Here is a 270310-nt window from a genome sequence, read left to right on the forward strand (position 1 = left end):
TTGTCCTGTTCCTGCAGTTAGCTTTCTTTTAAATAATCAAAATGAGGGATTTGCACAAACATTAACATATCCTTGCATTAGATGAAACAGTTAATTTTATATATTCCTTGCTTTAGGCTCTATATCAGATATGGTTGTGGTTTAAAGTCAATTTAAAGCCTAAATATTAACTTTTTGAGGCCATAACGATGAAGATACTGGAGGTCCAACATTAGGTATTGGTGCCAGCTGAAATTTTTGTTCTAGCACTAGAGCTGTGTTCAGCTCTCACAGCAGTAGTACCAAGCAACTTTCAAACATGCTTGATCTCTACCAGATATGGGTTTCTTCACTGTGAAGCTGGAGAGAGAAGTGGACACAAAAAAGGCACATATGCGCAGTCATTCCATGTAAACCAATTTTTTAAGTCGGAGTTGCATGCAGGAAGCTTGATTTACTTGTAAGTGGATAGGTCATGCTTCCTGCCCAGGCCCAGGCTTTCCTCCCCATCTTCACAGAAATCCATGATAAATTCCCTTTGTACTCAACCCATTGTATCCTGGCAGGCAAATCCTCGCCTTGCAGCATGGGAGAGAAGGGAGTTTATAGGTAATACAGTATCAGTTTATTCCTAGGCTGAGCCCTGACTTCTGTCCCTTCAAAGGGAACACCTTTATTTAGCCCTGAAGTAGTGATATTTTCAGAATCAATTGGTTAATTCATAAGCCATAATGTAACCCAGGCACAGTGGGGCATTCTGCCTGGCCCAGGGGGAGGGACAGCATGTCTGATGAGGCTGCCTGCAGCCGCTGGGGACAGGAGAGCTCCTCTGAAGAATCTTAATTAGCCTCCACAATTGTGAAGTTTTGTGGGCAAGCAGCTGGTAGGACTGGATCAGGCCTTTACAAAAGTAGCCCTATGTGAATGTGGGACTTAAATGAACATTCCCCCCCTCTCCAGCTCCCCCAGCATTCTTGTAAACAGAGCACTTGTAAAACAAGCTCACACTGTGTAACAAACCAACATGAAAGACATTCAGAGGCGACTTGGCCTCTCAGTCCTTTTTATTGCCTTAAGAATTAAATGGCAGCTCTAATATTATTTTCTTACAACTTCCCCAAACAGATTCGAGTTTGTTAAGGTACTCAGCTGCTACTTTAAAAAAATAAAAGAAATCTGTGTTGCGTTCAGCAAACTCCGAACTGCAAAGTGGAACAATCAGGTGTAGCGTCAGTTTTATTTCTCATAGAACCTCATCTTACAGCTTATTACACTAAAATATAGTTGGCTGGGGAAGGGAAGAGAGATCCTTAGTGTGGGAATAAGTAAATGCCAAACACTGAAGGCAACCAGACAAAGCAGGTGTGATGGACAAGCAAGATAGCAAAGAAACATTCACTCGGAACTGCAGGAATCCAGGCCAGAGACCTGGGAGAGAGCCAGGTTGCCAAGAGTGCGGCTTGGAGTTGTTTTTTCTTTTTTTCTACTTTGCACTTCTTACAATAGAGATGAAGGCCCAGCTACATTTTTAAAGGATAATTTGCTCTGTAAACAGGTGGAGTTGAGTGACATTGCAAAACAGCAGTACCTGCCTTTCTCCATTTTTTGTGGAGTGACTTCTGTGTGTCAGCTCCTCATGGATCTGCTTGTGTCTAACTTCCCTGGACACAAACACCTGAGTGCCAATGGGAGTCAGAATAATATTCGTTCAACCAGTATCTGTGCAATACAGAAATAAACTTGTTCTCAGTTGGGCAGTGTTATCCTTGGGGCACTGAAGGCCTCATCCAAGATCCAGCTATGGTGGCACCAGATCCTGAGAAGCACAGTGGTCCTGTCTGTTACAACCTCAGCACACCAGAAGAAACAAATACAAAAGAAGCTCAAAAGTGGGAGTATGCAAAAAAAAATAAAACTCCTAGCTAAACTTTCTTCACAGCTAGCTCAGATCTGCATGCATTGTACAAATCTGTTCAGACTAGCTTGTTAATTCATAGTGTGAAAGAAACTGTTAAAGATAGGACTTTAACTGTCCTCTAAAAAAATAAATACTGTAATTAAAAGCTGCTGTTTCTTATATCAGGCACTGTAAGATACATATTAAGCATTATTCAGCCTGTCTAGTTCATCCAGTGCTGCAGCAGAATGACTGGAATCAAACCTCTGGTGGTGTTTTCTAGCCACTGATGTGCCAGTGCTCTCTGCTTTTACCAAGAGGGTGATGCTGAGCTGGTAGTGGCTTGGTGGCTTCCTGCATGCAGGTGTCCTGACTAGTTACTTGTTCCAGTAAAGGAGGGAACTAACCTAGAAACAGAACTGAAAAAATCACCTCTTTCCAAGAAAAAATCTCCTATGACCTGGGCTGGGCCATGCTTTGGCTACAGGCTCCTGACCTGCACAGTGCTGTCACCAAGCTCACCTGCCTGCTGCAGGGTTGTTCTCCCCTGGCACTGAGTCATTGGGTGCATCTTCTTTGGGTGCTGCCTTGACAAAGCCTCTGCCAACACACCCGTGGGACGTGCTCAACTTCACAGCTTTCCTCTGGAAGGAAAACTGAGACATGGTTCTGCAGAAGGTAGTGCCTCTCCTGCGGCAGGATGAAGGATGCCACTATGTCTCCCACGATGAAAAAGCTGTTTCAGAGCTGAAGTGCTGTTCTCACTGATAGACTAGTCCTGCTCTAATCCAAATCAGACCTTTTGCTTCCTTATTTGTACAACAGTCTGGAGCCTGGGGGCTGGAATGTGCTGTGCTCTGCCCAGAGCACTGCTTTGCTGGCAGAGGCTGAGGCATGGGCCACTCAGCTATGGACACTTCATCACAAAGCAGTCAGCAGCATAAAAGCATGGACTAGAGAATTAAAAAATGTTCCTTTCTAGGTAATAGTTAAAGCAGGCTGTGTGCTGCTCCGTGTCACAGAGTGTTCTTCTCCTGTATTGCACAAATGTACGTGAGCTGAGCAATTAGGTATTATATTTGGCACAGGACTGAAGGAAAGCAATGTATTTCCATGCAACCTTTGAATTCCCATCCTCATTGCTCGTGTAGGCTGAGCAGTGAGCCAGCTGCCAAGAGGACTGCACGATCTTCAGGTTTGCATTAAAACACTGCAGCTGTAGGCTGGCATCATGCTTGTCACTTTCTTTTGCCTGAGCTTCCCAGCCTGCCCCATTCAAATGCATGAAAATTAACAACTTTCTGTCCACCTTTCCTATTTATGGAGTACAGCAACTCAGTGCAGCAAGCCAAGTGCTCAGGGCCCTTGGGTACAGCTTCTTACCTTGTATATACACAATTTAGTTAGGGGGAGGAGAAGACAGTTTATTATAAACATTGAACAGTGGGCGGCATCATTAGCTTTAAAAAATCATAACTTACTCCCCAGGTGGTTGTCCTAATGTGTTCTGGGCTTTCTTTGCATCCCTGGGATGAAAAGAAAGCCTGAGCACATGATGGGAGGATGCAGCACAAGGAAATGTTGAGTGCTGCTCTTGGTGGCAAGGCAAACTCCACTCTGCCAGCATCAGGCTCAGATGACAGAAGCACTGCCCATGCTGTATGAGGCAGAGGTTGGGGGACTAGAGCCTTTCCTTTCCTCCTGCTGCCTTTCTCATTTGCTAGGTTGTGATCTAAGGCTCATGGTGTGTTGCAGGCCAGACATCATCACTGTAATGGTCCTCTCTGGTTTTATAGAATCTATAAATGGAATTGGCCTGTAGCCTCCCATTTAGCCATCGCCTTCCTTGTTCCTACTTGGCCATTCATGGTCTATATCAAATGAAAGCATTTCTTCTGGCCAAAGCCTCCTTCCCATTTTTCTCCTAAAGGAACACTGCTCAGTTGAGCCAACCTGTCTCATCACCCATGGCAGCACTCACAGCCCTGCTGATGTGCAAATCACTCTGCTTGACATCTGCAGGGGCATGTCCTTGGGAGGAGCAAAAGCTCACATTAACAGCTGATATATCAAAGTGCTCCAAAATTTACACATCTACTCAGAAGTGTTGGCAAGGAGAACTGGCATCAATTATCAGGGAGGAAAGTGAAAACCATCACAGGCAGCTGCCCTGGATCTGTGCAGAGGAGCTGTTTACTCTGACTTCTTTCCAGAACAACAGGTTTAGGTGATGTCAACACGCAGGTAACTGCAGCTCTTGTTATCCATGTGAACAAAAGCTTTTCTGAAGCACAAGTGATCACAGCACTGGTAGAAAGTGCCCTCCCTGGGCTGGGCTGTGGGCGAAGGTGATGGAGCCTGAAGCAGTGCTGGAAAAATGCCTCTCTTGCTGTCACTGGGGCACTGCAAAGGGACCACACTGACCCCCAAAATACAGACTGTGGAGAGGGAAGATGAAGAATGGCTTTCAGAAGCTGTCACCTTAGCAGCAGCCCTGGCACAACCTGCTGGTTTTCCCCTAGAACACGTCCCAAAGCCTCACAAACATTCTGGACAGGGCCAGGACCACAAAATGGGGAAGACCCTGGGGCTCTCCTTCCCTCCTCCTGGCAGAACCCTTCCCTCTGTGTCTCCCACAGTGGTAATAACCATGACAGCTGCCACACTGTCCTGCAGTGCCCTTGTAGCTTCCATGAGTCAGGTCATCTGGGCAGGAGCTGCCCCACCAGCTGTGCACTGGACAGGCAAGGAAAAGTTGGAATTACTGCTCAAGGCATGAAAGCCAACGCTTGAAGGACCATGCTGTTGGCTACCTTGTGGCAGCTGGAAGAGGTTTTGGACACAGAAATACCAAAAACCTTTAACTTGATTATTATTTTGAACGCAAAGCTTGTTGTGACAATGCTTGTGACAAGAGAGCGTCTCAGCATCTTACAATTGTGTAAAAAATATTAAGGCTTTGAATATTCAGAGCAAAGATTAAAATAAAAATAAGGCACTTGCTTATTTGGCTTAGTCTAGCACATTTGGCTGACAAATTAAAGAATGTACAGAGGTGCTATTTATTACTATTTCACCTGAGCAGGTGATCAGCACAGCAAACAAGTCACAAAATCCTGGGTGAAGTTGGGAGAGCTGGAAATCATAACCCAGGGCAGAGCAGATGGTGCAGTCATAGTGACTGAGTGACTGCTCCTTTGATCCCACCATCTGGGCCCCCTCCCACCTGCCCTGCAAACAAACCCTGGGCAGAGTGTGCAGAGCTCTGCTCCCCACCAAGCTGACCAGCAGCATCTTGCAGTCTTGCACAGACACATTTTATGGTTAAAGCACTGAAAAGAGAGGGAAGACACAATTAGGAGGACTCTAGTCCTCTTTTTGCAACCTTAACCCTGCTCCTGCTCAATCTGGCAGAACAGCACTGTCACCTTTCCCCAGGATAATGAAGTCAGCTCTGTCAGACCCTTTCCTAGGGAGGTGAAATATCTGACAAATTCTGGCCCCTGTTACCCATTAAGCACAAATCGTTTCAGAATTGCCTTGACCTGATCACATCGGTCATCCTTGGTCCTGGTCATCCTCATTACATCTCCTCTGCAGAGCACACTCAGGAACATTACCAGGCTGCAAATTCCCCCCTTCTCATCCTGCTCCTTGAGTCAGCCCCTGGATGCAGCTCCCCGTGGGCAGGAGGGCTGTGGCTCCTGGCTGAGCCAGGCACACCAGCCAGGGCAAGGCTCTGGGCTGGCCTCACCAACATGGGCACAAGCAGGAGGCACAGCCTGGGCACAGCTGCATCCTCTGGCTCAAGAGTGCCCTGGAGAGCACAGGCAATGCTCACCAGCACAGGGGCAAGTGGGTATTCCAGGAAAATTTCCAGGCCAAGTCCTCTCCTTGCCTGAGATCTCACACTCCTTTGTTGTTTGTTTTACTGTCTTGCAATGGTTGCAATTCTACCAGCAGAATGAAGATCACAGCTTGGTTTGCAAAAAATACCCACCCAATTATCTGTTGGATCATGTTTATCCTTTATTTTCCTGGCTGTAAGCAGTCCTGGTAGGCACAGGACCACTCACGTCAGTGAAGGCAACCAGTCTGGGAACTTAGCATTTTTATCCTCATCTGGTTTCTCCCAAAAAGTGCCATGTGAGGGCTCTGATCTCCCTTTTAAAGGGGTCTCACAGTCTGCCCTTTGAGAGCTCTGCCAGGTCCCTGGCACAGAGCAATCTGTTCACAGCATAATTATTCTCTGTTAAGGCCTCAGAGACCATGAGGCTCCTGACATTTTTCACTGCCTGGAGAGGGTAATTTTTCATTGCTTTCCTGAGGACTCTTGTACTTCGCAACAGTAATGGAGCATCCAGCTACACCGAGCTGCAGCCTACAGTTTATTTTTATCTCTTGATGGACATAAGCTGAAGGACTTCCAGCTAAGATGGGGAAAATGGGGAGCTATAAGCAAAGCTGGTAAGTAAACAGAAGCCCCAAGCAGACCACAGATTCTGTCATGGTGTATGTAACACGTTTTGAAATTGTATAATAACAAGATATGCTTTATTAAATACTAAGTAAAAAGCAACAGGAGAGACCAGATCTTGAGTTACAATAAAATAAATAAACTCTGAAATACAATCATCAGTATCTTACTTGTTTCTAACTTTATCTGTCTCTAGCTAAGGATCTAGAGGCCAGATCCAGCTGCAGCTGGTGAGGGATTGTGTCAGCTGAGCTGCTGGTGGGGAAAAGGCATCACTTCATTGCTGGGATACACACTAAGGAAAGCAGAGCCCAGAAACTGTACTTTGGCAGGATCTGCACATCTCCTGCTAGTTATTGCATTTTTTCACATAGTCTGTTTAAAAGAAAGTAATTGTAACAGAAACCACTCTTGCAAGCAGCTGGCAAAAAAAAAATAACAGAGCAGAAAAGGATTGAAATTATAGCTCCTATTTGAAGGGCCATTGCATGAAAGAAGTGTTTTCAAATACTTCTGAAATCGAACATCTAATTTAACTTACCAAAACAGATAAGCAACAATCTACAAGCCTGAAAAATAAAAACATCTGAGTTTTGCCAAACCTTTCTGGCAATTTGCCAAAGAATAAGTATTTTAATTTCAAGCTGTAAAAAGGGAATTAGTTCGGAGAATGAAAATGTAAAGCAAAAAACAAACTCTCTTTTCATTTGTTTTTCTGGTAGCATTCCCAGAGCTGCTGCTGAAGGGCAGGCAGGCTGGGCTGCCTGCTCAGCCTTACAAAGAGTGTGGGGAGAGGGGGGAGGCACAAGCAGGGCTGAGGACACTGCCCTGGGCAGGGCAAATCCTTGCTCCCGAGACAGCTGAATGCCTTCGTGCCCTGCAATTACTTCTCTCTTGTATTAGACAATCTGCACTTAGGTGACAGAGTAAGAGTCAGTCGAATTTCTTTGGCACAGTCTAGGGCAAAAATTAGGCTGATGCTGCTTTGCTCCAGACAGGGTGTTTTTTTTTCTTTTCATTCCTTTTTAAACCCAACCCTAAAATTCAAATTAGGCTCCAGCTCAAAGCCTTTACCGCCAGGGCATGAATGCTAAATAGCCTGTTCCCTGTCCAATCTGTTCACTGCCTGGCTAATGATTATTCTCCATAGAAACCTCGCCAGAGTCAGTTATTATTCTCTCCTCATGCACTTGTATCTCTCTTGTATTTATATAAGATTAAGTAGCCCTGTTAAGTTTTTACCTCTCTGATTGGAGCTTATTTTAACCTCAATTAAGCCATCAGCCCAGCTTTCTGAAGGCAGAGCAATAGCATAGCCATTATCATTCTCTCCACCTTTTGTATGAAAATGATGTTGAGGATTGGTTGCTTTGGGGATTGCTCTGTGGCAGGTAACCAACGCCGAGAGCCGGGGAGGATAAATGGTGCCAGACTCCCAGAGGTGCCGTGGCACTGTGTAATTATTGTTCCAGACAGCTGAAAGCAGCAGGGTTTCTGGTTCCCCTGCTTAGTTTCAGTCTGCCATGATTGCTGGCACAGAAAGATGCTGATTGTAAGTAAACATTAATTATGCCCTGCTACCCCACTGCTAGCATCTCTGGGCTTGCAAGAAACAGAAACACAGTGCTGTGCTTGGCTCCTACTACCAAAAAAAAATCTATACAGATTTCAACTTTCAGGTTTTTGTCTTGCTTGGTCAAGGAACATTGCTCCTAAATTCCATCCTCATGAATAACAAGAGTTATGGTGCTCTTTGTATCACTGCTTATGCGCTGTACTTCAATGCTGTTGCTAATATAATGGCAAAAGTACTTATTCTTTGAAGAAGGCATGCTCAGGTGATGCAGCAAGCAATTCTGTTATCTGCTCCAGAGCAGAGGAATCATTTTAAAGTCTTTAAAAGAAAAAATAAAAAGCAACCAACCAACAAGGCAAATATAACTTATCAATCATCCTATATGTCAAGGTAATTTTTTTCAGATGATGTGTTTTTTTTTTTTAAATGTCAGCCTATTCCTTACCCTTTTTTATGTGGCTTTGGGATTTCTTTTTTTCCTCTGCTAAAGGAGGCTTAAAAATGCAGAGCCCACAGTGTGGCAGACGACAAGCCCTGCTCCTTGGGTTGTGTGGACAGTTACAAAGTGATTTCCCTGGCTCTCAAAATGCAGCCTCGGATGCTGATGGAATTTCGCTGCGCTGTGATTGCACCGCACTGCAGTGAAATAGGTTCAATTTGATTATCTGGCTATTCCATTTCGCCTATATTTACAACCTGCCTGACCTCTGGGGGAAGGGGAGGACAGGCAGCCAGTCATGCTGGAGACATTTCAAAAGGTCAAAGCAATACAGCGTTTACCACTATAATTCACAGGCTCTACAATTCGGAGATGGTGCTCTCACGACAAAAATTGGCAGATGAACATAATTAATGTGAAATATTTATCTATTCCCAGAGCAAACACAGCAAGTAGAGAATGTTTTAAAAACTCTCCCCTTCCTCCTTTTGGCACATGATGATGTGTAAGTGCATAAAAGCAGTGTGCAGACAATACCTCCTTTTTTAAAAGTTGCCCTTGGCTGGTGCCAAAAGGATTGTGTTGGACTGGCTACCTTGTCCACTGCCTCGGTGTTGATGTCAACACATTTACAGCCCTATGGGGATAATTTTGAGCATGTTGTTGCTGCTGATGCTGCTCCCAGATGGGTGCTACCCTCTGCATCTCCCCCATCTGTGCTCAGCAGTGAGGCCTCAAGCTCTCCCCAATATTGTACCTGCAGCTTCAGAGGGAGGGAGCAGAAAGTCCTCTTCAGATCTTAATTAAGCTTCACATGCAGTCTTCCTGTCTTGAGGCACAGATTCATTAAGGTCATAAACAGCCACCACTCATCCCAACTGGTTAGCTGATAAAATGGTGTGTTGACTCCAAAACACTATTTTAAAATTCTTGTATACTTAATAGGCCCCAAAAGTCAGAAGGTAAGAAAAGCATCTTTGTGCTCATGCAAGTCTGTGCAGTTACCCAGTTCTGAGATTTCCATCCCTCCCAAGCCTGAATCCCAGGTCTGGCTGGCCATGCAGTCTGGATCTATGTTTTGTACCTCCAACTTCTTTGTATTTAAACACTATTTGGTCTTAAATCTCCCCCAAAGTGAGGGACAGAGCTTCTGGTACTAGGGACAGAGGTGCTGTGAATTATAACAGTTTCATTTTGAAAACTTTTTGGTTTTTGTTTGTTTTAAAATGAACACTTTGCATGATATCTCCGGAGAACTCCTGTCTATCATTTTACATGTTATTGGATTAATATATAAGAGAGAGTGGAGTCTGAGAGGCAGCTGTAAGACCTACTTCTTAGCATCTTTCATCTTTGCAGGAAAGATATTTGAAAGGCATCTTAAGAGAGCAGAGTGGCTTGAAATAAGGTACAGCCTCAGCTCTGTGAGTCAGCACAGATCAGCACTGTGAAGTGGTTCACACAGGGAAACATCTCAGTTAGATGCTGCATCACATTCCAAAAGGATCACCTGAGGCTCATGCTGCCTCTGCCTGCTGCTGCCATGAGCTCCTGGTCCTCTTCTTAATCCTGAACAGAGGTCTCTGGTGACACCCAGACCCTGCATAGAGCCAAGCAGATGAGTTTCTGTGTGGGACAGAGACAAGCACTTTCTTTCAGGCAGAAAATATTTTGTTTGTGTAGCTCCCTCTGCTCCAGTCAGCACCACAGCACCATCTTCCACCAGTCCTCACATGGGTATTTGATGACACACCAAACAGATAGCAGCTTACAGGGAGGGGAAGAAGACGAAATGAGACCTGTGTGCTGCTGGATATGACAAGCCAAGAGAGCAAGGAAGAAATAAAGAGTGTGCCAGAGGCACAGACCATGCTTGTGAAGTGTGTTCAAGTCTTAACCTCAGAGCATTTTCTCTGCATCCCAGCCCACCCTTGCAGAGGAAGTATCCAGTTTGGACCAAAGAGCAGATCTCTGGTGAGAAGGTGGCTGAAAGCTTCTGCTTACACCAAGGACTTAAAAAACCTTTGCACCAGAGGAAGTAAATGCTTCTTTAAGATCAGAGTACCTGGCAGGAGCTGTGAGTTTCCATGACCTGGGAGCAGGACATGATTAGGCAAGGTGCTTATAAGGTGTTTCATCCCAGCTCAACCACTGGCACACATTTGGGGTTTTCTCCTACATTGTAAAGGCTACAATTTGCCTTCACCTCTAGATCCTTTAAATAATTCTCTCTTTTCTCTATCTCCTTCCATTTATTTTTCCTCACCTTGCATTTTATGTTTCCCATCATTCAGCAAGAATCACTCACCTCCCTCCACCCCTTTCCCGAGGCATTTCCACATTTATAATTATGAACAGTTTAAGCAGTCCAAAGTTCTTTGATACAAGACCATTTCCCAGTGCTTTATAAAGCCATCAAGAGTAGAAATGTTTGGCAAGGTTTGTTGTGTTGGATTTCTGTTTTGGTTTGTAATCTTGGAGAGGCACTGTCACAAAACCTGCCCAGAGAAACGTCAGAAGGACACCGGGGAAGATCCTGAGGTGACAGATTTTCACTAGGGAGCATTAGCACATCTATTGTTCAAGGCAGAAATTTAGGAACTTGCTGAGAGGTCTCATGTTAGTGATGGGATTTTGTCATTTCCATGCAGCTTGACCAAATTTGGCCAATTTTTGTCTATGAAAACTTTCAGACTGCACGTGGCCAATAAATTCCAGCTGGAGTTTGCCAGCTAAAATACCTTTGTACTGAACAGGCTCCTGCTGAGGGGCCATGAGATGCCAGCTGAGCTTTCCACACCTCCCCTCATGGGGCAAAACCACTGGGGGGCACAGGACCAAATTAAAGTTATTTTAGCAACCTTAATAGTAGAGTTGCCTTTAATTAATGGCTCAATGACGCTATTTGAAGCTGTGCAGACAGACAAGATGAAGATTCCCACTATATTGGAGCCATTAGAGAAAATAATATTTGCTGTATTGAAAGTATGCAGAATAAAGCTTCTACAAGAAACATGTTCGTATCACCAAATATGTCAAACATATGTTTTTATTGTTTGTCAAAAGAATTGTTTCATTATTTGTTACTCCACAGTGCATTGCCAAGATTTACACATTAGTTCAAATAACAGGGTTGCTTGAAAGAGCAAGATGACGTCTTTATAAAAAAAGCTTGTGTAATTGGCATAAACTCATCTTGGCTGGGCTCTGTCATGGATTGTCTATAATATTACATTACCAGGACACTGGATAAAAAGGAGATAAGCCCGTCAGGCTAAAGCTTGGGGTAGAGAATGTCAAGAGGGGTGAGAGACAGCATCTGCAGGAGTTTCTCCCCTCGAGCTCTCTGGAAACCAGGCTCAGCAAAAACATTTGTAAAAGAGAAGCAAGGAGTAAAAACAACAAGGCAATAAAAAAAAATAAAAAGACTAAAATATTCACACCAAGAAATAAATGCATCCCCGAGGCAGGATGAGAGAGCAACTCAGGGAATTTTTCTGCAGATAACACAACTTGGTAAAAAATCCCCAGACTCTCCACCTGCAACTCGTGCATTGGTGATGGGAGGATGGAGGATTGCATGGACTGTTAGTGCACCCACGTGAGGGAGGACACTGCAGTTCTCTTAGAGCTTACTGAGACCACAACTGCTGCAGAAACTGGTGTGCAACAAGGGGTCAGAAGGTACAAAACCCTGCCAAAGCCACTATCTGAGCTGTCAGGCATGTACACACTGAGCAGAGCCAGCAGAAGAGGATGGTGGAGCCACAGCCTCCAGGTGTGAGGTGCCCAGAGGGAGCCATCCTGGCCAGGTGAAGGAATGCCTGTGAGCCACATGAAGAAATGTCAAACAACTAACAAAAAGTTGCCTATGGGAAGCCTACAAAAGAAAAAAATACCCTGAAGTGCTTTTTGTTAATGAGGCTCTTTTCCTATTTTTCTCTATTTAATTCTAACAGTGAGCAGAAGAGCTTTAAGAAGGAGCAGGGCAGACCTCTAACCCAGCACAGATTCCTCCAGGCCATTAACAGCTCTCCAAACAACTACAGCTACACAGCCTTGACATTCCTGATCTTTTACAACAAACTGGGCATTGAAACAAGATTTTCCATGTTTGCTTCTTCATGTTACAAAAATTAGAAAGGAACAAAAAATTACAGGCTGCACCAAAACACACAGACCCAGAGGGACATTCCTGAGTGTCCGCCCTGTGTCTGACCCCAGGCTGGCACTGGTAACTCGAGCTGCTCTGGAAATGCCAGCCATGTCAGTGGCCATCACAAGTTTTCCTGCCAGGGCTGTAGCTCCAGCAGCAGATTGCTGAGGAGCCACAGAAACACTACAGGAGCCTTGTGGTATAAACAGGCAGTCAGTGCCACCACTCCTGTCATCCATGCCTATAGGGTCTCTGGAATTTTGCCCTGATGGAAACAGTCAGAACCACAGAATCACTGTAGAGTAAAGGTTGGAAAGGACCTTTGGAGGTCAGCCCAGGACCATGTTCAAATGGCTTTTGAATATCTCCAGTGACAGAGACTCCACCACATCCCTGGGCACCCTGTGCCAGTGCTTGGTCACCTTCACAGTGGAAAAGTGTTTCCTGATGTTCAGAGGAAACCTTGCACTACCTAAAATGTTTTGAGCACTTAGGCTTTATGTTCTTGTGAAAAAGCAGGAGCAGAGGGGAATAAAACCACCTCTGCCATGGCTCCTTTGGTGGCTGGCAGGCAATGAGTCTACAGCCTCCTCCCTTCCTATCACAGGGTTATTGACTACTGGAATAGTGGCTGTACCCACTGGCAAAGCAAAACAAACATCCATGCCCAAATCATTAACAGATGTTGGGAACATCTCAGAAAGCACTTGAAGCCCTAAATTGGTCTTTCACTGAGATGAATATTAAAATCTCATCCTGGCATGGTGCAGCTCACAGCAATCTGCCAAGCCAAAGAAAGCCATTAACAAGGTTAAGACTGTGCTGTAAGTCTAAATAAGGGAAGAGGAAAATGGAAGTTTACCCTAAGCTATCCTTAGCTCACCTTATTGTGTCCAGATGTGGCAGGTTGTCAGAGAACTCTCTGAGAGCCTTGGGAGCAGGTATGCAGCAGATCGAGTTTTTCAGCTCCCAGCTGGGCAAGATGTCCCTGGTGCTTGCAGACTGGAGCTCACTGGGAACCTCAGCAAAGCCTGGCTGGATTTGAAGCCTGAGTTTTTCAGTCTCCTGACATATTGAGGCATGAGGTGAATTTGCAAACAAACCCAACTCTACAAGTTTTATGCAGAGAGCCATGGAACTTTTGTTTCTCTCTTGCTGCCCCTTCCAGGTGTTTTGGAAGAGTCTGAAGGATGGATCACTAAATAGACCTCCATGGAGCATCCTACCACCTGTTAGCTGATTTATAAAAGAAAGATGATCAAGCTGATCAAGCGTCAGCTTAAGGCCAATACAAAAACCATGAGAATTTGCATTGACTGTGATCTGACACCACAAACAGCCTACTACACAGACACAAACCCCACCCTTGGGAAGGAATATTGCATTGGGCAAGAGAGAAAATGTGAGTTGTAGGGTTGTGGATTCAACAACTTAAAAAAAAATGAATCTGTCCAAAGAAAATAGCTGTTCAAAGAACAGTTTAGTCTTCTCCTACATACTGGTGCTTTTTGAAACCATCTTGGTGCAAAAGAGCTCTCTTCAGACACAGTATTTTAAAGAAAGGCTTTAAGGCATTTTGCCTTAGAAATTAGTGCCTATGATGCAGCAATATGAGGAGATCACGATGGGCAAGAGCTGGTTACAAAGAAGGAAAAAGGCAGAAGCCAAAGGGAGCTGGGAAGGGTCAATAAGCACAAGTGGAGCACAAAGCAGACTGTAGCAATTACAGCTTCATTCTACTCTTATGCCAGTACTCTACTTTGAAAACATGATGCTTTTCTGTTCCCTGAAGCATAAGCCACAAACTCCCAGGCTTGCTGTGCCAAAAACCTCAAGTTAACATGCTGTATATTTATATCATTAAAGAAATAAGAGGCAGCCTCATTCATGGTATTTAAGCTGATATATTCAAGATACAAACACGTTTTGAGTGACAAGGCTTAGTAAAGTTATTCAGTTACTACCTGCTATGAAATTTCTCCAAAACACCTGACTGTTGCTACTGATGCATGCAGGCACAGCCAGAGCACTCACTACAGCAAATCCGTGCTCCTGCAAGTCTCCATATTTGCACACATCCCTAAGCTCCCCCCATCTGCATCTGAGATCAAAGACACTGCTGTGTCCTGGTTCACAGTATGGCAGGAGCTGAAACTGGAAGTGACACGTTTGGAGAGTGTTTGGCCCTTCAGCACCAGCACAGGTTTTGTGAGTTTCCACTCGCCTTGATATTAAACAGGTGTTAAACAGTAGGCAAGTTTATAAGTTTCTTTTAACTGGAAACTGTCTTGAAAGCAATGAAAACCTCACAGAGGAGGTTTTGTGAAATATCAGAGGGAAACATCTGTTATTTGAAAACCTAATAGGAGGAAAGCACCGCAGTAAGAAATTCCTCTTTTGTGTGTTTTTCCCATGCCAGAAAGTGCTCCTCTGGGAGTCTCACTCTCACCTGCCTGCAACACTGCTGGTTGAAGGTTTGCCTGCAAGACCAGTAGGATCCAGAGCTGCCAGAGGCTCAGGCAGGACCTGAGCCACCAGAGAGAAGACTGGGTGAAGCAGCTCAGCATCACACACCCTTCCTAGCCACACAAAAGGCCACACAACAACTTAGCACCATTTTGCCTTTAATTCATTGCATTTCCAGCAAAACTTGACTTTTAAGGACCGCTGCTGTTCTTTAAATTGTGCCACTTGGCAAAACAAAAAAAAAAGATGGTTTCAGGGTCTGTCATTTAACTGAAGTTTACTGAAGACATCAAGGAAGATTCCAAATTCAGAGAATAGCAGGTAGGAATTAATAGGGAGCACTTACAGTATAGATAGATCCTCCACATTCCTCCTCTCAGCATCTGCTCTTGGCCACCAACCATGGGTCACTGGGCAACTCAGACATAGCTTATCCTGAGGGATAAATTTGAGATGGCTCCTGGAAAGCTGTTACTTCTGTTGCAGGTGCAGCCCTGACTGCTTCACTGGGGCTCAGGGAGGGAAAATAATACTTCCAGATTATCATGCAGCTGGTGTTTCAGCCTCCTCTGACATCTTCTCCTTTGGTGACCCAACCCCAGGCACAAGGATACTGTGGGCCCCCAGTTTGTCACAACCACAGAAATTGTTGACAAGAGCAGTTTGACTGGTGATGCAGTGGGTCCTAGGAGAGAGAAAAGGGGTGACTTTTCTATCTGGACCTCAGGCTTGAGCTATATCATGAGTCTGGTGTACACCTTGATACTATTTATATACAAACCCAGGAAATCTGAATTAGATCACGACAAGACAAGCAAGACAAGTCATACTCAGATTCTTGTTTCTCCAGTCATTTCTTTATTTTTCAACTCAGTCTGAGGGCAGCAAGGGCTGGTATCCTCCCACACCAGGAGAGAGAGGTTAGCAGGAGGAACTGCAAAGCTTTTTTTCTCTATCCTATGAACAGGTGATGACCAAAGCAGAAAACAAACCCAGTCGTGGGAGACTTCTGTTAACTCTGTTCAGCTTAGGGCAAACTCTCAGAGCCAAAGAAATTGGTTGTTTACTGTTGTGCTGTCAGCTTTAAACTGCTCAGTGTGACTGTTTTGGGTAGAATAAATAGCTTTTGTTTCATTCCTCTGCTGTACTTGGCTCCTGCACTTGCTGATTTATTAGATTAAAACATACAGATTAAGGGGATAAGCTAATCAACAAACCGGCATGGAGCTCCACTAGGCTGGAGCAGATGGTGGTGCAGTGCAGGCTGCCAGCACAGCACCCACACCTGGGAGCATCACTCCTCCCTGGGCACACCTCTGTCAGGGCATCACACCCTCAGACAGCACCATGGCACACTCCTGGCTGAGGAGTCACATCCATGTCCTTTTCTGCTGGACTCTTCTGCTAGGATTGTGTGGGTCCATTTGGCCTGTGTCTGCACCTGCCCACAGATCTCCTGGAATAATTTTAGACCCTGACCAAGTACTTGCAATGTCTGTCCTGGAAAATGCCTCAGGCAAACTCAGTCCAGGGCCCATGACACAAACCCCTATATATAGGACACACAGGCATTTGCTAGTCACACGTTTTCATGGGGTCTTATTTAGGCAAAACCAGATGATTGGCACAGGATGGAGTTAATGCAGGAGGCAAACCCTTACCAGACAGCCCTGCACTAATTTCCATGGGCACAAAGACCACGTGCTGGTGTGCAGGCTGCTGGCAGCATTGAGGCACTAGCTGACACTGACTTTTGCAACCCTCCAACTTTTAAACAACACAAAACCGCAACAAAAAAACTTCCTGGTTTTGGGGGAAGAGGAAAAGTGACACATGCACATACAGGTACTTTCTTGCTTAGTCATGGGCTCAGCCAGATATGTTGCTTTTCCTGTGAGTAATCTCCAGAGGCACCATGCTTGAGTTGTGCCAGCACTTTGCACAGGCTGTTTGCTGCTGTGTTATATCCCCACGGTATTTGCCATAAACCAGGCTCCTAAAAGGCTTAGCATGAAGTTCCTCATAGGAAAGCTATTTGACATTCATCTGCTGCTCAGTTCCAAGGAAGGTTAGCTGGGAGAGGCTGCAAAATCATGATGTAAATACATATAGCTTTACATTAGAGAGCTAACTCAGCTCAGCCCACCTCAGAGCCTGCAGGAGAAAGCCAGCAAGTTCCTCCACAGCCCTTCCGCAAAGGGCTCTGTCCTCTCTGGCAGCAGCAAGGTTGCTGTGTTCACAGAATCACAGAATATTCTGAGTTGGAAGGGACCACCAAGTCCAACTCTCAAGTAAACAGCCCCTACTGGGATTGGATTTGTGATGCACAGCCATCAGCTCACAAGGCAGGCAGTGAGCACAGAGGATTATCTTCGAGTGACAAATTAGGAACAACCATCCCATCTTCACTATTATTCTAAAAAATTCTGAATGTTGCAGGAAATCTGACCTCTGTAAATGCCTTTTTCTCCAAGGCAGAAATCATATGAAATAAAAAGGCTCCAGCTTCTCACCTAAAGGCACACGTTTAACCTCCTGCAAATACACAAAGATGATGCAAAATGCCCGTATTTTATCTGCAAATGTCATATTGGGCTAACAGCCCAGGCTGAAACAGATGGGCATGGGCTCTAAAAGCAAATAATGTGTCCTGAAACACTATTTCAGCATGTGTTTCTTTTAGAAATGTGGCCAAAAGTGAAATTCTAGGTGCACTGATGGACAACTGCTTCACCTCTAAACGAAGTCAAGCCTGTGCTTCCCAGAGCCACAGCCCCTCCTGCACAAATTAGAAAGCCCAACCCATTCTTGCCTGTGCTGTGCAAGCCATTTTCTCCAGCCTCTGCCTCTTTTGTTTCCTTTCAGTTGTCTTGATGTTGTGGACTGAAGCAGATGGACACTTAGTGTAGCAGCCTGTTCCTTCATAAACCCCCAAGTCTTGAGTGAAGCCATGAGCTTCTTATGAATAGCTTAGCCTTCACTAATTTGGAGCCCTTTTTTAAAGTATATATTTTTTAGGCTATACTGACATCTGCAGGTGCACCATAATGGATTTTGGAAATTAGACGTGCTAGCATTGAACAAGCAGCCTCCAGGTTTGCAATGAAAGAGATGATGGCATCACTCTGAGTGAAGGCAGCGGAGGAGCAGGGTGAGCTCCCACGAGAGGGTGCTACACAACCCACTGGCCAAGCTCTGCTACCAAACCCTCCCTGGTGCTAACAGCAGACTTACTCCTTGTTCATGGAATTGGTTTCATCCCAGTAGATCACAGAAGGCCAACGTGGTAAAGAACCTGCTCAGGATTAGCAGAGAGCTGCATTTAGTAATTTTTTGGCTGGTAGTCAAACCTGTGTTGACCAGTGTTGGCCTTAGTTTGAACAATGTCCACAAAACCCTACATTTGGAATAATGCAGGAGATTGCGGATGAGAATGAGGGTCCAATTAACTTAGGTCATTGTTACTTGAATTTATAGATACACATTGAAATTATATTCAGTCACAGCATAATGTGCTTTGCAAGTATTCTCAATTTTCTACAGTTCTGATCTTATAATGAACATGTGTCTGCTGAAGATGTCACTGCAGCAAGATGTCACACGTTCTTTAAAATCAAGTGGGGTTTCAGAGTGCCTTGCCTTTAATGAAGCTGTAAACAAAAAATCCATGGAAGATGCCACTTAAAACAGTCGAACAACAGCTGCCGAGACAGGTGGGAACTCCTGCCACCTAATGCATGCCTGGAAGTTGCAGAACTCAAAGAAATTGTCTGAATTGTCTTGAAGACAAGAAATTGTCTGAAATTGTCTGGACAGTGGTATATCATAACAGTTTTGCAAAGGTGAGTTTTTCATAGATATGTCCTTCATGAACTAAAAAACCACACAGAATTATCCTCATTTACCTTCCAAAGACTTTTATGGCTTTCTATTACCAATACAAGACTTTCTGTAATATCTCATCCTGAAAGTATTTCAAGGCATGAGGATTTGGACAGCCACTGTGTTGCTTCTTAAACCATGAAAAAGGAATAAACACACAAACAAGACACAGTCCTTTTAGTTTAAACAGAGAAACTTCCAGTATCTAAGTTGTGACCCAGGCCTGTCTGACCACAGGGAGCCTTGAAGCAGGGGCGTGCAGGGACACAATCCCCACTTTATCCCTGAAGAATCTGCTCATGCAGTCTCAGGAACTGAGCCTCTGGGCCCTCCAGACACCTTGTCACTCATGAGGGACAGCAGGGACTGACCCCAGAAGATGCTACTTTTTTAAACGATGTTGGCATGGTCTGGTACCAGGAATTAGGTGCTGTACAAACGAGCACAGAGAAGCAGGAGAATGCCTGGGATGAAGAAACTATTGTCTCATGTCAGCCTCTGCTCACTTTGGCTTTCCAGGTAGTCCTGCTGAAGGTTAGCAGATACTGGAGCAGCTGAAGAGAAGGAAGTTGGACTGCGACTGTGCTAATGTTAGAAAGTCTTTCCCCCATCCCAACCAAGACAGACATGAGTGCTGTTTCAGTGCTCATGCAGGTGCAGAACTGCATCTGTACTGTTCCAGGGAGCAGATTGAGCTGGTGGATGCATGGAGAAGGAGGTGAGGCACCATTTCCCCTGTGAACTGGACAGGAAGGGGCTCAGGCAGCTCCTCTTCTCCTGAGGACTAAGCGTGCCAACCACAGCACACAGGAGGAGGCAAATCAGCTAACACAGCCACACAGTGCCTGGGAGCAGTGCCCCAGAGTCAGATTGAAGCCTTTGAACAACTCTCCAAAAAATTGCTGCAGAGCTTATAAATGACCCCAGGGTGTGTTAGTGCAGAGTGCCAGCCAGCTACAGGCCAGGGATGTGTGAGCATGAGAAGTGAACCTCTACCAACACTATCTCTGTACACATGTCTCAGGACAAGATGCACAAAAAAGGTTTTTAAGACCTTATCTGCCAACTAGAAGCCATCGCCCTGAGTTATGTCCCTAAGCTCTCTGCACAGTGTATGACTGCAGGGAGTCAAGCACCTCTGAACAAGGAGTGATAAAAACCAAGCTGCAGGGTAAGGAATAACCCTGCACAGCAATTAGGAAACACTCAGATCTCTCTTGTGCACCTGCCCATGTACCCAGAAAACACAGAAGTCCTGCAGCAAGAGCCCTGGCTTATGTCTATCTGAAATTCCTTGGAGTTACAGAGCCTATATCCCTCAGACAGAGCTGTCTGCAGCCTTTTATAAATCCTGCAGGAGGATGAGGCAGAGGCAGAGGCACAGCTCTCCCTGGCCATGGTGGCTTCAGGCATGGCCCTGCCAGCCCCAGGTGCTCCTGCAGTAAGGGTGTGAGCTGAGGGCAAGGTGGCTCCTCTTGTCCCTGTAGCAGAAGCCACTTCTTTTGCATCACAATGCAGAACAAGGCTGGAGAGTTGGAGCCAAAGTGGGTCAAAGAGACAGAAAACTCACTCAGCAAGTCAGGTACAGCAGCTCTGAGGCAGATTCACTGAGTGGGAGCTTCTCTTTTCCATCCATTTAACCATCACGATGAAGTGCCTCGAAGTGGTCCTTCTGACTTGGCTGCGCTGGGGAGAGAGCCTTCAAACATTCAATAGAGAGAATAAAGGCTAAAACCACTTGAATATCAGCAAATCTTTACTGCCTTCCCTCAGTTTATATTTGGCATCTGGACAGAAATCTTGCCCTACATGTGAGCTGAGGAGCAGCTCAACAGCCCAGCAGACACATCCCAGAACACTTGAGGAGAGGAAAGGAGAGGAGAGGAGAGGAGAGGAGAGGAGAGGAGAGGAGAGGAGAGGAGAGGAGAGGAGAGGAGAGGAGAGGAGAGGAGAGAAGAGGAGAGGATGGGTCCTGTTGTCATAGTGACATCCCAGCAGGGGTGGAGACATTGGGAAGAGGTGCCCAGGAGGACACAAGTGCCAGCTTCTTGCTTCTTAGTGCCAAGAGGGTTGTGGTGTAAATCACCTAACAGAGAGAAGCATAAAAACCATCACCCTAAAGCCCAGGGCAAACATTCCTCTTCCTCTTCCTCTGTTATAGAGATGAGACATTTAATAAAACCAGGAAAACTGGTTACATGCAAGACCTGTTGAAGGCCCTGGGCTGAGGACCTCACTCACTTGCTGACATGACAAATTTAGTTCAGCAAAAAGGAACATGAGAGGAGGAAAAGTCCTCATCCAAACCCTACTTGGTGAAAGTGATGGGGAGAGAAGAAAGAATATAAACTGAGTTAGGAGCTAGAATGTATATTTTGGGTTGTGTTTTGTGATGGTCTAAACCTGAAGTCTGATCTGAAAACATCTGAAATTCAAGGAATTCAAATTCAGGTCCAGACTCAATATTTGGATCCCTTCCATGCAAAACCAAAAAAGGACTCAGTCTTCTGCTGTCTGAAGATTAAACACCTTTGTTTCTGCCAAACTGTCTATTACCAAGCATGAATTTAGCACAATTAAATTAAAAATATTTAAAGAGAAAAAAAAAAAAAAGGGAGGGGTGAAATGGAATACATTTACTTGGGTTTTAAGCAGAGATTAAATAGTCTAGATATGAAGGTGCCACCTATGTAGACATAAGACACTAGCCCAGCTCTGAAACTGGGAGTTTTCCAAGCTTTTGAGAAAACATTTTACATATTGTCAAAACAAACTACAGATAAACAAGCATACAACAGGTGAAAAATGTGACTGCAAGGGCTATGATGACAGTTCTGTTTCCACAATACATTCATTTCAAGGTACTTGAGCATCTGTTATATATTTAATTCCTTCCTGCTAAAGACAATAAAGCAGGTGAGCATCACTTACACCTAAGAGACCATATGTTTATGAAATGCTGGGAGGTTCACTCAGCAGAGGAAGAAATGCATTCCCTTTAGGCTAGAGCAAAGCAGACCAAGTTTCTTCTTTGCACTTTATTATAATGACATTATTAATGCAAGTGATATAAAATTATGTACAAAGAATACAGCATCTGGGCTAAACACTTCCTCTTCCTTGCTGCCAAGACATTAAAAAAAAAGAGTTTTGCTTTGGCTTTTGTGGACAAATAAAGCATAGAAATGAAAGTTAAGAGCAGCTGATTTCCTCTACCCTTTGTAATGAATCATCTTCTGAATTGCCAGAATGAGATATTGGGCATGAAAAGGTGGCTTCCAAGCAGGTTTCTCCTACTGAAGAGAAGCTCCCAGAGGCTTAGCTTGAAGCCTCAGCTGAAGGCAGGCAAAGAAGATGTTGCTTTGATTTGAAAATTCTTGTTTTTGACTGACCCCATTCCCAGAAACACAGCAAAGGCTGCTTTTGAGGCACTATTTGAGGCATTTTTTTCATGTTTTGAGAAAAGGAGTGATTAACCTTTATTCAGAATTATGTACAGTTTTGGACTGTTCAGAATGAGACAGACCTTGATATACTGAATTGTGCCCAGTGGAGGCCACCAGCACGGTCAGAGGCATGTGGACAAGGAGAGGCTGAGAGGAGCCTGTCCAGCCTGGAAAGAGGTGGCTGTCAGGGCTCTTGCTGCTGTCTGCAGCTACTGGGAGGCAGGGAAGAAGGAAGTCACAACCAGACTGTTTTCAGAGGTGTACAGCAAAAGGCAATGAACACAATCTGGAACCTGGAAAATTCCAGTTAGCTACTAAGTTGGATGTTGTCTGCAGTGATTGGGGTTTGGGTGAGATCTCCCAAGGTTACTTCTAAATTACATCATTCTGCAATACTAAAACTGGAAGAACAATCCACCTTCTTCACACCTCAGTTGTGATGGGGAATGCAAAAGCAATGGAGAGAAACCATATAAAATCAAAGATGCATTTTTATTTGACTGTATGGTGTCCAGGACAATTCAGCTCGGAGGGCCCAGGTAAAGAAAGTCTCCAATTTCTAACTTCTAATAAAGTTCACCCAACTCAAAAAACTTACCAGGTGAATGTGTCTCCTTTTCATTGACCACAGCTCTGCTGAGACAGCTGGTATCAGCCTGGAGAAAGGTTATAAATTTAGAAATTAAATTTAGGTGTGTGCACTAATTGGCCAGATGTGTTTGCATTAGTGTAGGTGCAAAAGCAGAACTCCAGAGGAGTTTCATTGCAGCTGAAGAGGCTGGTCAAGTCATAACAGGAAAATATTGCTGGATGTGAAGATACCCAGATTGCTTGCTGAAGGGGTTTTGAAGTGTTTAGGTAACAAATAAGGTGATACTCTTCTTTTCCAAGTCTAAGAAATTCAGATCTACACTACAAATCATAGCTATACTACAAAGACAGGAAAATTACCTCTGAAAGACATTGTGAGAGGACTGTGTATGTGTGTACTGAAGTGCAGAAGTGCAAGTGCTATGATGTGACCTTTCACTACAAGTATGTTTAATGGTAACAAAGAGGAAATTTTGTATGTGAAAAGCCAATGGATTTACTGCTCAAATGGGCTTTGTTTAAAACTAAAGCTTTGGTATTCTAAATAGTACTTACTGTGTGTTTTAAAAAAATGTATTAAATGTTTGTTTAGCAAGGAACTGGATGGTATTTCCTCACTGATGCTAACGGGGATTCCTGACACCTTCAGTCAACAGCTGAGGTCTGTGCATTGCTTTCTGGAAAGACAGAAATGAAGCTGACATTTCAGGAAAGGGTTAAACAGAGATCCCATGTAAAGGAGAGCTGGATGGTTGCAGCAGGACTGGCAGTGAAATGGGATTACACAGGCATGCAAATGAGGAGGACAATTCCTATAGCTGAGCACTATCTCACTGCCTCTGCTTCCCTCTCATCAGACCAGGACAATGTTACCCAAGATATGGCAGCTCCTTGCTGGGCAGGAGATCTCCAGCTCACCAGAAAAACACCCTATAAGCTGGAGCATTTGGGCAGGACAGAAATGCTCCTCTGGGAGCCAGCTGGCACAGGAGAAGTGGAAACCACCAGCCAGTCTCATGTCTCATTCCATGAGAAGTGTTAGTGTAAACGGATCTGCCCTATAAACACTCCTCTTTCTCCCTGGTCGTTACCGGGTGGGGGCTTCCCACTGACTGAAAGGGCAGAGGAAAAATCTCTGGGAGCTAAGCAAACCTGCCAGCATCGTAGAGCTGACAATTTAGGGATGCTTCATTAGCCTTCCCAGGCCCCTGGGGACAAGAGACAGGCAGGTCTGAAAGGCATTTTACTGGGCCAAGGGGTGGTGCCTGGGGCTCCCTGCTTTCCTCTACACCAGTGCTCCCAGCAAGGAGGTGGTGGCAGAGGGGAAGCAGCCCTGGGGGGAAGCAGCCCTGGGGGGAAGCACTGCTGCTGGGCTGCTCTCCTCAGGCAGCTCCTGGCACTCCTGGACTAAAATGTTTTGTCATCCTGGAGCGATTAGACAGAACAACCAAGCTGTACAAACTCCCCAGAGGAAAGCCAGAGCTGACCTTCACAGTGCCCTCTGGCTCACCTGCCACCTCCTCCTCCAGGCAGCCCAGAGCCCACCGAGCCCTCTGCCTGCTGCTTATTTATTTATCTTGTAAAGATGAGCCTGCAGCGTTTCATGTTTCAGCCCTTTGTGCCCTTGAGGGAGGAGATAATGGAAGACCTGGCAGGAGATGCACACACTCGTCAGCCAGGGGGTCCCCTGCACCACCTTGGGAGAGTCCTGGGAGGGGACCACACTGCTATCAACAAACATTTATCAGCACTGCATCATTAATCCATATGCTTTTTAAAATAAAGCACGTGAACATAAATATAGCTGGGGTAAAGCACAGATGTAAAATTTGCAGGAAACACTAGAGACTTGGAGAAGCATCTTTCCTGTACTGGTGGGTTTCCTTCTGCATAAACACAACAATAAATAAGAAGTATTTCAACTAACAGCTATAAATAGCATCTTGTGTGCACACTCAGATGATTTACATGCTTGTCCTGGAGTGATTGGGCTGGGATGAGTTGCAGCCTGTTCCTCTTCCTACATGGCAGGAGTTCTCCCATTACCTAAGCTTCATTGTTTTTGCACTTTTTATTCCAGGGCTTCACGCATGGCTTGTTTGCTGCTCAGTTCCTTCCCGTGTCCAGCTTCCCTCCTCGCCAGCATTTCCAGCCATGGGGATGACACCTGAGGGTGAGCTGATCAATGGCTGGTTTCCTTCCTCTGAACTCACCCTGTCCCCCACACACCACAGCCCGTCAGCTTCACAGATGTTCCCACTTGTTTTCATGGGATATTTGAAAACATTTCAAATCCACCAGTGACTGAATGAAAATAATTCGTGCCTGAAGTAAATGTGCTGATTTTAATCTTATGCATCCTGTTGTAGAGAGGGACACACACACACACATGCATATGCTTTACACAGTCTTTTCAGGCATGTGCCTGTATACATGTTTTCCCATGCAAATAGCATATATCTTCTATTGGTTTCTCTTGGTATGAAACAGTAACTTTAGAGAGAGGAAAAATTGCATAGCACCGACAAGAAGTTTGTATTGTCTGAATTACGGCAAAGGCACTAATGGGAATTTCCTTTGGGAAAATATATGGCATCTGAGATTTCTCCCTACATTAATGAACATATATAAATGAGTCTTGATTGTATGAATTGCTAATTGAGAAGATACAATGTAAATCTCCTTGCTATCATAGCTGTAGATTTGCATTTGCCTTGTTTAAAATTTTCCTGCCACATCAAGTAAACAAAGGCCAGAGAAAGGGAACTCCCTCAGTAAAATACATAATTGTCCTAGAACAGGAGTTCACAGGCTTTTTAATTTGGTGTGCCAACTCCCAGCCTTTCAAACGGCAGCCTCACAGAAGAGTGCAATCTCCTCTGCAACCCACATGTTGCTGGAGGGGGTTCAAAGACATATGGGGAGTGAGAGCCTGTTAGAAGCAGCAGACAGCACAGCTTCTGCTGAAGGCCAGACACAAGCCAAATGAGAGCTTGTGATGTACAGATGAAGTCAAGGCTGTGCCTGCTTAGCCCAGCACTCTGTCAGCCTTGGCAACTCCCACAGGCAAGCACAGAGTCACAGCCATCAACTCGAGCTGTTGGCCAGGGAAAAGTCACCCACTGCTTTATTATTTCTTGCAGGGACATATGGAGACAGACCTCTCAGTTTATCCCTGTGGAGCCCTGTGAGGATTCCTGTTCCTCAAGCAGCATTAACAATTGCAAGAGGATGTTCTTGTGCTGAGGCTCCACACAGCTGCAGGGTGCTGCAGAAGGGCTGGAGGCACTCCTGCTCACAATGGTTATTTGCCTGCAGCTGGGTTATGCACATGGTTGCTTCCAATGTCCACAAAAGGTTGAAGAATGCAGAGAAAACAGCTCAGACAATTGTTTATTTGTTTTCGAAAAAGGAAAAGAAAGAGACTCTCTCAGTGGAGAACATCAATTCATAGCCAAGTACCCGTCTTTGGGACTAGAATAAATGGTGTCTCCACCAAAGGAGATGAATGCTGGTCTCTCCTGCCAGGCTGGGCCATGTCACCACCCTCTCCTTCTGCCTCACCACAAGTGGCAGGACAGCTTCTTCCCGAGAGGAGTTCGGCAGAATTAGGGTCTCAACCTCTTTGGGCATCTGTCAGTAGAGGGCAATGTAGTTACAAACAACCGACCTGCTCCAGGTCCCCACCCAGCAGAAGGCATAGACCTTACCTAGTATTTTATATTGCCATGTGTGACTTAATAGTGTATCCTGCTGTTATGTGCCGTGTTTAACATACCAACAACACTATGTCATGCAGCTGATACTAGAATTAAGGTCTAGGGTATTTGTTTATGAAGGCAGGTTCCCTTGTGATCACTGCTATTTGTGGCAGGGGGAAAGGAGGGGACACAGCTCTGGAATGGGTTTCCAGTGGGCGTTTGTTTACTGTACTTTCGATGCACTGGTTTATCAGCCCAGGGAATAAGTTATAGCTTCCCAGCCTGCCTGTCTGGTTACAAATTCCAGTCTGTTCCTCCAGGCTGAATATAGAGAGCAGCTGGCTGAAGCTAAATGAATAATACTGCCTCACAAAACAATAGTGCTGGGCTCAACATGTTGCACAGACATCTATTTTGAGTTTGGATATTTAAAGACTAAGGAGGCATGACAGGCACATTTATGGGGCAGCAATTACCAGCAGCCTGCAGACTGTGCCTTGGATGTGAACAGATTAACACCTTCTTCTCTGTGTGCGTCAAATACTCCGGTAAAGAGTTCACCTTTACAAAGAAAGTGTCTCTGAAGAGTTGACAAGTCCTTCCACTTCCTGCACATCCAGTTTGCCTGTTGGATAACCTTAAGCAGAAAGTTTCTGTGCTACAATCAATCCTGTCCAAAATAAAGAGGTGAAATGTGATGCTGTTATTTCACTTCATTCTGTAGCTTTTATCAGTGGGAAATGGCAGAAAGATCTATCAGGTCTTTATGGTCCATAATTTTATGTCATTCTGGACTAGTGAAAGAACTAAGAACCTCCTTAGCATATGAGGTGCTTCAAAAGCAATCACTGCTCTTTGAAAGCCAATGGAAAAGGGAGGTAATTTCCTACTTTTCAAGACAATCAGAGCTCGGACATAACTAGATACATAGGTTGCTTTTGGGGATACTTCACCTCTTTCAGTTTCATCATCTCACCACAGGTATGAATGTCTACATACACCAATAATCCAGAAGGAGTCTGGATTTGCATGGCTTTGTGGTCTGAGCTTGCAAGTGTGTACTGAAAAGCAGAGCAGGACATTGTCATGACAGACTGAAACACTCTCATGCAGGGCAGGACAAGGATGAGGATTTAAAATGTATTTGTTTTACAATTTAATGCCATAAAACCATATAAAAGCAGTCACAGGAACTTGCCAGAGGTTTTATAAGTTAATAGTAGCTTCAGGTACTTGGAAATTCTAAACTTTGACTATTCTCTTCAGCAGGAAGGAAAAGTACTCTTAATTAAATGGTGCTTAAGGGAAAAATTCAATCTTTCTTAAGAGGTTCACTGGCCAGTGACCCTGGGGTTGGAGAAAGCTCTACATCATAGTGGGAGGGCACTCCATAACCCAGGTTTAGGGGCTAAAATGTAAATGAATATAGGATAAGAAAGCTCCTGGTCCAATCTCCAGCTAATTAGCAGAGTGGACTGGCCTGCAGATAGCTTATGCACTGATATATTTTTAGTTTCATGGCAAGAGACTAAAATGCCCAGTAAAAGATTTTGAGATAGTTTGATAAAAGAATGCTAGGAAGTCCTTATCAGCTATTCATGCCAGAATTTGCTGGGTTTTTCCCACAGTTTTGAAACCAGCACTGCTCTCAAATCTCATCATGTAGTTCTGCAGCAAATGACTGGGACAGTGAAAACAAGCAGCAAACAGAAAATCCCAGTGAAAAACACAGTATGTCACACTGCTGATTTTGTCTGAAGATGGCATGTGATACAAATGCGTTGGTCTTACCAATAATGTCTGTAATCATTAAGCTGGGCATGTGTTTAAATACTTTGCAATACTAATAGAGTTTAACCAAGGCTTTTGGAAAGCTGAATAAATAAGTATACGATCGTTTTTGAAGAAACAAAAAATTCAGAAATCAGGTTGTGATTTCCAGAAAAAGGTGGATCTAACAATTGCAGTAGAATTAAGCATTCACACCTGTATTTGTGTCATATGGTTTACAGATAATTTAGGAGCATATTCTCACAATCCAATATTGAACACTTATTTACCTGTATTATCTCTCTAAGGGTCAATAAAGAGTAAAAGGCTTTTTCAGTGGTCAGTTCAAAGAACCTAACCTGGAACTGTGCTCTGGAGCACCTGTTTGAAGAGACCAACTCACCAGTTAGCCTAGGCAGTGCCTCAGAACCACGGACTAATCTAGGTTGGAAGGGAGCTCTGAAGATCATCTTGTCAACCTGCTGCTCAGAAGGGAGATCAACTGCAGCACAGCGCTCTCATTTAGACCTGCTGGGTTTTGGACATCTACAAGGATGGAGACTCTACAACCTCCTGGGAAAGTTGTCGCAGGGTCAGGACCTTCTTCTGCCCTGCTGATGAAAAGGGTTTTGCCACAACCTAATTTGAATTTCCCATGTTCCAGCTGGTGTCTGTTGCCCATCACTGTGTGCCAGCACAGAGTCTGACTCCACCTGCCCTTTTGTGGAGCCCCTTCCTGAAATTTTCCCTTCCTCGTGCTGAACAAACTCAGATCTCAACCTCTCCCCATACATCCTCTGCTCCAACCCCCTCACCATCTCTGTGGCCTCCTCTGGACCCAATCCAGTTTGTTGATGTACTGTAGAGTCCAAAAGTGGATGAAGTGCTCCAGATACCTCTCATATCCCTCAGCTTGCTGCCTCTGCTCCATGCTCCCACAGCTCAGTGTGGAGCTGGCTGCCTTTGCTGCAAGGGTGCACTGCTGCCTCATGTCCCACATTTGGTCCACAGGGACTCCCAGATCCTTTTCTGCCAAACCACTGTCTGTTTGCTTCACCCCCCCACCTGTCCTGCCATGTGAGGTTGTTTCATCCTAGGTACAGGACTTTGTGTTTGTCTTTTTTGAGTTTCATGAGATTCCTCAGCTTTTTTCTGCAGGTTGTTCAGTTAGGCCTTCCTGCATATAAATTACCCTCCACCCTTCCATTTCAGTACCACCTGCAAACTGTAGGGAATAGAAAAAGGAAGCAATTACTGGGACAATGTGCATCCAAACCCCCCAGACAAGCCATGTTTGAGGTCTTCTCTGCACAACATCCTGTAGCAGCAGCCATGTACAGACCTCCCGAGTCAGCAGTGGGTACAGCCACAGCACCTGGCAGTGCTGGGACAGCCAGGACAAACTTCCTGCCACTTACAGACAGCCCTTCTGAGTGCCTGTCATGTTTCAGACAGACAGAAGGGTAGGACCACCGTGACTGAATGTCTAGGGAATGCCTCCTGCTCCATCTGAAGGATTTATTGTTGCAATAATGTAATATTAGGACACTAAGCAGGAAAAAAAATTACATTATGTTTTTCATCAATCCCTTTGCCTCACATTGCACCGTGAACTTTTTAACAACCAAGAGGCATGGGAAATAAGAATCACTAACTGAGCTGACAGCTTCCCCTCAATTCAGCCATTTCCAATAACACTTTTTATCCAGATTTTGAGGGTTTTTGCCGAGACCAACTCTGTTCCCCACTGAAAAAGTTGCAGCTGGTCCAAATCTGATGGGTTAAGTGCCGTGTTCCTGTCTCTGAAAATGTTTTACTGCTCTGGAAACTTTTTTAGGGCCATGTGTCCAATAAAATTCAGTATCTAGATAGTGAAGCAAACTGAGTGCAGAACACACCGAGCCCACCCTCTGCTCACCAGCACTGCTGCTGCAGCACTGCTCCTGGCCACAGCCTCCTGCCAGGATGGTTGGGAATGGCTCTTTGTGTCCAGAGGAAGACACCAAACCTCTCCTGTACCAGGGAGAGCCCTAAGCAAGAACAAACCACTTGTCCTCACCTCATGCAAATGTGATTGAGCACAAAAGGTTGTGTGGTTTCTCAGGGATGTGATTACAAAGCCGAGGGGACGCACATGCTCTGCCTGTTAATAACCACTCGGTTGGTTAGACAACGTAAATCTCCTCTCTATATGCTGAGTTTTGGCAGTGCCAGCCACAGAGAGCTCCAGCTTCACCCTGCAGTGTGCACAGCACTCTGACTCCACACTAAATAGGTTCCCACCTGCTTCAAGACCTGAGGAGTCACTTGGCATTGCTTGCTTATAAATAGCATACACCTAATCCCAGAGCCAAATTAAATTAGACTTAAAATATTCACACCATCTACACCTGGTTTCCTGCTAATGGCAGCTAACAGCTACATTAGTAAATGTTCTTTTTCTCTGAAAAAGCTGTCCCCTCCGAGGCAGATCTTGCAGAACTGTCTGCTCCAAGCAAGCATGACTGGGATAAGGGATGTGCTTGGCTGCTGCCCCTCATCTGTGCCAAGTCTGCCACCCAAGTGGGCCACCCCTGAGGCCTGCTGGGCTTTTTTCCCCCCAGAGAGATATCTTAAGTTTGGTATTTTTGTATCAAGCAAAAAGTACCAGTTTCTTTTAATTTTAAATATATAGAGAGATATAAAAAAAAGACAAAAAAGATACCATTTGCATTTTCAGAGATGCTGGCAGAGTGTCTGCTGGGCACACAAAACACAAAATGGTATTTATTCAAAGTGTCTAATAGGTCTTTACCTAAAGTCTTTCATTTTCTCAGTGACACACTGAATACAGATATTGATGACATGACCTTATATTTTAAGGGTTGCTGTACAGTTGTTTCTATATAATAACATGATAAAAGGTGCTGCTTTTTTTTAGCACCTAACTTTGGTCTGAAAAGGCAACCTGCCCCGCTAGGCTTCCAAGGAACTTCTGCAGGAGAAAACAGCTGCTGCTATATATGTGGTTCAATAAGTAGAGTCTTTATCTGAGCAGTGTTGTTCAGCCCAGGCTGCAGCATCTGCCTTTGCTGAGCTGGATGGTCCAGAAATTTACTGGACAATCAAATCTGTCAGAAAGTGTGAACAGTGAAGCACCTGGGCTGCACCCCAACAGGCTGTCCCAAAAGGCTGCCCCACAATGGGAAGGAAACTTTGAAGCTTCTAGATAATTCATTTATGTATTTTAAAAAGTCAACACTTTTTATTTTTATTTAACCTTGAATTGTGCTTATTGTAACAGTAAGGGCAGGTAATTCAGAAAAAAACAAAAACCCAGCTTTATCTTTGGCCTGAGGAAAGTATTTGGGAGTTCACTCTTTTGTAACAGTTTTGGCTGCCAGATGAAAAAAAAACAAACATTATTCATACAGCTCTTTTCAGAATCTCTCAGCCTACATGTCCCATATGGCAAGGTTTAAACTTTGAGATGTAGTAAATATCAAATATTTATGCAATTTTGGGGTGTGGGGGAAAGAGAAAGACTAAGCAACTGTTTATAATTCAAATTCTGTTTAAACCATGCTAAAAAATAGACTTTGAAAACCACTGTGGAGGCAGCATTTAATCATGTGTTTAAGTGTTTAAGCCACAACTATATCTCCTAGCAAGTTGGAACAGAATAAGAGGCACTAAAACCAGCTTTCACAAGCTCTGTAAAGCCCTTGTACATTTCCTTTCTGCTGGTTGTTATGAGCCTCGTTCTTAATGGTGTGGAAGATGCACCAAAAAGCTGTATCCATGTAAACAGGACTTCTGGTTTCATCACTTTGGAAATGATAAAATAGCAGTTACACTCAGGGCACCTGAGGAAATGACATGCAAATTTTGGAAAAAGAGATATAAAATATTAATCGCTTGCAAATTGCCTATTATTTGCTGAGCACTGTGTGAAAACAGAGAGGTTGCCTGTTCTGACAAGCCTATGGGCTTTATTTTTTTAGCTAGTAGCACGAAGCCAGAATGCTGTGGCTGAAGGGGAACCACTGCTTTCATCTGCACTTCTCACCAGCAGACCTACACATTAAAAGCTGCTGCCTCAACAGCCAAGCCACCCAGTAGGAAAGATGAAAGGGAAACCAGGATTTCAAAAACGGTCTTTCTATTCCTTGCTTTACCTCAGAGACTGTGGGCAAGCCAAAGGCTCATGTTCCCCATCTTTTAAAGACTGGTGACAGCACTTTGCTGCCCTGCAAGGATGATGAAGATATGTACATTTAATACTCTGAGACTCTTTGGCACTAAAAAGAGAGAAGCATCCTGAACGGATACAGAGTAGACAGGCTGCCCTGGAAAGGAATGACTGAGGAATGTAGCTTAGTATTTGCAAATGATAGTTGACACTTTTTTTAGGACTTAGAATTTTCTGGCAATGATAATGCTCTCAGAGGAACAGACCTACAGTCTCTTGCAAATCATGTACTAGGGCAGATGTCATATTTCTGATACTCTGGTCCATTACATTTATTTTTGGAACTCTAAAAATTCCTAAATCCTCCAAATCTAGACTGAACACCCTATCTATGTTGTAGCATAAATATGCATAGCTGAAGCCCTGGTTATGACTGTCAATACTAACTAGAGAGCCTTAATGTGCTTAAATTTAAACCCACTTAATTTGCAGAAAGCTATTCAGATGTTGTCAGTCAAGCTGGGAATTTGAAGACTAAGTTGTTGACTAAGTACTTAACATTACAGGTTAATGCAAAATTGTCTGTCCTACTTTTCTTGTGGTTATGTGGTGACCTGTATAAATATTGGAGTTCTGTCTCAGTCCTTTCAGCACAATCAGATCCACGTCACCCCAAATTAGGCAGGACTAGAGGAGGTACAAATGTGCATTCCCATGTCAGGCTGCTTGCGAACAACTCCCTTGTGCTGCTCGTTTTCTCTCACTGATGAGATGCAGATATTCACTAGTCGAAAATGTGAGGCCCAAATGAGGCAGGAGGAAGGAGAAGAAGAGCTGTTCCTCTTTCCATACCTGCAGTGAAGTCTTGCATGGGCAGGGAGAAGGTCAGTGCCAGTAAAGGCATGCATGGGAACAGGCACACTCTTCCGGGAGCCTGGGTTTTATTAGAGCTCCACAGTGCTAGGAGTCAAGGTGAAACTGGCAACACTAGATCCCTCTCTGCCCAAAACAGCTTCCATCTGAGAAAATCCTGACCCTGCCATTACTTTGCACATAAAAGTGGAAAGGTGAAACCCACTCCCCTCTGGAGACTGGGGATTTGTGTGCAGGACACCAGGTCAACATCACAGAGCATAACAGAGCGTTAGTGCTGCCAGCACCAGAGCTTTCATGGTGGGGCTTTGATTTCTTTTTTCTTGAAGCCATAGGCTCTGCAACAAGGGTTTACAGGATGTTTTTTGCATAAAACAAACTGAAATACATACAAAACTCGCCACCAACTATGTAAACCTTCTTCTTATAGAGAAATGACAGAGAAGATGAGCAAATGTCACATAAAAGATTCGAAATTCAAAAGTCTCCCATCCTTGTTGTGGGTTATTGTAAAATCTTGTAATTTTAAGCAGATGGACAGGCTGGATGTTGAGGCTGCCAGCACTACTTTTTTGAACACCACATAAGCCAGGGCAGCTCTGTACTTCTGGAGTTCTCTCCAGCCACTGTATTAGCAGAGCTGTGCTCCAAGGCTCCTCTGCAGGTGTGTTTCTTGTGACCTTCATGTAGGGAAGAAGACCTTAGATGCCCTCTGTTCTCACAGGCTTCACTTGAGGGCTGTGGGGCCAGGAAGAGTTCACATTTACCTACCTTTGATGCTGTTTCAAGAGATGAAAACGTGCAGTGTGGTGGTTGAAACATCCACTGGTTGGAGCAGGGATCATCCAGTGACAACATCCTCCACCACTTCATATGGTCACAGAACCTTCCTCATCTTCTTCAGCTGCTGACATGCCATTCCCATAGCTGCTGCAATTACCTGCTCTTCCATGTGACACTGGGGAGGAGTATCATTGATTTCTTGCCTGTTTCAATGGAGCTTAGCAATTAGAAGAGAGGTAGAACAAATATTGCATCATCAATCTCTTCTCACAGATAAGCACCAGCTGATCCTCAAACCATAACTGGGAAAGCAGTTGATAAAGAGGTACAGACATATCCATGGACTCAGTGTGATGGAGAAGGTCCTGGTACTAATCAGGGATCAGAATTTTTGGGGTTAGCTGCAGAAACCCCATGTTTTTACCAAGTTACTTTCTCTGCAGTTAAGGCAATCAGATTACCACCTGCCTATTTGACTCCTGGACTGTAAGGATGCAGTGGGTTGTTAAAATAATGTATCCTTTAAACAAGATCCACACACTTATAAATGGCCTAAAAATCCAGGTCTAGTAACAATGACACATGGAGTATGTGTCTTTGTGTTAGTTTAGTCCTAAATGAAATGGGAATTTAACAAAATGTTGTTCACTTCAGTGTTAAAGAAAAAAACTCATTGCTTCTCTGTGTTTATTCTTGTATGTGTTCCCTTCCCTGGGAGTTAGTTTTTTGACTGTACTCCCAGGGCAGTCAGGGTGTTGGTAAATATTCATTGGCAAAAACATCCCCACATGACTGGAATTCACTCGCAGCAGGCATTAAATTGGAACAGAAGAACAAAGGATATGCCAGACTTGATCAGACCACTGGTCTGTCAAGCCTCGTACCCTGCCTCTGGCAGTGGCCCATTCTTTATGATTCAGACAAAAGAAAAAAAAATTAAAAACAATGCACCTGTCTGGAAATGCATCCCAAATGCTTAACTCAGACTTACTATCAATTTTAAGGTAGCTGCACTAGAGTAACAGAGAATAGAATAGCTTAATACAATATTGAAGGGAATTATTGTATTCACATTATTTTTGCTTCACTTTATTGATAATTTATTTAGGAGAGACTTTACTTTAATATTTATGCAATTCTTAGTTTCCCTGCTGCTGTTGAAAGTGAGCTGTGGTTTCTCAGGGATAATTTTGTGGGTGAGTGTCTCAGAAATCAGATTTCACTCTGGCAGTTTGACACACAAAAACTGCCTTTCACTTACAGCTCAAAAGCCCCTGAAGTCACCAACTTAGGTGGCCCTGGCAGAAATTGTTTGATTCCAACAATTAGGTTGTGCTTTTGTTATTGCAGTTTATCCTGTACTAAGGTTTCATCGGGTCACCCTGCCCAGAACCCACTGTGTGGCCCATGCACAAGCCTGTCTCAGTTCTGGCACCCCCTGCCTTCAAAGGCTTTGCTGTCCTGAACAGAATCTGTGGCAAGCGAATGGAATAGGTAAGCCAGCAGGGAAGGTACATTCATCAGGAAAAAATTCACAGGATTCCCCCACACTGGTACAATGACAGATCTGATCTGCTCATCGAGGATGTGGTTTTATTGGCAGCGTCAGGAGAAAAACTGAGGTTTCAATGATGTGGAAGCTGAGTGATGATCTCAGCACAGGCCTAATTGCCTTCTGGAGAAGATCTGAGCCACATTGATGAAGAAGGTGCTTGGTACCCCAGCTTGGGTGGCAAATAGAGGCTCCTAGCAAACCCTAGAGGCCCCCAAAGCTGTGTTCTTCACAGGCAACACACAAATAATATAAATATAGCATATCTTTGTGCAGGTCAAATCTCTTCAGGCCTGAGAGATACAGAGCATCTCTGTTTCTAGGTGAGCAAGAAGGGCATTTAGACAAACTTCCTCTACATTTTGAATCCCCCTGCCTCAGGCCATCCTCAAGTGCTGCAGCTGAGAAATCTTTGATCCCCAGTGCATTATGTTACACAAAGTGAATGTGTGTCATGAAGGCCTTGCTTTTGTCCCTAATAAATTGGACATAGCCATGTATGTTGTATGCCAGTGCTTTGTAAAACCAGTGTGAATGAAAAGGGATGCTCACAGAGGATGGGCACAGGGGACCCTACTGGCAATAAGGGACTGACTGCCAAGGAACCAGGCACGGGGAAAGGGACCAGGGCTGTGACCTTAAAAGCTGTTCTGAGCATGTCCAGTCTGCATGGGAAACTCAGTCAAGAACGGACATCTGTGTTTTCGGTCTGTTGACTTGTATTTGACAGCTTGGGTTTTGGCAGCCTGAAAAGATTAAAAAAAAACGCAGCCCAGCCAAGGCTGCCCTCGCACTGAAGCAGATAGCAGCGAGGGATTAGAGGTGGAAGGGAGGCTGAGGTGCCAGGCACAGCGGTAGTGGAGTGCCCAGAGCTATGACAACAGCCACGCTGCTCACTTTTCCTCAGCTGGTAGCTGTTTGTTTGAGGATTTGGGCTGCCTGCCCCCTGGGTGAGGGTTTGCAAAGTGCCTGTGTGGAAAACATTTCCATCTGTGTTTCTGCATGGCTGCTGGAGGAGAGGAGCACGGCCTGGGAGTCTGACAATACTCTGCACACCCCATCTCCCTTGAGCATGCCCTGGGCTGGGAGACTTCATGGCCACATCCAAGCTCTTCCCAGTGCCTTTAGAGCTGGTAGAGCTCTCCCCCTTCCTCTAGGGAGTGTTCACCCACTGAAGGTAATTCAAAAGAGCTCACATATCTGACTGTCATGGGGTATAAAACTGGCTGAGAAGAAAAATGTAGAGCCTCCAGTGGGTAACAAATGTCTGAGTCTGTATCTGCAGTCTTATTTCCTGGTAAAGTTTTTTTTTCATTGCCATAAGAAGGGAACTAAGATTTTTGCCTGACAGACTGTAACAGCACAGCAGATTTAGAGAAATGTACCTGTCCACTTTTTGCTGCTAGAAGCTAAATGCTGAGAGAGAGATGCATGCAATACTCACAGCAAGACTTTTATTAACTCTTGCCACTGCTAACTGTGTCACCCCCAAACAACCTCCATCACACAGAAGCATCTAATATTGATGAGCTGTTGACAATGATATGCTCATGACAAAGATTCTTCAGGCATTCTCCTTCCCCCAGAAGCAAGAACCAAGAAGCTGAGACTGTTGTGTTGATTGTGGCCATGCATATCCTGCTAAAGTGGTGCTTCTGTTCAATGAGATAGGAGCTCAGAGTAGTGCCAGACGTCATTCCAAAAAATGTTGATCTGGTGGAGGGGGAAACAGTTATAACACCCAACAGTGTTGTCTTCTGCTGGTGCAATGGAGGCAGGAGCCAGCTGGAAGGCAAGGCTATGCTGCTCCAGAAACCCACTCAGTATGTGAGCAGCAGGACCTTCTGAACTTTCCACAACTCTGAGAGCTTGTGACATTTCTAGCTCAAGGTCATTCAGCAGCAGCACCTGACAGAGTGGGCATTTCTTACAGTCTGACTTGTGATTACAGATGTTTCATGACTGAGAAATAATCCAGTCAGTAAAGAGCAATAGGAAATGCCAACCTAGTTGGTCATTGTAATTAAATCATTTGTTGAAATTTGTGACTGGTAAGAGGGCAGGGTTACATTCCCAACATCTGCAACACTTACAATAAAGTACAGAATAGAATAGCACCATAACAGCCCAGTTCTAGTGTCTGGCAAGGACAGAAACACTGAACATTTGGAATTATTTTTGATTACTCCTCTAGAACAGCATGCACAGCCCTTATGGAGCGTCCAAGCTGCCATGTGGCTTGTTCGGGGGAGTCGTGAGTGTCTGAGCAGACATATGGTGAGGCGAGGAACCAGCCGGTGCGGGTTGACGCAGACACTGCCAATTCACTTTCTGCCACTGCTGGGCAATTAGGCACATCAGGAACTCAGCGATTTTTTTCCCCCTCTCTACATGTTTGTAAGTGAAAAGACATAAAGTGTCTGCAGGGCTCGTACACATTTTCCCTGCCATTGTCTTCAGCTGAGTCTCCCCCGGCAGCCACCAAAAAGTAAGACAAAAATAACACTGTTTGAGCTGAATGTATCTCTGTGCAGAAAGATCATGTAATGCCTTCCACAGCATTCAAGCCTTGCCTTGGGACTGCATATGGCTCAGGGGTGAAGCCGCCATACAAAGGGGGCTGTTGTATGGAACAAGTTCCTTGGCACAATAAAAGTCTCTGCCGGAAGAATAAAGCTCCTTTGTGCCAGGAGCAGAGCATTTCCAGTGTGTGGCAGTGGAAGGAACACCCCTGGAGGCCGGGCAGCATCAGGCATCCTTTCCCAGCACGAGGCATCTTTCCCTGGTGCTGCAAAGCACACAGCAGCATTGATTGCAAAGAGACAGGCTACCAAAAGGGGCTTTCTCCTGCACCTGCCTCTGCCCCCCAGGCCATGCCAGGGTGGCCATCACACTGCTCTGTGAGGGAGCTCTGGGTGCTGAGCCGAGGACTCACTGCTGCAGGGCTGTCTCTGAAAGCATGAGGTGTCTGGGATCTGCTGCTGTGGGGCATCCAGGCTGTCCTGGGACCTTTGGCAAGGACACCAGGCATGGCCAGGACACCAGGAGTCGGTAATCTCTTTTCCTGTGCCCTAGAATACCAGGGTTGCAGTTCACATGCAGGCTGGAGAGCTGGAAAGCCCCAGACAAGTGTTCATACCACAGGCAGAGATGCCATTTCTTAAATGTTTTCCTCCTGCTGGTCCAGACTCAGCTTGTGAGCTGGGGGAGCCCCTGCTGCCACTCTTCCCAAATGAAAAGCACTCTGTACAGGCAGCAGCACTTGTGAGGTCGGTGCCTGAAACCACAACTGAAAACAAACCATGTCAACAGAATATCAAACCAGACATTGACTACCTCTGAAACCACATGCAAGTCTGACTTCAGCTGAGTCTGCCAAATGTGCGTGGCAAAATGAGTGGTGTGGACACATTTCCTGTCATCCCCAGGCCCAGGGCACTGCAGGGCCATGAAGCAGAGCATTCATCCCAGCAGCACTGGCCAGGGGACAGACTAGGCTCCACAACTTTGGTAAGAATGCTCCCAGTGCTGCTAGTGCTCCCCAGCCCCATGGCTGCTCCCCAGCACTGCATGGGTTGCCCAAGTGCTCAAACACTGAGCTGGGAAGTGCAGCAAGACCCAATTCCATCTGCTGTCAAAAGTTCAGGCCACTTTGTGGGTGGGCAGGGTGGTCCCAAACAAGTGTGGTGTGCTGAGCTGTTGGGTGGCTGATGGCAGCATGCCCTATGGGCACACTGCATTCTGTTGAGCAGCCCATTGAAGTTTTTTTCTGTCTCTAGTTACAGCAGGAGCTGTGGTGGTTAGAAGGACCTTTCACAGGGACTTTGGGGATGCAGGTAGAGTCTAACGGTAAAAGGAATTATTTCTGGATTTCAGGTTTCTCCTTGGTTTGGGAAAGGCATGTTGGTGGTGGAAAAGTTGGGCTGAAAGGAGGTCATGACCTGCTGCAATAGCTCCTGTTGACACTGCACGAGACAGCTCAGTCTCCTCTCCTTGGCTGAGGAGAAGGCTGCCAGCTCCCAGGTTCCTGCAATGGCAACTGCCAGGGCTTTGTCTGTGAGCAGCTACTGCTGTGCACCTCTGGAATGCCTGGGGAATTTCTGCCCTAAAACCCACCCAGTCTCCAGAGCAATCAAATGTCAGGATGAGAGGGACCAGTTGGAGGGATCCGTGGAGAGTGGGAGAGGCTGCAATGCAATTCACACCCTGTCACTTCAAAAAGGTTTTATTTTCTGTATGTTTAATATGCAAATATTTAATGGGGTGTATTAGAGCATTACAGCCATAACTTGAGACCTTTCAGTCAAGAGTAAACAGGTGCTGAGTCTTTCTTTTCAAGGCCAGGCACAGCTGCAAGCCTGCCCTCCCTGGTAAACGATTATGGGATGCTGCTGGGTCTTTTTCCACATCCCTCCCCCACGATGCTGCACACGCTCCTGCAAAGACCCTTTTTTGTCTTTCTGCAAGAGACTGTCCTCGCTGTTCAAAAGGAACAGGAAAAAAGAAATGTGATTTATTAGCTCTGGCGTAGAGGGCAAGGTTTTGACCTCAGGTGTGAATCTGAGAAAAATACTATTTTCTTGACAGCCAGCCCTCTTGGAGTGAATTAAAACTGCTATTGTGAGGAAATGGATTAAAGCCATTTCGGCTTTTATGACAATACAAGCTGGTTACTTTATAGAGCATCTAGGATGTAGACTCACCCCAAGGTGCTTTATAATCATCAGTTTAAAGGGAGAGAATTTGCCTGCAGAGATGAATCAATGGGTGTATTTTATGAAACATTAATGACTACTTTTGTAGATGTAAATTCGGGGGAATGTGCCTGCATCTCTCTGTGTTGTCCTGCAGCTGCAACTTAAGCTCTTTTGCTGTTAGTGAAGATCATAATCCAGCAGTGCAGTTTTGCTGGAGGAGCTTTACATCATCTTGTAATGTAAACAATATTGTAAGAGAGCTCGACAGCCCCACAGGATTTTCATTGAGCTATGATTGATGTGGAAAAGGATGGAGCTGCAGTGATTCTGCATCAGTCACAGCTCTCGCTTGGCTCTAAAACTGACCCTGTTAGCACAGTCTGACTTGGATCATTTGTCTCAGAAGTACCAAGGGATTTTAAAACAGCTGTGGATTCAACCATTTCAAATGGGAACATATTTTTGGTTTGTGGTAAGAACAACATAAACCGTATGTGTTTCAGAGCTCGGGCCTCAGCATTCCTGGCTTGTTTTGTCAGCGCGTCTTTGCTCTCCTCGGCAGCATTCACACGTACGGGTCCATGGAGGCTTTTTTTTTTATTTTGTGTTGTTTTTCCACTTCAAGTCTTCCTCCCTTGTTTTTTCCTTCCATCCTCAAAGAAAGACAGAAGGAAAGAAAATGCATCACCTTTGCTTTTTGCGGCTAGGCAAGGTTTAAGCTGAGGCAATGCTTTGAGCAAAGGGACCATTTGTTTTTCAGCCTTTGATGCATGCCCCATCTGATGTGTTTTCTCCTAAATGCTGTTGAATGAGCAAGTGCTCAGTGCTAAAAGCAAACACCATGCACCATGGCAGAGCCCTGAGCACTGCCAGCCCTCTCTCTGTGTCCAGACGGGTAACCCATTTCACTTATGCAAAATTACTCTGGTTTTCTATTCATCTTCTCAGCCCTTTTGATCACTCCTCCCCTTCTCCTTCAGCAGGTTCCTTCCCCACTGACATCTGTTCCAAGGAATGATGAACTGAGCTTTGGAGAAATTACCACAGTTTGTATTTTCCAAACCAGCTTGCAGCATGTGTATTAAAAATACCAGCATTAAAAGTCAACAGGGTGTAAAAGGTAACAGAGTCTCCCACCTCAAAGCTAATGATGTTTTGCCATGTAAACAAGAGCTGTGGATCCTAATTTGCAGGCTCCTTTCTCATTTGTACAATTTTGAACCGTTGTTTAATGAAGCCAGTCTGGTTCCCATGAAGTGAAATTATATTATCACAATGCTCACGTTAAAGCCCTTATATTTCACCCCAAGCACCTGTGGCTGCACAGCAAGGAGGAAAGATCTAATGTGCCAACTTGGATTCAGATTCTGAAGCAGGGAAAGGCTGATTTAGGAAATGCTCCTCTGCCTTGCTTGCAGCCAAGCGCAGCAGGAACTGGGGAGCTGGTGGGCTGCTCGGGGTGCCTGGGTCTGAGGCAGCTCTGTGCTGCAGCCAGCAGCTGGGGATTAATATCACAGAGAGAGTAAGGGCTGAGTTATTTCCGCAATCCGCTCACATAATGGATGTGAATGTCAAGATGTCGCCATCTGAAGTATGAGCACCTTGGAACAAAACAAAAAATTACTGGCAGTGTCAGCTTTCAGGAATGCTTTCCAGAGGTGGTGGAAAGCTGCACACGCAGCACTGACTTTCTTCAGCATCTTCCTTTCCGAATAAAGGGTGACCTCAGGCCCTCTCCTCTTCCTCCACAGGCAGTCACGCACAGCTCTCTTATAAACTGAACCCTGTGCACACTTACTACCATGTGAGCAGCTATTTGGCAGGCAGTTTCTCAGGCAAGCGCCCTGCTCGGAGTGGATTTGTGGCTCCAGTGTGTGTTCAGACTCTGCCAAAGGGCTGTGAACAGACCTGAGCATCTACAAATCCTGTCTGAGGTTTTATCCCCCACTTTGGTGCAGACTGCCCAGAGCTCGTGTCGAACATGTGACATGGGCTGATTTGGCAGTGTCCCATGTACAAACACACCCTGAATCTGGAGCTCCAGGACCAAAGCAAAGCTGGAGCAAGGTCTGCAGCTAACCAGGAGATGGCTGTAATCACACTGGTACTGAGCTGAAGCACTCCATGCTCATGAGCTTCCTGGCTGGAAGTTTAAGTACTGTCCACACTACCACCATCAGTGCAGTTGGTCAGAATAACCTACTCTGACTGTGAGCTCTGATTATACTGGAGAGCCGTCTACTTTGCAGCTGTTAAAATGCTTCTTTCTCAGTCTGGGAGCACAGGTAGGGAAATTGCATTGCTACATCTTAGCCTTGGGTGTCCAGCATGCCTCTGCCCACAGGACACTAGCACTGCTATATGACATTAGTAAGAAATTTTGCCTTGTATGTTCCATAGAAAAATGCTACTGACTTTGCTGTGGTCAGTGTGTGGGAGAGTGCTGTTTCCCATTTTTAAGGATCCTGGCCCAAGCCCTGTAAGAGCTTTGTAATAGGGCCATGGAGAACAGAGAGGGAGTTTTCCCAGGAGCTCCTGTATTTGGTGCCTACACTGAACAGTTACTGATGTCTTAGAAATCAAATAGCCTGTCTGTTGTATCAAAAGAGATGTGAAAATAAAATTTTTCTTTCAAATAGACACTGCTGCCCAAAAGCGCTACCCAGAAATTGTCAGTAGAGAAACATCAAAGCTGGGGTATCACTCCTTCACAAGTCAGATGCAAGGAGATCACTGGTATTGAGAATATTAGATGAAAAAGAAGTATCAGACACTTGGCTCAGTCCCTGTCCATGGTCTGTGAGGATCCTTCAAGAGCTGAACAGTATTTCCCATCTCCCACCCCATGTCACCAACTTTCCCATCATGTAATGAAGTTTCATTTCTAGGAGAACAGGAGTGCCCTGTCATTCAGACCTGGCTGCCTGATTTGAATTTAAATTATTCCATCAAGGTAATAACAAGATCTGGGATCACAATCTGCTGGAATAATTTAGAAAGCCATGCGAGGTCACTATTGCTTCTTACAAATAGAGCTTAGACATAATTTACCTGGCAGTAACTTGACCTGGAAGAGAGAGGTTTATCTTCTTGGCATGCTGAGTCTGAGTAGCTCGACAATCTCTACATAAATTTGAGATTTTTCATTCTCCAGCTGGTTGTTATTACTTATAATCTCTTAATGCAAAAAGTATTCCTTCCAGGGGCCCCTTTCTTTGCCTTTCTTACCTTTGCTTTTTTTTTTTTTTTAAAAAGATATATTGCATGCTGTTTTGCCTTAGAATCTCAAGCCCATGCCCTTGCAATCATAATTTGGTCACTACACCAAAAACCTTTATTATGCTATATGTTTTAGGTGTCTCTTCACTTCTAAATGTTTCACTGCATTATAACATACAGTTTTCAGGAAAGATTGATTAAGAGACTTATATTGAAAACTTACCATAGTTTTGCTTAGAATCCCTTTTGTGGGGAGATTTCAAGCAGAGGGAATTGCAGGATAACAGTAGAAATAGGGGAAAATATTTGCAGGGTTTTCTGAAGGAAGCCTGATCCTGACCTCTCTCAGGTAGTTAATGGTGCAGTTCTTACACATCACACTCCACTCATCTTTGGGTGATTGAGACGGGCAGTGGGTCACTGTCTTCCCTCACTGTGTCCTTCTCCATGTCTTGGGAGATGCTCCCTGTCTCTTGCCCCTTTCCTTGGTGCCAGCAGGGACTAAGCAGCTCCTTGTCACTGCCTCACTGCCTCCTGCTGATGTCTGCAGTGCTGCCCCTTCTCCCTCACCTACTGCTGACACAATGGGGATTTCTGCTGCCCTTTGAACCTCTCTGGCTGCCGGAGCATGAAACACCTCCTCAGCATTTCCATGTTCTAGAAAGGCTGGTTTCACTTCCCTTTGGGGTTTTTGAGCTTTCTTAACCCCAGGAGGGCAGCCCACGGTGAGTTCCTCTTGCTGCTCCCTCACCAGAAAGAACCAGTGCAAAAGAACTGCATCATCCTCATGGCCAAACACTGTGGGAAGTCCTGTGCCACCTTCACCGTTGCACAGGGAATGAGGGAGAGACAAGACCAGCTGGAAGTGAGTTGTGCTCTGGTGTCTGCCCTTGCCTGGCAAGACTCATGGTGAACTGACTTATGTTTCCTGTCCTGGTCACAGACAGTCCCAAAAGCATGTGATGTCTGCCCTTGTCTATGCACCAGAGCTTCCCTCTGGGAATCCTGGAGGCATGGCCCATGGCCAGGGCAAGTGCAGGGTGAGTCCCAAAGGATTTTGATGCTGGGAAGCCTGGTGGGGCCAGCCTGCCATGATGCTGTGGAAGATCCATCCTGAGAGCTGGAAGGCGACAGAGCCTTGGTGTGCAGCCTCATCTTCACTGCTGGGAGAGAGTCAGTGCCCTGGCAGGTCTGGCACCAGCATTGGGCTTGGAGTATGCTGACCAAAATGCAGTCACCCTTGAAGGAAAGAAGCAAGAAACAGTGCTGAGGAACGTACTTGCCTTCAATAAAATATATTGTAATGCAAACACCCAGTTTGATACAGCCACTATTGCTGTTGTCTGGGCCTCTGCTGTTTCTGTCAGCAATACTTTCTCCTTTCTTCTCTGATTATTTGGACCCCAATTATTGCCAGTATCCTTCCCATTATCACTGAACCTCCTTTTAGCAACGTGACAAACAACGGCAGCCTGGGTGATGCCAGTTTTAACATGACTAAACCTTCACCCACACTTTTAAACTGGGACAGCTGAGAAAGAGCTTTTATGTAAGACGATGCAGAGCATTACAGCCATCCCCATCAGGTGTTGGGTTTTTTTTTTTTGCCTTTTTCTTCATCTTTGCCTCAAGATGTTGCAGTTTTAGCTTGTATTTGCTTTTTTTCCAGCTCATGACTCCCCTTCTGACTGGAAGGCACAGTGTCAGAGCAGGGCTCTGCTGATGTCTGTAACATCCGTGCAAGGCTGTCAGGGAGCAGACGGCATGTGATCGGGAGAGGCTAAACTGGGACGCTGTGATTCAGATAAACGCCTTCCCTATTTCTGACTCTGCTTCCAGGCCCAGGTTCTGCCACTCCTTCTCTTGGAGGTGGCAGTGCAGGGCTACCACAGCCACCAGGGCCAGCAGCCAGTGTCCCAGGCTGCACAGAAGAAGCACATGCATGAAAAAGAGCATCAGCTGCGAAAGAGGAACCAGCAAGGGGACTGGGCTGGAAATACTCCAAGGAACACTGGTCCTGCTGCAGAAGCTGAAGCATTTCCTGCTTCTCCAGCAAAAAGAAATGCTCGGCCCTGTGTGAGGGAGCTGCTCTGTCCCCTCTGGCTCCTCTCCCTTTGCTTTTGCATTTGCTGTACATTTCTCAGTGATTCTCCCCACAGCCTGTCACCCCCAGCTCTTCTTCCCATCCCTCAGTCAAGTGACTGTGATGGATGGAAGGTGGAGGGATGCTCCTGGGGAATTTACCCAGCTACCTTTGAACTATGCAGAAGTGTACAGCTTCACCAAAGTTTTAATCTGTCCCTGGAATTTGCAGGTTATTTTTTATTGGAAAAGAAGTTTAATTGAAAATTCAGGACTATGTCTCCTGGTGGGTTATTACCTATGGTGAGTGAAAACATGTTAAAGGGGATTTTACTTTTAAATTATGGGGCAGTGCCATACAAAACGGGCATAATTTCATTCTCATAGGAGCTGCCCACAGACATTTGAGAGCAGTGCTCTTCCTACAGAGCCTGCCAGAGGCCTGATTCTAAAATGCATAAGCCTGCAAGAGGCAGAAAGCAGAAGTGAAACTTGCTCACCAATCTGCACTGCACAAACTGCTAAGAAAAAAGGTTGTTCTATACAAAACACTTATTTAAGTCTCGTCTGCTATTACCAAGTATTACCAAAACACCTATTTAAGGCTGCTCTGATATTGCAGATAGTATGGCTTATGACAAGAAGGAGTGGAATTAAAGCAACTCTCCTTTGGTGTTCATTAAGTGGCTCTGGAAAAAGCAGGTCCTGCCTGTGCCCACAGGCACTCAGCTTTTTAGAAACCTTTTCTGCTCTCTCCAGCTTGGGCTTTTCTGTCTGCCTCCACAGCTGCCACTCAAAGGACTCCTCCCACTTTTTCCCCTCCCTCTTACATCTCATGCTCAAAGACATACTAGATTAGAAGGACTGGGGAAGCTCGTGACTTTTAAGTTTCAACAGTGCTCTGGTCTTGGCAGATTTCAGTGATGTTGTAACAGATGAATCTATTGCCTGGGAAACTGGAGCAACCCACCTGCGTCCTGCCCTGCCCTCAGCAGTGACACACACTTGGACTCGGCTGGGTTTGATGTAATTATTCTTCCAATATGTCTCTCTGGGCTTATTATTTATCCCATGTAGGATTCCCTCTTGCCTTTTTATTTCTGACACTGACCACTGACCGTCTCTCCTGCCATGCTATCTCTCTTACCCCCACATTCACAGATCCATATTAGCAGATTGTTTCAGTTAATTTCTTAGCAAAAATAATGTGTCTTCATAAGTTTCTATTATAGTGCTTCTCTTTCCAGTCAAAAACCAGACGTGACATGAAATCGAATTACTTTATGTGTTTTCCTCTGCATATTTGTAATCTCATCTTGAAGAGCACTTAAAAATGTTACAGAGGATCTTGTTATGACCAATACAATGCTGTCATGCAATTAGCACCATATTATTTAATAATCTAATCTTAAGAGAAAAGATGTCATATCAATAAAATTTATCAACCTCCCATAACACTAACCACCAAGATATCAATCCATCTTTTCCATTCAGTCACTTGATGCTATATAACCTCCGTTAAATGCAGCATGTCTGCTTGTGGGAGCCCTTTTGTTCTTCAGAAATAATGGTTTGCCACACCATTTATGAAAAACAACCCAGCCCAGGGGCTCTTCTCCAGCAATATTTGGTGTTTGAAGTTTTAGAGCAATGTCTAAGCTTCACTTACATGAAGTAAGGTAATTTTTTTCCTGCCTCTACCAAACAATGAGGTTATGTACTTACTTAAGAGGAAGATTGCCTCTTGTGTGGTGTTACAGCCCCTGTCATAAATACAGGTACAAATCTCACTGTTACCAGTACATAGACTTAATATTTTTGGTTTAACTGTTGCAAAAAGCCACCGAAGCCTAATCTGAGTAGAAAGCTTTCCCTTGTCCCTGAAGTTTCTGGTGCTGTCTGTCTTTCATCTCACTCCTTTTCCCTTCCCAAAGTGCTCTGGGGGAGAGCTGGGCTCGCTCAGCCATGCCTGCAGCATGGAGAAACCATTCCCAATTCATCTTTCAGCAGTGTGGTGTGAGGAGCCAACTGAAGTTGTATCAGGAATCAAAGCAATTTTGTATGCCATGGCTCCGGAGGAGAAACACGTGCTGCAGCAAGTACAGCGTCTGAAATAATAGACACTAGGGGGAAATAAAAAGCATGTCAGAGGGTGGATTGTTAAGCACACACAGTCAAATCCTGAGAGGACTTTAGCCCTTGCAAGCAACTCCTGTTGGCTTCAAGAGGACTCCAGGTGCTCCTCTCCCTTCAGGATCTGTACACAGGGCTTTTACTTGATGAAAAGGTCTTTACTGACTGGGAGGAGAGTGAAAAGGTTTTGAGCACAATAAAATTATTTTCCTGGATTTGTGGAGCAGGCAGTGTAGATTAGGGGTCTGACAGCAGTACCTGCTCCCCTGGAAATGGTGGACATGACTCCTGGTTCTGGGAATACAGTGCTGCTTCTCAGCTTGCTACCGTGAAACAGTGCGTAAAATGGGGAACAGAAAGAGCTGCTGTCAGAAGGGCTGGTAGGTAGCAGATGCTGTGTGGCTCTCTGGAGAGAGGAAAATCTCTTAATTCAGATAGCTTTGAGCTCCTGACTCTTCAACAGACTGCATGTTGTAAAACCTGAAACTTGCGTTAAAACAAAAGACACTTCTTTGTTTCCACCTGGTGTGGAGGACGTCCCTTAGGACTGTTTCCAGGGATGCAAAGTGATTGATAATAAAGCAGCATTTCAGTTCTCATGCATCCCACAAACAGCAAATATTATTATGCTTATCATGATTATGATTATGATTACTATTATTATTACCATTATTATTATTAGACATTAAGCAGAAGTGCCATAACTCAGAGTATTATTTTCAGTAGTTCTGACACTGTCTGCAGGACACCTGCTCTCCATGGTCATTTCAAGACATGAAATGTCTCCTGCTCTGTTGTTATTGGCTCCATACCAAGAACCAGCAAAGCAAAAAATTTTTCACTTAAGCCCAAACTTACTGTTCTCCTGTCAGCTTCCCCATAATGTATTGCATCACCACGTCCTTTGACCTACTGCATTTCTTTGTAGAGAAATATAATTAATTGTGAGACACAGCTTAGCTCTGGGGGTTCCAAACAGTTTCATGTGTTTACTCAAAACATTAATTATTTTCCTCGTTTTTTAATATTCAGGTGGAAAAGGTTATGAGGGTTAAACAAAGCATCACTCCTTCCACTACCTCAAAACTCCAGCATGGCTGGAAGAAGCAGATGGAGGGAGGAGGATGGAAGGGACAAAGGTGGGAGTTTCTCAGTCAGAGTCCAGGAGCCAGAGTTGTACCTGGGAGCTCAGGTGCAGGAAGGAATGAGACATCTCCACAGCACAAATAAGCACAGAGGTGTGTGTGATGGTGGATCTCTGCAGATCATTCTGGGCTTTGAGGGAGGATTTGTTGATGTGCTGCAGCTTCTGCTGCCAACAGCTACATCATCACTTGCTTTTCCCAGGCAGGCTCCCTCGTGGGGAGAGCTCAGCCTATACAGCAACATGTCCCAGGGATCCAGGCAAAGAGCAGCATCTTTTTTCTCACAGAAATCAGGACACAGAGGGGGTGTTAAAGTGACCTGCCACCTTCCTTATTCATGCATTAATTCATGAGGATTTGTCAAATGAGTGGTGACAAATCTTGTCACTGGAGGAAGGTCTTACTTGTCATACCAATAGCACCTGCTTCATTTGTGGATTATTGTCCAAAGACCAAAGTGTTTCTAGAAGCCATGAAGGACCCAGTTAAGCCACTTTTCTCATATTTTCTTTCTGCAGCAGAATTGCTTATGTTGTGGAACAGACTCACAGTCCATCTGAGAGCAGGTGCTGCAAATCCAACACGTGGGTGCTGTTAATCCCACAGGAATTATTTTAGGAAATGGAGGGGGAAGGGAAGTTGCATATAGGTATAGAAATTAACAAAAAAATCCTCATAAAAATGTAGCACTTTTCTGAGGCATTCAGAGGCACCCAGCACCGTAAGCAATCAGTAACTGGAAAGAGATCTATTTAGTAATAATGAGAGATGCACTTGGGATCATATGTTCAAAGGGATATGAGTTTTCTAGTCCTTACAAATTTAACAGCAGTCCCATATCTGATGCTCCACAGAAAGCCTTGATAACCCTTTGCAAGTCCAGTCAGCAGCTTTGAAGTCAATGACAATGTTGCCACAGTAATAGCTCTAAAGAGCTGTGTTGGCTCTTGTGTTGCTGAAGACCATCTAATTTGTAATACTCAGGTTCTTTGAACTAACAGCACTCCCTGGGTTCACAACACCTGACACGTCTGCTGTCAAGCTTCTTTGCTTCTTTCTTACTGCTTTTCCAAAGCAAAGTCTCCTATAACTTTATTTTTTATTGTTTTCAAAAAAAAAAACCAAAAAACCCAAAAACCCAACAACCTGGTTCCATAATGAACTCAATGTCTAACTTAGCAGGAATGTTATACAAACAGCCCTGCTGGGATTAAATCAATCATTCACTGGATACTTGTGTTGGCACATCCTCTTTGTTTAATTCATTTTCCTCAAAGAAAGTGAAAACTTCCTGAAAACATGCTTGCATGGAAACTCGTGGGAAAAAGTCTAGATTTTATATCAAGAAAGACATAGAACTAGTTGGAACACAGACTGTGGGCTACTTTTAAAAAAAGTTGATATTTCGTTGTCGTATTGGGAGGATTAAATAATGTTCCAAGAAGGTTTGTCACAAATCTGGCACAGACCAAGCAAAGGCAGTGGCCCAAAGTTTTATGAAAGCCACAGCTGGCACTTAACATCATGCATCACCTAAGAAAACAAGAAACCTCACAGCACACTCTGATCTAACCATGATACATTTGGCAGCTGAATGCCAGAAAGTTCTCTGCCTCTTGCTTAATGGCACAAAGGAGTGTCCACAGGGCAGAGTGACCCCTGCCCTGGTGGCCTAGGGACCTCAGCCTTGAGCCTGAGCAGTGAATCAGGCTGTGCCAGGATGTGCTGAGCTGTATGAGACTGCACATCCCAGGCCCAACTTACCTTTGATATTTTGCAGCATTTTGGGCACAGTGAGGAGCAAACTGCTCAGTGCTGGGTGCTCATGCAGACCCACTGTGCCTTGGCTGTGCTCACACATCCCATACTGCCCCAGCAGCCTGAATGGAAAGCCCAGTACAGAACTGAGCTGCCAGGCCACATCACATCCTGTCTTTAGCAGGGCTAGAATAAAAAGCAGTTCTGGAGTAACTGCTTGTAGCCAGGGACAGGGGGAACCGCTCACAAGGCAGCAAACAATCTGTACATTTTTTTATCTAAATATCCAAATCATTATTGCATCTAATAAGGAGGGGAAACCAATAGTAACTTATCTGAAGTGTTAAAGCCTTTTGAGTAAACTAATTCTCCAGCCTGTCAAGCACAAGTCCATGCAGCCAATATAGATTCACTACGCTTTTAGTATCCAAACTAAGATAAATGATCATCTTGTCCACAAGTCATCTATACCATTTCCCACAGGGAGACAAGGTTTGAATCCAAATTGATTCTGAAAACCCATGAGGTATGGTCAGAAATCAAACAGATGTCAGTAAAAAACACTTAAGATGGAAATGTCAGATGCAAAAGTACCCAACAAACAAGCCCAGCCTGTGGCCCTCCTGAAGAGTGACCTGCCAGGCTGAGAAGACTGTGCAGAAAGGGACCCACAGCCTTCAGAGATCTAGCAACTGTTTGAATGCTTGGTATTGTCTGCCCACAACAAAAGAGAAGGCAAATGTCATCCTGGGACACACACACCTGCGAGTGTGTTTCATGTAAGACACGGAAGGAATTATTGTGCTCTAATTGGCACTGGTGCATTCCCTGCTGTAGTTTGGTGCCCAGCTCTCACATCATGCATTAAGGAAAATGGATGTTGGGCAAGGTCCAAAGATTCTCACATGAAAGCCCAGACGTTTAGAAGATGCAACCCAAGACAAAAGGCTGATGGACTGGGAATTTTCTGTGTGGAAATGGGAAGATGAGGAAAACTTAAAACTTAGTTGTCAGGCAGAAATCTGACCTCTTCCTATGCATTATAAACTGGTGATGTGAAGTGCGATGTCTTCCACTCCCTGCCTGTTTTTCGGTAGGGTACAGCACGACTGCTTTTGCAGTGCAAATTTAGACCACCTGTTAGAGCATTTTCAGACCTTTAATCTGTCTGAGCCAGCAGTTCCTCAGATCAAAGTCCTGCAAGACTCCCCTCAGGATCCAGTTTTGTGGCCAGCATTCATCACGGCCAACTGCTTTTGAACATCTCCAGTTGTCTGGGATATTGCATGGTTTAGCCCTGAAATGCTGCAAGGAAGCTGAGACAAGCTCTGGGACATGATGGTTCTCAGTCCCAGCACTAGTCTGACAAGTGACTGCTGGCCCTTGGAGACATGGCCTGGACACACAGGGCTGGAATAATTTCCAACATGGACATCTCCAGCAGTGCACCTGCCAGGGCTGCCAGATATAATACAGGACCTACAGAAGACCTACATATTCCTGGACCTGCAGCTGGACTCAGGTGGCACTTCCTAGGGGAAAATGGCAACAACCCTGTGGCCAAGCGTCTGAACAGTGCACGCTGTGAAGCAGGGGAGGAAGAATTGGAACACCAAAGTGCTTATTAAAGCACATATAACAGGGGCACCCAGTGCATGGTGGATAAAGAACTACATCATTCTGCAGTGACACTGCCATGCAGGATCCAGGGTTTCTGTCTGTCCTACAACAGAGACTCCCAAACTGAAGCCTGGGGCATCCACAAGCCCAGCTTGATGAAGGACCAAGAGCAGCGCAGTGCCCAGCAGGGCTGGCAGCAGGGTGCATGTGAGAAAGCCAAGGAAGGCAGCAGAACAAGGGGAATGGCTGGGATAGGACTATTCCCCCTGCATGTTACTGCAGCCATTTGTCCCTGCAGGCACTGCCCCCTGTCCCCTGCTGGAGCTGTCACCACCCAGCCCACAGCTCACCCAGGGTGTGGAGCTGGCACAGACCCTCATCGACCCCAGATCCTGTTTCTGGGCCTCGCTCACCAAGAGTGCAATCATGCGCACTTCCTTCCACATTTATGCAAAAAGCATTCACCCCACACGTATTTCCACTGTATTTAAGGCCTTGTGAAATCTTGGCAGAAGTGGATGGATTTTGCCCAGAATACACAATTTAGGGCTAATTATCTCTTCCTGCTGGGCTTTGGAGCACAGAGCTTTCAGTTCAAGAACAACAGCTACAAGAGCTAATGGATTGCTCTGTTACCAGGAAGCAAACCCTTTGCAGAGCGTGGAGGATCCTGCCCTGCTGCAGGTCCCAGGGAAACTCTGCAACAATAGGAGGATGGAATTCATTAACTCTTCAGGGAAGGAGAGAACATCACCAGCATCGTAATTGCCTTCCGCTGGTGCTGCTGGGGAGAACACCCCAATACAAAAGAGCATCTCCCCCTCCCAAGGCATAGCAAATTGTACTGTAAATGCAGAAAAAGAAAATTCCCCTTGTTGGGTCAGTGAGAGGCTGAATAAGAGAAAAGGATGGAAAAGCTGTGTCTGTGATTCATTCCCTTCCCAGTCACATACAGCAGAAGTCCATATTTTCTGTGAGTGAGTGTATAGGATATGAATTAAATTGCTGCTTTCCAAACCCCACTCCTTGCATGCCCTTATCTCACATCTAGGATGGTCTGTGGGCCTCTCTGATTTGGCTCCACTGAAAAACCTCTTTTGGTGATACTCCCTGAGACAAGGAAGAGACTTGCCCCACTCTGCTGGCAATTCAGCTGCAGGTAATGAATTAACAACATATAGGAATCACACTGGGAGCCAATAATAATTTAATTCTCCTGCACTGGCAGTTAACCACCCAGCAGTAACCATCACAGAGCTGCTCTCTGCACAGCTAATTTCAGAGCTTTGCAGACCTACATATGGTGATCATTTGATTCCAATGCTGACATGCAGCCTGAAGGAGAGTCCGAGGTACCTCCTAGCACAGCGAGCTTTTTGGCTGGTGGTGACCACGTCTTAACTTTTCTTTCAAATGCAGTCTTTTTGGTGTGGATACTCACCTTCTCAAATATCCTTACAAGTGTAAGAAATAAAATACTGAAATATAGAGCAGATGCTTCAGTACCTTGGACTAGATCCATTATTGACACAGGACCAACATTACACCCTTCTCAAAGACACTTTCTCACTTGCTCATATGGTGCACAGATGTAGGCTGCTGGCAGTGATCTCTAAGGCAATGTGGGCAACTTCCAGATTTCCAGGTACCCTTTGTCTCCATTTCTTGTGCAAGATTCTGGACAGTTTATTCTCATTTGGGTCTTTGTAGTTATTACACTAAAATATCCTCACTATTGCTGTATTTTTGCTCCGTCTTGGAAATAGGGTGAGGGAAATACTGCTGAATGAATGGAGCAACACCCAGCACTGGAGGTGAGGAGTGGTGGCACTACCACAGGTCACCAAGATGATCCTGTGACCTGCCTGCCCAGCACACAGAGGTTTCAGTGGCATCTCTTCCAGACAGGATGCTACTAGCAGTGGGAAAGGTCTTCACAGCTTGGAACCACAATTATCACCACCAAAAATGAAAAGGCTGTAAGGAGTGAGAATAGTTCTTCCTAAGTGAGCTGAGGAAACAGCTGTACAAAGCCTGACACCCCTTTGCTGAGACAGTTGTCAGCATCCTCCATCATGTTCAGACAGAGTTTCCTGTCTCTAGAACAAGTTGTCCAGCACTAGTTCACTGGGAAACACCTTAAGAAAAAAAATGAAACACCAAATTGATTCCAAAGAAGATTTTCTTCTGTGAAATGAAGGTAAATAATTCTGCTGCTTTATGACTGTGAGGTATTGCACAACAGGCTTAAATAATGTTCAAGTATGACTGCATCCAGTTTTATCTGGCAGTAATCTTTTCCTTAGCTCATTGTGTCTCTGAGAAGTTTGGTTATGAAGAACAAAAGCCTTTTAGGTCTCCAGTCTAAAAGCACATGTACCCTTCTCACCTGACTGCAGTAACAAGGGTGTGAAATACATATTGAAGTCATTCTTCATAGTGTTTTGTCTCATAACATTTGGAATTGAAGTCAGATTTGTACTTTAACAAATAAATATTGAACTAATTGCATTAATAAACAAAGTAAGAGGCAGAAAATAGTATTCCTATCCTGCATGTGGACAGCCTCATTTTCCAGCATGAGCTGGAGGCTGACCATGGGGTTAATCAAAGCAATTGGACACCCTGTCCACCCCAGAAGACCCAGCCTGGGCTTCAGAGGCTCATGTCTCTCTCTCTTTGGCTGGTTGGCATTCTCCTTCTTCCACCTTTTTGACAGTGTTTGCCATACTCTTTTTCTGTCCAGGTGGTCTCTACCTTAGTACCATTCCAAAAGACAGGAGAGACTTGACCTCTGCAAACCTGGTGCCTGCCTAGTCCTGTGGAAAAAGGAGCTATGTCAACTCCACCTTTGAAAGAAAAGCATTGATTTGCCTCTTCTCATGTAATATACATAATATTGAGGGTGCTTCATCAACATCTTCATCACCCATCTTAACACAAGACAAGATGCTTATACTCTCTCCTGTACTAAAAAAAAAGCAAACAAAAAAACCATTGACAAACTGTTGACAAACAGCTGACAAATCCAAGATGCAAATCTCCACATGGAAAATACAATTTTTGCAAAAAATAATAAGCAGCTGGAAGTAGATCTTTCTGGGGCAGAGTCAAGCAGGGCTGTCAGACTTTAAACACCAAGCAGGCCCAGAGATGTCCTTCTGTCTTCTTCTGTGCTGTGTCTTCCATCCCAATGCCCTGGGGGTGCTACAGCCATGGAGAGCTGCATCACACATGTAGGATTTAATGTGTCACAGTAAAAGTGCAGGAAAGCCATGACCTGCCTTCCCTCCAGGTGAGGCTTGGGACAGGAGCAGTGAGTACAGGACAGCCCTGCTGTGTGGGGCAACAGGGAAGTGAGCACCAGGTGACCTCCACACCACGGGCAGTGCTCCAGCCCCATCCCCACAGCAGCAGCTTCGCTCTCCTAGAGCTCCCAGGCTTCACCAGCTAGGCATTACTGAAATTAGACCCCACAGCATGCCTGTGGATAAGGACCTAGACTTATCTTTTCTCTAAAGATAGGAAAACCAGGCCAAGACAAGGGTATTTTTCTTGCTGTAGAAATGGCTCAATTGTTTCCATCCCGAATGTGATGTTTGTGATCCAGGACTTTTGCTTTCCACCTCATGTGATCCTGCACAGGGGAAAAAGCAGGCACCTGGCTGTTTCCCCTGGCACCTCTGCCACTTGGCTTTGACAGAAAGGGATCAAAACCCACTCAGATGCCCACAAAAATTGTTGGGGGGTTTTTTTCGGTAGGGTAACACCCTGCTCACCTGAGGGGAGGGGAAATAGGTTGATCTTCAGGTATTTTCTGGAAGTTTTGCTGACCAGCTGCAGGATAGCTATAGAAAAACTCCTGTGGGGTCAGGTCTGAAAACACTGCAGGGCCATACTCTTATCTGGAAATGTTTCATATGGAGATTGGATGAAAACCAGCAAGGCAATGGACATGGATGCATTTCTTTTTTGTTGTCACATTTGATGGAAACAGCCAGTCTGTGTTTGCTAAAATGATGTAGGCAGCAGAAGCCAGATCTAATGAGGTGCCTCAGCCCCTCCAGTGGGCACCCAGAGGTCCCTGTGCCCCGGTGATCAGGGTCACCTCAGTGCCAGTGGGTCAGTGAGTCGTTTCAGTGAGTTACAAGGTGAGGGACACTTAGTTTTTGAGAGATGCCAAAATCTCCTACTGTATGACTTCTGTTGTCTCTCCACCTTCTCCTTTCATGCAGGTCCTGAAACAATGTCTGAAGAGGAAAACATCCTCAAAGCAAGGAAAGGGGGTGCAACAGGGATGCTCTGAAATGCACTGTGTCTGCTAGGTTATGGTGATCAACTACTGAGGTGATAATGGATGGATTAAATAGGATGTTGGGTTCCTTCTCCTCATGTGAGTAATTTTACTTTTTGCACATGGGCAGGAGTGGGGCTTGAAGCAGTGCAGTGAACCCTATCCAGCACAGATATGGATTCTCAGGGAAAAATCCATATTTTGGAGCATGCATGGACAGAAGGATCCGAGTGCATCCCTGAGCCAAGGCAATGCCAGCTGATTTGCATCACATTTTGGTGCACCTTATTTTGCCTTTGCACTTTGTAACTTCCCAAGAGAGATACTTGGACTTTATTCCAGGGTCAGGCCCCCAAGTCTTTTCTTGTGTCTAGCCTCCAGTCTCAGCGTGATGACGTCCTGCTGCCAGTGCCTCATTTATAAGCAAGGGAAAATCCAACCCATTCAGATTTTGAATCTGCTAGATGACTAATGGAGCTAATTGTGCCCTCTGCTCTTGTAGCAGCTTGAAAGTGAAAAAGAGAGGTTGATGCAATAGGGCAAAGGGCATTTTCTAGCTCTGACAATAACTCAGCAGCCCACTCTTGCCTTTGCAGAGTGCCATGCTGCCAGCAGCCCACTCTCACTGGGGTCCTGCTCACCTTTGTAATTTACTTCAGCTTTTGGCCTTCAGTACAATCTTAACTAACATTGTTCTTGGCTTCACTCTGGTACCTATCAGAACATACAGAAATCCTGTGATGAAAGTAGAAAACCTGTAATCCAGAGTCTACTTTGTAGTTTTAGCAAAAGCAGCAGCATGCAAAGCACAGACATAGGAGTGGGAGAGTGGGGAAGAACTATTTTAAGTCAATCAGCACAGGAAATGGTTCTTAGCTCAAAACAAAAATGATTGGCTTGCATCACAAAATAAAGCAAGTTTTTAGCAGTAGCTGGAAGTCACACATAGAGGGAACAAAGGAGTTCATTTACATGGCACTGCTTACTTACATTTCAGAGTAACCAATGTCAGTGCAGAGCAAACCCACTAATCTGGGTTTAACTATAAGCTTTTACTGCTGCTGACTACAATGAGAGGATCTTTCCTAAATTGTTTCCCAGCACACATATGTGTCTTGGCCAAATAAACTATACAGGTTGTTGCTTTTTGGGAAAACAGCTATAAATTAAAGTGGAGAACATTTGCAGCAGTCTAAAAGGAGAAAATCCACGCCCCAACATTCCTTTCTCTTGCTTTGGTGTTACTTGGGGAACGGATTCAGCTGAAAAATAATCCAGGAAAAATGGCTGGTTACTTGTTAACTTGTTGAGGATCACTCCTGATGGGGCTTCACCAGCCTGGGAGAGGGCAGAGGATGAGAGGGGACAGGATTCTCCCTTCCAGCAGCAGCAACATTTACTAATACTGAACTGACTGCAATGGCAGCTGAATTGCAGACTCAGAGTTTGGAAACATAGTTCTCAGGAGGTTTAAACATATGCTTCTGGCATTCCCAGAAGTGCCCCAGCATCAGCTGACTAATCCATTAGAGCCCACAGACCATCTCTTCCTTAACCTGTATTGCTTGGGGAGAGTGGTGAGAAAGGCTTAAACCCATTTAAACCATTTGGACTGAGCTGCACACCGGTGTGGGAATAACAAGATAATCCACAATTACTTCCATGTTACAGCACTCATGAAGGACACATGAAACTCATCCTCAGTTTTTCCACTGAATAGAGGAGGTTTCAAGGCAGCACACTCCATTCTGGCCCTCCCGGAAGACAAAGACTCCATTGTTGGGTTAATTCTACTTTGTCTGACAGAATTCTGTATTTGTTTGGCTGGAGAGTGAGCAAATAAGCATGATTCTTAGGCTGTGATGGAGATGAAGGTGTCAGTCCTGTTGGCAGTGTCCCATATGGATAATGGCCAGACAATGTAGTTAGCACCATAATTCAATTCTCCTGGTTAAAGGCAGTGCAATAGTAAATCACTAATTAGACATTCATACTTGCACTTTGGTGTTTGTTCCTTTTCTTTTATCTTTTGTCCTCTCAAAAAACAGCATTAACAAGAGGGTGACTGAAGTAATAAAATCCACTCTCACCTTTCCTACCTCTCTTGGCTGGACAAGCAGTGGCACATGCTGGGTGTGGTTCAGAGCTCCACTGTAAGGGATGCAATAATAGCTGCCTTTGCCTAGTGAGGATGTTCGTTTGGTCCTCTGCCCTAGGCAGCCAAGTTTCACGAGTCATGCAAGGATTTCACATCTTTGACACATCACCTTTCCTGCCAGAATTGGCCAAACATAGTCATCAGGTCAAAATGTAAGATGAGAGAAGGGGACATGAAGCACAAGCTCACAAACACCACTGCTTAGGAGATCAAGGCCAAAAAACAAGGTGGGTGGTTACAAGATTTTTATAGCAAGGGAATGGTATTTCACAAGGTTATTTAATTTATTTCTGCCTTTTTTGGCTGAGAAATATGTAATTATCCTAAATTTAGAGCACCTCAGAGATTATACAGCAGCGTTCTTCCACTCCTTGTCACCGCTGGCCATTCAGCAGAGTATATCTCCATGTGCTGCATGACACTGATGGTAACATGCACTTTTTGGAGGAGCAAAGACTCTGCTGTCCACAAGGAGAACTGGATATCACCACACACACTCAGAAAACTCCAGAAAACAATGTGTCTAAGCATCAAAGCAGAAAGATGGGCTAAAGGCACTCCAGCAGCTACAGGAAGCAGTTCATGCAGTGGGATTATAGGAAAGGCAAATTTGTGAAATACAAGGGTATTAGCCATAAGAAATCCCAGAGAAATTTAAAATTCGTGCTTAAAGGAAGTCTATAACTAGACAGTCCAATGATCTGGTTGAAGCAGTTCTGCTGCAACAACAAAGCCAGGCTGCCTCCTGTTCTGGTGATTTCAAATGCTTGCTTTTCCAGCAGTAGAGACAGTCACTGGAACATGGCCACAGCATCAGGAGAGCCTCATTCACCCACAGCAGTGACAAGGGATGCACAAGTGTTTGGGTGGATTTGGTGCATGTGGCACAGGTGACAGAAATGGGTAGCAGGAGGAGCAGAAGATGGACTTGAACAGCAGTTTGGAAAATGCAGTTAAAAAAACCAGGAACATAAACAGTGTTTGACCTACAGATGGTTCTGGTAATGAAATATTTGCAATTTTTTACATCAAATTTTCCAGCTATTTTCAATTAGTTTTAGATTCAATGAGCTGAGCAGATTCAGGTTTCAGTGAACTAAATGTATTTCCCTTACCCGAGAGTAAGAAGAGCAGTACTGTCCTTAAACATAAATGGTGAGACAATAAGAACTAGATAAAATAATAAACTACAGTAAAGTAGAAATTAAGTTTGTTTTCCTTAATGTCAAAAAATCAGAATACTTTAATAGCAAAGGAGAAAAAGCAGATCCTACAATGGTTTTACTGACATAAGTAATCATGAGATGAGCAATTTCTGTAAAGAAGGATGGAACAATTTGTATTTTTAAGCATACATGCAATTTACTGCACCGAGGTGTTTTTTCCTCCCCACTCCTCCCCTCTGAGGATTGCAGGAGGAGCCTCTACTGGTGAGCCAAAAAACAAGTTCCTAACAGGTGCCCTTCACAAAAAACCCACCAGGAACAAGTTGATGTATTGGGCTAGCAGGAGCCATAGAGAATCAGCAAAGCTTTTATTCTTTCCCCTCCATAAGAGCCACTGGCAGAACCTGAGCTCCTTCCAGACTGACAGACCCTTATCACTTCATGTACAGCAGCAATCCCAGCATCAGCCTGTGCAGGGAGCAGCAAGGCACAAATACTACTCATTTCTGGGAATATTTCTGGAAAGAAATTACCAGTGGCAGCAAACCACCCAGCCAAATGTCCCACCAACCCTTTCTCGTGGCACCTGCTGACCCCATATAAGATATTTTTATTGTATACAAAGTCTGAGACTGTTGGTTGGGCTGAAGAATTGGCCTCTGACCACAGTGTAAGAGGATAAGTTTGTCAAGCTGTGTAGCTGCTAATGGCTGAACTCCCCTGTGCTGCTGAAAATCACAGAAATGCTCTATTTGCCATAGCCCTTCAGAACAAACTGCATGCAAAAGTAAAAGACAGAAGGCTTTCCCATGTTAGAGTCCTCAGTTCTGTTCCCAACTCTGAATAACCATGTTCAAATTATGTTAACATTCATTATTTCTTACTTCTTTTTCAAGAATGATGAAATAATTATTTCATTATTTCTTTTTTTTTAAATTTTTTTTTCTCCTAAGACAGGAAAACTCACCTTATAATCACAGTTGGAAAAGATACAGAAATGTTAGTACACTCATCACAAATACAAGTGCTAGAATTCCTGGTTCCTTGGTTTATTAGAGTGCCTCTCCCTAAGCTTCAGGACTTTTCAAGAGTCCTTGACACAACAGATTGTCTGGGAGACCAGACTGTCAGTATGAAGCCTGATCATAAAGATGAAACAGGGATTTTAGAGAAAATACAATGTTTTGGGGAACACAAGTCACTACTCTCAAGAATTTGTCATTTACAGACTGAAGAGCAGCTTTTGTCTGGGCTTGAGTGCTGTAGGCCAGCAGCTCCTCCAAAGCATTCTTGCTGGCTCCTGCCTGAGGCATTCTTCAGAGCTCTCTAAATGAGGGGAAAAAGCTGACTTGTGTTCAAGCTGACTTGGGGTCAGCTTAGCCAGCTTTCCTTGCTGGAAGCCCCTCTTACCTCTGCAACCACAGCTGAGATCTTTGCCCTGCTCACCATTTAACTGTGGCCACTGCAAACACTGCCTGCCCAGCAGGGCAGCAGCTCACGGGAAAGTGCTGCTGGCAGGAGAAGCTGCTCCAACCTCCACAAGGGTCAAACCTTCCTCTGCCTCACTCCAACACCTTCTGCTCACAAGGACTCAGAATCTGTACAAGGCACAGCTCAGCTCCTGGTTTGGAGAGGACCAGTGACAGCATTGTGCTCAGCCAGAGCAAAAGAAGTTCAGGACTAGTGTCCACAGAGACATTCTGCCATTATCAGGTTGATTTAATTTGAGAAGGGGCAGAATTCCAAGTGCCCTTTTTGCATACAGGAACTTGCAAACCTGTTGGGAGCTCCTGTTCTTTTCAGGATTTTGCACGCTTCTCCGATTAACTTACTTCTTGAACAATTTGGTCCAGCAGATTTTATTCTTGCACACTGAAAGAGCAAAATGCTCCCTCTTTATCTTTACAATAACTTACTTACCTGTCATTAAAAATGTAGAAAGTTTCACAGAATTCAAGACATCTGAGATCCATGCAGATCCATGCAGGAGGACCCAGTCATCCTAAGTGCTGTCAGACTTGTGGTCTTTCTTTGGGCCCAAAGCCAAAAGTGAGCAGGATTTCCAGGCGGAAGAGGAACAGAAGCTCAGCAGGAATGACACAAAGTTACTGTGGGCATGTTTCAGGTTTTTTTTTCATTTAATATTATTTCCCCTTCATTCCTGAATTGACACGTAATGCAAATCTTATGATCATTACACAAAGATGAGCAAAACCCAAGGACAGTCCCCAATACAGAAATGTCAAAATCAAAAAGCAGAATCAGAGAACTTGAGACTCACCAGAAAACCAAAGGAAAGACCAAAACAGCATTCTCAAATATTTATTCTAAAGATTATTTTCCACTGTCCTCATAATTTTTACAGATCTTTTGGGGGATCTGCCTTAAGAGGTAAAGCCTTTGCCTCTGACAGAGGTAAAGCCTTGGAGAACTTCACCTAATTAGATGAATACTAGTGAAGTAGGTTAATATTACACGACTTTCACATTCAGCAAGCTACTAGGACAAACCCTGCCACAAAAGTGCTCCTTTCATGAGCACACTTCATGTTTAATCCCAATTATCACTTTATTTTCTGATTACAGTTTTTTAAAAAGCAGATTACCTTTTGTGAAGCAATAAAATATATTATAATATATAGTTTCCCCTAGAGACAACATTTTTACAATGTGTATGATAGATAAAAAAAAAAGTAGCAAATATTTGGTCACTTTTAAGAGTTAATTCGGACATCACACTCTTTTGTGAGGTTTTTTTTGTTTGTTTGTTTGGGTTTTTGTTTGTTTTGGGGTTTTTTTGTGATGATCAGAGTGTGCAAAATATTAGAACAACTGTTCAAGAAAAATGTGAACAATAAATGACAAAGTACAAGCTTGAAAGACAGTAATATCGAATTTCTATTATGAAATTCAGAGATTATTGTAGCAACAACTAAACAAGTTTTCTGCCAAGGAGAGAGAAAAAAAGTACTTTTTAAAGTACCAGATTGTGAACTGCAAAACACATCAAAAACCTCTATCAAAGCAGAGAATTGTGTGCAGACTTATACACTGGTAGTAAATAAATTAGAGGAAATGCATTTTGAAGAAGCCCTCAGCACAGTGAAGATTAAGCTCTTTTCTCTCTCCTCCTCTGCTCAAAAGCCATCACCTACCTTCACTACAGCCTCTAGGACCAAAATGGACTTTTCTCATCCTCAAACCATTACCTTCATCTCTAATGGTCTTCTGTACCCTAAGAAGTATTTCCATTTCTCTTTTATAGACTTCTATGTTGGTTTGGAGTGTCATGTCCTGATTTTTCTTTGCTTTGATGATAAAAGCCCCAGTGTAGCATTTTGCTGTGGCAAAAACTGTGTTTTTGGTAGTGTCATATTTTCTGTCTTGAAAATAGCTTTGCTTTCAAATTGCCACTCAGTCTGGTGCCACGACCATCCCAGGTACACTTTGCCAGCACAAATGTCAGGAAAGTGCTGCTTGTACAGATACTGACTTTGGGTTTACCAGCAATAATTGCAGTAGAATAATTTTACTCAAGAGTGTGAAAACAACACTTGGGGCCAGTAGAAGCAATTTTTACGCAGTCTGAGCAACAGTGCCTTTTAGGGTAAATATGTTATGTTCTGGGTTGATATGCCATAGTGCAGCATTCTACTAAAATTTAAGATATTTATTGAAATACACTGCAACTCTGAGATTAGCCAAAGTAACAAAATTTTCTCATTTCTCTTTCTAGCATCCAATAATTTATCTATTTGTAATTCAATACAACTAAAAAACAACTTTCAAGCTCATCATACAGCTTTGCTGAATATTGCTCTGTTATTGACTATACATTTGGATAGGTTGCTCCAGAAAACCAGCAATTAGACAGCAATGTGGCTTTGGAGAATTTGGGAATGCCACCAAAATCATCACTGGGATGCTGCAGGAGTACTACTGAAGTACTTTTACTTACTATTACATGGGTACTACTGAAAGAGAAGGAGCAGTTTCTCATCTTCAATGTATCTTCCAGTTTTCTCTGTAGCCTTAAGTTCCTCTTTCCTCTCCTATTAGCTCAGGATCTGGGAAGGGTATTTCCCATCCCATGGCATGAAACTTAGTATTTACTTCTGTACCAATCGTCCTATAGTTATTCTGTAACATTTTTCCAATTCTCATGATACCTGATAAAATAGGACATACAACTGTCACAATTTTGCAACTGATTTTGAAGTGGCAATTTGTTACATTCTGGAGTCATAAGATGGGTTAGTATCAGAAACAAAACCAGCACCCCAGGCACAGCAGGGCTCTGCCCCATGCTGAATTCCAAGGACACTTTTCTTTCTGTCAGCCTGTCCCTGATTGCTGTGCCAAGATGAGCCATGCATGGCGAGCCTGAGGAAGAAGCAGGCACAGACATCAGCCTGGGCACACAGGGCACCTCATGGACCTTTCATCTTGTGACTGAAGAACAGGTCATAGTACAGTGCAGGGTCGTTAAAACTCACATCTCATGTTTGCTGCTCTTTCCCAACTTTCATTTATCTCTATAAGACAGAGCAAAAGGCTTTACACTTTTGCTTTCACTATTTTTTTTTATTTTCATGTGTGAAACTTACTGTCCTTGAAACTGCTCTGCCATTAATTTAGAGAGAAGGTCACAAAATCACAAAACCCACATGGCCTCAGCTGGGCTGCTGCTGATCCCCTGGGGCTTGAACTGCACCACAGCTGCCCAGGCATCTCCACACACACACACAGAGCTTCCTGACTGCTGGAATCTTGCTGCCAGGGCTGGGAACAGCCCCACATCCTCTATGCACCTCTGGCTTCCACGAGTTTGCTCAGCTAAATGAAGACACACTGCAGTTTGTGTTTTTCAGACAGATAACAGAGGATGTTATAAGGTCACAAACACCAGAGACATCTCTGAGCTTAACAGATGCAAAACTCAATGCAACAATCCATTTTGAAGATAAAAATGTTAGTAATGGTTTCGTAGCCTAAGTAATGAATATAAATTTCCTGAATAAAAATTGCTTGGAATTTACTCTCTATCCAAGCTACTATCCTTTTACATTCAGCTGCCACTTACATGAGTAACTTTGGGTTTAGTAAAATTCTTTGTTCTAATACTCAAGATAACAACATTTTCCCATTTCAACAAATTTCTCACTGGGGTTATTACCACAGACATCTTGGAATACAAAAAATATGGAAAATCTTAAAATAGTTTCAAGGAGGGGTGTTTCATTACCTAGAAGAGAGCAGAGACAGTTTTACCTGTGAGAAATTCTGAACCACCTCATTAATTCTGTCAATAATAATTACAAGGCGATATTATTAATGCTACAAAAACAGTTGTTTTTTCAAAACAGCTTTCTCATATCTAGCTCAATGATTAGCTTTATAATATATGATATTATAAAGTTAGAAGTTTACTTAAAAGTGCAATATTAGCATACTGTACATCAAAATGCACACAAAGTAGAATGATCAATATATGGGATAAATCCTTTGTATGTATTAATGCTGAGATAATAAGATTAAGAAATATCCAGAACTTAAGTATGTGAATATAAAATAAATGATGTTCATTAAACATGCCCCCCCTCCAAATCAACAACTGAAACCCCATTTCAGGGATCCTTAAAGAACAGAACTTTGCTTAAAGAACAGTCTGTAAACTTTGCTAAAACCACAAAACATTGTAAACGTGCATTTGTAACACAACTTTCAAGCCTTTATACTTACTATACTGAAACGATGTATCTGTAATGTTGGCATTGTATCTTTGGAATGTTCAGTAGCAATATATACATCAACCTTTTCACAGACAACTAGCTTAATGCTAAGTCAAGAAAACAGCTGTGGATTTACTTAATTTAAAAGCAGTCTTATTGAAAGATAGCATTAAGCAGTATATTAGATAGGTACAGCAAAGTAAAAAAAAAATCCCAAAAAAACCCCAACCCACATGGTTCATTTTGAAAACTCAGTTGTTTTCCTGATGCTGGTAAACCAATGAATTAATGCAGCAATCCCTGTGCCTGCACACAGTTCAAATCCTTCTTTCACTTCTGTGCTCCTTGAGTACCACTGAAACTCAGGATCGACACTGAAGCAGCAACTGTGTCAGAGTAACTTCTCACAGAAATAACTTAAATTCATTTTCTACATTAGCAGAATAATGACAGTAAGTCAGACTTGTTGACGCATTTTATTGTGAGATGGGGAGTCTGGTAAAAAACTAGAAAATGACCATGATGTAACAAGGAACTTAAAAATGAAGTTTCAGATTTGTAACATACATACATGAATACAGGAACAAATTGGCACAAAAATGTTAAACATTGTTCCCAACACTGTTTTATAAGATTATTCTAATTTGGCTTACTAAGGAAATGAGAGTTTTATGGTTAGACTAATCTCTTAACAAAACTGCAGAGCATCATGCTATTAGTCACACAGTGAATTTCAAAATTTAAGAGCTTTATATTAAAAACTGGGTAAAGGTAAAATGAATTGATTGCAATTGTAAAATTAATACATTCCCATTTTAATTCTTCTGTTCTACAGTCCAAGGCAAGTATAAATGTTAACATAACACTGTTAAATCAAATCTCAATGCAAGAGAACCGATTGCATCTCTACTTTAAATCTTATCAACTTTCCAAATTTTCATACTAAAATATATTATTGTATTAATACAAACTACAGTATTATACACTACACTGTGTAATAAATAAAGAAATATAAAAATAAGACACATAAATATAAAAGTTTTCTAAAACTAAAAAGGTACATATGTCAGTAAGAAGGGTATTAATACTGCCAGGTTTGAAGACATACAGTACAAAATGTTGCACAGATCTATAAACTAAAAGAAATAAAATAATACTGATAGGTAAAAATCAGCTAACATTGTTAATAAATGGGGTCCATAATAACTAACATTTGAAAATACTTATGAGCCAGATAACATGTCATGTATGTGTCTGAAATTAAAGTAAACCAATAAAGCAATAAAGCAGATTAGAAAATTTCCCTTGTAATTATTGTAGAGAAATTCTGCAAGTCAGGTATTAACCCAAAATACCACCAAATAATTAAATAATGAAATATACCAGTGTTCTTACTTCTCTGATGGCTGAGTGTTTTTTTCCCCATGAATAGTTTAGAAGTTTGATACAAATCAACAAATGCTAGTTATTGTAGGCCACACATTGGATAAAGGCTGCTTAGAGCCTTTGTAATACTGATAAATGGCACTTACAGCACACAGGTCTTGCATAAGGCCAAAGGAGATACAAAGCTTCATATCATATCCTTCATATTGTTACTACATACTCAAAACACAATTACAAACACTGTTTTTGACAACTTTCCTGTCCTTACCAGTATTAACACTGTTAGTCCCTGCAATCAGAACTCAACGACAATCTTCTCAACTACATTTTTAACCACATGAGTAAGAAACTTCAGTTCTTCTATCATCTTCTTTCTTAAGGCTAACAATACACTTTAAATGATAATATGCTCTACTACAACATCTAATGTCATAAACCGCTACCTTCTAGGTTGAATTTACAAAGGTAGCCACGCACTGTTTGCAACTGCATTACATGTCTCTGCAAAAGGGAATTTTGTAGTGCAGAAGTTCTCACATTTTAAAACATAAGAAAATACTGAAGCGGATTTAGGAAATGTTTTACCATAACAAAAAAAAAAAAATCATATAAATCTCTCCCAATTGTACAGTTTAAAAATTAATCAACTTAAGAATGAAAATTAATACTGATAAAACAAACAATGCCAGATGCTTGTCTAATAATCAGGTTTCCTACAACCTGTTAAATCTTTGCTTCCAGAGTCACTGTATTTTTCTAATCTGCTTCATGTTATAAACTTGTTCCTAACTTTGAAAACTGTGTGAAAAATTACTAAGTTTGAGGTTCAGGCACACCTGGATTTCTTTTTTTTTTATCTTTTCTTTTTTTTTAATATATATATTTTTTTACACAGTAGTGAACAGAAATCACAGTATGCAGGCTACTGCGTTTCCATGAAAAGCATGTATAATATAGAAGGAATTTCATTACCAATTTTTTTTCCTTATAGAAAAAAACCTAGCATGTAAGCTTTATGCGTTGTTTTCTTCTGACACCTGCCCATTATTTTGTATAACTTCTGGTTCTGCATTGCTTGCTTGATTTACAGCTTCATCGTTCTTGTTACCTTCAGTTTTCCCTTCTTCCTCTTCTACCGCTCCTTCCTCTTCCGCATCCCCTACTACTTCTTGTAGTTCCCTACATTCTTTTTCTTCCTGAAGTCCCTCTATGTCTTTTTCTTCCTCCTCCTCTTCCTCTTTCTCACTGTACTCCTCCTCCTCCCTGGTGAGGCTCTCTCTCTCATCCGAGTCGATCTGCGAGGGGGATGCCCTGACCACCACGTGCTCGCTGCTCAGCACCTCCTGCCCCATCTCCTCGGGCTCGGCGCTGTCGCGCTCCTCCGGCTCCCGTTTGCAGTACGAGTAGCGATGGTTCATGTGTTGAGAGTAAGACCCCGAGTGGGAGAAGCGCTTGCCACACTTGTCACATTGGTAGGGCTTTTCCCCAGAATGCAGTCGCATGTGCTCGATCAAATGGTGTTTGTGTTTAAATGCTTTTGTACAGATTCCACACTCGTGAGGTCTTTTACCTGCAAAACAAAGCACAAACAGTTGGATGTCTCGGAGCTGAAGTTCTAAAAATGTAGCCTGTTGTTTTCATTGCAAAATGCTGCTGGTGAACATATCAGCATCGATTAAATTTTATTTAACCAGATGTTCTACTCAGGCATTATCAGCCTGAGTTTCTCTCCTGAGCCCAAATGATGAGAGTGCAAGGGTACACTGTCACAATTACAAGAGAATTTGTAAGTTTTTTAGGAAAACTGATCATAGGAGGATAAAGAGATTCTCAGATATAACCTCTAGCACAAATAAAATACAAACTAGAAAAGTAGACTTTTTTTTGCATAAACTATTCCCAATAGAAATCATTTTAACTTTTCTATATTGATTGTAATTTAAAATCAACTAAGCTTTTATGTTGGTTTTTGTGTACCAAGTCATTCCATGATACAGATAAAAGGAAAATCATCCTAAAATCTAGGTTGACACAGGTAAATGCTTTATATACAAAACTTGCTGACTACACATGTATTGACAAGAAAAATCTGTTTCACTCAGTGTGCTTCTCCTCTGTTTTCCAGCATTCTATTGTCTTGGTTTTAGAGTCTCTTACAAAATGTATCAGGAGCCTAGCAGTCTTATTTTAACATTCAAAGTTGTCACACAAAACAATTTGGCAGTCTTAGCCCAGACATAAAAACCAAAGACAGTAAGACAGGAGGTTTTTTTGGTTACACTACACAGATGATCACCATGTCATCTTTTGCTAAACAAGCAACAAGGTGGGTGTTGGTCTCTCTTCCAAAGAAATAAGAGATATGACAAGAGGAAATGGCCTCAAGTTGTGTCAGGGGAGGTTTAGATTGGAAATTTGGAAAAATTTCATCACCAGAAATGTTGTCAAGCACTGGCACAGGCCGCCCAGGGAAGTGGTTGAGTCGCCATCCCTGGAGGTATTTAAAGGACATGTAGATGTGGCACTTTGGGGACATGGTTTACCAGTGCCTTGGCAGTGCTGGGTTAATGGTTGGAGTCAATGACCTGAAAGGTCTTTTCCAACCTAAATGATTCTATGATTTTGAATATTGCATTGATCTTAAAACTGGTGTGGGAAGAACAATTGTGTTAGGAAAAGGAGTTAAAAGAGTCTCAGGAGAGGATAGGTATGAAATTAGATACCCTTAATGAATAAAACTTGAGAAACTTGATCAAGACAAAAAAGAATTTGTTATGCTTTTAATTTCATATGTGAGATAACACTAAAATGTTAATATGTAGAAATATAATTAATATAATAATTCAGCTACTCTGCAAACCAAGAAAGTAGAGCAGCATGAAGCGAGTAGCCAAAAGCTCTAAAGAGTTTATCTGATGGATATGGGGAAAGAGCAGACAACAGAGTCAGCAAGACAGAAATATATAATACAAAACCCAATATATATTTGGCACCTAACCAATAAAAAAAAGAATTTTTATTTTAAGACATCACAGAAGAAATAAGAGAGCAAGAGGTATTAAAAAAACCCTAAAAATACCAGAACTGTAGCCAAAAGGAACAACCATGAGAAATTAAAAATACAAATCAATGCCAAAAGGGTGTTCTTTAGTGGTTAGATTCTATGTCTAATGAATAACTGAAGCTGTTAACTTCAGATCATTATAAATGTGGCTCAATTTGAAAATCCTCCATGCCAGATAGGCACACTGCTTTTCATGTAAAGTATCAAATACTTTACGATTTTTTTTACACACATGATCCTTTTTTTCCAAATTATATTTTTAATTTTAATTTTTTCTTAATTTATCCCCAGGCATGGTAAATTAGAAGTAATAAATCCTCAGTTTTAGGCTGCGGCTCACAGATGATTATCCACAAGCCAGACACAAAAACTCACCTTTTCCTATTTAAGGTTTAGGTCTAACAAATTTAAAGAAAGACAGAATTGCTCTCCTGTCAAACAAATATACAAAACAGAGATTTCTAAAGAAAGCTTAGCACAGTCAGTAAGGACTACTACACTTCTCTACACTGTACAAGAACTGGATTCCAGTTGAGATTATCAGTTACGCATTATCAAAGAAATACTGATTGGAAACATCTTTTCCTAGTACATACCTGTGTGTTCATACTTATGTCTCAATAACGAGCTGCTCTTCTGGAATATTTTGTCACATAAATCACATGCATACATCCCGTTTTCTGTCTTTCTCATTTTTTTCTTTGGGGGTGTTGAATCAGAATCATTTTGATCTTCTACATTGGATATTCCTTCTGAGCTAGTGTCTTGCCTTTCATCCTTCAGAAAAATTACAAAAAAAAGTTAAGTTCAATAAAAAAAGTCACTCACATAAACTGAAGCTGCTATTCTCATTCAATTCCACAAACAGCCAAACAAAATTGTTTAAACTTCCACAGTCAAAAAAAATCTTTTACTGCATTGTTCTGCTTTGCAGTCCCTGTCACCATCCAGATGCAGAATCCTCACTGGGACTGGTTTTAATCACATCCAAATCTGACTGTTGGCCAGGTCTAAGCTACACTGGCACATCACATTTTAGGGCCCATAAAATAAATGCAATGTTACAGACCTGTAAAGCACCTCAGTAAATGGGAAGAAGAAATTTGCCATCTGACTGCATTTTTCAACTATGTTGGTCACCTACCTTTTGCTGCCTCAGATTTTATAAAGACTATTTTTTTGCTGAAGTTTTCACAAAAAGCTATTTAAGTTACTATTTGGATTTGCATATTTGACTACCCTCTTCCTCATGAAACTACCACAAATACTACTTAACCCAAAATTTAGGGGACTTCAAATAGTTTCATTAGTAAATAGTTTCAAAAATATAATTGTTGTCTATTTCTAAGCATTTCAAGTGCTGAAGCTCCCCTGTAAAAGCACAGTATTTTCTACTGATATCAGCAGTATCACTACACACATATTTTATCACATATCATCAAATCTGAATATAAAAGTCTACATGTTAGCTACCTCAAATGTCTGTCTCAAACTTTTAATATAAGCAACCTTGTAACTCTTCAAGGCTCCTCAGTCTCTGGCAATACAGAAGCCTGAATAAAATGCTAGACAGGCAATTTCTAAGATTTAAGTAGAAACAGTCACTTTTCTGTTCTGCCATGTCCCTACCTCAATGTGCACAGGTGCTTCTCAGGAGGACTGACCCGATTAGACCACATCTGGATGTACCCAGGGAGGAGCAAGCCAGGATACAGCAATGGCAGATGAAGAAGATAAATACCTCCCTGACTTTCAACTGAGAATACATCCTCATTTTATCTAAAATGCCATTATGGTGTAGGATGAATTCAGCTACTCTGCAAGCCAAGGAAGCTGAGCAACATGAAAGGAATAGCCAAAAATTCCAAAGAGTTTATTTTCTGAATGTGGGGAAAGAGGAGATTTGGAGCCAGCAAAAGACAGAAGCCATGGTTTTATTTTGCTTTTTGATCAGGAGCATTAGATAGTCTTTAAAATACTGAGCACTAATGTCCTAGAAGATTAAATATGGTGAAGAACTGAGTTATCCACACACAACAGTTTCTGTCAGTCTGGACTCAAGCTGCCTGAGCTAATTAGCTTTGCAGAGAGCACAACAGTTATATCTATTACCCATTTACAGTCAAGTCAAATAAGCCTGATAGCTGATATTTATATTTTTATTTAATTCATCCTGATTAGTTAGTTCATCACAGATACAGATTGAATACATCATACATGCATTACATAGGAATATGGGATCCAAGTACCTGATTTCCATTGGCTTGGGCCTGTTTTGGTGGTGTCTCATGAACTGCAGGACTAACTGTAGTAGAGTATGTGTAAGCCACCTGTGGAATCAAAATGGTTTGCTTATTGGCAGCGAGAGCTCTCAAGCAGGGAACACTGTTCTGGTCAGCAATGGCAACAATTGTAGGTAACTGGGCAGTGACTGTAGGTATAGCAATATTTATGGGATTGGCACTTGGTGGGATTACATTTACAATAGGATCAGAGTCTGTAACACTGTTGTCCTTTTGTGGTTCTTTTTTTGCACAAGTTAAGTTCAAAGGTTCTTCTTGGACAGAATAAACACTGTTCTGGTAAACACTAGTTATGGTAGATCTTTCCAACAGTTCTCCATGTTGCTTTGGTAGCGAAAGGTCAAGAGGTTCTATTTGTGGCTCTTCTTGTACACCCTCTGCCGTGTACGTGTAACCCTGTGAGTTTCTTGATGAAGAAAGGTTTAGTGGTGATGCAGATGGCGTGCTACTGTGTGAACCATTCAGAGTTGATCCCCCTGGTAAAGTTTGAGATTTTGTTGTACTGACAGGATTTTGTGAGTTATTTGTGCTGTTCTGGGGCTCGCTCACATTTGTAGTTGCTGCTTGATCATCGTTATCTGCGGGACTGCTTAATTTAACTTGTTCAGGAGAAGATGGTCCAGAAGACTGCACAGAAATTTGTCCAGCTTGCATTTTTTCAAACCACTTTTTTACCACATCCAGTGGTAGGTTAACCGAATCTGCTATTTTTGAAAGCTCTTCTGCGCTTGGTTGTGCATTTAATGCATAATACGCTTTTAGGAGCGAGAGAAGGTTCTTTAAAGGTGGCTGACCAGGAGATAAGTTGTTCTCCCCAGTTTCTGATGGGACAGGGGACTCGGGTTTCTCAGCTTCTGTTCCACTTGGCTGGGGAGGCTGAGGAGGGCTTTTTGTTTCATAGTGCTTTAATTCTTGAAGTGCATTAAGATCTCCTGGACAGTCATCACAAAGAAGACAAGTGCTATCATTGGTCTCTCCTTCAAAATTCTTATCTTTCTCAGACTTCACCGTGAGATCTTCTGGTAATTTTTCATTTTTGCAACTATTTGTTGGAACAGAGTTTTCTTTTTTTAGATTTTGTGGAACAACCTGAAGTTGACTTGGCTGCTCCAAGCTGTAGTTGATGATAATTTTGGTTGTCCCATCTTGGTCAACCAAAGGAAGACTAATAGCTGAAATGAGGGAATGGCCAGCCTGTTGTATAGATGCATTGTTGATTGTTTCTTGTTCTTTGGACGCAAGATTAGCATGATTGTTTTCCAGTACTTGCCTTATTACATTACCATCCACTGCCACTTTTAGTACATTTTGAATGTCACTTAAATTGATGCTTATGGGAGACACCAGACCTACTGTTGGTAGAACAACAGCTTGCACCACACCCTGAGGAGAACTGGTTGCCTGCAATGGGCTACCACCACTAAAAACCCCATTCTGCAAAGGGGTTGAACAATTAATTCCTGAAGCAACCACTATGGGCTTGAATTCATAATCCACAGGTTCAGTTTTAATTTGGTTAAGAGGAAGCTGCTCTTGCAAGGGTTTGTTTTCTATCTTTTGTCGTATCTGTGGTCTTGCTGGGCTACCTGGTGATGCAGAAAGGGAAGGGGAGGAGCACTGAGACATCTTGAGCCCTGACCGGGCTCGACCATTCACGGGCATCAAACCAATACACTTCTTACTGCTTATGTGTGAACTGTATGAACCAGAATGGGAAAAACGTTTCTTGCAGTTTGGGCACTCATATGGCTTCTCTCCTAAAGATTTAAAAAAAAAATAAAAAAAATAAAGGAAAAAAGGCATATGCAACAGTTTACCAGATTATAGTGTAATTACATCAAATCATCAAATAATAATTAGCACAAAGAATACATCATAATGACCTCTGAAGGAGTCCCAGGGAAAAAAGAAAATCTTATCTAGTGAATAGAATAGTGAGAGTATAGCTCTGATCCAAGGCTCCTTTAATAAGTTTGTGATCCACTAATAGATATAGGATGGAGCCCATACAATCACGTGTTCCAGTATTTTTCTGTCTATTTGAAAATTACAGATTTCATTGAACTCCATTAAAGTTCCACTAACTTCAGAAGCTACATAAACTACTTCAGAATGGAAAAAGAAGAATAGGATTAATTAAAGAAGAAAATACAATAAATGCAAATCATAATTGTATAAAGAGCTATGCACATTTTATTGCAGCAAACTCAAATACAAGCTACCCATATCTTCCTACAATACTCATCTGTTGGGTTAAAGACAGAAATTAAGAACCTCTTTTGAGTGACCACATTTAACCTACTGTTACATAACAAAATATATTATTATATATAACATTTCTTATAGATTGAAACTTTTCTAATAAATTGTGTCCTGAGTCTACTTTAGTCTAATAGTCTTGAATGATGACAATTACAGCCCCAGGAGGAACACACAGTTCTTATGTCCTAATTATTATCAATTAAAATTCTCTAGCAAGGCTTTTAGCAGATTGAATGATCTGCAAGCATTGAAGAAAAAACAGACAAGTGAAAAGGACTAGAACGATGTCTCCATTACTTCTGCCACAAGTCAAGTTTTCCTTAATTGTAAGAGATTAAGTTGCAACTGTAAATCCTCTTGAGTTTTTCTACATATTCCCTGCACACAGCCAAAGGCTGCAGTCAGTGCTTGCAGTATTCCAGAAGGAAAAAAAATAAGGAAAACACTAGTATTTCAAACTTAGACTTACAAGATTGCTATTACTTCAAAGTTATAAAGAGCAGAAATGGCAACATTAGTACTCAATTCAATGCTTGATTTATTTACCACTGTGGATTCGTAGATGCTCCTTTAGGTGATGTTTATATTTAAAAGCTTTTCCACATTCAGTGCACTTGAACTTTCGATTACCACTGGACTGCGTCACATGTCTCTGTAAGAAAGAAGTCTTAATTATTGTACAGGACAGCATGTTCCAGAAACTCCTTGTATTTTCACACTGTAACAGAGAAAATGCAATACAAACCCGAAAAGAATCAACCATAATTGTAGGAGACTGAAGGTGGTATGGGTAATGCAAGAAAAAGAAACAAATTACAAATCAGGTAAAAACTGAGACACATATGTCTTCTGAATAAATCTGGCACAGTAAAAAGAAAAAAACCAAAATAATCTCAAAATATAGTTGCCCCTTCTCCTAAATTCAGGTTAAGTTTGCACTGACATGTTGTGTGAGAGAAAGTTCCAGGATGAATGTTAATTCTACTTGTGAAAGTAAAAACATCAAGAAAACCTCCAAGCCCACCACCCACAGAATATTTCATGCAGGACAGAGAAACATTAAAGTCTATAGAAGCCTGTTTAAACTTTAATCAAGTTGACTTGATTTTTCCATTTACATGCTTCCAGGGTTTACTGTTGGCCTTGGATTCCTCTATAAAATGATGCCACAGGATTGCTCAAGAGAAGGTAGCTCAGTGACAATAAAGGTACTCTTAGTCACCATTAATTTGCCAAATAAATGCAAGAAACTAAACCAAACCAAATAAAAATATGGAGGGATTTCTCAAGTACACAACATCAAACCTCTTCAGTATTTGCACTGAAACTCTGTGATCATTTTTGTTAGATTTTGCTTTGTGTGAGCATTTACTGTTAGAACTTACTGTTAAGTTTTAAATTGTTTTTGTCTTTATTGCTATACTAGCTTAAAAAAAAAGGAAAAGCTAAGACAGACATGCAAATATATGTAGCACATATGTGACACATATATGCAAGATCTATAATTTACCATGAACTGTATAAATCTACAAATGTGTATTTTTAAGGACAAAAATTACATGCACTTTAAAAGTTGAAGCAGCTTAATTAACCAACATAAAATGGAAGAATTAGAACTTCTTCTGTTCAAACAACTTGTTGAATAAAAAAAACCAGCAGTTTCATGGACTCTGGGGACGAACAGGATGCCCACCAGGAATGGTGGGTGTGGATAAGCTGCCTCTGGTGTGAAACCATGGGGGGAACTTCTACCCCTGCCTCTGGGGAAGGATGCAGCACTGGGAGCAGATGCTCACCAGGTGCTGGGGCTCTTCATTGAGTACAGCATGACAACTGGGGGCTGAGAACTGTGCTGGAGAAGCAGGGATGGATAAAACACAGGATGATGACCCTGCTGTGAGACATGCTTGCAGACCTGAAGAACCTGTTGCTGTGCAGGTTGCTGGATGAAAGTCTGAACTCTGCTATGAGATATGATGTCCAAATTATCAACCCTTTCTGCTCTATTCCCTGTCCTCCTTTATATGTTACAAATGCTAACAGAAGACAAATTGAAATAAAATAATCTAAATTACTTTCAAATACTGTAATTCAACAGTTCCCTTGGGATAAGCATTTGGTTAAGCTGTAGATTTTACCTCTCAGCAGATACTGCTCCCACCCTGCTCAAAGTGGGCTCCTTCCCACCTCCTCCTGGGCTCTGCAGTGAGGTCTCCACTACAATTTACCCCCATTAGCACCTGACCCTCATTCCTGAGTTTGTCAGCTGTCTTTTGCTAGTTCACATGGCTTTTCAGCTCCATTTAACTAAGTCCCTTGAAGATGATGTTCTAGAAGATTGCAGCTGACTCACTGCATTTCACTTTAATGATCCAACTGCACTGAGTCCAAAGGACCATGTCAGGATTAACTTAAGCCTGCCGAGAATCACTTACTACCATTTGACTTGAGATTATACAAGCTCACAGATCTCAGGATATATACAGTTACTGCAAGTCCTGGACTACATAAATATTCATACTAAATATCAGTGCCTGTATTCAATCTGTCAGAAATGTTTCTGCTCCAGTCTTTAAAACCTGATGTTCTATTTCTAAGGCATGGAAGTCCACACACCACTTATCAAATTTTTTACAAGTTTTCCTGTCTTCCTAGTCATAGCTATAAGGCGCTTTAAGCTTTCTGCTACGTAGCGTTTCCAAATCTATTTTGCCTTGGCTTCTTATATTTGTAACTCTCTGTTCAGCTTTCTTGCTGTCTCTTGTAATATTGTTTGATGAATCTGGGACTTCCACAGAATTACTTTGAAGGATCTTCTTTAAAAGTAACTGAGAAAACACAACACTTCTCCAAAGTACCACCTGTAAGACTTTCACCTTCATTTTCTCAGATTCAAATGGCTTTCCCCATTTTAGCACTGTTAAAGCCACATTAGTTTGTGCCTGTGATGTGTGATGTATTTCTAATACACTGTACATAACTGCTGTTTTCTGCTCATTAAAGAATTAACCACAACATTCAAAAAATATTCTTCTGCACTCCTGCAAGGACCGAAAGAAGAAACATCAGCATTAGGGTCCATAACTAGCCACTAATACATCCCTGCATAAAATGTTTACTGTACTTAGGACTGAAACCCACTCCTCTCACACCAGAGAACAAAACTAATTAATGAGCATTCTCAGAAGTTATTTGGAAGACAGAAAGTACAGGTACATCAGGGGTCGAGGTTTTCTCGCTCCGGGAAGGCGGCAAGACCTCGGAAAACCTCACCAAACGAGGTCCCCGCCGGGATCTCCCGCGCTGAGGTGGCGGAGCGGAGCTGGGAAACGCGGCACCCGAGCCCGGGCTAACTCCCCGAAGGAGGGTACCAGGAGACTTGGCGATTAGAAGATGCAGACGCTGAGCTTTAGAGCTCAGGGTTGATTAGGTGCAGCGGGGTCGGAGAGGGGTCGGGGGGAACCAGGCGTCGCTGGGTGCTAAAGCTCAGAGCGCCGAGCGGAAGCAACACGGGGTTAAAGGGAATGGAGAGACGGGAGGGGTTTGGAGAGGAGAGCCAACCGGGGCACAGGGGACACAGGATTGACAGGGGAACTGGGGAATAGGGGTGCAAGGGGGGCAGGTACAGAACTCTAAAAACCAATAATAAACCGCGGGTAAAGGAACATTCTGGCTCTTAATATGGGATGAAGGAGAGGAGAGCTCCAGAGACCAATACTTCTGTTCTCTGATCCATATTCATGAGGCTAACTGCAAGGTATGTCGGGGGAACAATTTTCTGTCACCCTGACCTAAGGTTTCTTCAGACCCAGGGGGGTTTGTCGGTTAGTGCGGTCTCCTGGCTCATCTGAGTTAACCTCACTGCTACCAAGGGGTATTTTGCAAGTGGTTTACTCACGATCTCCAAGAACTGCCATTTCTTAGCAGTGTGTATGACACTGAAATTTTTAAAGACTACCTACAAGTGCTTCATAAATTGATGAGAAAAAACTCAAAACAAATACAAGAAGTACTTTTTCACACTTCAACATCTGTTTTGGTGCTTCACATGTGAAGGCAGATGACACAAAAGGACACAAACGCAGCATCACCTCCTCCCAGCTGTTGGTGGTGCAGGAGCAGCCAAGGGAGCCGAGAGGGACACGGGGAGGAGGCAGGCATGAAGGAGAAGGGGCAGGATGGCTCTCAGCTCTCTGCTGGAGCAGGAACAGAAGTTCTGCATATCTCCCCTGGCTCAGAAGCAGGCCCAGTGTGCAGGTACCCCTTGCACTACCATCACTACACTAGATTTTATCTTTGCTGCTTTGCTTCCTTGTTACAAAATTGTCACATGATGGATATTACCCAGCTAACAAAGTTATCCAAGTAACCTATTGTAAGGTGAAGTTCTTTAAGAATAAGACATCAAGTTTTGAACATGCAGCTGTTTAAGATCCACAATCAGGAAGTCTATACTTTCCTAAGGACAAAAGTTCATTTTCCATCACACAAATGATGTAATCATGTATATGCAGCCAATTTTGAAGACATGACAACTTTGTGATAATAACATAAACAAATAAGTATTTCAAATTTGCCAAGTATCTAAAATATTGTAATTTAAATTCTGGCCACAGCTTGAGAGAAAAGAACACACTTAAACAGGTGTAATACTGAATTCCAGATACTTCATAGAAACAGCATTAATCAAATACAATTCTGCCTTCGAAAGTATAAATCCATTAAAATATATCTGCAGGAATACAGTTTAAGCTTTCCTTTTCAGCAATTCTTCTTAGAGTGTTTACTCACTTGGTATTTTTTATTTTTTCATTCAAACTACATGCAAGGATGGGAAAGGCTTCTATCCCCCCAGCTATTTTATTTTTCTGGTTTTAGGCTTGTAACTGAAAAGACTGAAAATAAATGTGGTACCCCACAAAAAAATTTGTTTAAATAGCATTCATAACTTTTATAGTTAGAAATATAGGATGTATATAAGATGAAAGTAACTTTTAAAGTAGAAGCCGAGCCAAAAACAAAGCAAAACAGAAATTAATTGTTCATGGGAAGCATATTTGAATAAAAAAGAACTTCCACCCCAGAATATGCTGGTGAGGTTATTCCAAAGCTTGTGAGACAATAAAATCCTTGCAGCAGGATGGCTGACACTTCTTGTACCTATTTAATTGAACTGTGAATGTGAACACTCAGATATAACAAATTTTTAAGCCTCTTAAATTGTTGGACTTGGTGATACTTTGTAGGATGGAAGTTAATAGCCAATGTGTAAAAAAGTATCCCCTTTACTCTGGGATACAGCCTTTCAGTTTAACAAAAGATCTGTCTGTTTGGTGCTACCAGAAATGTTGGAAGTACCTTTACTTTTAGATTCTGGTTTGCATGTTTCTGTTATGTTTGTCTCCCGTTTTGTTTATGGAGAGTATTAATCTTTCTGGTCTGTCCACTGAAGGAAACATCTCCAAGCTTCTTAAACCTGGTGGTGGAAAATCTGTATTGTTTTTTCTCTGGATAATTCCTGACTGTTTCAGTTGGTTCCTAAGCCTCAGAGTGCCTCTGATAAGCTATGGAAGCATATGCTGGGGATGAATGATGGGACATTGTGGGGATAAAAATACAGAAAAGAAGAAGAGGGACAGGAGAATGGAGTCTCAGAATCTTGCATAGTGATCAGATGGCTAACTCATGGAAGGCATTTCAGGGAACCATGCCCTCAGGTCAGCCCATGAACCAGAGAAAACAAGCTCATAACATCTTTAATCTTTTCTGTTGCTTCATTTAGTACTGAAACACCATATTTCACACACTAATTAATTGTGTATTGTCTTATAGAATGAATTGCATTGAAAAACTGTACCTCACAGTTCAAGCAACACACTGGTTTGTTTATTAAGGGCAAAAATGCTACAGTAAATTGTGAATTATTCAAACAAGACTTATGGAAAAAAAGAGAAGTGTTTCATTAAAGATTTGAAATTAGATCTGAGTCATAATTTTTATGCGATAGTAGCCAATGAGCAGAAAAACCAACTAATTACCTACAAATGTAATAAAGGCTTTGTGAAAACAACTCTACCGCCTAGATGGATGAAAACAGGAATTGAGATCTCAGCCTTTGACAGTTACAGAAAAAGCTTGATGAGCAATAAGCTTGAGTATGTGCTCTGGGACTGGACCATCAGCTGACAAATAATCTGCTGTGCACAGCTTACCTGCTTGGTACATTTTTGCCCACATAACAAATCACAGCGTTGCTACAGAGGACAATAAATCCTCAACTCGAACGCCACTTACTGGATCTCTTCCTGATTTGTGTGACGTCATGTGGCGGTCGAGCTGCGTTCTGTATGCAAACGTGTAGCTGCACAAGGAGCAGCTGAAGTTATCTTCGTTCTTTTCATGGCGGTATTTGATGTGTTCCTTCAGGGAGGTGAAACGCTTGTACCCTCGATCGCAGTATGGGCAGGTGAGCAGCTGGGAAAACGCGTCAGGTGTTCCTGCACAGGACAGACAATGCACCAGATTTAAACAACCACAAGCTCCAAACTTACTACCAGCAACAAACAGGCTTTACATTTACACCTACCACTGTAAGAAAACATGCAGCTGCTGGAAGCTCCATTTGTTTCAGAGAAGGGCTAATGGTAATTTAGATTTTTTTCTGCAGGTATTATGCAACGTCTCGCACTATGCTATGGTTGCTTGAGTGTACATTGGAGAGATTCAGCACAATATGCTGAAAGGACAAGGTGGAGTGGTATTAAACCCAAAGAGAGTAGATGGAGACTAGATATATGGAAGATATTTTTCATGATAAGGGTGGTAAAATACTTGGACAGGTTGTCCAGAGGGGTGGTAGATGTCCCATCCCTGGAAACATTCAAGACCAGATTGGACAGGGCTCTGAGCAACCTGATAAAGTTGAAGATGTCCCTGCTCATTGCAGGGGCATTGGACCTAGATGACCTTTAAAGGTCCTGTCCAACCCAAACCATTCTATGATTCACAGATATATATGTGTTAGTAGGATGTACTGTCTGCAGGACAGAAAGCAGAGAGACAAATGTGAGGCCCTATATATGAGTCTATTGTGATCTATGGAATCTATTTTGCTGACTTCCATTAAACTAATTCTGTATTAGTACAGGGAAAAGTAAAACCAGATTGAAGCTAAATATTAATTTCACAAGTCTATTTTGAGAAGTCACCATTGATGAAATTTTAACTCCATCCCTTCTTATCAGCATATGTTTAGCCCCCCACATAGTAACTTATTCTATCCTTGAATAGTTTAGTAACTTATTCTGTCCTTAGTAACTTGTAGTAACTTATTCTATCCTTGAAAAATTAGTTTTTGAAAGGACTGAAAAAATATTTCTTTAGAAATTGGCTAAGGTATGTTCAAATGTAGGGTTTCCTGTATTTGATCAAACCATCAATTTACAGGTGTGATATTTTCCAATGACCATGCTAGTTTTCCATGCTTCAAGACAAACAGGAAGCAAATATTGCAAGGATGTACCTATGCACTGAGCATGAGAAAGGTGGAAGGTTTTACTAATTAACATTTTATGCTCTGACGCACAAGGGGCACATTTGTAAGCGCTCTCATTTTTTAAGTTTCAAAACTGTAAGAATTATTAATTCTTATAAAATTAACCAGTACTTTTAGAAAGTACTTCTGAATTATTTACCTTCATGACCTCTTCTAGCAGTTATCACCACAGATGGATTATATATTTTATGAAGTAGCAATTCATTCTGTTTGTGTGGAATTTACTGATTTTATTTTGACTGAATGTGCCACTGTTCTTGCAACAGTGAAAAGCAGAGTCAAACCACTTTTCCTAATTACTAAAAATCACCACTTTTTCTGTCATATAGGTTCTTTTACACTTATTATAGTAACAATCAAAGTAACCCCTAAGCACAGGGGTTTTTTTTGTTGTTCTATCTATTTCTGTTTTTCCTGGTTTAGCTGAGTTGTCCAAAAATGAATCCATTGCCACATGTGTAGAACCAAGTATGCTTCCCCTCAATTCTCTTTTTTTCCATCTACAATTCAACTCCTCTGACATAAAGAATACTCCATTTCAGCACAAATACAACTCAATGGAAATGTCAGAAGCACGTTAACTTAACTTCTATTTCCATTGGAGCAAATGGAGAAATGACAATGGTTTCCCAAAGTCACTAAAAACTCTGACTGTCGCTTCTCTTGTCTAGTCTCTCAGTTTGGAAACGTATCTTTGGCAAATGTCACTTTTTTTTTTTGGCATTTTCTGTTCCAAAATGATTAAAACACTAAACACTATTATTCAGCATTGTGATCTTCAGAGTGCTTCTCTGTGAAGTTACTGGGATAGGTACAATTTAAATTATTAATACAAATGTGCATTTTTAATGATTACATGGAAATCATATGCAAGTGTGTAAAACTGACTTGACAATATGTGCCACTGCAACCACGTATTAAACTCTTAAATTAATGAATGCACTTTAAAAAAAAAAGATCTCTGATAGCATAAAATCTCTGGAGAAGCAGAACAAAAAGGTTACCGTTATGTCTTTCACTGTTCTCCCTTAGACTGCAGTACAGTACAATGGCTACAATGACATTTATTTGTTCAGTTATATACATTTTTTAAAATGACTAGAACACAACAACTCCTAACCTTTTATGCAGGATGTTACCTTTCCTTGCAAAATCGTGAATACTCCAATTGTCACAAGGTATCTAAGCTGAACACTTCAGAAAACAGAACGCAAAACCAATCTGCACAGGATTTGCCTTCAAATATTTCATGACGAAGAAATTAACAAAGTGTAAGTTCTCATCTAGCTCAGAACACCTTAAGCATGAAACTTCCTCAGAGAAAAAAACCACATCTACTTAAAATAATGGCAGGTCATTATTTTTTCACATAAACATTTTTGTATAAACAATGCTTCTTTTTTCTCCTCTGCTGTACTTTCAGGCAAAAAACCCCCAAAACCTGCCATAGACTGGCTACCCAATAAGATAAATTCTATCTAATAGATCCTTTTGGGAGCTTTGTTTAGAACTATAAAACAGAAAAGAAACATGTTATAACTCCTCTTAAGTTATTCTTCTATAAACCTGTTCCTTTTTGCTTTACTTCTATTATATTTAATAAATGTTTATTCTGTTCTTTCATATAATGATGTTGAATGGATTTACGAAAACTTGAATTTTTATTTCCAACAACTTGAGGTTATCAGTTAGGCACTCATACAACTGAATCCCAGAGCACATCTTGTTTCACAAAATCAAGTAGCACTGTTTCTTGCAGGATGATCATATCCTTTTATAATAGTTTACTTAGTTTTATTCCCTCTATAGTTATGTGTGTATGCATTGCTCTCTTCTTAAATGCAACAGAAGTTTTGGGTCAAGTAGCGAGGACAACTGATTTCATAAGAACTGAACTGGTGACATATTTACCATTTTCATCCTGACCACTAGCTTCTGGCGTGCCTTGTCTCTGGTCCTCCTCAGGTGCTTCAGGGTAGATAACAGCTGTATCTTCTTGCTGAAGGAATTCTTCAACATTAGGGTCATGGTTTTGCTCATTTTCTGCATCAGAATCACATTCATCTTCTTTTACTAAGTGTAAAAAACAAGACACAAGATTCAAAATTTAGTTTTAAAAGAACATAAAAGAGATTCAGTAATTCACATTGCCAAATCTCCCTCTAGCTGAGGATTTAAAATCTCCTTACAAATACTAGAGTGGGTCAAGCCCTTTAAGATGCTAGATTATGGCATGTTTTAAAGGAGAACTGGTAGCATAATAATGCTTAAAAACTTGACTAAACATAGTTTGCCTCTTTAACTCAGTGCATTTTTATCATTTTAGATTTAGCTGTTGTTCTCAATTTCCCAAAAAATCTTAAATGCAACATTAATTATGATTTAGGACCTTGTAGTTGGAAGGCCAGTTTACCATCTTGGCTCCAGTGTTTGCAAAAGTACATTTGTTGCCTAAGTCACAATTTTTAATGTTATTCATAACTGTTCATTAGCACAAGCTCAGAAGATATTTAAATTCAGTAACAAGCTGGCCAGATAAATGCAGCAAACTTGAACTCTGACTGGCTTGTTCTCTGGTGTTGGAAACAGCTACCAAAAAAGCTTCATATCTCATTAACAACCTTCAACATTTCCCAGTTAAAAGCTTAAGAGAAAACCCCAGTGAACAACTGTATTGCAAAGTTAGCAAATAATAAATTAAATATTTTAGTTAATGCTTGTATGATAAATATTTGACACCAAGTATTTGCCTAAATACATTGCTCATAGAGTTTATTTTTACCATGGTGGAACATTCTGTGAAAGCTCTGCCTGCAGCACCCTAAATCATGACAGATGTTCTCCACTATTAATGTGAGGGATATTTTTAATAGGAAAGAGAAGTTTTATGATTCATCTCTCAGTGTGAAGTCAGATACTCAATTTACAATTTGACACAATGCTTTTATGACATGAAGCAGTCTCTCACCTGTAGACTGTAATGCAATGTGTAATGCAGATCTCCATACTTATGTGGAGAGAAGAGAAGAGACTTTATAGGAACTGAAAAAGATGTGTGAATCTATAGTTTAAAACATATCAATGTTTAGATGTGAGTTTGCTTTTAAATAAGACTTACTCAGATTTATCTACCTATCTAGTAAGTGCATTTAAAAAGCACTAAACAACTTTAAAAAGGGTGAATGGGATACATATTAATCTTTTGTCAAGCAGAGAAATAGAAAAAATAACAAACCATCTGTTTTTGTTTGAGTCTGAAACTGAAGTATACATTTTATTTTGCCTTCTGTGTAATCACTACAAACAGAGGAGCTGATAATAAAATCTCTTATTAATTGAAGTATATTTCAGTATATTTCTTCATAGTTTAAAACAGTACCTGTTGATGTGTACACCATGTAAGATCACTGCTACTCCTTGTTTTGCCCTTTGGAGATGTGGTGCTGCCAGAGCTCTGTGGTCAGCCCTGGGGGTGGGAAGGCTGCTGTGTCTCACTGGTCACCTACACCTCAGGACCCTGGACACCAAAAGATGCCCAGACTATTTTGCTCAGCTAAAACACTGTTTATAGTTTAAGACCTCTAGCATGGAAAAGCAGTTTTATAAACAGAGGTGGGAGAAATCCAAAGATTTCAGAATGATACTCACCTAACCCAAACTCAATTGCACTTTATGAATAAGGGACTCAGATTAACAAATAAATACCTGTACATCCAATTTCATCTGTCTGAGCGTCAGGCCCCAGGATTTCCTTTCTTTCTTTTCCAGCTGAAATAGCACATTTCACAAAAAGAATTAATATTAAAAAAAAAAACAAACCCAAAACAACAACACAAAAGCCACATGTACACCAACTTAATATACTTGAGTTATTTCTTCAGCAGTGCTTTCCATTTCTGTATTGTTTAGAAGAAGTGCATTTAAACACAATGTTCTTTCAAAAATGTGGATGGCACATTACTTCAGCAGTGTATGATCGGTTGAACCACAAAGGTATTTCATACTTAAGGAAACCAAACCTTAAAAGAAAGCAATACTAAACACTGACCATTATGTGAAGAGAGGTAAAGACATGGACAGTGTGTTTCACCAGCAAATAGAGAGTCAGCCACTTAAATGACCCTATCTACAAACGCAGCCATCTGATACACTGGAATATTATTTCCAGAAATCAGAGCATCCTCAAACAAATGCAGTTATGTTATTTTCTCCAATTAGTGGTTTTCAGAAATGATTGATAATTTGCTAGTAATGTCTGCAAACAGCAACCTAATGTGTTCTCTTTCTTGCAAATCATCTGGAAACCACTTAAGGCTGTGATTGCTTAAACAAAAAAAAGGATTTTAAACACGTGCTCTCCCTTTGAACAACTGTGCACTCCAGATCTGTTTCACGTATCGATTCCAGCACTCGGTATGAGTCTGCAGAACCAACGCTGAGGAGCCAACCTGCCGCCCAGCTCTGCCAGCTCTGCTGAGCTGCAGCCTCCCAGGATGCTGCATGGAAGCTTTAACTCACTACAGGTTGTTGGTTTGAATCAATAAATGGCCAAGTTGTTCTTCATTTCGGTTCACTGGGTAGCATGGACTGGGAAGGTCCCATTGGAAAAGCCACTGCTGACATTTCTGTCGGTACCTGGCTTATGGCAGGAGTTCATAGGAAAGCTGCCTTGGTTGATTTGCTTTTTTTCAATACTATGCTACACTAATATATGCAAAACCAAAGCATTATTTCATTGTTTCATTATGGAAACCTTGGATGCTTCAGGCCCACACTGCAGAAAAAGCCTTCTAGGTGATGCAGGAGGTTAGAGCACACAGCTGCTCTGATCTGATATGGCATCTATTATACTTCTATTTATCCTTCTATTTCACTCCACCTCAGTGTAGGAAAAATATTTTAGCTTGGCAAGTCAAGAGCCCAGAACATTCTAGCTTTCTAATTACAGGAGAAGCCAATTTCTCCTTTATGTGGAAGATAATATAGTCTAGGAGAACTTTAAGTTCTCAAATAGTACCAGCTTCCTCAAAGGAAAAGCTTGTTAATTCTGTCTGCTTTGACCATATTCCTCAAACCCAAGGTATCTGCAAATAGTGACAAACAAGAAATGTGTTTTAAAGGAAACTGTAACTCTTAAATCTTACTTTAATTTCAATTGACATCTAAAAAAAACCAAACCCCAAGCCTCCCAACAAACTCTAACAGCCTGTATTTTATTGGTCAATACTAGATTGTGAACTAATTACATTTTTGGCTCATGGTACCAGGCTTGGTTCAGAGTTTATAAGATGGATGACTGGATGCAATGCAAATTTAAACCCAAAATTTGATTTCTTAAAATCAAACATGATGCAAACCCACTGTTTTCCTTTAAAAAGTGTTTGTGATTTTTCTCCATTACGGAATAGGGTCTGCAGAAGGGGGGGACTATAATAAGTTATTACTCTGGAAATTTAAGTTACAGTGTCTCTGGTAAATTCCACTGGCTTCAGTACAAATAAAAGTTATGCTTCCCAAGGGAATGTAAAGGAATTTATGGCATTATAGATTAATCTCAGTGAAGTTAAACCCCCTCTCAATTTTAATAATCATAACCTCTGTTTGGTACCATCTCTTCCCAATAGCTAAAAGTAGGGTATAAGACAGGGATAAACCCTTTTCCTCAGGGAAATGCTGATAATAATTGATAATTTGAAAAATATTAAGTAGATATCCATCTTTATAGCTATGTTTGGTCCACAAAGAAAGGCAGCATTGCAATTGTGCCCTCAAACCCAGCTATCCCACAGCAAATACAGATGCTGGGAAGCAACAGAATGGGATGTGATGATGAGGGAACAGACCTTAAGACACTGTTCCACCGAGCAGAAGTCACAGCTCTGAGCTCCAGAGGAAATTCAAGCTACCTGCTAAATGACAGCTTAAATAGAGGTCTCCACAAATAGCATCTAGGTCATTAATATCCATCCTGGTATTACAGCTGGACATACCAGATAGCTGCAAACCAGGTTCTTGCACTTCTACATCTCATCACTGCTTATGAGCTACTGCTTAGAGACACACTGGGGCTTCCCAGGGTTAAATGCTGATGATTTTCAGATGACAGGGAACAGTGTTAACTAGCAGCAAACATGCCTGACAACTACTGCCATTGGCTGACTGTAAAGATCTCTGCATGGCTAAGATAACTGAGCAAATTTAAAACACTAGCAAAGTGGAAATTTTGGCTGTAGGCAGAAAGGCGAAACTTCGCTGAAATTTCCAATGTAGTCTTTATGTGCAGAGAAGGGAATAAATCCCAAAGCCCATCTAATTTAAATTCTTCAGAGCTAATTTCCTGATATTCTTATAGCAAGCACTATTTACACCTTGCATACTGACTGGTTGTTTGGTTTTTGATAAAAAAGGTGCCACACAACCCACCAAATGTCAGAATACACTTTTGAGCATATAGGCTCAACTTAAAATTTGATGACTTAAAGCAATTTTTGAATTCCAGAAAGACCTTAAACATAAAACATAACTTCATTAATTTTTAAGGGTTATTTCAAAGTCTGGATTAAAAAAAAAAAAAATCAATTTTTCAAAGATATCTTAGTTCCAGTCCTGATACCTCCAGGTGTGCTAAATACTTATAGTACATAATAATGCTTTTTAAAGTGCATTACTACAGTAAGTTTAACTCCTGTTGTTTTTTTTTCTTCTGTTAATTGTAGCATAGGTTTTACTTCTAACAAATGCAAAGAAAAATCATACTAGAGTATCATTGCACACATGAATGCTGGCACACTGTCAACAACTTGTACAGGATACACGTGGTTGACTTTTTTAAACCCATAGGACTGTTTCAGTTAAACCTCTTGAGAAACACACCTTATATTTAAAACACCTGTTCCTAAGGTCTTTTAGAAATTCGGTTAGAATGACTGGAAACGGAAGGAAACTAATCTGATAAAGAAATGTTATGTGTGTTGTTTCTATTCTTGGGCATTCGTGAACAGAATAAATATGCAAAAAACTTATTCTGTCAAATTCGGCTAAACCCAGAACTACTGAGTACTACTTTACTGATGAAACACAACTTACTAAAACTGCTGTAGAGTATATTTTCTAAAGACAATCACCAGTCTTGAAGATGGTTGCACAACATCTACCCCAGTACTGTTCCCTGTATCAGAGAGATCATGTATTCAATACCTCTCTCTTCATATTTCTAACATGCAATCAAGACTGATGATACGATTTTCAGCTCATACCTTTCCTTCTAGGAAAGCTATCAAAAGAGTAAACAGTACTCTATCCTAGCAAATCAAAGCTCCATAAAACCTAATGTAGCCTTCAATTTTCTCGGGTAGTCAGAAATTCAATTAATTTATTTAAAAATCCTTATTATCAAATTAAAAAACCCTCCAGACTGCTACAAAAAAGGCTTCAGAATACATAATTTTTCCAGAAGAAATTTGTGGTTGTTAAGCAAGCCTGTATGGCAATTGATTGATCTTTTGTCTGGCTACCAATGGAATTCTGTCTTCGTTAGCAAACTCCGAAGCATAGAAACATTGCCTACATTGCAAATCTACAACCATAGTAGAATTTAAAATCAAATAGGATTTAGAATTTTAGCAAACAAATTTCTAAAGGTTAAAAATGCTACATTTGACAAAAGGAGTCAAAAAAGATGCCATCACATGCTAGAGCCCTGAAAACCCCCTGAAAGTTGCCTGAGATGCCGTGTGATAGGTACGTCTCCAGGAAATGTCCAGTCCAAGGGGTCTTGACCTCAAACCTCTGGAAGCCAGAGCTCTTCTTCCCTCCCCTTTTAAGGCTTCCTACACCTATGCTTGAAGGGTTCAAGCCTACACAGAGCCCATTTTAATGTAACTGTAATTTCTGATGGACACAGCCTGCAGCAAAGCAAAGATATTACAGGAAAACTAAGAAAATTACCTACCTAATAACTTAGCTCCAAAAGACTCATTTCCCAGCACAGCATACCTTGGCAAGAGCAGCTATGTAAAAACAGGCTGAGCTGATGCTATTCTTTGAACTCTCAGCTGCTCTCTCTCAGCTGGACTGCAGTTAGGGACCATATGACTGCTTTCCGTTTATTTAGATGTGAGGTCATGCACTGTGTGTTAAACCACCAGTGCTAAAAGGTGGATGCTAGGAATTGTGACTGGAGGTCAGATACAAACAAGGATATGCTGGGAAACATTCTGTGTCCTTCAGGGCATTGAGGCCAAATTCCACAATAAATTCCACTAATTTATGCATTTATCCCAATTTGGCTCAAAAGTAAGCATGCTGTGTGATATTATGAAACTCAGTATCTGATTCCACAGTAAAAAAAGGGTCCATTTCCTGCCTGCTTAAAATTTGCAGCTTCTAAACCTGCTGCATAATATGCACAGCATTTACCTCCTTCCAGTGTTTTCAAAATAAAGATTCATTGTCACTTTCACAGCCAATTCTAAAATGAATATTCTTATAATTATTTTTTCTGCCTGTATTTTGCATGGAAAAAGAAAGAGAGAAATTAACACCTGTATTTTTCTTCATATTTTTGTTGTTTACTACTTACTCCCAAGCTAAGCCAATCCTGAACCTTACAGGGAGCTGTAGCAGAGACCTGCCAGGCAAAGACTTGAAAAAGCCAAGATCAAGTAATTATTCTCTAATCAGCCTGTGGAATGCTGCATCAACAGACTGGAAGCTCCTGTTAAACAATGTCAATGGAATTAATCCACCTCTGAATTTACTTCAAATAATAAATGAATAACATGAAGTATGGTATAAGAAATATGTTATAAAACCTCTTTTTTTTTGCTTGTGAATATTACGTTCACAAGTGACCAAAAAAGTGACCAAAACAAAATTCTTTTGAATCTCTATTTCAGAAAATTTTCTCTACATAGTATCATCAGCAGAAATGAACATACCTTCATCTTCCCAGCAACTGTTTGTACTCCCTTCTCTTTCACTGTTTTCTGGTAATACTATATGGTCTGTTGGCAAGTCATCTTCTGGCACACTAGCATCACAGTCTGCTGCATCTGTTACACTTTCCTCTTCCACTATATGCAATTTATCTTCGTCATCTGAATCTGAGTTTGCTTCTACCACATTGTTATAATTGGTGACTGTGGAGAGACAAAAACAAAATACTGATCAATACACTCTTATCTTAAAGCATGGAGGTTCAGAGCTTTTAGTGCTCTGGCCAGGTGGTACATAAGGGGCATCTCCGTGGAGTCACATTATTATTGCTTCTTCCCCCATGGGGATGGCAGTGCCTTGAGAGCAACCTGGATGGAATGTCTGCACACCAGGGGACATCTGAGAGCTCCTGGGCTCCCACACTGCTGGGAACCACGGTACCTCTCACTGGTGCACACCCAGCACAGGCCTGCACAAAAGAAGGCAGTGGACAACTGCAGAGCTGGAGCCGCAGAGGAGTAACAGAATTCCAACTGGATCACTCCAACTTGGATGCCAGCATTGCTCTATGTCTCATTGATGATTATTATGGCACTGAAGACCCCTCCAGAGAGGGCAGCCCAGCCACTCTTGGGGTCCCAGGGCACCAGCCCTTGCCTGCAGACAGACACTGTGTGCTCACCCAGCCCAGCTTCCCACTGCCTCCTCCTGTAACCAATGCCACTCCGTGCTCCAGCTATGGGAATCAGGGAGAAATAACCAGGAACAATAAGGAGATTTGATTCAGAATGGCTTAAGTGCTCCTGATCCAAGCTAAAATGCTCTTGTAGTTACACCCGTTAAAGACTCAGCAGGACGACTGTGAAAGGAAAAATCACAGAGATCACTTAGACAGGGAATCTCACATAACATTTGCCCAGTTACCATGAAAAGGTAATAACTCTCCTTCCTTAGCCTGGAGAATATATTGCAAGAGTCTTGTAGACAAAGGATTACAGACAATATATATGTTTCTGTCATATGGGAGCAGATTATTATTAAAATAGTCTTCATGTGTAAGCACAAAAGATCAGTTACGGCTGTTTCAACTTGAAATGTAAGAAACTGTAAGTAAACTGTACTACGAAAAAATTACTTTAGCAACCTCTTTAAATGTCTTGTTACTCACACTGAAGTTAAACTATGAAACAGACCTACATGGGTATTATTTCTTCATTTCCAAATTTGAACTTCTTACTGAAATGCTTCAAAATAGAGTCTAAGAAAGAGAATAAATTTATAGATGGATAAACCAACAAGACTTGGCTGCAGCACTCCTTCAATGGTTATCAGAATTATACCTGGGAGGCACATAATCATGGTACTTTATGATACCTGCATCCTGTCACTGTTAGTCCATGAGAAGCCAGACTGATTCTTTCATGTGAAATACTGCCTATTAAGGTAGATAAATAGCAAACCAGACTCTTGCTCTTCGGAAGTTAGCTCTTTTTTAAAAAAAGTAGATATTTTAGTCATTTAAAAATGCATATAACCAGGAAAAGTGAGTAACATTATGAGCTGACAGGCTAGTATCTAATTTCCTTCCAATTCAGGAGAAAAATGTCTCATCTAAAACATGCATGAGAATGACAAAAGACCCCTTTGAATTTAAAACAATCATTCATTGTTTCCATATTTTACATAGTGTTATTTGAAAAATGTAGTAACTCCCTACTCATGGCATTGACATTTTCTGAAACAGCAAATTTAGGCAAATTGCCTAAAAACTAGTATCTGGCCCATTAAAATTGATAAACTGACATTCACTTAATATTCTCTAACTGATTTTGCAAAGTAAAATAGATATTGTAAGTGATGCTGTAATACTGTGTGATATAGAAGATGTACATGTATTCCTTCACCAAAGCAAAGATATTAATTTATTCTCCTGAGAAATGGTAAATGCAACTCTAAAAAAATGTAAGAACAGACATAAAACAGGAGGAAGTGGAAAATAACTTCAGCCTTTTCTCTTCACTGAGTTTTAATCTGATGCTTAGATGTAGAGGATTATTAGTATAAAATAGCAATATATTTACATTTACCACTCATAAAGGAGATCAGTAAGAGCAGGGATCAAAATTTATAGGCATAAGTTCAGATAGAGATAATGAATACTTGATTTTTTAAAAATAAATTTCCTGTTTAGTTTAGGAAATTAAGTGGCATTCCTTACATTAGATTTAGAGCGGTTTTATGGAAAACAAAAACATAATCAAACAGTTTGTCTCAAAAAATTGCACTTACAGAGAAAAAATATTTCTTCTTTCCTCATCAAACATATTACAGATATAATCTATCCATCATGGCTCTCTTCATCTTGAAACATTTTCATACATTCTCACTATACTCAATGCCAACTCTGCAAAAGTTAAAAACTCCTCCTTCCTCATAAAAGGCAAGGAACAAATGGTCTTTGGGGTCTCAGTTTCTTCCACCAAAAATCAATTTTCAACAAGACAAGACAATAAAACATGCAAAAAATCTGGCTCTAACATTCCTGTTTTCCTCTCCCCAAAAAGCTTTGGGGGAAAATAAATCTGCCAAAGTTGCAGGTGAAGGACCTCAGCATATTTGGGATGGCCAGGCAACTTACCACCAAACACAGCAGAAAGTCAAGCACTTAAAATGACAGAACTCTCATATACCTACACATAATATTAACTAAATGATTACATGCTGCTTTCCTTCTGCAGGATCCATGCCTCATCTAGTGCAGTGATAGCAAATACAAACAAAATGCTCAGTTTTATGGAGTGAACTGAGTATTCATATCATCCTGCCTCATTTTTTCAGATTGCAAAGTGATTGCTCATTCTTCTTATTCCCTTCAGCCAACAGTGTTCCCAAAGCTTTGCTAATAGGATGTTAGCCTGAATGGGATTCCATATTGCTATAATATATTGCATATGCTTATATGAAATATATTGTAACTATATGTTGTATAATCATATGATTCTATATTCTATATAATTTCCTTACACGGTGTTCAGCAGGAATGCTTCAAAACATACAATTAACTGAACTGTAGTTATGGTGATGTTATCTCCATTTTACAGAGAAGAAACTGCCTGCTTAAAAACCAGAAGAATCTTTGGCCAATCCTGGCATGGCCACGACAGTGCAGGGCACTTCAGGCTGTACTTTTCAGAGGACTTTGCATTTACACAGCGTTTTACACATTCAAAGCACACTTGTGTTCATTCCAAATGCAGCTGAGCCCAGGTACCTTAGCCCATGTGCCACAGCAACTACAAACATAGAGATCACCTCCAAATAAGTGACCTCCCAGGATCACATAAAACCTCTTTCAAAATGAGAGAGTAAAATCTAGTCTTTCTGTGGAGCTTTCAAAAGCCCCAGAGAGAGTGCTTTTGATTCCTGCAGCCCTCTACTTAAATTACCATGCTTTCCAGCAATTAAGGCAAGGGTTCTGGAGGCAACAGTTTCCTTTAATAAACATCCCTGATTCATTCTCTGGGCACCATTCCTCCTGTGAAAAAATTATGTGATCACATAATTAAAGATCTTATCGTTATGCATACATGCAAGGGACAAATTAAAACAGTTTGAACAATCTTCATTTTGACATTTTCCAACTTTTTTTGAATGCTCAGCTTTCAAAGTCAAGTGTTTGATTTCAAAGAATGTATTAACATTCTTTGATGAAAATGATGGTTTAAAAAAACAATCAAACCCTGTAATTTACTGTATTTTTAGCTAATTAAAATTAAAATCAAAATTCCATTACATGATACCATACTGATGCCTGCATGGCTGCAAAGCTTAGCTTTAGCAATGCAGAATTGCTCTGGGTGCCCTATGAGGCTAATGGATGGTAGCAGGAAGGTGCTGGCTCCATTTGCTCAGACAGGTTTTGGCTCCATGTTTCACAAAAACTATGGGAGCTGGCATTCACTTCCAGGGGCATTTATCCTCCCCCTCTCTGTTTTCAGTTCAGTCCTAGAGCCAAATTTAGACCTTCCCTATCTGTACATAATTTTGGGTATTTTCTCTTCTTGTCCTTGATGTTTCCTCAGAATAGACACCACTGAAAGGAGAGGACAGCAAGCTCACAAGCCTTGCTCAATGCCTGGCGCCACAGTAGCTGCAGAAGTTGGGAGGAATAAATTTCATTAAACCTTTTTGGATAAAAATTGAAGTATACTCAATACAAAAACAATATGTAGAGACAACTGCTTACAATCTCTGAAAGAAATTCAATTGACTATACATAAATGATGACTTCAATGGGCTTCTAATTTGGCAAAATATTCCATGCAGAAAATAAAACGCACATAAAACCTTGCCTGGAACAGTTACAGCTTCCCAGTGAAGTAGCTACAAGTATTTCAGACTTCAGTACTATTTACTTTTAGTTAATGTCATTTAAAAGTAGTGACCAGCTAAATAAAATAATTCAGCCTGGATCACAGAAATGTGGCACCAACAGCAGTCAGTGTCTCCAGGATGAGACATTGCTCTGTGAAAAGCAAGGACAATTAGAGAGGTTACGTCACCCTCGGCCACCACGGCTCCAGGGAAGCCATCAGCCGCAGGGGACAAGCAGCAGACCACTGAAGGGTGTCTTATCTCTAACTGTAAAAGCTACACATCGTGAACCATGGCTGTAAACCACTGTGAACAGGTCACCAGACAATCACCATGACACACACATGGGCCTATTCTGTTCAATGTCCAGTACACAACCTTAGCAAAAATCTACATTATTGAAGTTTAATTATTAATTTCAGCTTTACCTCCACAGATTAATAGGAAGCCTCAATAAATCTGTTATAAATGACTCTGAAGACTAAATAAATATTTATTCAATAAAACCAAATTTTATATCATTACTGTGTAACATCTAAAATAATTATGAAAGAGTAATTAAAAATACATATTATGAACTGTAATTACTTATTCTCCTCTTGATCATTTTCTTGATCCAGTATCCTGATTCTTAAAGAATAAATGGTTATCTGTAGTTGAAACTTTCCCTGCTCTAAGAACAAATGACTGCAAAACCAACTGCAGAAAATGAGCTACGCTTTCTGGATTTTAACAGTCCTAAATGAAAAGCAGATGTGTGACATTGCACAATTCTAATTAAAAAAGAAATATGCTCAGATGGAAGTAGTGATCAAAGAGCTAAAACAGATATATATGTTATTTTGCTGGTTGAACACAGGTAGGAAACTATGATACATATCTCTAATCAAATTTAAACATATTTGAAAGGAAAAAATGGCTAGTTCTCTGATTTAAAACCAGTAAACCCAGGAAATTCAAAGTGAACACTAACATTGTGGTGATGAAAGGCTGTAGGACTTTCATAATCTAATGGGTGATTCCCCAGAAAGACAAGTTACCTGGGTGGCAATAGAAGGAAAGCTTCTTAAAAAGTTGTCAGCAGATACTTGCTCACTGCTTCCCCATCCACATCTGCCCTCAGAATCATTAGATGACATGAAAGATGACATTCCCAACTCATGGAATGACACAGTCACGTTCATGTCACTCAAATTCCGATCAAATTTGCTCATCTCAACAAGACAAAAACATATGTGATGGAATATGCATCAGAATAATTTGAGATCAGGCGGCAGCAGGACAGAACTGCACTAAAAAGAGACCAGAACAGCACAGAACTAAGGCAAAATGCCTAACATGTAACACCAGGGTCTGGAAGGATGCTTTGAACCTGTTACAACCTTTTGTTCAATACCTGAAAATGGTCACTGTCTTTTATGTAGAATCTAGTCCAGCGTTCTTACTACCTGTCTCCTGTACACCTCCCCATACTCAATCAAAATATCCTACCTACTTCCACTGGAAAAAACCCCACAACTTTTAGAAATTTGTGAGTTAACACAAACACCCTTGAATTTTTTAAGATGTTGAACACGTAACCAACACATCTGAGTTGTGTGAGCTCAGCATCTCAACAACTGAACTGGCTGGAGATGTAGAACAGGTGTGAGAGATTCTGATCTTTTAGAAATCCTACTTCTAAAAGCTCTTCCAAAAAAATTTTGAAAGCTTTAGCATGAATTCTCCTACAAAGAAAGGTTTGATTCTACAAACTGGAACAACCCCTGTGCTCTCTGAAGTTCATTCCCGGTTCATGGATTTCTGCTCTGACAGCCTACAATCATCTCTTGGAAACCATTTACTCTCTGTCAGCCCACCTGAAAATCTACTGCTACATATTATTTGGCACTAGTCTAATATTTAAGCAAAATATATTGTGACGTTTGAAACCTAGTCATTTAGCATTCAGTATTTTATACTTAGATTTTAGGGTATGTGATTAATTTTGTTACAACTCCTGAATGAAATGCCATACTTTCAACTCTCCACTGATAAGCTGCCCAGTATCTTTAGTAAAGTTAGATTTTTATGTTTTTTTCATATTTTTCCTCTCAGTTTACACTTGACATGCAATAATATATACAGAACCATATTACCAGCTGAAGCAGAAACATGAGGGAGAGCTTAAGAAAAGAGAAGGCATATGCTCATGCTTCTATTGAAACAATCAGCTCAGAACCCACTACAGGACCTTCCTTCAACATACACTGCTTCACTTTTATCCACCTAGAATTTTACCTGCCATACTACTGGCTTGACTATTTGGAAACACTGTCATTATTTCTCAAACAAGTATAAGCAACCCTTAGTAAAAATATTTGCTGCTTCACACCCATGTCACTGCCTCCATCAGGCAGCAGGGTGACTGTAGCACTGGGATGGCCAGCAGCATTACAGAGCAGAACAGAGGCAGCAAAAAACATTCCATTAGGTATCTTGCTGAATTCAGTAAAAGTACACAATGAGATCTGGTTACGTGCAAAGTATGAGGAAACTGTATTATACTCTCAATTAAATCGTTCAGGAACAAAAACCATGCCTGAGATTAGGTTCTGAAACAATCCATTTAGAATTTAATTTAAGAATGCACTTGCAATTTTCAGAAAAGTAATTTTGCTTTTAAGAACAGTATATGTGCTATGACTCTGGAGAGCAGAGCATTTTTTTTAATTTATGTATAAAAGGCTGACTCCTGTTGATTTGTACTTGCATAGATACACACATGAGTGTGCTCACACAGGAACAGGGAAACTGGATTCAGCCCTTGGTCTGCCTGAAGGGATCAAACCTACATCTCCCACACGTGTTTATATAAATATATGAATAGTTGGGTAAATATAAGTCTAAATATTTACATGTACCAAGCACATTTCTGATAATTTTGTTTAACTAATAAAAACCTCTTTCAAAATGTTTTTACACCTCTTAACTGAATACTAGTCAAATGCAGCTTGACATACACTTTGACTGAATATTCTAACACATTAAAACCCATAAAATTCAAGAATCTTAATAAGCACTAAGTATATAAATCACCTCAATACACACGTCCTGGATTATTTGGTCTTCAGGTCAACTCAAAGTAACTTTGAGTTTAAAAAAAATGCTTTGCAAGCAGACTGCAGACTAAAATGTGCTCTAAATGCTTTACCAAAAGGGAGACTGGATGTTTGCCCTGGCTTACCCAACACACATTAAAATCAATGGTGTAAACAGAATTTTTCTGCATGTCAATTTTAAAAGATGGTTTTAAAATCAATCAACATTTGACACTAAAAAACCCTAACTCTCAATGTTGATGGCAAAGCCTGAAGCAAAGTCTGATGATCTAAGTCAGGACCAGTTCCCCAGAACAAGGGAAATGGCTACAGCTCTGGCACTGCACTCTGAGATGACATAAGTGATACTTGGAGAAAATCTGGCAAATATTCCAGTCTCAGTGAGAAAATTTTCTGTTGGGTGCTTTGTTCTTACCATCAGGTCAATTCTGTGTAATTGAGTCCTACATGCAAAATGACATTGGAGCAGGACAGTCTGGTAGTGTACTATCTGGAAATGCAGGATGGGCTCAAGGCTTCCCAGTGGGGCAGACACAGTGGAATTTTTGCCACCAGTGGTGTCTTAGTGCTACTTGTTACAAATGTGTAGATCTGACAAGGGCAGGAAACTCCAAAAATCAGCTCCAGTGCTCATTTGAGAATTCAGTTGTATGTAGAACTGACATGAGTCCAGAGATGAGAAGCAAAGAGTACACACAAACAAGCATTTCAGATGTTTAGCCTTGGTCCAAAAATAATCTTAAAACACAGAAAACATATGTTTAGGCATATATAGATACATATACATACTTACATACATATTTTCAGGTTTGATAGCCTAAAGTTAGATTAGGAAATGAATACCTATATCATAACACTAAAATAATCTCCTTTTGAAATATTCCTTTTATTAGGGCTACTACAGAAAAGTAACTTAAACATAATTTTCACCAGGCTGCTTTGAGACCCTTCATTACTCTGCAGCTCTTCTGTGTTAAAAATGGAAGCTTTATAGCTTTGCAAAATGAAGTCTTTCAGTCTTTCAGTGACACTGAGGGACCTGCAATACTAAATTCTCTATTGGATTTGCAAATGATGGTCCTTTTCCTAATGAAAAAGCTAACTATTGTCCAAATATTCTCTTTTTATAGTCTCTGGATTGATGTAAATGCTACATGCAAATACAAAAATTCTCAGTGGCAGCATAATTTGAAAAATGGTATTATTACAAGGTGCTTATAGGTTTGAAAATACTAAAAATGGTCCCATAAGAAAGAAATTAACCTTCAGGAACAAGACAGCCAAAGGTGTATGAGAAAATTAACTGCACCCTTCGCCTGTTATCACCATTGTACAAGCCAAGGTTTCTACAAATGAGAACTTAACTCTCTCTGTGTAATTCCATGTCAACTGCTGCTGTCAGGAAGCTTTACAAAAACTTGTAAGAAGTTTAATACTTTAAGGAAGTATTTATAAAAACTTGAAGCAGTGAAAAGAAAGAACCATATCCCCTCCATGCTTTTTTTTTTTTTTTAATATCTACTGGAAAAAAACATTTCTATAATTTCACTGCAGCTTTAAAGACTCAGCAGGGGACAAGCCGTGTACCGTCGCTCATTTTTCTCTCTCAGGGCTCCCCTATTTCACATGCTGTCCTTCAGGGAGCCTCAGAAAATGCAGGATAGTGTTCATTCATTATAGGTGATGAAAATTCTCCTATGCAACATGGAAGTTTTTACAAGTATTCATATTTGTGAATGCATGTGAACAAAATAAATATCAAGCAGAAGGTGGGGATAGCCATGTAATGCACAGGAATGAACTTTTGACTAAATCTGCACTCTGTCCATTTTTCACTTTCTAAAGAACACATAATTTTTTCATAAAGTTGCACAGGCATAAATAGAAAATCTTGATATTAATGACTTTTTAAAAAACACCTGAATTTTCAAAAATATATTGCAGGGACCAGCTCTGGGTAGGTGACAACATTCCAGTCAGTCTCCTTCACTCCTATCCAAAGAGGAAAAAAGTCGAAACCTTTCTCTCATGTCCTATGTCATTGCTGGTCAGTTTGCATTTCTGTCACCAGTATTAGTTATACAGTTAATCTCAAAAGACTGGAAAAATGAATCTACACACCCAAATGTGTCCCTCACAGCTGAGTACAGTCTGAGGACTGCAGGGTTTACTGCGTCTGAGACAACTGAGCGCTGTGATCATAAAAATCAAGCATAGAATGTATAAATATCTGAGGAGCCTTCACCTTTTAGTACCTCCAATTACTGAACAAATGGAAACAGTGAACTAGACTGATGAAAGGCTGAGTGGAAGAAGTATTTCCATGAGTTACACAGTAGCTTTTACTCTTCAAAAATTACCTCTCCACTGGTGACTGCACCACTCTGCTCTATGTCCAAAATACTCTTAACTCCAGACAGTTGACATTTTTTTTTTTAGAAAACTTCTCACATATTAAAAAAAAATAGCTAAGAGATGCAATCAGGGCATAAGATCATTAATTACTTTCTCAGAGACAGATTTTTTAAAAACAGATTATTTTTTACTATAGTAGAAACTGACCCGTGCACACAGAAAAATGCTACCAATTAGAGATGAGCCACAGAAAATTGTCTCATCATTAATTGGCACTAGGTACCAATGGATTTCAACCATTTGGGAAAATGTGGTAAGAGGAACTTATTTGACTGCAGCAAGATGGAGGCACTAATTGTAGAATATACACAGGCATAAACCACACACACCAAAATTACATATAAGTTCCCTCATACTGACCAACTTGCTAAACAGGTGTAACATCCTATTTCTGACCACAACTGTAGCATAAACTGAACACAACTCTAACAAAGTTGCTTTAGATTTATCCTCATTAAAGACTTAATCTGAATTACAGTTTGATAATTCTCTTAATCCATACTGAAAAACTTGACAGCCACATTTTAGCATTCCACATAAAAAGTCAGGTTAGTAGAAACTATCACTTGTAACCAAACCCACTCCATGATGCCACTCAATCCCTCAATCAATTCAGATACCATTAGGCCAGGTTAATTCTTCAGGAAGACACAGCTGACATGTTTATATAAATGTATATATTTCAAAATACTGGTTATTTTAAATAACCTCATTACCTAGGTTCATATACAGTAAATATTTATTTCAGTGATAATAAAAACATTACAATACCAGTTTGGCCTATGAAGTTTTGAGATCCTCTTCAATGCAAGCAGAATAATGATACTCCAGTGGCACATTTTATACACAAGAATAGCCTATGGCAGCAATTCTGTCTTGTCCTCAAAATTTTATGACTATCACAAGAAAAGTCACTAGAAAAGTCTTCAACATTATGAAAACCTTACACATGGTACAGGTATCACTGTAATGAATCACATGCCTTGTGAAACTCTGACTTTTTTTACTCATTCCTAAATTAATAAAACTGTAAATTACCCAAATTTGAACAGATGTTGCATAATCTAAATTAATAACTTATCAAAATAAATATATATAGAGAGTACAAATTTATTTTCATTTCATATTTTACAACATTTTTACTAATCTCCAAGTAACTTCTTAAATATACCTCTTGAGAGAAAGGTAGTTTGTCAAAGTCACAATGGCCATCTATTTATTCTGACCATAAGCTCAAATATTTCAGTATTCAAGTAACACCCCTGTGTGTTCCCTACTTATCATACAGGCAAAGGGATTTTTTATGTTTTACTTTGTCTTTTAAGTTGACAAGTTACATTTTGGCTTCACTCTAATTCCACATAATAACAGAAGAGCATTTTTAATGGTGTTCTAGGTTTCAGTTTTCAAAATATGTGTCCTGACTTTTGGATTCAGGGTAACTAATTTGCATTGATTATATGTTATTATCATGACAGATTATTATAGCAAACATTCCTAATTCCTTTTTTCTTTTTAAATAAAGATTACAAAGAGACACTGGAATACTAAAATGTAGATGAACATAGTTTTAGCATGTAATTTGGATGATCTGGTTTGCTACACGTAGCTTTGCACCTTGACTAACATGAGTTTATTATGCATATTCATATATGATATTCACATAATTTTTTGCATTTATATTCACAGCTAATCAACCAAAACATTGGCGGCAGAAAATTACTGTCTGCAAGTGGTATGACAAGTTCCAAGTCTCTCCAATTATTAATTGTCTACTATATTTTTGCAATTCTCATTTTTACATTACAGATTTTTCACATTGCTGATTTTCAATTCTTTTAAAATATTAGATCACTGACCATTTATATAATTTATTTGTGTAAAGTGGGAAATAAAGCATCACTTAAATTCTAAGTGTGGTTTGTTCACTTTGCCAGACAATGAACAGCTATCATTCTCAGGAATCTACTGCAGTCTAGGAGCATGAAAAAAGAGATGGTCAAAAAACATGCAACGGATTTAGTGTTTTACTGGATTTCAAGGGTGGACAATCCCTGGTGTTCTCTTGAAACAGGTGGCTACAGGAGATTATGAAAGGCCTCATTTATCCTGTTTAAATGGAAGCCTAAAGCTTAAGGAATAATTTAATTTTCAAAAGACGCATTGCATGAGGACTAGATATATTGCTAAAATAGCAATGGGAAGTTTAATGTCAGTGGATTTTATACATTAAAAGTTTTTATACTTATACAAATCAGAATGAAACTTAATGGGTATTTCTGATATTATATTAAGGAAATAAACACATTTTGCCATACTAACCTCTTGACTTGAAAAGACTATGAATGTATTCCACAGCACACATTAGGAAGATGTTACCTTTCTCTGAAGATCAAGTAATTTAGGATAGATGCTTCCAAAGGCAGGGTCTGCTTCTTTAAAACTGTAATGTGGATTTACACTGCTCCATTCCTGTACACAAATGGTTCACATATAGCTACTGAATCTCCCTGCAAAGGCACTTACACCCTGATTTTTTGACCAAAAAATGGACAAACCAGCTCTTTGCCTCCCATGTTGAAGAACAACCCCTATCGATCCATTGCAATATTTCACAGTCACTGTTAGCACATGTTTCAAGAGAAGTGTGGTTCAAAAGAAGGTATGAGAACATAATAAACTATCAGCATTTGCACAGCCATGCTGGCACCACAGCTGCTCCCCATCAGAGATATGAAGATTCAAATCAGCATCAAGAAAGGGCTACAAGAAAGAAGAGGAACACATACAAGAGCCCCTTGCTGAAATATACTCATATATGCACTCGTATACAAAGAAATACTAAATAAAGCAGTAGCCTAAATAAAAAAAAATCTCATCCACTTCTCAATATAAGCTACTCAAATGAACTAGCAAGCTATTAAGTGTTCTAGCAAACTATTTCAGACTGTTTTCCTTAAAATGTGAAATAACATCCTAAGAAAACAGCACTGCTAGCCTTGAAGAATGATACTCTATCTATCAAAACAGTCTTAATGAATAAGAAAATATCCTGCCAAGCCAGGAACTTCAGAGCAGACATAACATGACGACACGATATTATCTCTGTCTGAACTTATGTGGCAGAGAAAGCTGGGGAATGAGAGGCTGGAGAGCAGTGCCACAGAAAGGGACCTGGGGATCCTGGTCCATGGCAAGCTGAACATGAGTCAGCAGTGCCCTGGGGGCATCAGGCACAGCATCACCAGCCAGGCAAGGAGGGGATTCTCCTTCTCTGCTCTGCACTAGGGCAGCCTCACCTTGGACATTGTGAGCAGTTTTGGGTGCCACAATACCAAAAAGACATTGAGCTGTTAGAGAGTGTCCAAAGGAGGGCCCTGAGGATGGTGAAGGGTCTGGAGGGGAAGCTGTGTGAGGTCAGTTGGGCTCTTCAGCCTGGAGAAAAGGAAACTGAGGGGAGACCTCACTGTGGTCTTCAACATCCTCACAAGGGGACATGGAGGGGCAGACACTGATCTCTTCATTCATGACCAGTGATGGGACTCAAGGAAACAGCATAAAGCAGTGTCGGGGAAGGTTTGGGTTGCATAGCAGGAAAAGGTTTCTCACCCAGAGGGTGGTTGGGCACTGGAACAGGCTCTCTGACCAGCAGAGCAGTGGAGCAGGGGAAAAAGGCCATCACCCACCTTTTCCACAATCCTGGAGGCTGCCAGCACCCCCAGGGAGTGCTCCTACTTTTCCCTTCCTGAGCATCAGGGGTCCTTCCAAAAGGCAACCCTTGTCTTTAAGCCTTATATTCCTCTGATTATAGTTCATTCTTGTATTTCTGAATCCTACCAGCAACAGAAATTCCTATCAACTGCTGAAAATTTGTATATTGCTCAATGATTTAAGAAAATAACCTGCCTTTCTCAAGAGAGATGTTAAATACACAAACAAACCCAGTACAGGAAGAAAGGGCTGTAATTGACAAAAGTGCTAGGATTTCCAACATGCTTATTTATTTTTTACCTAATTTAAAGTATTTATCTAGCTTAAAGAAGCAATGGCCAAGAAAGCACTTTTACAATCAGAAAAGAAATAGCTTTCCTTACTGAACAGAGCTGAAGTAATTGGGTCTGTAATGTGACCAAGATCCAGGAAAAGCCATTGTGTTGTCCTCTGCTGCACCTCCAAAGAAACTCACTCAGCTGCTTTCTTCATTCAGCCTCACATTCATTTCTTTATAAACTCCAAAGCAAATTATTCCTTCCACTATTTTGCATTTTCCAGCCACAAAAAAAAAAAACCACAGGCAAAAATGTTTCTAATCTTTCATTCATTTGTTGCTACCTTTAAAAAAATATATAAAATTGAGACTGCAGATAATTATTATTTACATTTATATAATATTATCTATAATTATTATTTGGAGGGGCAAATTAAGTGTTGGCACAAAACAGGGGAAGGAATAAAAGAGCTTTTTGACATTCTTCAGGTAACATTAACATGAGTGTAATGTGAGCTGAATGAACTGTAGCTAATGAGATAATGCTAAAACCTTTCTTAACTATTCATAATTACTTTTTGCAGTGTGCAACCACGATACACTGAATTTCTATGAAACCATGCACTCATGTTTGCACAGGATCAACACACAGCACAGTAAAGCTTGTAAAAGGTTCCTACCCAATAAATACCTCAAAAAATAAAGCAAATAAAGATGATTTAAAATATCAATCCATAAAAGAAAACTGAGATTTTAAATATCATATTGGAATTTACTGTACAGCAGGTGTGTTCCAAGACTTGTTAATGGTGATGAATAACTGTATTCAATTCAGTCCAACACCCCCAAATTCCCACTGTCTACACAAGGATCAAGTCAAACATTTTGAGACTTTAATTTAAAAGAGCTTATCTTTTTCATGTGACATTGACATTCATATGTAAGGTAAACAAGCAGCAATAAAGAACAATTCAACAAAGGATCAGTTACTAGGCAGCTTAAACAGAGAGACTAGTTTAAAAAAAAACCAAAAACTTATTGTGTTGAGTCCTAACAAGCCTCAATGTAAGTGTGGGATTTACAGGTAAAACTGTCTTGTTTAGAAGGCAATTTTTTTTTATTGCTTCACAGCCAGAGAAGCTGTCTGGGCTTCTGAGAGATTTCATAAGACCTATCTGGTTAAAATAACAAGCTAACAAGCTACTGAAGACACCAAAGGCAAAGTGTTACCTATACTATTTTAGTTTAATAGTTTAATTTTATAGACAATATTTCTATAGCAGATTTTAATTTTTAAGAATCTTATTTGCTTATCAGAACAGTACAACTGCAATTCACTGACATGCTACAAAAAGGAATAGCAGCAATAACAATAATGCTAAAAAATATAGAACATTTTAACGTCTATTACTACATTACTCCATTTGTGAATCTTAATAATGAAGAGCTGGCTGTTAATAGCTCAGGTATTAAACATCTCTAGTCTTACAACCTTTTATTTCCTAAGGGAAATAGAACAAGGAAACATGGAATTTAAAGAATTCAAATGTGATCAGACCTGACTTTTGGATCTTCTAAATAAAGAAATATATTTTCCAACCTCTGACGATTTTTCCAAGAACATACCCACATCTTTTTCAAGATCTATCTAGTCTTCTGTTCCTCCTAAAAGCAGTTGAGACATCTTGATGGTTACAAGTTTAGCTAAAATAAATGTGATCTCCTAGAGCAGTCGGAATTGTGGAAGGAGTTACATCAATACCAGACAAGTTTTTCAGGGCAATATAGTCTTTTCAAAGCTGTGATGCCATCAGACAAAGGGTGCAGGGAAATGGATTGAGGATTAGAACACAGGCATGGCCAGTGAGCAGAAGTCTACTTAGAAGTCATCACTGAATAAGAAATCAATGTACTCATGAAAAACAAATGGCCCAAATGAAGGAGGAAAGATGAGATGTGATATTTAAAAAGAAAAAAACCCACAACTCTGCAAGGTTTCCTGACAGAAACAGCACTTCTGGGAAAGGCAGCAGAAGAGGGAAAAAGACACATTTCCACTATTTTGAGGATTGTATGGAAAGACTCTGCCCTAACTTTCCTTTACCACAGAAAGTACAATACATGAAGGTGTTATGGCCAGTATGAAGAGCTGCCTGGTAAAATGTCTAATGAAATAGCTGAAAATATTACTGTATATACCAGTTATAACCAAATACATCCATACTATTCCAGCAATGCCAAGTAAGATCTACAACTTTCTTGAAGTTCATGAATGCTAAGAAAGAGAATTATTGGGATGAACCTTTGTAGCTAAAGACACTGTGTAGAAACTTGAGACATCTGCTGTGGACTGGTAAAAACTGAGAGACACCTATGAAATCTCATCCTACAATTTCATTTCTTTAAGCCAAACATGAGACATGAGGTGAAACAAATATTCTTCCCTGAAAATATGAGTCAGTAAGTTTACCCTTGCCTTCAGAACATCCATCTTTTCGCAAGCTGACATAAATGACATATTGGTTCTTTTTGGAGGACAAGAAAATGAGAGAGATAAAGAGCAAAGAATTTAGAACAGACCCACAAGGTTTCACACTACAGTTTAAATACAATATAACTTTAAAAACCCTTCAGTGTAAGAGTGAAAATTGACTTTGTTTTACCAGCTAAATTTAGATCAATTAGTAAACACTGGACTCTAATAAGAAGCAACAGGCTTTGGCCACTGCAGGTAATCGCTGTGCTCCGGAAAGCAGCAGCTGTTAAGGTGCTGTAACAATACATCATCTGGCTCACTTACGAGGTCTGTTGATTAACAAACTCAAGGCCACACAAGGAAAGAGAAAAAAATGAGGGAGTAGAGTAGGTAATTAAACTTTTCGTTTACTACACAGTGCACAGAAACACATGTGAACATTCCCCAAGCTGGCTTCCTTCCAGGTTCCTTCTCCAACATTACAATGTTGTAATACCACTCATATCAACCTAAAGACATTAAAAACCACAAAAGGAACCAAACCTTCTTAACACAAAAATGATTTAAACTCCCTGTGACTAGAAGTTTTGAACAATGACAGTGACTTCTGAGATACAAAACCAGGATGATCTAGAATTTAAGATAAAAATTTCTGATAAATTTAGGAATTTCAGATAAATAGTCAAATTGTAATATGCCTTCTGTACTGAAAAGACAGCAGCACTGCATTTTTAAGTAACCCAAAAGTGATGTTAAACATGAAGAGGAGATCAGAAAAGTTAGGAACCCTGAGGAAATAAAAAAAGAAGACATGGCAGTATATACTAAAGCCAATCCTATGATGTTCTGCTCAACAGCAAATTCAGATAATATGTTTTTAGATTAAAAAATACAATCTTAGGGCCACTGCTTTGAGAATAAGGCATACATAAACGACAGAAGTGTAAGATGAAGTATTTCAGGCACTTAGAAAACCATATAGAGCTCTAGAACTTTGATATTCCAAATAATTTTTTTAAAATGAAATTCTGTTTATTTTGCAAAGCTACATACTCTTGACGTATACTCTATCTACATACTTAGGAAAACTCAAGCCATATGAAATTCAGATTCCTTTCTCCAGGAGAATTCCCAGGCATTTTGGCTGACTACCTACAATAGAAACAACTCAATGCTACAAGCCAGACAACTCCTGAGCGGAACTTCACGTTCATTTTTGGCCATCTGAAGCAGAGTTTTGAGGAAGCTGAATGACACAGAAGAGCTGAAAACTATATTGCCATAATTTGAACTCACCTAAGAAACAAAATCCTTTCTCTGTAAAAAGCCCCCTAGTTCTTAAGAACAGAAGCAATGAAGATTAATTTCACAATATATTTATTTAAACAATATCTAGATCTCAATAGTCCGTTAGCTCAGTGCACTCTGAATACTAATTCTGCACTATCTCATTTTTGTGCTTTATGGGGAGAAACCTGTGAAATTATGAACTATTGCTTATGGAGAGATATCCTGTATGACAGCATCTTGCTAGTACTGATGCCTAGGATTTTAGCTTCTATATTGTTCATGTACCTGTAGTTTTAGTGTGTGGCTCTGGACTCCGTATAGAGTGCTAAAACCTCTGTTCCCAGCATTTTAGACAAAATAATTCCTCTGAGCTGGAAATCCAAGGACACTTTGCTGCCTCAGAGCCCCAAGATACGTAAACAGCAGTGAACTGGGGGGAGTAAACTTGGAGTAATTGAAATCATCACCTGAAGGTGTAATTGGAGGATCAAGGCTCAATATGTAAATGGACAGAACTTACAAAGTATGAAAATCTTGTGACTCGCTGTCCATTTTGGGTGTAGCCTCTCAAGTAAGCTTTGTCTGCCCTGAATGCACCTAGAAGGCCCTTCAATAAATTTAACTGCTTCTTATTCTCTTAACTTTGTCTAGACTCTGTTTTAGGTAAGCCTGTCAAGGCATCAGTACCAATTACTCTATTAAGAATTCTTAAAGGATCTAGCAAAATTATAAATTCTTTCTGTAATTCTACTGTGACTTGTACCATTAGACATGATAGTGCAGTAGGATCAGTAACAGGTTCTTAGTAATAAGCCAATGTGAAATACTGAATTTCTGCACCATTTATTAAACACTTAGAATAAACAGCTCTGGTGTTATGGTCAGGTCACTGTTAAAAGGCAATGCTGTAATGGAGAAAATTTACCACCAATTTTTGGTTGCAAGAAACTCAAGATGCACATGGAAGTCCTTGCAATATTCTGATATACCCTCTACAAAATGAGCTAAAAAGTTTTATGTTTTATACTCTCACCATGGGGTGTGCAGACCTACAAGAAACTATTCCCAAAAGCTAAGACTCAAGAGTGAAGAGAGGCTTTAGTTACTGTTCACCTTTAAAATGGGTCCATTAGGTCAAATGAGATACTAGTGATGGCAAAGCAAAAGCCAGAAAGTTATTTGTGTTATCAGCCATATGGATAAACACTGAGTGTTATCTGATTATCAGTCTTATCTTCAAGCTCACTGGTATCTGTGTGTGCTATTACAAAAAACTGAATTACTTCAACATGACTTTCAAATAAGTAAGTTATGGTCCTTTTTAGCTTTGTTCTTATTTTTGAATAGCAATGAAAAAATTACCTTTTTGCCTTCCTGAAGCTAGAGATATTTAGAATCCTAATCACAAATCAAAAACATCAGAGACCAGTCTTACTCTCATCAGAAAGACAGATGCCTGGCTGCTTGATCAAACATATTTGGAAGTAGTCTTTTTGCAAGTAAAAATGGATTTGTTCACTCTTATTTTACTAACACACTCTAGTCAGATCATTAGGCACAGAGTAAGCAATTAATTAACTTTGTGCAGTTCAAGAAACAAAACCAAAATGTTTTCTTTAAATAATAAAAATGTCACCCACATATACCTGTTCTATGCACTTGTCAAAATGCAGCTTCCCCTCAGAAAAATGAGGTACAACTGAGCAGCATAAACGTTCTAACAGCAGTTTAGCAAACAAGGAGCTGTCAACTTCCAATAAGCTATTATTCACACCTCTTTAATCACTGCCACAGAGTCGATTATAAATAGCCTCATACATTTTTAAATAAGGTCATTCTGAAATGAAACAACAAAGAGGGTAGTAAATATTCCAGAACATAAGCAATTTAAATTCTACAGCATAACAGAACTGTGTGTTCTCAAATACGCAGTTTAAAGAAAGCCAACAAAACCTTTTATTAACTGGTGCAGTGTCAGACATGTAATCTCTGTGAGATCAATAAACCAGGCCAATTATGTGGTAGTTTGCAAACAGATCCGAAAGAAATGAAACTATTAAGACTTGCTCACAAAATCCAGCTTCAACAGCATTATTTACAAATATAAAGTAACACAAACTAAGTTAATACAATACATGAACTGCATGAGTAAGTGTATTATGCAAACAATTCATACAAATATGAAACAGCTTCTGTTTTCCCAGAAGAACAACACAAAGAAACAACTTATGCAGAACCCTGATTCGTATCAGAATAATTTTCTGTTTTTCTTGATATTTTAAATAATTAGAAATTAATGCACAAACAAAAGTGAGAAAAGATCTGCACAAGTGGAAGCAAGTTCTAATTTTCCCCTCTTCCCCAGATTTTCTGAGATTCAAGATTACTTGATAAAATGACAATTATGACAATGCTAAAATCAAATCTGTATAAATCAGCTCAGAGAAAAAATTATAAAAATGATGCTTTTTTCTTTTTCCCAGAAGCATTATAATAGTTAAGTGGGCCACAATTTAAAGAAGTTCATTTAGCACTACCAGAAAAAGAAAAATTAGTAGAAAAAAAAAAAACAAATACTTCTCATTTTACTGACCCCACACTGTGCTGTTGCTGGGATGATTTGGGAACATTTGATATGGGAACATTTCTTCCTACTACAAGCTTTATTTTTCTAACTTCATACTCATAGAATCATAGAATATCCTGAGCTGGCAGGCACCCAAAAAGATGGTGAAAGTGCAGCTCCTGCCCCAGCACAGGACAAACCCAAGAATCCCACCAAGAGCCTGAGAGCATTGTCCAAACACTGCAGGAACTCTGGTAGGCACAGCACAGTGCTCACAGCACCAGGCTGGGGAGCCTGTTTGCATCGTGCTGTATCTGCCCATATATACCCATAGTCCTTACCTGCTCCAGTGTGGTTCATTCCAAAAATGGGCTCCATGATTGAGGGACCCCAGTATTCCCTGCTCCCCAAACCTTTCTGAGGTATTCGACCCAATTACAATTTATGCCTCACTTATTGATCAGATTTAGCTCAAAGGTGTTTTGTATTGTTCACAGGCTGTTTTGTATCTGACTCTAAAAAAGCTAGTATTTCCCATGAGCAGCAAAAACACCTAAATCTTTCCCCTACCTAGAAACATACCTTCATATTAAAATGTCATGTGTAAGTATTCATGCAACTGGACAGACACAGGAGGCATCGTTCACTGTGCCTGCACTCAGAGCTGGCCATGCCTAGAAGCCGTGTTCCCATGGCATCATGTCTAACCTTCCCACCCTGCTGCATCTTTGAGATGTTTCCTGGGCTCACCATAAAGCAAGAATGATATCCTCTCACGTATAGTATAGTCAGAAGTTCAATTCAATTAAGAACTGAATTAATTTTAAGAACTTCATAGCTATCAAAACAATCACCTACACCCATAAACACCCTAGAAAATGGTGTAAAGGGTCCACTGTTCTCAGTCTTTCCCCACAGTAAGGCAGTACTGGTATTCTATGCAGCTATACCTTCTGACTGGATTCCCATGTCTTACATAAAGCATATAATAGTAGCTTACACAGTGAAGTGATAAAATTGCAGCTGACTACAGCAAGATCTACATAAAAGCAAGGAGCAAGCTTTGCTGCTTCTGTTCCCACACAATAAAGAAGCAGAAAAGGTTCAGATGTCAACAGGCGTCTTAGAACATCTTCATTTCAACATCAGGTATGTTACTTTTTCATCTGGTTCACTGTCATTGCCATCACAGCAGCCCTTAATGAATACTTGGAAACAGTTTACACAAAGAAACACACCCTCTCAGCCTGAACGTCACCAAAGTTTGGTTCAAGCCCCAGAGCTTGAAAACTTTTGTTTTCTTAGGTGTATGCCCTCCATCTACCTTAAGTTCTGTAATTTGTTTATAAGAGCTAGGGAAGTGTTCCAGATAGCTGTAAGTTTTATTCACCACCTATTTTTTTTTACCTGTGTCAGAGAAATGAATCTATGCCTGAATAGAAACTAATTATTTTCCTGCAAAAATATGTACTATCTTATATGTTTTAAATACATAATCTTCTGTTACTATACATTTATGGGTAAGTCACCCCTGATTTTCCATTTGTTCTGTATAAGACTGTTTATCTGTACTTGCATCCTAACAACTTTTGGTAATGACAAAGCCTCTTACCTGCTGTTTACAGTATGTTCAAAACAAAAGTTTTCTGGAAGAAACACAGAGTCAACTATACATGATTTCTTTGAGCATTTTGGGAGGGAGGATTTCAAGCTTTTCCTAATATTAGAGAGGATACCTTCATTAAATTATTGTCAATAAAAGAGAAACCTCTCTTCTCATTTGATACACAACTAAGCTTATAATCTGTTGACTGGGAGTAGTTTTAGCGTATTTTTAGACTAGTTTCAGTGGTTGCTGTGAGCCTCACGATAATTCACTTTCAGCTGCTTCACAGCCTTGCAGAAGCCATGGAAGAATATTAATTCTAATAAACAAAAGAAAGAATTGTGATACATTTCCCACCACAGTGAGAAGGGCAGAGTTTGGATCCACAAAACACAGTGAACTGGAGAGGAGACATGTCTGAACCCTGAACATTTTTTAGGACAAAACATGCAGCACAAAATAGTCAGAGATCAAGAAAGTTGTAATCTAACAGTGGCATTCCAAAAGCAAGTAGGAAAGGATCACACAAATAAAACTGGAAAAGTCCCATGACCTTTGGGTACCAATTATGATGCTACATATTCTCAACACCAAAAAATCAAGTTCACCATAAAGTACAAAAGGATCTAGAGCAAGCTGAGCCCCAGAATCAATGAAAAGCAGTAAAGACATAAACAACAAAAAACTTGTAACTGTTATTTGTATTCATGTATCAGATGTGACCTCTATAAAGAGTAAAAAAGAAAAAATACAGTTTGAGTTTTATAAAATATATCTATATAAAGACTACAGATGTACAGATATGTCTACACACACATACATATAAATAACTACAATTATTTATGAAGTGCCTAACATCCTAAAAATCACTGCAATCTATTTAACAGTCAACAACTATAAGAAAAACAATTTTATTGTAATCCATTGAGTGGGACCTTGCTGTGTTTGTACTCTAACCATTTGAGCTGAGAACAGAAGCAGTAATGGAAAAAGGAACACAACAGAAAATATACAACTCAGCTATGAACCAAATGAGTTAAAAATAAACCCAACTCTCACATGACAGCAGAATATTACTCAGTATGTTAGGACCATGACACAGTAAAGGGAGAAGAACATGATACACATACACAGATGAAAGTAGCAAAACAGCTACACCTATATGAGCTGTAAATGAGAATGAAAACCAATACTTACACAGTAAAAACTTTAAAAACTAGCAGGTGGGCAGCCCACATGGGATGAAATATCAGCTAATGAAATTCAAGTTTAGAGATAACATTCCAAAGAGGGTCGTGGGGCACACATAAACAAGAATCTGCACACGAACATGAGTTCACTTCAATAGGAGCACTAACTAAAAGCACAGCCCTACTTTCATCATACTGTAAGAGAATTATTTTTAACTTTATGAATTAATTATACTAAATTACCCTAAGGAATTCAAAACTTAAAACCCATAGTCTTATCTTCTGACCTGCCTGTGAAAAACCCTGCTTAATTTCTCACTTCTGACCCTACTTGCTCACTCATTTGATACAAACTTTAATAAATAATTCAAATTACATTGAATTAAATAGTTTAAGGACAGGTATATGCATCCCAGTCATGATGCAATATCTGGATTGAGACACAGTGTCTTTTCAATTATACCTTAGTAATACTCATAGTCCATTGGATACAGCATCAGAAGAATGAGTAGTAAACATCTGAAATTATGTTTTGTTATTTTATTTTCCTCTTTAGTGACCATACAAATGAAGAATTCCACACTTTTTTTTATAGAATATATTTAGTACTTCCAATGGGTGACTATAACAAGGTAGCTAGGCAAGAAAATACCTGGGAGAAGATACTTGGCCATAACCTGAAAGAAAATAAATATTTTAGCATTAAGGTGTCCTTGAACCTTTTCCCAGGAGATAGCAGGAAGACAACGTGTATCAGCAAACTGAGATAATTTCCCTTTTACAAAATACATTTGGCTTTCAGTTTTACCCCAGTTTCTTCCAACATTCTAATTTAAATATGCTTGGGAAGAGATGCCTGAACTTCCTTAAATGTGCAGAACAACTGAGTGACACATGCAGAAAGTATGAGAGGGGATAGCAAACATGGACAAATTTAACACTTTTGGAGCTGCTACAAAACACTGACAATATTGCCATCACTGAACAAGCCTTGCAGAAAACTAAGGCGTGCTGCACACTGCAGAGAAGGGCCTACCTTTGTATCCAGGCTCTTCCCTAAGCAAAAGTGAGCTCCATCATGTTCCAACTTGACAGAAGGCAAAGTCAAACCAAAACCCTCAGCAGTGTCCCAGCTTGTGCCAGACCCAAGCAAAACCATCCTGCTATTCAGCCTGGCTCACCAGTGCAGGCATGCTGCTACAGAAGTACAGATCACCTGTTTCAAACTCATTCAGAGTAGCAGTGCAAGCAAATTGGAATAAAAAAAGAATATGTAACTAAAAATAAGCTTAAGGAATAAAAAGAAAAAAGGCAGCAATTTCAGCTAGGAGCTCCTAAAGCTTCCAAACAGCTTCACCCCTTTGCTGTGGGCACCATACTCTGGGCAGAGAACTCTCTTGGTAAGTCAAGCTCTGCCACTCCAAACTCTCTTCAGACCAATTTACAGCCTAAAAGAGATTAAACCAGTGTCAAGGGAGTGTTCAGCCCTATTTCTTTCCAAAAAAGATTGTCAGTGGAGGGAGCTTAATTCTGTCCTGCATTTCTACCCCTACATATTAATACTTGGGTCTCTAACACAGTCAAGAACTGCTAGAAAATAGCAGTGGGAAAAGCAACAAAAGGCCTAAAACATATTGAAAAATTAAGAATATTTGAGCATCCTAACATGAATGTAATATAGGAGATCATTTTTCTTATGCTTCTTTGCAACTATAAAGCTGTAAAATTGAAACACAATTTCAAAAGAAAATTTTTATTCAGAAATTATGACATTGATCAGAAACAACAGTTTATAAAGTAATTTCCCTCAATTTGAGAAGAACATGCAAATACAAGTTTTACAAACTTTTAACACCTACTCAAAATGTAAATTTTTTTTCCAAAAACACAGTCTACAGCTCAAGCAGAAAATAGATGTCTGGAAGTTTTAATTTAGGCAAGTCTTTGGCCCAGGTAGGATCTGCAAGATCTCAAACAGACTTGCATGGACCCATGGTCATAATTTAGTTTTTTGCACTCATGTAAAGTGTTTTCTTGATCACAGGCAATTGCTGTGCAATCCTTCTATTCAAGAAGCCTGTGGTGCTTTCTTACTGCGTTTTGCACCAGTGATTGCAGGAACACCTGCATACAGCAAAATCTGCCAATGTGCTCAAAGAGAAATACACAGTGCAAAGGAAAGAGATCCTTCTCAAGCTCAAAATACCACTTTACTCACAGTTTTTGTTTCCTTAAGTTTACTTTGCTAGCTTTCAGTGTTCCCTGCTCCATGTAACTAAGAAGTGCTCAAATTCCTTTTGGATTTAGAATATGTTGCTTCCTTTGTTTCTGTGCCTGTGTCTTCACTGCTTCTGTCAGATGACATACCAGGTACAATGGATGTTTTACCAAATCCCTGGAGAAATTAACTCAGGGTAACTAAATGATGTATTTATTTAACTTGCCACTAGGTACAACAAAACAAAAAGAGTACCTAATTTTCAGTTCTGAATTCTGCTCTTCTATCCACAGGCTAACCTGGCCCACTCAGAAGCCATCCTACACAATTGGCTGCCTTGTGGACACAGCAGCCCACGCTCAGCTGTCCTGCCACATGGAATACATCTTCTCTCAGCTTACCAGCAGGGAATTTCCAAGACAATGTGTACTTTACCCTGCTGTGCAACGGAATTAGAACAATGAAAAAAGGATCAGTGACAGAATGGCTTAACGTGGTTCTTGCCAATAATATGAAAAGATGAGCCAGTTGTCAGAAAGTATCCATGGGAAAGGTTCATTTTGCTTTCTAAAGTCATTCTGAATTATCTACACACTGGTGCAGGTGGTAGGTCTGCTGAGAAGGAATTTGACAAGGCAGTTTTTTCCTACTCTATGTCTTAGAAGTTATGTATAGAGAATCATAAAAACACAGAATGGTTCAGGTTGGAGGGGTCCTTACAGATCACCTAGTTCTAACCCAGGTGCTGGACCTTGCACTTGGCCTGGCTGAACTTCATGAGGTTTGTGTGGGCACACCTCTCAAGGCTGTCAAAGTCCCCCTGGATGGCATCCCTTCCCTCCAGCAGAAGAAACTCCACACCACACAGCTTGGTGTCATCAGCAAACTTGCTGAGGGTGCAGTTCATCCCACCGTCCATGCTGCTGACACAGATACCAAGCAGTGCTGGTCCCAGTGGTAATCCCTGGAACACCACTCACCACTGCTCTCCACTTGGACATGGAGCCCTTGACCACAACTCTTTGAGTGTGACTAATCAGCCAGTTTCTCATTCATTGACTGTTGCAGCCATCAAATCCATGTCTCTCCATTTAGAGACAAGCATGTCTTGTGGGACAGTGTTAAATTCTTTCCACAAGTCCAGGTAGATGACATATCTGCTCTTCCCTTATCCACCACCACCACCACAACCCTGTCATACGAGGCCACCAAATTTGTCAGACATGATTTGCCCTTAGTGAAGCCATATTGGCTGTCACTAATCATTTCCTCATTTTCCATATGCCTTAGCATAGTCTCCAGGAGGATCTGCTCCATGGGCTTGCTGGACATTGAGGTCTTACTTTTCTCCCTTTTTAAAAATGGGATTATACTTTCCCTTTTCCAGGTCCATATTTAAATTATCATCAAGAAGAAGCTAGCCTAAGATGAAAATACGTCAAAGAGTAATTTCTATACCCATTTCAATTTTTTAAAATCATTATTAACCTCACACACTGAAGATAGACTACAAAAATCTTATTTCTAGGAAGTGTCATTGAATTAATGTGATACTCTTGAACTTAATGTACCACTTCCTGGAGAAAAACTGAACAATGGCATCAAGTATTTTAGGATCCATATAACCTGATTGTATGAGGAACATAAGACATTCTGTTATGGGGAAAATAGCACTACAGTATTAAAAGTAGTTCATTAGATGAAGTCTCATCTTTGCACCTATTCCAGAGCTTCAACTAACCTATCAGAAAAATATTCTTTTTTATTAAACCTAGTAAAATATTTCAGACACCAAACACGATTACAATTTTTAAATAGAACCAAAATTTGAAACTACTTCATATGAATAGAATTTCACAGGTTCCCTCCATGTTAGGCCTGCAAGGCATAATGATAATCTGCTTTTATTTTCATAACTTAGAAAAGTGTGTTTCAGAGAAAGGCAAATTTTTTCATCATCGCTTTTTAATAACTATTCTGAAACATAAAGGTGCTCTTATTTGACTAAAGACAAAGAAAAGAATGCATTTATAAGATAAGTGGTAACGAGTCTCGAATTTCTCTTCCCAGCTGGTAAGAGAGACTCTCACACAGCACAAGGGAGGTGAGGGGTACTGAGACAGAACACAAAGTTCTCCAGATCTCTGCCAGCTTTATAAAAGGTCAGAGCCTGGGGCTCCAGCTTCCCGGAGCTCCTGGGCTTCTGCCGACACATGAGAAGATGTGAGAGTGGGAAGGAGAGAATCTTCCCAGTTAAGTGAATGGCTCAAGAAATCTCAGGACAGGTGGAGATGGCTGTGTCAAGACAGGCTTAGATGAAAGAAGTCTGGAATCCACATCCACTAGTGTATATTTTTGTTTACTTTATTAGTTAGCAGCTTAGAGTTTGTTCTGTACACATATGGTAGCCTTGTCTACTTAGACTAAAAATTGTTCTGAAGAATATCCTCTTATTTTCTGTACAGGATTTTTTTCAGGAAGTACATACATGGCAAGTCTTCCTCCCCTAAGTTAGTTAACTAATATCTCTGTACAGAGAAACCTTATTTAAATTGTTCTCAAACAGCAAATTAAAATAGTCACATTTAAGCAAATGACAGGTTTGAAGGTGAGAAAAAAATTTCCATAACACAGTCAACTTTAAACTTGAAACTATGAATTTGTCTTAGAGATGAAAAAAGAGGAAATGAGAAGTTACTTTTGCATGGTACCATCTGAAATTAAAGGTACACTTTAATTACACACTAACTTTAGCTCTTAAAACAATTATTTTCTAACTTAATTTTGGAAAGATTCTATAAACAGACTGGTAAGAAATGCCACAAAATAAATTCTTCTTCCAGAATCAGTGACAAGCAGTTAACAGAACAACAGCCCTCTTCAACCTGCACCAATTAGATTATTTCCAGTAATGTAATATCCTCTATACCCAAATCACACATCATCCAGTTCCAACCCCTTGCCATGGGCAGGGATACTTTTCACTAGACCAGGTTGCTCAAAGCCTCATCCAACCTGGCCTTGAACATTTCCAGGGATTAGGCATCCACAGCTTCTCTGGGAAACCTATTCAGTGTCTCAGTAAAGAATTCTTTCCTAATATCTAATCCAAACCTACTCTCTCTCAGTTTGAAGCCATTCTCCCTTGTCCTGTCATTACACGTCCTTGTAAAATCTCCAATTTTCTTGAAGGCTCCCTTCAGGTACTGGAAAGCCACAATTAGGTCACCCCAAAGCCCTCTCTTTTCCAGACTGAAAAGTTCCAATTCTCCCAGCCTTTGCTCATGGGAGAGGTATCCATCCCTCTGATTATCTTGGTGGCCTCCTCTGGACTCACTCCAATGCCCTTCCTGTGCTGGGACCCCAGAGCTGGACACAGCACTGCAGGCGGATCTCACCAGAGCAGAGCAGAGCAGAGCAGAGGGGCAGAATCACCTCCCTCAGCCTCATCACATCTTTCTTATTTAATCTAACTTTGGATAGAATCTCAATAATGTTATCATCACAAATCAGCACCAATGCCATGATTCAGAGCATCTCTGCAGGAGTGGCTGAATGTTGTGCCCTTCACACCCTCTCCTTGCTGTGCAACCCAGCTACTGAATACACAACACATGTGCATGCATATGCTCATAAATTCAGACAACAAATCATGATAGCACTTAAAATTTTGAAATCACAGGTAAGCGACCAGAAGAAATAGTTAAATTTTCAAAAGTAGGGAAAACAAACCTCTCCACAATACTGGTCTTTAGGTGTGACAGCAATTTCAAACCCAAAAGTAAATTGTGTCTGGCACTAAAGCAGATAAAAATACAATTTTTATAGCACTTTTTAGGAGCAGCTGTGCATTCACCAACAGAGAATTAATTTCAACACTGAAAAAAATTTCCGCAATGAGCAAAGGAGAAATAGAAGTGGTAACTATTAGCACATGCATGACTAAAAATAAGAAAATTAAACATTTTGTCAGAGGCAGCTTTATGCTTTAGGCAGAACAGAAGAGTGACTAGGTATTTTGAGCTGTGCATCTTCAAAAATGTAGCATATATGTCTTCTAATTTTCACCATTTGTAGTTACAATAGAAAATACATTTATGAGCTTTAAAGAAATGAATCACAGAATCAAGGTTGGAAAAGCCCTCTGGGTTCATGGAGTCCAACCTTTGACTGACACCACCTTGTCAACCAGACCACGGCACTGAGTGCCACGTCCACTTTTTTGTTATTCACCTCCAGGGACAGTGACTTCACCACCTCCCTGGGGCTGCCTGTTCCAATGTCTAATCACCCCTTCTGTGAAGAAATTCTTCCTACTGTTACAGAAACCTTACACCTTCTGTTCCAATGTTAATTGAGAAAGGCATTCTGTTATTGTATAGACTGACTGCAGTTTTCCCACCACATTTGAATGTAATATCCTTAAAACAACAATCTGATATCAGGTAGGGGGAAGATTAGAAAAATACACTTCAATATTGAAACTCTGAGACTTAGCTCATGGACTGCCCTCCTCTGAAATCTTTGGTAAGAGTAGACTGAAACAGTCTGTGGCTTGATGTGACAGTACAACCTCACATTAGCATTTTTGGGAAAAATTAATATTTTGACCATATTATTTAATTCCAACAAAAAAGATCCAAGTGCCAGACCTAATGTCTAGAATTGTCACCAGTTGCAGATTTCACAGATAAGAGAATTAAATTAGATCTAATGAAGTAAAACAGTAAAAAAAAAAAAAGTGGGCTGACTACAGGTCCTATCCTCTCTCAGCATACCATGACTATGACAGCAAACCCTAACAGAAGCATCAGTAAAAGCAATAGTTTCTGCTACTGTTCATGTTTAGTATCTTAAAGCTAAAGCATCACAAAACATACTTGAAAATTAATGCTGCATCAGATAATTGAGAGGGAAACTGTTTGATCATCCAACTGATCACACTGTAAAGCACCAAATTTTGAGGGTCATTGCAGTGACAAATGGATATTCACTGGAGGGCAAGAGCAGAAGGTGTTTGCTGTGGCAGTGCTTTGCCAGTTCCCTTACCCTCTTCCATAGGTCTGTCAGCATCTTATCCATGACAGTAAAGAACTTCTCCTCTCAAACTTTTACAGTTTACGGTCTTATTTGTACCTAGATTTTGCTATGAGAATAGGAAATCATTACAGCCTGAGACATGCTACTCTCCTTCAAAGCAGAATAAAGACTATGGGTGAACAAGTAGCTGGAAAAATTCCCCTGATTAAAGGCAGGAGTGGGCAGTATGCTAGGAGGAAGAAAGTAAAAAGTTCCTTACTTCTGCATCTTCCAGACCTCTGGAATATCTTCTCCAAGACACTAAGTGGCAGCAAGCTGGGTAGCAACTGGGAAGTAGTTTTTCAAGTGTTCCACTATTCATTCAACAAAATCCATGCTGTCCTGCTCACTGATATTCTGTCCCATTTTTAAGCTTTTAATTACATTAAAAATTACCTTCAGAATCTAAAACATTTTTAAAAATGTGTTAAACAGCTTTTGCAGAGTCAACAAAATTGCTATGACTACACTGGTCCTCATTTTTGGAATGAAGAGAGAGCTCCTCATCAGTATAAGGAAGAAACTGCACATCAGCTCCAAGGGGTCGGGACAGAAGTGCTCCTGGATTCTCAACATTATTAATATTGTTTTCAAAACTGAAAAACATAATTTTTATGTTTTTCTTCTCATGTACAAAGCTACGTGAACATTTTCTGGTTTATTATAACCATGTCAAATGTCCTAGATACTTAGTAAGAGCAAATTCCTGTGACCAGTTGCTATGCTGTAGCTGTTAGGTGACCAAGCTGTACCTTAAGAAGGATATGAAGAGGTCTGAAATTTTAGAAGCTAAAAATAGTTAGCAGCTTAAAACAAAACCAAAATTAATTGTACTAAACAGTTTTTCAGTGTGTGAACAAAAAACTGTCTAATCTAGAAACATGTATTCAAATTTTGATACTGTACTAAATTCCCCAATTTTAAAGTACATGTGACTAGGCATAACTGCTAGTTTTGAGATGTAAAGTAGAAAATCATGCATATGAATGGAAAAAAAGTTAAAGAAGTTCTAAGGTTTGGGTTTGGTTTAAGCTTTAACTTTAGGTCAGTGTTTCATTTGCCCGCCTTAGTTGTCATCTTTAGAAGTTGATTTTTAAAATTTTTCTGAAGGACAAATTAAATTACTATTTTCATTATAACTATATTGCTACAAGTGTACAATTTCTGGGGTATGTAGGATATAAACAGGACAATAAAAAGGAGTAAAATTGCTAGTTTTTATTTTACAGATCACTAAGTTATTTTTAAGAATTCTGCTAACAGTATGTAGAAAAATGCATTCATAAACTTGAATTCATAATACAGTCATCTGTACAGTCCTCAAGAAACTTTTAGGATCTACAGATTGAATGTTGAAAGCCACTGGCAGATACCCTCTGCATGGCATGTGATACATCAACATTCAGACTAATACACAGTTGGGGGAATTAATCGGAAAAGCACTGAACATTGTAGAAGAGATAAGAGCAGACTCAGCATATAAAAATAACTCAGCATAGATTACATAAAAGACATAATCAGGAGTTAAGCAAGGAAGACGACTGCACAGCTGAGGGGAAAATAATGGCTCCTGCAAGTTCAGGTTGAGGCCCTATGACACTATACTACATTTTTCACTCACATAACCACCTGCTATTTTTTCCACGGGACTTTTGTCTCATTCCGCATACAAGACAGGCAGTGCTCTCTCACTGAGCAGGCAGTCAGATTTAATTTGCAGAGGCATCACCGTGAGAATGTTCAACTCCCTGTTGACCCTGAAATTTTGTGGGATCTACTGCTCCAGATGGATCCCTACAAATCTATGGGCCGCGATGGGATTTGTTCAAGAATACTCAAAGAGCTGGCTGATTTCATCACAAAACCTCTCTTGATGATTTCCAGGCAGTTCCAGGAATCTAGAGAGGTCCCAGCTGGATGAAAGCTTGTGGAATATTGTCCCAGTTTTGAGGAAGGGCAAGAAGAAGCACTACAGAAACCCCAGAAACTACAGGCTTGTTAGTCTCCACTGACAGGTAAAATCATGGAAAGAAAGTATTGAAAAACACCTGAAGGACAACACAGTCATTGGTCACAGCCAGCACAGCTTCATGAGGAGAAAAGTCCTGCTTTTTTAACCTTATTTCCTTCTACAACAGGGCAACACACCAAGCTGATCTAGGAAAGCCAGTAGGAGTAATCTTTTTGGACTTCAGCAAAGCTTTTGATGCTGTCTCTCACAGTGTCCTTCTGGACAAAGCGTCCAGCTCACAGCTGGATAACCCCATTACACCATGGGTGATCATGGTGTACAACTGGATCATGGGTTGGGCACAAGGAGTTGCAATGAATTGGGTGACATCACCTGGTGATATGTCACCAGTGGGGTGCCACAGAACTTCATCCTCAGACCAATTCTCTTCAGCTTCAACAGCTTCACTAATGACTTGAAGGAATACTAAGTAAGTTTGCCAATGACACTAAATTAGGAGGAGCTGTCAAATTCCTTGAGGGCAGAGAGGCTCTGCAGAGAAACCCCAACAAATCAGAGCTCTGGGCAATCACCAACCACATGAAGTTTTACAAGGGAAAGTGCCAGATTCTGCACCTGGGACAGGGCAACCCTGTCTGTGTGTACAGACTGGGGAATGAGAGGCTGGAGAGCAGTGCCACAGAAAGGGACCTGGGGATCCTTGTCCATGGCAAGCTGAACATGAGCCAGCAGTGCCCTGGCAGCCAGGAGAGCCAACCCTGTCCTGTGGGGCATCAGGCACAGCATGGCCAGCTGGGCAAGGGAGGGGATTGTCCTGCTCTGCTCTGCACTGGGGCAGCCTCACCTTGAGTGCTGGGGGCAGCTTTGGGTGCCACAATACGAAAAAGACATTGAGCTGTCAGAAGGTGTGCAAAGGAGGGAAACAAAGATGGTGAAGGGTCTGGAGGGAAGCTGTGTGAGTAGCAGCTAAGGTCACTTGGTTTGTTCAGCCTGGAGGAAGAGGAGAGTGAGGGGAGATATCATTCTGACATTCAACATCCTCACAAGGGAAAAAGGAGGGGCAGATAGCAATCTCTTCACTCTTGTGACCAGTGACAGGACTCAAGGGAACAGCATGAAGCCATGCTGGGAAATGTTTAGGTTGGATATCAGGAAAAGGTTTTTCACCCAGAGGGTGCCTGGGCACTGGAACAGCTCCCCAGGGAAGTGGTCACAGCATCAGCCTGACAGAGCTCAAGAAGTGTTTGGACAGTGCTTTCAGGCACATGGTGAGATTCCTGGGGTGTTCTGTGTAGGGCAGGGAGTTGGACTTCATGATCCTGAGAGGTCCCTTCCAACTCAGGATATTTTATGATCCTATGATTCTTTGTATCCATGTACTTAAATATCTTCACAATGTCACTCTGACAACAGGAAGACTAGGCTTCACTTGACAGAGAAAGTAAGGTCAGATAAAAAAAAAATAAATAAAAAAGCCACCAACACAAAACAAACTGTTCAATAATTTGAAAGTTTAAATTTTAAAAGTACTTATCATTCTGACAGCCACATACATGTGCAGACGTGAATTTTAACTGAGTGCAGCTGCTCCTGTGAACACCATGTGCTCTACAAAAGTGACCTGAGCAGCAGCTACCCAGCCAGAGCAAGCTCTGTTCATTGACCAGTGAATGAAGAACAGATGTGATGGAAAGCTGCAAATTGCAGACCACTGTAACCACCACTGTTCCAAGTGTGGAGTGGCTATGCTTCACATCTTACATATACTCTTTCCTTCAGCTGGTGACCTGGCTCATTCCTTGGATCCTGGCTGCTCTGCATAATGACTGCAATAACTTGGTGCTCAGACAGGATCTCAGACTTGTACCTCTCCTTTCTTATCAACACTGCGAGTGATGTTGGTAAATTTATTTTGTCTCTCAAGAGTTTCCAGTCAGAGACCTGAAATAACCTTGCATCGATATCTTTGAAAGATACTATTCATTACATCCTGAAGACAGATGAGAATGAAAGCAAAAGCTTGAAGACAAAGCTTTACCTCTACAGTAGTCTCTGGTACCTTAAAAGCCTCTGCAAACATTTGCACTCCTCTTGTCCCAATAACCTCAGTCGATATCAGCCCTGGCAATGAGCCACAGCCTGCTCCTTGATCCTTCCCTTAGAGCCTTTTCTTTCTCATCAGTTAGTTTGCAGGTCATCTCTTTACAGTTCCTTTACTGTAAGAATTTGAATTCCCACAGAATTCAAAGAAGTTAACAAAATATCAAAGTAATGGGACAGGCACACAGAAATTAATATTTAATTAAAAAATACTACATCAAGCCTTTTCTCAAGTGCATGCATGATTGGGCTAATTCAGGTTTTGCAGGCAGTTTCTCCACAGTTTTAAAACCTTTGTTGTTTTATTATTTTTCTTTTTAGATGATATCCCAAGATTATCAGCAGTTAATGAGATCATGCTGAAGAGAATCACACTCATGTCTGAGGTTCAGTAGCAAAATCCTGCTGAACAGAATGGTTTTTCAGCTATGGATTCAGTTTGACAGATATTAAGGACACATAAAAATTATCATTTCAAGGACTCCTGAAATTCTAAGAGCTACTATGATTAGTAGCAAAAAAATTGTATCATTTAAATATTTAAGATGGAACACATCTTACTTACCAGATCTCTGATGAGAACTAAATCTTAACAACACATTTATAAACTGCACTTGAGAACCCTGAATTCCAATAGAGTATCCTAATGGGTACATTACTAGCTGTATCAAATCCTTCTTTCCTGGCCTTAAATTCACCATCCTTTTGCAACATACAGATACCTTTTCTCAGTTAAAAAGCAAATGGAAGGTCTTAACAAAACTTTACAGGACACTGTGTACAGAACTTAAGGCACATCATCTGCTCAAATTTCACTTCATAAACTTTGCAAAGTCAGTCCACAACAAAAATGAATTTTTAATAGAGACATGAATCCTAAGGAAGAAAAGGCACAAATTTCAGCAAGAAGACTTAAGTTTTCACAGAGCGTTATCAACAACAACAAAAAAACAACAACAAAACAAAAAAGGAAACAAAATCTTGCTTTTACAAGGTGAAGTGTTACCCAGATGCAGCATGTATTTAATATGTATTTTAAATAATTAGTCATATATTGGTTTTAAGATTTAATCTGAGACTCTGGAACTGCTGTTCTAAGGAAAAGCTGGTAAAGCAGATGTTTAAGAATTGAAAGGAAAAGAACAGATGAGGGCAGTATAGATTTTTGTCAATTAATAGTTTAGAAGATAAGGAAATACTTACAGCTATTTTTAACCACAGCTTCCTGCTGTTTTCCAGACTTACAACATTTAAATCAAAGTGCCACTTGCAAAGTAAAACTGCAACTGTGACAACTTTCACAAGCTGAAGCTGTTCCAAGAAAAAAAAAAAAAAAACCCCAACAAAACAAAACACAAACCCAAACAGGATCCTTCTAACTCTTCTCCCTTATGTAATCTGTGCCATATCAGTTTATGCTAGGCAGGAAGGATCTCAAAGGGTCATGCTTTCAGTTCCATAATGTACAAGTACACACTGAAAAACAGGGAGAATATCAATTCTTGCAGATTAAAGAGGCACAGACAGAAAGGAAGAAACAAGTGAAGTCAAGAAAAACAAAAATTAGCAAAATTTGCAAGCAAAACAGAACAAATTAAGTTGACTTGTCATCACACTAATTAAAAATGCCTATATTTTCTCTAGGAAGTGCCCTGAAATACATTCCTTTTCCTGTTTTAAATTAGGTGTACCTAATTTAAAACAGCGTGAAACTTATAAATAGGAAAAATAAAATAACCTATTTCCTCAAGATTGTTTGTTGCTCCACCTGTAATATCCAATTCCAGCTCATGTACCATGCTAAAAATCCTCTTACTGCCATAAAGAAAAGTTGGGTTTTTAGTTCTAGATTCATCAAAATTGAAACAAAAAAGACAGAATATATATATACACATACACACCACACACACACACGTTGTAAAGCTCTAATAAAGAGGCAGAGAAACCCAGAAAAGGAAAAATTCCACCATATAAAAGGCAGAAGATACAAAGTATTTTTTATGTAATGGATTTTTTCCTTTCTGTGTCACAGAATAACAGTTTTAGTTTCAGAAATTAGCTATTTAAAAAGCCAAGCCATAATCACAAAAAAATACATACACACATACAAATACCCTGAATTTGAGGGGATAAACCTATAAGTGCACTGAAATGCTAAACTAGTTTTACACATAGTGAAACTTGGGTAAAAGCAAGTGTAACTCCAATAAAGGCATATAGAAACAACCACATCAAATGCCTTTCAACTACTGCTATGGGCTGTTGGTAAAAACCAAAACCATGCTAATGAAGCTTCTAAAATAAAAAGTTAAACATGGAAATCAACTTTCATACAGTAGCATTAATACAGAAAATGAAAGTCTTTGCAAGCATCCACATATTCAGTGCTTAAGTCATTGAGAATGTTTTCAGTGCATTTTGTAATAGCTGTTTCGTGTTTACGCAGCTCAAACTCAAAGCATATAAAAATCACTGCCTATTTTAACACACTAAACAAAACAATTATAAAGTGTGTGACAGTTCAGGTAGAACTATCTGTTGTTATCCATTAAAAATGAAGTAAGTGGCATTTCAGATAATTTACTACTTTATAAAATAGATGTTATTACTGTTGGTTTGTCACTGCAAAATCTCTCCCTATGAGCAAAAACTAACACTTTTTTAAAAAAGCAGAGTGAAATAAAGAGAAAAAACCCAGAAGATCTAAATAGAAAGGCAATGCATTTATAGAGGGATGATGAGAAAACTTTGTAGAGTAACATAATGTAGCATACTGGATCATACAGAAGACATTCCACAGGGCATATATATTAAAATCTTCTTGTTTGACTTTTATTGTATGCAGAGATTTTAATTCAGGAAGTTACTGGAGCCACACACTGCTCAATGTGGATGGTTTGCTGTTCCTTTATTCACAATGTTCCCTTAGCATCTGCAGGTAATAAGTATCTTTCACATTTTTCTCCATTTATGCTGCAAAACTAAACAGCTCATATGTCAGAGATGAACAACAAATCAAATAATTGTCAGGGCTTGGAGACTGAAAGATGAATTTTGAGGAGGTGCCAAGCAGAGCAGCACTGCCAACACCCACTGATCCTTGAAGGTGTCCAAGGAGATGGTGGATGATACCCAGTGGTGCTCTGCCCAGAAATGTGAGTCTAGGAAGACTTGCCTAAGATGGAAGATTTGCAGCCCTCAACTTCTGCGGCAGGTGGGACAGACAAGCAGCAGAGGATCCACCAAGGCTAGTTAAATATAGCTCATGGGCTCTCTAACCTTGGCACAACCTGCCAGAACCAGCACATGGCATGGTAAGGGGGCCTCCAGAACTGTGTGTGGGATGGAGATTGTGCTGCAGCTTCTCAGCAAGGTTTCTCCACACTTTCTGAAAGACCAAGAGGGATACAATTGTGTTGAGAAGCTTTCAGGTTCTAAGGTGGTTTTGGTGAAAGACTGGCAGCTCAGAATCGTTTTGGGAAAGATCTTTTGATATGAGGGTAAAGAGCTATTGGTCACCTTGGAACTCTCAAACATTAAAAAGGAAAGTGCATGCCAGAACACTCCATGCAGAAAAGCCTCCATCACATAAGGAATCTCTGTGGAGCCTGGAAGCAGAAGGTATGAACACACTCTCCAACCCAGAGGGACCTCAGAAACCATACAGAGAACCAGTGAAGGACACTCCCTAGCCAGATCCTTAGTCTGACTCAGGCACGCTGTCCTTATAATCAGCTTTGATGACTCAGTTGCAGAAAATGAGGCAACTGTTTTTTGAAGCATAATTTCTATCTTAAAAGGCACTAAAAATCTGAGCCTTTGACCAGACTTTACTAATTTGGCACTGGTGGAATTGCTCACCAGTAAGGGCTGGAGAGCAAAGGGACAGCTGTGGTCAAGAGGAAGACAAGAGGCTTTAATTACTTTGCCATCATGGTTAAGGGATACCTCCCTCTTCTAACAGTGCAGCGAGGAACCAGGACATTTATTGTTATCCCACAAGAGCTGTTTAAAATTATGCAGGCCAGAATGAAATTTAAAGATTGCTCAACAATCAAGTTGCTATTAGAACACTTTGTTTTCACTTTCTTATAAAAAGTAACAGCAGCCAGCTTTGTTAGAGTTTTGACAATCATCTAATTTGAGGCAAATACTTAACATGGAGCTCATCTGTCATAAAAAAGCTAAAATAATTTCAAGAAACCTGGATACAAAAAATATTTTAAAACCTGAGCAAAATGCATTTGCACCAACACTGAAGCCTCATCTCTGAGCACAGAGGCACCTGTATGTTTAGTAGAAGGAATCCGATATGTTTAACTGCGTGCAATTTATAGGATAGGAATTTGCATTTTACTGTGTTCATGCCCTAGAATCAGCCTAAAATACATCTCCAAGGCACTGTGGGAATAAGAAATTTGTACATACTAATGACAAAAAAGCTGAGATCCACAACATCACATAGCAAGTCTCAGTAGGTCTTTTTCAGCTTTATTAGCTAAGCTGTCCAAAAACTGTGGACACCCTCAATATTGTCAGAGGTCTCTATGCTGCATTTTCCCCACAGTAAAAGTTTCCAAGTTACAGCACCCAAACTGTTTTATACAGTACATAGACACAGCCCCAACAACTGAGTATCTTTTGTGCACTGACATTATCTGGAAGAATACTGCCACAGCAGCACTGGAAAAAGTTTAGGAATTTTACCAAGAAAGTTTTACAATCTTTCTTTGACAACCATGACTTCAAGGATAAAGTTGGTCTTTTCAAAAATGAATTTTCCCCACAGTTTTAGCTCTTTCGTGAGGTAAGCACTGAAAATACAATCCAGAAGCCAGAAAGTTTCTCCTAAGCTTTCAGCTACTCTGTGCTGACACCTAGGCAACATAGAAAGGAAAATGTGATTAGAATGCAAAGGGCATGAATGAAGTGAGGAAAAGGAAAAAAGTAGATTGTAGCAGATGCAGTGAGTGGGAAGCTGCAGGAAACTGGAAAGGGAGGATTTGAGCCTACTTGGCAAGAACAGTGGGAACTGGAGGGAGGGTCAATGGAAAACCAAATCACTTGGGCAAAGAGGATGAAAGACAGAAGAGGCAATTGACTAAGAGTCAGTAAGAAAAATGGCAGATGAAGGACTAACAAGCAGTTGGGCGAGGACTGAGAATGAGGATGCTGAGAAAGTGGGAAAATTCTGGGAACAGAAAGAAAGGCACAAGCAAGGTCTATCACAGAGCTGGGAAACTCTGGGAATGCAAGGGAAGGGACACAGAGCATCACAGGTGCTGAAAGTCAGTGGGAAGAAGACATATTCATGTAGCTCTTTTCCATTTCTCCTGACAGACACTGTGAGGTGGAGGCACAAGAAGATAGAACAGATCAAAAAGGAGAAAAATTAGAAAGAGGTCCAAGGAAGGAAATAAAGAATGGTACTCAGAAAAAAGGGAGAAAGGAACCAGGTAAGCTCCCATGAAGATACTGGTATAGACTGAATGAAGAGATTGACACAGAAACTCTGAATAATGCAGTTCAGTATCATAAACAAGACTGATACAAACATCCAAAGATAGAGCAGGGGGACGGTGTATGAAAGCAAGTTGCAAAAGAGAAATTTTCATGCTCAGAGCTGCAGAAAAAGGAGAAGCTTCAATGCTTTCCAGAACAACTTCTTCAACTGGAAAGCCTAACTCCTAACTATTATCTGTCTTCTCTCTTGGCAGAGATTATACAGCTTGCTAGCAAAACATGCATTCCCCTACAGCAGTCAGAGCAACAGCCCAAGCCATGTGACTTCATGGGGAATTTGAGAGTTCACAACTTGCTGAGCAACTGCATACAGGCTGACAGAATGAAAGTGCAAAGGTATCAGTTCAGGCTGTTAAACTCCACTTTTCCCACCTCACATGAAAATAAAGTCATAAGAAACCATTATTTGTGTGGCTTTTCCCACCAAAACTGTATTACTATTTAGTGTAGAGGATGCACCTCCACTGGGAAAGAATGAGGAACTGTCAGTGACTATTGCATCTTTGGTTCATTTACTGCAGAACTTGCAAAGATGTGAATGACACCAAGATTGCAGCAAGACAGTCTCTTGCTGATATAATGATATGCTATTCCTGTCTTTTCAACTGATTTTCTATTGACACCAAGCAGGTAATTCAGACCCAATTTCTTTAAACCTCATTAATTATGCTACTTTCTCCATATTTTTCAGATATCCAGCTGAATTTTCTTTTAAAGCAAACAGCTACCAAATAATCAGCTGCAGCTACAGCTAGTGGGAGCTATTCTTGGCATTGCACAGTATTTCTATTATTAAGTCACAAGTTAAGCAGGTTTAAGCACTGAAGTATTTAGGAATGTAAAAATGTCACCCAAAATTGATGGAAAACCTTCCCTTTACAATTGCACCTCAGAGCAACACTGTGAAAAGAAACAATTGTGAAGTTTTACGAACACCTATTTAGAAATAATTTTTATTTCTGAGTAGCATTGAACATTGCACTGTAAGACACAAAGCAATACATGGAACGATAAGGTGGAAAACTGTTGTGACTAATTTTCCGCTAAATATATACCACACATCTGCATTGAAACCTGAGTTCCGTGGAAAAAATGCCAGCTATCAGGAACCTAAGAGCAATTACCCATATGCATCCATATACATACACATACCTTCAGTGAAGAATCTGTGTTTTGAGAGGAAAAACAGAACAGAGGGAAAACTATTGAGACATAAATTAACTACGTAGCTTGCCGTTCTTTAACCTCTGAACATTCACTTAAAGCAATATAATTTAGGACTGTTTAAGATGTAAGAGCATATAGATCAAGAAGGACAGGAATTTAGAGGGGTCTCGCTTCAAGGGTTCTTACTTTTTTTTTAACAGAACCAGACTCCCAAATCCTAGACTACAGTCACCAGGTACTCCATCTGCTGTTATGCTTCTTTCAAAGCAAATTACATTTGACAAGATTCAGATATCAACAATTAATTAAACTCAAAGTGGTAAATTATGTTCACAGCCCACTTAAAACATTAAAAGCTTCTTTTGCTGCTAAAGTTTAACAACTAAAATTACCAGGAAAAAACAGCAGTTTTTAAAAGCAATCCTTTTCTGGTCAGATATAAGCATTTGTTTCTTAGTCAGAATATCCACAGATCTGCCAAAAGATGAGAAGAAACTAATGTAACACATTAGGGAACAGGTCATCTCCTCTACACTAGAAGTAAAGAACAGGTGATGGTGACTCACTTTATATGCATATCAATGGCATGACTAAGGATGAATTTCTCTGCAAAATATAGTAGCCCTTTGTCCAAAATAAACTCCAAATCCTGTCAATCACTTCTAGAGAATAAATATAAATTAAAAGAATTGCTGACGTATTTTCTCCTTTATTTACATGCACATGCATACTCTTGAGCTGCACTGGAAAAGCTTGGTCTTAAAGGTTTGAACGAAGGTAAAAAAGAAAGCCAGAGAAAGACTGGAATCCAACACATATTGTGTATTTAGAGTGGGCGTGCTTCATTTGAAAGAAAAAATTCCATTCCTGCAGTTGAAGACTGAACCGAGAATAAAATTTAAAAGAAGTCTTCTCATGAAGAGGGAATGTTTCAGAATGGTATGTCTTGTCTTGAACGGGAAAGAATTTACAGTATCTAGATGGAGTCTCTGGAGTCTGCCGCACTCTGGTTCAGATGGAGAGTTGCTAAAAATCCACTGTTCCCGTTTTTAATGCTATGTGTAGTCTCAGGGGGAAAATTTGATTTGACAGTGAATTAATCCATTCTTTTGGTTCTTCTTACAAGAGCCATAAGTCTGTGGTAGCAGCAACCATGTAAGGCAACTATTTTGCAGGATTTTTCTTCCTTCTTGCATTACACTTGTTACTTGGATTGTATTTTTTCCTTTTATTGTTCTTTCCTGTTCTGCACTGGTTTTTGTATCAAACTCATTTTAAATTGGATTATGGTGGCTACAGACTAGATGAAATGTTGATATTTTCTCTTTATGTAATTTGGTAAATATGATAATCTGATATATAATGAACTATAAAAACCTTTTCAGTGTGCCAGTATTGCAATTTTGGTTTCGTTTCATGGTGTGTTATGGTATTGATTTCCTTGGAGATAGAAACTAATCACAACTGCAGTAACCAGGACAATTTGCCTCAAATAAATGCTTTAAGTAAAAATCAAGACTCTAAGAGAAGTCAGGAGTATTGCCACCAGAATATCTGCCATGTTTCACTCCAGTTTCCTCTCTCCAACTCTTTCTGTGCTTATGAAGTTTTCCTTAACATGGGAAACAACTACACAGTTTATGTCAGCCGATTCTGTACTTTTAAAAAATGGATTTTACGATCCAATTTTAAAAATCGATCTCACAGTAAGCTGTTAAAATACATGAATATTCAGTTCCAAATCCTGGAGCAAAAAACAGCATAAATGAAATGGCAATTTCATCCAAGCCCAACTGTTTTCCAGTTCCAGTTTTCCAGCTTTCTACTTTTATTTGTATCTGTACTCTATTTGCCATTTCAAATGTTCATATTGTTGTTCCACCTCTTCTGAATGGTGATTCTACTTCTAATAAACTTCTTGCTTAGAACACTGCCTAATTTGTAAGAAGAAAAAAGCCCCACAGTTTAAATAGTAATTAGGTTTAATAATTATTTTCTTTTTCTAGCTGCTACAGCATAATTCTTTTTATTGCATGAATGTCTGTTGAAAAACGTTATATATCATGTTAAAATTTTAATCGCTGAAAGATGAGACAACTATCTGTTCTTTTGATGCATGTATTAGGAATCACAGATCAGCTACTTGTCCTTTATCATAGGACAAATACTTTGCTTCAGTATTAGAGTTTTTAAAAAACTAAATTTCATTTGTCCCTCTTTCTAATCTAGCATGAAATATCTCTGCAATTCCATATCACCCTTGTTTCCATGACATTGAATAACTTCACATCATTAGCAAAGTTACTCTTTTTGCTCTCCACTCCTTTTCACAGCTAATTTATTGAACAGCAAATATCCCAGAAAGTTTTCTGCATTTGTGCAAGTATCCTATTTTATGACCACTCCCTTCTTCTGGTATCCTCAATTTTAAATTCATTTCTCTGTCCAAGGCATTTAAGAACTTTTAACAAGGGTTTTGGCTAACCATGTCAACTGCATATCCCTCTTGTCCATCTGCCCTGTGACTCTTTTGGAGAAATCAGGAATGCGCCATCAAGCCTGCAGGTCTGGAACTCTCTGTACTCATCCCAGAGCTGTACCCTCCTTCCCAACTGCTCCCATACCGAAGCAATCCTGGGCAATATATTGGATGCCACAGACTGCTCCGTGGTTTCATTTTCATGTCATTCACGAGTAAGGCTACATTTTACCTGGGGGGTTGCTCACTCTCCCCACTTCCAAGCTCCTAAAAATCTGTTTTGAGGCAGTTTCCTTTTGCAAGGGAGCAGAGCTGGACTGAAGTGAACTTGTCTGACCTCCTATGCTGTGAACAGTTACCTAAAGGCATCGCTTTTTTGTTCTCTGACCTTATTTTCTTCAAGTGCCACTTCCATATATTAATCAGTTTCTAGTATTACAGAAAGCTTCTTGTTTCAGATGCTTGAAAAAACAGGCTTTAATAGTTTTCAGGCACCTTGTAAATTGTTCCCCAGACTCTTGGTTTGGCCCTCTCTAGTGTTTCTGGATTAAGCCTACTACAACCTAATATACTTTCTATTCCCAATGCTGAGCACCATTTGAACTTTATAAGAGAAGGTTATCTTCCTCCTTCTGTACTTCCATTTACTTCACCATCTAATCACACAAACTCTCTTGATCTTTCACAGAAGTCAAGCACTTGCAGGTTATGTGGTGATTTCAAGGCTTCAGGAAAAATCACACTACTCTTGGCTTTCTTTTATTTTTTTTTCTTTTCCATTTCTTTTTAGGGGTTAAGGAACCCTTACAGACATCCCAGTTGGGGTTAGGTGTGGAGGGGCCTTCAACACAACTACAAAGGACTTCTTTTGGATAGCTGAAACATTCCTGCAGGAAAGAAGTATAGTCTGCTGTTAGAGTAATTCCTCAGTAGCAGTATTTCCAGAAGTATCTTAATTTGAGTTCAGTACATAATTTAGGACAAGTCAAAACTACTTTCCCTTGCAAGCTCTCCAGCAATCTGGTCTGTGATATTTCTGCTGTCTAATGAAAGTGTCATATTGTGTACTGGGATACTGTCAACTTCTTGCACAAACTTAACACCTTCTCTAAAAGGAGGACCAAGAATTTCTTTGGTCTTTCTGGAATCTGCCAGTCTTACAGTGTAATTTAAAAGGCACCTCCAGATCCTTCAAATCATATTACCTATGAATAAAACCACTGTGGGCAATGATTTTATTGTGACCTTGAGGGGACAACAAAGTTCAGCTGGGGGCGATGTGATTGTGTATATGTGCATATATTTGCATATTAATACCAGAGCAGAACAGCAGCCTGAAGTGAAAGCTGTATCATTTCCCTTCAGCAATCACAGCTTTATCTTTGCACTTCTGCAGCTCACTTATGTGCTGCATTCTCCACTGTGAGAACCTAATTAAATACATAATCATTTTTCCCCATTGTATACTGTACTATAAGATACTTTGGTTTGTGAGAACTCAACAGTGTTTACAACCAAATGAAACACCCCTTCTGCAAACAAATTCATTTGGGTTAAGTTTGGGGGTTAATAAGATTAGTTTGTTCTTTAATACAAGCACAGAAGATGTAAGAATGAGTCAGATGTATTCATGAAGCATTTTCTTTATTTTATTTTGGAATTGTATCTCCTATTGACATATGCAACTAGAATTAGCTTTCATATTAGAAATACCTATGGAAATGTCCATCTCTATTCAATGCTATCCAGGTCAGTATTCCCAGCTAATGCAAAATAACGACTGAAACCGAATTTTTGGTTCCTTATACCAACAAGACTTGTATCATCATACACATAACTAAGTGATTTCATGATCAATACATTGCAAACATGTTTAACCTGAATCCTACAGCTGCCAGGCTGCACTGTCAAAAGAATTGTAAGGTTCTGTCACCTAACAGAGATGATATGCAAGTCTCATGTAGACATGAAGCTCCCTAGGGACAGCTTTATAGAACAAAAAGTCTTACCAATAGCCATAAGCCACAAAACAAGAATCACTTTTATGCATCTCAATTGTGCTCACTGCAATTAAATCGTAACTAAAATAACTTACCAGCCCTTCTTAAACAAAAGTTTAAAGAGCAATTGAAAACATTTATTATCTACTGTAATTTTTACAGAATTTCGTTTTCAGTCTTTGTTATTCACACACATTTAATAATTTCCTTTGGTTTCTTCATGCTATGAGGTAAAATTTGAAGCAATTACTTGCACTCTAAAAGAGAAACCAAAACAACCCTACTCAAATCAAAGCAATTTAAAGTCAAATTGACACTAAAATTAAAGACATTCACAGCCAAGTCTTGACATTTATTATACATCAAAGGTAATAAATACACAAATACTTTGACAAGATATCTTGAAGCTGAAGAAACTCTGAATTTTATATTTTCAAATATCTGAATCAAGGCTTGAATACTATACTGAAGTCTCAGGTGAAGATTTTCAGTAGCTGTTTGAATGTATAAAGATGAAGAACTATAATGCATTCATTAAACCTTGTAATCCTTATCAGAACCACTATTCATCACTCCCTATCAGCAGCACGAAATGTTTACCATGCAGAAAACTCCAATATTATTTCCAGATTAAGAAAAAAATACTCTCTCAATTGCCTAGTAAAGAAGTTATAAAAACATTATTCTATCAGATTTTTCAAGCTGCCTTGGTAGCACCAAATTGCACTGCTTTTTTCCCTCCCACTTCTGAAATGCATATTTTCATTTAGAGTATTTCTAAATTTCTTACTGATTAAAAGAAAATTCCATTAGATTTAAAGCTAAGTCACTAAATAAGATGATTCACTTGATGATAAACACTTGTAATTATTTCAGCATATCAGCTTCAATGGAAATTATAGATGGTCTCCAGTCATGAAAATTAGAGAGTAGCTTTAGGGACCAAAAAAACCCAAACCCCAGTTTAAAAAAATGTTTGAAAGTTGACCAAAGTTCACCTCTTCTGTTGCAAATTTTTAATTGATTGAAAGAATGTTGCAACTAATGTATCTTTTTGTTTTCCTGTCAAGATACAAATTGGTATTTTTTTTTTCATTTTAGACTAATGCTTTAACCTGAGTTTACCATGCATTTTTCAAACACAACACACAAAAGTTCATAAAGTACTGCAAGTACCAGAGGCTGTCAAAGCTGGTTCACTGAAAATTACCAACTGTTAGCAGGGATAAAGCTGTTGCAGAGCAGAGATCACTGGGTGCCCCGTTCTGACACTCCAAAGCAGTGTCACACTCAGAAGACAGCAGAGAACCCTTGGCCACACCCAAGGTCTTGACACAAGTCCCACCCAAAATCCTCCTGTGGTCTTCCTGCAACAAGTAAAGAATAGCAAGATCCCAGCTCTGAGGTTTTGAACGCTTAGGCCATGGGACATTTGATATGGAACTAAGAATAGGTGAAACTATTTATTGCACACACCCTCAAAAACCAAACCACAAAAAAACCAGACCCAAAAAAACTACAAGATTGTACTCATTCATGAACACAAGATGGTTAGTTAGAGCCTGTGGATCAGGCCAGAAGACTGAAAGCATGTTGTTAATTTATGATGGGCTCAAGTCTAGAATTTAGCACAATTTTAAAACTGACAAGAATACAAACTGAAATTTTACATACAGGAGTAAACACTACAGCAGCTTATGTCAACCTCACTCTCTTTCACAGGCCAAGTGACCAGGACACAGTGGAGATGAAGGACAAAAATTAAAATTTTTCCATTGACAAGAAGTCAGAACTCCTCCTACTCACAGATGGACAATAAATATGAACTTTGAATAATTCCTTCTGAGTAAGATAGCATGATCATTCTCTAGTACTTTTCTTTTTAATATAAAATGTCCCACCTAGTTTGGCACTAAACCACTGCTCATGCAGAGAGTCTTACTCAGAGATGTTTTAAACCCTCCTTGAAGCTTTTGTCTCCAAGTTCAGAGTAACGAGTCAGTTGTTTTAAACTTAATTTCTTTTAAATTAAGTTTGACTTTACTATCTATTCTTCCTCCCCATCTACATTTCACTTTCATTTACTAGTCATAATAATTGCATACAGTCATATGATCAGAAAATTAATGTAATGTATGCCTCAACTGTATTGTACTGTTCTTTATTATTCATTATAGTGCATGTTTTGATATCTCCATATAACTATTTAAATATTGACACATATTTAGCAATATTTCCTTAATTACTGCCATGGATACCTATCTTATTTGATAATGGTTTCTTCAATGATGTTGGTTCCTATCTAAACAGTTGGAAGTCTCCAATTTGCCATAGCTTTGCAAAATTACTTTCCATCTCTAATATGAAAGCATGAAGGAAATAAAAATTGTGGAGTTAGAATAAAATTTTTTACTTCTCAGGATTCCCTCTAAATTAATTCAAAGGAGGAGGAGAAAGCATGATCCTTTTTCAGGGGCTGGGGATTTTCTCTTTCAACTTGCATGGGCGTAATACAGAGACTTCAGAGTATCTAAAGCAGTAACTACACATTTTATAAAACCATTTTATAATGATTTTAAAATAATAATAGAACAGCATTTTGCAACCAGAGGTTAGGAATGCTTTCATAAAGGGCACAGGAGGGAGGGGAAGGAGTAGGAAATAAACTAATAGAAGCTTTTTAAAATATGTATTTGGCTGAAAAGACCAAAAAAGATCTGGATCCTACAGTGGAATCTGCATCTCCTCAAGTGTATAATGGGATTTTTGAAAAGCTAGCATTCTTTAGCTATAAAGTAAAGTCAGTCCTTTCTTCTACCTGACCCTTCTAATTTCCATTGAAATGCCTTATTTAACTTTGTATAGCCCCTGAACAACTGTCCATGTTGGGCAAGTATGTAGGTCACAGAACATACTGATGTGTAACTTCAGTACTCAAAACACTGAAGAACGTGAAGTACTATTTTTTTTCTTTGCCTTTAATAAAAATGTAGGACACTACTTAATTAGAATAAAATCTGTTTGCATATTACACACAAGTCATGACAACTAATATATGAGTAACTGTGCATATACAAGCTTTTCTCCAAATTGACTATTTATTTGGTATCTAACACTAACCAAGCAAAATCTCATAGGTAAAACAGAATAAACACAGTATCTTAAAGTAAATGGTGTCTACAGAGTTCTACATGAAAAATTCAAATCTGCAATATTTACAAGCAGCCACTTGCTGCTGAAAGTAGAGCATGAGTTATAACATGGCAATTGCTACTCCTGACAGTAGAATATCTGCATACCACACCCATAAGGCACACTTATGTTAGGTATTGGCCTCAATAGCTTAGCACTTGAACCTGTATTACACAATATCATGTGCATTTCCTGCAGGCTGAACTCCCACTAGAAACAAGAAGGCATTTTACCTTTATTTTTTTAATGTGAAATCTCAGCCAAGGTGTGATCAGCCAGAATATTTCTCCAATGTGAATATTACAAGTTAATTACCAAGGGTAAATATCTGCTTAAAGAATTGCCTTACTTATACTTTAAAAATACCACTGCTGCTTAAGTTTATAACTCCCAGTTCTTGAACATTTCACACTGCTCACATGCCCAAAACTGTAAAACAGTCCCATCACTGAAATTCTCAAAGTAATAACCAGCACAGAACATCCTGACTGGTAGATTAAATTAACAGAGGAGGGAAGCATTTACCTTTAAACCACATACTAGTTACAAAAAGAAACCACACAAATCTTCAGCCAAATACATAACTCAGCATGCAACTAAAAGGGCCAACATGAGGAAGAGATGTTCTCAAGGGTGACATTGGAGACCCCAGAAAGCAGCACCCCAATACAGATACAAGCAAAGTTTGTTGTATCTCTGCACAAGTCAAGGAAAGACTTGCATAAATATTTCTACACAAATTCTCTAGGTCAAGACAACACAACTAACAGTACAACTGCTCTTTGAAATAGCTTGAAACTTCCTGAAGAATCAGAACTGAGTTTTTAAGCACATTAAAACAATTGACAACTCACCCCCGAAACAAATGAAAAAATTTAAATCTGAAAGTAAGCTACAAAACATCTAAGGTCATTACATACAAGAAGCTGTTGACTAGCAAATTCCCAAAAGCCACATAAGCACCAAAACTACTCTTCCAAGCAAAGATTAGCATGTGAACTACTCTACAGCTCTGTATCTGACCAAAAGAGGTAAGTTATCTTTCCCCCTGCACTGTAGCCTGTATTTTATTAATGACTGAAGATGAACAGAAAAGCTACAGCATTTGAAGGTTAAAAATACTGGCTGTATACGTAAAAAAAATCATCCACCTGCGAACTGATGTAGGAGATATTCCTGAAATGTTTTCAAGGATGAAATTTTCATCATTACAGAAATTACTTAGGCATCCAGTAGTAAAATTGTCTTAAAAAAACTGTTTTCTAACATTCCCACAACCCCTTCCAAAAGCATAACATCCACACAGATAAGTCAACATGCAACAATGAAGAGCTACAAGGTTTGTCTGTGACTCTGTGAGTGTGGGACAGACAGACATGGGGATGGGGAAGGAGGGCAGTACAAAGGGTGTTATTTTAACATCCATCCAGAGGATACTGTTGAAAACTTGAATCAGTAAATAAGGCCTGAGCATCAGTAAAAAGAACAACAGTCTTCCCTTAAAATGGACGAAGTAGAGAAGCAGTATTATACTTCAGAAGTTCTTGGTTTTCAAGGGACATCACTTGGTGTTTACTCCAGTTTCAATTATTCTTCCCAAGCCATGCATAAGGGGTTATTGCCTGGATCAGGTTTTTGGGCCATCAATTAACACTTGCAAAAAAATGGATTATGAAGTTGTAAAGACTTTTATCAATGGAATAAAATAAAAACAAACTAGGATTTTCTCACAGATAAAAAGATTTTAAGCACTAGATGACAAAACAGGTCACAGGGAAGAGATGGGAGGGCTGCGGACAAGCAGTGAACTTGTTCTTTGTAAAAGATGGATTCTTGTCCCAGAATCTGTTCCTTGAAGATGGTAACCACACAAAGTTGAGACTGACAAAGCACTACATCTCCCTTTAAATTATATCCCAAAATGTTATCCTTTTACACAAGTTCACTGCTTGTCCACAGCCCTCCCAACTCTGGGAGGACTGGTTGCTCACAGTCCTGTCCCATCCTGTCCCCCCACATCTTCTAGCCAATTGACACATGCAGCCTTCTGTCAATTCTGTTTATTAAATTTGAACATGAGCTTTATACATTTCAAAGCTTCTTGTGTTCAGCAATATCACTCTATCCATGTGTTATCCACTCCATCCACTCTATCTACTGCGTTATGTCCTACAGAGCTTAAGTCCATGTCCCAAACCCTAAATCCATGTAAGAAACATGCACAACTGAAGCAACAATTTATTTAAGTTTTCTTATAAATACATTAGCCTTTGTAAGAGCATATCTACCACAAATGTGTACATATATATACATATATATACATATACACATACATATACATTAAACCAGAAAGTGTAGGCAGCTGTTGTTCAGATTTCAAGTTATTCTGTGAGGAAGATTTGAATGACTTATTGCACACATTTGGCACTAATGATCCAAAACTTAGCAGAATGCTCATCTAGGCTTTTTTACCTCTTCAGTGTAGCAGTAGAAAACTAGGAACTAAAAGAGAAGGGGTGAGTCCATCATTCAGAAGTCACACACATTCTCCAAAAGAGAACCTGTGGTGAAGAAGGTATATCACTCTCTCAGATATTTATTAAATAACTATTTCTGTCTGCATGATCAGAGCCCACTGAATGTTTAACACTTTTTAAAAAAGCTTCATGGTTTAATGTAACATAAGAGAAGGTCCATGGATCTCATGGACTAGGGCACTGCTGCCACTGACACAGTCCCTAGCCCAGAAACATTTCTTTGGAATAGGAAGATGCAGCTTGAACACCACAAATGGAAGGAAAGAGAAGGAACATAGTTAATGAGTTGTATCATATAACAACAGTCCTGGTCTTCCTTCAGATTATTTTCCTTAGCCAAATCATCCAAAAATGTCATCTGAAATTACCTTGTTCCAAGCCTTTTATAAACACATAAAATTACTAGTGAAGGATGCCAGGGGTGGGAGGAAAGGAAAGCCCTGAACAGCAATGCTAATACGAGAAAACTTTGTATAATTATGGTTTTAAATGTAGCTTGTTCAGTTTACTTTGTGGCTTCAAGTGTTCAATATGTAGTATGAAGTGCCATTAGGACCACGAAACATGGAAGTTATCTTTCTGACCCACTTCTGTGTAACTTTGCATTACATAATGGCACAAGGGCAACAAAAGGAGTCAAGCCCTCTCTTTGACAAGGACGCTGGCTCATTTTGTATTTGTTAACAGGCTCAATAAATATTTGAAATGGGACTAGAAAACTATGCTAACAGTCTGACATTCTTCCCCACCCTTTTGTCCCTCCCAAACAGAGGAGATTGGCAGGGGTTATTGTTGCACTGCACAGTAGAGTAGTAGGAATTAATGCCATCATGGCACTGGACTTGGAACAACTTTATTTTCACACTTTTTAACATCAGTGTAACACCAGCATTGCAGACTCTCTTAGCATACAAAACTTTAGCCAAATATTAACATTTATTACCATTGTTTATTTACAACTATGAACCATTAAAGCCACAGATATACAATATAAACTTCTGCCTGTCTCTTAACAATTAATTTAGAACATAACTTTCTGCCAGATTATACATGTTAAATATTTCCACATGCCAAACATGAATACAGTAACTGCTTCCAAACCTGTTCCACAGAAGAATGACTGGTTTGCTACAAGTGTTCACAAGTTCAATTGAAAATATGTAGGTTTTAAAAACCCACTATGCTGGTGGCAGTCTGAGATCATCTAGAGCAACAGGTGCTCAACCTGTATATTTGATCCATTCCCAGCCAGTGACAACCAATTATAAACAAAATTCCACAAGCAGAAATGCAGCAATCTCCTGCAGCAGTCCCACAGCAACAGGCAGATTACAAAGCAAAACCCATGAGCTGCTATGCCAGGTTGTGCAGGACAGGAAGCATGATGCAGCAATTTCCATTAGCACCAACGCTTGCACACATCTTGCAAGAGCAGGGTCCCTCTTGAGATATTACAAGGACGTTCTACAACTTGTTCAGCAACTGACAGCGGTCCAGCTTCCATTCCTTCTTCCTGCTGCTCTTCTACACGCTGACAAGGAAGATGCAAGCAAAAAGATGCTAGTACAAGGGATGGTAGTTTACACTGAGAAATGCAATGAATACTGAAAGGATGTTTTAAAAACCCTCAGAGTACCAAACCGACAGTGACATAGTGCAGACTTACGGCAGTAATCCAGAGCACTATTCAGCTGTAGTGTTCAACTGTGTTTCACAAGGAGGGAGATGTTTATGGAAGGTAGAATACAATGCTTTCTTCTGGCCCAGTAGCTTTACATTTTACACACTATAGGTACTAGCAGTAGACTGAACAGAAAAACACTCAGCGTTTAAATCTACATTGGACTACTATATTATATAACTGCTTGTAACCATAAAACGAAGCATGGGAAGTTACATGTAAGGAAAACAAGCTTTCTCTAGCTTTTTCTCAATTTCCTTAAAGCTATTTAATTGCAAGCACCTTTTTCTTCTTAAAACATAACCTTTTACATGTTCTTCTAAAACTGTTTTGTTTTGTGCAGCTGTTAATTTGTAAGTAGACAGTATCTGGAAATATTACAAGTGAGCAATAATTTAGTTGAAAGAAGCACAAACATATGGATGGGTAATTACTTTAGAGACAGCTGAAGAGTAAAGAAGGAAAACTACTTAAAATTTGTAAGAACAAAAACTCCCACCAAAACCAATACCCATCAATCTTGCCACAGGAGTACCTTCACAAGGTATAGGACTGCAAACTATTATACTAATCTGAAACATTTGCAAAGCTTAAGTATCTACTACATGCTGTGTTTAATCACCCATCCATCTTCTCCATTGAAAACAAAACATGTAGAATTTAAGATTTAGTCAAACTGAAAGTGTTTATGTTTTCCTATTACAGTGAGAGTTAGTCATGCTTTTTTACAAATAGTCTTGAATAATTTCAACCTGTTCTCCAGTCAAGTAAGAGAAGTGCAACAGCATTTACTTGTGTACAATAACTGCAAGTGCTCAGGAAGGATACTGAAATATTGATTCTGTATTTCTTTTTAAGTTTTTCCTTGAAACATAAACACTTTTATGTTGTAGCTCACAATACTTTCTTTAGAAACTTGATTTGCAACTGATATGAGATGAATATATGCTTCTACACTTCTCTCTGCATGGACAACTGCCTGAGATAAAATTCCTACAGCAGGCTACAGCAGACACTGTTCTCATCACGATGCTCTTAACTTTAAGTGACTGCAAGAAGACACTTAAGAGTAGAACTCTTCAAGAGGATAAACGGAAAGATCGAAATAATTAGAGTACAAGTGTAGGTTACCTAAACCAAGAAGATGCCCAGATAGATGTTGAAAGACAAAAAGCAGTACATATGTAAGCCTGTACTAAAATACTTCCCCCATCTCTGAAATATGAACAGCTTCCCAAATAATCATGGAGTACCCTGCGCTGAAAGGGACCTACAGAGATCACTGAAACCAACACCTATAAAATGTATATTTAGCAATTCAACAAATTTAGAAATGTAGTCACCAACTGTGAATAAATGCCAACACTTGAAGATCAAAATCACATCCTGAATTGATTAGACATTGGAAGAATCATATTTTATTTTGTTAATCTCCAACTTCCCCATGAACCATGCAAGTGAGTTAAATACAGAGGTGAGCATAGCTGGTTAATCACTAATGCCAATGCATATTAATAGAAGTCTCACAGATAGCATTTGATAAATATTACCTGAGTGAGGAGATTTTCACAGACTCCAGCATCAGTTTTATGGAAATGCTCTCCTTTTCTAACTTAAAGCCCACCAATCTCCAAAAACCCCAAAAAATCATCACAGAACCAACATGAAAACTGAGATCAATATATTTCAGTTTTGAAGAGAGACAAATACAATGCTGCAGCTTAAAAAAGGGGGGAAAAATAGAAAGATCAAATATCAGTCTGAATTTCAGCATCTAAATTTAAGTATTAACCTTCATTCTGCCCTCTCATTCCTGCATCTTATCTAAATTAGGAGTCACAGATCATCACTATTTAAAATGGAGCCACCAAGTCCAAAACCAGTTAATTATTTCAGCCTGCAAAAGACATGCTCTTCTGTGCTAATTAAATCCAGTGAGGACTCTTATTGGCATTTACACACAATCATATGTGTTACCACACATCTCAGCTGAGAGCCCAGGACAACATATCAAGATCAGACATATCAACAACAGACAGATCAAGGCTGTCTCCACACAATCCCAATAGTGTGGGATTTCAAACTTCTCTCACTTTCAGTGTGGTGTAAATACATATCACTCATCAAAAAGCATACAGGGTCACTATAAACAAAGCAATTTCAGCAAATGCTGAAATGCCCTTGGACCACTGGAAGGATGAGCCAAACTAAGTGGAGGCAGCATTAGTTTTGCTGGGAGGCTTTTTCCTCAACAGAACGACAGTCTTGTCAATATTGCTTAAAGTCACGTTCTTTGTCTCTTCAAACTTTCTTTAAGGCGCATAGTAAGATAGAGGGCTGTATCAGGTTTGTACTGCCAAGTGTTAGTAGTGGGGGGCTACAAGAATGGCTTCTGGGAGGAGATGTCAGAAGCTTTCCCTGTGTCCAACAGAGCCAAAACCAGCCAGCTCCTGGACAGACCTGCTACTGTCCAAGGCTGAGCCCATCAGCAATGGCAGCAGCACCTCTGGAATAAAACATTTAAGAAGGGGGAAACTGCTTGGAATAACAATGGTGGGAAGAAGAGTGAATAAGCAAGAGAAACAACTCTGCAGACACCAAGGAGAAGGACGGGAGGAGGTCCTCCATGTGTCAGAGCTGAGGTTCCCCTGCAGCCCTTGGTGAAAACCATGGTGAGGCAGCTGTGCCCCTGCAGGTCCACAGTGGAGCAAATATCCACCTGCAATCCATGGACAACCTCACAGCAGAGCAGGTGAGAAGGTGCAGGTGCCCAAAGAAGACAGACCCAGTGAGAAGCTCATGTGCAGCAGGCTCCTGGTAGGACCTGTGGAGAGAGGAGCCCATGCTGGGGCAGGTTTGCTGGCACCACCTGTGACTCCATGGGAGACACACTATAAGAGAAATTATTCCAACTTTAGTAGGAGACCTATCTTCCCAGAACACACAGATCCTCTAATGCATTAGAACATGGACTAATGTAATTAACAGACTACTGTAATTAGTTCAGCAACCTCCTCACCCTCTCAGAATAGGGAACTTGTCTAATTTGTCCTGCTTCCCAGCTCCACTCCCATCCCTAGGTGGATAATCACTTACTTTTTCTGCTTCTTGAGTCAATAAGACAACCCCTTACATTGTAGAAACTACTGCTTGGCTGCTTTACATGCTAGAGCACAAGAGCAAATTCCTAAGCACAACTGTGAGTCCAAGGAGCAGAAGACCAGTTGGTAGGAAAAAAAAGAATTACAGTTTCAACCCATCCTTGAGGACTGTTAGCATTAACTTCACTCATGAGCTGGAGCCTCAAGAACAAGCAGAACCTGGGAAATCTCTGCAGGCATGGGTGGTAGTACATCAAGGGAAGCCAGTTCTGCTGTGAGACTGCACAGTCTCCTGCAGAAGCATTTTTCTTCCATGTACTGAAGTGCCTTAAGATGGTACTTGAAAGCTTGACAAACACAAACTACTACAGCTTGAAGAACTTGGATAATCTGAGTATTTCTTTTAACTCTCTGATCAACTACACTGTCTAGCTTTCCATGACCTTTACATGTACTAAAAGCTTTCTAGCTGACAGATTCCACAGAGCAAGTATCCAAGGTTATTCATCATTATTATTCCAATAATTTGTCTGTTTGGGTATGCTGTCACAATTTGTCATCCTGAACAGTGTGAGAAGACGTTATTAACACAAACAGACACAAAAAGAGGTTCACACATTTCTGCATGTGCCTATTTTCTTTCTACTAAAGCCAGAACATTTCTGGATGTGGTCTCACTAAGAAGGTCTAGTTTTAAAATCTTGACAGGTATGAATTATATATATTAATGCCACAAAAGCCTTAATTATACTGACAAAAGCTGCCTTTCAAATTTACTTTGTTCAGGAAATACTGTAACATGTACCTTTGTAAATTACTGTTTTCCTAATATAAGCTGAATTTAATTTAGAAGCATCCTCAGTTATTATTAGCATTACTTCTAGTTATGTCCCCAATCTACAGTTGTTCGCCATGAAGAGCATTACTCTGAGTTATGCACTACTCCACAAAACATCTTAAAACACCCAGAGGAATTCACTCCAACTCAGGATTTACTCAAACTGTGAGTTGTTTTGACTTCTCTTCTTAAATTTCTTTCATGGAGTTAGGCAATGTGTTCTGCTAATTGGTGTTCTTGTTGTATTAGACATCTCTAGCATCACAGTTGGATTTAATACTAGTAAAACTATCATTCAAATTCTAATTCTGTTTAATTTGGTAAATAACCTGCTTCAAGTACTTTGGGGGATTTTTAAGTAGATGAAATATAGAATAGCCTTGGCAAAAGCCTAACATAATTATAATCAACTTTCAAAATGGCTCTAGCTTGAGGGATTGTCCTCAACAGCTCCAGTCTATCACAACCCTTAAAAAAAAAAGCAAAAAGTTTCATTTTCCTGTCACTTTATGGCATATTGAGTTGAACTTCACAGTACAATCACTGTATGGAGTTAGCATTTTCTCTACAGCCTGGGAAGACTTAACATCTCTTGCAAATGTTTCCTCAAGTAGATTTAGGTTCTTACATATGTCCTACAACTTTTCCCTAAAAACTTTCAACAATGATAACTATACAGTGAGAAGCAATCAGGGTAGCCTATGAAACACAGCTCACGAAACCCAAGTTTTAACTTCTGGTCATGTTAGGTGCCTAAAAGGAACCTGAAGTCAGAAAATTTTAAAGGCATGAGGAGCTCAATACTGCTAAGTAGTTTCTAACCATTTCAAAAACTCCTGAAATAACATCATTTGTCCATACTACTTAAAAAGGCCAGTCAACCTAGGGAGCAAGCAATATATCCAAAATAGTGAACTATTTATGATGACAATAACTTCAATGTGAAGAGACTGTAAAACAGGTGAAACCCATTTGGATTAAGCCTTTGAAGAGCTCTCCATCTAATCCTGGGTAAAGCCTTTAAATTTTGCCTTAAATAGACACACAGAATTTCCTCAATCATGTACTCCACAGCAAGAAGCTGCTGACTGTCTGCTTACCAACAAAACAAAGTGATTCCACATTAACCTATGAAGTACTTTTAAAGATTATATAAAAATGGGGGGGAAAAAAGCATGAAAATGAGCAAGTAATATCCTAAACATCAGATGGTTATGTTCTTGATAAATACAGAAAGCAGATTATCATAATTGTACAGAATTTTCCATAGTAACCTAATGCCAAACAGCCATCTGCTGAAGGGCTTGCATGTTCCTGACAATATTCAGGGGCTGCAAATTAAGTGGCTCTAAGTTAGACAGTTATATTCAAAGGCACAGTGGGTGGGCGATGCTCTATATAAAGTATCAGTGAAATTAAAAAAAAACACAAACAAACCCCCACAAAAATGAAACCCCAAACAAACAAACAAGGCAAACAAGCCAAAACCAAACGCATGCTCTTTATTCACCATCAAGTAACTTTAAAGCCAGTGCCTGTTGATTCAGAAGAGGGAGACTGATTACCAGAGCTAGATAGCCCCAAAAACTGAACACAACCACTCCATTTGAACCTGATGACAACACAGGAGTCAAAGACAGTAGGGAAAAAAAATAAATTATTTTTCCTCCAGAAGGTGGATGGATTCTTCCTTACTACTAATCTTTCAGGGTAGCAGGGAAGAGCAAGAATGTAATTTGTGAGAAAACAGTGTTTATTACAAGGACACACACCAAACCTTCAAATACTTCAAAGCAGACAGTTCCAATGAGGTTAAAAGCAGTCATCTGTTTCACTTTATCAGCAAGTTCCTTACCCATGTTTGCACGTTAGTGCAGAACGAAAAAGAAATGTGGAAAAAAGACTAACAAAACAGTAGTGAGATTCAGTGTGGAAATACTGAAGTGGTTAGGTAGAAAAAGCCAGGTTTCCCCACAGCTAGCTTTGTTGAGCTCAACTTCTGCACCTGGTGAAGCTTCTTGAAGAGGAGCGCAATATGGGCAGACATTCATTTCTTCAACCACATCCAGGTAATTAAAGATAGGTTGGTTATGCTCACTTTGAAAAAATACTTACTTTTCAATACCATACATTCTTCCATACTCTGAGATAGGATTACATAAGGAAAGAAACCCCCCTACTTTAAGATCTCCTCATGCTTTTACCATGCTTTCATGAAACTCTGGCTGTGGTATGTTTCATCCTTCAACTTACCAGTTTTGATTGTTCAACATTAGGTATGCCATGAATTATCATTTTTCAACACCAAAAACATAACTTCTACTTCATTCAATGTAAGAACAGACATAACTTAATTGAGGATTTTCTGAGACATGGCTGCGTCTTTCATACATCCACACTCAAGATGCAAAGGCTGCTCTGCCTAATGCATTTAGAAGAGCCACTGTAAACTTAAATTCAAGTATAAACAGCTGCCTAGTTGAACTGAGACGGCTTAGGTTTTAGTAGAAGCCTAACAAGCAAAAAGTGTTACCCTCGATTATGAGGACCTGCTGAAGGAGCAGCAAACAACTCCCCAACTTGAATGACTTCAAGCAGCTCGGAGAAGCAGATATTTTAAAGCAGTACCATCCCTTCCTAAACATACACACACAACTATTCACACAAAACCTCACTGCTTGCAGGCCCACAAATTGAGACAGGTAACAAAAAACCCCTCAGGCTACCATTATTCAGTCCCAGAAGCACCTGGTGGACACAGTAGTATGAGAGGATCACCACCAAGAACTCAGGGAAAAAAAAAACAACAAAGTCTCATTTTATTCTGCTATAGAAGATGAAGCTCTTCAGTGCATCTGGAACCAACTCTCCTAAAAAGGCTCAAAGCTGCTTTAACAAGTTTTTGAGTACTGTATGTGCTACAGATTTTACATCTTGTGCAATGAAAGACATAAATATAAAGTGTATTACCATTATTTATTGAAAACATCTCTCTCATCCAAAGACTCAGTTAAACCATAGTGCACAAGCAGCTTGCCTCCTTCCTGATCACTTAAAATGTTTTACACCTTCCATAGCCATGCAGAAGTTCTGACAGAAGCAATGCACCTGCAAGCCTTAAATTGCCCAGCAATGCACATTCAACACATACATATACACTAATGAGTATTAAGAAAGGGAATTCTCTGTGCACTGTATCTGTTCAATATATGTGCACATGCTATCTCAGATGAAAGAAAAAACTCTGTTTTAGTTTTCTAACTTGTCCTAGAAAGCACAGATCCAGAAACCCAAATGCAGTATATGTGAGGAACAAAAATTTCTATCAGATTAAATTCAGCAGAGAAACAGAAAGGTAGAAAGAACCAAACAAAACCTCAACCAACAGCAAAAACAAACAAAAAACCCCACCAAAAAACAAAAACCAAAAAACCAACCAAACAAAAAAACCCACCCAAAAATCTAACTCAAATTGTCTGAAGATGTTGTTCTCCATCCACTAGACAAAAGTTCCTAAGCTTCAGTGAGCTTTTAGATAAATTCAGTGAGAGGAAGATACAGTTAGCATGAAAAAAACAAGTTTAGCTGTTGTTCCTGGATTCCCTATCCATGACGACCTCTGAAACTTTAAACAAGGCCATTTCTTTAACAAATGGTTTAACAAGTCAACGTGTGTGAAAGTGGTTCTGACCACATCCTATGTCCTTCAGGGGCATCACTATTCTGAAGTAAAAAACCTTTCAGCAAAGACTGAGTAGCCATTGATCTCACTAAAGATTTCTAAGAGAAAATGGATAGAACAGTGGCAGCCAAAAAAGTGTACCAAATACCCTCACAAATCTCATTTTGTATAAAAGTCAGAAACACTCTGGGATTTTTTTTCTTTATTATAGTCAGAAAATACTCTCTAGTTCTTGTAAATCTGTGTCAGTTTCTAGGTCTTAAGTGATAAAAACATATACTAAAGACCGTAAGTTAAAGGAAAAAGTCTAAACTTCCTCAAGGTGTGATGCTATCTTAATTTTATCTTTTTAGCGTGAGGATATCAAACTTCAGAGTTTGAAACACAGTGAAGGCAAGGGGAAAAAACCCCACAAATTGTAGGTTTCCTACTACTCTTACTGGGCAACCAAAATAATTGGCTTATTAGCAGAAATTACCTCCCTCTAATGATATTAAAAGTGTTTCACAGATAGTTTCCTTTCTGGTTTTGTTCACAGTGATATAAAAAGGATGTTACTCCCCAGGATACATTGAAGAAGCCACATGGATTTCCAGGCTTCTAGATCTTGTGCACTTTACTCTTAGATGCAAGCCGAGGCCTTGCACTATTTCCTAGGAGAAAATGAAGGCTTCAACATGAAGTCTATCCCAAGCTGAACAGAAGAATTCCAATAGTGAAGAGTCACAAGGGGTACAAATATCCCATATACTTAATTTTCCAATCATGATTTGTTTTGCTATACAAGGATCCTCAGTGTAACGGAAAATACAAAAGTCCTTTGTTGCAGAGGGCAAGTGTAGCTGAAATAGTGCCAAAAAGACTGACATGCTTTTTGCTCCATCTGCCTGCTAATAACCATAGGAGCAATCAGCCAGCTGTCTCTGCTGTTGATCTCCAGTATCCAGAAGTTCCTGAAAGACTCACGAAAGTCCCCAAACCCACACGCAAAACCACGGCAAAGAAAACATAATGCTGTTTTCCAGAATAGACTGGAAGACAGAGGAATCAACAGGAAGATTGTAAGAAACTCCAAGCAAATTTTTTTTTTGTTTGCTTAGGGAGGATGAGAGCGAGATTTACCTCATGCTACAGCAAGTAACTGTGCCAGCAGCAACTCAGTGTTTGATGAGCAGTGGCAGTACTCTTACAACGAAGGAGATTCAGCATGACTATCACAACATCAAGAAAACAATACATGCAAATCACTGTTTTACGAAGCAATTATCTAATGGGCTTTTGGTAAGTGCTGCTGCTTTATCAGCAAACCCTACACCAAACAAAAACAAATAGACAGGGTTTGGGGAGGGGGGAGATGCCCATAATGAAAACTCTACTGCCACCTTTCCCTTCAACAGTGCCTTAAAAAGGATAAAGGCTGAACAGACATAAATGTAAAGGAAATCTTACAAAGGTATTTAGTACCACCTCTATAAAACAATATTAGTCTACACTGCTTCCATCTGCATAAATAAAAGATATACTTAGCCACTGGAGGGCTCTTAAATCTGAAGATGTACATACTGGTGCCCTACTCCAAGAATTTTTTACTTACCTTTTCAGAGTTAAGAAGCACAAACTGTAACCCTTCAACATTTACTTAACAGTACTATTACACTTTGATCTTGAACCTACATACAAGCTTTGCTTTTGAATCCCCTAATCCCCACAAAATTTCATATAGTTGTATAATGGTATAATGAGAGGTGGGGATTTTTTGTAATATAATAGTAGAAGAGAGATCCCAGGTGTCTGATGTTAATGAAGCTGGAATTACATCTGAAAACTTGGGAGGGAGGAAAAAAACAGTATCAATTTTTTCCAAACTCAGTTATTGTCAGGAGAATATTTAAAAGGGAACACCAAGATATAACCCAGTGCTTTCTTCAACCTCTCAAATTCCTTATTTTTTAGCTGCAGTGGCTTCAGACTCTTTGCCACCCAGTTACTGGAAATGAGATTTCTTCTTGGCAGTATGTGCCACAACTGCATGTTCCAACACACAGGGCAGCGCAGGCTTGTGCACTCTGCTAGTGCTTAGAACTGACTCTCCAATGTTTAATACAGTCAGCGTGGGAGAGCCTCACAAGCAGCTTTGTTTTAAATTATATGTTCTAAACAGGCATTGAGACAGGGGAAAGAAGATACAAGACATCCTTGCCATTGATACTAAAAGTAATTTGCAGACATTCTTTAGGCAAAGGATTGCCTAAAAGGAAAGAACAACATTTTTAGATAGAGAAACTGAAGGTATATCTTTTGATACTGCTCCTGAAATGTTATGCATGACTTGTAAAACTGATCAGTGTAAGAAGCAAGAAGACAACATACAAGTTAAAAAAAAAACCCCACCCAAACAAAACCACCAAAGTAAACAAACTGTGATTTCAAGTTTGATAGTAATAATTTGTTAACTTATTGCTACAAATTACATTTCTTTTACCACCATATGTGATGAAAACCTCAATTAAAGAACTGCCTACCTCAACTAGCAGCATGATTGAAAGTACTGTATAGGTCTGCTCTTGCTCTCTTTTCTAAGTTTTGTTTAATGAAAGGGTTGTTTTCAGTTTGGTTTTCTTCTGGTGTGTGTTCTTGGAGGCTTTCTTTTTGGTGGGTGTTGTTGGGGTTTGGGTTTTTTTTTTGGCAGGGGTGGTGTGTCAGGCACTGTATATGCTTCTGGAACAGTTTGGGTTGGAAGGGACCTTTAAAGGTCAAACTTCCACATGTGCTGCTATTGCCATCCCTCCCATGGTAGAATATAATGAAGCATTTTACTGTGACTGGCTGTAGCTGAAAGAAAAAGGATGCATACCATAAAAGAGAAAAGCAAAGTGTGTTGGTTTCATACTTCTGATGCAGAGGAAATTTTTTTGAAGTGGACTAAATTCTAGCTTAAAGGAGTTTAGCACTTGCTCAAGTTCGGTTTTTTGTTGTTGAAAGTCAAAACTCACAAGTAGCTTCAAGTAAGCATGGTGTGTTAATTAGTTTTAAACAGGTAATAAAAAAGTCATAGTTCACATACAAAGTAATTTAACCATTCACTAAAATCCTATTCAATAGGCAATGAAGCCTGACAAACTGCTTCTTCCAGAGGTCTAGCAAAGACAAGTTCCAAGCACTTTTGAAGTGAAAATGTAAGCATTGACCTTTGTTAGCAAAACACATCCAACGTGGAATTCACAGCCAAACTGATTTCCCCACTTTAGCTGCCCCCGAGCAAATGGAGCATAAAAAATCACTGTTAGAAAACTTAAGTGAATTTTTCCACAACTTGCCCAACCATAAAATGTATTTTCAGTAGGAGGAGAAAGCCATCATCAACAGTTAACAATTACAAAAAGTTACTGCCAATCTGTATGCATTAAGCCAGTCTCAAATCCATAAAAGTCATCTAACATTTCTCTTCCCCAACAGAGGGGAAGGAAATAAACAGAAATGAAGAGATGGGAGACACAGGGAGAGACTCCCTTGAACATAATAGACAGTTCTTAGATTTTTGAATCATACAAATCCAGTTGCTTTAATATAGCTGACAATGACAGGTGTAAAATCTTAAATTTGTCTCCTTGCTAAAAATCTCATATTAATATTTTATTTTGTTACATAATGCTTCCTTCACGCAAAGCTAAGTTCCAGAATCTTATACCTTTATGTAATACAAAGCTTACAATCCTCATCCTCAGCCTTCCCCCACATTTCACATTAAATTAAGATGAAACTAGTGTACCTCATCCCTCATCCCACAGGACAGAGTCTGCCATATCTTCTTTCATGCCTGTTTCCCTGTGCTCTCCTTTCACTGCAGCACATCTCCCTGCTCTAGAAGACAAAGCTATTCCTGTTTGAATCTACTCCAAACGCTGGAAAATTTTTCTACTTTTCTTCTTCACTCACAGTATGAGACAGAAGTACATAAGCAGTTGAGGAGAAGGCCCAGTGTGAATGCCAGGGGATGAACTTACAACAAAGCAATGGTTACACAGAAACATCTTCATCGCAGGTAAGTGTAGAAAAAATGGTTGTAAAACGCACACAATAAATATTTTTGAGAACATGGCTCCTTCTTCCATTGTTTTTCTGGTCACCCCCTAATTAAGTCACCTCCTTTGTTGCTCTTTGACTAGCATGATGGCAAATAAGGCTGTCAGAGGAACACTGAGACTTCAATAAAGCCTACAGCCTCTCAAGACAGTATTTATTGACAGTTACATGAAGACTTTACTTTAGAGTTTTGATGTAGTCATAATGCCTGGCATTGTATCTTCAATGCATCACAGAGACAGGAGATCCTTGCAAGAGACTTAAGAACATGAATCAGATGGTCCTGAGACTGGCTTACTATTAGCTGAAAACAAATGACAGAACTCAAATGTTAAACTGTGAGGTTTACAAGAGGAAAATACAAAACCAAGCTGGGCCAAGAAGTAGAAAATGTCTTATTCCAATGCTTTTAATTCTCGCTCAGGGTTGCTCTTTCACACTCAGGCTTTATAGCATATGTTCAAACACGTTACGAGTCCCTACATTGGTATGGGTGTCTTTTCATCTGCTTTTGTCACCTACTATTTCCTCAAAAAAAGCACCACACCAACCACCTGTACTTGAAGTACAATTTCTGATAATTTTTCCTGTTTTTCTTATGCTCCTTTTACAAAAAAACCCAAAACTTAGAATTTATTTTTTCCCCTTGAATTAACGCACAGCCTTAAGACATGTCACCTCTCCTGCAACTAGCCCGGTTCCCAGAAGCATCTCAACTCCATGAACTCCCCTGTATCAGCTATGTCTGCCAGCTGCTCTTCTCTTTTCATATATAAAATAATCTTTAAGCAGCATATGGCCTTGGCTATGTGTGTATGTTCTGGCAGGTTCAGGCTAAAAGGGTTACAGGCCATTTGTCAAGCTGTATCACATTTCCTCCACGCCCTTCCTCTCGTGAGTAACCCAATGCCGCTCACAGCCAGAGCTCGATGCCGAAGCACGGCCATGACCGAGGGAAGGCTAAAACTTGAACTCAGCACAACACACTGGTGCCCACAGAGTGAGTCACGGCTATTAAAATAAAGGGCATGACACAGCAGAAATCAAATTGATAAGGAATTAACAGTTAATCAGGCTTGAGGAGAAAAGCCTGTTCTCCAGCATCACAAGAAATTCAGCCTTCAGTTCTTGTGTTAGACAACCACTGGAGCCACCAAGCACCAGCACAAAAGTGAGGTCATGCTACACCATCCTTCAGATTTGTGGGTGCCAAAGCCTACATTCCATGGGCCTCAAGAATCTCATTCCACTCTGCAGCATGAGATCTGTAATTGAAGGGCTTTGCCAGTTCAATACAACCAGCCAAGTGATGCCCTACACTGTCTGCTGAGGAAAAGGACAAATCTAATAACATTTACTGGCTTAATATCTCCAAGTGTACTACAGGAAAATCAGAGTTTATCAATATAAACTCCAAGTGATTCAGGGTACTTTTACTGTTATAGATAAATCAACCAAGGCACACTGCCATGCCTCTTGCCAACACCTCTGAAACCAATGCAACCAGGACGAGTTTTCAGTACACTAATGTCCTGCCTTTGGTGTCCTACTTCCTCTGAAGTGTAGTAGTGTTTTGGGATGAGGTACAGATGGATGGCTGGAATGCCAACTTCATTTCCCTCATCCACAGCTTCACAGACAAGTTTTCTGTAGTTCACAATTAAATCCTTTTACTGAATCAAACTCTTTCCTGTCTAAATAGCACCTTTAAAGTGAGTCAATTGCATTTAGCAGCAGACATTTCTTATTCAAAACAAACAATATTCAAGGTTTTTATTAACAGAGTAGGTATGACAATCACAAGAGATCACACTAAAAGCTTTTCCAAGGGAATCATTCTGTTTCACATAGGTCAATGAAAAGGTAATTTACAAGACATGCTTCAGTATCAGGATAAGAACTTTTTCCACATCTTGGCCAGACACCTTTGAAGGAAAACAATAAATTACTTCCTAGTACATTCAATGATGGTAGAGAAAAGTCTAAAAAAAGAGGATGCTTTCATACCAAGGAAAAGGCCATTAAGTTTCAGAAACTGAAACACACAGGAATTGCCACACTATGAGAATGATCAAATTTAGAGGCATTAACAAGGTGGATTTCCTCATTCACAGATGACCTACAGGAACAGTGACTAAAGTCATAACAATAGGTAGTACATAGTGTAAGAATATGCTGTATACATCTGCTTCGATATCTACATGGGGAAGTATGAAATACCTGGTTACACAAAGCAACTTTGAACAGGTGGCTCTGTTTCAAAGCTTTTTGTCCAAATACAGTGGCAGCCAAATGCTTGAGAAATGACAAAATCCCTCATGCTTTGCAAACCTTCAGAACAGCCCTATTTGAGGCACAGAGGATGCAACAACAGAACTGCTGTACACCAAGACATATCAGCAAGCAGCAACAGATTGAAGATTTTCAACTTACTCTACCAGCTCTGTCCTGATTCCAAGTGACTACACAGTGCTACTTGAACAATGAGAATAGACCACGATGTCTACCTTCCTGATCCTGCTGCAAGTAAGTTCTGAGATGCCCCAAAAGAGATGTTCCTCTCCCAACACAAGACCAAGCAGTTATCTGTACAAAATACTCTTGCCTTGGGATATGGTACTCTTAGAATTGCACACGCCTTTTCTAATGGGAAGGTATCAGCTTCAATATTAGTAATAAATTACAAAACTTGGCTTCTGAAGACATTTCTCTGCAGAAAGTTTGTCTGAATTGTTAAGTACACCATTAAAAGCATTTAGAGCACAACAGAAGAACCAGTCACAGGATGGAATATCCACTCAAGATAAGCCTAAGTATCATTCATACAGCTCAAGAAGTTAAGAGCTCACCAGTGGAAGCACACATACATTTACTTGCCTGAAGTCCACTCTCTCTTCTGTCCACTAACATTCATTAGAGTGGAAAAAGTTGAAGAAAAAGCTGAAAACATCTAGGAGACCACCCATGTCCAGATTTGTATTGTCTGAAAAATAGTCCTTTGGTGCTTCTTGTGTATGCTGAAGAAGGATCCATACAAATGCCACAGAAGTGCCAAAACATAACCAGATCAATTTCTCAGGCTTGCTATTAGAACTCTGGTAGACCTTTCTACTGAGATTATTCATGGCACAGCATCATAGAAGACAGTTATTGATATTGCTATCTCACTCCAGGGTTAAGCTGGAAGGAAGGGATGAAGGCAGCACGATATGTTTATATAATTAAATAACATAGGATCATTACAACATTTCAAGAAGTTTGGTCATTTTAAATATAATTCATTAGCAAGCTGCATTACAATCCCCAAATTGCTACTAACTCAACAATGTAACAACTTTCAGATTTGGATAGGAGAAAGTACAGCAGCAAAGTTGTGCTTTGAAGATGAGAACACAAGTTGAGCTCTTCATTCACATCTCACCTCCCTGGGAACAGTGGAAGATGTTAACAGTGCCTCCTGCCATACCTGCACGTGGAACCTGGAATATTTTATTGGCTGTGCTATTTATTAATGCAGCAATAGCACGTGGAACCTGGAATCAGAAACAGTGAAACTAATGTCAGTGAAATTTACTTCTAAATGTGAACACCTAGATTCTGAAACCTCAAAATTATGGACTCCAAACAGCTTCTTATAAACCAGCTAAATGCCACACATCTTACCTTGAAATGAGTTGCAAAACAGACTGTCAGATATCTTTGCATTAGTTCGCTTCATAGTTTGTTTCATCTATTCCAACCACATTTAAAAGTGGGGGTGAGGGTTGGGGGTTGGTTTTGGAGCTCAAAGCTATAGAAATACTCTTTATGGGACTTTCCCCAAACTCCTACACATTGGGACAAAAACTGCATTTCTTCCATGCTTCTCATGCTGGTGACACCGAAGGCTGGAAGTATGGCAGTGCTAACTGTTTTAGGAAAGGCTCATGCAAATAAAACTTTTGTCTCTTTTTTCTTTTCTCTTAACAGTTTGTAACTTCCCAAACCATGCCTGACAGCTGCCTGCTTTCTACACTGAAAACTTGTTACAGTTCAGGGTATCAAAAACATCACTAAGCATTTAAAAGAAATTCGTTATGGGTCCCTTTCAGAAGTTACTCCTCGAGGAACCCTTTGAACCCACCCAAAAAACTGCTGGACTCATTTATAGCTGCTTCACTTGACTAAACACCTCTACTAAAGTAAGTGCAAATCATACAGGTTTGAAATGGTCCATTATCATGTAACTGCTGCTTTGGTGGTTCAAAACAGCCACTGGAAAATAGTGATCAGCTGTCCAGATTCCAGTAGACATCACAGCGAGGGTCTTTCTTTACAAAAAGTTGGTTGATATACCTCAAAGGAAATAACTGACAGGTATGATAACGTTGTTAACAGTTAATTCAGTCACAGGACAAGAGATGCCTTTCAGTTACCAAGACTGTTATTTAAACTTTTATCTTGATGGCATGGCAGCAGGAACTTGCTGCTGTTACCTGGCAGCAAAAAAAACAAAACAAGAAAAAAAAGAAAACCAACTAAAATGTTAAAGTTGTAAGCAACAGGTTTGCTTTCTGTGTTAAAACAAACATGCATGTTTCTGACCTGTTCAAACTAATGAGATGGTACTCAACTAGTCAAAAGAAATTCACATTACAAAAAAAGTGAAAAACATTATTTAATACACTTGTCCCTGTCTCTAGTCCTTCACACACAAACGCTATACAATTTTATATGATCATTACAGGACTGTTCTAGGTCATTACTGACCTTGCCAAAAACATTACAAATTTAACTTCAGAGCACCATCCTAAAAGAAAACCAAGGCTGAGTTTAATGTTTGTGTAATTGTTATATTCATCACATTTAGCAATCTAAACAGATCTTCTATGCTAACATGGTTAGCAGAAGCTTTTTGCCTACTGCACCAGAAATCAGGTGTGAGAATCCGATGGTGAACAAGAAGGATCCTGCTGTCACTGGCTGCTCTTAGTGGGATCTGCTCTGCTGTGGGGCTCTTCTCCTCTCAGTGAGCTCTGAGGTTTTTTGGTTGGTAGTGGTGGTGGTTTTGGTTGGGGTTTTTTATATTTGTTTGTCAGTTTGTCTTGGTTTTTAATATGAATACAAACAATCTTTCCTGTATATCATGCTATGCTGGCAACAGTTCTGAAGAGCTGGTAAAAGGTAAAAGAAGCAGGCATGATATTCTAGCTTTGGTCTTCACTAGTGACATATACAACTGCAGTACCACCTCTTCAGCATCTTCCTGCCAACAAGGAGCCATTTCAGAGTCCTGGAGGCTCACAATCAGTTGGCCACCACAAACCTCAGTGTCTTCCAGGACCATCCTTTCTAAGGTATGCACACATTAGCAGCAGTAAGCAACCACAGCCTGAAAGACTTTCTAGTATTTTCTGTAATTACATTCTAGCTGAAGCTATTCAAGACTGAAATCCCCAAAAGGTCAATATGAAAAGTTAGCGAGTGAACATTCCTTCTGAGTAGATAATCTCACTTACTGCTACATATTGGACAAATTATTTTCAGATCACCAGTTTCTTTCATATTACTTTTCATAAGTTTCACTATCAAACACATGGATTTGAATTCTTCAAAGGGGTATTTGGAACAGCTAAAAATATGTTAGAGGTTTTTTTTTTAAAAAAAACATGCATTTCCTAATGACTTCTTAAAATTTACACTAACATAAAACGATCAGAAGAAAACACTGTATAGATCATTTTCACCCAAATATCAAATTTCCACATCATTGAAGGAATGTAGTGGCTTTTAATAGAGCTTTATGTATAACTTCAAGAGATTTTGATTTCTACAGAAATAAATTAATATATTGCTTAGTCCATGAAATTAAATTAGTTCTTTTCAATGGAAATTTGGAAAAATTAATGTAAAACTTCTAATACAGTTATGCATATAGACTTATCTCCTCTGTAATTTTTAATATGATTTTTTAGCTCTCAAGTAAAATCGATGACAAAAAAAAAAACCCCAGATACAAACTGATGTGTCAAAGCAGATGGATAATACACTGATACACTTATGGGAGAGAAGAAAAACAAGAAAAGATACTTGTCAGGATGCCTGTATTTATATCTGCAAAACAAAACACAACATTGAAGAAAAAAAATCAGCATGAAGTTTGAGAGAGTGATACCATCCCTTCTTAATGTCCTCCTGAGAAATCTGCACCTGTAGGGATGGTTCAAACAATCCCATCACTTCACTTCAGAATCTGAGATTTTAAAAGAGACAGTTACAGGTGGAATTCCTACAGAATGACTACTCAGCATCCCACCAGTCCCCTACTTTATTACAACGGTCCAAATCTACTCCTGTTCTAACATAAATCTGTTAATTGCCATAAATGAAGTCAAAAGGACTGCAAAACAACACTGTACAATATGAACGGTAAAATATGGGAAAATTTCAGCTAGCACTTTGTACAGTATGGGAGATTTCACTGAGAGTATCTATTTGTTTAAGCACCATTCTTCAGTTCTTGTCTGTGCTGCCTCCCCCTAGCAACTTCACTCATTAAGTACTGAATGCATCCTGTGGTTAGTGAGCACTCTGGATATTGAGGGCACAGCAAAATCCAAGCTGTCTGCATATCCAGAGAGGTGCTCTCTGGATACGAAGAAACATTTGGAAAGCAACTATAACAGGAAGAAGAAGAAAAGAGTAACAAAAGACTTTTTTGTGTCTAAGTTTCTCAGCTACACAATTGATTCTTCCTTAATGTGAAACAACTAGCAATTAACCACATTGAACTCAAGGCCCTGAAAATTTCACCACTATTAAAAAAAAAAATTAGATAGATACATCAGATGGATACATCCTTCATAGATACATTTCATAATTCAAAGCTTCAAAGCAGCTTTTCCCATTATTAAACCCCACTCCAATGCCTCAGTCCAATCTACGATCATCATTTCAGTACAACAGCACTACTTAAGTAATCAGCAGAAATTAATATTTTAAGTTAAAAGTTAGTTGTGACCATCTACGATAGCACATGCAACTGAATAAGAGAAAACACCACAACTTCATTGCTGTTTCCTCACAACATTTTGAGAGAGCATACAGATTGCAAGAAGTTCATTCCTTTCCCAGTAGGAGACACAATAAACCTGACTTGAGTTAGATGGATTGAGCTTCAGCTCAACACCAAGATGTTCTGGAGGGAAGTACATGGGGCAGGGGGATGGCAGATAGCCTGTTTCCCCGCTGAAATAAGATAGCAGTCTATGAGTCCCAGAAAACTAAACATTAGATTGTTAGAGAAAGCTCTAGAAAGGTACCATCTTCAAGATGAAGCTTTTTGGACTCAGGAATTTCAATCACTATTATTATTTTCAAAAGAAAGTAATATAGGAGAGAACTCACCAAGAGAGTTTTAACAGCTAAAAAGCATAAATCAGTTTTTCAGCTGGTAGAGGTAAAAACAGCATTAGAGTGAGACACAGCTCACAGACAGTAAAACCTAGATTCAGGCATTTTTACTTCAACTTGCTGCTTAAGTTCCCATTATAATCAATGGTATCTAAAGAACTATTCTGCTCATCCTAAAGCAGATACCTCTGCTCGGTCAGCTGAACAGTTCTTCAGGTCCACTGGCTAGGTCTCTGCAGACTATAATGGGAGCAAAGGCAATGAGCTCACACCCTGGCATCTAAATTTAGGTGCTCAAGTCTGTGAGCCAACCCTACAACTTATACAGCCAAAGTACATAGGCATGCTGATAGGCCAAACGTACACATGCTGTAAGCAACTGCTGGGATAACACTCCTTTAAAAAAACCGGTTCTGAAAAAGGATTAGGGGAAAGTGGAAATCAATAAGAGAGCCTGCTAACAGAACAAGTTGAAATCCTGAACCAAGTTCCATACAAGTTTCAGGCTGCATGAAAAGAAAATAGTTTCTTGATATACATTAGGAGGGAAAGATTCTGCCCTACAAAACTTGTCTTCAAAAATAGCAACACATCTGAATGACTTCTAGCACACAACTGCTCAGGGAAAATATCCCTCATTCATTAACTGTGTGAGTAGGGAAGGGCTGACATGGATTTATCTTTTTATTTTAGTTGTGTCACATTTTTTCCCAGTTGCCACATGTACATACATAGCACTGAAGTTGCAAACTAGAAAGCTAAATAAATAAAGGTCGAGTGAAAGAAAAGAATGTATTCTAAACAAAACAAAAACCCAAACAAACAAAAAAACCCCACACCAAAGAACTCCTACAACACAGAAGCTAGAATTTGAGTTAGGGCATGCTCAGACACTGCAATAAGACAACAAAGCACCACTTCCCTGAATTGCCTTAAATTGACCACTTGTTCTTAATCTGTCCCAATTGTGAGATAACAGATCCACTCATTGACAGAGCCACAGATTGCATCAATTGGTTGCCCATAGAATAACACTGGGACCACTTGTTTGACAATTATGCAGGCTAACATCCCTCTCTCTCGGTGCCTCAGTATCACAGTCAGAGGAAAGGACAGAAGAGTGAAAGCAGCTAAAGCACAGGCTACATTCTTAACCCTTGAGATGCCAACAGCTGGCCTGCTGGGTTGATCATCTACACCCAGCTTTCTTGGTGAACAGCATTCTCCAGGGCAGAGAAAACATAACCAAATGACAATAGTTAGCTAAAGCTCAAGGCAAAACCAAAATCCTTGGGGCTGTCAGTAGCCAGATATTCAAGAGGATTCAACTCAACTGTTTCCAGACACAGAGAAACCTTGGGGAGAAACCCACCAGTTTCCATTTTGAGGATAAGGTCACTCCCATGTTCAACACACATTGTTTAAGAGCTCAAAACTGAAGCAGTGAAGGAGAACATAGATTTCAGTCTAGTTTGGAGGAATGCTTTATGTCAATAGGCTCCAGACCTCAGAAGGAAGGCTTTCCAAATCAGCAAGAAGACTCTGCAGCACGGCAAGTTGCAGGGGCAGATGAGCTGAAGGACCCCCACATGGCAGGCTTCTGCCAGGCAGCTATTCTGCCAGGAGCTGTGGCTTTGAATGTACTTCTGTCTGTACTTTTATGGTCTAAACTATTCAAAATTAGCCTTTAAGGCATATCATTTATTCCCCCAGGCACTTGTGCTTGGGACTTTAAGACAAATGTAAAATCCAACAAGTTTACATTCCTGGATTGTCAGCTGTTGGTATTACTGAAGTATATAGCTGTCTTCTTAAACTAGACTGCATTTGAGATCAACTGCGAAATCAGATCAGCTTCATAACTAGGTACAAAACAGCAGGTTGGTTTCCTTCAGCATTGCTTCTCCAGTTCAGCCTTTTCACTTCACAGCTGGTAGAGATGTTTCTCCAAATCCCACCTTCACAGCACTAGAATCCCAAAGAACCCAAAAGAGAATGTGCCAGGCTTGGAAACCAATAGAGAAGCTGTGAGAGCATTAGCTACTAGAAAACTCCTCTTAACATTTCAAGTTTGAAACAGTCTTGAAACAGAGAACATAAAGAAAATAGAAACTCTTACACAGCATGTAGTTTCATAGCCTGACAGAAGAGGACAGAAGCAGAAATAAAAGAAAAGCTATCATTACATAACAGTATAAGTAGCATTTTCAGAACAGAAGGCTTGATTTACCAATTTAAAAACTCAAAACTGCAAAAGTGAACATTTGACTGTTACCTTTTCATTCTGATTAATACAAGCAAAGGATTTTCTGGTATTATTTACAAGTACCCAAGATTAGTAGATGAGAGCTCATAAAGAGCTCTGAAAAACACATATCAGTTTCACTCAATTACGGTGGAATTGCTCAGAGTTTTGTTATGCTGTGAAACAGTAAGCATTGTGACATATTTTGTAGGTGCATATTCTATGCATAACTTAGTAGTTTACAGCCTGCAAGAGTAAGGGGTTTTAAGATGCAAGTTCTTTCTGTCATTTATATTATACAATTGAACTAAGCACGCAACAGAGAAACTACAGGCAGATTTGCAGGCTCCTAAATGCAGGCTAGTGACACTCAAGTAGGTAAGTGCAGCATCCAAACCATGGCAGGTTGTGATTGGAAGGGGAAGGGTACAGAGTCAGGGCAGGATCCATGCCAAAAAGCACACCATGCTGCTCAGCCTGAGATTTTGAGCAAAATTATGCTGGTAGTGCCAAGTAAAGGCACTAAACATATTCCTTTAAGCAGTAAGAGATGATGAAATACCTCTTCTTCACTCGTGCCAGCGGCTACTGCCTCCACAGTCCAGACAACTAACACAGGTATATGTCCAGGCCTCCACTACTTTTTGAAATTACTATGCTGTGCTTTTAGTTCCAGCTCATGTGCAGGGCTGTGACCCGGGGGCTGAGTACTTCTTCCATTGCTTCTGGGAGGAAAGCAGGAGCCAGCTCTGGGTTCTCATGTCCAGTGAGAGTGTGAGGCAGCTGCTTGTCTTCAGCCATCTCTGCTTGCCTGGGTCTGGCAAGAGAAGCAGAGCCCTGCTCTTCCCAGAGCACTCACCCTCCTCTCTTCCAAGACAGACTGAAATAACACAATTCTCCTTAAAAAAAAATTAAAAAATCCAACCCCCAAAACATCCAGCTCAAGAACAATTCTTTTTGCAGAAGTACTTGAAATCTGAAAATTGGGTGCTGAGTGAAGCATATTTGTTTTCATGCAGAATGAACAGGTTTTTAAGTACTTATCCTCTAAGCTATGAAAAGAGAAAGTAAACAATTAAATACATGGAAGAAGTTGAAGGGAACTGCTGAGGACATCAAGCTTCAAAGTTTGGTTTAAAAACTAAAGAAGTACACTCATGATTTCACAATTACTCTTATTAGGTTTAGTTACACATAAAAAAAGGACAGATCTCTCTGATGTTTAATGTGCATCAAATCTCTGAAGTTAATGAGGGTGGGTTATTTCCTAGTTTGGAAGCCTTTAAAACACGAGAGAACATATTCTTCCCTTAAAAAGAAATCTTTCAAAATTTTAAATTAAAAAGTCAATAGAAAAAAAACCCAAACAAGTGCACGTGTTAAGGTGGAAAACAGTGGCCAAAGCATCAGACTAGGAAGTGCTCACCCCATGAGGTGCAAAGGGCTCAGAGACACAGTAAGTCATTTCAGGAAAAGCCTCAGAAGGCGCAGGGTAAATCTACACAAGCTGAAAACCCACAAGTCAGAGAGAAATTTCCCATAAGCCTCGTGTGAAAGGCTGCCTCCTTATCCTCCAGTCTTTGAATAGTGCTTTTCTTCTGAAACAAAGTGTATGAGGTACAGCGAACAAACTGTAAAGGTAACTAGGCCTTTTGTCATATAGTTCCTCCACCCACTTGTACTTTACCGCACAATAGCTCGTTTACAGATTCAGACCACTCCAGCTCCACACAGAAACAATCCTGTATTGTGAAGTGAATCTACCAGAGGAGTAAAATCTAAAAATACTGCAAAAAGTCTATAACAATCACTTTGTGGAACTCTACGGTTCTTCCCTTAGAGACAAAGGCTTTCCCAATTTGAATGGGTAATAACAGACTTAGTCACTCCTTACTTGAGTGTGACTAACAGCCTCCAAAAGCTAAAAAATACATATGTACCATATGAAGCTGTTTATCTCTTAAAATAAAAGAAGTTATTTGTACTGAAGCAAAAGTAGTTGAAATGTGAAAATCCATGTTATTTCCTCTCCCATGTCCACTGGGGAGAACAAAGCACTATGTAGCACAGAGCCCTTTCTCCATGTGCTACCCAGGCCAAGCTACACGTGTTTGTTTACACCACTGGGTAGGCGCAGCAGCTACAAAATAGAGATGGGTAGAAAAACTAGCAAAGCACATGAATCAACCAACAATCTGCCTAGTCAGCCATACATTAACGCAAGTAAATCATGGGAGACCAGTCAGGCTGTTGGGAAAGTCTGGAAGAAAAGACGGATAGCCTACCTACACTCTACTTGCACTTTCACCTCATAGAGAATAGTAACTCCATCCCCCACAAGCCGCTATAATAGAATAAAGATAAACGCAGGGATTATGCCAAGTTGACCCCAGGCTTTGTTCTTTCCCTCCAAGCATATTCAGTGAAAAGGTCTAAACACACATCTGATTTGACAAGCATTCAGATTCACAAAGAACATGGTGAAAGTGAAATCATACTTGGGGCATTCATGGGTCCCTATGTCAAAGGTCATTCAAGCAGTGTTTCAGCTGCTGCTTGCTAGGATTTGAAATGAACTAGTTTAAACCTCCATTGCCGCAAACACTGGCATACAGTTAATGCCAACCAACTATGCCATAGCATGTTTAGCGAAATTTAGCTCAGATAATATAATTTTTGCACAAACATTTAATCCTCACAACTGGCACCATCTCATCTAGAAAAGATGGATGATTTTCCCTTTCAGCCAGATTCATGTCAACTCACATAACTCATCTGCAGCATATTGAATTATTATCAGAAAGAAGGTCTGACCAAAGCATTTATGTCTTTCCCTCTTTACATAAAAAAACAAACCCACAGTTTTTTCTGCCTAACTAGAGGTTAATTAGTTGATTCAAAGTGGGATAAAAAAATCATATTTAAACCACTTAGTTAACCCAGAGAGCTCAAAAAGCTTTGTCAAATAACTTATCATTGATTTTCTTAGTTTCTCAAATATTATTTTAGTCTTCCAGCTGCCATTAAGGATGTTTAAAGAAGGTGCACAAGAAACTAACTTGAAACAGTCGCAGGCTGGGCGGTCTCAGGGCTACTAAAAGTGGGGGAGCAGTGACTGAAAACCTGCTGAGAAATAACAACAGTGAACGAAAACAAATGTATTCTTCCAAAGCCTTTGTGAAGCTCACTCTCAGCTACAGGCAGCACAGTGGCAAGCCCAGCTGTTGATTCAGCAAGCTGCAAGACTGTCACTCCAAAACAGGTCACAGTTCAGCAAGCAAGTTGTTATTTGTTTTTACTGCCCAGGAAGAGGCCTACACCCTAAAAAGCAGCATTTCTGAGGCAGTGTGTTCGTAGGAACAAATCTGTATTTTACGTATTATATATAATATCGCATTTTGCCACCAGCAGACATCAGTAGATGTCTTAACAAGAGGAAATCTCAAACCTCACTTTATTCCAGAAGGATGCTGTAATCAGGATGCTGCAATATGCATCCATAAGGATGCTGGCTCACCATAGCTGGCAATCAGACACGCTTCTGTCAGCAACCCCGACTTCCCCCGAGCTGAGCAGTAAGGCACCAACATCTCCTACTACTACCACCTCTAGCTCCTACGCCAAAGCACTGTGAGTGCATCTGCCAAAAAGAGGCCTCTATTCCCTATGGTTTCCACCAAAGACACACAATTTGGTAACAGCAGACACAGGACCCCCCCCACTGACTGCTTCTCAAGGCAGCAGCAAGAGGGCTGTGTTTAGTGGGACACATACCATTAACTGACAGGAATTAGTTGCATTACATGCTCTCATCTCAAACACTAGGACATCAATTTAAATAACCTTTGGGCAGGAGAGTGTCTTTATTCTTTTGACAAATGGGAAAAAAACCCACCTCTCAAAGAAGAGCAAAATATGCTTGTTCTTTTTGGCTAAGGGAAGAGGCCCCCTGAATCCTGCAGATGCTCAGTATGACTACTTCATCTGCACCTTTCCCACATGAATAACTAAGAATCCATTGTAAGTAGAAGACTGACATGATCTCAAAGACTGAATATTTTGTTCCAGAGCCTTCAAGCCTAAATGAAAACTCACATGTAGGCTTTCCATGAGTGTCCCACTTTTGGAAATGGAAAAAAACAACAGAAATACGGATTCACTTCTAAAGGGTTTGAGACAGCAGAGATGACTAAAAAACCCTTACTCTTCCTCACGTGATACTATAAAGATGACAACACAAATATCACAGGGGAATACAGGCCTCACTTCTCTCCAAATCCGTTCTGTCCCCCTCTGGGAACAAAGCACATTGCTTTCCTAAAGCCTCGCAGGTTGTGTTCAAGATGGTACAGAAATCCCTCCTATTCTATCACGCTGTGTAAGCAAATAGATTTGTCATGTTGGTGTGGTAGCTTCCTAATTTTAGAATATTCTGAGTTTTGTAGACGGCTGTGATGGCTACCAGATAGTTTAGGAATCTGCAAGGTACAGAGAAATAAGATTCAGTTGACAAAAAACAAAAAAAAAAAAAAAAAAGAATCAGAGTTATTGCTTAGTATCATCAATAACACCCAAGGCAGTAATATCAACATGTTTTTGGCTGCATGGTTTTCCAGAGCACCCTTACGAGCCAACATCAAAAGGAAATCTAAGGGCAAGCACACGTGAATGGACCTGAATGATTTTGAACACTTGCTTCCTCCAAAACAGAAATTGACACTCCTTGTCCTCATACACTACAGGCTGATCAGCTGAGGATTACATTTCAGTCTCTGCAAGTTACCCAAATTAAAGAGTTCCCAACTGTATCAGAGCGTCCACTGAAGTACTCTGTAATAATCACATAGGTTTTCCAGAATTGCATGATTTGCTCCAAGAAACCTAAACCACCTATTATTACAGCAGAGATAATCATAAGCCTTATTTAAGCTGAAAAACATAGATTTGGCTTTTTTTGGTAGCATTTTTCCCCATCTCTAAATAAGTCTTGCTTGGAAAAGGGGGAAGAATGGAAGTGAAAACACACTGTAGCTCTGCATATCTTAAAATCTTGAAGTTCTTGGACAGCTAGATAAGATAACCATGACAGGATTAACTACCTCATCCAGGATCGAGAACAACACTGCACTGACTCATCTAACTTCTTTTAAGGACTACTCAAGTCCAGGATAAGGAAAAAAAGCCCTGAGGCTTTATAACATCTGTCTGTACAGCACGTCTAAAAGACTCTTCTTTGTATTTGCTGGAGTCACCAGGATTCACACAGGGCCTACAACACATAGAAAAGATAGCAACAAACAGTATCTCACATAATTTGTCTACTGCAGAAACAAATCTGTTCTACCTAAGAAAAACAGCAGACAAATAAAAGACAGGTAAACTGCATGGTACTAGGCTGAAGTACAGAGCAAGAGCAAATCACTCTAAACCTGTGAGCTTCCACATATTAACAGCACCATGTTTGTGAAAGCTTAAAGGCAAGGGTTGGCCACTGGGATTCACAACAGGAAAACTGGGGGAGGATACAAGGTGGAAGATACAAGAAGGCACCTTCCAGGCCTGTATTTTCTAAGCATCTCATTCTGTGATAAGAATTGCACTTTTGCTTGCACAAGGCCTTCTGTAAATTCATAGTTTATACATTAGATACTTTACAGAGGAGACACTACGCTCTTTCCATCTCCTCCTCACTCCAATCAGCAAAAGATAAGCTGTTAGCATAATGTCTTAAAATATGTTGTAGTTTGAGTTAAATCTAGCAATAAACATTCTGAACTGGTTACCTTTTAAAACTGAAAAATATGGATTTACAAGTTTCTACCCCATGCTACTTCAGGCACTCCATAACTCTGCAACTGGTGCTCTTAATAATCACATCCTAAATTCAGAATTCCAATTCTGCTGTACTAGTATTTGCCAACAAAAAATTACAAAGAGATCTTAAGCATCAACCCAAAGCCTGTTAAAATTGAAGGCTAATCCTGTTTACTAGTATGAGGATTATATTTTACTACTGTATTTTTAAACAGAGAACTTCAATTATACTAGTTAGCCAAATATTTACTTCCAAAATAGCAGGACCCAGAAAGTTCTCAAAAATTCCTGGTTACAGTGAATTTGTCTGAAAGAGACATTTGGAAATGATGTACAGCTTGGTCAGACAGGCTGACGTACCATATCACTTGTCACTAATGAAGAACAATCATTCAACTCTAGGAAGCAAGAATGCTGAGTTCCACACACCCCACCCCACAATGGTATATACTCCACCACAAGCCTTCTTTTGTGAATGTTTGGAATATATTAGCACAGATCCTTTCATATCTGCAAACTTTCCTCATATATGGTGTTTGAGTCAGCTATGCCACCATTCCAGCCTAAACAACACAGAAAACAGCAAGTAAAACTGTCCACTGAAAGAATATTTTTTTGTGCCTAAACACCTTTAAGATAATTTCCCATATTTCCTTCTGATTAAGTGAAGATGGCCCTTCAGCCATTCCACCCCTCTGTTACTCTGCAATTTCCCATATCTGTCCTGAAAACCAGCCATGGCACAATACTGTAGCCATGTCAGTCCAAGGCAGTACCTTTTTCAAGTCTGGTGTGCAACTATGAAAATCCTATAAAAGACAAGAACAGGTCTAGTTTTTTTTTAATTCATATTCATAAATGTAACTGTCCTAAGCTGCCTTAATGTGCAACATACTCCTTTCAGGAGTGCCAGTTAAGTCACAGATGTTGAAAGATCTGTAAAATATGTAGCTAACTCCTTCTCCCCTAAGAGAGTTCACTTTCTTATTCTTACTCAGACGTCTTTGCATCACTTACCAGTGAATACACCTCCCTTTCCATCTGTGACTGCAGGAACTAGTGGCTTCCCACTGTAAACCACAGCAATCGCATGAGGCAAGGAAAGACGAGATGAGAAAAACCCCACAGATCTCTCAAACTGGTCTGGAATGTATTTTATTTGTCACCAGTTACAGACGACCCACTGTTAGGGGTAGTTAACTAAGCTTTAGTTTTATCACCAGCTTCCTTGCTAAGTAGCTACAGTCTTCAGCATCATAAAGAGCTCATATGATCATAGAAACAACTCTGAACTGCAAAATAAAAATGCATGTAAAGAAAATTAATACTGCTGTCAAGGGAGTAGCATTTGTGGAGCTCTACGGTATAATCAGTCTCAGTTGTTTCCTTTTTCTTGGGCAGGGGGGAGGTGAAGAGGCGATGGGCAGCAGACTTTATTGGAAGAGAGGAGGGGAGCAGAAATCTTTAGGAAGGGTTTTCACTTTAGGCAAATCAATCCAAAAGACTGGGGAAAGTTGGTGTGTAACTTGTAAAAGGAGATCTCCAAGGGACATGATCCTTACAACAAATAGTATCCATGTCCAGAACCATCACAAGCAGACCTGGCTGCAGCTAACAGAATGAGAAAAATAAGGCTTGTTCAAACAGTATTCCCATTTTATTTATTTAAAATTGCAATGCATACATTTTGCTTCTAAAGCATAGATTTCCAGAGCCCACTTCAGCTGTATCCACAGTGACATAATGAACAGACTCTTCAACAAGCAAGACAAACTAAACCAAGTGTCAGTTAAGAAGTTTGTTTGATTTTTTTAAATTAAGCATTTTAAGACAAGTTTTCCATGTTATAACAATTCATCTGTATTCTATATACCAAATTGTTTTTATCCTGACTTGCAGTTAGTTTGGAAGTTCATATATATCAGAAACTGTCTTAATTTCCTGAGCAGATGCAAACCAGGAAGATCTTCCATTTAGCATAAATTAACATACTGCACCTGTTTTGTTTTTTTTTTTTTAATGGGGGAGAGCACCTTTTAGAACTTGAATGCCATAAAAAAACCAAAAAAATCACCTTGAAAGCTGTAACTGGAAGTCAGAAGTGCACAAGCAACCACTAGTGCTTACAGACCCAGTAAACTGTAGACAATTGAGAGGGTTTTTTAACACACCAGATTCTTACTGGGGGTGAGTATAACTGTCAAAAAAACTTGATAAGATTCCTCATTTTCCTGCTACACACAGACTTGTTTGTCTACTTGACTGAACTCTCTACAGGTTTATATTTCACGTCCTCCTCCAACATGTGGATTCCCTGTGTCTCAGACAGCCATGTTCCTGCCCCAATTTCCTTCAAATCTGTATTAGCACATCTTCCAAAAGACTTAATAAACCTAACACACTTCTGCAGGGCAGATTATGTAATTCTGTAACCAAGTAAAACATTAGAAATAAAAAATTGAAAAGGAAAAAAAACCACACACACCTGCATGATGAAAATGAAACTGAGCCATCATGCTGTTACTCCCTTCCTTCCCCCACACATATACAGCAATCAGGAATAGCAAGTAGTATATCACCCATTTAGCTCGTCAGTGTTTTCCTGCTAGAAGAACCTGCAGCACTACTCTGCAAAGCACCTAGGAATACTTTTGACAGTTGAAAAAAAATTAAGTTTATTTTACACCCATTAACATGATCATAAACCAAAGGCTACTCTCTCCATCTCCCCAGTACAGACATCCTCCATGGCAGGCTTGTCATTTTTTGCTTTATAATGGAGTCATTTTATTGTATGCAAGAAGCCCCAGGCATTTTGTACAGCCCATTACTCTTTGCTGCCCACATTCAGATGGCTAATCTGCTATCAGCCAGAAGCTTGACAGACAAAAGGAAAAGGCAGGAAAACAGCACATGCAGCTGCACATGCGCACACACACTTCAGCTACAAAGTGCTTTGACAGTAGACCCAAGGATGAACAAGACACACATTGGACTGACAGTCCTACTTAAAACTGTGGTTGGAGGAAGACACACTAAATTCTTTAAAGGTATACAGGCTGGGGAAATATTTAAGGGATAAAAAGCTTCATTAAAATGCCTATTAAGACACATTAAGGCACAAACCTGGAAGACTTTACTCAAAGTAAAGCACCTCAGAACTTGAAAAGTCACAAACATCTTTGTTTTGAGAATTTGCTATATGAGACCTTCAAAATGCCTAAAAATATTGCCAGAAGTTAGAAAGATTAAATAAGAGCTAAATATAGGCAACTGTAAACTATTAGAACAAGACTTTTGACAAGCTTTCGATTTCAGCACTTCTGTTTTCTTATTGGCTCAGGAAAGAATTCAGACTTTTCTAAGAAATTGTATGTTTTCTATATGCCAAAGTATTGTGACACCATACAAATGCAAAAAGCAAATGCAATGAAGTGATTTGCATACGGTAGAGTGCAACAAGGAGCTTTTTAATTACTTTTTTCCAGGCACTTGACATTAATGAATGGAAAAGGCTTGCAACTTCATACTAAAACAAAGAAAATGCCCATATTTGTTGGAGTCCTTAACCATACTACTTTATTTCACTTCTGAAGGAAACCATCTTAGCGCTGTCACAAGCAGTACTGCCACAAATATTCTTGAAGCATCAGATCCACAGACAACAGTTTGCATCAAAAATCTCATAAGATTTTTCTGTCAGGATCATAAACCTCTGTTGTATTCAGCTAAGTCTATTTGTAACCTTTACAGCTCGAAAGCTAAAATTCTCCTTGTGTGAACTGGCTTAGCTCACAGAAAGTCTGTGACTAGTTTTATTCACTCACATGCTGAGGTAAAAATTTGGCTCATCTCTTTAAGGTGTCTGTCTTGATCATGTAATTACCACATGAACTATGCAGACGTGATTAATCACGTGGTGAAACACAGAACTATAGCACATTGTACTAAATGATGTGTCACTGGAACTATTTCCCTTTCTTATGCCACAACTACAAATTAAATTTTGCTTCTCATTTCTAAGTTATTTCATTTTTGCGCAGAAAGAGTCTCCCAGCATTTTGATTGCACTATAGAATCATTTCTATCTTCCAATATTTGCTCAAAATCATATTTAGGGTTCCACGAATACAGTATGTCTGTCAATTCCAAATCTGGAAAATGTACAAGGTAAGCCTTACCATGAAGGGCAGAAGTTGTCAGAATAGTCTGTTCCTTAGACTTAGCCTCTGTGGTTTTACTACCGTTACAACACTGTTATGAACAGAAGTTTACTTTGTGTTACTACTAGGAGCACTTAAACCAATCTAATAGATTAAATGATTGGGTGTAACTACAGATAGATACATATGTATACATATGTATACCTATATATGTGTGTGTGTCTACACAACAAATCCCTGCTGGAAAGGCAAATTAACTTTCGGCACTTAGTAGCTAGAATGTATCTAAATAGCTTGTTATAACAAGCCATTCAACAATCTGCTCGTATCTAAAGTTTAAAGTTGGCAAGAATACTGTTTTCTTGTTGCCTTTCAGAAGTGGAAGTTCAGAAATCCCCTGCTGAGCCTTGTCCTGAAAGACAACTACTTGTCTCCTTCTGCAGCACCTCCTCAACAGCAGCACATCCCTGACAGTACTCTGCAACCTTATCTTCCTCTCTCACATGTACAAGGTAAGAGGGGAAAAAAACCCACTACATTTGCATATGTAATTATGGTGCAGCTCAGCATTGAGCAAAAAATTACTGGAAGTTGAGAACAGATATGCCTGATGACCACACCTTAGTTTTTCAAATGAAAATGCTTTGCAAGGAAGGGGAAGGGACAGCAGCAGGGAAGGAAGCCAGTCATTACAGCTCCAAATCTGCTTCAAAGTCCTTATTCACCACCTCATGCTCTTTACCAGGCGAACTGTACCTAGGTCCTTCCTGTGAACAACAGCATAAGAATGAATCCAGTAGAGTGTGACTGGTTCTATTTTACTTGACTTAACCAAATAGCTGTGCCAGGAACACTATGAAGAAAAGGAAAGGCTATGGAAAGACAAACAAAACAGGATGGAAGACTGAACAGGTTACAGATTCTGAACACTATCTCCTTTTCCAGTCTAAGACTTAACAGGATTTACAGTAGATAGCTTACAGGAACTTAAGAGAAATAATAAAATGGACTAGAAGGGGGGAAGAAGGAAAATCTGATGCATACCTGGAAGCACACAAGGCAAAAATACCTCAAGGCATTATGAAAAACTGTTTAAAGACAAGTGCATCATGGAAAAAGGGGCAACCCATTTCCCTGATGCTTCCAGACATTAATAAAAGGTATGTTAGCACAGCAGAGGGGGAAGGTGTTAGGAAAAAAAACAAATAAAGAGCCCAACCTCCTTCTTTAGGGATCTACCAGCTAAAAAAAAAAAAAAAAAAAAAAAAAAAAAAAAAAAAAAAAAAAAAAAAAAAATCAACTTAAGCCCTGTAGTTAAGGCCTGATTTTTCTGTTCTTTGGTTTGCCCTTTTTCAGATGGAATAGATCTCCCCAGGCCTTTTTCAAATCATGCCACATTTGGGATGTTTTGTAATATCATTTTGCTTTCTTCCATTATACACATCTGGGGATGGATGTCTACAAAATAGAATAGAAAATTGCCCTCAGTGTCTGTCAGCTGCCTATCAAAGAGAATTTGGAAAGGGATATTTGCTGAAATAATGAAAACATATCACAATAACTGAAGGTGTTCCCTAGCATCACTGGCCCAGCTAGCATTTGATCCTAACAAGGACAGGCACACTAGTTCATAGGTAAAAATACTCTCTACCACACTAGACTCTTAACCCTTTACTTCAAGTGTTGTCCATAAAAGTCACTCTAAGGATCATGGTGAATGGTAAGGTTCATAACTCATTTACCTCCAATGATCTTGCCAGCTCCTCCAGTGTTCCTGATCTATCACTTGCAAAGCTAAAGAACAGAGGAGCTTGTAGAAAGAGGATATCTCCATCGAAAAAAGTACAGAATACTATGCTGTTAGTTAAGGAACAGTTGTTTCTTTTCCTTCTGATACACTCCAATATCATAGAGGGATCTTGGTGTTAAAAGAACTAATTTTGCATGTCCTTTCACTGAAGAAGGATTGCTACTCATATTCACAGATCCTAACTGAACAGGATGCAATGTCATCTCAGCACAGCAAAGAATTTTTTTACTCCCTCTTTTCAGTCATAATTAAGCACCCTATAACATCCAGAAGAATACATTCATCATTAGATGTGTTCATTTGCTTTACACAGTTCTCCAAAAATAGGACCAATGGAACACATTGATGGGAGAGCAACAAGAAAGATGCTACCAAACAGAAAGCAAACATTTGTAGGGAAGCAATAAAGGATGCCCGTTTTCAGGTTTTAACCTTTGGGTGACAGCAGCTGTTAACCAAATTGCTTTGAAACAACAGGGGTAAAGTCCTCACATCAAGGAGATTGTGACAGCTGGGAATGACAGCTGAAAAGGAGAGAACTGAAACAGCCTGCTTTCAAACAGCACTGACTTCTCAAAAATGAGAAAGCATATTTTTAGTTAACTTCTGTTGCTCTGAAAAAGCATGTTAAAATAAAAGATATCATTACATTACCGTAATGGCATCTGAGATAATCAGTGAGGCAATGTAAAAAAGGCTCCTTTTTCTCTGTTGTCCCTTCTGGGGATAAATGTACAAGCCTAAAGTAACCCGGTTAGTGCTGATCATATTAACCAAGTGAAACATCTGAATCACTGCCTGCTTCTCCACACACAAAAATTTAACAAGTTTCTTCTTTCTAGTCTACCATCACCTATCCTCCTAATACATGAATGTAAGCTGCCAGGGAATTGGATGTATGGGCCAAGATACAGGAAGAGAAGACTCAGTACATATATTTTTACTGCCCGAAAGGTGCTTACATACTGTGGTGATGGGAGTAGTATTTTTCTCAGGAGTACTGAAATAGATTTATAAAGCTATGCTGCATTTAACTGGAGTCAGTACTTTATCCATCAAGTCTCACTCCTCTTGACTGGGCTTCCCATTCTCCTTGACTGTCACTCAGGAATATTACTTATCTATACCAGGACAGGGATAAATAGATTATTAATAAACAAACTGTGGCTCAATAGGAAAACTGAAAGCAACTCTAGTCCTTCCTTAAAAGAACTGGTCACAAAGATTAGAAAGTTGCAACTGTGAACAGTTTATTAAAATATCAAACTTCTGTTACTCTTTCCAACAACTTCAAAATAAGATGCAAGGAACTAGACAATCAGAAAAGCAATCCATGACAGAAATACACAAGCACACGATAATTAGCTAAAACATCAACTCAGAGTATAAGAGGCAATGGCTTATAAAAGGTTTAAAAAACTTGCGTTACAAAAAGAAATATACACATGAAACCCCTTACACAACTCAGCAACAATTCCAGTATTTGAAGGCATCACCCAGCCAACTGAGGTCAAAGCTATTTACTGCTGTGATCTTCTCATGCCACGGCCAAACGCATTCCTCCCTGGAAGGACAGCAAGGTGCATCAGAAATCAGGTATCAGACCTTCAGTGAGCAGTAGACTGCTCCCCTGCCTATTCCACTCTCCCTCCTTCCACACACACTTTGCCTCAGCCATGCACCACTCATACATACAACCCTCTGTTCTCCATGCTTTGCTAGGGCATTTGTCCACATTTTTTTTGTTACTAAAGACTTCAAACAGCATTTCCCTCAGCAGGAAAGAATCCCTACCCAAACTGATGTATTGTAGTGTCTCATGATTAGAGCTAACCACACATCTTCACTAATGAAGATCCCAGAACACTCTTCACACCCACCTTGCCTCACGCTGCCCACCTGCACCCACAGCCACTTCCCACACAGCTCCACCTGAGACAAGCAGCTGTGGTGGCAAAACCTAGACTTGTGTTTGTCCCAGTCAAGTAGACTTACTGGGCCTGACATTTATTTACACATTTCTGGGAAATTTTTGTGTTAAGAAGGATTTATGCTTTTTTATTTACTTACCATCTTCAAATATTAGAAATACTGGTAATACGCTGAGACTCTTCTTTAGTCATTACTGTCACAACAAAACCAACATCTGATGAAATAATTTCTGCCCAGATGTTCAACTACAAGAAAACAGCCCCCTTAAAACTGTCCACATCACAGTAGGGGTGTTGATGTTAACTGTGTAGTCTTTAACTAGCTCCTTCCTGATGTGATTTACTTTTGTCTACCCTCACATCACTGAACTCAAGATTTGGGAACACAAATACACCAGAAGATAACATTCTACTTCTCTGGCACATCATTATATCAATATTGACTATGAAGACAGGAAATATCACCAGTGAAAATACCATCCTAATACCATCTAAAAATGGCTAAAGGCAAAATTGAGCTTTGTGTGGCTAGCACAAGTCTTTCCCATGAGAAATCCTTTTGTGTTTTATAAATAAAGATAAAGTTTGGATGCTATTAAAAACAGTGTCCCAAGATTTGGACGGTGCAGGCCTGGCCAATCAGGCCTAGGGGGAGGTTTTTGACTGACCAATCTGGGTGACCTTTGAAAACTCTATATATATGATGAAATCAAAACAATAAAGGTCTTTTCCTTCTTGCCACTGAGAACTGGATTCTTCTCTCTGCTAGCGGCTCAACAGCGACATCTTTGCATCTTGCCACCTGTTTGCTAGAAGTACAAATATTTCAACAATAAATATGAAAGAACCTAAACAATTAAGCTGAAAGGAATAGTAACTACTACATGACAAAACTATTCTTTCCCTTTAAGGCTCTAGATCAAGCCAAAAGCAAGGGTAGTCCTGAGGATTAAAAATGGATTGAGACTCAGTCTTGCTATGGACTTCCTGTGTGACCTTGGGTAAGTCACTTGAGAATTTAGTTCTCAAAAATAACAGGCCTATTATAGCTGCCAGAATGAAGCACCAATGTTTCTGAGACCACAAATGAGAGACAGAGTTTTGCTTACTTGCCCAAAACAGAAAAGATCCAATGTGGTGTGAGTCCTCTTGAAAAACGTAGGTAACAACCACCAAAAATTAAGGAATATTGAAATTAATCAGCTGAAAGTTAACCTGGAACTATACTTTGCAATATGGTATGAAAACCTACATAAAAACATAATTTTTGGTTTTCAGCCTCTAGTTTTGGGTATTTGAAACCTATCATGAGTAGAATCTTTAAGATTTCCAGAGCTGCAGTATGTACTATTGAAGATCGGGTTTACAGTTGACAAAGCACACCTACTCCAATCAGCTTGCAATATCAATTAGTTAAAAGTTTCTGAAATTACTATAAACAGCTAACGATTTGAGAGCAATAAGTTTGTATTTTTGCTAAATAGTAATGACTGAAATTACAAGTTGGTATTCTTAGGAGGCATTTGGCCAGATAATGTAGTTCCACCAGTTTCTCTGCAATTGAGAGCATTTGATCAAATATCAGTTAAAAAACCCAAACGAGCAAAAAAAACTACAACCCAGGTTTTACAGAAGTTAATTTTATTTCTTTACCATAATAATACAGAGTCCCATACATGTTAAAAATGTCTGCCATCCCTTGCTGGCATTTCAAACTCTATTAAAACAGATGCTTCAACATGAAGAAAGGTATTGCAGCAATATTTTGACTTCAGAGCACTTCAGCCTCTCTCTCCACCACTGAAAAGCTTCTATAAGAATTTACAGGTTAATACCACAACCCGAGTCCCTGTGGGGAAGGAAGCAGGGAACAGCTATAAAACCCCTTCCTCCTGCTGTCCCTGTGCCCGCAGAGGAGCTGCTTACAGAGAGCAAGGGCCCAACCAAAGTCAGTAACATCAACTAACAGGACTTGTCATAAAGCCCAAAGTCCACGGAAACCCCTCCCCATTGAGCCTATCTGATGTAACAAAAATTATTCGGCAGACAATTTGGACTGAATTCAAAGAAGTCGGATCTTCAGACTTCTCACCGAAAAAAAATTGAGTGATTTCTATGATAGGGAAGCCCAGGTCAGGAGGAAAGTCCCACCTTCTTGCTACTTTTGATTAACCCTTTCAGCAGCACGTGTACAGAGCCCTACAAGCACGGAAAACTGTTTCAGGAAACAAATAATCTTAAAAAAAAAAACCTGCCTCAGGTAGTTAATTACCTTAAAACACCCCGCTTTACAACTGTTAAAATAACAAGCACTGACTGCTGACAGAAAAATGAAGAGATAGTGACCTTTTTAAGAGAACTCCCATTATATTTCAGTAGTTAACATTAAAACAGAAGTATTACTTGTTTATATGAGTGAAGGTTTCCCTGGTCTCAAACAGTTAATATAGTTGTCCATGTAGACCTGTTCACTGTGCCTGGAATTTTAACTTAGGCTACATTCCACAAATCCCAAATTGCAAATTTAAATTAACACTAGAGTGAAAACATGATACCCAGTGAAAAAGAAAGCAAGGGGGCAAGAGAAGACAGGCACAACAAGGAATGTTGTATCCCAAGCGTCACTAACACCTGACATCCTGCCAGTAGTTAACACCTTGGAGCTAACAGAAATATGCCATGCTTCTACTTTATTCAAAGGGACTTACAGTCTTACAGTTCTTAGCTTGGTAACGAAACTTTATAGGAAACTGTTATCTAATAGAAACAAAAAGAGAGCAAAATCAACTGTAAAGCAACTGAAATAACACTCTAACAAGTCAATCTACAAAGCCTTTTAGTAATGAACTCACTGTGACCAAGGGTAAAAAATATTAAATAAATAAAGGCTGGCTTATACCCTCTCCTCACATGTACCTGACAGCATGCAGAATTTACTCAGATTCATACATTCTTCTTTATGCCATTAAATATGCATCTGAAAACCTGAAGGCATACTTACATTATTTTCAGAACATCTATATTTAAGGTTGATATCTTTTTAACCCTCTAGTAAGGGAAGTTTTAAATACTTTGTTTTACTTATCTCACAGCATTGCTGAAGAACAAAATGTGTCACTTCTAGTTTTGCTGTTTAATAAGAACTAAGACAATCCTATAACACACATGAGAAAAGTTAAGAAAGCAACTAACCCTGACTGCAAACCAACTCAGAATAAGAAAACCTTTGCTGATACTGAGTCTATTTGAAGTCTACACAAGAGTCTCAGTGCGACTATGCAGATAACGCAAAAAACTGCCCAAACCATCTCTTTCCTCCTCTTCATTTTTCTATCAGAAGAGGGTGGAAAAGGGGAAAAAGTAGATAGGATGAGAGACTTCCAATCAGCGCTATGTTTCTGCTTTATCACATGATCTCAACACTTTGTTAACTCCTCTGCTGTAGCAGATGTTTTTGTGTATTGGCCAGAACTAAGGACAATGACAGAGGGTAGTTTTCTTCAGGTAGGAAGTGCCAGATTTCCTTCTAAGTGGAGGCTTTAATGGCAGCACCAATCAGCTCTTCGCTGATCTCCTGTAGGGACCAATAAACAAGGTGGAAAAGGAACCAGCTCTAGAGTTAAGAAGATAATACTGTCTTTCCAGCTAGAGTTAATGCACCAGAATGGCTCCCAAACACAGAGAGAAAGCAGGGGGAAAAAAAATGAAACAAAAGTTTGCAGTACAAGAATAGCTGTGTTAACTTTAACAAGAGATAAGCAGAAGAAAAGTTTACAGTATTATAACTCAATGCCACAGCCCAGTATTAACTGGCATACTGGATGTCTAGTGCAATCTCTCTGTAATAATCTCCTATTCTGTGGGAATGCAGAGAGGAAACAGCATGAAATTTATTCTGGGCTTTTATTTTTTATACTACGGACAAGCCAGTTGCTGATGCATCTCCCCTAAGCTCATTCCTCATTAACTGAAGATACCTATAAGAACCAAGTGCATTTAGAGACTTAGGAAAAAAAGCCACATATTTATTATAAAGGTTAAAGGGTTAACATTTTTTCTATCCATTCTCTTTAGTAAATATTTGCAAGTCAAACATAAACCCTCTGCTGAGAAATCTCTATTATCCAGATTCTATTATCTAACCGATCCTGATGCTTCAATGCACAATGACTTAAGTTGGTTATAATTCCTTAATAAAAGGAACCAAAACCAGCCTAAACCAAGACACACTACATTCTACATTGCAGAACTAGTTGATTAAGACTCAGAGGCTTTTTATAATAAAGCGGGTGCAGCAATGAGGTCCAAAAGTGATGAAGATGAAAGATACCTAGAATGATACCGCATCTTATACACCTTTTGTTTTCTGCAAGTGATACACGCTGCAGACAAAACGTTTTGTGCTAAACAGCCTTAAATCTGGTTTTCTAATATTAAGCACAAAGGAAAAACACTGACAGCAAGCGTGGTAAATAAATCCCTCCCTTGAGAACGAAAGCAGCAGACAGGAGGGGGCTGACATGCATGCAGGAGAAAACTAAACACCATCTTTTTTTTCTACCTGCACAAGTTGCCATTTGCTGCAGCAATCAAGAATCTTTTTTCCCCGTCGATTTCAAAAGCCAGGTTTTCAGAAAATTTCTCTCTCAAGTCATCTGTTGATATGCTTTAAGAGTATGGTATTCATATCACTGGATCTTTAAGAGAAAAATCCATTTTCTTTCCTGCTCAGGTAAACATGTTTACAGCTCCTGCACAGACGCTGGGTGGTTCAGACTCACATGTCACACACATGTCGTCAGCAACAAGAAAAGCCCCTTTCTCTGATCATCCACATTTTTAATAAGGTAAAGAGAAAAGCACTTTCCAAACTTACCTTTAGGACAGCCAAATCATGAGCTAAACATAAATATTTACACTAGGAGAAGGAATTAATAATACGAGTGTGCAAACAAGAACACTTGCTAGAAAAAGCACACGGCAAAAATAATAAAACCCTTTTAAGTTCAAAGCAACCAAAGCGACCCGTTAGCCCCCGGAAAGGCCGTCATTTATCACCACGTTATGCCCCGAACAGTCAGGATTAGAGAGGTGAAGCACCGATCGTGACTCCGATCTATTTCGGAGACCGTTCACTGCATATGAAAACATCTCAGATCGCAGGCAAAGCCTTCCTATCTGTGACCCTGCACAGGAAATGCCACATAAAACCTAAAATTGCCAAGGAGGGTTACAAAATCGCCTGCTCTACATCCTATTGCGAAGAGTCGTGCTACGAGGACCGAACTACTTCTCCATTTTCCAGAAAATAAGTAGAGAGTGGGTGTTACGAGCGTTTATTCCCCTCGCCGTGTACCTTCCCATTGCATCTTAAAGTAACACACGTACCAAAGGGGAAAAAACACCACCCCAGAGCAGCCCTTAAGTCTGAAATGTAAATGTAATTCCTTATATAGACTGCAGCAGCTGGTCACACACGCACCGAGAGAGCGGAGCGGGGGCCCCCGGCCAAACCGTTACCACCCATTATTATACAAACAGGTACCTCCGAAGCCAGAAGGAAGGGAAGAAACTTCGCCGCCCGCCCCCGCCGCCCGGGCGCAGCCCTCCCTTCCCCACCGGCCCGGCGGGGCGGCAGCGCGGCCGCGGGGCGCCGCCGGGCACTAACTCTCGGCGGGGCGAGGAGGCGCGGAGCGGACGCGGAGCGGAGCGGGGGCGCCGGCCCGGGGCGCCCGCACTGCCCCCGCGCGAATCGCCGCCCGCCGCGGTGCCTCCCCCGAGTGTGCTCCCGGGTGTGCCCCCGCGGGGACGGCCGGCGAGCGCCGGCCGGGGGCGAGGAGCCGGCCGCGCCGCCGGGCGAGCGGGGGGAAAACTCCGGCGGGCGGCAGAGGCGCTCCCGGGCGGGCGGCGGGGCGATCCCGCCCGCGGGGCCGGGGGGAGGCCCCGCTCCGCCCGGGGTAGCGCGCAGGTAACAAGTTTCGGAGTTGGGGCTGCCGCGCTCGGGCGGGCGGCGGCCGCTCCCCCGCCGCTCCCCGCGGGGCTCGGCGTCCCCGCCCGGGCCGGAGGGCGGCGGCGCGGCCGGGGGCCCCCGAGCCCGCTGCCGGCGGCGGGGCGGTCGCGGGGCGTGCGGGGGAAGCGGCGTGTAACGGTCCCGGACAGCGGCGGAGTGCGGAGGCACCGCTAGGCGGAGGAGGGAGGCGGCGGCGAGGGAGGCTCCAGGTAGCGGATATAACGGTGCGGAGGGAGCCGCGCTCCCGGCGAGCCGCGGCGGGGGAATTACTTTGGCGCCCGCCCGACCTCCCCTCTGCGCGCTCGGGACGGCTGTGCCCGGCCCCCGCCCCGGCCCCGCCGCCGCCCCAGCGCGGCCGCGGCGCTGCCCCGCCGGTGACTGACCGTTGTTGCGGCGCGGGTTCGGCTGCTTCCTGCGCTTACACCTGGGGCCATCCGCCATGATCCGCTCGCTGGTGTCTAAATGCTCCAGTCACCTCCTCCCCCGCCCGCCCCCCTCCCTCCCTCCCCTCCCCCCCGGACCTGGTTTACGACACTGGGTGGTTTTACTTTTACATCACCTTCCTACACCTAGTGCTCGCCCGGAACCTTGTTGCCACGGGAGACGGGCGCTTTACGGCAGCGCGTTTGAACGGCGGCGGGGGAAAAGTTGCCCCCGCAGGTAGCGGAGCGGCGGCACGGCCCGGCGGATCTCGGGCCCGAGCCCCGCGCCGGCGGCAGCGCGGGGGGATCCCCTCGGGGCGGGGCGCGGCCGGAGCCGGCGCGGGGTCTCGGCGGTCGCCGGTCCCCGGGGCGGCGCGGGGGATCCCCGCGGGGCAGTCCCGCAGCGCCGCGCTGAGGGGCCGGCCCGGCGTTGTCCCGCCGCCAGGTGCGGCCCCGGCCGCCGCCCCAGGTGCGGCTCGCCCTGCTCCCCGCCCTCCCCGCGGGGCTGTCCCGGCTGGGGCCGCGCTCCCCAAACGGCCCGAATGCCGCACCTGAGGGGCGCGCAGCGCTGCGGCGGGCTCGGACCGGGCTCACCGGCAGCGGGCTCTGCCCGGGGCTCACCGGGACCGGGGCTCACCGGGAGCGGCGTCTGCTGTTACGGGGCTGGGCGAGAGACACACAGCTGCACCGCCGTGACGCCGTTCCCACCGCACGCGAAAGCTGCCGCACTTGGGCTTTCCCTAGTCATACTTCCCGCTTTTACCAAGAGGAGGGGAGGTGTAAAATTCTGTGCCCTAAAAGACAAATAGGGAAGAGAGTAATTTTTCACGGGTGGTTAATAAGCAATCTCTTTTGCACTTAATAAACTTATTTGATGTATTAAAAATTAAAGCATTACCATCAAACGCTTGTACTATTTATTTACTCTTGCTTTTCTCTTCAGGCAATAAAATAATTTGATAAGTTTGCTTCTAGGCTTACTTATTTCCTTTTTTTCCTTATCTTGGAATGATTCCGGGGAATTTTATCTAAAATTAAATTTCAGCGGAAGCATTTCTCTTAATAGGATACTTTCAATAAGAAATTGTCACACTATAGAACTTGAGGCCTTCAGCTGTTCTACATTGTCACGTTCTACATGCTACGTATTCACATTCTGTAACAAGTCACCTCATCTCATGGAAGCAGCATAACATGTTTCTAGAAAATGAACTATTGAACACTGCCTGTTTGTGGGCATACCTTGCAGCTGAAGCTCCCGCAAAAGTCAGTACAATCAGAAGTGCTTAGAAAAGAAGTATTGGGCTAAAATGGATACACAATTAGGTGAAGATCCAAATGGATATTTTTTTTATTCATTGTATCCTCAAAATTGTGAAAGAGCCTTCGGTTTGGATACTCACATGAAAACAGTGGTTGCAGGTACAAGTAATTTGTCTGATAGCTCTCCAAAAAGTTGCAAGTTTAAGTGTATCATTTTTACATTTGTATCTTTAGTCAGTGATGGTTGGATGCTGACCTCAACATTTTAACAAGGATCTATCCAAGAGCCACTAAAGAAGGGTAACAAATCAAACAGTAGCAAGTGCTTGATGGACAAACAGGAGTCATTCAAAAGCATTAGATTTGGCATCAGCTGGGAGTACTGAACCCCAAATACAAGGATGGCTAAGAACTCCAACATGAAACCAACTACAAGATAAAAGTGAAACGCATCAGCTCAAACTTTGAGTGAGCGAATTGCAAAGTTTAAGGCAGGGTTTTGTTTTTAGGTCAGCATCCTTGTCAAGTTTCTGTGCAGAAGATGACCTGTGGCTATGAAACTTTGCAAATGAGTTCTTAAGGTGTTTTGGAATTCTTGGATGCCTTTTATCATTCTGTGTGTGAATTTGAGGATGAACCAAATTATCATGTACAAGTTTTCATGCTAATTTTTTTGTTCCTTAAATTCAGTAATGTTTTTAGAAAGTAGTTGCAAATAAAAAAAAATCTGTAAACATATTTGTGGATTTGTAAGAATATTCACTTGCATGCCCACACAAAGTACCAGGCCCTCTTCAAGCAACTTTGAAGAGCTTATTTTCATTGAATTTTGTCACTTTTCACCTCTGGATAAGAATTCTTGTCTCTTCCTTTTGAGCAATTTATGTTTCCTAACAGAATGAGAAGAGAAACAGTCTCCTGGTGTTTGTTGTGCTCTTTTTCCAATAGCCATAATGTCTGTTTGAACTTGAGTCTCTTAAGATTTCCCAGCAGCTGGGAGAAATTGGTGACAACTCCTTCTGCCCATTAGTTTCTGAAGAGCAGAACTGAAACTGGCAGGAACACTGGTAGCTCTACACGGCTAAAGTTTGGATAAATGAGAAGAGAAAACCAAAGCAACCTTTGTATATATTATCTTTGACACCAAGGAGGTCTGGAAACTAAAAAGAATCGGAGGACAGTGTTTTGCATCAAGTCATTGATGACCCCAATCACTATCCATTGTGAAGAGTGTCTCATCCACTACTTGTAAATAGATATGTAGACTGATTGTTTTTTGAGGGTTGGTTTTTAAGATTTAATATATTTAATCCAAGCAACTGGGCCCTTTGCATCTTTGTATATGAAGTTCCCATTATTTACTGTGCTAAATTAAAGATGCAGACATGGTAAAAGAATTTTTGCCTAACACATTCTTCTAATCCTGTATGCAAAGCAACTAGCTAAAATTCCTGCTATCTTTGTCATGTTCTGCAATACATGAGCATGTTATATGTGTAATTTAAACTGGTTTGTGCTGCAAGAATGGAAAATCCTGCTTTTCTTTATGGTGTGTGGGTTTCAATCTGACTTTTCAGTCAAGGATGCAAGAATTAATTAATGTATTCATTTGCAAAATCTCAGCAAATAGGTATATTTCTGCATCCTCCTAATTGTGGCAGTCTTGAGAAGATATCTCTTTAAAGGAGGGATCCTAAGACAGTGGTCATCCATAACATTTTCTAGTAACAAAATTTGTATGAGAATTTAGGCAACTTAAATAGGCATATTGTAGTTAAAACATGAGATTGCAGAGCTGCTGTACTTCACCTTTTTTGAAATTTATTTCCATTCTCTGAAGACAAGAATTAAAATACTTTAATTTTTTGTATTTAATGTACTCACACTGTTGTATGGATATTCAAAAACTGGGTAATGATTCTTATAGACAGTTTTTCCCATTTTAAAAATGTTCATGTATGTTGCATTATGATTTATGATCCCTTAAGTATGTGTCATTATATAAAAGAAATCAGTCCTCTGTTTCTATTCCTACTTCTTATTAATGTTTATGAAATGAAGTTTCACATCATATCTTGACTATTTTAGATTTAATGGTGTTCATTTAGTTTAATGAATTTAGAATTACAGTGGAAAATTACTCTGTATTGTTTCTTGTGTATTGTTTCTTGTTTCATTAACTGATTTGTGGAGATTCTTTTTTTTTCTTTTTTTTTCTGATTTTCATTATTGAAACTTTAATTCCATGTATTTTTTGGAATGTCAGTTCCTAAAATTTATTTTTCAGTTGATAATTTATTCTTTTACGTTTTTGTTAAATGCACTTTTACTCCTCCTCCTCCTATTTCCTACAATAGGAATTGTAGTTGAAAGATTTGTTAGGAGAGCAATGACACAGAAATACACAGTTTGACTGCAGCTGAGGAACTAATCTTGAATAAAATGTGGATTGTAGAGATATCAACATAGAGGATCCCTTCAGATGGTCTTCCAATTTCTATTTATACTTCCAAATGAATCTAATGAGTTTTGAAGCTATACCCTGGGATGTTGTACAGTCTCAAAAAATGGTAAAGCTGCTTCAAATTTTCACATTCATTTACAAACACTTATGAAGGAAAATTACCTTTTTTATTTTACTTTGCTCATCTCATGATTTTATTTACTGTTTCCAAACTTTACCATTAATTTATTTGTTCATTTAAAGCTTGAAGTTTATGATGTCTAATGACTTGTCATGTCTTTGCACAACTTGAGGAGGCTGTACCTGATTGAAGGATGTGTGAGGGTGTAACTCTGCCATAAATCATCACTGAGTCCATAGCTATAGATAGCTATAATGACTTGCATATATGCAATTGACTTTTCTAACGTCTTCCTTGTTAAGAAGTGTTTGTGAAGGTCACAAAGGCCTTCAAACCCATTTTGTTTCTCTTGCTCTTATTTTGCCCTACTTGTTGCATATTGTTTTTCTCTTGGAAGCAATTAACCTGCGCTGATACCTATGTCAGGTTAGTATGCTGTATTAAATAAATATACTAGAACATAACAAGGGCCTACTGTTCCATTCTTATAGTGATTTTAACTTTCAGTGAGATTAGATCTCTGTCTCAGAGCCTTCACACAAGCAAAAAATTATTTGAGAAAAAATTTGAAAAAGTAATTTCATATTTTTAATCCAAATGGCAAATATTGCATATTCAAAATGGAATTAAGAATGCAAATTTGGGTATAAGCAGTGGATAGTGAACTGTTGTGATTTTTTTCATTTGTTTTCATAATATCTGGAACTTCAGATAAGATTGTCTACTTCAATACTTTATTTTCTACCACTAGATGCAGTAGCAAAATGCTGTTTCAAAATACTATTTTTTGTTTTAAATTACATCTGAACTGGTGACTGATCAAACGACACTTGTGCAGTTAGATTGCCCGCTTTTATTAGTAGCACATTTTCCATGCATCTTTGTTTATGATGACTCTGCATAAGTGTTCTTATCTTTTATACTAATTAAACACTAATGCGTTGCAAATATTTTCACATATGGTTCGTGTTTGTTTGCTTCTGTAACTTCCACTCTATTTCTGATTTAGTTCTGCTCCCTAGCCCTCTTGCTGTTTGCTGTCGCACAGTTTTGTGCAATTGCTCATTTGGCTCTCGTTTGGGATTATTCCCTTTGTTATGATACCTGTGCAGCTGGCTCACTCCGCTCTTTAAATCCCAACTTAAAATTGATTTCCTAATTATTTCATTGCTTATTCTTCTCATTTATATTTGAGGGTTTTAGAAGTTGAAACACATTCTAATGTTACATGTTACTCATTTGTTATCTCTTGTTTGTTTTGGTTTTTTCTCACTCTAAGTGCATAATGCTTCTCCAGGGAATGTTTGTTAATACATAAAAGCAAAGCTGTTGTTCTGGAGCTTGCAGTGTGTCTTCTGAATATACAGTGTTAACATAAAGAAAACCAAGGGAAAAAAGTATGAGAGTCTACCAAAACAAACACATAAATACAGTTGAAAGTCTCATTTTGCTTAAAAGACCTCGACAAATCATCAGCCAAAGCTATAAGGAGAAACACAGATATTGTAATGGTTAATTTCTGGAATGTGAAGTGAAGCTTTGGTGCACTCAGCATAGCTGGTCTGATTCTCAGGGTTGGCAAAGGCTGTCTGGTACTTACAAACATATGGTGTTAAAATGCAATATGTTTGAAACTCAGATGCATAGACCAAACTTGTTGGAACTACAGAGCTGTGTAAAATTCTACTGTAGTTATATCTGAGTTGAGTTTATTGGAGCAGAGAATAGCAGTTCAGTGCAAGAATGATTATGCATTGATACAGAATTGGAAAGGGATTGTGATTCTCATGTAAGGCTACGCATATCAAGAATTTTTGGTTGCAATATTAAAAAGGAAAGCCTAGTTTGGATCCATCCAAACAATAAGGTTTTCCGTTTTCCCTTGTGGAAATAAAAGTCTTACAAGATTTTATGTGGGATCATCTAGAAAATGTCTTTTTTTGCCCGAGTATTAAAAGCCTGCATTAGAACAATTGTTAAATCTGAGCAGGTGGTCCACAGGTTTCTATGAACTAAATGATTTGAAAATTCACTTTATTAGGTTCCGTGCTCTTACTGGGGAGATTTGAACAGAGAGGTCTATGGTGGGTGGTATCTTAAATCCCTGGGCTTTAGATAATATGAAGAACTGTCATTTTCTCTTATTGATGACTAAGTAGTGTAAAAAGGACTAGAGCTCCTGTGTCATCTTAAGAGAAGGATTTAAAACACTCTCTACACTACTTAGATAAATGTTATGGCCATTAGGTAATAATCTTTCTCTAGTTCCATGATTATTTTAAGTATTTTATAACTAAAAACATTCATCAGTACAGATGAAGACCATCTGAATTTTCTTTAGGAAGGTGAATTTCCATCATTGCTGAATGACAATTGCTCAGATTTTTATTAGGAGAGGATGTAATTGAACCTTGGTTTTTAATATCCTGGAGGAACTCGGCGACTACTGGGATTTCATATTAAAGATTGATCATACCCAATGTTTCGTTCATGCTGAGCTTGTTCTGAATGGCCCAAATTGGTTGCTGAAGACCAGCCAGGCTGAGAAAAACAAAGTTTGAAGTTCTGCAGGTGGTTAGGTAGAGCGGAAAATTAGGCAGATTAGGGAATACCAGAAGCAGATCTTCACGTGCCCAGAGAATCTAACTGAAGCTGGAAATAGTAATTCAGAGCTTTGTGGTGTCTCTAGGATCTTGATTGACCACTGTTTTGCAAATACAAAAAAGCTATCTGAAGTAAAATCAAAATTTTATTTGTTTTAGGTAATTTCATTTTATTTAAAAGATTCATTGGCTATTTCAGTAGCTGTGGGTAGGCCTTCAGTGGAGCAGTTGAGTTCTTGCAGGCGATGACTAATTCCTGTTTAGTGACCATGGTAGGTGACCATGTGTGGTACTCGGTTGCCTCATGTAGTTTCATTTCTGGGCTATTCCCTCCAACTGCCTCTGTAGTTAGAGGGCATCTAGTCAGTAGAGCCTGGTACATCTCACAGGCACATAAGTAAAGTGAGATGAATTCCAACCCATCTCTCACTCCTGACATCAGTCCAATCAGTGAGGTATATTTTCCTGTCGTGAGGTGTTTGGGGTTTTGAAGATGACTTCATTCCTCAGCTCTAATATTCACTCCCAGTTTTGTGGGGTGAAAAGTCCTAGAATTTGTTGTCTCACCTGCAAGTGATGTCTGCTTTGCCAAATATATTTAGACGCTTTTTCACGACAAGGCCATCCTCTGTGGATTTTCATAAAATGTACCATACATCACACAACACCAAGGGAAACAAAAGCATTTGTTATGGCATGGGAAAAAAAATGGGGTTTTTTCCATAAATATTTGAAATCCAGAGAAATGTTTATAAAATATCTGGACAGTCTTAAGATAGACAGGATAACTGTGGAGGCCTTGTTTTGCAGAGATGTGCAATTCTAAACTTCAAAGTTTGTTGCTGCAGCCAGATGTATTTGGATTCATCATTGCATCTTTCAGAGAAGGACAGAAGAAATTCGCTTAATTGTTATTAATAATAGTCCTTTTGTGCCACGCCATTTATTCTAAATCCAGTCAAGAACTTCATGGGATTCCTTACTAATTTTTGGTGTAATTTTAATTTGCAAAATGGCAAAGCTCCTCACTTCAATAGTGTTCTTCACCATCAATCCAGGGCTGTACCTACCTTGCATTCTTCACCTTAGACTGCTTTATCTTTAGTTGCTGATTGCTTCATAAAGACTGCTCTGGCCCTAAATAGTGTTTATAGGTTCTGTAATGTTTTTATCTTAACATTGTTTCTTGCTTAACTGTTTATTCCAGAAGGTCTGAAAAATTATGTTTTCAGCTCCAGATAATTTCCCCTTTGACAGGTAGCTCATGTGCAACTATTTTTCAGACTCTATTTCAGGACATTCTAACTACAGCCTAGTCTTTATCTGAGTCAAATCACAGTCACATTTTCTATTGAACAGTAACGCACTACGTTCATTTTACAGTCTCTGTAACTGCATTTTAAGGACATATGCAGTGCTTGGGTCTCCATTCTCCTTAAACTGATGCATACTGGTGTGAATCCTAAACAAACTGTTTTGGTGCCTTTTCCCCAACCTGTTTTTCCTGTGGAACAGTGATGGATGAACCTTTCTGTTGACTTGGGCAAGATCAGGGAAAAAAAAAGCAAATAGAGAGACCTGTTCATTGCTGTGACTACCTTGACTGAAATGCCAAACTCAGCAAACAGGCCGTTCTTCATACATAAAAGAAAATATAGACACAGTATCCAGCCAGCCAGGAATCACCAAATGTACCAGAGCAAAGCCCATGGCTAAACTGAAGTGGAAATATTTCATGGAAATTCATCTGTGTGTTCTTTTACTTGCTTGCTACACAATGCTGTCTCTCATGTCCTACTACACCAGGGCTCAGGGTGCCTTTCTTCATTACCTTTTCTTACCTTTCAGAATATTAAAAAATATGCAAAAAATTTTAAATAACACTTATTATATATATCTGTTACTACAATTGATCTGTTTATATATATACGTGCATGCAGAAAGCTATTTTTAAAGATTAGGAAGGTCACAAAGTCATGGGCTTGGCCTAGATTCATGATCCCTTGGTTATACCCGCATCTGGCTGCCCCATCCCTTCCCAGGAGATTACTCCCACCGCAGCCAAGGCTGCTGTTCAAATCCCCATGTATTAGCAAACTGAAAACAGCAGTAGTTCAAATTAAAAATGCTCCACTGGACCAGCAGCTGCAGACCCAGTCTTTCTCCCATTTATTTGAAGTGGCTGAAGAGGCTACTGTTTCCAGTTGCAGGATCAATGTTCTTTTCAGCTGCTCCAGCTACATCCAGCATGGATGGCAACATTACAGAATGTCTCTTTTTAGTCACAGAGTTTTAATTTTGTCCCATTATATGTTAGCTACATTACTTCGTCTCTTCCTGCAGCTTGAGAAGGTGTGTCGCTTGGCAATGTGTTAATGTATCTTTCCTCCTTGTTCAAAATAGTTTCCAAATCCTAATCATGCAGGTTATGCAAACCCCACTCTGAAGACAACCTTGGAATTTCAATGGAAGGCTATCTGGGGCAGATGCTTACGTGTGACTTTGACTTATGCAATATATGGAAGGTCATACATCATGTCAGACACATTCATCAGAGTAGTCTTCCCAAATGCTTTGAGAAACTAGACAAAATGGGAAATTCCTTAACCAAGAAAAGTGTTTGAGGATTCATTTGGTCTTGTTTTTCCAACAACTTCTACTATACTGTTAACTATCAGCTAAGGAGACACATCTCTGTTGTGGAGTAGCATGGGGGAGTACGTAGCAGAAAAGTTCCAAATACTTTTTATTTCACTTTCCTGATGGGAAAAGATTCAGGTTTCTCCAAACCTTTTGCTCTTCCCCCTCAGAATCTTAACAAATTCATCAGAAAGTTTTTTTCTTCCTCAATTAAAAGAATGTCAAAAACACTTCACTTCCCTTTTGCAGTCCTACTTGGATCTAAATCTGCATTTGACATTTCATGCTACACCCAGTTCCAACAGATGTAGGCTCTGTGGCCCTGCAATTAGGTACTATGTTAAGTGATATCTAATTTTAGGACATGCCATATGGCTCTCCCTGTATTCTCCTAGATCGTGTATGAAAGGTGAGCACGCTGTTTCATTACAGAGAACCATTACTTCCTGAAGCCATGGGAAGACTCCTGCTTCCTCAAGAAGATGCAATGCTCCTTGGACCACAGTCCATCAGCAGGCTTTGTAGAGCTCTTCCACATCTTAGTTAAAGATATGATCTCAAAAAGAAAATACATAGGCATCAATTAATATGAGGACATTGATCCCTAGGCTAAGAATGTAAGTTTCAGGATGAGTATGTAGCAGTATTTTTTCTATCTTTCCCTTTAGAAGACGCTTTTTGATGTTAAGTACTAGTAATCTCCAATTTTTAAGTTACTATTAATTTCAGTGAACTGACCTGTCTTCTGTTATCTGACCATCTGGGATCCTTTAATAAGAAAAAAATCATTGCAGTATTAGAAAGCATATTTTAGCTTGCCATATTTAATCTAAACATATTGAAGCAAGATGCAAAGCAGTATCAGATAAAAGCTAAGTTCCTCTGTTAGATGCTAAGTGAGTATAACCTTCCTGTCTAGAGAGAGTCAAAGAGTTTAAGAAATTACTGGATTAGTGCTATGCAGAAAATAATAATGAGCAGTGATTTAATAATGACACAGTTAAATATAATTATAATAATAAAACACACAAAGATTAATATACATTGACTATATGTTAGGACATTTTAGGGGTTAAGATTACACCTTGAACAGGGTGTCAGGTTTTTCTCTGTGTTTCTCCCATTAGGAATTAGATCACATTCCACAAGGCTAAAGGTAATCACCTTGTTTTCATTTTCTATTATGAATTTTTGGGCGCTGCTCTGTCAGGCTCTAACCATGTGTTTCCTAAACAGAGTCCATCTGACCAGTTGTGAGTGCTCTGCTTGCTGGCAACGCATCTGTCACTGGGAGTGTGTTCCCCCCTCGGCTGACAGCCCTGCTTATCCAACAGTCCCCAGAGTGGGAATCTACAAAAGGCACTTAAAGAAGAGACAGAGGAGGCTGTTCCCTGGAAATCGGAGCTTTTTGTGATGAACACAGGGAGGTTTTGGGATGATGCCTCACCACATTCTGCTGAGTCAAGTCAGTATTAAGTGAATACATATTCTCTCTTGGGAGTCCTAATTACAGCTGAGAATCTTAGGAAGTTATAGAAGGAAAGAAAGGGAAGGGCTGGAGTGCTTTCATAGCCTCTTGAATATCCAAGTAAAATACAAGGAGGGCCCCATTATTCATGGAACCCAAGAACTGCAATTGCAGATTCCACTGAGCATCAATCCCACTGATTTAATCCACAGGACTCTGTCGAAGAAGGATTTTTGGGGTGATCAATTTGTCAGTATCAAGTACCTGCAGAACTGTCTGTAGTGGGCATTACTGTAAGATTTGCCAGCATCAGTGTTCTGTCTTTTCTACACACAGCTGCTGGTGCTTGGTATCCATTTCTTCTTGCTTGAATTGATGTACATGGCATACAAATATTTTTTTTAGTGTATTTAGTATTTTGTAACAATTTATATAATTATAAGAGTTTCAATGCAATTTGTTGAGAGTAATTAGCCAGTAGTTACCCTCCAAGGAAGCAAAAACCAAAAAGCAGTTGTGGTCCTTTCTTGGAGCGACACAGCTTGAAATAAACCCATCGCCCAAAACTGAACGGTAGGCAAGTTTGTCAGGAGTCAGCTGTGCAGAGGGATGGGTGGAAGTGGCTGTCACTGGCATACAACCGGAAAAGCTGCTTTTGCAAAAGCAGAGAGAAGTGACAAGAAGAGAAGCAAACCCGAGCTTTGGGGAGGAATACCAGCGAAAGAACTTTGTTGTCAAAGTGCTCCTCACAACAAGGCTTGAAATGGAGAGCAACAAACTGCCTTCTAGCAGTTAATTGCTGCCTGGTTAGCGGAGCCACAAGGCAGAGGTTGCTGGAAACTCTCCTGATGTGCATTTGGCAGGCACTCCCCGTGGGGTTGGTGCCCCTGCCCGGCATTCTCCCCCTCTTCCCGAGCCCCCAGTCCCTTTGCACCCCCTGGGAAAGCACCATTAGCGCTCTATTAGCGGAACGAGGCAGCCAGATCAGGTTGGGAGACATCCTGCAGCATGAGCTGGTAATTAAGGATCCTCAATTAGGCAGAGCCTTGAGGCAAGAGGATGACCTATGTCTGGGAAGAACAGGTGGGGCTGTAAATCAGTGCAAGTCGCTTGAGATCTCTTAAGGTTTGGGTTTTTTTTTTTTTTTTGTTTTGGAGGGGGTTTTTTGGTGGCTTTTTGTTTATTTTCTATTTTTAATTTTATATATATTATGTAATTATATTTATTATTTTGTATTCCTCGGTGGTTTAGAACGAAGTGCTCCAAAATAGTGAATCATAGTTAGAAAACAAGAGAGTTACCAAATATTTGAATTAGTAATCGTCTCCAGAATTTTGAGTACAAATTTTTGATACAATGTTACAAAAAAATAACGAAGCTGCTGGTTAGTGGGGCATCAGGGAGACACCCCAGATAATTATTGGAAAATGAGCAGTGTCTTGAATCTCTCGAAGTGAAAGTGCGATGGATTATGAGCTTCATTTTCTGGCACACAGCGCTTTGTCTTCAGCCATTTTTTACTTTTCATTTTCATCCATCCACTTTCAGATGTAACTAATCTCCTCTGGGTGGAGATTCCAACGTTACTGCAGAAACTGTCCCACTGCACATTCCATAATAGAAAATACGCCACAACAGGTTATATTTAACAAGGAAAAGAGGAATGGAGAGTGGTACATCTGCACAATGAATATAATATAGCATTGAGTTGGAATTTCCTGACTTCAGCAAGGCTTCCAAAATAATAATGCATTAATAGAATTACACTTAGCTTTCTGCTTTTAAAAGGAAAATATTTGAAAGCAAAAGTATTTTCATCTTCCAAGTTCTTCTGGCTCTGTGTGTGAGATAGTGGAAATAACACAGAGCTGTGTAACCACAGCAAACAAGTGGGGTGGGAATTCTGTTGCTGCTTGGTTGGCCTGAAGCAGAGCAGTAGTGAAGCCTGTATTTCAGATTTAATATGTAAATTTTTTTCCCTCCTAAACTCCATTCATTTCTGTGGATGAAAGTAAAATTAGTCAGTTGTAGACAGAATTGGTGGTGATCTACAATTACTGATGTCTGGCATTTCCATTAAAAGAGGCAGGTTTTACTTGGCTATAATTTCAGCAGCTGGTTGGTTGAAATTTTACCTGATTAGGCAGGAGTTTCCTTTGCTAGCTAAATCCTGCAGTCTGACTTTTCCAAGTTAGAAATTCAGCAAAGTTTTTCATCAGTATCTATCAAGCAATTAAGGAAAAATACATTATTTTGCCCATATAGAGAATCTCTGTATTTTAAGCTTGTTTAAAATTTGGCAAGGAACTCACCATCTTGTTGGGATGTCTTTTCTGCTTTCTGTGGAAAGTCTCAGCTGATACATAGGCAGCCGTAGATATTTGAATAAATTTGGCACATGGATGTGAAAAAAAAAAACCAAACAAAAAGAAATTCAGCTACTTCAGCTACTTGAGCATGCTCCAAAGCAGGGACAGAATTAGATCACTGAGAAACATTTGATTGATCCACCAGTAAAAATGCTGAAAGGCAGCAGAAATACATACATATTTAACCTCCCAGCTATTTTAACTTCAGTGGGGCTTAGCTGGTGAAATGCATAGGTTTTGGGGTTTTTTCCCCATTTCACCAGTAAAATTCCCTGATATTTACAAAACTTTGAAGTCTAGATTTTATTGTCCCTTTTATAAATTAATTTTGTCTTTTTTAGCATCACTGTAAAATCAAAACCATGACTTCCTGACTCACTGACTTCTTCATAGGTATTTCTCCGGAAAGCATTATCAGATGCTCTTTGAATACTGACACATAGTAATAAAATCATTGAAGACATATAAAGATGACATAATTTTGGGATCTTCATCAGTGAAGATTATTTGATGTACAGCACTGTGTCTTAGCTCCATTCTTTGTTAAGTCTTTTTTTCACATCTAACTCACTGCTAACAAATAGGGACATTATTGATGTAATAGTGAGTCAGAGGCTCTGGTGTTTCCTCAGTGCTCTACCAAAGTGAAAATCTCTTCTGCTCTTTGTTGTTCTTGTATTCTCCCCCTATTATTTTTTTTCTCTGTCATGAATAAGATCTAAGCAATAAAAAGTTGAAGAACTTGAATTATTACTGATAAATAAATGGCCTTATTAGTGTTCACTGAAGCAACGCCAGTCTTTTGTTTCCATGATTAGAGAGATGTGTTTGTTTTCCTTCACATGTTACTCAGTATGTCAATAATTTTAGATATTGTGTTTTGATACTTCACTCTTTTCCCGTGGAAGGATTTGAAGGTAAGTTCACAAACCAGCAGGTTTCAGATAAGATGTATTGCCCCTGGTTTGGAAACAGCTCTTAGGTCTGGGTGTGCTGGACACCAAACACCAAGGGGCCTGAGGGAAAGGCTAATGCTGTCACTGCCGAGTCTCCAGGAGGAGCTGGTGAATATTGGGTCAGGCCCTGGAAGTTGTCTGTCTTCTTCCATTTAACTGCAGGCTTAGAGCAAGTCTGAGCTGCTTTTCCTGTGGCGAGCTTAAGCGTGGGATCAGTGCAAACACATATGTTCTTGTGGCTTCATTGGATCCAGAAAATCTGGTGGGAGTATGTCTGCAACCTAGTCATGATTGCTGCAAGCTGTGAGCGTGACCAGAGACACTGCAGAGCTTCAAAACCTTGGGAAGACAATGTTAAGGTTAATGACATTGGATATGCAACTGATTTACAGTGTGCTGAAAGCATCCTTCCTATGTAAGATATGGAAGAAAAAGCAATGTGAACTGTGACTTTATTTGATGAGCAAGTTTGACACATTGCTGCATCCTAAAATTATCTGCGAAGTTTTCTGTTTGGGTTTTTTATTTTTCCAGACTAAAGATATAATACTGATTTTCAGTAACTAAAAATTGAAATGTGGAGGGTGTTTACAAGTTCTAGAAGCTAAATCAAGGTTTTGTCTACCACTTATGTGGTACCTACCTACTCCATGCCCTGTTATTTAGCTTATGGCAAAAAATGTGCTGGTATTACTTTTTTTTCAATCTGTTCCATAACCTCTGATATTGAACTCCTAAAAAGCTCAAAACAGACTAAACAGGTCATAGTCAAAACAGTAAGGTTGCTTTTCATACATTCTTTAAATCAGATATTTTAATTATAGCTTTTCGTTTGTTTGCTAATTAGAAAACAGGTCCACAATGTGGTATCTATCCACTTCTATTTGAATCAATAAACAGAAAAGTCATGAGAAAGGGACCTCTTCCCTTCAGGGAGTCTTTTCTTGTTAATGTTGACTCAGGTTGTTAGTGCTTATTCTTGTCTCCTTTCCTCTTCTGCTTACTTCACAGTCTTTTCTCTTTCAGTTCCCCCTCTTGTTTCCCAACGTGAGTGAGATCTGTCGCCTTTCACATTAGCATCTATGCATTTGTCCTTCATATTTACCTGCTTTGTCATGAGTGGGCTGTATTTTTCAGTCTGCATTGTGAAAGTAAGGTCTTTAACCAGGCTGAATAATGCTTTTTAAGCCAATGAAAAGTTCAACTGTGAGTTTCATTGTAAGTGAAACAAGACGAATACTTTAGCTATAAATAATGGATATGCACTTTCAAATAACTTGTGAGACCTGTTTGGAATAATCCTGAAGGTTTGCCTCCCCTCTGAAAATCACAGTGCTGGCTGAGAAATGAGTACCTCATGTGCTTGCAACTTGATTAAATTGAGATAAGTTGCTAAATGGTCTGATTTTTTTTTGTTTGCTCTGTGTTTTGGATGGCATAGTCAGACTTCATAACTTCTCTTTTATGGTTATCTTTTATGGAATCCAGCTCCTGCAAAGACTTAACATGTATATTTAATTTTATTTTGTCTAACTGTCTGTGTAGAGATTTTTTAGATTTGGGACCATGATTAGTTTCTTCCTTGCTGAACAGACCACTGTAAATTTCAATAGGGAAGTGTCCTAGGTTGCAATATTGATGTAGTTAAGTATTCTATTACCACCAGCTGTGGGCCATTAGCTGCTATCACCCACTCTGGATGACAGGCAATGGGCCATCCGTTAGCTATTATCACTTGCTAACGACCCACCCCGCATGACAGGCAATGGGCCATCAGGGACCCACCGTGTGACACATGGACTTATCTCATCCCATTGTGAGATGCTCTGCCAAGGAGGGAGGAGCCAGGTGTTCCCACCTGGATATAACCTGGCCTTGGAACTGCCTGAGCTAGCCCTGTCTACTGGGTTCCCAGAGGACCAGAGCTACTACTGGATCTTCAGCTGGAGACTAGACCTTCACAGGATCACCGCTTCAACTGGACTACTTCAGTTGGACTGCTACTACCACCCCAACAGGGTGTTAGGTTGTATCTGACTTTGTCAGTGCTTTTCCTTGTATTATTTCACTTATTTTTAATTTCAATCTTGACTTGTGATCTCCCACTGGTTTGTTTTCAAACCAAGACAGGAAGCAAAAAAGTCCCTTAACAAATTTTAAGGAAGCTTTTAAAACAATGATTTGAGGATGTACTATTTAAAGTGAATTTCATCAGGTACTGGGTTATTTTGAAATAAAATATGTCTGAATAACAGTGACCTGATTTTTGTGTGTTCAGACTTGCCATGGCACACTGTGAAACTAGAAACTATTTGTAAGGGAGAGAATAATCAGAAATTCAAATGTAGCCAAAATGCTGTGGCGTTCTAGGGATGCAACTCCCACTCATTTAACTGTTAGTGCAGAGTATATTGGGTCCCTGCAGGCTCTGGGCACACCTTGCTTGTACTCCATATTCTTCCTGTGTGTCAACTCTGAAGGGTTTTTCCCGTGATCTGGAAATAAAGAAAGGTCAGTTAAAACAAATACCATAAAAGGAGAAGGTAAAATTTTTCAAATTTTACAGACATTATCTATCTTCAAATCCCCTCACTAGACCTACATTAAAATAATGATCACAAACCAAATATAGAATATTTGAACTCCCCTTTTCCAGGCCAGATATGCAATGTTATGTAATGCTGTTTTAGGGTGATTGCTGGAGCTCGGAGTAAAAGGAAAATGAACAGTGTAGGTATTGCTCCAAAGAGCAAACGTCATAAAAAATGTTATAAAACTCAAGGCCTTGAGCAAGACATTTTAGCAAATGTAAGTTCTACACAGAGCCTTGCCTACATACAGGCTGAATTCTTCAGCAAGGTACAATCCAGCCACAAGCCCCAGAGCTTACAGAAAGACACAAACACACATCCCTGCACCAGCCCACTTTACCTGGACTCATTGTAACTCCTCAGAACTCATTCCTTCAGGCATGGCACGTTGCTAAGTCAAATGTACTACAACAGAAATTTTCTCCATATGCTTTTCAAAACCCTGTTAAATCAAAACCATCCAAGCAAGTAGTTGTTGATGTGTGTGTGCAACAGGCTTTCCAGAAATCCTCTGTAAATAAAGCATCAATGTTTTCCACTGCTTGCAGGGAGAAAAATCTGCTGAGTTCAGAGCACTGTGATCAATCCACATTGCAAAGTCACAAATAGAGAAACAAAGGACAATCACTGTCCGTTTTTTGCACTGCAGATGCATCAATCAGACTCCATTTTCTTCACTGCTCCAAACTGCATTCTCAGGATGATGTGCCATCCTCCTGCCTACATCACTTATGTAGCTGTCCCCTCTGTCACTGCAGCCAGAGGTGGGACAGCACTCTCTCCACTTGAAGCATTTCAGAGCTGTGATCTCAAGCAGAGGATGAATGTCTACACAGAGCATTGGAGAGGAAACCATACCAGGGAAAGGCTTGGAGCATCTACAGTAAGTGTCTGAACATGCACAGGGAGCACACCACAAGAGCCACTGAGCTCAGTCAGCTCAGGGAGCATTTCTTCTCTTTCAAACCTCTTTTCACTGTGAAGAAAATTTTCTTCCTTTTCAGGCGTTCTGTAGCAAGAGCAAAAATAGGAACCCAATTAGGCCTGGCCTCTCTGCAGGGAGGAGAGAGCGGGCGAGGACAGAGGGGGCTGTGCCGTGGTTTTGCCTAGGGCACAACCTGCACAGGAACTCGCTGTCCCTCCAGAGAAATGTGACCTTTAGCGGCTCACTTGTTCTCAGAGGGGATGGCAGAGCAGCTACACTCGGCAAGAGCAGCAGGGGAGGTTGTATCTGAGCCCTGTTCCCTGAGGGGCTAAGCCTTGGGGTGTTTGTATTTTAGGCAACCTTTACTTCCACCTTAGAGACTCACCATGAAAGTTAGGATAAATAGTCTTTTCCCAAGCTATTTAAGAGTAACCTGCTTCCCTCTGGGAGAGGGACTCAGGAGTAAATGGGCAGCATTTGCAGGTTATGAAAGTGTCCCCATGACTTCAGACTCTGTAGAGCTGACCAAGGGGCAGGAGTAGGCAGGGATAGGTAGGTAGTTCAAGCACAGCAGATACCAGTGATCTGTAAACTCTTCTTAAGACACTCTCCATCTCTATGCTAACTGGGCCAGTCTGAGATATCTGACTGGTGGTGTGCCTGCATAGCTCTCAAGTGTTGTTCAGAAAAGTCAGTGTGGGTTTTCAAACCTATTTTGTTCTGCAAATATGTTTCATTGCTATGGTATTTCTAGATCTGTATCCTTTTTTTTTTTTTTTTTTTTTTTTTACTTAGCATCAATAACAAGAATAGGAGAGATTTAAACACAGCAATCATATCTCCTCTCTGGGTTTATCTGGGTTTTTTCAATCTCATAAGGTAGTCTACTCATAAAATAAACTGCTTAACCTCATAGATTTACTCTGCACCTATCCCAATCTGACTTGGTCTTTTCTGAATGTGAGTATCCTAGTTATTCAAAAGATGTCATGAGAGGTGTGCTCTTTGGACAAGGGCCTGAATTATTCCTGTGTGCTGCAAATGCTTTTTGTATCCTATGATCATGTTTTTCATCCTATAATCATGTTTGTAATTTATCAGGACAATCCTGTCTTGGCTGTGCTAATCCTGTGAGCAGCTAGCAAGTTCATGCTTATCTTGCTCCTCTGTTGTTTCCACTTTGTTCTTGTTATTAGTTGAAATTCTTGATCTCACACTTTCTACTTTTGAGTTTCTGCTCATTTCTAGTACCTCACTCCCCTTTCCTGATTTTTTCTAAAAAAAAAAAAGCCAAAAAAACCCCTATATTAATGGTGCCCCCTTTAAATATTGATTTTCTTCAAGGCACTGGTATTTTATACAAAATAATAATGTAGAAGTCTAAGTGGAGGAATCAGGAGGCCTTGCACTTTTTAAAATTGCATTAATTCAGGAAGTCTTAGGCAGCATGTGCCTGCTGCCTGCACCAGAGCAAGCAGCTTGTGGAAAGCAAGTGTTGTGGCTGGCAACACACACAGAGTCTGCAGCTCACAGGGAGTCACTGTAGGGAGTTTGTGCAATTGATTAGATGATATTGTGCACAGTCATCAAAAATGGATCCTCACAATATTTCTAATGATGTGCTTTGTTCTAATCTTTGCTTGCATAATATCAGAGGAGCATTTATTTCTAGATAAAATAAAAGTAAATGGCTATAACTGAGCCTGACAAAGTTATCACTCTCCTGTTGCTGCAGGTAAGATGAGAGAGAAAAGAAATTTACTATCCTGTTACCAATAAAATTTTAAAAACTCACAGATGGAGAATTTTCGGCTTTTCAGGCTGGTACAGCAGGTCTTTGAGTGGCCATGCAGTAGAAACAGCAGTGATCCGTGTGTTCCACAAAGGTGGGTTTGAAGAAGCATTAGAGATTTTATAGCAGCTGAAATATAAATAAAGGAGAAAGGCAAATGTCTGAGGATGAGTCAGCCAAGAGGTGAATGCATTTACTTGTAAGTGGGCTGTTTTGTAGATCACATTGAGACTCCTTAGCCAAGATAAGGCTGCAGAGTCTGGGCTTGAACTTTTTAGAAATCTTTGATTAATTGCTAGTGGATGATCCATCTAAAATGTTCCTGCTTCTTTCTCTCTTTTATTCAGGTCCTTTTCCTTTAGCTTTCTGTTCTCTTGCCTTTTCCTTTTTCTCTGTAATTTTTTTCTCTAATTAAATATAAATAAAGAGGACTACATGTTCTGTGCTGTCACTTATGATACATAACTTCTCAGTAGAAATCCCACATTCAGTAGTGATTTTAACTGACAGATTGTAATTAAATAAAGATAGAGGGTTTATGTGTTTCAACTGTGTTTCTCCATTTGTCGTCTTCTGTGTGGTTTTGTTTTCCAACTTAACTGACTTTTTAACATGTGTACATGTATAAATATTTCTGGTTTTCTATCTGATCAGATTAGTATTATTTAGGTCACCTCTAGTCAAGCAAGCCATGCTGGTATGGCAATGTCAGCTAGGGAAGGGACAGGTTTAGGGTTTTTTTGTTGTTGGTTTGGTTGTTGGTTTGGCTTTTTTCCCCTATGCCAAACTGGCTAAAATCTGAGTTTAACGTGCAGCGAAACTAGAAGAATCCACAAAAGGGCACAACAAAAATTCACCCTTCCCCCCCGCTCGTTTTCTGAGAAAGCTAATTTTCCTTTGGGTAAATCTCCACGGGCAAGATTGGTCTTCTTTCATTTTTTTTTCCTTTTTCCGACGCTCGGCGCGCAGCTTCCCGCGGCGGCGCGGCTGCCAGCATGGCTGCGGAGAGCTTCCTGCGGCAGCCGAGCGGCTGCTCCTGCTCCGGCCGCGCTCTGGGGATGCTCCATCCTTCCCGCGGGATGGCAGGAGCCGCAGGAGCGGCAGGAGAGGCAGGAGGGGCAGGAGAGGAGAAAGGAGGGGCAGGAGAGGAGGCAGGAGGGGCAGGAGAGGAGGCAGGAGGGGCAGGAGCAGCCCCGGGGAGCTCCCTGGCAGCACCGCCGGCCCTTGGCGGCCGCGCAGCCGATGTGTTTCCCCGTGTCCTGCCAGTTGCAGGCACACAGCCCGGCCGCGGGAACAGCTGCAGAGCAGGAAGCGAACCCAGAAAGAGCTGAGAGCTGATGTTGAGCAGCAGCAGCAGCGGGAGGGAGAGAGGATGCCTGATGCGGCTCTGCTCCCCGGACCGTGCAGCACGTTCCCGGTGGCACCAGGATGCCGCAGCGCAGCGATGCCCTCCTGCAGGAGCTGTTGTGAGCTGAACGGCAGGCAGGGAGCAAAGCTGGGCACATCCAGGCGAAAAACCAAATGTCATGTCGAAAAAACCTAACTGCAAGTTTGCAATAGTTATTCACTGTTATACTAACTGTAGTTTTCACAACGTAAACTCCACTTATCTTGGGAAGTGAAATTGTTTTCTTCTTTGGCCTTGCTGGCTTTTTGAGGAGAGGCCTCGTATTTTATGGTCATTCCTCATTTCTTATGGAGATGATCTGCACCCCCAGGGGACCCTCAACAGTTCCCCCAGCTCTGCATGGAGCAAGGTGACTCCAGCTCCTGGTACACTTTCTGTAGAAGAGGATGGTGTGAAACAGGAAAATTTGATTCCATCCTGGGCCTTATTCACATCTAGCTTGGTAATCTCACTTCTTGTTAGCAGAAATACTAAAGACTGAGAAAACTTAGTTTATGCTACTCTGCTCCAGAGCTCTGGAGCAGCCTATATCACTGCAGCCTTCCTACTTTGTCTGTATTCAGTCCCTTTCAGTGTCAGTCCTGCTCACTGGGAATTTGTTATGAAGAAAAACCTTAAATGCAAACTACTTCCCAGGCCAGTAAGAAATATTTAAACACTTCAGGCATTCAGTCTGTGATTCAGAGATTTATTTATAAAACTGTTGATTTTGGGACACTAAACCATTGCATTTAAACTGCAGAAGTGAGTCATATTTGTGGGAGGTAATTACTACCAGAAAGCACAACTAGCTTTTGTAGGTTTCTCTGTAAAATGTCCACTTGTGATCCTCAACTACTAAAAATAACATTCTTTGTTGAATTTCAGCACAAGTTATCTTTACAGAAGTATGTGGCTTTATACATGTATTCTGTTTTCCTGACATACGAAGAAATAAATGACTCACATGCCTGAGAATTTATTTGGATGTTTTAATGGACTGTCCTGACCAGGTAACTTGTTCTGCTTATATGGATTTCATGAAAAGCAAAGCCTTTGTGGTAACTTCTAGAGAGTAGCCATTTACCATGGGAACAGCAATTGTAGCAAGCACTTATAAGCAGTGTTTGTTCATCAGAAAGGTCTCTGATGTCTTGTTTCATCCAAACCCACAATAATCTACTCAGTCTGTTCTCTTCTCCATGGTTAATAGATTTTGGAAGCTGAGGGAGTTCCAGATGTCCAACACCTGCAGAAGCTACTCACAGAGCTGAAGGCAACTTTCCTCATTATCCCTCAGTCATGACTGAGGAATTCAAGTTTATTTAACTTGTGGTCACTTAGCAGCACACCCTGCTAGCAGATGAGTCAGATGGTATGCCACCTATCCCAAGAGAATACCCTGCAACTAGGTTCAGAAAAACAATGTCATCCATCCTGGCATAGCAGGCTTTGAACAGTTTTTCCCATGTCAATCAGGGAGTACTTAAGGTGCACCATGAACCCAAGCAGTGTTTCATTGCTAGCAGACCAAAAATGGAGTTGCTACCCAGCAGTTAAACCACAGTGCTCTGAGTACCTCCTTCCCCTTCAAAATGGGCAGTTATAGAAGAGGCCTTCCTTTAAAAACTGCTATTAGCCATGGGTGAGATTTACCAGGAATCAGGTAGTGTCTGCTACATTTCCCAGGAATCTTGTGACTAGATCATAGTCAGGAAGTCTTTCCCCTGTTCTCCCTGCTCTTCCAGCTCCCACCAACTCCATAGCCTTGGTGAGGTAATGGGTTTACAGATGGGGAGCATGGGACCTGCACTTGGCTTTCCATGACTTTCTGAGGAAGATATCAAAATATTATCATCCTTAGCTATGCCCCTTTGAGAAGCTCCACCTTATTCTACCCGCATTTTTTGATAAATAAGCACTTACTTTATTTTTCCTGGTTTTAAATACATACATACATACATACATACATGCATACATATTCATATATTTCCCTGGGATCAGGTTTTAATTACCAGCTGTCTCTGGACAAATGTGCTGCATTTGGCCATGTCAGCAGAGCTGGCTTCCAGAGGGCTTATCCACATGAAGTGAGCTCCCTATGCTGCTGGGATACCACCTTGATTTGCCCACTCAGGAGGTGGGCTGAGTGACTGTCAACCCACACTTGGAGACACCACACATAGTGGGATGTTAGCTGGTGGTCAGGAAAGGTCAGGAATGTATCTCATCACTAAGATTAACTCAATTGGTGAAGGCAGAGTGCTGATAATGCCAAGGTCGTGGGTTTGATCCCTGAACAGGCCATTCACTTAAGAGTTGGACTTAATGATCCTTGTGGGTACATTCTTCTGAGAATATATGGTGATTCTGTGAAACCTGCTCCTCCCTTTGCTCACAGGGAGCTTTCAGAGCTACCTTTCTTCACTCCTGACTATCAGCATTGAAGTGGACTTGGGTACACTTTATGCTTTTGCCTTTACAGGCAGTGGTGAAGGGCTTTTCCCACTTCCTAACTCACCTGGCTCTACAACACGGCCTCTTTGTCTTATTCCTTCCTCTGGCTGCAAACTACAGCTCTGGCTTATGGTGAGCTTTGCTTCTCCTATGCTTCTCCAAACTTCATAATTAGTTGGTACAGTCTGCTGTATGTTACTGGAAGTAGAAACTCTGTTATGCTATGCTGCCTTTTTTAGCAGGAAGCACCTTGCCAGAGCACTGAGGTGACACAGCCCAGGTCTTGCACTGGGAGAGATTTAGTCCATGCCTTCTTGCTTCTCTGCACTTCTGACTTTGGTAAGGACCATCTACCTTTCAGTTTCTGCCAAGAGACTTTGGTCTGATATGGAGAAGCATTAAGAAAAGCTGCCTGCAGGCAGACAGACAGACAGACAGACAGAATGATATCTGCACAGAGTTTGGGCTCTGCAGTCTCTGGTTTATGTGTTTGTGAGGGGAGTCAGCAGCGTTTTCAAGCCATTTGCTTCCAGTGATTCACTTTCAGGAGACCTAGAAGTGTTGTGGGGATTGCAGGGATGAAGACTGGTCATAGATTACTCATAAAAAGCAAGATATTTTAGTAGAATAAATTAAATGCTAGCTGACAATCTGCTTGCCAAGTTTTAGTTCAGTAGAGTTGAAATGGCCAAGTTTTTAATGCCAACAATTGAGGTTTGTAAAGGAAATACCAAACCAACCTGGTGGAAAAAGAGGCGGACATTAAATTACAGAGCAAAGACTGCCTTGGCTTTGTAGGCGGAGAAATAAACAAATTACAAAAAAGAAAATCACTTTGAGTTTTTCAATTTGATTCCTGTGCCTAAGCAGAAAAATGTAGGATTTATCAGTAATCTCAGAGCTCAAGGGGATGCTCTGCAAGCTGTACAGAACTGTTGGCAAGGGGACAGGGGAGAGGACCAATACAGGGAAGTGTTGCAAAAATGCTCAGAAACTGTTGCTCGGTCTCATCATGTAAAGACTTAAAAAGAGCCCAGACCACAAATTCTTGACTGTTCTTATTTCAGCTAGTGCCAAAAAGACACATTCTTTCATGTATAGAATAGTTTTTCTTGGATACAAAGTCAACAATATATACTTGTTGTTGGACATTTGTGCAATTTTTCCTGTATAATTTGTAAGTGCATGTTTCTGAATTCCTGCAGCAGCGGCAGGCCAGCTAAATTCACCGTGAGCCCTATCTTCCATCCAAGAGGCATTCCACTGAAGTTGGAGAAACTATTCACTGCGTGGGGACTGCCAAAGCACACTGGAGCAAGGAGAGCAAAATCTTCTCCTGAAATATTATTTCAGTCAGTTCAGATTTATAAAGGACAGGAGAAAATGTTGTACATTGCATGGGTAGACGTATTTGTCTGCTCCAGAAGGCTGAACATATTTCACCCAGAAATGACAGCGGTGCCTTAAAAACCACTTCTCAGAATTAGAAGGTTTATTCTGCAGTGTAGTTTGCCAAGCCCAGGTTTCCAGACTCAGTAATGGACATCAGAGAGGTCACAGTATGGAATGCCAAGGCATAGGCACTGGTTCTTATACAGGATCAGCCTAGACACAACTTGGCTGAGCAAATTCTGCACCATGTACATCCCTGACAGATGTGCTGCGTCTGTGGTTAGTGGCAGAGACTGGCAAGCAGTGGCCAAAATTTCCAGACTGTTCTCTTCAGATAACCTAGGAATGACTGTCCTCCCATTTTTAACTTGCTAGCTCAATGCAAATCTTTCCTGCCCAGTTAAGCAGATGTCATGCTACAGCAGAGTATTCCTGGGGTTTCTGCTGTAAATTATTCATACCTGGAGAAAAGGCAGCACCAGCTACTATTTGGGTACTCAATCACATGCAACAGTCACCTGTATGTGCCTTTTGTGATGATTGCAATCACTTGCAATAAGCTGCTGTAGTTTTGCTTACTTTTTGTTATGCTTTTCTGTTCTTTCTGAATTTTGCTTTCCTGTAAAATAGTTTTTAGTAGATTTTAGATAAATATGTTTTATCACATGCACATATGTAAATCTTGTGGTGCAGAGGAATATACAGACTGTTGTTACTCTTGCTTAATCAACACACAACATCTGTAGTTTTAACCTACCAAATAAAATCAGAGGTAAGTTTTACTGATTAAATGATCTGTAGCAGCAGGAACACATTATTTAGTTTTTCTTATATGCTCCTTGCTAGAGGTAAATGAGATATCATTGCAATACCATTCACTCTATTACAGCTCTGGCTGTGTCAGCATTTACATTGCAAACCTCTTCTTCCAGGGGTTTATAACTCAGACATAAAATGCACTCTTGTCTGAAACTTGGCATACAATGTCTCAGCCTGGCAGTGAATTCACTGTACAAAAAGTGGGAACAGTACTGTATATGTTTGGCCGTATCTAAGTTATAATTGCTTCAAATTTTAGTGACAGAATGAGCTGCACATCAGACCTAGAGAAGTATCCAGCTGCCTGACACATCAGTCCAGCCTCACCCTTTTAAGGTCACCATGAAGCCCTACATCAAACTATGTCAAATGTGAATTTTTAATGCTGCAGTGAGTTTAATTGGAAAGGTGGAGTTTCAGAAGTATTGTGCATTGCACTTCACCAGGCAGCGCTGTGCCTGTTCCCACTGCCAGCAGAGCTCAGCTGAGCTCTCAGACAGCTCTTCATGGCACCTAACCAAGCCCCAACCTGCTGTGGTGGTGAGCAGCAGTGTCTGTTTCACTTATACTCCATTCTCAGGCCTGACTCTTCTCTCCCCTTCACTTCTTGCATGAAGCAGGAGCCCAGGCATCTCATCCCACACCACTCACTGCAGTTCAGGACTGCCCAGGTAGCCAGGCTGCCTTGCACTGGGGCAGCCTTTGATTTCCCAGCAATCACATAGGAAAAGGTCCCATAAATGGTGGAGCTGTTAAAGTCAGTGGATCTCATGTTCAGACGTTGAGTTTGCCATGCCTTCCCCTTGGGTTTGCTGGGCATGTCTGGTGTTACAGTCCCTGAGGCCAAGTTGGTGGGAGATGGGGAAGCAGCACCTTCACCACGCAGCCACCAACCTCTTCCTTCTCCTCAGCAGCAGCTACCTCCCCAAAGTCCTCACCCAAAGTTTCCAGGAGAATTCCTGGCATCATGACAAGGCTTTTTTCTCCTGCTAGTGCTGGAATGTAATTCGGGTGTTTACATCCTCGGATTTGCCATAAAATTACCACTTCCAAAGATGTTAGTGTGTTAAAAAGTGAATTCTACTAGAAGAGCAGGCAAAGGACCTTTTTATGGAGCACATCTACTCTCTGCTCTTGCTCCGTGCCACACTTCAGGTTTTCTCCTTTGGTTTCAAGAACGTGTTTTGGCTCTCTTTCCAGCCAAACCGAGGAGCTGAGTGAGCACTAGTCTGGTTTGCCAGGTTTGGTATACACTCACCAACCAGCAATTATAAAAACCATTTAGAACATAGAACATATACCAATATATAGGTTCTGAGTGATGCTGTTATTAACCATTAAAGAACTTGCTTTATTTAAATAGCTATAGAAAGGCCGATGAGATTTTATCTAGCATCCATCTTTAAGACAAATATATGAGATATAGTTTCCAAATATTAATTCACTTTCATCTCATGATATTTCCTTTTGGAAGGCCTCAACCCTCCAGGTTCTCTCTGTTCCTGCACTGCAGATGTTGGAGGGCTGTGATATTGATTGCATCTGTTTAAAAATGGGCAGTTTGCACCATTATCTTTAATCTAAGCAATATAAGTTTGGGGGGAAAAATCATAAATGTGGCTTTGAGCATATACACACGAAAGCATAATTTTAATAATGTCATAATCTTAAAATATAACTCAAGTAGACACTTAGTATTCTATAAAAATGAATTTAAAGAAAAACAGACATGGTGTTCTGACTTGTTTAAGCCAAAGTTTGCATTGGATGTACATTCAGGGCATGTTTTGCCTGAATTGTTAAACTATTTATGTCATTTGGAAGGAGAGTATTTCCAGTTTCCAGCAATGTAACTGATATTCCAAACTCACTGACAATTTCTATCACAGAAATAGAATCTCAGAATCTTAATTAGGTGATTAAGTCACTGAAACAACCAATTCAAACAAATATTTGGGCTCCAATGTCAAATACATGTTTAATGGTAGTCAAGCTGTTTTGCTGTCTCTGGGGAATATTTAGAAATGGGAAAGAAATATATCTTTATATTAAAATATGCAAGCTGTCATAACAAGGATTTGGGGAGAAAAATAGACAAAATTAAAATGTGATTCAAAGTTTTAAAAATTGAGCCCAGATTGTACATTGCACATTTGCAGAACTCAATAGAGTTACAGTAATATACCTCCTTCATCCTGAAGAGTTTCTTCCACTAGGGTTTTTTCTGGCCAGGGAAGTTATATATTTTGTGAGCACAGTAAAAACACACATTAGGCAAGAATGTTCACTGTTACACTGGAAAAGCAGGACTTTTTTTTCTGTATTAGTACCTTTTTTGAAAAAGCACAAATAGCTTAAGTTCCTATTGTCACCAATGAAGGAAAAAGGTAGCAGAAGCATCTACCATGCAAATAGTGTCTGAAATGCAACATTAGCAGAAATGTTGAACCTGTAAATAAGAAAATATTTTCATGACAGCAAAATAAATCACTCAGAAATCTTATGAAAGATTTGCTCTGATAAATTGTTAGACTGAGTCTGAAATTGGAAGAGGTAACTCCTTTGTTGTGATGTTATGGAGATGAGATGTTTTTCTCAGCACTGAAACTCTTGAAATAACTGGCAAAATTCACAGAATGAAAATATAGATCTCAAGTGACAAATTGTATGAAAAAAATGCAGAATTTTTTCTATGAATGTATGAGATCACGAAATAGACAGATATTTTGAAGAAAATGAACAGAACAATATTTCTTTTTCTGCCAAGGCTTTCCCCTTGCTGGACTTAGGGGCCATGTACAACTGAGCTGAAATGATCATGCTGCAGGACAGGCTTTTCTGCCCATCCACCAAGAAACTGCAGTGGGGATCCAGCTTTTTGAAGCATTGGTCTCATCATGCATAGATACACATACCAGCTATGATACTGTTCAATTCCAAATAACAAATCAATTTATTTTTCCACTCAGCTGTAATTTCAGCTCTATTCTGTGACAACAGATTTCAGAGAGTAATTAAGAACTGTAAGATAAAGGGCTTATGTTTGATTGTTTTAAACTTACTGTTGGATAAGCACTCAGGCAGTCTCTAATTCTGTTGTGACATCATCTAATTTTCTCTCTTTTTCCCCCCACAAACCATTCAAAATTTCACACATTTCCATTACAGCCATATAAAAGAGGAATAATTTCACTTCTGAAATTGAAAATCCTAGCCACAGCAGGTTCCCTCTGCAAATGCTTTTCCAGACCTCTGATCCGCATCACACATCCTTATTCTCAGCAGTTCCGCAGTGCACTCTCTGAAATGAGATAACCAGGCTCCGTGCAGCACTCAGGGAGCAGGAGCTCCAAGGGCTGAGGCAGTAGAACACTGATTTCTGCTCCTCTTGCTGTTTCTCTCCTAAGAGCTCTTGCAGGCTGCTTGTCCCTTCAGCTGTTGCAGAGCATTGCTCTGGTGTGCTCAGCCCTGGCTGTCTCAGAAACATCACTGGATTTGAGAGACACAGGATTTAGGTTTTGAGACAGTGAAGAGCTATGTGCTTGTAGAGCTGCCCTTAAGTTTCCTGTGATTGCTAATTTCAACCAAAAAGTGTGAGGCCAACATATGGCTGCAGACACAGCTCTCCATTTCCATGTTGAGAGCAGAGCAGCTTTGCTAATAGAGTGATAGGCGAAACACAGCTGTCACAATTATCCCTGTGCACTACTGGGTAGCTCTGATCCCCTGTCTGGGACAAGAAGGTTCATGAGATAGAAGGGTGCCAAAGATTTCAAGGAACAGTCCATTAAATTTTTTAATTTTAGTTTTGACCATAAAGAAAGGGCGTTCTTGCTTGCTTTAACAAGTAAATATGTGTACTGGGAGAAATGGCTTCAGATTACAATAAGAATTTGATTTTATGAGAACATTTTAATAATTTTATTTGTTCAGAGAGCTTTGGAAAGGTGATGGAGCCCATTGACCCCTTGACCAAGCCAGCCTATCGTTAAACAGATTTAACCCTTTACTCCTGTAAAAAAAGAAAGGGTAATGTAAATATTGCTCAGCCTCATTTTCTGTATTCCCAGTGTTGCTATTTCTGTGTTACATAGGCCCTCCACATATATTTAAAGTTCATATGCTGAGAGGAACCATTTGGCTCTGCCCTTCTTGTTATTTCAATGTTCAGGAATGAAATACACTGTTTATGTGACTCCAGGTTTTGCACTTGTTCATAGGCTCTGTATACTGTTCATAAGCTGGGTTTATAAAGTGAAATGACCTCAGCCACCTAGTTTTCAAGCCCCAAGTCCAGATGTTGACACAAATCCTTCAGCCTCAAGCACATTTCTTTCTTTATGTTATTGATAGTTTTTATTTTAAATTTGTACTTTTTTTCTTGCTACTTAGAAAACTGCATAATAAAAATGAAAGAAACTCAGTATTCAGCCTTCTTGTCCACTGAGATGTTAGAACTCCCTTGGAGGTCACAATTTCTTTCTTGCTTGTTTATTTACTTTTCCAAAATATGCTTCTAAGAAGTTGTGGTTTCTCCTCATTACAGAAGGCAGACAGAACTCTATTAGTTCAAAATAACAGCCAAGTTCTGCCCTAATACAAGTCATGCAATACTGTTGGCTTGGGATCTGCAAGCACCTGTATTGCCTAGCTGAAGTAAACAGAAGAGCCTAATGGAAGTAGCTTTTACTCAATGAAATATTTACAAAGTCCAAATTTCTTGATGTCCCAGCATTCACTTCCCACCACCCCTTCCACTCCCTAACATCCCTCACCCTCCACCCAAGGAAACATCATCATCCTTGTTTTATATTAAAATAGTTATACTGCGACATTTGTTCTTAGCTTGGGAGGAATTAGAAATCAGAAATGCCTGACTTCCTAATCTGCCATTTTATCTGAACAGCTAAAGCTTTCTCTTCTCCAATCATATAGGAATAAAACATTCTTCACCTCCTTCTTGTCACTTGCTTTCATCCAAATAAACATAGTTTTTTTGTTGTTATTTTTTCCCCACCCCCCTGAGTAAAGGGTTGAACTTCTGGACTTTGTGGATCCCTGTTTGTGAAATAGACCCAGATTACTTTGGAGGAATGTTTTAATAAAATGAATGATTTCAAGGTAGGAGGTCATGTTGGTAGGAGGTCTTGAGCTAGACATTGGATATATGAACCTGCTTGGATGCTGGGGGAGGAAAAAAAGCCTGCAAGGCAGAATATTTTGGAGAAGGCAGTAAAAGGTCAATCTCTGTGCACATGGCTCAGTGTTTGCCACAGGTGCAACAGCTTTGTATATCATTGCCTTTATTTTCCCAGCTTTGGCCCCAGCACTTGAGACGTGCTGTTAGTAGGTTGTAGGATTAACAAATAGACTCCAAGGAGTAGACGAAGAACGTAGAGTGTCAGGAGAGAAACTTTGAGTAGGGGGGCAAAACCTGAAAGCTTGTGGTGGCAAAACCTGAGAGCCGTGGTCATAGCCATGAAAAGATGAAAATGAAGGTAAAGCCTTTTTATTTACTTACTGGCTCATATTCTTGCTCTCAACACACACAGGAAATAACAAGGAGTGAGTGAGACTTCAGCAAGGAAGAATATCCAAACCACAGAACCAGTGGATAAGTGTCAGACAAATAGCTTGTTCCAGGCAGATGAGACTGCCCAAGAGGAAAATAGAGATTTATATTGCACAGATGAGAAATCTGGCATCACCTATGAATCTGGAGACATTAAGTATTCCCTGGTTAATGACAGGGTCATTTTAGAGATGTGCTTCCAGCTTGCAGGAGTGATGAGTGAAAGAAACAGTTCTAAACCATAGCTAAATGCCTCAAAATAGTGAGAACCATGAAACTGCCCTGGGAAAAGCATGGACACAAGGGTAGAACAGATAAGAGACACCAGAGAAAGCTGTCTGTCTTCTTCTGAACCGTCTGGAAAAAAATCCCTATTCTGGTTGTGGGCGCAACCTGATGAATGGAGCACTACTGAACAGCAGGATTAGGTGCAGAAAAGCCACCAAGAGCTGAGTCACAAACCCTTTCTGTAGCCAGTAAGGTGATCAAGGCTGCTGTTGACACAGCCACAGGCAGAGCTGTTGTCACCAGGCTCACCCACTGCTTCTGCTGGAGAAGAGATGATGGATGGAACTCTGGGCAGCATCTAAGTGATCTTCCTATGGGGAAGGCCTTGTGGATTACAGACTCTGAGAGCCACAGATATGGCTGAAGCTAGAGATGGTCTCCCTGCCCTGCTGCACAGAGGGCTCCCATGAGTGCCAAGCTGCAGACCATTTGTTTTTGCAAGACAGTGATAAAGAAGAGGCAGGTCTGCAGAAACAGGGATCATTCATCCTCCAATGTCAGCACAGAGTCAGGGTCTGCCTGTGGCAGGGAGAAACCTGTCGGGTAACCAAAGAATTGGCCACTGGCTGAAGGCAGGACAACTGAATATTGAAAAGAATGACAGTGTAATATGATGATGCCTAATAGAGTAGGAATAGCTGCACCTCTTGTGGTGCAGTAAGGGGCTCACTGAGATGGATGAGTTGTTCAGACCCTACCAGGGCCGACGCAGCTGCTGGCAAGGAAAGCTTGGCAGAAATGCCCTGGGCATCTGGCCAGACAGAGAGGTGCTGCAGCACCAGCATCTTGGGGGTATTGCAGACAGAGCTGTGTGACAGAGCAAGTCAGTAGGAATGTGTGTCTTCATTCTGCAGCCTCAGCACTCAGGTCAGGGGGACAACAGCAGGGCAAAATTAGCCTGATGCCATTCCTCTGCTGTCTGCTCTCAGTTGGTTTCTGAAGAATGTTGATTCTTCAGAATGCTGAAGCCCCAACCAGGAAAAGGAATCTGACCATTTGTGCAAACAGGCAGCTGTCTTCCCTCTGGAAAACCCAGGGACAGGCATGGGGAGAATCACCAGCCTCAGCCTCTATGGGACAACCAGAGCTCCAGCCTGCTGCCACAGAAGGAAGACTGAGCAAAACAGAGCAAATTTCAGCAGCCTTGGGCATTTGGTAACAGAGTCCCAGCACACTTTTGGGTAGAGCAAGACCAAGAGAAGAGTTTCTTTCTTCTATTTTCTTTAGGTACATTAATTCAACTTAGAGGTTTTGAGCATTGCTAGTATCCCAGAGAGGTCCTGATGACATATGTAATTACACCAATTAACTACATGACTGGTTTTTTTTTTTATTTTTCAAGTTATACAGTGGAAAATAAGGTGTTCTTAGAACAACTCCCAAGTTGCATTTCTCTAAGGAAAATAAATAGTATTTGACACATGATGAAACCCTGTTGGAAAGGCATCTGACAAAGTACTGAAGAACTCCAGGTGCTGTAGAGAGTAAGGCAACTCATGGCCACTTGTAGAAGGAATAGTGCCAGGGAAACTCCCCATTCTGCTTGGTAAAAGACCACCTGTGACCATGACAACAAGCAGAGCAGTAGTCCCAGCAGACTGGCACAAGGAGATGAACAGCCAGGCAAGCCAGTGTGTATCTCTGCCAGCCAGAATAGGATGCTCAGCAGATGTACATCAAATAGTGTGACCATTGAGTGATCAGGTCAGGAAAATACCAGGACCAAAATAGAGCCAGAACTGATTTGTTCCATATGAAAGGCACTAACTACATGGCCATGTTAAATTGTTACGTCTCTTTCTAAAAAATGGGCTGTGTGGAAGGCATTCAAGCAAGAACTGAGATCATGAAATGCAGGGTACATTTCTCAGACAGTAGGCTGCAATGCACTGTAGCAAAATTCAAATAATTCAGTACCAGGGGAATCTCAGCACAAGGCCTCTTCCCCTGGGTACCTGCAAAACAAGTGAAAGGCAGGAGTGACAGTAAAGAGCCAGGAGCAAAAACTGCTCAGACAAGAAGAGATGTCTACTTGGAAATACCATGCTCTTGCAGCAATCCTCCCAGGGACGAAACACCAGCTCAGCAAGAGACCAATGAGTAGCAAAATCTAGACCCCAGGGTAAGCTGACAGACAGGCTGTGAGCAGCCACAGGCATCACAGGGCTGGGATAGACCAATAGTTTGCAGCAGCAAAGGGAGCTGAGGGTAAAGCCACTGTAGAACAGCGGACAGAGCCTGAGTCACAGCCACAAGGCACTACTGTGATCTGTGGTGAGACGTGGGTGCTGGTGGGTGCCTGCTGGTGCTCAGGGCAGCAGGGGAGGTAAAACTGAAGACAGATCACCAGAAGGCAGCTGGAGAGCAAGGCAGACAGAGAGATTTCAGGAATTCACTGATTTGACACTGGAGTTCTGGGGAAATGGGTGTCCCAGGAAGCCAGAGGAGCAGCAGGCCACTGGCCAGCATGACTACAGCAGCCTAAGAAGCCTGGAAAGCCTCATCAGTAGCAATAACACAAACAAGATGGGAAAGGATGGACTGAAGAAGAGCACATTCGAAAGACAATGAGGCTCTAGGCACTGCTGGACAGCAGCAGAAACAGCCAGAGCCCAGCTCAGGCTGTGCAGAGGTAGCTCCTAGCTCAGAAATAGCTGCCAACATGGCAACAATAAACAGCTAAGAGGAGAGATTAATGACCTTCACAGGTCTTGGAGCAGCAAGCGTGGCTCTGGAGAGGGGCTAGGAGGGGGCATCAGGAACTGCATCTGCATTTGCTTGGCTTGAATGGTGTGGTGTCTCAGGTTTTACAAGTGTGGGGTCCTTTCATGTTGTTGTCCAGTGCCCAGAACATGAAACACTTGAGGTGAAATCCTGCCCCCACTGAAGTTAATGAGAATCTTGCCTTGAGTCTGGTTTCTCTCTGCTCACACTCTCTGGTATAAGGAAAGACAGATCTCACCTCAGGAGAGAGGGAGGGAGAGAAAGGAGGCAAAGGAAAGCATTAGTGTGACTTTGCTGTTGAGTGTGTGCCAAGGGGACAGGGCTGGTGTCCCTTGCTGTTGGGGACTGAGGCAGGCCCAGGGCTTGCTGAGCTGAACAGAGATGGGGAGCAGGCCTGAGAGGGGCAGGAAAACCCTCAGCACAGAGAGAAGTAGGTGAAGGGGAGAGCTGGCAGGAGAGCAAAAGCACATACTGAATTGAAAGATGCAGCAAGGAACAGTCAAATAGCAAGGGGGGCCACCCCCATAGGGCAGGAGGGCAGGCAGGACAGGCCACCAAAAAAAATACCTTGGCAGCACCAGCCAACACACAACAGAGCTGGGAGAGGCACAGGAACAGATTTTTTCCCACGTCTTAGTTTTACTGCATTGGCAAGGCAAAACACACTCCTGCTGTATGGCTGGAGTGGGTAACTTCAGAGCGCAGAAAACTGAGAAATGGATAGGTTTATTTCTACATGGGCATCATGGGAAGAAGGCAACACCATTATTGTATGATATCTCAGCAGGATACCTGAACCCTATGTGTTAGTAAAAAACAAGTGCAAGAAGCACAGAGATAGGAAGATCACACACAAAGGGTAGTTCAGTATCTGAAAGTTGTATAAGAACCCGTTAGAGGAAAAGTAGCAGCTGCATGTGTCTGAGCAGTGCCAACTTTGAGTCAATCGAGCAAGCAGATTTCATTATATCTTTTGAAGACACACTGTGGAAGACACAATGAAAGACCTTGCAGAAGAGGTCCTTTCCTTTAGCTGAAAGCTAGAATTGTGATATATACAATTCCTGATTGTCTCAGAGCTGAAAGTGCTACAAAAAAGTCAGAGAGAAAGTAAATTCCCACAGTAGAGCTGCCAGTGATAGATGACAGCAATGCTAAGAAAGGTAAAAAAAAGAGCCAGAGCACAAGTCTGTGGGCAGACCTGTTTAGCACTTTTCTTTTTTCCTTTGGCTGGAATGTTTTCTGATGGGAAATGCTCACTTGACTATATCAACATTCCCCTTTGTTGTTTTCTTCAAGAACATGACTGAAGCCAGTTGACTCTTGCCTAGAAACCTCATGTCACTCCCTGGCCAAAGTGGGCATGAATTTCCCAGGAGGCTGTGATGACCAAGTCCAGTGTCTTTGCCCCACAGGACCTGGCAGTGGTGCTAGGATCCCTGTCCTGCCACCCACAGCACCAACACTGGGGCAAGGGGCTGGGCTTGGCCACCAGAGCTCTGGGCAGAGGTCGTGGGCAGGCACTGAGGAAGCAGAAACCTTTCAGTTTTCACTATCCTCATTCATATGGAAAATAATTTCTGGGAGAAAGTCGGTTTCTGTGCTCTTTCCTCGGGGACATAAGGGCAACTAGTCTTGGTGCAGACACAGCTCCCAGTGCCTCATGGCCACTGAGCTCTGTGAGTTGAACCCTGCCTGTCTCCTCACAGCCTCAGCTCATCCCTCTGCACCACTGCGAATTGTTCCCAGCTCATCGGGCTGTTGTGAGACCTAATTACCAAGTGTTTATGAAGAACCTCATTCATTAGAGGAGCTTAAGCTATATAAGTGCATATTATCATTTAGGATACTTCAAGATGAAAGGCACTTAAGTGCTTGACAAGCTGAGAAAGCAAATGTATACAGGAATCACAGCATTTGCCTCTGAAACAAAGCATCTGGGCTGAGATGTAACAACTGCTTTGGGCAGCAGTGAGAGGCGAGAGCAGCAAACCCTTCCAGCTCGGCTGAGTATCCCAAGGCAGCAGCAATGCTGCTGCTCAGGGCCCTGGCTGGGGGCTGCCAGAGGGATCCCAGCACTGGGGTTGGTGTCCCTGCACGGGAGCTCTGAGCCAAGGAGAGGGAAAGGGCCAGGCAGGCGCTGCTGGACCACCGAGCTCCTTCCAGAGGATCGCACATCCCAAAGGACACTGACAGCAGGTTTGCAGCTGAGAGCTTCCTGTTGCAGTTCTTTCCCCCCTGAGAAGAGGAGGAGGGAGGAGGACAGGGATGGGAGAGCTCATGTGCCATGTGTCTGAGCCAGAGCAGGTCAGCTAGAAGGTGCAGTGCAAGTTCAGGGCAGGCAAGATTCATCGAGCCACCCTTTTTATGGCTATTTTGCATGCATAACTTTGAGCTGAAATAAATACCAGCAGATGATTTAAGTCCCTTCCAACAGGCCCTGTAGCCTTTCAGAAGTATTAGCAGTGTGCCTCCAATGAGGAGTGCTCTGTTTTGCCGTGATAAATCCGTGCTACACCACACCTCCCACGTACACAAGTACTCGATTTCTGCAGCAAGTGGAGATAGCAATGAAGAGGCCTGGAAGGAAACCAGAAAATAGATTACTGGGGACTGGAGACCATTTAAAACACATGCTGCAGTGACAATTAAGCTTTTTAGAGTCTTCATGAGCTACATGCTTGGGCTTGCTTTGCCCAAGCTCGGAGTCTTGAAAAGCATGTATTCCATGGCATTTTTGCCAAGGTCCTGAACAGCACAGGATTAGTATGTATTGCTAAATTTCTTTTTTTTCTTTGGTTCAGTTTCTTAAACTGTGTAGGACATCATGATACCAAAGCACTGAGAGAAAAATATACTGGATTATATTTTGAAGCCTTGTTAGGGGGAAAAAAATTCTGGGGGAAGACTTCTTAGGTACTTTCTAAGTTGCTGAGCCCTAACATATGTGCAGCAGTACACAAAAGGACTCCATTCATCAGACTTGTATATTGTTTCCTAAGATATGGGACAAACTTCCATATTTGTCACCTAATATTCATGGGGGTGTTTATTTCCCAGTGCTCCAATTTATGTTTTAATTCTGAGATCATCTAATTTTCTCTCACTAATTGCACTCTCCGAGATCTTATCATTTGCACTGCCCACCTGTGCACAGTTTTTCATTTTATGCTCTGCAATCCTCTCCCCTCCTATCAACCTCTTGGCCTGAATCACATTATTACTCAAACTTCTATGAACATGTGTGGTCAAATACAAACCTCTCACTGGCCATTTTAACCTGGCTATAGTGTATTTTGGGCTGTGTACCTATTTTATTTTTTCACTAACTCTTTGATCTCACGATAAGAGCAGATGTTACATGGCAAAACTCCTGCTGAGCTGAGCTGGGGGCTGAGGAGGGGAGAGTGCAGGGATCACACCCCACAGGCGGGACAGCCAGGAGTGTCCTCACAGCTCCTGCCATGCACTGAAACACTTTGGTCTCTGGCTGCCATGACCCCCTCTTTTATCATCCCTGCGACATCCTTTGCTGCCCCTGACATGTCTCACCAGCCATGGCTGTTATCTTCCTCTGTGGATGAGGCACAGAGGGCTCTGGTTCTGCTCTGTGCATGCAGGGCTGGGGCTGTTTGTTATCTGCAGGACCATGCATGAGCAAGGCAGTGCAGACCTTGCAGCTCAAACAGCCCAAGACAACAGCTAACATCTGCTAGCATCTGCAGTCTATTACATCCACCTGTCTGGAAACTCCCTCAGCTGGGAGTCTGGAGAGCCTTAAAACCTCCTGAGTTCTTGTTCTGCTGGACATCTCCACTCCAGGTGAATCCCAGGAGAAGCATTTTACACTCTGCACCTCTAAAATGGAAAATGTTTTGACTCATATTGCTGCATTTGGGACCAAAACTTTGGTCTATTTGGCCCACACTGCTAAAGACATGCTGAGCTGATAATGACATGCTGACATGACACTATATATAACAGTAAGAAGTCAATATTACTGAATGCCACCTTTATGTGAAAAAAAATTCTGCATTATGTGCAGAAAAGGTAAATCAACCTTGTGTTATATAAAATCAAACTATTATTTTTCAATGAAAGAGTGTAGCACAACACAAGGAAGCAAAGTGCTGTCTAACTTGTGCTAGCATATCAATGTACCTTTTGTATTTTATTAATATTTTCTTATGAAAAATCAGTGATTTAGAGGACTTGCATTAGAAAGGATCCTGTGATGCAACCAGTTCCTTCAGCTCCCTGGAGAAGAACTGTAGCACATTTCCAGGAATGCCTGACACAGGCAGGGACTTTTTCTAAAGAAGACAGAGCTCCCTCCAGAACCACTGATATTGAGCTAAATTCAACAGGATTCACAGACAAAGTTAAATTTCAGCAATGTAGGATTTCTTGTAGACCAAGTCTGAGGCTTTTGAGAACTTCAGCATCATGTAAAACAGTTCCTGAAGACAAGGCAGAATGGAGGAAATAGAATGCTCCCCTCTAATATATAGACATTAGCAAACAGGTGTTTGTGAGAAAAGAATAAAGTGAAGAAAGAAAAGATGTCAGGAAGAATCAGAGAAAATGGAAAATACAGGCAATTATCTTGCCTGGGTGAAGGCAAATTCACAAATAGTGTATGATCCAGTATTGAACCCCTAAAGCTCTGTTCAGTCCTGGGAGTCTGAAAGTGTTCAGCTGAAGGCACAAGCTGACTGTACTCTCACAAGCCCTGCTGAAGCTGGAAGACATCTAGCTGAGCCTTTAAATGTTGACTATTCTGAATGGAGATATGAGAAACACTCTTTATCTAACACAGAGCTTGATCTGGTGTGCCAGCTTCAAAAGAACAGCTGCTGTAAGTGCCTTTCCCAGGGGTTGATTAAACATAGGAAGGAAATTTCCAGACTCAGAATTTACATTGTGAAGAAGTAACTTTAAAAATAAAACACAGCCTAAAGTTTAACAGAATGTTTCTATACCAGCTGCTCCTGGAAACAGTTGTTTAAACGCAGTAAATATTTCTTAATAATATGCTGTGCTGTTGCATAAAAGCAGGAGAGTTATATTGAGCAGGCAGAAAGTCAAAATGAAGTAGTCTCTTTCTTTATGCAGCTTCACTGATACACTGGAGGGAAGCAAGCACCAAAAATTGCTAATGAGTGAATGAAATGTTACAAGTTTTTCTTCAGTGGTAACAAAAGAAATGTTATGCCATGCTTGTCATAGGGGTAGGAGCAAGAGAGGATGAAGAAGGGAGGTGAAATACATAAAAAACTTTCCACATCCCTCAGGTATACCAAAGAAACCCAGAAGTGGCAATAGGGTTAGGTCTGCAGGGGATGGCAGGGATGGAGAATCCTGCTGTACCCATTAAGGCTTCCCTCCTTGCCAGGACTGAGACTGGTAGGACAAATTCCTGCACAAAGCCACCAGATGTTGCATCCTTTTTGTGTTTCCTTCAATCCACCTTCCTTTACTTTATTTTACATGGATTTAAATGTGTGCATCTTACAGGCTGAGAGGCTGAAAGATGGTACAAGCCAAAGCAGCATGTAAATCACAGCAATTCATTTTCTTTTTGTCAGGTGAGCCCAAGAAGTAAAGAGGAAACTAATTTAATTTAATGGGAAGTCTAATTTAATTTAATGGGGTCTAAGTTACACTGCTGTCACACAGGCACAGTCTAATCCTGCCCAATGTTTCTCCAGTCACTGCTGGTACAAGTGCTCCTTGGGCACCTCTCATCAGTATGACCAAGGCTGAGAAATCTTAAAGTAACAGAAAGGGAAACTTTTCCTAAAAAAGCTGCAAAAATCCGCTCCAGAGTTTTGCATTAGAAAAATCTGTGGAAATATTCAGCAGAAACAGGAGCTAGAAACCAGCCTCCATCTAACCTAGGTGATAACCTTTTCTAATAAATTAATAGAGAATTTTGCCTTTCTACTCCAGGGTCAAAGCTGGCCAACTAATTTGCAGAGTGACTCCAGGTAGGCAGACCTTCCTGCCTCACACACACAGAGATTTGGAAAAAACACCCAAACAAACAAACAACCAAAACCAACGAAAAAACCCCCAAAAAATGGAAAAGGAAGAGAAGACGTTTGTCGGGCTGTGCTTAAGGGTAATGCCATTCTCTGTGCTATGAGCATGTGGAGGGTTCAGTCATGGCAGAGACGAGTCAGAGCTCCTGATGGCAGGGTCTGGCAGGAGTTGCTCTTTGCTTCCCAGAAAGGAGACACTTTTCCAGGGACATTTTCCAGGCAGGGCAAACCATGCCCACTGGATGGAAAGCAGTGGATGCCGTGCTTCCCTTTGAGGCAGCTCCACTCTCCATGCACCCTCAGATCACCCAGGCACTGATCCCAGCATGAAGAGCCCTCTGGCAGGAGCCTCCACTGCAGGCAGCTGCTGTGAGCCCCTTGTGGGAGGATGAAGTGCTGCCGCAGCTGCTCCTGAGGCAGGCGGCAAATTTTAATTGTCCAGAGACCATCAGCAAAGTGTTTTCCATGCTATGCAGAGCCAGACAAAAGTAAAGGGTTTGCAAAGCCCAGTTAGCAGTTTAGTGGGTTCATCCTTGTTTGTGCAGGTGAGAAAATGTGTGAGGTTTTCTGTGCAGCTGAGAGAAGCTCAGTCTTGTCATTTGGAAAGCCACACTGGGTTGCTTCCCAACTTTTCCTAAAATTTACATGGCAAGTAAAGCCATTATGGAGACGTAAATGTTCACAGTCACGGTATAAAGCACTCCTTCAGGAAAATATTGGGAATTTTCCTATGTATTTGTGGGAAGAACCTTAGGGCATATGTAGAGGCCCTCATATATCAAGTCTATCCCTTTGGTTTTATGACAAAATGAAGTCTACATCTGCAGTTGTAGGACACCAGGAATATTTGCCATGCAGAAGATGACCTTACAACACAGATGATGAGGTTCAAATACTTCAAACCTTCCCAAGATTAATAAAGAGCTTTGCACTACATTCTTTTCCTACTTATTTTGGGTGTGAATAAAAAGTAACTTCATTAAAGTCAGTGAATTACAACAATTACCAATATGGGAGAAGAATGGACTCTCTGGATAGATTCCAAGATTCCATCATACCAGTTTGTAGTCTGTTTTCTCACTATGATCCCCTTTTTTGTTATTTTGTCAAGTCAGGCTGAAAGAGATGAAACCCCAGCTCCAGTAACTGTTCAATAGTTTCAGATCTATAAAATATTTATGCACGCAGCAGCTTGCTTCTGCATAATAACTTTCTAAGATTGATAATGTTCCATCTCTGAGGCTTTTGACTGATGGCGTTAACTTTTAACATGCACTTATTTACTGCCCCTAATGGTTTCCTTCTCTTTGGCTGCCTCCAGCCCAGCAGAGCCCATGCCATCATTGCACTACAAGGAGTGGTGCAAAATGTGATGAGTGGTAGGCTTGGGAGGGATGTGCATCCCAAGGGAGCCTTTTTGGCTGCTGTCACTGGGGTCACTATTGCTGGAATCCTGGGACTGGCCTAACCTGGGACACTGTGGGTGTGGGGTGTGCTCCAAGCAGGATGGTGATCTACCTGCTACTGGAGAAGGCTGCCAGCTCCATCAGGGCTGGGAAAGGAAACATGAGATTTTCATTTTGCTTGACAACCCTCTGGCCCCCACGGTTTCCCAGCCCACCCGGGTCTTCTTTCACTTTTGGGAACAAATCAGCATCACATATGGATAAAAAACATGGTCAGGAAAAGAAGAGAACCCCTATTTTAAGGGAAACAAAGCAGCAATGGGCTCAGCAAGTCGTTTATGGTCTGCTTGGCAGGACCCAGGTCGCTTTTCTTCCCTGGCTCTGAGCAGCAATAGAAGCAGGGCTGCAGCACTTAAGAGCTTGGCACTGTCATCTTGGTCGGGATTTGAAGTTATTCCAGGAGGCACAAGAAACCTGCACCTTGGCCAAAAACTGGGAGTACACAGGGCTGCTCTGGATGATTTAAGGTAGATAGCAACACTTCGAAAACACCTATTGCCTGGCTACTCCTTCAGCCTGTGGAAATGTTTGTGGATGGTTCCAAGGTTTCAGCTGTTGCAGCAATGTGGTTACTCCTCTTTAGGAGCATATATTGTTCCCAGTAAAATTTCCACCTGCAACAAGCTCAAAGGAAAAAATCAGTAAAATCAAAGGAAAATGCAGAGGTGTTTGAATCTCTCAGTTAAGAAAGAGCATGAAAGCTCCTTACTCTCTTTTCTCATTTCTTCTAAAAAATAAGTTGTATAGGTTATTTCCCAATTTCATGGTGGGATGATGACAGGATCAATAAAGGACAGATTATTTTTGACCCAGGAACAAAGCATAAAAAGCTCAGCTACATTCTTGAACTCATAAATTATCATCTATTATTTCCATGGTGACCTCACAGCTGTGACAGGATTGTCTGTATGACGTTCAAGCAAGCTATTTAACCTCAGGTGGCTGCGAGCAAAACTGCTGTGCTTATGCTATTTGCCCATTCTGATGACACAATCTTGGGTTGCTTATTCCCATGAAATTATGAATCATTGTGGGTCACTTTACCTTCTGCAGATTCACTTCTAGAGGAGACTAGTGATTATTTAACATTTGGAGTGTTAATCATCCTCCTCCTGGTGAGTTCTACGGGAAAGCAACCACACTAACAGATGTACTCCTCAAGAAGTAAGTAAATTCACCCATCTGAACAAAATTTTCCCATAAAAATTTGATGCTGCTGCTCTAATATCCAAATAATCATCAGCATTTCAAAAACTACAGGAAAATACTGAGGATTAAGGGGGTCATTGCTTTACTTGTGAAACAGGAGCTCTGAAAACTCCTTGTAAATTAGAGTCACAGTGTCTTGACTCTACATAACCCACTCCTTTCCTGCACTTATGGGAAAAGGAATACAGGTATGCCAAGATGTTCCCTGACTTATTCTGACACATTCTGCGGATGCTGATTCTGAAAAACTCAAATCTGATGTCTGTTACATAAATGTATTGGTCTTAAATAAAACTCTTAAGAAAATACTTTATGGAGAAATGTGTTGGTATTCCCTGAAGAAAAATGAAGGAAGTACAAGGGCAGTTTAAAACCACACCACACCCGCGCAATGTTGATGTTTGAAGATGGAAACAGAGATGTAATGGAAGCAAGACATGGTGCAAAGAGGAGACACAGGATGTGGTGGGAAGCATGGCACAAAGGCTGCAATGCTGTCATGCTCACAGTGAAGGCCTTGATGTCTGGATCTTCCTGCTTACCCACAAAATTGACCATTGGCTCTTCTGCCTGCAGTCACACAATCCAGGTAAACCCTGGATTGTCAGTCCCCTGCACCGGAATCTTTAGCTCTGAGATAAAACTGATCTTCCAATAGAAAATATGTCATTGTACCAATGGAATTGCCTAGAAGACAAAGGGCTTAGTGTGATGGCTGGTAGTTCTAGCACTTCTGCTGCAGAAATCCAGCTCTGGTACCAGGAGGAGATCTATGTCTCAGCCCAAATGGCTTTGGGGATATGAGTTCTCTGGGATGTTTTCAGTCCCAGAGAGTGAGAGTTCCCTAGACTGCTAGTCTCCTTCTGCAAGCTCCATGTCCATCTTCCACCTTGGGGCTCATGATCAGTGCTCAGCAGGTCAGAAGCTCTTTCTGACTGTTTTCAGTCCAATATTTTTATAGTTCTGGGCAATTTCTAAATTCTCAATTATGGTGCTGTAATTTTTTTGACATTCACTATAAATGTGTGTGTACAAGAGAGAAATGGAAAGAGAACAGGGAATATTTCTTTTCTGGCAACACTGTTATGTCATTCCCGTTAAAAAGGGGAAAATACATGATGTTTATAAGTTCTGGCTGTTGGAAAAGTCCTATTTTATGTACCACATAAAAAAAAATCTGAATTTATATTATTTCAAAACTAACATTCCTACTAAATTCAAAGGTGCAGACTCATGCCCTAAATAGGAAAATCTCATGCAGGTTTTGTGGACAGATGAAGAGAAAAACAGTGTTCATAATAACACTCAAACATGTATTGGAAAAATAATAGTCTTTAGAGAATTGCTTCAATAATTTCAGGATTAGCATTTGGACAAGCTGCTGATGTTCAGAAAATCCCTCTTTAGAACAACGAGACTGTGTGTTGGAGGGGAATGTTCTCCACTCCTACAGGGACTAGGCAAACATATGTTCATCCAGAGCAATGACTGTACCACTTCAGAGAGCTTTGCTTCAAGAGACTCTCATGACTTTCACTGAATTGGGCTTTTCAAATCCTACCAGACTCTTCTCTCAGCTTTAATTTCAGCCACAGCTTCTATAAGGGTTTCATTAAATATTTGAAGACACAGCAAACTTCAGCAGACAGCTGCTTCCAGGAGATCTGCACAGTAGCAATGCTGCTTGATCTCAGAAAGTCTCCTGGAAGGATGGCTGTGGAGAAGATTATCAGTGCTATGGAGAAGAGTATCTCTGCATGTGACCCTCACAGTGCAGAGAGTATTACCTGAAGCCAAGGAAGGGATAAATGCTCATCCACAAACGCCAATAACTTGAACACCAACCAGACACAGACTGCATTAAGAGGGACATGCAACTGCAACTGAAGAGCATAGCTCTGGTTTAAACAGTCTGTGAAAGTAGGTAGAGGACCTGAATTCAGGTCTTATGACACTGGTAGATGTGAAAGGCTATGGGGCTCAGTGATGCATTATGGTGCCACCCAAAGCCATTTCAGTTGACCCAAATTAGGAAATACTTTAAAATAAGGTGGTTGGGACTAGGAACAGGATGCAGAAGGAGTTAGATTCAGCTTGCTTGGAGCCTAGAGAGAGCATGAAAGGGTTAGGTCTTGGTTTCTGAGGGAGATACCTAAACCAAGGCTATAAGAAAGAGCAGAGGTGCCATTGGAGCTGGCTCAGAGTTTCACATCACCAGTCTCTGCCTAGAGGTGGGATGCCTTCTCCAGAGGCTTAGCACCCACCTGTGAGTGCTTGAGAGCCAGGTGGCTGTGTTGCCCTGTGATACCTGCTTTTACCAGGTTTTTAGTGGTGGGAGAACCTTCCAGAAATGGGAAATTTGTTTTCAGACGCTGTCATTGCCTGTAGGGGTTCTGAACCTCATCTCCTGTTTTGAAGTATTCCCAACTGACACACTTAGTGTGACAGGGAGTGTCAGAGAGGCTGTTGAATAGAAAAGCATGACAGTGGCCACAATCCATTGTGGATTTACCCCTCAATCACAAGGGACCAGAGCCTTGCTTTGAGGAAGTTTATTGAAAATATTTTTCTCTCAAACCTATCAGAAGTTTTCAGAATTATTCCTCTGGTTGTATGAGATTGAACATGGGAATCTGGCCTTATGGCAGTGAGAGATTGTTCCCTGCAGGATCCATTCTGGAACTAATGCAATTTTCCTGCATGTTTGAATGAGATGCTATTAATATGTATCGAATGTTCACTTAGCAATAATTGTATCTACTTCATTACTAATGACAGTAATGCTGCCATTTAGAAATTTTATTAAAAATTTGCAGCTGAGAGGGTAATCACAGTTTAAATACTGCATTCCTACTTAACAGATCTTAGATCAGAGACAGCCTCTTTAATGATTCTTGAATGCAGTGGAGAAAGTTGGATGCTCGCAAATCATTCAAAACCATTCGAAACGCCATGCAAGCTGCTTTAATGATTCATCCACCCAGCAATTAAAAGAGCTAGAGTAAAGGTGAAAATCTTTTTGCAGTCCTCTGCACTGCCTTTGCTGCTCCACAGAGCTCCACCTGAGTTACAGGACCAAGGGCCCTTCCTACTTCTCACATTTTACTACAGAGCCTGTTGAAAACCTAAACCCACTCAGGAGTGAGGTCTGCATGCTTTCTGTGTCTGCTGTGGTTTCCAAAGAATGGAAAAGGTAAAAGAAAACTGGATATTGGTGCTCTGGATGACAGACCAGGAGTGCACCAAGGAGCAGACCTGCTGAGCTGCTGAGCTCTCCAGGTGTGGGTCCTACCCTGTAAGTGAGAGACCAAACTTTTAGTCTGCTAACCCTCATACTTCTACAGAGCTACAAGGCTGAGTGCAGCTTGCAGGTGTCACAAGCAGTAAAACACCTCAAACTCCGACAGAATATTCTTCGGAAATTAAGATACCATCCCTTATCTTGATATTTTTTGATAGTTTACCTGCAGGGATCATTGGCCAAAGCAGTGAGAAGGCACTGCCAGTGTCTGCATGGCCCTTCCCCTCTAGGGTGACCCTTCCCACCTCACATTTCATGACCCTCCACCCTTCAAATAGCATCTGCACTCCTGCTAATATTAGCCCTCCTCTATCTGACAGAGCCTCACAATGTGCTCTGAAATTTTAACTAACATCTCACATGCCTATTAATCTCTTGACAAATCAAATAAATTAATGGTGAAATGAAATCTTGTGCCATAAGTGGATGGGTCTTGTAAGGCTTAACTCAGCAAAAATACATTGAGATGTCACTCAGGCAGGCACTGCCAGGATAATAGGGGACTTTCTAATAGGATTTTTCTCCCTCTTCAGAGTTTTCTCCAGCACTGGAGTAAGCATTTTATTGGTCTTGCTGACTCACACCTTTAATTAGGAAAGAGCAATGTTTTCTGTTCTCTGAATAATATGCTTAAATAAAATGTTACAGGTACTCAAACGTATTAAAATATTTAAGAAAATATTCCATAATTTAATGTCATATATATTTCTTGGCAGCAGTGAACTCCAAGAGCCTGAAGCTGTAATTGAACAATAAATTTAAACCATGATTTCAGCCCATGTATTATAGATGGTTTGGGATCTTTACCAAGCTCCTTGCTGATACCATGTCATCAGAATTCCTGTTTTTCAGACAAACCTTTCTGTACGTTTTTTATAGACAAGTCCAGGTTTGCAGCAATAATGACTGCGAAGTCATATTTGACTGTAATTTTGAGGTCTTAACATGTGAAAATTGGATAGACCTACGACACTCTTTCTTTCAAAGCTGAAAAATTAACACTAATTTTTTTTTTTGACCTGAGAGATTTTTGGGTAGGTTATTTTATGGCTTTTTATAAATACGTTAATAGTTTATTCACATGCAGAACTGGCCATCTGCACACTTTGCTAGAACTTGGTATTTAGAATATTTACCATTTCAAACCTTCAGAGATCTTTATCCACTCCTTATAGAGTCAGATTTAATCATTACAGATGCTCTGCAAAGATTATTGAAAATATTATTCAGTAGCTATTCAGCAAGCTAAAAGAAGGCTCCTTCCCCCCTATTGTGTGAGAACACCCAAATTCTGGGTCTGTGCTAGATCTATAGCCAAGTTAATCCAAACTGCCTCCATTCAGTTTATGAAAAGTACCTCTAGCTCAGGGAAATGCATTTGTGAATTTGCAAGCAAGTATGCTTAGACCAGAATTCAATCACTTGCCTCTGTGGTGGGAGAGCAGTATGGCAAGGGGACAGATTTGGAGTTGGCTTCTGCTTTTTCTTTTTGGCTAGTGTTTCTCCTTGAGGCTTCACAGGGCCTCGAGAGAAACTGCTCTGCACAAAGTCTTCTGTGCCCATGCCCTCCATGGCATATGAAAACTGACCAAAAAAAGGTGCCAAGTGATGAAGGTTGCCATGTCCACATTAGAGGAAAAAAATAGCTCCTGCTATTTCTTACTGAGGGATTTCGAGTGCACTGCTCCAAAACCAGTCCCTTGAGGTTGACCATCTGTTGTTACTGAATCTGCTCCAAACCCCCTGTTCCTGAGCAGGACTGTCGAGAAACTCGTGGTAAGACAGACCTTGCAGCCTGGACACCCTCGAGTCTCCTGTGCCCCCAGGCTGCCTGGTGTCCAGCCAGAGAATGTGACAGGCTGCCCCACCTGGGGGGCCAGGAGCCAGTGGCCAGCACAGGGAGCTCCAGCCTCTGTGTGAGACTGGCATTCACAGGAGGATTTTATGAAGATGATGCTGATGGGGCACCCGTTCACTCTGGAGCAGAGTGTAAAATGTCACCTTTTCTTGCTTTGTCCATACAATTTTGTTCTATAATTTGTTTTGAAGACTCCTTACCACTCCAATCAATGAGAGTTAGGTAACTCCTGTGCTATGCTGGCATGACTGAGCAAATTCCATACTTGGAAGCTAGGACTGGGTCTGTATGAAGATCTTTTGTTCCCAGGAGCATGAGCTCATTTTTGGTACTCTAGGATTTCATCCCTTCCCTGTACTCTAGCCTCGAGGGCCGTATAATTCTTCTTTTGTATGGTATTCTGCTATTCCTCTGTATTCATTATGTTCCTTAACATTAGGTCACCAGATAATTCATCTGCACAGTTCTAATGGCTTTGACAAGGTTATTATCAAAATATTAAGACTTTGGAGTCTCTCCTAGTAACCTCCCTCCAGCCCCATATTTCTTGCAGGATTACTCATTGTCTCCTTTTCCTCCACAGTCCTATCTCTAAGCCAGCTTCTTACTCACCTTTCACTTTCCCAACTGACCCCAGCATTTCCAGTTTGAAGAAAGGATTTCCATATGACCTATAGCAAAATATCCTGCTAAAACCCAGAGATTTTGTATGGAATACTTTCTTTATTAGATAAATGTAATGTTTTATCTAAGGCAATCTGGCAGAAGCTACCTTAAAATCACTCCTGTTGTGCTTTCTCACTTTCCTTTAATTATGATTTTCTTCAGAATCCATTTTTAACCATGAGTACTGCTGAGACAGACTAATGAGTCTAGAACTAATCTGTGTACTTTGTTTTCCTTCTGAAGCACCCACCTTGCCATTTTTTGTGCCAGTATTTTTCAGAACTCAGAGATGAGATCATACAGTTTGTCTGAACCAAGTGCATTCAACTCCTTGAGTTTTGTTTCCACTACGATTTCCAGCCTTTTTACCACTGTCTGTCTTTTCCTCTCATGATTAAGCTCATCACTCTTGTGGGAAACTGAGGCAAAGTCTGGATCCATAGCATGTCACTTCTATTTCCTTGTGTTTTATGCTGCTGAAGAACTCTTGCTCTTTTGCCTCAAGCTTTGTGTGCTCAATCTCCATTTTCCTTTGGCAGTACTAAGAATACCTCTGCTCCTCTCTTTTTGCATATTGGTCCTCTTTCCAATTTTTTGCACAGATTTATATTCTTTCTTATGTCTCTCTGTCTGGCCTAGTCTGAAGTAGAAATCTGTCTTCTTGCATTTTATCCTGTTTAGGATATAGATTTCTGATCCAAGTTTTTGACGTGTTTGTCCTGAATTTATTTTCTTTGCCTGAATATTCAGGACTCAGTCTAAAACCCCAGCTCACTGGACTTCTGGAGGACATGGGATGCAGCTGTAGCAGATGGTGGGTGTGTTTCAGCTCTGCTGAGTACCCAAATTTCTCTGCTGAGGTTTCAAGCTGCAGACTGGAGGACTGTGGGCTATAGCTGGAGAAGGAGGCAATTGCTGCAGGTGGCTGCTGGAGGAAACAGCCCATACTGTGATCCTGTCATGCTCCCAGGTGCTCTCACACTATCCCAGTCAGTCCTCTGCTTTGAAATGGGGGTAGAAACTCCAGCACAAGACTTTGGTGCTCTGTGTCTGGACATGACAGAAAGGAGAACTGGGCACAAGGTTCACCTTGCTATGGGATGGGCATGAGATACAAAACATTCAGGAAACAAGATTTTAACTCACACTGTCTGTGAGGACTATTGAAGATGATCATCTCAACCTTCCTGACAGGGAAAAAGGCAGGAGTTCATGCTGAACCAGCCAAAGCTCAGCAGTGGCCAAGGTGCAACCAGTGCAGTGCAGGATGAAGAGGAAAATAATGGACTGATGCCTTTCCTAATGATACAAAAACAATCTGAAACTTTCTTACTCCTGCTCTGAATGTCCCAAGGCCTGTGGCAGGGGCAGAACACTGGAGGGATTATAAATACTCAAGAAATCATTGTTCCTCTTCTGGGATAGGGAGTGAAGGTGGTAAAAAGCAGTTTTTACTGCCAAATAACTCCCCGAGTGAAGGGAGTCCTGGGGAGCACTGAAGAAATGTTTCCCCTATTACAACAGCAGGAAGTATCCCAGTAGAATGGTGGATCCAATCTCGGATTTTTGTTCCAACATTTGAGTAATTTATGCCCCAGCTGAGGGCTGTGATGCCTACAGCATCAGGGTTTTGGTCTGCCTGGGTGGCAAACCGGAGGCAGGAGGCAGCTGAGCTGCTGCAGTGGGACCATGATGGGACCCACTGGCACTGGGCAGCCAGAGCCCACCATTGCCTCAGTGCAGCCCTGGTCACTTCAGAAATGAAAAACAGTTTCCCGTTGAAGGAGTGTCAGCTGAGCACTCAGGAGCTTCTGGAGAATTGCTGTGTGTGTCACTGGGTGTGAGCACAGCTCTGTGTGCTCTCAGGTGTCCTGGTGCCCAGCTGAGGCTGGGCTGGGAGCCCTGGCCCTGTGCTGCTGGTCCCAGTTTGTGTGTCCTGGCCCTGCACACCCACAGAAGGCTAACCCTGCCTGAGCTCGGGCAAAATGCGTGTGCTGGAAGCAGGGCAGGCTGTGCCCAGGCTGTGAACTCTCAGGCAAGTGAGCCTGTAGAAAGCAAAGCTATTTCCCATGCAGTGGTCACTGCAGTGGCTAAACAGGGGGAAACATCTGTTCTGTAGAGGAACACACTGTGTTTCACCATCAGGCACTTTGGAAACATTTGTGTAATCAACACAACTACAAGCATTTTAATCTGTAACCCACTGTATACTACAGACTCTTCCTGGAAGCCATGAAAGCTGAAGTGACACCTGATATGAGCTGGCACTGAAGTCAGCAGGGTCATCCTGACCTATACCAGGTGAGGGTCTGATCTTAAAGCTTTTCAAACATGTGATAATGTCTGTATCTGGGAGCTGTGCAGCACTGCAAATTTCTTTATTTTTATCTTTTTTTTTTTAAAGGCATCTTTCTACAGAAACTGTATTGCTAAAAGCAATGAAAAAGTACAGCATGATTTACTTAGATGGGAAAATCTTACACAGAGTCCTTAAAATGTTCTGTATCTTCTGTGATCTCTGGATGTATATTTACTGATAGGGCAATTCCCAGACCACTGCTGCTCTGATGGAAAGTGTATTTTTTTAAATTAAGCAATCTGTGGTTTTATTTCAGCAGATGAAACTTCACATGTGTCATTGTTGTTTTGATCTCAGGATAATTTTTATAACACAGTGGAAAGTCTGAGACTTAAAAAAAAATCTGAAAATGAATGAATGATAAAATGTTTTAACTTAAAAAAAAAGAACTTTATATATGAAAGAAGCTATAAACCTGACAGCATTATCTTATATATAATAGCAGCAAGAAATACTATGACAGTTTCCCTGGGAGGGAAAAATGAAAATATCCGGTTGTATAGAACTGTTTTGCTGTTTATTAGGCTATTATTTCTCTGTCTAGTGCAATACCAGGCCATGTGTGATAACTAACACTGACTGAGAGCTATGAAGATCAGAGGGTTTAAATTTCTGAAATGAAAATCAAACAAAATTCTTCAGTTATTCAGGGCCATTGAACTAGAACATGATAGTACAGAATATTACATTCTATTAATACGTTACAATTTATCTACCTTTTAGGTAAATTCATAGTCCTGCTTATAAAAAAACCCCAACAGTCCTCTACTTGTCATATTTGATCATATGCTGTATTCTTTAATGCCAAGTGTGTCGCTGTGAGTGCCTGTAATTTGCCATCATCCCTGAAGATGTTCTTGAAAATGAGATGTTTCGTCTCAGTGGTCATACCCTGCTGACATTTTAAAAATAAATAAATTATCAGTTCTGTAGTACTGTTGTTGAGGTTTAAGAGGAATTTACATAGAATGCTGTGCTTCTGTGAGAATTGTCAAATCTTAATCTTCCAGTAAGTGACAAAACTATTATTAACATATCCCTAGGTAATGTTGTTTGGTGTTAATACTCAGTGGAATATACTTTTCATTAAAATATGAAAGCAGTCCAAATATGCTTTAGTCTCAGACATGATATTAGCTGTGTTGTTTCCTGGAATGACTGCAATATAGAAATTGGTCTAGTCAAGCAACTTCTGTGTCACCATACAAACTCTGGATTCTTTTATGGGTGGCAAGATGAATTGAGACAGGACAAAAAAAGCCTTGGGAGGCAAAGCCAATAAAATTGTCTATTAAAGCCAGAGGTTTCAAAGCCATGAGGTGATTCCCAGTGATGTGCAATGCAGCTCCTCAGCTCCCTATGGCACAGCTCATCTGATCTCGTGTTGGTGAGTGCTCATCTCAGCCTCCTTGCAGGAGCTCTGAGAGTGAAAATATGAAGCTGAAGTTGGTCCTGGGAGATGGCAGGGTGATCCCCACTGTGAGCAGAGCAGGAACCCTGTTTGTCAGGGTGTGAACACAGTCTGAAGCTGAGCTCCTGCAGCTCCCTCTGCCAGATAGCCAAGCAGAAAGACCCAACAGGTTGTTGGAGCCATCCAGGTATCTTTCAGAAAATTCAAATCCCTCCTCCATGTATCCACAAAAAGAAATATAAACAGCCCCATATTTAAAAATACAATAAATATGAAATGATTGTAAATATGAAATGTTTGTAGCAAAAGTAGCCATAGAAATAATAATAATAATAACTTTAAAAAATAGAAAAAAAGAAGATAAAAGTTTTTTCCAGTGTTTTGTCAACAGTCTGCCTTCAAGGGATTCAGTGAATTTTTCAGGACCTAAACAGGATTTTTTATTACCATGTGGATAGGGAAAAGAAAAATTGCATATGCCATTTAAAGTTTGGAAATGTTTCTTCCTAGCTGATCAGTGCAAAACTGGCACGTGTGAAGTCAGCCTAATGAAAAATAACAAATGACAGTAAATGGTTAATTTTCTCCTGGGCAAAAATTTAACTGTTGAGCTAAATCAAAAAGTACTATTTTAGAAAAACATTAAATTAAACTTAGATTTAAAAGTGTAATAATAATGTGATTGGAGAGATGGCAAAAAAGTAAAAAGCAGGCAGGGTGCAAATGGGATTGCTTGGAACTTGAAACATCTTCAGACAGTTCATGGACAGCCCTACAGAGGAAGAAAGTTGTTTCCAATAAACTGAAGGCTGAGCAGTGTTAACAATGGACTTATTGCTGGCCTCTCAGCACACCATAACCAGGCAGAAAATAAAACCAGGAGTGAGGGAGAAGCTGGTGAAATCCTTGGGGGAAGAGTAAATTTACACGGAAATGTGGTTTTGAAAGTCCTGAAACTATTTGTGAGTTCAGCTCAAGGCACTCAAATAGTTTCACTTCATTTCTTTCTCTTTTTTTTGGCAAGAAGTTAGGGAGAAGGAAGCAAGGAAGGAGCCAGAAAGGGAGATGCCATTTCATCCTCCATCTTCTATTCACCTTGTCCTTTGTCTGGGACATGGGAGACCCAGAAGGGAGAACTTTTCTCTTCTGAAAGGACCAGACCTTGCAGAAATGTCCAGAGAGGTGGCCTTGAAGTACTCAAGAGAACTCTCAGCTTCGTGTGTGGAAACACCAACGCACTGAGGCCTCAGAAAGTTGTGTGACCAGAGGGACAGTGGTCACTCCTCACACAGGCTCTGTAATAATTCTGTGTCCTCTGTGCCATTTTCTGGAGCCAGCCAGGACACTGTGATGCTGCTGGGCACCTTCCTAGGCAGCAGGAGCTCAAGCCTGGTGGGGGTCAGGACTGCCCAGCAAGTGCCTTGGCACTGCCCCACTGGGGTGTTCCTGGCAGCTTGATAAAACATTGCCTTGACTTATGTGGGGTTAAGTGAGGGAGGGGGAAGAAGGTCCATTTCTGCAGGGAAGAAAAACTAAGGAGTTTTGTATCTGAGGGCTAATTTTCATTCCACCCTCTCAAAGGTGCAGTTTTACATAAGGATTGGTTTTCAGCTTAGTTTTTGGGAAGAAGATCACTATCCTCAGATGTTGGTGAATACCTTTCCAAAACTAACCTAAAAAAATTTAAATATTTGACAAAATTCTTTCTTTTCCCTTGTTTTTCCTCCACTGCTCCGTGTGAACACTTTCAGTTTTTCTTTTTCAATCTCACAGCCTACAGCATGCAATAATAGTTCATTCATTATTCAGGTAAATGTTTCTGTAACTGGGTTAATAATAGTCCTCATAGCTAAGTACAGTAGTCTAGTTGGTAGAGTTAAAGTTCCCACAGAGCTTTTGTTTTTCTCAGTTTGCAATAATATTTCCAATAAAGTCATTCATGGAAACGACTGTGTCACAGCAGCTTATGTGTAACACTCAGTGAATTGTTACAACAAGATTTGTTAAAACTGTGGAGGAGATCTGTAGTAAGACAGTTATCTGCAAATGATCTTTTAAAAAAAAATGTTGAAAGCTCTCATTTCAAGGTATGCTGCTTTCTCCACTGCAGTCAATTCCAAAGCTGCTGAGGTTACAGTAACATCTGAAGGTGTTTCGTGATTAAAAACTTAGAGAATTTTCCCTCACACAAAGCAGAAATTGAGACACCAACACAAGCAGAAGTGCTCAATATGGAGCCCCCATTTAAAATTGGAGTTAAGGATAATTTTTGAATCAAATACTTCAGTGTGTAGAAAAATGAGAAAATAATGAGACTAATAAAACAAAAGAATCTTTATCATTTGGTAAGAACATACTGGCATGACATACATAGAAGTAAATTATGCTTCTTCTAAACTCATAGAATTCTCTGAGTTAAAAAAAATGGTACATTAAAACAAGATGATGATATAATTTATTTAGAGTGTTGAAAAGCTTCCGATAGGATTCTGCCTGTGAGAATATGAAAGAAGTCTGGTAACAAGAAGGTGAGGTAAAATCTTGTCCTGGATTAGCAACTGCTGAAGAGACAAGCTGGCAGTGGAAATAAATGTCTGAAGCCTGAGGCTGAAAAATATTAAGAGGGAAGCACCCTAAGGATGTCTATAAGGACTATTTTTTATCTATCCATGTGCAGGTGAGTATGTTGTACATACATTACACTGGTTTCCTTCAGTTTCTGTGAGGATCTGTTTACAACAGATAGCAGACAAATACGGACTTTGAGATAAGGAATGTACCTATTAGTGTTTTTAGAGATTTTTTAGAATTATTTTCTATGTCTTAAGACTATGATCATAGTTTCAGTGGATTTGCTAAGTGCTGCATTTCCTAATGATGCTAAGAATTTGATGAACAATGAAACGTCAAAATATGCAGCTGACAAAAGCTTGATCAGAAAGGAAAAGCTGCAAAGGATTGTTTGAAACACCAGACAACTCTAATACCACCAGTGGTTTTCCTAACATGATGGCAGATGAACTTGAACTAAAAGGTAATGCATTTGAAAGAAATAATTTAAACTACTCTGACACACTGATGGCTTCTGAATTAACTGTAATCTCTGGGGGAAAGACCTGAGCATTATTGTGAACAGCTCAGTGAAGATGCTGAGCAGCAGAAGCAAAAATATGTGCCTGAGATGCTGCAGCGAGGGATGCATTAAGGAGAGAATAAGAATGTACCTACCCTGGTGTGCAGATGTGGCTGCAGGTGTAGCCACATGTGCACACAGAGGGGCTGCTCATCAGCCTCATCTCTGTGTGCAACTTCAGATGTCACATGCACAATGTGAACCTGGTAAAAGAACCTGTGAATAATTCATGGTCCCTGAATGAGTAGAAGGGCTGAGGATGATGAAGTTGGTCACTTGTGTCTAGGAGCCAGCCAGTCCTCCTGGCAATGTACCAAAAGTTGGGAGAATGGAAAGATTTAGGTTGGCATAAGGGGTGTCTGAGCACATAGACTGCTCAACAGCATTGGCTCTGCTGCTTCTTTTCAGGATATTTCCAACTGCTTCTGCCAAAATTTTCCAACCAGGATCATAGCCTATCTTGCCTCTCACATTATTAATTATTTTTATACTTATGGTCTGGGTGCATATATCCCTATGAAAAACTGAAACAGTGCTAGTCAGGACCCATGAAGGCAGCACAAAAAGAAAGGCTGGGGGATGAAACTGGAGGAGAGAAATGACAGTGGGCAATAAGGGGTGGAGAGGAGGCAGGAGATGGCAGAACCCCACAGGAACCCCATCCACTGTGGATCAACCCCTAAGACAGCCTCTCTTCAGAGAGGTTTCCTCTGTCTCCATGTTTGTGGTGCACCAACATCTCTGACACATTGTTTTACTCCTAGTTCCCATTTCAGATAAATAGAGGAAGCTCGTAACTCTGATTCAGTTGCAGTTTCTCTGGCTTTGAAACAAGATAACCCCTGCAAAATGCAAACTGAAGCATAGTTATCTTTGCTACCAGAAGGGCTAAACACTTCATTAGGTTTTTAAATGAAAGCTTAGTTTCTGGAGAACGCAGTCAAATCTGCAGGAAGGGCCTAATTCCTCCCACGTTTTCATGAGCATAGAGGATCAACATCTCTGCCAGTCAGATGCTCTTGTTCTGCCTGTCCCAGAGAACAGGGAAAAGGAGAAGCTTGCATTTACAAGATGACACTTTTAAAGCTGACAAAGAGAACCATGAATAAGTAGGGTGGAGTAAACCTGTAGAATTCACTGAAGAAAGTTTTTAATGTATTCTGCAGGATTAGAAAAGCACCAGCCTTTTATAAAAGTAATGTTTGCACTGCGCTGGTTACACTGGCTGCAAATGATGTTAGTAGTCAAAATGTTTTCCCTGGCCTGGCATAGTGGATTGAAGCCAGAGGGGCAGTAGGAGGTATTCTCTGCTCTAGGACCCTCCTCATTTATCATGAACCTCATCCCAGTGTTGTTTGCTCTGTCCTTTCTCACTGGCGGTAATACTGTGTGAAAATCAAAGTTTTCACTGAAAGAAGAAAGTATTTTTTTTTCGTACTGCAAAAACAAAATTGGAAATATAACTACCAAAGTTAAAAAAAAAAAAAAGAAAAGAAAAAAAGAAAAAAATCAAATGAAATCTGTGCTTTTTTTTGTTTTGTTTTGTTTTGTTTTGGTTGGTGTTAGCAATACTGAGAATGGCTTCTGGAGCTGATGGGACCTGCAAGGAGTGTTCCAATGGCCATGAGGAGGCTCAAGTAGCCACTGACACCAAGGAGAGACCGAGACAACAGAGGGAAGTGTTAGGAAAGAGAAAGCAGCTTTACATTTCCCTGTTCTAAAATTCTCTGAAGAAGGCAGTGAAAAGCCTCTGAAAGAAACCCAAGTAACCCAGCAAACAACAAGGGAGGCTGGATTTCAAAGTACTGCTGAGAATGAAGATTGATAGCACCAAGGAGGATGGCTCAGTCCTGTGAGTAGATCAGGTGAAGGCTTCACTACTCTGGATTCTTTTATGTTTTGCCTGTGTGTTCACTTGGAGAGCATAGAGCCCTGATTTAGTGGGACAGTTAAAATATCCAAACAGCAAGAAGAAAGGAGTCAATTGGCCAAATTAAATAATAATAAAAACATTATTTTGTAAAGGTTATGAGCTCTTCTCTTCCAGAATTGCCACATAGGAAAGAGCAATAGATGTTTTCTCATTAGTGATGAAAGTGACAAGAGAATGCTGGAGACAGTGTGTTAGACTGGGGAGACCCATATTCCCATGAATCATCAACAAGAATATCTGAGACCTCTGAAACCTGAAACATTATAACTCAGAAGCTGGATGTGTCCTTTCCTATTAAAGCAAGTGAGACCAAAGGGGAAAACACTTTCTTTCTCCTTTAAGTTCTTCAGCAAAAAAGCTAATGAGGAATTGACACAGGACCCCACTTTGAAGCATAACTCAAATAAAACCTTGTAATTGAAGCTGAGTTAATGGGAAATGTCATGCTGGCTTTCGTAATACAAAGCATGCACCTGTCTCTATAATGCCATACCCCATCAGAAGATCCAGTAGTGGAGTCTGATTGTGAGCCAACATCACACAGCCACACTGCTGCTGGATGAACTGCACAAGGTGTCAGCCTCCTGCCAAACTTATTCCCTGAATAGGCATGGCTGATGTTTCCAGGAGCTGTAAGACATCTAGGAGAGTCGCCAAAAGGGAGCAAAACCAATGCTGCCAGTAGTAGGATGGGATAGTGCCAAATTAGTACAGAAGTTCCTGCATGTGCCAAATAGCTTTCTAATTACATTGTGATCAGCAAGACAAAACTGTGTCTCTTTAAAAACATATGTCTGTATTCACAGTGGGTCTTCAATGCAGAAGGGGAATTTAGATGAAAAATGGTAGATAGGAAAGACTTGTTTGTTATCAGATGTCTCTGTTCTTCCACAACCCCAGCCCATAAGACTGACCCCTTCCCTCCAAAGTGAGTAAATGGGAGGACAAAGAGGAGCTGGGATCTAGCAGATTAGAGAGTGGTGGGACTATTTCATGTGTGGGCACACCTTGAAACAGGTGACTCTGGCAGGTACTTTCCCACTGAACATCAAACAAAGCCAGTTAGCGTTCTGTTTGGCTACTTTTGGTCGAATAGCACACGTTCCAAACATAGCACTGGACTTCTGGGCCCAGTTCCTTTTGTGTTTGCAATTTCAGTGTCATTTTCTTTTCAAATAAATGTAGGACATATTTCTAAGAGTTGGGTTGCAGAAGCCAGAACTTGAATAAGCTGCTCCAAATTAAAAGGATGCATCTGATACTCATTAGAAAGAGGATGCAATGGCTTTTGGAACAGATCGTGGATAGGAGTACATCATGGGGGATTTTACACAGAATGAAAAGTGAACCATGTTGCTGTAGAAATAATTATTTAAATATGTGGTAAGTAAAATTTCATCTGGATCCCTTGTACTCTTCCAGACTTTTTTGGAGCTCCTCTAATGGGTAATGAGGCCACCATGCAGCAGAGTGATGAGCGGGTTGACATGTAGATGGGTTTAAGCATTTGCCTCTTCCCCAGGCCATTACCCTTGGGGGCCAAGAACACTTTGTATCCAGCAAAAAAATTAAAAGAGGACAACACGTGAAAATATTGACTGCTCTGTTGATTTGATGGGTGGCTATACTGCTTTCAACGCTCAATGAGCTGTGGTGTAGATCTGTGCTACAGTAGCTACACTAACTCCCTTTTCTGAGTCCTAAAAGTCACACTACAGCAGAATAGTATTCTCTACTTTCAGTGCCTTTCATGTGGGTTTTACGTGTAGCTGCTGCTGTCCCATACACCTCCATGGGTTTTGGGCAATATTCAACAGCTGTGTTACATCACATGGACATCCCCTGAGATGATCACACAGGTTCCCTCTGTGGATATCAGTATTTTGAGAATCAGCAGTACCTAACCAGGCTGCAGCTTCAGTCTTTTCCCACTTCTCCACACATCCTTGGTTGAAGTGGCCTGTCACCTGTCATAGTGTGAAATAACTGCATGGCTGGGGTAAAACAGTAAGAGTGCATTCAGAAATAAAACTAGTAAATGTATTCAGTATGGCAATTTCTATTTCTGGGTACACAGGGTTTGTGCTGGACTGCTTGGACATAGGTATCATTTACCTTACCCAAAACCCATTTCTCCAGCTACCCATGTGCTCACTCATTCTGCAAGGCATCCATGCAGATCCAGCACCTTGCAGCAGGTCCATGCATACAAAATACCAGATTCTATTTTATTTTATTTTATTTTACTTTACTTTATTTTATTTTATTTTGTTTACCTTCCATGAGTTTTGGCAAATTTTATCACTATCAGTTAGTATGAATTTGCAGTACAAATTTCTGGGTCCTCCATAACTAGGGAAGGCTAATTTAATAGGCCACCACTCCCCAGACCTATGTGCAGTGCTCTGACAACCTGTTTTCTTCAAGATTTCAGGCATTCCAATATTGCGGGCCATTAATTGTAGAACTCTCCTGGCTCCTGTTTGAGGAATAAAAACAATTTACTTCAACAGGAGGTAGTCCCTTATGAGATACATCCAGCTGGCCACAGCAGGGATCAGCCTCATCATCTTTACGAGCAGGATATGTTCACATGCCAAAGTCAGCAGAAACAAAATAGATGACACATCCACAGTCTGAAGGTTTGTATTCCCAAAAATCCCAAGCAGAAATAAGACAGGATGAGGAGCCACATCCAAATCAAGCATTTAATTCAAACATTTACATGCCTGAGATCAAGGTCCTGGATTATGGATTAAATCCCAAAAATGTTTAGGAAGGCAGGAACTGCCTGTGGATTGTCTCTTGGATACGTCTGGGGACATTTTGTGACATCTGTTGTACAAGCTTGGGTTTGTAAGACCCACATGCAAAACAGTGTGTTTAGACCAAACTGCTGATGTCTGAAATTTTCACTCTGCTTGATATGAGGCATTGCCAAATCTCCAGCAGTATCTGTGTCTGAGACTATTTTACCTCTCATCCCACACACCTTGAGCTGATTTTCACTTGGACAGCTTCTTGCTCTTTATGCTTTGGGAGCCATATATCAGGGAGAAATCTGCTCAGGAGGAGAGGGCAGATTCTGTCTATTCTCAGATCCTTAATGCTGTTTTCAGCTTGACGTGATTTAAGTCTTTCTGTTCAAAAAATCTGACATCAGCCATGCTCTCTCAGCCAAGTGAGGTTACTCAGGATTTATAGCACTCTGTTGTGTGACCATTCAATTTGGAATAGTTTTGTTAAGGATCATATTTGCTGTTTTGATTTGGGGACAATTCTGTCTCACTCTTGTTCTTCCAATTTTGTGTCCCTGCACCCCTGCACAGAAAGCAGCAGAGCAATGAAGCTCAACAGCACTTTGCAGACCCTGCTCCCAAGCCCTGCTGGTGAAATGGCCATAGGGCCCCAAGCCACCTTCTCTATATTCTCTTGGGTATTTTTGAGCAGCAATGAGCTCCTCACTGGTAATTTCAGAATTTCTATTGGAATTTCTTGTAGCCTTGCAGAATGAAACCTGAAGTCCAGATCAGAGAAAGCCTCATATGGCTCCAACCTACCAAAGGGTGCCTGAGTGTTGGGCATGTCCCAACTTTCCCCTGGCCCCACACAGCTCTAGAGGGACAGCTCTGAGGGTGCTGCATAGGGCTGGAAGAGAGAGCTCCTTGCAGTGGCACCTGGAGGACACAAAGGTATCTCCAGGTCACTGCTAGGGGCACTTTCTCCTGTTTTGAACTGGAGTGGACTTCCTACCTTACCACACTGCTGGGTTTGAGGAGAAGCCAGTGTCAGCAGCTGTCCATCACTGAGAGACAGAAGCAGCCAGAACAGGCCCTAAAATGCACCTCTGTGCAGATCTGGCATTTCAGCACTGGATTCAGTGGGGAGCAATTGAGAGCTTCTGTACGCTCAGTGGGTACAGCAAGAGAGAAGGTGTCCTAGCACAGGGAATTTTGTGCATTCCTCTTGTTTCAAAGCTGGCTAAAAGGGGTTGTTACCTTTTGCAGCAATTATCCACCTTTGGGAAATCTTGTGTGATATTAAAGTCCAGAGGGAAGAAATGCTACACTGTTATTGCTGAGGGACTGGCTGTTTGTGGCAGTCATGAAAGTGACATCTATGCTGTGTTGCCTCGGACAGCTCTCTTGCCACATAAAATCTTTGAAAACAAGGGAACTTGAGGCTAGGAGTGAGGAGCTCCATGAAAACCAGTTCTGTTGCTTGAAAATAAAAAGACTGATGATTAAATGGACTATTTTGTATGTTTTTCACTGGTTGAGTGCCACTTTTTTCTGTGCTTACTATTTTTTAGCCTTCCCTGCACACAGCATCCCAAGTATCTATTAATGTCCTTTCCTTTGGATTAGCTAACAAAACATCTTCTCTGAGTTCCCCCCCAAATCTGTGTAGTTACATTTCTCCTTGACTTGATAGAGCTCCAAGACACCATTCCACAGATAACTTGCCATGCAACATGTGGCTGTGTGTAAATAAACATGGATATATAGTATATGTGGTGTCCTCGATAAAGGCAGAACTGTACATTTTAGAACTGTTTAGAATCTACAAGGACTTGGGACATAGATGATTTTTGCACTTTATATTCTCCCTTCTCTCCTCATCAGAAAGAGACAAAGTAGAAATTGCTCATTTGAGCAAGGTTCATCCCTGTTGGATCAGTTCTTTACTCTGGAGTTGCTGCCTGAACTGCAAGCGAAAGCTCAGACCTGAGGTCACTACATTTGTGTAAACTGGGCAACCATGCTTGAGTAGAGTCTGGCTGCACCTGCCAACACTCAGCAATGGGGGAGGAGGGGTGCAATGCCTGCCTGTGGGCATGAGAGCAGGCAGCATCCTCCCCCGGGCAGGATGAGGCTGGCTGGTGCCCACAGGGACGTACAACTCTGCAATACCCATCCTGTTCCTTGGGGTCTACAAGCACAGACAGATCTTTTCCTTCCACTTAGAAAAATGCAGTCAATTGTGATGAGTGAAGAGTGAATTCTAAATGTGCTCATCCCACATTAACTGTTTTTCAAAGGCCTTTGACTATTTGTTTGAAGCCCTGTTAATGCTTTCTGTCACCATCCTCCCCCTTTCCCAATCCTTTGAAAGCTTCCCTGCCTTCACAGCAGATCAAACCAGCCAGCCCCATGTCTGCTCTGTGGTCACCCAGAGGTGTGCAGGGCCAGGGCTGAGCTCAGAGCTCCATCCTGGCTGAGCTGCACATAGCTGGCTCAGCTGGCTCAGGCTCAGGATGCAGCTTATCTGCCAACAGAGAAGCCACCCATGGATAATGGAAAGTGACTGTAGCAATGGAACGTGTTACAAAACTCCTACTGACTTCAAGCGAGCCGACCGGCAGAAATCACTGTGTACTTACACTGGGGAAGTAATCTGGGACAGTAAATTAATCTCAGCAGTCCTAGCTTCAGGGGTTCCTGACACTAGTTTGTGCAGTTTTCCTTTGCACGGATTTGTTCGCTATAAAGTTTGTAAGATCCAAGCCAAACTTCTCTCAAACTGCTGAGCTGTGCTTTGTTTTGGGATTTCCAGAAAAATAGATGAAGCCAGAGTTTAGTCTGACTCCCACCTGGAAGCAGAAACTGGTCCATGCCTGCTGAAAGCCTTGTGACTCTCCGCAAACTTAAATCCAACTTGGCCTGTGATCTACATCTGTGTCCACCTGGCTTCAAGTCTCATTACAGAAGATCCACCCAGCTGTAGTTCAGGGGTAGAACAAGTCAAGCTTCGTGTATGAGCTGGACCACCCATAATACCAGTTGAGTCAAAATGCAAAAATAATAGGCATAATCACAGCAAATAGTGGAACTTCTGTTTTCGTCTTTAATATGAGATTGTGTGAAATTCAGGGAGGAAAGTGTAGTATGTCTACATGAGGCAGGGAGCACCTATTTAGTAACTTTACTTTTTTTGCCAATAAAAATGTGCCCAGCCCAACCATTTCCAGGGAAGATCAGATTTATGTCCAGACCCATGATGGTATTCCTTTTTTGAGTGTCAGTGGTACAGAAAACAAATTTTTCTTTTAAAGTTGAATTTCCAGCTTTGGTGCTGTGTGGAGCAACTCTGTGATGACAAGAGAAGAGAGAGGAAACCTTTTGAGTTGTTGTGGATTATCATGCAGCACCAGGAGGAAGTGGAGGAATGCTCTTTATGAAAGTGCCTAGGCATGGGGCAATGGTTTTCCCTCCATGGCTGCAAGGGCTCTCCCAGCTGCAGTGTCAGGGATCGAGGGATGTTCCTCGAGAGTTGCCCCTCACCTCTTTCCTGCCTTCCACAGAAACCTGCCTTGGGGTGACCTCTATCTGGGCAGGGAATATGGGCTAAAGAGATGCTGCTGCTTTCCCTCTCTCCTGCCTGCTTGGGTCAGCACAACCCCTCACAGTGCAGTGATGGATAGGAGGTGATTCTAGAAATGCAGATGGCACAGGAAGGGAGCACAGCCACAGCAGGGACACCATGGCCCAGGTGGGATCCAGGCAGGACCCAGGCAGGACCCAGGCAGGGCAGCCTCAAGTCACCTGAGACAATTCAGCTCTGGAGCTGCACTTGACAGACACTCTGCCTTCAAGAGCCACCAGAGCTGCACCACCATGGGCCACAAGGTCCCCATCATCACCTCCTGAGTGAGCACTCGAGAAGGAAGCACTCAGTCCTTCCTCCTCTGCCCCAGCTCAACCCTCTGCACTTCCAGCTTGGAGACTGCCTGACTCCCTCAGGGCTGCTGAAAGCTCTCTGGCTTTCAGGAGCGCAGCTGTGGAGTGACCTGACAAAGGAACAACAAATTTGTTAGGCCTGTTTTATATTTTTATTGGCACTAGAACTTCTGGGACAAGAGAAAGGGAAGGCCCTACTTCCTAAGAGACTGAGGAGTGAAGTACTTGTACATTGTCACTCGTAGGACTGGAAAATGGCCACAAGAAGGTCCTCACTTGCTACACAGGGGCTCAGTAACCTGTAAACCATCTATTTCCCAAGTGGAAACAACACCTACTCTGCTGGAAACTTCTGCTTGCTTTCACCTGAGAACTAGCAGCAAGGCAAAGATCACATTCTGCCAGGTCTGGTTTTGCCTCAGCACTGGTAAAAGCTTTATTGCTCATAGAATTAAATACAGGTTTTAGACTGGCTTTCTTAGAGTAGCTTTTTCTCTTCATGCTTCCTTAGCTGCTCTTAGAATGATGATATTGGTCGGATGCACACATTGCAACAAGCATGAATATTTGTAACATTATGTCAGCTGAGACACTTTCTTTTCCCTTCAAAGGTTCCCACAGATGATGCTCTGGCTTCCCCTCTTTTGTTCCTGCACCAGTGAGTCATTTCCCTGTCTACCTTCTGCCTACACACACTCCAGGTGCTGATGCCTCTCTGGGATGTTGAGCATGAAGCCAAAGTGATTTGCTGAATCAAGACTACATGAAAGCATTTCCTTTTTGTTGATTTCTTCAAAGATTTCCCATCTCTTTTTCTTTTTTTCCCACCATGTCTCTCTTATTGTAATGCTTCATCATACCTACAGATTATCTTGGTTTGCAGACTAAGCTAATTTTCCATTGACAGCCAGGCCAGAGAGGTGCTTTCAAATTGATTTTTCCCCCATTTTGCAGTGGGAGAGAGTGATGTCAGCTGGGGACCAGGAGGAGGGTATGTAAACTTCTGTGGGGAAGGCAGGGAAGGGGCTCATTTGAACAGGGCTGCAAAGAGGCTGTCAGCAGATGAGATTTGGGAACACACTGTTCTGAAGTCTGTGTATTTAAATGGAAGGTCTGAAGGAACCATGACAGTAAAATCCAAACTGGAACACTGGTGCATCTACATCAGTGTCTTAGTTTGGGCCAGGAGCCAACTTCCAAAGCCAGACTTCCAGTGGTCCCCACTTCCTCTGCTTTCTTTTAATTTGTGAAGGGGATCGGGAAGAGATGAACCCCATGTCTTTCAGATGAAACACACCCTTAAAAACATGCTCTGTTTTGTGTACAAACACATATTCAGTCCTGCCATGCTCCAGGTAGCACACTGCTCCCATGGCATGGCTGCTGAAGGGCCTGAAGTTCTGGCTAAAAATAATAAAAAATCAAACCTTCAACATGGACAAAGGCCCAGTGGCCAATGTTCCACTGTGCATCACACTGAGAAAATCTAATGATATTTGGAAATAAGACCATTTATGTTTAAAAAAGTTTTTGAAGTGACATATCACTTATGACAGAGTTGCCAGTACAAACAGAGCTGTTGAAAATTTGCTATATGCATTGCATATGAAGCCTCTGTACACATTTTAGAACCTTTTCAGTCTCATGAAGCAAAAAACCACAAACCTATGTAATATATAGATCACAATTATTTATATATATTATATATGCACATGAAATCATCTCCCTGTGTATGTTGTGATCTTGAACATGGTGGATCTATTATTCACTCATGCTAATCTCTGTGAGGGAACAGATAGACTCTGTAACAGGTTGTTTCATCCCAGTCCTTGCTTTGTAGACAGAAACTGCAAAATTACTGATGTATATCCTGAAAGCAAATAAATCTTAGTACCTGAAACATAAATTTTGCTACTCCTGCTCTATCTTGCTCTACAAGACACAGGATCATGAAAAGCAGTTATAATAGTAAAAGATTAAGTGTTCTTTACCAATTACTGGATTAAATACATTAAATGTCAAGGGCGTCTGTAGTAAAAAATGACATAATGTATGATATAATTAAATACACAAAACTATGTTTAAATAGCTGTAAGTGTCTGGCTAAACCAAATCAACCAAAAAATTCAAAGACAAGATTGACAAAGGGCCTTAAATGGCACTGTTGTATATAAAAGTTTTTCACAGAAATCACGTTTAATTACAAATTTTATGGTGGGTTAAGGTTTATTTTGTATTTTTGTAATTATTAATTTTTATTTCAATGCTAATGATAATGTTATTTTGAACAGTTGGCATATTTGAGAGGGTGATAAAAATTAGTCAATCAATGTACAATATTACCTTGTGATATAGATATAGCTATGGATATAAAGTTACCTGAAGGCTCTGGGAAGAGCTATCTAAATCTATAGGGTGGCTGTTACCACGTTTTGTATCTTCAGAAATGATGATCTCATGTGGTCACAGCAAAGGTCTCAAATTGGATGTTCTTGATGTCAGCAGAACTTTAAAATGTTTGTGCAGTCTGACCAAGGTGTGGGAAAGCCTGCGGCAGAGCAGGAATTTGCAGTGCCTCCAGGGGTAGGTTTGATGGTCAGCTGGAGCTTCTCCCTTCCTGCAGCTCCAGAGAATCTCAGGGTTTGTCTTGCCGACAACTTTTCTCCTAGGCTTCAGTCTGAAGCACACATTACTTGTATTAAAGGAGGAACTTACATGGTGTAAATGCTGCCACACCAAACAGGAGCAGCGTGAGCGCAATGCTACTGTCATGAAATCACTCAAAACAAGTGCCGTCCATCAAACAACTCCACGTTATTTAATAACAGAAACCTTGACTGACTTTGACTACCCACTGACCCACCTAAGTTTCACTGTCAGGTGTTTCCAGCTGACGCGAGAGGAGGAAGCTCGGCCAGCCCAGCTCTCGGGCGGAGGTGGCCGCGCAGAGCGGCAGCAGCGCATCCGGCGGGCTGGGGCAGCACAGCCTGGCTGCCGGCAGCTTTGTTCCTTTGTTCCCCCAGCCCCGCTTCCCTGGCCAGCCGCGCAGCCTGCTCCTGCCTTTGCTTTTTCCCCCTCTGCTTGCTCACCTGCAGTCTCTGTTCATATTGTTTTATGGTACTTTAGACAACGGGTTTTAACAGCTAAACATAAAAGCCACGGAGAGCATAAACAGGAAACTTGTGTTTAGGTGGGAGTGCCTAGGAATTTTATACTGCTGACCACAGAGGCCATGGGAGAAAGGAAATAGGAAAAACACTGTAAATACCTGGGTGACTAATGACTTGTGCTGTTCATGTGGCTTTTCAGAACATGAAAAGTTCAGCCTTTTCCAGGCAAAACAGCGCAGGGCAGGCACAAATTCTCTGGTCAATACCCTCCATGCCCTTCCGCTGCCTGTTTCGCTGCTCCGCTCCCACCACGGAAAGCGCTCCGCTCCTCCAAAGTCAAATAAACCCGCAATAAATTGTCGCCCGGCGCTGGAGGCTGCGCGCAGTGCCGGCCGAGGGAGGGAGTGTGACACGCGAGGGTGCTCGCCTGCTCTCCGCGTTCGCGCCGCCTAAGAGGATTTAGATGAAAGAAACCAAATTTGCAGCCCCCTGTTTTGTGCCGAGGCGGCAGCTGGAGTTTGGGGGCAGCCTGAGCCTTTGTCCAGCCTTCCCTCGGCGGCTCCCGAAAGGGTTGCCATTGTTCCCGAGGGGCCTCCGCGGGGCTGCTCCTGTGCCCGATCCCTTTTATCGCCGGCCGCACGGCTTGGGAGAGGTTTTGTCTTTTGCTGACAGCAGCAGATTTGGCCGATTGGCATCTCCCGCACGACAGCGCTGGGTGGGATTTCCAAGTTAGCCATCTGCGCTGGGGGGACCGGCAGAGTGCGGCGTTTTGGCCACCGGGCCATTCCCCTCCGGGGGCCACTGCTGCTGGTGAAACCGCGACATCTGGTCACCTTCCCCGGCCGTGCGGGGTCCGGTTTCACTGCAAAGCTGGGGCGCTTTCTCACACTGAGAGCGTGACCTGGCAGAGGAGGGCTGAAGGCAGATGAGGATCTCCCCCAGGTCACGTATCTGGCAGGGAGCAGCGGCCCTGCGGGAAGGCAGCGAGGCCGAGCCCTTCAGCAGGTTCCTGGGAAGCCCAGGAGCTCACCCGCAGCTCTGGGCAGTGCTTGCCTCAGTTTCCCGGGCAGCTCAGCCCGAAGGGTTAGTGCTGCAGGAATGGCAGGGCAATGTGGGCTCCAGCAGCAGGATGGAGTGAGCCCCTCTGGTGTCCTTTCATCAGCCATTTCTACTTCTCTCTTCCACAGCACAAAAATTGATAAACAACAACTAGTCCTCTTTTCATCAAGTGCCCATAAAACCCAATAACCTTCAGGTAATACTGATGTGCCCAGGCTGCTTCAGCGAAGGACCAGCACATCCAGAGATGTCAGCCCTGGAGCAGCAGCTGGATCTTGCTGAAACCACGTGTGTTACTAAATAGGGGTGGAATTTCACTCATGGAAAGTTAAGCACATCTGTAAACATTTCTCTGAATCCAGGCTGGGGTTTCATCCACAATGAACTTGTCGTTTGATTGCTGAAGTGATACGATAAGCCATGGCAATGTTTGGCAGGGCGCTGGGGAGGACAGCTTTGTTAATAGCCAGGCATGATCACTTCCAGACTGTGCAAGCACTGAGTTTTATTGACCGAGATGCATGTATACACTCGTATGTGTATGTTACTTGATGTATACTTGTATCTGTAGTTGTAAGTGGGTGTAGATACAAATTGACTCCAGTTTATAGGAACAGAGTTACTTGTTCCTATGCAGTTATTAAAATACTGAGAAAAGGAGAAAAGGTGGTGAAGGTTGCTGTGATCATAAAACAGACTCCTTTATTTTCTCACGAATATTGTAGCAATAAAAGATGCTGGGCTCTGTAAAATCTCCTCTTTTCGCACGGGCAGCCACAGACCAGGAACACAGCAGTACAAGCTGTCCAACACTACCACTCCAGCCCCATCCGAGGGACCTGCTCGGGCCCTGTCCTCTCAGCTGGCAGTGCCTCATCTGCAGCAAGCACACATCCTCACCGCTGCCCAAGGAAATCGCGGAATGCTTCTCAGGAAGGAAAAATGGCACTGCTGAGCCACAGCCCCAGCGCAAAAGCCACCGAGGGACTGCGAGGCAATGCAATGGCGAAGTTCAGCCCCCCGGCACAGCCCGTGCAGTGCGGCTGTCTCGCTGTCCTTGCACGCTGCCTGGAAGGGAGCACAGCGCTCGGAGCCCAGCAGGGCACACATGGCTAATTGGGGTGGGAAGGACAGCGCTCCTTCCTCTGAGCTCACTACCTAAGCCAGCTCTCACACAGCCACCCTGGAGCTGCGTCCTGAACACTGCAGCGGCCAAAGCATTTCTCAGGGTTTTACTTCTAAATCCCTTCTCCCGCACAATACTGAAAAGGGGCTCTGACCTAAGACTCTTCTCGGTTAAATACCCGGGCTGCCAAGCTACAGATTTTCAGGGATTCCTTTTGAAACTCTTCCACTTTGTACAAAGCGATTAAATATTCACTGGCACGGGGACTGGGAGCCGGCCTCCTGGATGAGCACCCCCACCCCGAGCCGCAGAGCCCTTTTCATTGCCATCCTCTGAATATTTAATCAGCTCATACAAAGCAGAGCGGCTTCAGCAGGGGAGCCTGGGAGAGAGCCGGCGGTGAGACCCAGCGATCAGAGTGCTCGGCAGACACCCGATCCCCGGCGCCTGCTCCAAAGCAGGCTCATGAAGGATTTGAGCATTCGGCTCAGCATAGCTGTGAGCGTGTTAGCTATTCACAGCGGAGGATGTGACACTTCCTTTCTCTTCTCTCCCCCACCCCGTCTTTTATGCCGGTTAGATGTGGTTTAACCACCTCAGAGTCCAGCAGGAAGACAGGATGAGGAATGCTTCGTTTGGTGTCCTGAAAACTGTACAAAATGAATGGATGAAAATTTGATGAGAAGTTTTTCAGCCATTCAAGCACCTCTCTTAATAATTCAGATGTTTGATTTTCTTCTTCAGTATGCAGTAAGGATTAATGCACTTTGAAGATGATATAGAAACTTTAGTTTTCAGAAAAGGAGAAAAGCCTCAGATTTAAAAAGAAAATCCCACATAGGAGTATGATATTATTGTGTGAGCTTCTATCCTCCTGATTCTCTTAACTGATGACTGGGGTAGGCTTTGCACTGAAATTTCAGCACAGAGAGATCTTTCGCAGCCTACCTCTAATAAACAAAGTTCACAGCGGAAATGCTGACAGGCTGTGATCAAAGCAGCACCCTCAGGTGTTGCTGTGATATACTGCTTGCTTACTAAAACACAGCAGTTCAAACAGCCTGGCTGTGTTTAATTGGAATATATAGTATTTCCATCTTGGGGAGCTCAACACCAAAGAAGGGTTCTCTTAGATCTTTTACTTTTCCATTGTTCTGCTATTTGCTCAGAAGAAAGACATTTAGGAGACCAAGTTTTGGTTTACACTGGGAACAAGGACCCTAGGACTATTCATAGCATTGCCTTGAACTTTATAAGAGGCTACCCTGTGAGCAATCCTCTGCTGCTTCCACTCAGAAGTCCATGCTGTTGTCTCCCCAGCTGTTCTGGGGAGACAACAGAGCAGCTGGAGCAGCTCTTCCCTGGTGAACATCTTTACTTCAGTCACATCAGCTGTATATGCAAAAAACGGACACCAAAAGTACAACATGATGTAGTTTTAGTGTCTTTAAAATATTAGAACAAGGGGAAAACATCCAGATGAAGAATTCTTGGATTTACCAGTCACCATTCAGGACTTGCTAGTGTCTGGAGCAGTGCTTGGCTCCATATTTAAAGTTCGCAACACATCCTCTGAAATTCAGATGTGTGTCTGACACTTTGGCCTGGCCTGACCACTGGAGATATAAGCTCACCTATTCTCAAGAAAGAATATTCTTTTCTTGCCCAGTTCTCTCGCAACATCTGACACAGTTCCACATCCTGTCTCAGCCTCTGTTGTCTTACCTGAGGAGTCCAGACCCCGCTCTGGACCCTGGACTGTCATGTCCCTCCCTCTTTGGTCAGTGAATTCCCACTCCTAATCAGTTTCTACTTCTTGGTTCCACCACCTGTTTGTCTTCCTGTAGTCAAGCTTTTGCCTCCTTTCTGAAAGATTCCTTGTTTACACTGCCTCAATCCTGGCAGGGATGTTTTTGAGAGTTCCCATCCCTGACTTTTACTTGGAGCAACCACAATTGGAGAAATCCACTTTCTTTGACTTTGGATGGAGTACATTCAGCCCAGGGAGAAGATGATGCACATGCCAGCTTTGTGCCAGGCAGGAGCTGTGAGGAGATTGAACATCTCCAGTCACTCCCTGTGGACAAACAGCATCTCCTTTGATCCACTCCAGCAGCCCTGAGAAACTTGTGTGTGTGCCTTAAAGATGGGATGTATGGTGATATTAGTTCCTAAATTGAAATGTCTTGACTTAGCATGGCAAAGTAGGTTTTATTCCAAAAGTTCTAACTGGACCTAAATGAGAGACTTCTACAAAAAGAACAACAGGCATTTCCCAACAGAAAAGGCCACTTTGCTCCAGTCCTGCATTTCAAGCCACTGCTACAAAACCTTTGAGAAACTGGGACTTTTTGAAAAAAGTTTGTTATCATTTTTTTGGTAATATGAACAAAACAAAATACTTTCTCAATTCTTGTTCCCAGAATCCACTGAACTGTTTTGACAAAGTTTTTTTCTAAAAATTCTGCCTTAGGCATACACCTGGAACATAAAATATCATCCCAAGTGGTTAAAACTTGACAATGTCTCAAAATGTGATTTTATAATAGGAAATGTTGTACAAACATCATATTATGCACTATTAGCTCCGCCTACTAAAAATATTTCCTTATGTGTAGCAAAGAGCCTTATACAAACCAGCACTTGCAGACGTAGTCACAATTTCCTAGTGTGCAATAACTTAGTAATTTTGACTTTTGCAAAATTACTGAGTGCAACAAGATAACATTAATGAAATAATCCCTTGGTGAGTTTATTCTTTTAAATAAAAGCTTTCTTTGAATTGCGCTGTAAAAATGTATCTTTAAATCAACTAATTTCCATTTAATTACATGGATATTAGTTAAAACCAGCTGAGTGGACTTTTTAATTTTTAATTGTGAAAATTCTCTCCCAGGCTGAACTCTTCTGTGCCAAGTTTCTGTGTTGAGCACATTTTTACGGTCTAGTTATAAACCCTAGAAAAACAACGTTTATAGGAAATGTTGACACAACCTTAAATAAAGTGGTGCTAGCTGACACCTCTATATTTTCAATTTGGGGATTTCTACTGGGAAAATATAAACGCTAATGCAGTAAAGGAAGCCAACTATAATAAAACCCTCATAGTCTTCCTGTTCACCCCATGAAGACCTACTTCAAAAAACACCAACTCAGACTGGAGATGAGTTGAAGTTAACTGCATTCCTCTGAGGGTACTAAAAATTACCTGCAGGTAGTTCAGCCTTACAGTAACTTGCAAGATTTCAGCTTAGCCAAAGTCACATGAATATCCATTACAAAAAAAAAAAAAAAAGAAAAAGAAAAAAAGAAAAAAAAAAAAACAAAAAGAAAATGAGAATGTGCATAAGCTCAAAAAAAGGGTGCTAGTCCATTTATATCCTTCCTAGCACAACATAAAAAGGAGAAAATAGACTTTTTAGGTTCTAGTGAAACAAATGTGAGTACACACAAGGGAAAAATATGGAAATGGAAAGTGAAAAGTGAAGTTAACTTTCCTACCTGTATCTTTTAATTCTGGCTCACCTAAAAGGAATGAATAAAGGAAGGGCAGGGGCCTCTGCTTAGCCTTATTTTTAAAGATGTTTGAAAAGATTCATGACTAAAGACCAGGATGATTTTCAGGACAGCTTCTGAGTCTTGGTGGCAGAGATTTGAAAGCCTTGGGTAGCTGATCCTGCCTCAAGAATAAGACTCAACCACATTAGTGCTATAATGGAAGTGAGATGCAGTGCTGGAGGGAGGATGTTAGAGGCAAAAGGTGGTAATTTCAGAACTTAAATATGAAATTCAGAATAAAAACCAAATTATATTTTTTAAGGTAAATTGTGCTAGCTTGGTTGCCTTCTGTGATGTCTGGCTTTGTACAAGAGAGTACAATGGATGACATTTCCCTTGATTTAACCAATATTTCAGAGATTATTTCCCATAGCATCCTTATAGCCAAAATGGGGAAATATGGACTAGATGGCTGGACTTGGAGATCTGTGATAAACTGACTGGATCTTCAGGCTCAAAGAAAATTTACCAGTGGTTCAATCTAACTGGTAACCAGCTGAGTAGTTTACTGGATTTCACAGGGCTGATGCTGTTCAATGTATTCCTTAGTCTCTTGGACAACAACCTATAATGCACTCTCAGCAGATTTGCAGGTAATATCAAACTGAGGGGAGTGGTCAATATTCTGGAGGGCAGAGCTGCCATTCAGGAGGTCATTGACAGGCTGGAGAAATGGGCCATGGGAAAACTCTTGCAGTTCATCAAAGGAAAGCACAAAAGCTGCATCTGGGCTGACTTAACCCAACACAGGAGAACGGCTGGACTGGTGCTGGCTCACCAGGAAAGGAGCTGGCAGTGCTGGTGAACAAGAGGTTAAACATGTCGGTAGAGTGCCCTGTGAGAACAAAGGTCCCTCTGTGCACTGGGCTGTAACAGGAAGGGTAGAGCCAATGGGTCAGAGGAAGGGACTATTCTCCTTCCCTTGACAATCATGATACCTTGTATGAAATAATATGTCCAGTATGGGATCCCCTGGTACATGAGAAACAATGACACATGGTAGACTGCAGAAGAAGGCCAGCAAGATGCTCAAGGGGCTGAAGAAAGAGGCAGTAAGGTGAGGCTGAGAGCACTGCCTTTGCTGAGCCTGGGGGTGGAAAGGATAAGGGAGAAATCTTACTGTTGTTTTCAGTTACCTAGGGAATGGTTGGAGAGAAGGTGGGACTAACTCTTCCTGAAGCTGCACAGCAGAAAGATAACAGGCAAGACAAATCTAAGAATGGGAAATTCCAGCTGGACATAAGGGAGAAAGAAATCCCAGGAAGAATAGTTGAACAATGGCCAGGTTGCCCAGAGAAATTGTTCTACCTGTTCATAGAGATACTCAAACCTCAGCTAGGCAGGTTAACTGTGCTTTGAAGAACAGGTTGGGCAAGGTGATAACCAGAAGACCCTTTCAACCTGAATGGTTCTGTTTCCATTTGCTGTATAGAAATCATCTGATTTCCCAGTTCAAGAGGTAGCTGGGAAAACCAAGACTTTCCAATGTCACTTCTGGCATTGACTTGCTCAGTGCAAAAGGAGCAAGTGAAAATGGTGACACTGTGAGCAGCAGCCTGCTGGCTCTCAGGCACCATTCAGATTTCTCCTTTAGACAAACTGGTTGCCGATAGAGCTGGATACTTGCCTGCCTTGGTGTGCCCAGACTTATCTGTTTTTAAGGAAAGGCATGCTGAACTCTCTAGCAACATTAGAAAGTATTGGCCTGAGTTTTTCTTTAGTTGCTATCATACCTAACCTTCACCTCTTCAGAGTCAAACACTAGAAAGTTATGTAAAAAGGCAAACTGAATCATCCTGGTAAACAACACTGACCTTGTCTTAGACCTGAAATGACCTACCCTTATATAGCTGTAACCCACTCCACTTAGTGCAGTTAACAAACTGTAGTCCTCTGATTCAGTGAGACACTTGCTGCTTTTACCATTACTTTTGTCCTGTCTAATTGTCTATTAAGAAGGTAATTTGGGTTACACCCCAATGAAAACCAGACCTACCTAACCTTCTGCAGCTCCCAAGAAATCTTTCACTAAGGTATCTCTGTGAGCAGAAGAGTTTTGGATAATAGGTTTTTTTTAACCTTGTTAACATTTCAGCCATTCTGGCAGCAATTTATATAATTTCTGCCTGCTGCCTCCTTCTTCATCTGTTTTCCCCCATAGGTTTCACAAGATATCACAGTAACCTTGGCAAAAACGTGAAATCTACTTTAAGGTTAATGCTAAACTTCTGTAGTCCGTTATTTTAAGGTTTAAAAGAAAGATAGTAAGTTTCAGTATGTACCTGTCAGTACTAAATGATTGTTCATTTCCTGTGAATTGGGAATAAAGTAATAACATACATCTGGTGAGCTAAAACATGTTGCTTATTTCTTTTTATTCTCCGAGCCATATCCTTTACCAGCTGTGAGACATCACCATGCAGAATCTCCAAATACCTTTGAGAAAAATTAAAACAAAGGAACAGAGGGCTGGAAGGGACCCCCTGTGTCTTGGAGCCCAGTCCCCCACCAGTCCCAGGCCACATCACACAATGCCTTTCATCAGCTGTTCACACTCCATCTTATAACCCCTCTTGTGCCCCCCATCCTTGCATTGGAAATCTGCTCTCACCAGCGCTGATTGCTCAACTGGCTACATAATGTCTTTCAGCTTCCAGTTAAAATACATTCATGGGCAGTTTATGCCCATTTGTTCTTGTGCCAACACTGTACTTTATCTTCAAAAGATCTTTTCCTTCCTTGATGTTTAACCTCCTGGTGTATTTATAGAAAGCAATGACATTCTGTATCAGCTTTTGTTTTGCTACACTAAATATGTCAAGCTCTTCTGGCCTCCTTATGCAAAGTAGAATTTCCATTCCCTCTCATCACAACTTTGCTGCCCTTGTTCCCAAGTCATCTTTGGCCCAGGGGCTGTTGCTGGACACAGTGATCCTGAAAAGGTGTCATCAACTTACTTTATTAGTTGCTAACCATTTTCTTGTGTGAATCAAGCCAGAAGATGACATGGTAAAAGAATATACATCACTATATATACCAAATACTTTGAGAAAAATTCAATTACAGATTCCTTTCCCTTTGTTGATGCAATATTTCTAAATGTTAGGTGTTTGTGGGTTTTGCAAGACAGTGGAACTCTGATGATGGCTTGTGAAGCACATGTTAGAGCCTAGAAAAGGAGGTTGAGGTATGAAAACAACAGCCATGGAAACACAGTGACTAGAATAAAAAGAGTCCAAGGGAGAGGTGAAATAGGATTTATTACTGCACTGCAATGGATGATAAAGGAGGTGATTAGAAATTAACTGTCAAATTCAATTTTTTACACTCTTCTGGCCTGACAAACGCTTGAAACATAAAAATACGTATTTACATGAATAAAAATCTCAGCCTGTGGCATTCTCACATCTTCCATTTGAAAGAATAAAGGATGGCAACTGAATTTTTTTTTGTGCTATAAATACTGTTTGCTTTCTGCATATCTCCAAGCCAGAACAACAGAAAAATATAACCAGCATGATTAAGTGGCGAATAGAAAATCCTTCGTATTTTTCTTCACATGCACTCAGTCTTCTCAGCTCTTGAGAAACTTAATGTAAAAGTTTAAATTTTATGTTCTCATTGTTAATTTCCAAGGCATGACCTGAATAAAATCCCTGGGGGAAAAAAACCAGCAAAACAAAAGGTCTTATTGATTCAATGTTGGTATATAACCTTTTATGGAATAGAATTTCAATGCACATATTGCTTATCGTGATACTGAAATAACGTATTTCTTCAGTCTTTCATAGCAGTTCCAGAAATTTAGCATCTCTTTCACGGTTTCTGCCAGCACTGAGCTATGCCCCAGTAGAGTAATTTTCTTTAGTATAATACACCACATAAATATCATAGTTTTATCTGATGGCAATGAATCTTAGAGGCAAACAGTTCTTTTTCCAGCCCTTTCATATTATATTCATAAAGGCATGAGGGCAGCTTGAATCACTAAACATTAAGCTGAAAGGCAGCATTCGGAAGAGACATGAATGGGGACCTCCCTGCTGGATTAAATGTAATGTTCTCCTTGCAGAAAATGGCTAACTCGGCTGCAGGAGGTGAGCTCCACTGCTCTCTGAGGTCCCAGGGAGCAGAAATTGTGGTTTGTGCAATTTCGCTTTATGTAAGAAGCAGATTCCCAGTCATTGTTCAGCTGCAGTTGCATTAGGCAAAGTCTTTGTACCTCTTCTGCCCTTTGTGGTTCTCTAGACATGTGAGCATCATCCTTCTGCATGCAAATCTCTGTGTGTTTTGAAGATATTTTTCCTCTGTGACCTGCCTATTGGATCGGCTGAGGCTCAGATTACAGTGGTTTTCAATGGATATTAAGCACACGCTGATACTTTTTCAGGCAGGAATGACCCCTTGAATTTGGAGCTGTAAAATGCAGCTACTGTGTTTACTCAGTTAAGGGACAAATTGTGCTTCCCAGGTCTCATATTCCCAGGTTGGTTGTAAAGCTTATACAGTGTTCTGGGACTCAAATTTCATACCCTTCTGGGGTCTCTGCCCGTATGAGAGTCTCTTGAAAAATATGACTTGATTGGGTCCTGGTTCTGCGTCAGTCACCCCTCCAAATTGCAATGTCAGCTCAAGCACAATGTCTGATAATGGAGAAAACTCAGCTGCAGTGTAACTGAGTTACTACAGGAGATCGTCCTTTTTATTCTAATACCTTCAAATAAGGCTATTTCAGGAATTGAGAATAATTCTCTTGGAGCAATGAAGTTTATACAGCCAACATAAACAAACCTACGCCTGCTTCATGCCAGGAGAGGAGAGAGGGGGAGATATTTCTTTCACTACCAACATAGGCTCTTTTGCTTGAATAGTATTTTTGGCAGATGCTACCATATTTAACTTCCCACAATGGCACTGTTTATTTAAGGCCAATATAAAACATCCCTGGCCCTTCTCTTAGATTTTTCAGTCCCTTGGTTGGCTTTCATGTATCCTTTTAAGCACATTTTTTATGGTGTCTTTGGAATCACTGCTCAGTGCCTTTGAACAAAATACTTCCAAACAACAAGAACTCCATCTTAGCAGGGTGGGAAAATAAGCTGTACATGGGCCATTGCTCATGGATTTCACTACTTTCTGTTCTCACCAGTAGTTCAGAGAAACAAATAACTGCCAGACCAGAGGTCTACCTAGCCAAGCACCTTGTCACCAAAAGAGATTAGTTATGATTATTTAGAGAGGAGTGTAAAAAAGGAATAGTGGTGCTTTGCCTAATATGCACTTGAGCTTCTGACAATCACTTTGTCCAAGGTTGCACTGTTTTATCAGACTGACCTACGAGAAATTTAATTCCAGTTTTTGCACTCTGACTATTTGGCATATAGAAAATATATTTGCAGCTGTAAATCTTTTCCAGATTTGCATTTGATTTTAAATCAAAGGTAAAAATGTAGCTGTAAAAATGAGTTCCAAATCCTTACAAGAAGTTTCCTAGGTCCTTAGGGATAATGGCTTATGGTCAATGCAACAGCCTCTACTTTTGGTTACTTTTCACCCCTGATTTCAGGCTGAAGCCTCCTTCTCTACATGAGTGCAGTGGCACCATTTTTATTTGTACCCTTTTTATCTAAGTGACTGGTCTCTAGCTTAACATGTGCCAGAGCAGAACTCTGCTCCAGCCAAAGCCACTTCCTAAAAATATCCATCTGCTAACCAAGCTGCCATAGAGCCTGATGAGCCACCATGGGCTGCCTGCCAGGAGTCACTGTGGCCACAGCCATAGCACACCTCTGTCCAGGAGCATCCTGCTGCTTTGGAGCTGGACAGCTTGAGCAGCCAGCACTTCCCAGCCTGGCAGGGACAGCTGGGGAATGCAGTCTTCAGCATTCTTGCCTACTGAAGCAAATGGCTTTATAGTGGCCTACTCACATCTTAATTTTTCTCCCAGATGTGTTATTTCTACTCAACAGTATTTACTGTTGGTATTTTGGTAAACTTCTGGCTGCTCAGAGCTTCTGGTCGTGCTTTTCTACTGCCTTCCCAAGGTAAGAATATTGCCTAATACTTTAATACCCTTTAATACCACCACCACTGTTTTTCCCCTGTGTTTTCCTGTGAAATACCATGGGTGCCAAACACAACCCAAACAGCCATCTGCAGAAACAGTGTCTCCCAGAGGAGGTGCAGAATGTGCACAAACATGTGCTCTGTTTTCCTAAGGACACCTGCCAGAATCCTGCTGATGCACCAAGCAAAGGAAAATATTTGGCACAAACCACGTCTCCAAAGATTTCTCTCCTTGTAGGTAGTGGAAAATATTCCTTTCTTAACATACTTACTTCATTTATTTCAGGTTCTCTCTATATAAGTGAATGCTTCTGTTGTTCCCTGCTGTGGAGTCCAATAGGCACAGCCACTCGTGGTTTCTCAGATCTCTCAGAGCACTTATCCAGTCTCATTTTAGCTCCTGCCTCAAGGTGAGTGGTGCAAACTGTTGTTATGCTGCACTCTCCCTGTTCTGTCCTGTGCTTTTGAGAGTTTCCTTTCTCCTCGGAAGACTTCCCCTAATTCTTTTTCAGTTTTTTAAGACCTTGGGCTTTCCAACAAATGCATTTTCTTAATGGCACTATGACTTTTTTTAACTCATTAATGGGTACTGACTTCACCAGTATATTCAGGAATTGTGTTGAGGTGGTGGCATGACTGGAATATTAATAAACAAAGCATTAGCTTGCTTAGGAAGGACAGGAAAGATTAGACATACTGCCCTGCATTCAAGGGCACACAGGTGTGCTGGGAGATCCAGGATGTGGAGGAATTTACTATCTCTGAGAAGGTAAGAGGGGAAAAGAATATGAAGGCTTTGATTGCAGGGATTGCAATCAAAAAAACTTTAAATGAGGAAAACTTGAAGGTTTTTATGTCCAGAAAGCAGAATCAGCCAGAGGACTGGACATTACATTAATGAGGGATTTTAACAAACCAGCTATTCCTTGGTGAAAGAACACAACAGAATGCCAGTGTCCAGTGAGTTCCTAGAATTACTGGCAATTCTTGTTTAAAAAAGTTTGAGGCTTTTCCAGATTTGATGCTAAGCAGTAAAGAATGACGTGAAAATGCAGAGGTGAAAGATTACATATGTAAGAGTAACCTCAGAGTCACAAGGTATGTGATTATTGGATTCTTGGAAAGACTACGAAGAAGAGCAAAAAAAAGATGATGGGCTAGAAGTGTGGAGGCTTCAATAAAATAATTGATAGCAGGTAGCTAAGTGAACACAGGCATCAAAGACAGGTGTAAATTCCTTTAAAAAAGTGTTTCGAAGCATGTATCATTCCATGTGAGAGAAACTATAGACCCTGCAAAAAGAGAACAAACTGGTTAAGTTGTTTCCAAAATATGGCCAAAGGAAGTAAAATGAAACACTTTAACAGCATAAACAACATAGTGAGAAAATAGAGGGGAAAGGAGCTATGATGGAACATGATAACTATTCTCCAACAGATAAAAAGCCCCATAAAAAATGAGAAGCTTTTTTTTCAAAACCACAGGATTAGATTACAGAAAAAAATTTAATTTCAGCATTAGGTAAAATTTTCAGTGGTAAAATAGCAGAGAGCTAGTTTATATTGTTTGTGTGTAGAGACATCACAGAATTTACATCATGGAGGTTTTTAGGAAAGACAGGAAACTGTCAAAATTCATCTAGTAATAGTTTCTATTAGTGGGTAAAGCTCTTGACTATTTTTCTAGGCACTTATTCCATTTTTATGGAACTTTGCTTCATTTATCAATCAACTTTGCAATTTGTTCCCATTCTCCCTTTATGTATGTCTTCTTTACATAAAGGCCTAAATTTTACTTCTTTACCACCTTCTTTCTGTGGATTTTCAGTGTTAAAATTCGTAGTGGTCCTGTTTGGCTGTATACCTCTGTCCTCCTTAAAAATTGGAACTCTCCCACTTGATTTCCCTGATTTTTGATCACAACATTTTCCAGTGATCCTACAAAAAAGTCGTCTGAACTGGAAGTTCCATTATTCCTGCTGGCAACACTTTCCAGACACTTGGACACTCTTACACAGTGATGCTGTCCTTTAGGTCTTGCATCTTATTCCAGGGACCAGCATTATTATAAGATGACGAGTGTTTGCTTTTCAAAATATAATTATGAGAATGGTTACAAGAGTGAAAGAGTAGCAGCAGGAGCACACAGATTGAATGTATTTTCTTGGTACAGAAGCAGATATTGTTCATATTTAAGATTTTCACTGGAGTAAGTTGCAGGGCAGGAGATAGAATCAGGAGGACCTGATGACTGAGGCCAGCTCCCCTCCTTTCCTTAACTCCACTGTTCTTAGCAATTCATTCTTAGAGAGTTCGACTTGTGCTCAATTTCCCTAGCAGCAGAGTTCATATGTACTTGATTACTTACACAGGAGACAATTTAACCATGAAAACCTCATATGTGAGGGATTAGCTGAGGGCAAAGTGGGACTCTTAAACTCTTAATGTAAGTATGGTCATGACAGCACAGTTTGATTAAATTGAAACATTTCACTTAGCAAAGTATAGATTTAATTCTAATAACTTTAAAGGTGTCAAAAAGGAAGGGGTACTCATTTCACTCAGCACATACCGTCTGCACATCTGTCTCCCTGAGGGGAACAATGAACAAACCTTGCAGGGAAAAAATAAACAATTACCATTTCTGTACATCATTCATCTTCTGGTACTTACAGTTTTTGTGGACACATCTGCATGATTTCTACAAATCCTATTACACCTCACATAGAGAAATGAGGTTAGTGATAAAAAGTTTTATTTGAGAAGCAAGACATGCTGTTGCTCTGTGTTAAGATAAAATATAAATGTTAGAATTTCTCTCTTTTATTTCCTGCAGATAAATTCTCTTGAGGATACTACTGCCATCTTTTTCCCATTGCAATGGTTTTGTCTCTGACCATGGTTTTCATGCTTAATTTTTATGTTTACCATCAGTCATGCAATTCCAATTGACATATGATTTGATTTTTCTGCTACATAAACCAATTTTACATCAGTGTAGTTCCAGTAACTGGTGCTACTCACGCCATAAGAAAAGGACCAAGCCCTTTTTTGTTTGCTTTAGTTTCTCTTTCCTTAATCACTTGGGCCAGATTCTTAGCTAATTAAATTTATCTCTGTTATCTTCAGTTCAGCTCTGTTGACATACTGTATTGGCAGAATTTGCACTTCTTTGTTACAGGTAAGCTTCAAAATGAGTCAGTTAAAATTTCTGCTTTTCCATTCTATTGAACTGTTTCCTCTGTGCTGAACATTTTGAGCTCTCTTCCTGCTTTCACAGGCATCCATGTGACTTGCAAAAATAATGCATGTGAAATTGCAGGCTGAACTTGCAAGACAGCTCCCTAAAAATAATCTTGGAATCAATGGCTGGACTTAAGAAACCTTGTTTATATATTTTCTGCAATGTGATAAATTACTGTCGCACTGCATTAGGAGTTTGTACTGAGAGTGACTCAAGTGGATCGTATGAACTGCTTTATCCACCAGCCAAAAGTCTACTTTTTTTCCCAGAGAAGGGAAAAATAAAAGTGGATTCCTGAGTGGTTCCAACTTCAGCAAGAGAGTGAACAGCCCCCCAGGTGTGCGAGGAGATGAGAAAATGTGCAACCATCACCCTCCTACAATTGCTCACAATTTAAAAGCCAGCCAGAAGCAGGAACAGGAAGAGAAAAGGTCACAAGAGGACAGTGTCCATGGCCAGCATCAGGTTTCACAGAAGGGACCATAAGGGAGAAAATGAAAAACATTTGGACTTAATTAAGGCACTAATCTGGAAAAATGAGGAACAGTTGAAAGCTGCCGAGTTGGGGCATTGTATAAACTTCTTTTCTTGATCACAAAGTAACCTTGCAGTAGCTTCTGCTACTGAGAATAAGGGAGGAAGGGGCTGGTAGGAGCTGGGGCTCTGAGGTCTACCCTAGAGCACTGTTTTTTATAGTGAAGTAGCATCAATAAAGGCAAAGGAGGGAGTACAAAAGGAAAGGGGTCTGTGAGAAAATGACATGCATTGCTTGGAGCTTTGCTCCTTAACAAATAGTGCTTTCACATCTTTGAAAATATGTATTTCTCCTAGAAGTAGCTTTTCAGTTGTCATCTTAAATTTTCTGCTAGAAAATTCTCTGTGTGCTTATATATAGTATATAAATAACAGGTAAATACCGAGTTACATAAAAAAACACTGTAGATAATATGCACATATATTTCCTTGTATTTATCTCAAAAGAAAAAAAGTTGGCACACACAGCTGCAAAAAATGAGACAAACAAGACAAGATGCTGGAACTCCTTTCAGCCTTTGCAAGGCCTATCTTCACCGAAGCTTTGATAAACTAAAGGCAGTGGTATCTGACTTAGTTCCAGTCCTCTGTGTTTTGTCACTAGTTTGGATACAACAGTGTTAAAGAACACAATTAGGGGACTTCCTTGCACTCAGTGGCCCACCCACTCTTCACCGTGAAAAGCACATAGCAAAACTGTAGTTCTGGGCATCCCAGCCACACAGACACTGAGAATGCTTAAGCTCAAAGTCTGTCCTTTCAACAGCTGCAAGCTGGCATAGCTATTCAGCAGGGAAATGCAGTGCTGCTCAATGTGGCACTGGTATACATTTACCCATTAGAAACTGCATACACACAGCTGAGGGTATTGAATAAGCAGAGAATCCAGTTAGATGAGGTTCAAATGAAGACTGTGTGCCTAAAAGCATAATTTCTTTTTTTTTTTCTTTATGGCCACAACAAAGACTAAGACTGAATTTTGTTCATTTTGTCAGATTTGCTACCAGATTGGGTAAGCATGTCTTATGCAAAACTTTCAATGGAAAGACAGGTTTGTAGCCCAGGATTCAGGAGAGAGGGACGCTTGTGAGTAGGAAACAAAGGACATAGCAATTTTTTTTTAAATGGCTGTTTTTCACCTTTTAGATTCACATTTAATGGAGAAAATTAATTTTCAGTATAATCAAACAAAAAGTTTGATATTGCACTATTTTCCCCATTCTAGTTTCCATATGAAATTTCTCAACTTTAGCAGTTTGAGGACCCCTATGGCCAGATCCTTATCTACAGAAAATTGACTCCATTAAGAACAGAATGGTATTGCTTTATGCCATATGGGGGTATGGCCCTCAGTCCAGGTATGTCTTTGGTTGAGTTTTGGGCCCTGATTCTCCCACACAGTGTTTCATATGCAGCTGTCTGGGCAAACCAGTTTCAAACTGTGCATACAAAGCTGCTCAAGCACCTGATAGCAGTCTGCATCTATTTTGCATGATAAGTATAATAGATAAAGACAAGATAGTGTAGAATCAAAGCAAACTCTTGTTCCCTTCCCGTTAACATACAGGAAAAGAACAGGACATTAATGCCTACTGAGGTAAAGAATTACATAAAAACTTGATATTGTCATTTGAGAAAAATGAAATAGAGCTTTTTGATAGGAATATGTACTCTTTGGTAAGGACACTTAGAAGTTCATGAGTCTTACATTAAAGTTCTTTTTAAATTATGTTTTGTGGCAATTCTTTCTAAAAACAGCTGTGGCATGCAGTAAATAGTACAGTTGTTGCTTTGAAAAAAAATCTGTGTCTGCAGTGGCCTGAAAATAAAATCCCACATCAAAGAGTTCACTACAAGTTAGCCCTGCTCACAGACAAAAGACACTTATGCAAGCATGTGCATGGAGCTATTTCTAAGCAATGCTTTTCCATGTAGTTATTTTGGAATTGCAAATATTTTTCTCTTGTTTTCCCATCACTGGTGAAATGTATTCCCTCTCAGCCTCAGCA

General features: G+C 40.9%; 1 protein-coding gene and 1 long non-coding RNA gene across 3 annotated transcripts; one reads left to right on the forward strand and one right to left on the reverse strand.

The window, feature by feature from the left end:
• Positions 1–66219: 66219 nt before the first annotated feature.
• ZEB1 (zinc finger E-box binding homeobox 1) lies at positions 66220–185780 on the reverse strand. Of its 2 annotated transcripts, none has more exons than XM_085050395.1 (9): positions 185676–185780; positions 91272–91472; positions 86038–86100; positions 84244–84405; positions 81072–81274; positions 75324–75429; positions 72462–74272; positions 70809–70989; positions 66220–68718 (listed from the first exon to the last, which is right to left on the reverse strand). In XM_085050395.1, the coding sequence occupies exons 1-9, from the start codon at positions 185731–185733 to the stop codon at positions 68162–68164; spliced, it is 3342 nt and encodes a 1113-aa protein (XP_084906521.1). In that variant the 5' UTR covers positions 185734–185780; the 3' UTR covers positions 66220–68161. The 2 variants fall into 2 exon arrangements, with proteins under 2 accessions (XP_084906521.1, XP_084906523.1); XM_085050397.1 differs by lacking the exon at positions 185676–185780 and adding an exon at positions 183844–183874.
• LOC146440835 (uncharacterized) lies at positions 184754–189124 on the forward strand. The gene is made up of 2 exons (XR_014849690.1): positions 184754–185501; positions 185866–189124. It is a non-coding gene; the product is annotated as an uncharacterized LOC146440835 (long non-coding RNA).
• The last annotated feature ends 81186 nt before the right edge of the window (positions 189125–270310 follow it).

Source organism: Lichenostomus cassidix, chromosome 2 (assembly GCF_008360975.1).
Source record: "Lichenostomus cassidix isolate B80296 chromosome 2, HeHo_3.0, whole genome shotgun sequence".
Taxonomy (NCBI): domain Eukaryota; kingdom Metazoa; phylum Chordata; class Aves; order Passeriformes; family Meliphagidae; genus Lichenostomus; species Lichenostomus cassidix.

Coding starts and splice junctions, on each gene's coding strand:
- ZEB1 (XM_085050395.1), bottom strand. CDS start 185,733: ATGGCGGATGGCCCCAGGTGTAAGCGCAGGAAGCAGCCGAACCCGCGC. Junction 91,473..185,675: donor GAACCCGCGCCGCAACAACG/GTCAGTCACCGG, acceptor GTCTCTCCACAG/TCACCAATTATAACAATGTG. Junction 68,719..70,808: donor ACATAAGTATGAACACACAG/GTATGTACTAGG, acceptor TTTGTTTTGCAG/GTAAAAGACCTCACGAGTGT.